This window comes from Oncorhynchus mykiss, chromosome 30 (assembly GCF_013265735.2).
Source record: "Oncorhynchus mykiss isolate Arlee chromosome 30, USDA_OmykA_1.1, whole genome shotgun sequence".
Taxonomy (NCBI): Eukaryota; Metazoa; Chordata; class Actinopteri; order Salmoniformes; family Salmonidae; genus Oncorhynchus; species Oncorhynchus mykiss.
Window position 1 is genome coordinate 17790289 of NC_050570.1, and position 288358 is coordinate 18078646.

The 288358-nt window shown below is 43.8% G+C and overlaps 11 protein-coding genes across 32 annotated transcripts; 6 read left to right on the plus strand and 5 right to left on the minus strand.

Moving 5' to 3' along the window:
- Positions 1-1316: 1316 nt before the first annotated feature.
- LOC110521449 (transmembrane protein 59) lies at positions 1317-24803 on the minus strand. The gene is made up of 8 exons (XM_021598993.2): positions 24467-24803; positions 22763-22868; positions 22262-22356; positions 19052-19204; positions 6668-6773; positions 5950-6070; positions 5712-5829; positions 1317-4003 (listed from the first exon to the last, which is right to left on the minus strand). The coding sequence occupies exons 1-8, from the start codon at positions 24629-24631 to the stop codon at positions 3845-3847; spliced, it is 1023 nt and encodes a 340-aa protein (XP_021454668.2). The 5' UTR covers positions 24632-24803; the 3' UTR covers positions 1317-3844.
- Positions 24804-26092: 1289 nt separating this feature from the next.
- Positions 26093-37950, plus strand: LOC118936337 (cytokine receptor-like factor 1). Of its 6 annotated transcripts, none has more exons than XM_036969128.1 (8): positions 26093-26544; positions 28420-28698; positions 29621-29750; positions 30085-30254; positions 33393-33550; positions 33894-34062; positions 35115-35300; positions 37140-37950. In XM_036969128.1, exons 1-8 carry the CDS (start codon positions 26487-26489, stop codon positions 37154-37156), a joined length of 1167 nt encoding a protein of 388 aa, XP_036825023.1. In that variant the 5' UTR covers positions 26093-26486; the 3' UTR covers positions 37157-37950. The 6 variants fall into 6 exon arrangements, with proteins under 6 accessions (XP_036825023.1, XP_036825024.1, XP_036825020.1 ...); XM_036969129.1 differs by having other exon boundaries at positions 35115-35296; XM_036969125.1 differs by having other exon boundaries at positions 35115-35296; positions 37313-37950.
- A 1353-nt stretch (positions 37951-39303) lies between these two features.
- rex1bd (required for excision 1-B domain containing) lies at positions 39304-54328 on the minus strand. Its single transcript, XM_021599000.2, has 5 exons — positions 54163-54328; positions 53429-53511; positions 53120-53324; positions 40026-40114; positions 39304-39593 (listed from the first exon to the last, which is right to left on the minus strand). Exons 1-5 carry the CDS (start codon positions 54163-54165, stop codon positions 39521-39523), a joined length of 453 nt encoding a protein of 150 aa, XP_021454675.1. The 5' UTR covers positions 54166-54328; the 3' UTR covers positions 39304-39520.
- haus8 (HAUS augmin like complex subunit 8) lies at positions 53318-57502 on the plus strand. 3 transcript variants are annotated; one of them, XM_036969131.1, is made up of 10 exons: positions 53318-53554; positions 54885-54985; positions 55071-55132; positions 55239-55371; positions 55523-55633; positions 55723-55829; positions 55941-56099; positions 56272-56434; positions 56581-56722; positions 56967-57502. In XM_036969131.1, the coding sequence occupies exons 1-10, from the start codon at positions 53490-53492 to the stop codon at positions 57091-57093; spliced, it is 1170 nt and encodes a 389-aa protein (XP_036825026.1). In that variant the 5' UTR covers positions 53318-53489; the 3' UTR covers positions 57094-57502. The 3 variants fall into 3 exon arrangements, with proteins under 3 accessions (XP_036825026.1, XP_036825025.1, XP_021454673.1); XM_036969130.1 differs by lacking the exon at positions 53318-53554 and adding an exon at positions 54372-54620; XM_021598998.2 differs by lacking the exon at positions 53318-53554 and adding an exon at positions 54372-54620 and having other exon boundaries at positions 56293-56434.
- Positions 57503-63820: 6318 nt separating this feature from the next.
- On the plus strand, positions 63821-128830 carry LOC110522753 (C3 and PZP-like alpha-2-macroglobulin domain-containing protein 8). Its single transcript, XM_036969132.1, has 43 exons — positions 63821-64349; positions 75343-75494; positions 76331-76353; positions 76862-77027; positions 77240-77292; positions 77846-77863; positions 78549-78603; positions 78704-78817; positions 81124-81208; positions 81339-81447; positions 81580-81807; positions 81952-82122; positions 82495-82623; positions 84619-84811; positions 85032-85207; positions 87449-87598; positions 87700-87861; positions 87953-88095; positions 88339-88401; positions 89190-89421; positions 90070-90223; positions 90997-91136; positions 91267-91318; positions 91474-91772; positions 93183-93408; positions 93753-93929; positions 94138-94219; positions 104921-105077; positions 105237-105311; positions 106827-106992; positions 107148-107234; positions 107384-107520; positions 107744-107899; positions 110083-110145; positions 113792-114045; positions 114294-114381; positions 116227-116301; positions 116414-116519; positions 116730-116840; positions 124407-124619; positions 125624-125698; positions 127306-127489; positions 127928-128830. Coding segments are annotated over exons 1-43 (5577 nt in total). The 5' UTR covers positions 63821-64272; the 3' UTR covers positions 127929-128830.
- A 2048-nt stretch (positions 128831-130878) lies between these two features.
- Positions 130879-134527, plus strand: odf3l2b (outer dense fiber of sperm tails 3-like 2b). Of its 7 annotated transcripts, none has more exons than XM_021599008.2 (5): positions 130880-131859; positions 131965-132045; positions 132838-132948; positions 133485-133601; positions 133992-134527. In XM_021599008.2, the coding sequence occupies exons 2-5, from the start codon at positions 131997-131999 to the stop codon at positions 134477-134479; spliced, it is 765 nt and encodes a 254-aa protein (XP_021454683.1). In that variant the 5' UTR covers positions 130880-131859; positions 131965-131996; the 3' UTR covers positions 134480-134527. The 7 variants fall into 7 exon arrangements, with proteins under 7 accessions (XP_021454678.1, XP_021454683.1, XP_021454679.1 ...); XM_021599004.2 differs by having other exon boundaries at positions 130881-131859; positions 133485-133622; XM_021599005.2 differs by having other exon boundaries at positions 130881-131856; positions 133485-133622.
- A 111-nt stretch (positions 134528-134638) lies between these two features.
- cks2 (CDC28 protein kinase regulatory subunit 2) lies at positions 134639-136521 on the minus strand. The gene is made up of 3 exons (XM_021599009.2): positions 136220-136521; positions 135648-135775; positions 134639-135247 (listed from the first exon to the last, which is right to left on the minus strand). The coding sequence occupies exons 1-3, from the start codon at positions 136276-136278 to the stop codon at positions 135204-135206; spliced, it is 231 nt and encodes a 76-aa protein (XP_021454684.1). The 5' UTR covers positions 136279-136521; the 3' UTR covers positions 134639-135203.
- A 22545-nt stretch (positions 136522-159066) lies between these two features.
- On the plus strand, positions 159067-185218 carry LOC110521457 (SHC-transforming protein 2-like). Of its 4 annotated transcripts, XM_036968600.1 has the most exons (15): positions 159067-159230; positions 162312-163300; positions 167637-167891; positions 173462-173532; positions 176022-176082; positions 176170-176289; positions 178530-178583; positions 178770-178821; positions 179045-179171; positions 180322-180499; positions 181072-181165; positions 182492-182662; positions 182847-183145; positions 183694-183862; positions 184090-185214. In XM_036968600.1, the coding sequence occupies exons 3-15, from the start codon at positions 167661-167663 to the stop codon at positions 184110-184112; spliced, it is 1650 nt and encodes a 549-aa protein (XP_036824495.1). In that variant the 5' UTR covers positions 159067-159230; positions 162312-163300; positions 167637-167660; the 3' UTR covers positions 184113-185214. The 4 variants fall into 4 exon arrangements, with proteins under 4 accessions (XP_036824495.1, XP_036824494.1, XP_036824492.1 ...); XM_036968599.1 differs by lacking the exon at positions 162312-163300; XM_036968597.1 differs by lacking the exons at positions 159067-159230; positions 162312-163300 and having other exon boundaries at positions 166125-167891; positions 184090-185218.
- Positions 185219-191324: 6106 nt separating this feature from the next.
- On the minus strand, positions 191325-220343 carry LOC110521456 (ankyrin repeat domain-containing protein 24). Of its 5 annotated transcripts, XM_036968603.1 has the most exons (13): positions 220068-220343; positions 217170-217299; positions 214435-214508; positions 203217-203347; positions 202857-202945; positions 202601-202665; positions 202445-202502; positions 202201-202271; positions 201941-202047; positions 199408-201322; positions 197401-197593; positions 196735-196911; positions 191325-191434 (listed from the first exon to the last, which is right to left on the minus strand). In XM_036968603.1, exons 3-10 carry the CDS (start codon positions 214468-214470, stop codon positions 201220-201222), a joined length of 660 nt encoding a protein of 219 aa, XP_036824498.1. In that variant the 5' UTR covers positions 214471-214508; positions 217170-217299; positions 220068-220343; the 3' UTR covers positions 191325-191434; positions 196735-196911; positions 197401-197593; positions 199408-201219. The 5 variants fall into 5 exon arrangements, with proteins under 5 accessions (XP_036824498.1, XP_036824496.1, XP_021454686.2 ...); XM_036968601.1 differs by lacking the exons at positions 214435-214508; positions 217170-217299; positions 220068-220343 and adding an exon at positions 203714-204240 and having other exon boundaries at positions 199408-199524; positions 199802-201322; XM_021599011.2 differs by lacking the exons at positions 214435-214508; positions 217170-217299; positions 220068-220343 and adding an exon at positions 203714-204240.
- A 9147-nt stretch (positions 220344-229490) lies between these two features.
- Positions 229491-248766, plus strand: LOC110521459 (SH2 domain-containing adapter protein F). Of its 2 annotated transcripts, XM_036969104.1 has the most exons (8): positions 229491-229811; positions 230639-231020; positions 232663-232813; positions 235060-235284; positions 241019-241105; positions 241756-241927; positions 245461-245580; positions 247789-248766. In XM_036969104.1, the coding sequence occupies exons 2-8, from the start codon at positions 230685-230687 to the stop codon at positions 247973-247975; spliced, it is 1278 nt and encodes a 425-aa protein (XP_036824999.1). In that variant the 5' UTR covers positions 229491-229811; positions 230639-230684; the 3' UTR covers positions 247976-248766. The 2 variants fall into 2 exon arrangements, with proteins under 2 accessions (XP_036824999.1, XP_021454691.1); XM_021599016.2 differs by lacking the exon at positions 241019-241105 and having other exon boundaries at positions 229500-229811.
- A 27872-nt stretch (positions 248767-276638) lies between these two features.
- s1pr3a (sphingosine-1-phosphate receptor 3a) lies at positions 276639-281132 on the minus strand. Its single transcript, XM_021599017.2, has 2 exons — positions 280812-281132; positions 276639-280018 (listed from the first exon to the last, which is right to left on the minus strand). The coding sequence occupies exon 2, from the start codon at positions 279883-279885 to the stop codon at positions 278686-278688; it is 1200 nt and encodes a 399-aa protein (XP_021454692.2). The 5' UTR covers positions 279886-280018; positions 280812-281132; the 3' UTR covers positions 276639-278685.
- Positions 281133-288358: the final 7226 nt, after the last annotated feature.

Consider the following 288358-nt stretch of genomic DNA (forward strand, 5'->3'; position numbering starts at 1 on the left):
CATGTTTGAATATGCACCATGACACATTGTCTTCTCACTGTCTAATATTCACATAGCATGGCTGCCCATTATGCAGATAGACTAGGGTGAGTAAATGGACATTGTGCAAATAGGAGGACATTCATAATATCTGTGAAATGGAGGAAGCCAGAGGAGGAACATACCAAGAAGATATTGGAATAGCTGTAGAAATGAATCAACCTTGGCTATCTTTTAGGGTCATTATGATTGATATGAAATCTCCACCCAGAGCCATAAGTCTAAGATTATAATTTTGTTAAATTCAAAGATATTTATAACATTTCATTGCTCTGTCATAGAAGATGATGAAATCATACTCCTGGCTTCAGTGGTATAAAACTAGTCTCCAAGGAGCTGTTAAGGTTTCTTCCAATGCATTTCCTATGCAGAAATAACTATGCTACCCTTTCAGTGAAAAAAGGAGGGTTTATCAATTTATTGACACATGGACACACTGAGATAGACAGCACAAATACATTTGACATATTTCTAAATGTTTCTCTTGTTCTAAGCCAATTTACGCCATCCTGTGGAGACAGAACAGAGAGGGGCCAAATTCACACCATAAATTGAAAGACATGATGCTGTCAAAGCAGAAATTAAACATCATCCAAACTTGTCCAGTGGCCAGTAGCTCACACAGGGCACTGTAGTTTAGGTGTTGCATTCTACACCAAATTCATTCAAATATTTGTGGAAAAGTCAAATATTCACAGTGGGATATGAGATTGAGTGCATTTCTAAAGTGAACATTTACCCAAAATCCACATTCAGTAGGCTAAGTTTCCATCAAACCCACAAATCGGGCCCTGACCACAGTAAAAGATAGGTTTGAAATTCTCACAGGAAAATCATAACCTTGCAGACATAAGTCAAACAACAAAACATGATGTTTGAATATAACCTGGTGAAAGATCGAATTACATTATTAGACAGTGTACCGACAGTATCATTTGAATCAGAATGCGCAAGGCAATAACAGCTAAATAGACACAATGAAAACAGTGAGGAGCTTTAGCGCCACCATGTGGATAAAAATGCCAATCGTCTCTACATTTTCCACCCATTCATTCTTAAGTGTATAATGATAATCATTTGGAGTTTATTCTGAACTAGTATCCATGAGAACAAGCTATACAAAAATCAATAAGTTGACCCTTTATATTTCATCCACCCAGCGCTGTGTGGTTTCAAATGAGTTCCAGATGCATTTGGTAGGGCTCCCTCACCCCCTGCAACTAACATGTCTCTCATGGGAGTGCAGAGACTGAAATAACACACAAACACAATGACAGTCTGGGGAGATCTTGTACATGAAGCGTTTAGTAGGTTTTTACAACCAAAAAAGAACAATGGTGAATTAACAAATCGAAAATACTAGTGGTGTATGACCTACAAGTATGTGATTATATTGATCTCTTGTTGATATTTAATATCCTTCATGAACTATTTGAATCTATGGAAGGAAGTGGAAAGATGTTTCTTACAATAATATGGTATGAGAACATCTTCAATCTTAATGCAACTACCAGTACAAGTCATTCCATAATTGATCATGCATAGATGAGATACATGTGTACTGACATAAAACCCACAAAGTAATCTCCATTATGTTTAACATGAAAACACTTTATTCATCATGTCGTATATCATTTAGTTGAAAACAAATCGATAAAAAGGAACCGTTACAGTTTGAAACTCCTATCACTAGCTACATGAACTTTCACTTGAACCAGGACTGATATTGAATGGTTTATAGATATATCCATCTTGTTTCTTTCCCTAACTTAAATCATGAGATTATTATAACATTCTATACAACATTTAAATAGAAACACAAAAACCACAAGTCTATATTAGTTTCCTGCTACTGAGATGGGTGGTTTAATGTAATGTGTTGTAGCATACTAGCATGCACTGTGACTAGGCAAAATCAAAATATAGCTCATTGACTGTGTAACTTGAAAACAAAGGTCTATTCTAAAAGCCTTGCATTGCGCATCACATTGGTCATCCCTTCATTATGAGCTCGTATAGAATACAGAACCATCAACTCCTAGAAAGTGCATGACACATTTCAGAGCTAATAGGTGTAACTCGAGGAGATACAATAATAACACAATAATATTAGTCTTAATATTAGTCTCTTTTCAAATCTGGAAAAAGGGCTACAATGTTTTATTAGTCATAACAATAGGAAAGATTTGGATAGATGAGCATTTACATAGCACTTCAATTACACTATCAAACAGGTACTTTATGTTATTGGTTCTGAATAAATACACAAAGGCATAAATAAATAAATACACCAAGTACTGTTTTGATTTTCCTCAAACACACGCAAATGCGGGGAAATACACACACACACACACACACACACACACTTAGCTGTGGGTGACCCAGCCAACATAATTTGAGCACAATTCCTTTGTCTGCCAAATGTCTGAATTCAATGAAATGGAGTGTTCAAAACTTGGTCAGGATTGGTGGGTCCCCTGCGGGATGGTTGAACTAATGTAGGCTAGTGCGAGAAAATGTTCAAGGACATAGACATATCTGATATTGGCAGAAAGCTTATATTCTTGTTAATCTAACTGCACTGTCCAATTTACAGTAGCTATTACAGTGAAATAATCCCATGTTATTGTTTGAGGAGAGTGCACAGTTTTGAACATGAAAAGTTATTAATAAACAAATTAGGCACATTTGGGCAGTCTTGATACAACATTTTGAACAGAAATGCAATGGTTCCTTGGATCAGTCTAATACTTTGCGCACACACTGCTCCCATTTAGTGGCCAAAATCTAAATTGCACCTGGGCTGGAATAATACATTATGGCCTTTCTCTTGCATTTCAAAGATGGTACAAAATGTTTTTTTTCTTTCTTTGTATTATCTTTTACCAGATCTAATGTTATATTCTCCTACATTCCTTTAACATTTCCACAAACTTCCTTTTGTGTGTTTCCTTTCAAATGGTACCAAGAATATGCACATGCTTGATTCAGGGCCTGAGCTACAGGCAGTTAGATATTGGCATGTCATTGTAGGCAAAAAAATTTTTAAAAAGTGGCCAATTCATAAGAGGTTTTAATCTGATATGAGAATTCTCTTTCATTCAGTGTGAGGAAAAGAAGATGTATTATGTATATTTGCTTCTCACAGTTGACGTCAGTCAAACTCAAAACACATCAAACACAGCATCAAAGGTGAACACTGGTAGCTATTGTCTCCTGCAGCGTTCACAAGATACCTTTCAAAGCATTTTGAACATCTCAATTGCTTTTATTTCTCTGCAAGTCACAAATTCATTCCAAAAGTATGTAAGAGCATGAGGAAAACAGTTATTCACCTTCAATTTGAATCCCTGTGTTCTTTCTCTATCCCCTTGTACATCAAAAGCTTGGAAAGCTTTCAGCGCTCATTCACCTGTTCTCCTTAACTCTCACAGGCAGATCTAAGTAGTTACATTTAATAGTTAAACTGTCTATTAAATAAGCCTTAAGCAATTGCAGTGTCGAGTATAAAATGATAGGTACAAAAAGGTGGTGACAATTTGATCTTGAAGCTCTTAGTGAGGTTTAACAATGGACAGCATGAATCTACAAAATCAGTATTCTACACAGACAAGCACAACAGGGTAACATCTGATGGGCAGACTCGCTAGAGAAAGACGAGACAAACCTGTTGTGAAGGGATGGTGCCATGCATGTATAGAAAATCTGGTGTGAGTGTTGGTGTGTTTCTGTTCTCCATCTTTTACTGAGGGAGGTTTTACGAAAACGTTACCCCAGAAAGCACTGATCCTATCCCATTGGTCCCCTAGAGAGATGTCTTGTTGATGTCAACCTTGACTGGAAGTGGTCCTGCCTCCTCGCTCTCCTCTGGTTGGTCGATGGCTACAGCAATCACAGGGGTCAGATGGTAGGGGTTGACCTTCTGGACGTCATCAAGAAACTCCTTGTCTCCGTTGATGCTCAGCTGGAAAAAGGAATCAGTTATTCATTCAAATCTATAGAAATGTTCCCATCGTCTCTAGGAGTAATTCCCGCACAGGTAAACACATGTCAATTAAGATAACACTTGAGTGAGTTAACAATTAAAGATGCAGTCCGGGATCTTAAGCACTAACATATCATAAAATGTTTTGTTTTTTTGCGAGACAACATAGAAAAAGTAACTGAACCCATTAGAATTATCTGGATTTCTGCATAAATTGGTCAAAAAATTCCATCTGATCTTCATCTAATTCGCAACAGACAAACACAGTCTACTTAAACTAATAACACACAAATTATTGGATTTTTCTTGTCTATATTGAATACAAAATTTAAACATTCACAGTGTACGTAGGTTGGGAAAAGTATGTGAACCCCCAGGCTAATGACCTCTCCAAAAGCTATTTGGAGTCAGAAGTCCAATCAATGAGACGAGATTGGAGTTGGTTAGAGCTGCCTTGCCCTAGAAAAAACACTCACCAAATTTGAGTTTGCTAGAAGAAGCATTGCCTGATGTGAACCATGCCTTGAACAAAAGAGATCTCAGAAGACCTAATATTAAGAATTGCTGACTTGCATAAAGCTGAAAAGGGTTACAAAAGTATCTTTAAAAGCCTTGATGTTCATCAACAAATTGTCTATAAATGGAGAAAGTTCAGCACTGTTGCAACTCTCCCTAGGAGTGGCCGTCCTGCAAAGATGACTGCAAGAGCACAGTGCAGAATGCTCAATGAGGTTAAGAAGAATCCTAGAGTGTTAGCTAAAGACTTACAGAAATCTCTGGATCATGCTAACATCTCTGTTGACGAGTCTACGATACGTAAAACACTAATGAAGAATGGTGGTCATGAGAGGACACCACGGAAGAAGCCACTGCTGTCCAAAAAAAACATTGCTGCGCGTCTGAAGTTCGCAAAAGAGCATCTGGATGTTCCACAGTGTTACTGGCAAAATATTCTATGGACAGATTAAACTAAAGTTGAGTTGTTTGGAGGGAACACACAACACTATGTGTGGAGAAAAAATTACACAGCACACCAACATCAAAACCTCATCCCAACGGTAAAGTATGGTGGAGGAAGCATCATGGTTTGGAGCTGCTTTGCTACCTCAGGGCCTGGACAGTTTGCGATCATCTACGGAAAAATGAATTTCCAAGTTTAGCCTGACATTTTGCAGGAGAATGTAAGGCTATCTATCCGCCAATTGAAGCTCAACAGAAGTTGGGTGATGCAACAGGACAACGACCCAAAACATAAAAAACATAGAATGAAATCAACAACAGAAGAAAATACACCTACTGGAGTGGCGCAGACAGAGTCCTGACCTCAACCTAATTGAGATGCTGTGGCATGACCTCAAGAGAGCGGTTCACACCAGGCATCCCAAGAACATTGTTGAACTGAAACAGTTTTGTAAAGAGGAATGATCAAAAATTCCTCATGACCATTGTGCAGGTCTGATCCGCAACTACAGAAAACGTTTGGTTGAGGTTATTTAATGGAGGGTCAACCAGTTACTAAATCCAAGGGTTCACATACTTTTCCCACCCTGCACTATGAATGTTTCCACGGTGTGTTCAATAAAGAGACGAAAACATATAATTGTTTGTGCAGTTTGTGCAGACTGTGTTTGTCTATTGTTGTGACTTAGATGAAAGTCAGATAAAATTGTATGACCAATGTGTTTACCTGTGTTTTGATGTGCTGTTCAGGTGCAGTGACAAGGCTGGCACAGCTCAGCCACAACATCACCATGATGGACAGGAAGAGACAGGCAGCCAAGATCCAACGAGGCAGCCCAGAGCGCCTGAGAGAAAGGGGAGGATTAGGTAATGACACAGGCAATACAACTCAGAGGACCTCTAAATCAGAGGGCCCAAATGGGTTGATATGGGCAGATGACTATTCTTGTTCAATATCTCTTCACCTTGACATGCATCCCAGGAAGTCATGTTCAGCGGTTAGGTCTTCCGTATGTTGCTGGACTGATGGGTGCTTGCCCTTGCCTCCCGCCTTGGCTGCTACCTTCTCCCCATGTCCTTTCACACCTGCACAGAGGTGAATACTAATGAGCAGCAGACTTTATGAGGAAGTGTAACAAATGTAACCTAATTTCACCCCTCTGGAGATCAATAAAGCATAATCAATTCAATGTAATCATCCTTTAATGCATTGTATACTATATATTCTACAGCAGGGGTCCCCAACTACATTCAGCTGCGGGCCCATTTTTCTTCAGCAGATGATCCGGGGGCCGGAACATAATTTTCAAATAATTTGTACACTGCAAATTGACCGCAAGAAGCACAAACGGATATAGTATTTGACAAAAACATTATACTTTCAAACGTTGTTTACATTGGGATACGATCACGTCTCTATTTCTGAGTGGAAATACTTGAGAACAGATTTCCAAAGTTAAAATAACTTGGAGCTGATTTCCTGGTGTTTTGACAGTCTTTTATGTCCAACAATGACAAACGAGTTTTGTTTTGTTTTTGCAAATTAAACAAATAAATTCACCCCAGGGCCAAATTCGGCTCACAGGCCACAAGTTGGGGAACCCTGTCCTACAGGTCTTATGATGTTTTGTACATTATGGGTGTCAGTGTGTGACAGAGCTGCATGCCACCATGGGGTCTCACCATGGGGTCTCTGTGTGTGGGAGTGAATCTGTGGCCAGGGCTTGTCTGCCACATTGGAGCGGGGGGCCTGCAGCTCCGGCAGAGTGTACTCGATCTCCGGCTGGCTCTGGGAGGAACAACAAACAAAGTCAATTCAGGAACTAGTAATTACATGCAGTAATTTCACTGAGAAAGAGACAGAAAATTATCTGTTTAACACAGAGAGGTTAAACCATAAAGAAGCCTGGACTAAGAATACTAAATGAACAGCTAAACGACAGAGAAATAGACATACCTGTAGACTTAGGTATAGAGAACACTGCCAAATCAACTCAAACAAAAAAGGGGACTTGCTCATTATAGGAGAACATTGTATTTTCACATAATGTGTTCTGTTGCAAGCCAGGCACTGTATACCTCAGCCATCTGTAAAATGAAGACAGATGAACTTCCAAACAGTACAAAACTGTAATAATCTATTCACACCTTATAATGGCAGTTCAGGTGTAGATTCTAATGAGCAGATTGTATTGATTGTTCTTTGGCACACCAGTGGAGTTTTAAATCAGCATTTCTTTCTCTCTTACTTCATTAAAGGACACCCTTGTTGCCCATTGCAGAGTCTGTCGGTTGGCTGCTCAAGAGCACCACCATTTACCCTCTCTGAGGGGAGTGAAAAGGCCACTTGACTGGAGAAAGTGTCTGAAAAGAGGCCTTAAAAACAGTGGCCTACAGTACGTGAGCGAATATGCATCACTTGTGTGAAGACAGACTTAATCCCTGTGTGTACGTACACACACACAACTCTCTCGGCAGAGGAATTATTGTGCCTTTCATTATGGGGACAGTGTTTTTGGCTTACCCTGGAGAACTCATTAAAATCGGATTTTGGTTACCCTCTACTGAACATTTCCCAACAACAAGACACAGGCAGCATCAGAGCTCAGCGCTCTCAGCAGAAGGAGGACTGCAAGGGGATCGATGTATGCATCGGCGGCTTGATGTTGTTTTCTTCTAAACGGACGAAGCAGGCGTTTAGCTGGTCCAGGAGCGAAGTGTCGGTGTCTGGCCTTCCCTTTATAATCCGTGATTGTCTGGAGTCCCTGCCACATACTTCTCGTGTCTGAGCCGTTGAATGGTGACCCCACTTCGTTCTTGTACTGCCGTTTTGCCTCTTTGATTGCCTTACAGTGGTCATAGCTGCACTTCCATGTTCCCAGTCACCTTGAATGCGGTGATTCACACTTTCAGTTGTGCGAATTCTGCCATCTATCCACGTTTTTTGGTTTTGATAAATTCTAATCGGCAGAGTGGGAACAACATCCTCTATGGAATTCCAGATAAACCCAATTACCGAGTCAGTGTAGAGATTAGAGGTCGACCGATTAGGATTTTTCAACGCAGATACCGGTTATTGGAGGACCAAAAAATGTCGATACCGTTTAAATCGGCCGATTTTTTAAAATGTATTTGTAATAATGACAATTACAACAATACTGAATGAACACTTATTTTAACTTAATATAATACATCACTAAAATCAATTTAGCCTCAAATAAATAATGAAATATGTTACATTTGGGTTAAATAATGCAAAAACAAAGTGTTGGAGAAGAAAGTAAAAGTGCAAAATGTGCCATGTAAGAAAGCTAACGTTTAAGTTCCTTGCTCAGAACATATGAAAGCTGGTGGTTCCTTTTAACATGAGTCTTCAATATTCCCAGGTAAGAAGTTTTAGGTTAGTTTTAGTTATTATAGGACTATTTCTCTCTATACCATTTGTATTTCATTAACCTTTGACTATTGGATGTTCTTATAGGCACTTTAGTATTGCCAGTGTAACAGTATAGCTTCCGTCCCTCTCCTCGCTCCTCCCTGGGCTCGAACCAGCAACACAACGACAACAGCCACCCTCGAAGCAGCGTTACCCATGCAGAGCAAGGGGAACAACTACTCCAAGTCTCAGAGCGAGTGACGTTTGAAACGCTATTAGCGCGCTAACTAGCTAGCCATTTCACATCGGTTACACCAGCCTCATCTCGGGAGTTGACAGGCTTGAAGTCACAAACAGCGCAATACTTGACGCACACCGAAGAGCTGCTGGCAAAACACACTAAAGTGCTGTTTGAATGAATGCTTACGAGCCTGCTGCTGCCTACCACCGCTCAGTCAAATACTTGTATGCTTGTATGCTTGTATGCTCAGTCAGATTATATGCAACGCAGGACACGCTAGATAAACTAGTAATATCATCAAGCATGTGTAGTTAACTAGTGATTATGATTGATTGTTTTTTAAAAGATACGTTTAATGCTAGATAGCAACTTACCTTGGCTTACTGCATTCGCGTTACAGGCAGTCTCCTTGTGGAGTGCAACGAGAGGCAGGTGGTTATTGCGTTGGACTAGTTGTAACTGTAAGGTTGCAAGATTGGATCTCCCGAGCTGACAAGGTGAAAATCTGTCGTTCTGCCCCTGAACGAGGCAGTTCACCCACCGTTCCTAGGCAGTCATTGAAAATAAGAATGTGTTCTTAACGGACTTGCCTAGTTAAATAAAGATGAAATAAAGGTGTTACAATATATATATATATATATATATATTTTAAAGTCGGCCAAATCGGTGTCCAAAAATACTGATTTCCGATTGTTATGAAAACTTGAAATAGGCCCTAATTAATCGTCCATTCCAGACCTCTAGTAGAGATGGGTTAGCTGACAAAGTCACGAAAACGATGCGCAAAAGTTGTTTTCTGGAGGACTAGATAGCTAGCAACAATGACAATAAACTGCCATGTGGGGAATCGCAAGTGACTCGTTTAATCTTGTTTTGAGGTGTTTTGACTGATTTCATGTCAGTGCTAATATGTCAAAAACCACTAGCTCGCTAATTAACAACTGTAAAGATGTATTTGAGACAAGTGCTCATTGTGCAAATGTCTTTATGTTTTCAATAAACATCGGAGACAATGTTAACAAAAATAGAAACACAACATGGAACAATTTCAAAGATTTTACTGAGTTAAAGTTCAAGTAAGGAAATCAGTCAATTTAAATAAATTAATTAGGCCCTAATCTATAGATTTCACATGACTGGGAATACAGATATGCACCTGTTGGTCACAGACACCTGAAAACTAATGTAGGAGCTTGAATCAGAAAACCAGTCAGTGTGACACATCTCGTTCACATAGAGTTGATCAGGCTGTTGTGGAATTTGGAACGTTGTCCCACTCCTCTTCAATCGCTGTACGAAGTTGCTGGATACTGGCGTGAACTGGAACACGCTGTCATACACATCCATCCAGAGCATCCCAAACATGTTCAATGGGTGACATGTCTGGTGAGTATGCAGGCCATGGAAGAACTGGGACATTTTCAGCTTCCAGGAATTGTGTACAGATCCTTGCGACATGGGACCATGTATTATCATGCTAAAACATGGCACGACAATGGGCCTCAGGATCTTGTCATGGTCTCTCTGTGCATTAATATTGTCATAGATAAAATGCAATTGTGTTCATTGTCCGTAGCTTATGCCTGCACATACCATAATCCCACCACCACCATGGGGCACTCTGTTCACAACAGCACACTGCTCACCCACACGACGCCATACGCCATCTGCCTGGTACAGTTGAAACCGGGATTCATCCGTGAAGAACACACTTTTCCAGCGTGCTAGTGGCCATCGAAGGTGAGCATTTGCCCACTAAAGTCAGTTACAAAGCCTAACTGCAGTCAGGTCAAGACCCTGTTGAGGATGACAACCATGCAGATGAGCTTCCCTGAGACAGTGTCTGACAGTTTGTGCAGAAATTCTTCAGTTGTGCAAATGTTTCATCAGCTGTCAGGGTGGCTGGTCTCAGATGATCCCACAGGTGAAGAACTCGGATGCGGAGGTTCTTGGCTGGCGTTGTTACACATGGTCTGCGGTTGTGAGGCCGGTAGGATGTACTGCCAAATTCTTTAAAATGACGTTGGAGGCGGCTTATGGAAAATTAAATGAACATTAGATTCTCTGGACGTTCCTGCAGTCGGCATGTCAATTGCACACTCCCTCAAAACTTGAGACATCTGTAGCATTGTGTTGTGTGACAAAACTGCACATTTTAGAGTGGCCTTTTATTGTCCCCTGCACAAGGTGGACCTGTGTAATGATCATGCTGTTTAATCAGCTTCTTGATATTCCACACCTGTCAGGTGGATTGATTATCTTGGCAAAGGAGAAATGCTCACTAACAGGGAAGTAAACACATTTGTGCATAAAATGTGAAAGAAATAAGCTTTTTGTGCATGTGGAAATGTTCTGGGATATTTTATTTAAGCTCATGAAATATGGTACCAACACTTTACATGTTGCGTTTATATTTTTGTTCAGTGTAGTTTACATGTTGTCAACAATCTAAGCCAAGGGCGTCTGTTTTGCCCCATAGTTGCATGCTCCGTTGATACTATTCTCAGAGGCGACCTGGAACATTTCCCAGTCCGTATGATGAAAACAATCTTGAAGCATAGATTCCGATTGGTCAGACCAACGTTAAACAGTCCTTACCACAGGAGCTTCCTGTTTAAGTTTCTGCCTATAGGTGGGGAGGAGCAGAATGGAGACGTGATCTGTTTTGCCGAAGGAAAGGCGGGGGAGGGCAATGATCCAGTAAGGCTGCCGGCCCAGAAGGCATCCCAAGCCGTGTCCTCAGAGCATGTGCAGACCAGCTGGCTAAAGTGTTTACGGACATATTCAATCTCTCCATATCCCAGTCTGTTGTCACCACTTGCGTACCCAAGAAAGCAAAGGTGTCACGTCCTGACCATTGAAAACCTGTATTTTCTATGGTAGAGTAGGTCAGGGCGTGACTAGGAGTTTTTGTTCTAGTTTATATTTTCTGTGGGGTTCTAGGTTTGATTTTATATGTTGGTGATTTGTATGATTCCCAATTAGAGGCAGCTGGTTATCGTTGTCTCTAATTGGGGATCATAGTTAAGTAGCATTTTTTCCACCTGTGGGTTATGGGATATTGTTTATGTTTAGTGTGTTTGAGCACTACGTAGTCACGGGTCTTTAAGTTTTGTTATTTTGTTTTTAGTTTCACTTATTCATTAAAAGATGTGGAACTATACTCATGCTGCGCCTTGGTCCGATCATTATTACGAACGACGGGACAGAAGGTAACTGAACTAAATTACTATTGCCCAGTAGCTCTCACTTCTGTCATCATGAAGTGCTTTGAGTTAAGGACTATATAATCTCCACCTTACCTGACACCCTAGACCCACTACAAATCGCATATCGCTCAAACAGATCCGCGTACAACAGTCACTATTGCATTGCACTGCCCTATGTAAGAATGCTGTTCATCAACTACAGCTCAGCCTTCAAAACCATAGTGCCCTCCCAGCTCATCATTAATCTCAGGGCCTTTGGTCTGAACCCCTCCCTGTGCAACTGGGTCCTGGACTTCCTGACGGGCTGACCCCAAGTGGTGAAGGCAGGTAACAACACCACCACACTGATCCTTGACACATGGGCCCCCCATGACTGCGTGGCCATGCACGTCTCCAACTCAATCATCAAGTTTGCTGACCAGACTGGTCACAAGAAAGAACCGTCGATTTCGGACGGTTGAAAAGGTTCTGAGGATGTCAATATATGGCTCCCCCCAACCCCCAAAAAATGATGGCAGAGCACTAGGCTCAGAGCCAGAGTGCGCTGCTTAGACGATTACGCCACAGCAGTTTACAATTCTCTAGCAAGCAGGGAGAGTACTTGATGTTTTAAGCCTTCCCCAAACCATAGCCCTAACCTCAACCACTCAGAATTAATACCTAAACTTAACCCTTTGAGTTGTTTCTGTAACCACGCAGAATTAACACTGTAACCAAGCTGAATTAAAGTGTAAAAAGAAAAGGCAAGTTCCTAAGTGAAACTAGAAGATCAGGTTGTGGTGACGACAGTGGTAGGCCTGATTGTAGCTCCCTCCAGTAACCAATACCTCATTGGCTGATTATTACAGAAGGGAGGGAATCAAACTTCACACTTCTTATTCCTGGCATAAATTCACACTTCATATTTAAATGATTATAACGTCACCATCCTAACATACACGTTTCAACCATTAGGAACTACACCGAAGACACGAAAAACCTAGCTAACACAGCGTGGGATTGCCTTCACTCCAAAAGTGTGTTCCTACGATAATAATCCCCATTACAACAGTTCTTAGCAAGTTCAGCTTGTCTTACCATTTCCCCCGCATAGCGAACACAGAAACAATTCAAACAAAAACAATGACAGACTGACAGGTTAACTGTTTGTTACACTGACTACCAACAACGATGAGACAGCCTACTGGGAGGAGGTGAGATCCCTGGTGAAGTGGTGCCAGGAAAATAACTTATCCCGCAACGTCAATAAAACGAAGGAGCTAATTGTGGACTACAGGAGACCGCAGAGAGAGCACACCCCCATCCACATCGATGTGGCCGCAGTGGAGACGGTCAAAAGCTCCCAAGTTCCTAGAACTCACATCACTGACAACCTGAAATGATCCCTTCACACAGTGTGGTGAAGAAGGCGCAACAACTCTTCTTCAATCTCAGGAGGCTGAAGAAATTTGTCTTGGACCCTAAAATCTCAAACTTCTACAGATGCACCATTGAGAGCATCCTGTTGGGCTGTATCACCGCCTAGTACAGCAATTGCACCATCCACAATCGCAGGGCTCTCCACCTCTATATCAGGTATCAGAGGAAGGCCCAAAAAATTGCCGAAGACCCCAGCCACCCAAGTATAGACTGTTCACTTTGCTACCGTCTGGCAAACAGGCTCCGAGACCGCTTCAAGCCATAAGACTGATAAATAGTCAGACTGCTAAAAATAGTAAATTAATGGAACCCGAACTAGAGTAAATCAGTGCAGCTATCTTGCACTGACCCTACACACACTCACTAGCGCAGGGCTATCCAACCCTGTTTATGGAGAGCTACCCTAATGTAAGTTTTTGCTCCAACCTCAGCTGTAACTAACCTCATTCAACTAATCAACCAAGTAATTATTAGAATCAGGTGTGCTAGATTAGAGTTGGAGCGAAAATCTACAGGATGGTAGCTCTCCAGGAACAGGGTTGGAGAGCCCTTCACTAGATTATATATACACACACCATATACACACTCACTCACACACATTAAATTGACACTCCCACACAAACCCACACACATTTACATACACATACACACACTTTTACACTCATCATTTGCTGATGCTACTCTGTTCTTTGTTTTACTCGTATTATTCTCTACCCTGATGCCCAGTCACTGTACCCTGGGCAGTGACTGGCTCGTGGTAATTCTATTTGCTCTGTTCTAGCCATTATTATGAGCCGCTCTCCCTTCAGTAGCCTCCTGTGATATCTACCTGAAATACCTCGTTCCTCTGCACATTGATCTGGTACTGGTACTCCCTGTATATAGCTCCACATTGATCTGGTACTGGTACTCCCTGTATATATCTCCACATTGATCTGGTACTGGTAGTCCCTGTATATACAGTACGACTGATTGTTGTCCTATGGACAGAGTCTCCCACCTCAGCTGTAGATCTCTGCAGTTCATCCAGAGTGATCATGGGCCTCTTGGCTGCATCTCTGATCAGTCTTCTCCTTGTATGAGCTGAAAGTTTAGAGGGACGGCCAGGTCTTGGTAGATTTGCAGTGGTCTGATACTCCTTCCATTTCAATATTATCGCTTGCACAGTGCTCCTTGGGATGTTTAAAGCTTGGGAAATCTTTTTGTATCCAAATCCGGCTTTAAACTTCTTCACAACAGTATCTCGGACCTGCCTGGTGTGTTCCTTGTTCTTCATGATGCTCTCTGCGCTTTTAACGGACCTCTGAGACTATCACAGTGCAGGTGCATTTATACGGAGACTTGATTACACACAGGTGGATTGTATTTATCATCATTAGTCATTTAGGTCAACATTGGATCATTCAGAGATCCTCACTGAACTTCTGGAGAGAGTTTGCTGCACTGAAAGTAAAGGGGCTGAATAATTTTGCACGCCCAAATTTTCAGTTTTTGATTTGTTAAAAAAGTTTGAAATATCCAATAAATGTCGTTCCACTTGTTGTTGATTCTTCACAAAAAAATACAGTTTTATATCTTTGTTTGAAGCCTGAAATGTGGCAAAAGGTTGCAAAGTTCAAGGGGGCTGAATACTTTCGCAAGGCACTGTAGCTCCACATTGATCTGGTACTGGTACTCCCTGTATATAGCTCCACATTGATCTGGTACTGGTACTCCCTGTATATAGCTCCACATTGATCTGGTACTGGTACTCCCTGTATATAGCTCCACATTGGTCTGGTACTGGTACTCCTTGTATACAGCTCCACATTGATCTGGTACTCCCTGTATATAGCTCCACATTGATCTGGTACTGGTACTCCCTGTATATAGCTCCACATTGATCTGGTACAGGTACTCCCTGTATATAGCTCCACATTGATCTGGTACAGGTACTCCCTGTATATAGCTCCACATTGGTCTGGTACTGGTACTCCTTGTATACAGCTCCACATTGATCTGGTACTCCCTGTATATAGCTCCACATTGATCTGGTACAGGTACTCCCTGTATATAGCTCCACATTGATCTGGTACTGGTACTCCCTGTATATAGCTCCACATTGATCTGGTACTGGTACTCCCTGTATATAGCTCCACATTGATCTGGTAGTCCCTGTATATAGCTCCACATTGATCTGGTACTCCCTGTATATAGCTCCACATTGATCTGGTACTCCCTGTATATAGCTCCACATTGATCTGGTACTCCCTGTATATAGCTCCACATTGATCTGGTACTGGTACTCCCTGTATATAGCTCCACATTGATCTGGTAGTCCCTGTATATAGCTCCACATTGATCTGGTACTCCCTGTATATAGCTCCACATTGATCTGGTACTCCCTGTATTTAGCTCCACATTGATCTGGTACTGGTACTCCTTGTATATAGCTCCATTCTTGTGTATTTTCTTTTATTCCATTCTTGTGTTACTTTTATTTTTAAACTCTGCATCGTTGGGAAGGGCACGTAAGCAAGCATTTCAGGGTAAAGTCTACACCAGTTGTATTCGGCGCATGTGACAAGTCAAATTTAATTTGATTTAATTTGACACTTTCTGCACTCCAGGACATCTACAGCAGCAGGAAGGCCAAGAAGATTATCAAGGACCTCAGGCACCCGACCCACGGCCTGTTCACCCCACTACCTTCTAGAAAGCGGATACTGTACAGGTGCGTCAAAGCTGGCACCGAGAGACTGAGAAACAGCTTCTATCTCCAAGCCATCAGACTGTTAAAAAGTCACCACTAGCCGGCCTCCACCCAGTACCCTGCCCTGAATAGTTCTAGCCAGCCTCCACCCAGTACCCTGCCCTGATCTTTATACGACACCAATAAACGTTTATTTTATTTTATTTGTATTGGAGTTAAGAGGAGACTCTTTGCTGGTGAGTGATTCTGACATATCAGCTGATCAATAGAAATAGCCTTTAAGAAGTTGTAATGTCTCACTGTAGCACCAAAACAAATCAGCAAAGTATCTGATCAGCCTATCCTCTCTTCATCGATGGAAAATAGATCAGATTTAATGACATAAGTCAATAGTTTGACTAGTCTACAGGTCAATGAAATTGAGTTCATTAGAGTCAAAACACATCTCAAACAAAAAAGAGAAAACGAAACAAGCAGAAAATAAATTACACCCGATGTAGTTATTTAACGATGACATGCAGTAAGTATGTAATCCCTTTTGCCATCAGAACAGCCTAAATTTGTTGGAGCATGGTGTCGAAAGCATTCCGCAGGGATGGCTGCTGGCCCATGTTGACTCCAGTGCTTCCCACAGTTGTGTCAAGTTAGTTGGATGTCCTTTGGGTGGTGGACATTCTTGATACTACGGGAAACTGTTGAGCATGAAAAACCCAGCAGCGTTGCAGTTCTTGACACAAACCGTTGCACCTAGCACCTACTACCATACCCCGTTCAAAGGCACTTCCCATGTTTTCTTTTAACCTTTTGTGTCTTGCCCATTCACCCTCTGAATGGCACACATACACAATCCATGTCTCAATTGTCCCCAGACTTAAACATCCTTCTTTAACCTGTCTCCTCCCCTTCAACTACAATGATTGAAGTGGATTTAACAAGTGACATCAATAAAGGATCATACAGTAGCTTTCACCTGGATTCACCTGGTCAGTCTATGTCATGGAAAGAGCAGGTGTTGCTAATGTTTTGAACACTCAGTGGATGTGTTTTGTACACTCAGTGGATGTGGTAGACAATAAGGCTTGGTCTTACAAAAGGTCATAGATATTCAGACAAAACTATTGTTATTTTCACAACCAGTTTTATCTGTTGGATCCAGATGTAACATTGGGAGGAAAGGCAAAAGGAAGAGAAGAGTGAACATCTAAGAATGTTAGTAATTATTGGCTGCCGACTGGGGAGATCTTGCCATCAGTAAAAGTAGGCCTGCCTCCTGATATACATCTGTCATGCATTATGGCACAGAATGTCAAAGGTGCTCTGGTTATAGAGACACAGAAAGCAACAGGGAGGAGGGATCCTTTTCCAAATGAACAATCTCCCTTCCCTTATTTGGTATTTTTGGGTTATTTGGGGGCACTTTTTTTTTAGGAAGGGGGATTTCATAGATGTACATTTCTCCCTGTTTCCTTCAAGGGGGGACCCTGCATAGTGTGCATATTGGACACTGAAAGAATTTAAACAAGACTCCAACCCCATTTCCAAACAAGCGCTCTTCCCCAATCAGTGATGAGAGGGCCACATCGGCTGTGTTTACTCCCGCTCAGCCCAGAGGAAACCGCTTGATTCTCCCTGATTACCTTGGAGGAGCACTCCTGAAACACTCGGAGGCTGGGATGGCATGAATAAGTGTGATTAAGAAGGAGGCTGCCACTTAACCCAAGTCAAATGTGGGCAGGAGAGGGATGGATGTTCCCAGAGCTGGAACTCAGCCCACTCTCTGAGAGACAGCTAAAGGGAGCTGAGGAAGGGAGAATCTGCCGCTTGCGGGACTGGGACTCAGACTGCCTCCCTCAGACACAGGTGGCTTGCCTGGAGCAATCAGAGAAGCTGCTCTTATCACAGTTGCATCCAAATGCACAAACGTTTTGGAAATATGAGTGTTTATCCCACATTGATATAGAACCCAGATGGTCTTTGTGTGCTATGTTAGCCCTCGGAGCTAATTCCTAAAAGTAATAGACCAGGTATCAATCTCCAGACGTTTGTGTGACTCAATACCACATTAGCCCTGTATGCTAAAGCCTAGATAACTCTTGGAAATAGTGTTATTTTGGGTATTACCTTAGCAAAATACACCTACATTTGCTGCTTAATGAAGTAAAAGTAATATTTTCTCAAATGACTGATTAACTTAAGGAGAGCACAAGTAATTCCACTGTGAAATAATTCAAATAGAAATCCCTTTGCCCAAATAAACTTCTTATACTGAACACTGCATCAAGCACCATTCATTCCACAAGGTGGCTCTCTAACAAACTCTTAAACTCAGAGGAACTTGATAATCAATTTGTTTTGGTCCGATTCACTTCAGCTCCAGTAGTGCACTGTGTTGCCTTGTATGGCCCTCTTTGGGAACGTACTAAAACTGCTACATAACGTGGATAAACTGCTACCACAGTGGGTCTCTTAACTTTTTCCTGTTTGTTTTGTATCACGCCTAAGGCTACGAGTCACCGTGGTCCTCTTAACTGAGTCCATACACCCTGACTTCCTACCCAGCCCTCTGCTCTGCAGAACCCACTCATTCTGAACATCTGCAGTAGTGATTAGTATTGCAGCGGTGGCTTGGCTTCTCTTTCAGCTGTCCCTCAGCCTTTTTTGGTTTCTTTACCCCCAGTTAATCTGTCAAGAGGGTGGCAGTCAGCCAGATGCCCACTAAACACAGGCCTGTGGCAGCCAGCTCAGAGCCTGTGATGCCCACTAAACACACGCATCCATCCATCACCCCTAAGGCTAAAGAAAAATAATCATGAAGACTGTTGTTTTCATCATTTCATGTTGTCTCACCACGTCTCTTTTTATGACTGGATTTACAGATCTCTGTAGTCCTTCTATATTCAGCCAGCCTGTCTTGACTTAGCCGTCACCGATAAAGTAAATATGTAGAGTACTGATCCCACACCCTTTCCCCCTAATGTCTGAGGCAAGTTCACCTTTGTAGCCCCCGAAGTTTGAGTTACAGCTGTACCCTGGAGTGAAAGACACTCCCAAAACTAATCCCAGCACCCCTAAGAGTCACTGAGTTGTGTGTAACTTGAGTCCTGTCTGCCGAACCCTGACAGTGTCTTACCTGGAAGACAAGCACCTTGCCATCATCGGCCTGCAGGTAGAAGGTCCAGGTAGAGGAGATTAAGCTCTGAGCAGAGCTGACAATGTCGTTACACCAGCTGGACACGGTGTCCATGACGGAGGGGGGCATGGGACGGTGGGCCATGGCCTTCAACTGCAGGTAATAAAAGGTGGAACTGTTGAGTTTAGGTGCATTTATTTAATATGGCAAAGTCATGTGAAGTGAGAGTGTGAAGGTGTGTGGGGGGCAAAGGGGAGTGTGTAAAAGTGGATGTGAAAGAGAGAGACCGTGTAAATCCAATGCACATTCCTCGTCGTTTGAGGGGTGCAAAATCCATTTGTCACTTAAATCTCGCTAGATGAATTACTTAAATTTTATTGTTGAGACTCTTTCATACTCTTGTTTGTGCCTGTCGTTTTTTCCCGTTAACCTTACGACCGTGTAAATGTTTCTAAATAACCTATCAAACACACCACAGTAATGGCTGAAATAGGCTCAGTGGAATACTGGAATATTGTCTTTCTGTTGAATCTATAAGAACGCTAAAGCTTCGCCTGGGATTTAACGTACCGTCTCAACACTTACATTACAAGGAAGAGAAGATCACTTTATTTTGATGAGTGTTCATTTTTTGTGGGATTTAAAAAAGTAATAATTTAACAGTTGAAATGTTTACAAATTAAATGCAATGAAATAAAAAGCAATTTCCAAAAATGAACACATATATTATAGTGATATTATGTCTGATCTTGCAAACAATGTAACGTATGTTTAGATACAGTGCATTCGAAAGAATTCAGACCCCTTGACTTTATCCACATTTTGTTACAGACTATTCTAAAATTGGTTAAATAAATAATGTCCTCATCAAACTACACACAATACCCCATAATGACAAAGCAAAAACAGGTTTTGAGAAATGTTTGCTTATTTATTCAGACCATTTGCTATGAGACTCAAAATTGAGCTCAGGTGCATCCTGTTTCCATTGATCATCCTTGAGATGTTTCTACAACTTGATTGGAGTCCACCTGTGGTAAGTTCAATTGATTGGAAATGATTTGGAAAGGCAAACACCTGTCTATATACAGTGGTGTAAAGTACTAAAGAACAAATACTTTAAAGTACTACTTAAGTAGCTTTTTGGGATATCTGTACTAAACTTTACTATTTATATTTTTGACAACTTTTACTTTTACTTCACTACATTCCTAAAGAAAACCATGCGCTTTTTACTGCATACATTTTCCCTGACACACAAAAGTACGCATTACATTTTGAATGCTTAGCAGGACAGAAAAGTGGTCCAATTCAAGCACTTATCAAGAGCACATTGCTGGTCATCCCTACTGCATTGGATCTGGTGGACTCTAAACCTAAACACACATGCTTAGTTTGTAGATGATGTCTAAGTGTTGGAGTGTGCCCCTGGCTATAAGTACATTTAAAAACAAGAAAATTGTGCCATCTGGTTTGCTTAATCTAAGGAATTTGAAATGATTTGTACTCTTACTTTTACTTTTGATACTTAAGTATATTTTAGCAATTACATAGACTTTTGATACTTAAGTACATTTAAAAACAAATACTTTTAGACTTTTACTCAAATAGCATTTTACTGGTTGACTTTCATTTTTACTTTAGTCATTTTCTATTAACTATATTTACATTTACTCCAGTATGACAATTGGGTACTTTTTCCACCATTGTCTATATAAGGTCCCACAGTTGACGGCGCATGTCAGAGCAAAAACCAAGCCATGAGGTCGATGGAATTGTCCGTAGAGCACCGAGACAGTATTCTGTTGAGGCACAGATCTGGGAAAGGGTACCAAAAAATATCTGCAGCATTGAAGGTCCTCAAGAACACAGTGGCCTCCATCATTCTTAAATGGAAGAAGTTTGGAACCACCAAGAGTCTTCCTAGAGCTGGCCGCCCGGCCAAACTGAACAATCTGGGGAGAAGGGCCTTTGTCAGGGAGGTGACCAAGAACCCGATGGTCGCTCTGACAGAGCTCCATAGTTCCTCTGTGGAGATGGGAGAACCTTCTAGAAGGACAACCATCTCTGCAGCACTACACAAATCTGGTAGAGTGGCCAGACAAAAGCCACTCCTCAATAAAAGGCACATGAAGGCACACTTGGAGTTTGCCAAAAGGAACCTAAAGACTCTCAGACCATGAGAAACAAGATTCTCTGGTCTGATGAAACCAAATTGAACTTTTTGGTCTGAATGCCAAGTGTCACGTCTGGAGGAAACCTGGGACCATCCCTTAGGTGATGGCCCAGCCAGTTCCCGGACTTGAACTCAATCGAACATCTCTGGAGAGACCTGAAAATAGCTGTGCAGTGACGCTCCCCATCCAACCTGACAGAGATTGAGAGGATCTGCAGAGAACAATGGGAGAAACTCCCCAAATACAGATATGCGAAGCTTGTAGCATCACACCCAAGAAGACTCTGGGTTGTAATCGCTGCCAAAGGTGCTTAAACAAAGTGCTGAGTAAAGGGTTTGAATACTTATGTAAATGTGATATTTACGGGGGGTTACATAGACAGGTGTGTGCCTTTCCAAATCATGTCCAATCAATTGAATTTGAACTCCAATTAAGTTGTAGAAACATCTGAAGGATGATCAATGGAAACAGGATGCACCTGAGCTCAATTTCGAGTCTCCTAGCAAAGGGTCTGAATACTTATGTCATTAAGGTATTTCAGTTTTTTCTTTTGTAATAAATATGCAAACATTTCTCAAAACCTGTTCGACCTATCAATTTTGAGATGTGTTGGTATTTTGGTCCATTATTAGTATTAGTATTTTCTAAACGTAAAAACAAAAATGTCAAAATCTTGATGAAAATTTATATTTTCTTTAGTTTACCATACTACCGTCATCAAAATATTTATGAATTTTAACCACTTTAACATGGACATGCATCAATAATGAGACATCGCCACATTTGCATACTTTAATTCAATGTTTCAGAAACATTTTAATATAAAAACGTATATTATTTGTGTCTACATTCAACTGGTAAAAGCTGATTGTGATATAATTAAGATTTTTTTATTTTTATCCCTATTAGTGTGTGGTACCTGGCCTTAAAACCGTATAACAATTTTGATGACCGTTGCTAGTGTGTGTGTGTGTGTGTGTGTGTGTGTGTGTGTGTGTGCGCGTTTTACTGAATTCCTAGTGACCATGCTCACCTTCCTCCTCTTGATCTCAGGTTCAGAAGGCTGGCTGGCACAGCCGGTGCTGCAGGCCTCCTGCTCCAGCAGCTTGCTGTACGCTTCCTGGCAGGCTACAGAGAAAGAGAGGCGGAGAGAGATAGGGGGAGAGAGATGGGAGGGCACAGGAGAGAAAGGACAGAGAGACAAGATAAACAGATAGGGAGAGAGAAAATACAGCATCTGTCATTGCATCCCTATTCACCCCTCCCTACAGTCATCCATATCAGAACATTTGGGCAACTGCTGCCACATGGCACATGAAAAGCCTACTAGCAAATTAGGCGTGTTTTCTGGCTTTGAAGCACAGCTTGGGATAGTTCTCTGCAAAGATAAAACCCAGGGTCAAAGTTATGTAACAGTACTATAACAACATCTTGAAGTGGATCACAGGTAGGACCTCTGCTCTTGGTGATAGGCTGCCCTGTAGTATCTACCTGGCTTCATTGAGACCCCACCCTGTGAGTCAGGCTGCCTTACCTCCTTGACACTCCTCTCTGCTGGTGTTGAAGCCGGCATTTCCATTCACAAACTGGCAGATGGAGTAAAGACGGCAACCACGGTGACAGGCATTCAGAATGGAGTCCTTCAGGATAACAATAAAAACATAGCAGCTAAATATGCTATGACCACAGCAATATTTATATTGTCCATGACAATGTACTTTAAGCAAATGTATAACTTGATACAGGGATTTTAATTGGATTTCAGTTTTTCTCATATATATGTCAAATGAGTTAAGGTGTTATAAGGCACAAGTTGAGGCACAAGATGGACTGAGAAATGTGGTTGTCTCACCTAAGCTATGAATGCACTAACTCTAAGTTGTGTCTGCTAAATAACTAAAATGTAAATGTAAAATATTGCAAATGCCTGGGAATGTGATGAGTGAAGAATTACAATCACTTGGTCACTGTATTCTACAAGCCTGGTTCTAATACAGAAGAACTAAACAGCGTCCCCAAGCGACTGACACGGGAACGTGATAGACAAAGAGATCCCCATGTCCGACGACCCCTGTCCGACGATTTACTTTACAGGCGTATTTACAGTATCATGCGAATAATCGTTTCAATTAACTGCTTTATTCCGTGTTCATTGTGTGTCTAGCGGGACATTATTCTGACCAAGGATTTACGGTTCCTTTGTATAGGTATTTATTTGCTTACTCCACAGTGGCAATTACAGTCCCATCATGAATAAAATAAACATCTGTTCAAGCACTATTTGTCACTACGGTTCTTATCTGTTCCAATAATATGCGCACATCAAAGGCATACATTAGGGCCTATAGGCTGGTGCAGTGTTCTGAAAACAGGTCATTCCGCATAGTTCATGGTGATCCATTTTGCTGCTCTGCTCTGCTCCGCCCTGCATGAAGTCTGAACCACACCTGAGCAGAGCTGAGGCGATGAGTAGGTGGGAAAATAACAACCTTGCCAAGAGACAGACACTAATCCATTACTAAGCTACAATCATTTTTCAAATTGCACATAATTTAAGTTGTTTTAAACATGGATATTGTAATAATTTAGTTATTATTTACATATCCTGCATATTGTGGTTCATGGACAAATACATATTTCAGCTCACAATGAGGCAACCAGGAAATCATGCGAGTGCAATATACTCTATTAGAGAATAGGCTACCATCTGCTTGGTTGGGTGCCCTCACAGCGATTTTATGACTTGATTTAATATAAACATCCAGGCATTATCTAATGAATAGACATTTGTGTAAATAAATCCTGATGAAGTAGGTGGAGTAGCCATGCTATTTTGATAGTGGAGGACCAGAGCTGTGAGAATGCGTCATAAAACGATCATTTCGGCCTAACTGTCCAAGATAATTTCCACTCAGTTCTTGAAATGAAGATAGGTAGCGTTGCGTACTGATGTTGCAATATTAGGATAAGCATGCCAATTAGTAAAATTATGGGCCTTCGTTACGGATAGGCCATATTACATTTACAAGTGATTGCCAGAATTGAAAGATTAAAGGGACATCTATCGATATTCGATATACCGTATTCAATTTCGTATACAGTCGTCGAAATGTAAGCACTTACTATGGCAGTTATTCAAGCACGAAAATAGACTTTTCTGTCACATTTATATTTAACCTAATATATTCTGCTATTCATGAATTATATATTTAGCCTATAGTTTCCAAGTATCACTTACTTTAGCTGGGCTTTTGTTTTTGACGGTGTTCTGGCATTGCTTTTTGCAGTAATTGATGTCGCCTAGTTGATTGTCAAATAGATCAGAAGACGCAGCTGCCAGTCCCGCCAGAAGCAGCGAGACGACAGCGGAGACACCGCACACCCTGCAGCCGAACTGAACCATTTTAAAGCCGGATTTGATCACCACAGTCTGGGCGAACACTGGCGCTTTTAGTGGACTCTGAGCTTCTCAGTTGGATGACGCTTCAACCCGATTTCTATCTGCTTCGGTAATATTGTGCTATGGTTTTGTGGTGTCGTCACTCCAAAAATCATCACGCTCACGCTGCTGCGCGCCCCCTCTTTGTGCGCTCTGCACTCCACAGTGCAAATTCACTGCAGCGCATAGGCCCACTGCTAGCATTCATACATTGTATGATGGAATGTCTATATCATGGGAAAATAAAATATACAGTAGCCTATTTTCACTTAGATATAGTCTATCTGTTATTTAACCAGTCTGTAAGATAATCGTAATCATTCCTTCCCCTTTTTTTACAAGGCCTCAGTAAATACGAGAAGGCGATTCAATTATTGCAGTAATGTTCCTATTGTCTAATGACATGGAAAATAGGCCTAACAATGTTTAATGTAGGCAAAACATCACAATTCAACTGGTAACTAAAACATCACAATTCAACTGGTAACTAATTAATGCACGAGGGGGTGTGGTATCTGGCCAATATAAGATGGCTAAGGGCTGTTCTTACGCATGACTCAACATGGAGTGCCTGGATACAGCCCTTAGCCGTGGTATATTGGCCATATTCCACAAAACCCCGAGGTGCTTTATTGCTATTATCAACTGGTTACCAACGCAATTAGAATAGTAAAATATTTTTTTTGTCATACCCGTGGTATATGGTCTGATATATTACTGCTTTGAGCCAAATCAGTATTCAGGGCTCAAACCACCCTATTTATAAATACAATTATAAACTGGATGGTTCCAGCCCAGAATGCTGATTGGCTGACCGCTGTGGTACATGAAACCTTATACCATGTGTATGACAAAACATTTGTTTTAACTGCTCTAATTACTTCATTAACCAGTTTATAATAGCAATACGGCACTTCTGGGGTTTGTGGTATATGGCCAATATACCACAGCTAATGGCTGTATCCAGGCACTCTGCGGTCCAGGCACTCTGCGATGCGTTGTGCATAGTTAGGCCTACTAATATGGCCTAACTATGTAGGCCTACAACTTTTATAAGTTTGAATAACACAGTAAAGTTATTCACTTAATGTAAGAAACCCCTTACATTTTAATGTGATTTTGTCAGTGAACAGTGAACAATAACACTTCTGCATAACAGCTTAACACTTTGCTTTTATATAAAACATCAAAATAGCATCTCTTTCTATTCCATGTTTCTAATGAGTGCTTGATAGGCTGAATCTTGTACATAAGAATGTGCCAGGTGGCCTGTATGAATTAATCTTCTGTTTTGAGTATAGGGACTTTCGAGAACTCTAACCTGTCCCTATGCTGTTTTAATGAATCAATTCAGTCACTTGCCTTGACGATAACCATGAAGTAGACCCAACTATAAAATTAGAGATGGAATGTTATAGAATATACGTTTTTTTTCTTATTCTTTGGAATGGATGAAACGTATACAAAATGAAGAGCAATAATGACTTGAGACCGTGTGGGAAGACAAGGGAGGGGCTTATAAAGTATCAACTTCAATGTTTTAGCTTTTGAGGCGTGCACCGAAGCAAACCCTCACTAAACCCTTAGGTTACTTTCATACAACCACTGTTTATAAGCTCATCCGCATTTTTAGCCTACACACGGAGATCTGACGTTCTTCGTTGGAATTAGACTGTTGATTCAACGTTGTTGGAGAGCTGGGTTTCAATTCCTGCATTTTCTCCCGCAAGATTGTGTTTGAACCTTTACTGTTCCCGAACCCACAAGTCTTGGAGCCAGAACGTAGGAGGGAAAGGAGAAGAAAAAGGCTATCTGAAACATGCTCTCATTGTTGTGCCTCATGCTGTTTGTTCCACGTGTGTTCTCCTCATCGACACGTAAGTAGCCTACAAAAAGTGTGATATTGTGAGAAGCCGACTACCAAGTTTGTCATAAACCTGTTTCGACAGATTTGAATGGGAGGGACGCTCACCCTCTATTAGTCAACAAAAAAAGTAACATTTTATGTACATGTTACAATTCTCAACACAATGTGTTAGATACATTGTCTGTAAAGGTAAAGGTACAAAATACAAAACTCACTGTCTGATTCACAGGTGTCCAGACTGTCCACATGTGTACTTGCCAGATTATTATAAAATACCTGTATTATGAACTGGGTGATTTGAGCCCTGAATGCTGATTGGCTGAAAGCTGTGGTATAACAAAATGTATAAACTGGGTGGTTCGAGCCCTGAATGCTGACTAGGTGACAGCCATGGTATATCAGACCGTATACCACGGGTATGACAAAACATTTATTTTTACTGCTCTAATTATGTTGGTAACCAGTTTATAATAGCAATATGGCACCTCTGGGGTTTGTGATATATGGCCAATATAACACAGCTAAGGGCTGTCTCCAGGCATTCCATGTTGCGTTGTGCCTAAGAACAGCCCTTAGCCGTGGTATATTGGCCATATACCACACCTCCTTGGGCTATATTGCTTAAGTATACCATGAGTATGACCCCAAAATATATTTTACGGTTCTAATTAGATTAGTAACCAGTTTATAATAGCAATAAGGCACCTTGGGGGTTTGTGATATATGGCAATGTATCCAGGCACTCCGTGTGGCTTCGTGCATAAGAACAGCCCTTAGCCGTGGTATATTGGTCATATACCACACCCACTCGGGCCTAAATTCTTAAATAAAGCTCACATAATACAATAATACATGAACAGATTATGAGTTATATTTCAAGATGTCTGTTTTTTTTAATGTCCAAAATATGGGCATAATGTTTGGTGGATTTGAAGATTAATTGTAAGTAAATTGGTAATAACTACTTACTGATAATGCAACAAGTCTGCATAGGAGATTATGGCATTGTACACATTTGTGCATGAGTAATTGTAAACTATTCTTCATATACATTTCACCTATTGAAACCAATATCCTGTGAGAATGTTCCAAAGACAAAGTGAATGCCTGTTGGATCATTTTATTTTATGGTAATAATATCCTATGAAAACCATGTGCCTAACAGCTAAATTGGATTTCTTTGTAGTGCATTGTTGAACTAACAGAGAAATAGGCCACAGAGGTGATTAAGTTCAAAATTCAAAAATTCATCTGAAATTCCCAAGTTGAAAATTGATGCAATGTTGCTGTGAAACAAACAATTAATTTACCCTATTTGTGTATACGTAAAGTGTAAATATCAGTGGACACACTGGGTTCGGCACATCTCACACCAAGTCCTCTTTAGTCCGGTCAGACTCATAGCGCGTAGCATATGGCCACATATGTTAGATAGCTTGTCTACCGCCCACCAACAGCACACTTAATAAACCTCCTCACATTAACCCTTGAATCTCCCCCAAAGGAGCCAAGTGCTAACACATTCAAACAGGAACGCTTCTCAGGGCATTTCTAATGAAGCATCCATCATAAGATGAGTCAGAAGAGTAAAGGAATAGTGGGGATGGAAAAGCATTCAAGAATTTGACCAACAACCTTGTCGGACCTCTCCAAGTGATCTCCCAACAGTTTCAGCACAGGACCCATAAATCCACTTCATAACTCTCAGGTTCCCCTGAGTGTTTGCACTCAGAAAGATTCAGTATCTATTAACTCTGAACATATTAATATCAAGAACAAAAATGTTCAATCAAATCAAAGTTTATTGCCGTACGTGTTAAGCCATCATCAACTCCAGGAGTGAAGCCCATTTAAAGTAGTGTGTTTCAGTATGTCTCTCCCCCAGCAGTGGCTGGAATCTTCCCCCAGGACCCGGCGTTGCGGATGGGCTCCAGCCTGACGGCCACGTGCACAGTGAGCCCCGAGCGGGGGCTGCATGCCAACACTATGTACTGGACCATGAACGGGAAGAGACTCCCTAGTAGCACGTACGACCTGCTGAGCCCCAACTGCCTCAGTGTCACTCTGCACCACCTCAATGGCTCCCAGCAACAGTCTGGGGACAACCTGGTGTGTCACAGCGGAGATGGACATGTCCTGGCTGGCTCCTGTCTCTACGTGGGCAGTAAGTGTCAGACTGGCCCTGGAGGCCTCAACCACTTCTTCTGGGGACAGGTTTTCAGAACATTGAATCCAAATCCAAATGTATTTCCTCCTTGAATTTGGGTGAAAATGACAAAAACTTCTCGGATGTTCTGAAAACTAGATTGTGGTCCTTAAACTGTCTGTGCTCAAAAGGACAGCGCTGGGGTGTAACAAGGAGATAGACAAGTGAATACTGTCGGAGTCATCAATACTGTCAGAGTAAGCAGCTCAGGACAGTGCATTTACAAAATATTGTTTTTTTGTTTGTTTAAAAGCATTTTGATGATAAGCTGTGTGTTTGCTATGATTTTAAAGCCTGATATATTACTGCACTCTAATCTCTAGTGTCTCCCAGCAGTGGCTTAAGTACAGGGGATAATTTATTATACATTACATGTATTGACAGAAGCAATGTTTCACTCATGCAGAAATCTTTGCAAACAAAGAAGAGAGCCCATATGAAAATAATAGTTATTCTATTAAAATTGTAACGTACAGAGCCTATTCTGTCTGTCTTTGAATCATACAGCCAGAGCCTCAGTTTAGCTGCTCAGTGGGTTGTAATCAGCATCACTACTTTGCTTCTGTCTCGAACTACATCTGTGTTTGATAGTCTATCATGGAGAGGAAATGAGAGAGGAGCTGAATCCTCTAGCCTGCTGTCTGAGGTTAAGCAATGTGCCAGTTTGTCATTATGAGATTGAGTGATCATTATTACCCATTGTGAAATAGGAACTACTATACTGATGTATTTGTTTGTGGTACATAAGCACTTTGTTTAATGCAACATTTTAATGTCCATTGTGATACTAAGGTGTTTATAACAGCTTTGTATAATACACATTGCACAACCACTCTTGTAGCCGTTAAGATAACCATATATTTTCACTGTTAATGTGCAGTGCCCCCGGAGAAGCCGGTCAACCTAACCTGCTGGTCCCGAAACACAAAGGACCTGAGCTGCAAGTGGACCCCTGGGGGTCGGGGCGAAACCTTCATCAAAACCAAATACACCCTCAAGTACAAATTGAGGTGAGAGCCACAGATGTCCAGCATCTCCCAGGTGATCACCCAACCCACCATCATTTCTGCCTAGAAACAATGATCGATGCATCACCTGGAACACAATTACTTTCTTTTACTCACTAAAGGCCTATGTAATTCTGATGATACAGTGCAAAGACTGTAACCACTGCTTTGTTGTACTGCAGGCATTCATTTGACTCTTAATGCTGTTTACACTGTTAACATTTCGAGGTCCAGTGCACAGTGAAAATGTTCCGCTTTACTGGTTGTTGGCAGTACATTATATTGAGAATTTTGTTACAGATATGAGTGACTTTATGTTGCTGTGTGTTCTGTGCAGGTGGTACGGGCGAGAGAGGGAATGTGAGGACTACAGCACGGGGCAACACTACACGTGTTATATCCCCCGGGACTTGGCCCTCTTTACTCCCTACGAGATCTGGGTGGAGGCGTCCAATCAGCTGGGGACTGCCACCTCTGATGTCATCACTCTGGATATCCTGGATGTGGGTAAGTAGAGGGAGCCTTTTGTCCAGTCTCCCTCCTGCTCCCCACCCCGCTCCAGACCTGCTAGGGTGGTTATGCCATGAAAATGTCCCGTCACGACGGTAGGACGTGCTAAATGCTTCCTCTCTCCTGTGTTACATGAGTCCATCGTGATCTCATCCTTTCCTTTTCTCTCCTCCTCGCCTCACTTCACTCACTAACTCACCGCCTGATCTCCTGCATATGGCTAACACACTTTCATATGAGAAAGGAATTTTATGGATTCCCAATCAATCCCAATAACAATATAATGGATTATGGCTGTGATTATTAAAGATAAACTGAACTGTACTAAATGTTCACTGAACTTCAGACATTTGGAAAAAGTGATACACTTACAAAACACAATGAGGATGGGTAGATAATGTTGAGGACATGTAACTAAATATCACTAAATGTCAACATTTAGCTTGGCCTACATATTGGTCTTGTATTACAATGTTGCAATATACCAGTTTACCAGACTAGTTTATGATAAAACTATAATCATCAGTCATATGTTGTATGCCCCTCCCTACCTTCAGGCTATGCTCAAACCCGACACCCCAATCCCTCCCTACCTTCAGGCTTTGCTCAAACCCTACACCCCAATCCCTCCCTACCTTCAGGCTATGCTCAAACCCGACACCCCAATCCCTCCCTACCTTCAGGCTTTGCTCAAACCCTACACCCCAATCCCTCCCTACCTTCAGGCTATGCTCAAACCTTACACCCCAATCCCTCCCTACCTTCAGGCTATGCTCAAACCCTACACCCCAATCCCTCCCTACCTTCAGGCTATGCTCAAACCCTACACCCCAATCCCTCCCTACCTTCAGGCTATGCTCAATCCCGACACCCCAATCCAAGCACTCTGTTCTGCCACCTCTGGTCTCTTGGCCCTCCCACCCCTACAGGAGGGCAGCTCCTGCTCATTCCAGTCCAAGCTCTTCTCTGTAAGGGCACCACAATGGTGGAACCAGCTTCCTCCTGAAGCTAGGACAGCAAAGTCCCTGCCCATACTCCGAAAGCACCTGAAACCCTACCTCTTCAAAGAGTATCTTAAATAATGGCCAGGTCGCAGTTGTAAATGAGAACTTGTTCTCAACTAGCTTACCTGGTTAAATAAAGATGAAATAAATAAATAATAATAATCCACCTCGACCCCCCCCTCCCCCCAAAAAACACTTGCACTTCACTCCCTCCCCTTTCTAGCTCTGACTTTGCTGATAACTACTTTATTGTGGAAAAGTTGACTTACTATGCCTGTGATATGTGGTTGTCCCACCTAGCTATCTTTAAGATTAATACACTAACTGTAAACTGCTCTGGATAAGAGCGTCTGCTAAATGCCTCAAATGTTAATGTAATGTATAGCCTAAGGATTGAGGTGTGTCCCTGTGGTTAAAAGGGAAAGCGATTGACCTTTGTGTTGCTCTGCTATGTCCCTCCCTACTATACTGGACACACCTAGAGACTACAGGTAGGTTGGTCTGAAGGGAGAGGAGACTGGTCGGCAGGAGGGAGGATGCCTATCACATGACGCATCAAATAACCTTATATTTCTTCAACTCCGCTGCGGAAAACATAAGCTGTGGAATTTTTCTGTGGAATCTTCCTTGATTTTCTGCTCCCCTGGGGGGGGGGGGGGGGGGGGGGGGGGGGGGGCGAACTTGATGAAACCAATAAAGTGCATCAGCACACAAACAACAAGTCAAACAGGAAATTAATGGAGCAAAAGACTTCTCAAGAAGAAAATCACAAACTGTCTTCTGACATTTTTATATGATTCTCTCTCTCTTTCTCTCTTTATATGATTCTCTCTCTCTCTTTCCCCCTCTATCAGCAGCATCAAAGTACTTGACTTCTTTGAGAGCCTTACTGTAGTGGGAAACATGTTTTTTTTAATGCTGGAGCGTGTGCCTAAATCATCAGACTGGGGAGAGAAAGCAGAAACAGACACTGACCTGCTTACCCTGCGTCCATAACTACACTCATTCTCAGGACTGGGAGAGAAGGAGAGCGTCAGAGAAAATGAGAGGGGGGGGTGGAGAAAGAGGAGAGAGAGGAGGGGAAGGAGATCGAGCATGAGACAGGAAGAGAGAAAGAGAGGGAGAGAAAGAAAGAAAGAGAGAATGAGACCGGGAGTGAGAGCAAGAGTATAAAATGTGGAGGATACTGTGAAATAAAGTGAACTTAAGGAGAGAAGCAAAGTGTTCTGTCAGAGTAGATTAGATAGACAGCATTGGTGCTGGACAACAGTACAGCCCAGGCCCGACACTGAACATTCATGGCCGTGTTTTATTCAAGCATGGAGGCTGTGATATCTAGATATAGCTGTAGTGTCTGTAAAGTGTGGTACAATATTTACCAAGGGGTTTCTCAGAGTTGAGAGTGTGGATGCTGCCTCATCTCAGTCCTCTACTTGTTCAGGGCAGAAATATAGAGCATAATAATGTACTGCAAATCCTTCAACAAAGAGAACTATTTTTATATATTTTTGTGCTCATGAAGCATTGCTAAGGGTATACTCTATTTACTGAAATTAGCAGTGGTGGAAAAAGTACCCAATTGTCATACTTGAGTAAATACCTTAATAAAAAAGTCACCCAGTAAAATACTGAGAAAAAGTCTGAAAAAAAAATGTTAAAAGTAAAAGTATAAATCACTTCACATTTCTTGTATTAAGCGAATCAGACGGCGCCATTTCCTTGTTTTTTTAATTTACGGATAGCCAGGGGCAAACTCCAACAATCGAAGCATTTGTGTTTAGTGAGTCCACCAGATCAGAGGCAGTAGGGATGACCAGGGATGTTCTCTTGAGAGGTGAATAAATTGGACCACTTTCCTGTCCTGAGTATATTAGGTGTCAGGTAAAATGTATGGAGTAAAAAGTACATTATTTTATTTAGGAATGTAGTGAGGTAAAAGTAGTCAAAAAATATAAATAGTAAATACAGATACCCCAAAAAACGACTTAAGTAGTACATTAAATTATTTTAACTTAAGTACTTTACCACTGGAAATTTGTATTGCGTTTTTTGTTCCGTAGGCTTAGCACACGTAGGCTTAGTCATTACACAGCTTTGTGACCAACCGGTGTCTACATCCCTGTTGTTTCAGTGACCACAGACCCTCCAGACAATGTCCATGTGAGTCGTGTGGGGGAGCTTGAGGACCAGCTGACAGTGCATTGGGGCAGCCCCCCGGCACTCAAAGACTTCCTCTTCCAGGCCAAATACCAGATACGCTACCGACTGGAGGACAGCACTGAATGGAAGGTAGAGTAGCAACGTTACTCCAGCTTTGTTTCAACATTCATTCACATTTTTCTCTCTCTCCCCAATCTCTCTTTCTGAGGTACAGTGCCACGTCTATGGCATCTTATATCTGTGTAAATATTTGAGATGTATGAGTGTCAGGTACTCTCGAGGGATTACAGAGCTGTATTTTGGCTTTCAAACGAAGCTTATGCAAGCCGAGCTTCTGTTTTTACAGAAAGATAGGTGTGAACGTCTGATTTCTGCTACCTAACGTGTTTTTGTCAGGAATGTGTGCATGTGTGTGTGGTTAATAGATTCAATATGAGTGCATTTTAAAAATATTTTCTTTGATGTCTCTCAGGTGGTGGACGATGTAGGTAACCAGACATCGTGCCGGCTAGCGGGGCTTAGGGCAGGGACGGTGTACTTTGTCCAGGTGAGGTGCAACCCAGTGGGGATCTACGGCTCCAGGAAGGCTGGGATTTGGAGTGACTGGAGCCACCCTTCAGCTGCCTCCACACCCCACAGTGGTGAGTAAAGATTTACATAGCACTTTAAGAGGAAGGATAGGTTTCATAAGGTGTTATAACACTGCATTAGGATTTATTTACAACAGACATAAGCTTCCCGGGGCATTTATGACATTCGTGAGCACTTGTTGATCTTCAATAGTGCACATTACAAGATTTCCCATAAAATCTTCAAAGTTTAATATTATTATGGCTCATGATGAGCCATGGGACATTAAATTGTCCTCTAATAATCAACCTTTTATTGCCAATTAAACCAAAGAAACAATAACCTCATCCCAGATTAGTCTTCAACATCCTGGGAAAATGAGATTCAAACCGTATGTGACCACAGAACGCCAAACATCAAATTACACGATAGAAATCTTTCATCTGAGGATTAAAATAACTCAAGCTGAGATGGCAAAGAGCTGAGGGAGACATCAGATAGATACACTTTTTTTCCCTCTTTCGTTAGGCAACTTGAAATGCAGTCTGTCAGTTGCACACAGGGCATTAACACCGAGTGAAAACAGATTTGGGGAGTACAATGGCAGATAATGGGTTACAAAGGTTATGTGGTATTTACTTAGAAGGGGGAGGAAGTTGGTATCAGGCTCTGTTTGCCATGGGATATTGGTTGTGGCCAGCTTTATATTGGGAATGCACCAAATCAATTTTGTGAATGTAGTCATATCGAATCTATTGTAATCAAATAATCTCACTACTCAAGAGAATGACCTTGCACATTAGCCAGAGCCCAGAGGTCATGCAGAGTTCCTAGCCCCGTGTGAGCCACTGACCGCTCGTCTCCAGCTGATTTAGTTGTCGGAGAACATTAGGTTCCATTCAATCAAACCTGCATTGCAGTTATGCGACAGCGCAATTCCACGTGGTCAAATAAAATAAAAAAATGACTACGGGGTACTGCAGGAAGTGTGTGGACGGGAGTAGTTTGTACACAAAGGCACTGCGTAAACACGGCTGTGGCAGGTTCAATTGAATTGGAGCCAGTGTTCCTCTGAGCAGTCCTCTCTGACTAACCTTGTTCACACTGTCTTCTCCCTGGGCAGAGCGGCTGCAGAGTGGGTCATGTGAGCCCAAGCCAGGCGAACAGAACTCCACCCTGCGACGGGAGCTCAAGCAGTTCTTTGGCTGGGTTCGCAAACACGCCTATGGCTGCAGCGGCATGTCAATCAAACTCTACGACCAGTGGCGGGTGTGGCTGCAGAAATCGCATAAAACGCGCAACCAGGTAGGTAAGAATAATATCCCCTTTATTTCTGTTACAACTCAGTCATGGTACATAACTGTGAAGCCTATGCTATGTACCACTAGGCTACTGTAGCTCCTTATCACAACAACACCCTGTTGTCAGTGTTGAACTCTGCATACACCCTGATTTTCTGACCCTCTTTGTCCTGAATTTAACTTTTGCGATGTGTTCAGTGTTGTGGAAGCACACAGAACCATCATTGCCCTAGAACTTGTTAGACTTTCTGATGTCTTTGTCCGTTTTATGCTCAGGTATGTGTGCGGTTTCCACTTTATCAGCACAGAGTACAGCTTAATGTTGATATCCACTCAGTTTGAGTCATGCAATGTCATTTTATTATTTTAATGGCACAGATTTGATTTTCACTCGATTACCACAGCAAAGAGAAATGAGCATGTTAATATAATTAACAACCACTGTAATGTGTTGCTTTTGTGTTCTCTCTGTGACGTGAGGAGCTTGTTTCACAACATTACTCACCCCAAATGGCAGCCAGGAGGACTGAGCTCACCGCTAAGCCACATCCTCTGTACGCCCCCTGAACCTAATCATTGGTTGTTATGCTACTGAGGACAAGAGAACTGCCTGACACGTTTAGCTCACCTGATTAGTGTGGCGTATCCTGAATAGTGTCGGTGTTTAACTGCTCTGAGAAAAAAATGGCAGTTCAACTGGATGTTACCAATACAATATTCAACTTACAGCTCAGACACCCATACATACCCCACAAGACATGCCACTACGGGTCTCTTCACAGTCCAAGTCCAAAGAAAATTCACGGCAACTCTCAGTATTATACATGATCGCATGGAACTCCCTTCTCCAGTTTCTAAGTAAACAGCAAAATGACCTTAGACAAAACAGATTCAAACTGCTACGGGATCGTTGTCCCCTCCGCGGGACGGTTGAGCTAACGTAGGCTAATGTGATAAGCATGAGGTTGTAAGTAACAACAAAAAAATTCTCATGACAGACATATCTGATATGGCAGAAAGCTTCAATTCTTGTTAGTCTAACTGCACTGTCCAATTTACAGTAGCTATTACAGTGAAATAATACCATGCTATTGTTTGAGTGCACACTTATGAACTTGAAAATGTATTAATAAACCAATTAGTCACATTTGGGCAGTCTTGATAAAAAAATTTGAACAGATATGCAATGGTTCATTGGATTAGTCGGAAACTTTGCACATGCACTGCTGCCATCTAGTGGCCAAAATCGCACCTGGGCTGGAATAATACATTACGCAATTTCTTGCATTTCAAAGACGAAAAAAAACTAACTTTGAAAACACATGTTTTTTTTCTTTGTATTATCTTTTACCAGAACTAATGTGTTATGTTCTCCTACATTCATTTCCCATTTCCCCAAACTTCAAAGTGTTTCCCTTCAAATGGTATCAAGAATACGCATATTCTTGCTTCAGGTCCTGAGCTACAAGCAGTTAGATTTGGGTGTGTCATTTTAGGCGAAAATTGAAAAAGGGTCAGATCCTTAATAGGTTTTAAACAAAGGCACAATAGTGACTGTGAAATGACACACACACACACACAAATAGGCACACTAACACACAGTATTTAGTTGTATATCGTTGTATTTTACATTTGTGTGACTGTCTATCAGTGTAGCAGTGTTTTGTTACTTGTCATGTTTTATATTTTTTCGTGGACTCCAGGAAGAATAGTTGCTGCTTCGGCAAAAGCTAATGGGGATCCAAATAAACTAAAAACCAATACGCAATTAGTGTCAGTATGATAAGGAATAGGAATTACCGTTCAATTGAATTACCCCAATATTAAACATTTGTTTTCCCTTTCAGATTCTATAAGGCGATAAATCATAACACATCCTAAAACATCATTGAAATATTTAAGCAACATTCACAACAGCAACTGAGAAACTGTCAGAAGGCCACTTTGAGGCCTCTCGGTGAAAGCGATCCAACACTGGATATTCCAGCATTTGGTCACACACAACAACTCTTCTTTGTAGGAATCCATGTGGAACAGAAAAAGAACTGACGCAAGACGCCAGCGTGTTACATTGCTGTCTGCAGCCCTGGATTAAAATAGAGTGGAATCCCATCTCTAAGAACTTCTCCTCTCCATCCCCTCCTCTCCACACAAACACACTCTTACACTCACATCTCCTGGGAGTGCCAAAGTGGAGAGCCTTTTTCTGAGCACATTTCAGACCATCGCTGAGTGGGAGCATGGAAAAGTTTCTTAATGCAGCATTAGTATGTGCTCGACTCAGATGGCCATAAATCATCTTACAGACTACCGTCAGATCAGACACATAGTGGCCACCATCACAGGCTTTTACCACAGACACAAGGGCATTATGCAATCTTGCTGGAATGTCATATACAATATAAAGAACTTCACTAATTCAGCTCCTGTTCTGGAAACTCAATCACAGAACATTTGTCAGAATTCAATAAGATGAAGTTATTTTCATAATGTATATCCATTCTAACAACTTTAGCCACACAGTTGTCTAAGCCACACTATATATAAACAAAAGTATGTGGACACCCCTTCAAATGAGTGGATTTAGATATTTCAGCCACACAGGTATAAAATGGAGCACACCGCCATGCAATCTCCATAGACAAACATTGTCAGTAGAATTGCCTTAGTGAAGAGCTCAGTGACTTTCAAAGTGGCACCTTTCATTTGGTCCAATTTCTGCCCTGCTAGAGCTTCCCCGGTCAATTGTAAGTGCTGTTATTGTGACGTGGAAACATCTAGGAGCAACAACATCTCAGGTGCAGTGGTAGGACACACAAGCTCACAGAACGGGAACACCGAGTGCTGAAGTGGGTAGCACGTAAAAAAAATTCTGTCCACTACAGAGTTCCAAACTACATCTGGAAGCAACGTCAGCACAAGATCTGGCCGTTGGGAGCATCATGAAATGGGTTTCCATGGCCGAGCAGCCGCACACAAGCCTGAGATCACCATGCGCAATGCCAAGTGTCGGCTGGAGTGGTGGAAAGCTCACCGCCATTAGATTCTGGAGCAGTGGAAACGCATCCTCTGGAGTGATGTATCACGTGTCACCATCTGGCAGTCCGACTGGGTTTGGCGGATGCCAGGAAAACGCTACCTGCTCCAATGCATAGTGCCAATTGTAAAGTTAGGTGGAGGAGGAATAATGGTCTGGGGCTGTTTTTCATGGTTCAGGCCCTTTAGTTTCAGTGAAGGGAAATCTTAGCACTAGAGCATACAATGACAATCTAGACAATTCTGTGCTTCCAACTTTGTGGTAACAGTTTGGGGAAGGCCCTTTCCTGTTCAGCATGACAAATCCTTTGTGCACAAAACAAGGTCCATACAGGAATGGTTTGTCGAGATCGGTGTGGAACGCTGACTGCGAGCCTGGCCTAATTGCCCAACATCAGTGCCCATCCTCACAGCTGAATTGAACCAAGTCCCCGCAGCAATGTTCCAACATTTAGTGGCAAGCCTTCCCAGAAGAGTGGAGGCTGTTATAGCAGCAGAGGAGGGGGACCAACTCCATATTAATTTACATGATTTTTGAATGAGATATTTGACAAGGTGTCCACATACTTTTGGTAATGTAGTGTATGCATTAATGAATGTAATTGCATAGGTCTTTTAATTACAAAAACTTGGTTGGTATGCTCATACACCATTTTGTAGATTGGCTGGTGTATACAGTCATAGCAATTGAACTTCAGATATTTCTGCAGTTTGTTAGTCATATGGAAGTGTTCTGGTTCTTTGGGTTTGTACTACTCTGGATTCCTTTTGTTGAAATAAGTGGCATAAATGTTTAAGTGTATATACTGTGTCTGAGTGACTGTGCAGATGAGGACATTTTTATATTGCTTATATTTTTGTATATGAATATTTAAGAAATTCTAATTAATAATTTCCCTCATTAAGTTATGTTCAGTTATCAATGATAAATATAACTGTCAAATAGTTTGTCTATAAAACAATAAAGGAATAACATTTGCCTTGGAATGTTTTTTTTAATTAAAAGAGCAAATTATCAAACAGGCGCACATGCAGAGATAAGCAGGGTACAGAATGACCCTGGGCAGACACTGCCGCAGTCAGGTGGAGCCAAGGAAGGATCAATAACTTAGGCAAATGAATAAAAAGGGGGAAGTTGCAGCAGAGGAGTCCATCAATCCCTGTCTGGGCGGCAACCTCCTGGGAGTCGCCATCACACAGACTCCTCAGAGTCGTATTTAAAGTCCTGCAGGATGTCACTCAGGGCCTCCTTATTCTTTATGATGCTGCAGCAGGGAAGACAGATGGAGGCATTAGAGCAGGGCTCTCCAACCTTGTCCCTGGAGAGCTACCGTCATGTAGGTTCACTCCAACCCTAATCTAGCACACCTGATTCTAATAACTAGCTGGTTGATAAGTTGAACCAGGTTTGGAGCGAAAACCGAACTGGGGTTGGAGCGAATACCTACAGGAGGGTAGCTCTCCAGGAACAGGGTTGGAGAACCCTGCATGCATTCTCTGAGTAGTCTGCATGCAAACAGCAGGTTGGTCTAATGAGAAATGACATCAGTGATTGCACACGGCAATGGAGCAACTTAACAAGACACTGAGCTGCCCCTGCAGCTTCAACACTCAGCAGTTTGAGTCAGCACATAGAGGGAATGAGTTGGTTAATGGGGAGACAAAGCCCTGAAAGGAAGAGTGAAATCTGCTCTTACTCCTGCTTGACCTCCTGGATCTTCTCCTGACAGCCCTCGTCTTCTGGGTGATCCTGAGCCTTCTGCTTTGCCAGCTGCAGCTTAGCCGTCTGTGGACAATGAGACATGTGTAAACCATTTATCAGACGTGGAGCTGGAGCAATCAAATGTTAACAGCAGCCTGGACCAGACTAGAGACCAATCCTCAAAAAGGGGTTTAGTTTTTGAGAAACCCCTCCCCCATGTAGAACAAAACGCAACCATATTTTTTCACATCTCTTATGTCTCCAATTTATGAATTGGATGGTTGTGTAAAAATATATTTCTGCAAAAGTGGTTAATTTGATAGATATTGTAACTTAAACTTATTAAAAACTGCAGAATAATGCCTGGCTGGAGTGGGGGGGGGGTCACATAAGCGCATGTAACGCAATATTGCAAGCTCTGATATTGCTCAAATTTGGAACAGAAGTAGTCGGTTATCGGTCCTTCATATACCCACAAACATAAGGATAGCATAATGCATCTTAGACCTGTAAACACAGATACAATAGGCGGAAATATATATGTAAATAAATATATATATTTATGATGTATGTAAGCCTTCTTTTTTTAGTAGCTGATTAAAAGGACAGCTTTCCAAATAAAATCTGCTCTTATTCAGTGCTGTATGGTTCTGCCTGACACAAACACAGTTACAAGTGTTTTGATGTTGTGGCTATTGTAATCTAATCAGCTCCAAATAAGACAAGTGGGCTCAGACACTGAAAACTGTATTTTTATTTGTTCAGCCCCTACTCTTGCAGTTACATTAGGGACACCCCTAGATGAGCCTCCTTTTCCAATATGATGTCCAAAATCCAATATGGCGGCCAAAATTCCATTAAATGGTGGTTAAAAATCACTTGTATATAGAGATATTTTAATTTAGACATATTTCAGATGTGTACTGTTCTTATGACCTGTACTGAAGACTATTTTGGTGCAATTCAACTTAGTTGGGAATTCAATATGCCTTCCATAATTACTCAAATCTTTGTCTGGATATTTTTTTTTTTAAAGGCTGCAGACAGCTCGGCATGGCAACACCAAATATTCCAAGTTACAAGCCTCTGAGGATCAATGAGACAACTGGGACCTCCAACGAAAGGGAAGAAAATCCAACCCTGGACTCGAACTCTAAAACGTGCCCCTGCTGTTTGGTAAATTGCCCCTCCAGGATTGGGCTCTTAATTAAGTCACCTCCTTATCATTTAGAAGTGAGCTTTGATTCATTGATAATCCAATACGGCTGCCTGAATCAAACATGACCTTACGCTGGCTCACTGCATTCGTGATCCACATTAGGATGTACAGGTGCACTCTGAAACTGTTCAGGTTAAGCTGACTCATACATTGTCTGGGAAACTTTGCAGTAATCCCAACATCTGTTTAAGGATATATGCCATCTATGGCAAACAAGAGGCCCCTTAGAATGGTCAAATATAAACAAATGCTGTATGTCATCGTTTACAGTAGCTGGGGATTGACTTCGTACCCTTTGTGCACTTTGCTTAACAAGCTCCACCTCCTCTGCAATCCCTCTACAGTCCAGGGATCATCTTCAAATGTATATGGAGGTGTGCTACATCCCACATAATGCTTCTTAGTCAGTCTATGACCTACAAAAGTAACCTCTAATTAACCCGAGGCCGCCTCACCGGTTCAGTTACTCTCATCATCTCCTGGGCCTGCCTCAGACCGCAATCACAGCCAACTACTCGGTTAATATCAGCCAAATTATCATCCAAACCGACTTCCAAAGGACTATGTAGGACAGAACTGCAGGACTTTTTGCCACATACCACATAAAATAAAACTCACCCACAGGCTAATTAGGCATGAAAAATCAACTTAAATACCCTCCTGCAACCCTCCTCACCCAATGTGGTGTGGATCTGTTTTTTTCTAAAGTATTTTTATTTACCTCAGAACTGGAATCCTCCAACAGAGGCAGGCCACCACTGCTAGCGGTCATCAACTGACCTTTAGCCCGGAAAGCTCTCGCCAGTTCGTACAACGCGACTCAAACCAGAGCATACCAGACCTATTTTCTCTCCATTTCCCAGGTTCCTACTGCAAGCTCTGAACCTTTTCACCTGGATCATCGCAGCTAGCTAGCTGCAATCCGAGTTGCTACTCCTGGTTAACTGTTAGGAATTTTATGAATAATGACTAAACAACATCTACATTTTAAATAGAACTATAACTAATGAAACTTACTCTTTTAAATCTGATTAACAATATTAATTCATAAGGAAGGGATTGTGGAGCATGAAACGGGGTAATTAAATAAAATAAATACCATTCCAGCCAGGTTGGAGAGGACTGGAATTGTGGGTTTTTAAGTTAGCAAAAAGGGTCGTTAACCTATGGTTGAACCGACTCAACTTAGCTCTGGGATGTTTAGATAACCCAGGAAAACACTCTCTGCCTTTTCCATTATCTGGAACTGTCTTCTAAATAGTGATGGATGAAGGTGAAGATTCCAGAAGTTAATCTAGGTAAGTGTGTGTCTGGAGTGAGCGAGCTAGTGGGTTGGAATAAACGTTTGAACTTCTCTGGTCCTGGTCGATAGGAGGAAGGATGTTTTATAACCTATGACGTCATATTTTGTATATAAACTGTTGTTCGTGGTTACATGGCAGCGAGCTCAGAGAATAAATACTATTATCTAAGACTGGTCTCTGTATATTTTATGCAAATAGGCATCTTAATTCTTATAAAATACAGTGATTTAATTAATGAAAACATATTGGAATTATGAAATTCCAGTGACACTAACGTCTGTCACAAAGCAAGCACCAATTAGCCTAGAGCTGAAGAGGCCCATCAGCCCCTCCTGGGCTACAATACCCGGACCCCTTCTACTGCCGGTACAGGGCACGGAACCCCGCCGATCCTTCACGACTTGACTACGACGTAATCTGCTCGAGGGGGTACTCAACTGGCCCCTACATTGCAACGTCGCCTGAATGCCCATCTGCTATCCGCAGCCCGCTAGCTGTCTAGAGCATATTGGACTGTTAGCTGAATATATCCATCGGCCAGTTTCTTGGGCCAATTGGACTTGGACCACTCGGAACCCTACTAATTCATCACGACTGGTCTATCAACGTCACCGCACGTGGAGTCTAAAACAGACTTTCCTTCGTTGAGACCTCCCTAAGGCCCTTCTGCTAGCTGTCTGAATCGCCGTGTCTCCAGCCCCTATGATCACCCGGCTACGCATGCCTCTCCCTAATATCAATATGCGTTGTCCATTACTGTCCTGGTTAGTGATGGTCTTATATCACTGTAGAGCCTCGAGCCCTGCTCAATATGCCTTACCAACCATTTAGTTCCACCTCCCACATATGCGGTGACATCACCTGGTCTCAAGAGACAATCTCTCATCATTACTCAATGCCTAGATTTACCTCCAATGTACTCACATCCTACCATACCTTTGTCTGTACATTTTGCCTTGAATCTATTCTATTCTATTCTTTTACTCTCTGTTACAAACGTACTAGACGACCAGTTCTGATAGCCTTTAGCCGTACCCTTATCCTTCTGTTCCTCTGGTGATGTAGAGGTCAATCTGCAGTGCCTAGCTCCACTCCTACTCTCCAGGTGCTCTAATTTGTTGACTTCTGTAACCGTAAAAGCCTTGGTTTCATGCATGTTAATATTAGAAGCCTCCTCCCTAAGTTTGTTTTATTCAATGCCTTAGCACACTCTGCCAACCCGAATGTGCTAGCCGTTTCTGAATCCTGGCTTAGGAATAACACCAAAAACCCTGAAGTTTACATCCCTAACTATAACATTTTTTCCGACAAGATAGAACTGCCAAAGGGTGCGGTGTTGCAGTCTACTGCAGGCTGTCTTACTATCCAGGCCTGTACTAGAGGTCAACCAATTATGATTTTTCAACACCAATACCGATAAATGGAGGACCAAAAAAGCTGATACCGATTTAAAAATCTTTTTTTTTTTTAAACGGCCGATTTAAAAATAAATACAAATATCGGCCGATTTTAATTTGATTTATAATAATGACAATTACAACAATACTGAATGAACACTTATTTTAACTTAACATAATACATCAATAAAATCAATAAATAAAAATAAATAAATAATGAAACATGTTAAATTTGGTTTAAATAATGCAAAAACAAAGTGTTGGAGAAGAAAGTAAAAGTGCAATATGTGCTATGTAAGAAAGCTAACATTTCAGTTCCTTGCTCAGAACATGAGAACATATGAAAGCTGGTGGTTCTTTTTAACATGAGTCTTCAATATTCACAGGTAAGAAGTTTTAGGTTGTAGTTATAGGAATTATAGGACTATTTCCCTCTATACCATTTGTATTTCTTTAACCGTTGACTATTGGATGTTCTTAAAGGCACTTTAGTATTGCCAGTGTAACAGTACAGCTTCCGTCCCTCTTCTCGTTCCTCCCTGGGCTCGAACCGCAACACAACGACAACAGCCACCATCGAAGCAGCGTTACCCATGCAGAGCAAGGGGAACAACTACTAGAAGCCTCAGAGCGAGTGACGTTTGAAACGCTATTAGCGCGCGCTAAATAGCTAGCCATTTCACTTCAGTTACACCAGCCTCATCTCGGGAGTTGATAGGCTTGAAGTCATAAACAGCGCAATGCTTGACGCACAACAAAGAGCTGCTGGCAGAACGAGTGCTGTTTGAATGAATGTTTACACGCCTGCTTCTGCCTACCACCGCTCAGTCAGATACTTAGATACTTGTATGCTCAGTCAGATTATATGCAACGCAGGACACGCTAGATATTACTAGATATTATCAACCATGTGTAGTTAACTAGTGGTTATGATTGATTGTTTTTTATAAGATAAGTTTGATGCTAGCTAGCAACTTACCTTGGCTTACTGCATTCGCGTAACAGTCTCCTTGTGGAGTGCAACGAGAGAGAGGCAGGTCGTTATTGCGTTGGACTAGTAACTAAGGTTGCAAGATTGGATCTCCCGAGCGGACAAAGGTGAAAATCTGTCATTCTGCCCCTGAACGAGGCAGTTAACCCACCGTTCCTAGGCAGTCATCGAAAATAAGAATGTGTTCTTAACTGACTGACGTGTATATATAAAACATTTAAAAAACGATCCATCTTTCCAGAAACAAGTCTCTCACCGTTGCCGCTTGCTATAGACCACCCTCTGCCCCCAGCTGTGCCCTGAACACCATATGTGAATTGATTGCCCCCCCCATCCATCTTCAGAGCTCGTGCTGATAGGTGACCTAAACTGGGACATGCTTAACACCCCGGCCATCCTACAATCTAAGCTTGATGCCCTCAATCTCACACAAATGATCAATGAACCTACCAGCTACAAACTCAAATCCATAAACACGGGCACCCTCATAGATATCATCCTAACCAACTTGCCCTCCAAACACACCCCTGCTGTTTTCAACCAAGATCTCAGCGATCTCTGCCTGCATCCGTAATGGGTCTGCGGTCAAACGACCATCCCTCATCACTGTCAAACGCTCCCTGAAGCACTTCAGCGAGCAGGACTTTCGAATCGACCTGGCCCGGGTATCCTGGAAGGATACTGACCTCATCCCTTCAGCAGAGGATGCCTGGTTATTCTTTAAAAGTGCCTTCCTCACCATCTTAAATAAGCATGCCCCATTCAAAAAATGAGGAACCAGGAACAGATATAGTCCTTGGTTCTCTCCAGACCAGACTGCCCTTGACCAGCACAAAAACATCCTGTGGCGTTCTAGATTAGCATCGAATAGCCCCCGTGATATGCAACTTTTCAGGGAAGTTTGGAACCAATATACACAGGCAGTTAGGAAAGCTAAGGCTACCTTTTCAAGCAGAAATTTGCATCCTGTAGCAAACTCTGGGACACTGTAAAGTCCATGGAAAATAAGAGCACCTCCTCCCAGCTGCCAACTGCACTGAGGCTAGGAAACACTGTCACCACCGATAAATCCAGTATAATTGAGGATTTCAATAAGCATTTTCTACAGCTGGCCATGCTTTCCACCTGGCTACCCCTACCCCGATCAACAGCCCTCCTCCCCCCATGGCAACTCGCCCAAGCCTCCCCATTTCTCCTTTATCCAAATCCAGATAGCTGCAAAATCTGGACCCCTACAAATCAGCAGGGCTAGACAATCTGTTCCATCTTTCTAAAATGCTCTGCCAAAATTGTTGCAACCCCTATAACTAGCCTGTTCAACCTCTTTCGTATTGTCTGAGATTCCAAAAGATTGGAAAGCTACCGCGGTCATCCCCCTCTTCAAAGGGGGAGACACTCTAGACCCAAATTGCTACAGACCTACATCTTTTCTACCCTGCTTTTCTAAGGTCTTTGAAAGCAAAGTCAACAAACAGTTTACCGACCATTTAGAATCCAACCGTACCTTCTCCGCTATGCAATCTGGTTTCAGAGCTGGTCATGGGTGCACCTCAGCCATGCTCAAAGTCCTAAACAATATAACTGCCATCGATAAGAGACAATACTGCCGTATTCATCGACCTGGCCAAGGCTTTCGACTCTGTCAATCACCACATTCTTATTGGGAAACTCAACAACCTTGGTTTCTCAAATGATTGCCTCGCCTGGTTCACCAACTACTTCTCTGATAGAGTTCAGTGTGTCAAATCAGAGGGCCTGTTGTCCGGACCTCTGGCAGTCTCTATAAGGGCGCCACAGTATTCAATTCTCAGACCGACTCTCTATGATGTTGCTCTTGCTGCTGGTGATTCTCTGATCCACCTCTACACAGACGACACCATTCTGTATACTTCTGGCCCCTTCTTGGACACTGTGTTAACTAACCTCCAGACGAGCTTCAATGCCATACAACTCTCCTTCCGTGGCCTCCAACTGCTAATAAATGCAAGTAAAACTAAATGCATGCTCTTCAACCGATTGTTGCCCGCACGTCCAGCATCACTACTCTGGACGATTCGGACTTAGGTATTTGTAGTTGTCCACATATTCTAGGTGTCTGGTGAGACTAAACTCTCCTTCCAGAATCACATTAAGAATCTCCAATTCAAAATGTAATCTAGAATCTGCTTCCTATTTCGCAACAAAGCATCTTTCAGCCATGCTGCCAAATATACCCTCGTAAAACTGACCATCCTACCGATCCTCGACAATGTCATTTACAAAATAGCCTCCAGCATTCTGCTCAACAAATTGGATGCAGTCTATCACAGTGCCATCCGCTTTGTCACCAAAGCCCCATACACTACCCACCACTGCGACCTGTACACTCTCATTGGCTGGCACTCACTTCATACCCTACTGGCTCCAGGTCATTTACAAGTTTCTGCTAGTTAAAGCCCCGCCTTATCTCAGCTCATTGGTCACCATAGCAGCACCCACCTGTAGCACGCGCTCCAGCAGTTATATCCCACTGGTCACCCCCAAAGCCAATTCTTCCTTTGGCCGCCTTTCCTTCCAGTTCTCTGCTGCCAATGACTGGAATGAACTGCAAAAATCACTGAAGCTGGAGACTCATATCTCCCTCACTAACTTTAAGCATCAGCTGTCAGAGCAGCTCACATATCACTGCACCTGTAAATAGCCCATCCAACTACCTCATCCTCATACTGTATTTATTTTGCTGCTTTGCACCCCAGTATCTCTACTTGCACATTCATCTTTTGCATATTTTGCATTCTTGTTTAATAGCTATATTGTAATTACTTTGCCACCATGGCCAATTTATTGCCTTACCTCCCTTATTTGCACATACAGAATATACTTTTTCTACTATATGTTTGTTTATTCCACGTGTAACTCAGTTGTTGTATGTGTCAAACTGCTTTGCTTTATCTTGGCCAGGTAGCAGTTGCAAATGAGAACTTGCTCTCAACTATCCTACCTGGTTAAATAAAGGTGGGGAAAAAATTAGATCATCCAGGGTCCGGTTTCCCAAAAGCATCTTAAGGCTAAGTTTATCATTAGAACCTTTGTAGGCACATTGTTAAATCGCTGAGTTGTTTCCCAAAACCATCATTAGTAAAGTTGCACTGAAAACGCTTGTTATTTACCAACTGACTCAGACCACTCGTGGATCAGCTAAGTGCGTTAGATTTTTTGCTGTTCCGCATCACTTTATACACAGAAGATCTCTGATAAACATACAGTTGGAGTCAGAAGTTTACATACACTTAGATTGGGGTAATTAAAACTAGTTTTTCAACCACTCAACAAATTTCTTGTTGACAAACTATAGTTTTGGCAAGTTGGTTAGGACATCTACTTTGTGCATGACAAGTAATTTTCCCAACAATTGCTTACAGACAGATTATTTCACTGTATCACAATTCCAGTGGGTCAGAAGTTTACAGACACCAAGTTGACTGTGCCTTTAAACGGCTTGGAAAATTCCAGAAAACGATGTCATGGCTTTAGAAACTTCTGATAGGCTAATTGACATAATTTGAATCTGTGGATGTATTTCAAGGCCTACCTTCAAACTCAGTGCCTCTTTGCTATAACTCATGGGAAAAATCAAAAGATATCAGCCAAGACCTCAGAAAAATAATTGTAGACCTCCACAAGTCTGGTTCATCCTTGGGAGCAATTTCCAAACTCCTGAAGGTACCCGGTTCATCTGTACAAACAATAGTACGCAAGTATAAACACCATGGGACCACACAGCCGTCATACCGCTCAGGAAGGAGACGCGTTCTGTCTCCAAGAGATGAACATACTTTGATGCGAAAAGTGCAAATCAATCCCAGAACAGGAGCAAAGGACCTTGTGAAGATGCTGGAGGAAACCGGTACAAAATGATTTATTTCCAGGGTAAAACGAGACCCATATCGACATAACCTGAAAGGCGGCTCAGCAAGGAAGAAGCCACTGCTCCAAAACCACCATAAAAAAAGCCAGACTACGATTTGCAACTGCACATGGGGACAAAGATCGTACTTTTTGGAGAAATGTCCTCTGGTCTGATGAAACAAAAATAGAACTGTTTGGCCATAATGACCATCGTTATGTTTGGAGGAAAAAGGGGAAGGCTTGCAAGCCGAATAACGCCATCCCAAACGTGAAGCACGGGGGTGGCAGCATCATGTTGTGGGGGGTGCTTTGCTGCAGGAGGGACTGGTGCACTTCACAAAATAGATGGCATCATGGGGAAAGAAAATTATGTGGATATATTGAAGCAACATCTCAAGACATCAGTCAGAAAGTTGAAGCATGGTCGCAAATGGGTCTTTCAAATGGACAATGACCCCATGTACACTTCCAAAGTTGTGGGAAAATGGCTTAAGGACAACAAAGTCAAGGTATTGGAGTGGCCATCACAAAGCCCTGACCTCAATCCTATAGAACATTTGTGGGCAGAACTGAAAAAGCGTGTGCCAGGAAGGAGGCCTACAAACCTGACTCAGTTACATCAGCTCTGTCAGGAGGAATGGGCCAAAATTCACCCAACTTATTGTGGGAAGCTTGTGGAAGGCTACCCAAAATGTTTGATCCAAGTTATACAATTTAAAAGCAATGCTACCAAATACTAATTGAGTGCATGTAAACTGACCCACTGGGAATGTGATGAAATAAATAAAAGCTTAAATAAATAATTCTCTACTATTATTCTGACATCAAAGTATCATATAAAGTATCATATAAAATAAAGTATTTTTACTAGGATTAAAATGTCAGGAATTGTGAAAAACTGAGTTTAAATGTATTTGGCTAAGGTGTATGTAAACTTCCAACTTCAACTGTATAGTCAATGTTTATCCGTCTCACTCTGTCTGAACACCGATAACTTGGGAACTAAGTTGACTACAAATACAAAGTTCCCTATAGAGAGTACCACATTATAATACTAATAAAACCTAGCATCAAACAAAGAAATGGTTCCAATCGTTTTTCCACCATTCATTTTTCCCATAGGGGATTTTAGAAACACTTAAAAATAAGGGCTGGTTCAGGTAGCCATACCCTGGAGCGACATTTTGATATCAGTGTAAATCTCTTGGACAAGGAGACATTTTTTTTTTTCTTGACAAAAGTAGTCCGGTATTAGCAGACCGACATAGCTGTCTGTAGCGCGGACATAAAATGTTTTCCCAGCGTCGCCCCCATGACTGTCAGAGGGGCATCACGGTCTTTTTTTTTTACCCCTTTTTCGTGGTATCCAATTGTCGTAGTAGCTACTATCTTGTCTCATTGCTACAACTCACGTACGGGCTCGGGAGAGACGAAGGCTGAATGTCATGCGTCCTCCGATACACAACCCAACCAGTACTGCTTCTTAACACAGCGCGCATCCAACCCGGAAGCCAGCCGCACCAATGTGTCGGAGGCTACACCGTGCACCTGGCAACCTTGGCTAGCGCGCACTGCGCCCGGCACAGGAGTCGCTGGTGCGCGATGAGACAGGGAGATCCCTACCGGCCAATCCCTCCCTAACCCGGACGACGCTAGGCCAATTGTGCGTCGCCCCACGGACCTCCCGGTCGCGGCCGGTTACAACAGAGCCTGGGCGCGAACCCAGGGACTCTGATGGCACAGCTGGCGCTGCAGTACAGCGCCCTTAACCACTGCCCCACCCAGGAGGCCCTGGCATCACGGTCTTTGGTGGAATGGTCAAAGATGATCCATTATATTGACAAGATGGTAGAGTGACCACTAACAATGGAAATACATATCCTGAAAGATGGCAGGCAGGACAAGGCGAAATCAGGTGGGACCAGTCTAACCAGATACGCGTGAACAACAAGCACAACTCTGATATAAAGATGAGCTTGGTTGTCTTCAACCTCCTGCATTTTATAGTGAAGGTATTTCAAGTTCGTCGACCTCGTGAATATGCATAGCTCATCTTGAATTTCAATGGATTCAGCTCAACGTTTATCCCACTCTAGAAACATTTAAACATAACATTAACCTCAGGAACATAAGAGGGTGTTCAGTACACGTCCCGGTTTGGTGCAGTATAATCTTTATATTAAAAAAAAGGTATTTTTATGTCCATTAGGGCACTTTATAAAAAGGGTTTTATTTGGTTCTGATAGCATGTTATCCATGAGAAGTTCAATGACCACAATGGGACGTTGCATGATGGTCCCAAGGGAACATTCTCTGGTTGACCTTTGCCTAGTGTCCCTGTAAGCTTCCAGGACGTAACGAAGGACCTTTTAAGGACGTTCTCAGGACTTCAACATAACTAGTCATTAGGACGTTGCATGATGTTCCCAAGGGAACGTCCCTGCAAACAACGAGTCATAAGGACGTCCCCGAAACGTCATGAAATGGTCGCCTGCTAAAGTGGTTCGTACGCTGTGTCATGGTCCCCTGGAGGTTTTGTCTAGTCCCTGGTATATTCCAAAGGACATTCTTGAGATGTAAACATCCTGGGGACCATGACACAACAAGTTATTTAACCTCCATAAAAATGGTACTATGGCAGCCATATTGGATTTGACGGCATATTGGAATTAAGGTCAAATCCATCGTGGCCCCAAAGACAATCTGTGACTTAATCACAAGAGTAGGGGCTAAAGTAACAGAATCCAAGGAACCTTGGACCCCCAAAAATCTAATTCTGATTTCTGAGCCCACTTGTTTTCCTTAGAGCAGATTACAATAGCCACATCAAAATCCATGTGTACCTGTATGTATTCTTGTCAGGCAGGACCATACAGCACTGAATGAGAGCAAATTTCACTAATCAGCTACCAAAAAGCAAAGCTTACATTCATCATAAATACTTATAGTTGACATTGTATCTTTGTGTTTACAGGTGTATATTCCCAAGATGCATTAAGATTGTTCATGTAGGACAGACAAATGCCTACTTGTATTACATTTGAGCAATATCAGCTCTTGCAATATTGGGTTACATACGCTTGCTTATACAGCCCCCCCCCCAGCCAGGCATTATTCTGCACTGAGTTTAGGGGGGTGTTTCACAATATCTATCAAATTAACCACTTTTGCAGTAAAATACAACAATCCATTTAATTAAATGGGAGACATTTGGGATGTGGGGTAGGGCTATCACAAAAATGTGGGGGCCTTGCCACTAGCCTAGATCCAGAAGAAGGAAAGTCAATGCCAGACTTCTGACGTTATGAAAATTGATAGTATGGAAAATGTAAGACATGATTTAAATCTTGTTAAATTCCCATTTTTACTGACAGATTGAGCTTCACATTACAATTGTGCATTACAAAGCATGATCATTAAAATATGTCTACTATGTGTCAATTGTTGCACAATTGCTTCTCTCTATTGATGACGAGGTAAATTCATTATTGTTATATTCAATTGCTGAACAATGAACACTGATGAAGCAGGAAATACCGGATGGGTAACATTCTCAGAGGAGAAATCTGACCCCTTGTGGCTGATTGATGGAAGTCTGATGATGAACCTTGGAGGTGATGCAGTATTGCAGAAACCTCAAAACAGGTTCTAGAGAGCTACTGGGCGTGCAGGTATTTGTTCCAGCTCTTCAGTAACACACCGGATTCTGCTAATCATGGCCTAGAGTGTGAAGATCATGATTTGAATCAGGTGTGATATTGATGGTCTAGAATAAAAGCAAGCACATCCAGTAGATTTCCAGGACTTGAATTGCAGAACACTGCACTGCAAAAATATGCATGTTCAACTGAAAACTCATAAGCTATATAAAACTCAATGCTTGATATCCATATGTAATCCCTAAGCGCCAACATCAGTCAACTGAGCACTGTTACAGCAACAGAGGCAGCATTTAGATTCATTCCCACTAAACCTGGTGTAAAAAATATGCTACACAATTAATTTTGCCCATGTTTACACCGATACAATCCTTCAATTTGGGAAGAGCGAGCAAGTGCACACTGGGGGCCTGGTCCCAGATCTTGCCAACTCCATTGCTCATAGTCAAGCAATGTTTGGCATGACAATGAGTGACAAGAAGATGGCAGGATAGCACAAACTGACTGGTACAGGCTAAAATTTGGTTACGGTGTTGGTTACGATAAGTTCAATTTCAGTTAGTCGTTTTACAGGTCAGGAGTTTCCTTAAAGCATATCTCAGGTCAGTGTACTAGGTAAGAGAGTCGTTACCAGTTCAAGCTTCTGCTTTTCTTTTTTCTGCAGCTTGTCAATGTGTTCGGAGAGATCTGGACGATCGAAGTCTTGGTGCAGCCGCTCCTTTATCTCTAGCACCTCCTTTGAGAGGCCACAGAAAGCCTGCGTTATCTCATGTACCAGCTGCCTGTAGTGGTCAAAGTCATAGTGGGGCCCTGTCCTCAAGTATGCTTCATGGCCTCTGGAGAGAAATAAACATGTTAGTCCATCTTTACCTACTTTAAGTGAACAGAAAGGCAGGAAGTGCATCTATGCATCAACTGAAAATAATGCAGGCCTACTTACTCGTCAAAAAGCCTGTACGCTTCAACCCTTTCAGCTTGAACGGCATAAAATCGATGGACCAATGCTTGAAAATCTGTGGGTACCTAGGATGGAGAGAATGGGAAGACAAAAACAAAAAAAAGACCTGTGAGTGGTGAACAACATTAGCAAAAAAAATAACTACAGTAATAGTTTATTTTATTAGCTGGTAACAGTAGTTTGTCTCAGTTAACTTGCTAATAGCGAACTATTTTGGGGAGGTGGTGTTACACTGACATGGTTACAAAATGTTTTGAAGAACCTGACAACATTTTTAGCTAGCTATGTTTACTACCTAGCTAACTTTATACTTGTCTTTTTACTGCTCTAATTACATTGGTGTAGACCATCATTGTAAAAAAAAGAATTCGTTCTTAAACTGACTTAACAAATTAAATAAAAGGTTACACAACCAGTTTATAATAGCAATAAGGCACCTCGGGGGTTTGTAATATATGGCCAATATACCACGGCTAAGGCCTGTGTCCAGGCACTCCTCGTTGCGTCGTGGAAAGAACAGCCCTTTGCCGTGGTATATTGGCCATATACCACACCTCCTCGGGCCTTTGTGCTTAATTATAACTAGCTTCTTGTCCGGTGTCGCCTATGTTGTTCAGTTAACCCACACGAGGCAAATTAACGTTAGCCAGCAAACTAGCTTTCATATACAAACTGCATGTTGTCTCAAACAAATGTATTGCAATCAACAAACTTACCATGTCAATGTTTTTGAAAATGTCGCTGTGCAGTTTGGTTAATAAGCGAGGTGTAAAACAGTAGCGCGTAGCGTTTTGGCTTTGTTCATCATGATTCAACTATTTTGAAGACAAGAAAATGTGCTTCCTGTTTATGTGCATCCTTCAATTCTGTCCGATGGTACAACTAGAACCCGCGAGGTTGTTAGAAAATGTAGCATAAAAGTAACGTTAATAGTGGTCCATATTTATTGTACATAATTCTAAACGAGTTCATAAGTAAATTTTGCATTTTTTATTTCAACAAACAATATTGGATTTGTTGAACAAGTAACACAGGCTAGAACCTCATCCTAGGTTTTGTTTCAAGCCGAACATTAACGTTGTTGTACACGCGGTTCACTTGAAAGTAAAATGGCGTCAAGAAGAGTGTCATCGGTTCCTAAAAGTCAGAAACTTACCATTGGAGATTCAAAAAGGTAGCTGAACATGTTCTTCGTCAATGTAGAAAGCTAATATAATTGTATGTTTACAAAATATGAATCAAAATTTATGCAATTTTACTGATGTAACTGTATGTGATGGTGTGATCAGCTGCTAGCTGTGTTGACACGTTACTATAAAATCTGTACAAACACGGATACGTAGCTATGTCCTGTCATTATCTTGTGAGTCTCATAATCAACTTTTAGCAGCTGCCTTTACCCTTAGGCTACGTGTGTACGTTTTTATGTTATTTTCAGTTCCAAAGCTGTGATTGAAAACAGCAAGAGCAACAACAGTGGAACTGGAAACCCCAGCAAAGCCAAAGGCAACAGCAGTGGGAATGGAAATAAAACAAAATGTAAGTTAGAAAGAACAATTTAAATGACACATGAAACCTTGTTTTACAATTATCAATGTTACAAATAACATTATCCTTTTTTCAGCTGGTGGTACAATAGTGAAGTCTCGATATCTACAACCTGTTGAAAAGGCACCTCTAACCAAGGTAGTGTTATGAGTTCATGTCAATTGCTGATCTCTGTATTCAATTTAATAGTTAGTTAGTTCTCTCAAAATGAATTAACAAATTTCACCCCTGTACCTTTCCACAGAACAATTCACTCACCAATGAGTCCACCCTTGTGCCACCAAGGCCTGCCTCACCTAAACCGGTTAGTGTTAAACCACGGGTGGGGTCTCCTGCAAGGCGTTCCATGGCTCCTCAGTCACTTCGCAATCCTACTCGTAAGTGCTTCCAGTGATTAGTGAGATGTTTGGCTGAACTCTACTTTGGCCAACCTGTTTATTTTTCCAATGTCTTTGGCCATGTGGAGTTTAGTGTAGAGAGCCCTGAGATTATATGCGTACTAACTACTTAACACTTTTTATTCTCCAGCAATGATGTCCAGTGTCCTTGAGCCTTCACAATTAGGAAGAAGTATTCTGCAATCCACAATCTTAGATGGTCACTGTCTTCGCCCTGACTTTGATGTCTCTGCCATTAAAGGTAAACTGTCCTTTTATTCAGATCATGTTGATAACAAACCAACATTTGGGAATCAACAGTTAAGATGCTATGTCTCACCTATATTACAGACAAGACAGTGTTACCAAATGCAGCAGTAGAACCTGAAAGAAACGATGAACACGAAAAGAGACTCCTAGAGATGCAGACCTTCTTGTTGGCTTACCTCACAGCCAAGGTAACTATTATATTTGGTATATTTCTTAATCACATGTTTTATTGGTATTTCACCCCCTAAGGTTAACCTTTTTTTCCCTCTTTAACTACTCTGATGGTTCGGCGAATTCAGATGGAGAATAATAGCCAGAAATTGAAGGCGGAGGCAGAGGGGCGTATTATAGCCGTGATGGAGGAAGAGGAGCTGCTACGGAAAGAAGTCCATGAGAAGAAGCGCCAGTACCTCCTCCTGGAGAAGAACAAGCAGCTGGACGACCTGCTCGATTTACAGGTCAGAAGTCATTTCTCTCCAAATACAGCCTAAACAAACTTTGATGTAAAAACAATTTGTTATCCTGTGTTTTTTTTTTGTGTTATCATTATGGTATGGTTGTTGATATGAATTCTAAAAATACAAATTGCTTGTTGTAAAATAATCTGATCTATGATTTGATTTGGAATAATCAGACATTTTATATTTTCAGATCACAGCACTAACTCCTGTGGCTGATGCCGCCAAGCAGTTCACACAGGAATACAAGTCTTTTGCCACCGCAGTTGACACCACACGACATGAGCTGCCAGTGAAGAACTTCTACATTGACGGGGATAGAATGACATTTCTGGGTTGGTATTATTCCGTTCAATTTGCCACATTACTGGAAAGTGAAGAGAACCTTGGCGTTAGCTGGATTTACTTATTATGCATAGGATCCCCCCTCCCCCTCAATGAATGTGTTTGTATACAAAAACCGTGGTTCCTACCCATTCAGATAAAGCCACTGCTAGCCTGAAGGAGAGTGAGGAAGTGTTGCTGCAGTGCACACAGGGAGCTCACCATGGCAATGAGAAATCTGCTGAGTGCCTGAGAGGGATGAAAACTGCTGCACAGGACATCAGCAAGCAGCTCTCAGGGTAAAAACATAGATTACAGTGACTTAAGACATATCATATTTTGTTTAAGTCTTTTGAAACCATCATGAATGATCAGCTTGCTCTTTGCCTGGTGTATTTGCACTCACGTATAAGGGTACGTGTTTTAAACCGCTCAAGACCAATCACTTGAAGACACTTATGTATTTCAAAGATATGATTTACAATAAATGAATGAACATGTAGTGGGTTTGTTTTGGTGACCATAGGATTTACTTCTTCACAGGGGTTTTTCAGAGTTATTGGAGCTGTCATCATTGGTCAGTCGCCAGACGGTTCAGATTCAACAGGCCTTGGAAGAGGAGCAGCTTGGATTGACAAGAGTTCAGGAACTCTATTGCCCCAAACAGTGAAGCAGCATCGAGAACATTGTGTAGAATGTACAGCCTAAAGTTCAGGAATAAGGCCCAATGGGTGCGGTATATGACCAATATTCCATCACTAAGGGCTGTTCTAATGCAATGCGGAGTGCCTGGATACAGCCCTTAGCCGTTGTATATTATCCATATACTACAAACCTCCAAAGTGCCTTATTGCTATTATAAACTGGTTACCAACGTAATTAGAGCAGTAAAAATAAATGTTTTGTCATACCCGTGGTATACGGTCTGATATACCACGGCTGTCGGCCAGTCAGCATTCAGGGCTCGAACCACCCAGTTTATAATTTTTGTTAACATACAGTAGTTAAGTTACTTAAATTACTGACCATGGGAATTATTTTGTGAAACTTTTTATTAAATTGTATACATCAATATTTAATAGCTGTTCAGACCTTATTCTTGGAATACCTTTCTGTTTCCTCTGAGTTAATTGTAAACATTTGTATCCATATGAAGTTGCTGCAAGTATACATTGTATCACCATTATGCCTCTATCACACTGACAGCGTCATTACGTTTTGCTACACCAGAAGTACAGTACATTAATTTCCAATGGAACTCTGTTTGCCTTGCAGCATTGCGTTGCAGTGCGTTCTATGTGGTGCATATGTTGGAGTTATCGAACGTACAGTATAAATCAAATTGCATGCGTAGACAGCATGACCGAAATAATAGCAGAAGGTGAATGTTGAACGTTTTTTGCAATCATATCTAGATGATGCTGCTTAGCATTTTGAGCAATGATGGTCTAAGTGTGATTGAGGCGTTACGCCTCTGAGACCGACAGCATCACTGCATCAATATTTTTTTTACTGGATGCGTGTACAACAAAAGTTGAAACATTCCCCTTTTGATACTATTTGTGTCAAGTCTAAGCATACAATTTGATGCATAAGTTTATGCACCACACAGAACGCACTGCCTCTGCAACACAATGCTGTAAGGCAAATGCAGTGTTCTATTGGAAATTAATGTACTTCTGGTATACCAAAATGCAATGACGCTGTCGTTCGGCTCATTTTACATGCTAGTAGGAAACTTGACATTTTCGACTTGATGATTCGTTAAACGCTGCACGTGTATAACTACATTTAGCAAGTAAATGACTGGTACATGAGCGCAACAATGTTTGTTGCAAAACATCAGTTTGCCAGATGTGGACTGTCCATACCACCCTCTGTAGCGCCATGCGAACGAGGACAGTGCTATTGCCATACCAGGCAGTGATGCAGCCAGTTGAAATGCTCTCAATAGTGCAGCTGTACAACCTTTTGAGGACTTGAGGGCCAAAGGTTTTCAACCTCCTGAGGCGGAAGAGGCGTTGCCGCTCCGCCTTCACGACTGCACGTGTGTTTGGACCATTTTAAGTGTTTAGTGATATGGACACCAAGGAACTTGAACCTCTCGACCTGCTCCACTGTGGCCCCGTCGATGTGGATGGGGGTTTGCTCGACCCCCCCTCCCTTCCTGTAGTCCACGGTCAGTTCCTTGGTCTTACGTTGAGGGAGAGGTTGTTGTTCTAGCACCACACTGCCAGGTCACTGACCTTCTCCCTGTAAGCTGAGTCATCACCGGTGAGCAGGCCTATCACCGTCGTGTCGTCAGCAAACTTGATGGTGTTGGAGTCGTGGGTGGCAATGCAGTCATGGGGGAACAGGAAGTACATGAGGGGACTAAGCACAGGGTCAGCGTTGCGGAGGTGATGTTGCCTAAACACATAGATGCAAGACAACCTGGGTGGGTCCTAGCTAGTTTTTTTGACTAGTAAAAGACATTGAATAGGTAGATAATTGCAGTGTTCATTCAGATATCTGACATACAGAGCACACCTCTTAAATATAATTGTATCACAAGAACAAACTTACATATTTCACAACAAAGAAAGAGAACGGGGGAGAGAGATTGGAGGGATACAGATAGGCATAGGTAGGCATGTAGGCCACCAGGCAAACAGTCAGAACCATGCATCGGGAATGTCAAGAGGTTGGCTATAGATATCACAATGCTGTATTTCACAATTTATAGGAGTGCAATGCCTCATGCAATTTCACTAAAATAGGGGCAATCAATGAGTAGGCTGAGCTATTCTACACTCAACAGACTGAAGACCAAACACACTAGCGTTTTTCATAGCAGAGAAAAAGAGGAGCAGGTGAGGGAGACAGTCAGTACCATGCGCATAGGCTACAGTGCATTCGGAAAGTATTCAGACCCCTTGACTTTTACATAACCTGAAATTTGACATTTACTTAAGTATTCAGACCTTTTACTCAGTACTTTGTTGAAGCACATTTGGCACTGATTACAGCCTCAAGTCTTCTTGGGTATGACGCTACAGGCTTGGCACACCAATTTGGGCAGTTTCTCCCATTCTTCTCTGCAGATCCTCTCAAGCTCTGTCAGGTTGGATGGGGAGCGTCACTGCACAGCTATTTTCAGGTCTCTCCAGAGATGTTTGAATGGGTACAAGTCCGGGCTCTGGCTGTGCCACTCAAGAACATTCAGAGACTTGTCTCGAAGTCACTCCTCCGTTGTCTTGGCTGTGTGCTTAGGGTCGTTGTCCTGTTGGAAGGTAAACCTTCACCCCCAGTCTGAGCGCTCTGGAGCAGGTTTTCATCAAGGATCTCTCTGTACTTTGCTCTGTTAATCTTTGCCTCGATCCTGACTCGTCTCCCAGTCTCTGCCACTGAAAAACATCCCCACAGCATGATGCTGCCACCACCATGCTTCTCCGTAGGGATGGTACCAGGTTTCCTCTAGATGTAACGCATGGAGTTCAGGCCAGAGTTGAATCTTGGTTTCATCTTGTTTCTCATGGTCTGAGAGTCTTTAGGTGCCTTTTGGCAAACTCCAAGCGGGCTGTCATGTGCCTTTTACTGAGGATTGGCTTCCGTCTGGACACTACCTTAAAGGCTTGATTGGTGGAGTGTTGCAGAGACGGTTATCTTTCTGGAAGGTTCTCCCATCACAGAGGAACTGTAGAACTCTGTCAGTGACCATCGGGTTCTTGGTCACCTCCCTGACCAAGGCCCTTCTCCCCCGATTGCTCAGTTCTTCCATTTTTAAGAATGATGGAGGCCACTCTGTTCTTGGGGACCTTCAATGCTGCTGAAATGTTTTGGTACCCTTCCCCAGATCTGTGCCTCGACACAATCCTTTCTCTGAGCTCTACTGAAAATTCCTTCCACCTCATGGCTTGGTTTATGCTCTGACATGCATGTCAACTGTCAAATCAGTTTAATTAGGCCTAAATGTGCAATAAAAAGTATTGCCCATAGCTTATTTAATTAAACCCTGGCTGGCTGTTGGTTTCTTAGGTCAGGCCTCTCCAAACCTGTTCCTGGAGAGCTATACATTCCTGTAGGGTTTCGCTCCAACTCCAGTTGTACCTAACTTGATTCAGTTTATCAACCAGCTAATTATTAAATCGAATGTGAGATGTGGGCTGTCCATAATCGAATGCGACTAGGATTGGAGTGAAAACCTACAGGTTGGTAGCTCTCCACAAACAGGGTTGGAGAGCCCTGTCCTAGGCAATAGATCGCAAAGCAGCATCCCCGCTTAACTTTTTTAAAAATGGCAAGTTCACTTTCTCGTCCATAAACACAGCCAAGTGCAAATATGGTTTAGCAGCTCAAATCAGCAGGATGTAGGGCATTTTTTATTAGGAAGGACGTCTACCGTGGATGGATCGCTACAGTAATGATTATGATCACACTTCATTTACTTAAATATTAGGTGGAAGGGAGACCTATACATTTGGCAGTCAAACACGAGTTATCAGTGTAACCTAATATCGCCTAGACATGACGTTGAAATATCTCCACGCCTTCTATAAAAAACCTCCAGGCTTCCGTCGTAACAGTCTATTCAGTTGGGGGAAAAATAATTACAGGTGGCAGTTTGTAACAACGAATCCTTTGTGAATCATCCTCTGGAATAACGCACATGCTTGGATAATAATTACAAAACCAACGTCTCTAGTTATACCCGTACGAATAGGGATATAACGTGTCAAAGAATAGGCTTATCTGCATAGAGTGCGCCGCATCATCCCATGAGATCTGTCAAGCCTGCACACAGCAGAAATATCACTGAAATATTCTAGTTCCTACACATCACCTCCTGTATTCAAACAAAATATATATTTTATAGCCAAATGGCCAGCATCATGCTCATGTCAGTCCTCTAGAACGCTAATGTGGTCTTCCTAGTACGACTCAGCAATAATGAGGTGGTGTGTATGTGTGCGCACATTCGTTTCGAGCAAGAGTCGACTCCTTTCATTCCAATCAAAGGAGTGGGAGTCGACTCCAAAATTCGTGCACCACTAGTTTTTATAGGCATGAGTCCATAAATGTTTCAAATTGACTGCCAATATGCCAACATTCCATTCAAACACTTCAGTCTATCTAGACAAGTTGTAAATGCAACAACTGATATTGTATCATATAATAGCACTCACAGCTTTCCAATAAATCTGATACATTTGTATAAAACCTGTATAAATTATTTATAATCATATGACAATATTTTAGGTCGTCTATAATTCCATTCCCCAATTTCTGATACATCATATGCCTTACTTTTATTTTACTGCATACAGTTCATATAAGGAAATCCGTCTATTTAAATAAATAAATAATGCCCTAATCTGTGGATTTCAAATGAATGCGCAGTGGTGCAGCCATGGGTGGGCCTGAGAGAGGCCACTGGGGACCCAGGCCCAGGCCCAGCCAATCAGAATTAGTTTTTCCCCACAAAAGGGCTTTATCACAGACAGTAATACTCCTCAGATCCCACATGTGAAGGAGCCGGACGTGGAGGTCCTGGGCTGGCGTGGTTACACGTGGTCTGCGGTTGAGGCCAGTTGGACTTACTGCCACATTCTCTAAAATGATGTTGGAGGCAACTGATGGTAGAGAAATGAACATTCCTGCAGTCAGCATGCCAGTTGCATTCTCCCTCAACTTGAAACATCTGTGGCATTATGTTGTGTGAAAAAACTGCACATTTTAAAGTGGCCTTTTAATGTCCCTATCTCCAAGAATACTGAGATGTACTTGATTTGACTGAATTAAGTTATTATTATTTTTATTTGTAATTTAAATTGGTTTAATGTGAATGATGAATGTTACAGTTGAATGGTGTTCCCATAACATGTTTACATGTTACACATAATGTTATCATGCGTTTGATTATAAAGTTGCTCTTTTGGACAAATCCAACATATTATGGTCCTTGAAATGAAATAATTCACAGCACTGTAAATTCAGTATGACCGAGATCACCGATCATACAATAGATTTGTGTCGTGTACAGAACCAAACAAATTGTGTTTTATGTACCCTACATACATTCTGTATATATATGTTTTACTTCTGCTGCCTATGGTTTTCCAAATCAACAATTTTTGAAGAATTTGATCTGTTTCCTTTCATTTATTTTTAGTTGACTACTCTGCCAGCTCTATTGATATTTGAGTGTGTGTTGCCTCGGAAGTCAGGCTTCTCACACTCTTCAACGAGACAACATTTGGAAGGATGAACACGCGAGACTAGAGTGGGTGTGACAGGCTGCTTCCCTTGTGAATTGTGTAAACTCCGATCGACTGTATGGAAGTATGCAAGTGCTCATTCAGGGGAGATGAGTGTACCGATTTCTATTACAGTTGTCAGTGCTGACAGTTTGCCACTTGAGGGGGCCAAAGGTTTATCTGAGCAGTGTGAACACTCCACAAGCATTGAAACCCAGATTATGAATTTGACAGGTTAATTTGAAAGAACCTGCTATTTATTCTAACACTATTCCTTATTACACATCCCCATGTTAAGAGGTTTTTCATGCAATATTGCATGCAAACAACGTTAAATTAAATTCATAGTTGGCTCTATTATTTCAGATTAATCAAAGATCATGCCTGGGTTAATTAGGCTGCTAAGTAAACTGAACACTGATTCGTACAAAATGTAATGCCAACTGCCAGGAGATCTTACTCTTGATTAGACATTCACCTGATGGAAAGGAGTTTAGCTGTACTTTATTGGTGTTAAGGCCACCGAGACCAGGGCAATGAGTGACTTGTCTGAACTGTTGAGTCTGCATGAACTAGGCTACTAGGAGCAGTTTTGACTCGCACCAGCAGGAACAAAAGCTTTGAAAAGCAGGAACAAAAGCTTTGGAACTTCAAAGAGGCGAGGAGGCACAGTTGGAGACGAGAAGGAAAGCAGGCCGATAAATTGATAAACATGATCTAACATCTCTTTTCTGTCGTGAGACATTTGAGGGGGTGGGAGGACACTAATAATCTGTAATGCTGAAATATGAGAGAACTGAATTGAGGCAGATGAATAAAGCAAGCAAAAAGAGGGCTATGTGCATTGAGGTCTGCAGAAAAAGCAGTGGTGTAAAGTACTTAAGTAAAATACTTTAAAGTACTACTTAAGTCATTTTATGTGGTATCTGTACTTTACTACTTATATTTTTGACAATTTTTTACTTTTACTTCACTACATTCCCAAATAAAAGAATGTACTTTTTTCCTGACACCCAAAAGTTACATTTTGAATGCTTAACAGGACAGGAAAATAATGGTCTAATTCACACACTTATCAAGAGAACATGCCTGGTCATCCCTACTGCCTCTGATCTGGCGGACTCACTAAACACATGCTTCGTTTGTAAATCATGTCTGAGAGTTAGAGTGCCCCTGGCTATCCGTAAATTTAAAAAACCTAGAAAATATGGCCGTCTGCTTTGCTTAAAATAAGGATTTTGAAATAATTTATCCTTGTACTTTTACTTTTGATACTTTTACTTAAGTATAATTTTACTGGGTTACTTTTACTTGAGTCATTTTCTATTGAGGTATCTTTACTTTTACCCAAGTACTTTTTCCACCACTGGAAAAAAGCCAATTGCCCCAAAACGGGATTTCTAGAAGTGGGATGATAACTTGATCCTCGCTTGCCGATTCGAGGCAAAAATTGGCGCCCACACATCAGTGCTTCAATGGATAGGCTACGTAAGAATGATAGGCTGTTCGAAGCTACTGTACATTTGAAGATTTGAGAAAAAGTTAAGTCTGAACTCCTGAGAGCGACTTTATAACCCACCCCACGGGAAACTGAATGTAGGCTACTATTGAAAATGTTGAGGTCCTACTGGACAGCGTTGAGTCTGTCGTGGACTTTATTCATCTGCAGAAGTTATGCACAAGAAAGACAGTAAGTGGTTGACCTAATTTGATTGTAAATTAACATGTTGCCATTTTTACTGTAATAAGCAAAACCACCATGCTTCATCTCTGTTCACACCAAGTTTAACAGATCAAACACTGCCTAGTGTGTTACTTTTACAAATAGCATTGTTTTGTATTTCTAGCGTTTTTTATCATTAACGAGAAGCTGCATTTTGCATTTAAGGAATGAATACTGGGTTGTTGGAATGACATGCATTTATCAAGGGTGTTTGTTCGTTATTCCATGAATGTGAAACAATCTATTAAACTCACTTTACATGTTCAGAGCCCTAGTTGCGGTTGGTTTGATGGTGCTGTCCACTTGAGTTTAACTTGGAGTTCAAAAAATAAAGTCGTTTGTATATAGGTCCCTATGACTGCTCTTCTACTGCAAGAAGTGTTTTAGAGCTCATTTACAAAAATATCGTCAGATTTGCAACTTTTCTGTTTACATTAGCATTGGATGTGTTTTCACTAGTTACCGCAGCCACAAGTCAAAATAGGCTATATCCTAAAAATTCATGAAAACAATTAGCAATTTTTTTGAAAGGTTAGGTTAGACATAATGTTAGCAGTGTGTTAGTCAGTGCTAGACTTGGACTGAAATAGGTGCCGGTACACATTTTCGGTGCCAGTGCCGTTTATATTTAGGTGCAGGAACTCCACAATACTTTTGAGCTAATATTCTATAAAACGAAAAGTCGCTCAAGCAGTTGATAATTTGAGGTGTCGGTACTCCGCTCCAGTGAGCTCCTGCCCAAGTCGAGCACTGGAATTTAGAGTTAAGGTTAGGTTTAAAATGTTATTTTAAAAAGATAAATTGCAAAAATAGGTTTAGCCATAATTATGACTTTGTGGCTATGGTAACTAGTGACGATCTGGTGCGGCTAAAAACTCATTCCTGCTTCATTTGAGTGCAGCTATAAGCATACCGTAAATACCATAGTAAAAAGACAAACAAAATAAGGATAGAAATTCTAACTATACAGGAGCTTCTCATTTTTAAACCATTTTGCACATGGTTTTGCACACTTGATTAATGCAATGATTCACACACGTGTGGGTATTTTAAGCCTTTAACTTTCAATTACTGGTATTGAGTTAATTATCTCAGGGACATCTCTATGTATTGGCCAATGACAGGCTTTGAAGCCACTGGTCGGCCATATTGGCACTACTCTCACTCGCAGTCCTCCAAATCAAAGTTTATTGGTAGTGTACATAATTAAGCATTTTTCTCTGCACCCGCTACAACATCTGCTTATGTTACTAGCTCCTCACAATGCTGTATAATGTCAAACAAGTACACACATAATAAAACATTTACTTAAATAAATCTAAGAAATAAAGAAATGTCGGAAATGGTCCAATTATCAACCCAAATAGCACTGTAACAGTAATCTAAATGTAATCTATACGTACAGTGCATTCGGAAAGTATTAAGACCCCTTTACTTTTTCCACATTTTGTTACATTACAGCCTTATTATAAAATGTATTACATATTTTTTTTACTCATAAATCTACACACAATAGCCCATAATGACAAAGCGAAAAAAAGGTTGAGAAATTTCTGCATATTTATTACAAATAAAAAACAAAAATACCTTATTTACATATGTATTCAGACCCTTTACAATGAGACTCGAAATTGAGCTCAGGTGCATCCTGTTTCCATTGATCGTTCTTGAGATGTTTTTACAACTTGATTGGAGTCCACCTGTGGTAAATAAAATTGATTGGACATGATTTGGAAAGGCACAAGCCTGTCTATATAAGGTCCCATATTTGACAGTGCATGTCAGAGCAAAAACAAAGCTTTGAGGTTGAAGGAATTGTCTGTGGAGCTAAGGCAGGACTGTGTCGAGGCACAGATCTGGGGAAGGATACCAAAACATTTCAGCAGCATTGAAGGTCCCTAAGAACACAGTGGCCTCCATCATTCTTAAATGGAAGAAGTTTGGAACCACTAAGACTCTTCCTAGAGCTGGCAGTCTGGCCAAACTAAGCAATAAAGGTAGAAGGGCCTTGGTCAGGGAGGTGACCAAGCATCCGATGGTCACTCTGACAGAGCTCCAGAGATCCTCTGTGAAGATGGGAGAACCTTCCATAAGGACAACCATCTCTGCAGCAGTCCACCAATCAGGCATTTATGGTAGATGGCCAGACAGAAGCCACTCCTTAGTAAAGGCACATGACAGTCTGCTTGGAGTTTGCCAAAAGGCACCTAAGGATTCTCAGACCATGAGAAACAGGATTCTCTGGTCTGATGAGACCAAGATTGAACTCTTTGGCCTAAATGCCAAGCGTCACGTCTGGAGAAAACCTGGCACCATCCCTGAAGCATGGTGGTGGCAGCATCATGCTGTGGGGATGTTTTTCAGTGACAGGGACTGGGAGATTAGTCAGGATCAAGGCAAAGATGAACGGAGCAAAGAACAGAGAGATCCTTGATGAAAACCTGCTCCAGAGCACTCAGGACTTCAGACTGGGGTGAAGGTTCACCTTCCAACAGAACAACGACCCTAAGCGCAGGCTCCCCATCCAACCTGACAAAGCTTGAAAGGAACTGCAGAGAAGAATGTGAGAAACTCCCCAAATACAGGTGTGCGACGCAGCAGGTGTTTATTTGTACAGGACCACAGGAGGAGGCAGGTAGCTGGGTCCAGGGGCAGGTAGAAGGTCATACACAGGAGGTCCAAAAAGGCAACAGTACAGGCAAGGAAAGGTTAGTAACGTCGTCCGGGAGATCAGGAAATAGGTTGATAACAGGAAATCCAATAGGCTAAAGTACAGTCAGGGAAAAGGCAAAAAACGTCATTAGTGAGGCAGGTAAAAAGTCATACACGGGAGGATTAAATTACCGGAAAAACAGAGCTCCGAAAAGAAGTGTGTCACAAAACAAACAATACCTCACAATGATGGGGTGAACAGCTCAGACACAAGAGGTATGTGGCAGGGTTTACAGTCAATCACGGATTACAAAAAGAAAACCAACCCCGTCGTGGACCAGGATGTCTTGCTCCCAGACAGACTAAACAACTTATTTGCTCGCTTTGAGGACAATACAGTGCCACTGACACGGCCCGCTACCAAAACCTGCGGACTCTCCTTCACTGCAGGCGACGTGAGTAAAACATTTAAACGTGGTAACCCTCGCAAGGCTGCAGGCCCAGACTGCTTCCCCAGCCGCGTCCTCAGAGCATGCGCAGACCAGCTGGCTGGTGAGTTTACGGACATATTCAATCAATCCTTATCCCAGTATGCTGTTCCCACATGCTTCAAGAGGGCCACCATTGTTCCTGTTCCCAAGAAAGCTAAGGTAACTGAGCTAAACGACTACCGCCCCGTAGCACTCACTTCCGTCATAATGAAGTGCTTTGAAAGACTAGTCAAGGACCATATCACCTCCACCCTACCTGACACCCTAGACCCACTCTATTTTGATTACTGCCCCAATAGGTCCACAGACGATGCAATCACAACCACACTGCACACTGCCCTAACCCATCTGGACAAGAGGAATACCTATGTGAGAATGCTGTTCATCGACTACAGCTCCGCATTTAACACCATAGTTCAAGCTAAAGACCCTGCGTCTCGACCCGCCCTGTGCAACTGGGTACTGGACTTCCTGACGGTCCGCCCCCAGGTGGTGAGGGTAGGTAACAACATCTCCACCCCGCTGATCCTCAACACTGGGGCCCCACAAGGGTGTGTTCTGAGCCCTCTCCTGTACTCCCTGTTCACCCATGACTGCGTGGCCATGCACGCCTCCAACTCAATCATCAAGTTTGCAAACGACACTACAGTGGTAGGCTTGATTACCAACAACGACGAGACAGGGAGGAGGTGAGGGCCCTCGGAGTGTGGTGTCAGGAAAATAACCTCACACTCAACGTCAACAAGGAAACAGGAAGCAGCAGAGGGAGCACCCCCCTATCCACATCGACGGGACAGTAGTGGAGTGGGTAGTAATTTTTAAGTTCCTCGGCGTACACATCACGGACAAACTGAATTGGTCCACCCACACAGACAGCGTGGTGAAGAAGGCGCAGCAGCGCTGAAGAGGCTGAAGATATTTGGCTTGTCACCAAAAGCACTCACAAACCTTTACAGATGCACAATCGAGAGCATCCTGGCGGGCTGTATCACCGCCTGGTACGGCAACTGCTCCGCCCACAACCGTAAGGTTCTCCAGAGGGTAGTGAGGTCTGCACAACGCATCACTGGGGGCAAACTACCTGCCCTCCAGTACACCTACACCACCCGATGTCACAGGAAGGCCATAAACATCATCAAGAACAACAACCACCCGAGCCACTGCCTGTCTACCCCGCTATCATCCAGAAGGCGAGGTCAGTACAGGTGCATCAAAGCAGGGACCGAGAGACTGATAAACAGCTTCTATCTCAAGGCCATCAGACTGTTAAACAGCCACCACTAACATTGAATGGCTGCTGCCAACATACCGACAACTCCAGGCACTTTAATATTGGAAAAATTAATGTAAAACATTTATCACTAGCCACTTTAAACAATGCCACTTAATATAATGTTTACATACCCTACATTACTCATCTGATATGTATATACTGTACTCTATACCATCTACTGCGTCTTGCCATCTTTATGTAATACATGTATCACTAGCCACTTTAAACAATGCCACTTTTAAATGTTTACATACCCTACATTACTCATCTCATATGTATATACTGTACTCGATACCATCTACTGCATCATGCCTATGCCATTCTGTACCATCACTCATTCATATATCTTTATGTACATATTCTTCATCCCTTTACACTTGTGTGTATAAGGTAGTTGTTGTGAAATTGTTTGGTTAGATTACTCGTTGGTTATTACTGCATTGTCGGAACTAGAAGCACAAGCATTTCGCTACGCTCGCATTACCATCTGCTAACCATGTGTATGTGACAAATAAAGTTTGATTTGATTTGCAATTAACTGAACTAAACGGTGTGTGATAATGACATACAGGTGTGTGAACAGGTGATCAGAATTCAGGTGATTGGGATCTGGAGAGTGAGCAGCGTTCATTGGATCTACGTGTTTGAGAGTGTGAGTTGGAAGCAGACGTTACATAAGGCTGTAACATAACAAAATGTGGAAAAAGTCAAGGGGTATAAATACTTTCCGAAGGCACCATATGTATGTGAATGGTGTGTATGGACAGTTAAGACAGTATGTGAATAGAAAAGTTGCGAAAAGCAGTAGTTATATAGCATGATCCATGACTAGAATACAGTATATAGATATAAAGTGGGTAAAACAGTAAACATTATTAAAGGGACCAATGTTCAATGACTCCATAGGAATGAATTTAATTCTACAGTATTTCAATGAAATGTTTCAAGGACAAAATGACATGTATATAAGTATTTTTGTTGTTGCCGTGGAACAGTAACATTAGTACTTTTACTTTAAGGTAAATGTTTTTATGTATTTTTTTATGTTTATGTTTACCTAACATAATATAATTTAAGATTGTATTATGTGTCTGTAATAAAATAAACATGGAAAAAAACAAATGTAGACATTAAAAATGACTTTTTGTTTACAAAATATTTTTACGCTGGGGAAATGCCGTGATGGAGCTGTGTTGGCTTCAAAATAGAGCCCCCTGTCAGTCATCTAGTGTATATATAAAATCATTAGGTGTGGGAGAACCATTGACTTTACACTTCCGTTCAGAGGGGGCTACGTAGTGTATATGTCACCCACAGTACTTCCGGAGGTAGGGGTCTGAACATATTCAGACCCCTTGACTTTTCCACATTTAGTTACATTACAGACGTATTCTAAAATGTATTAAATAGTTTTTTCCCTCATCAATCTACACACAATACCCCATAATGACAAAGCAAAAACAGGTTTTTAGACATTTAAGCAAATTTATATATATATATATTTAATGAAATTTCATATTCAGACCCTTTACTCAGTACTTTGTTGAAGCACCTTTGGCAGTGATTACAACCTCAAATCTTCTTGGATATGACTATACAACCGTAGCAAATCAAATCAAATCAAATTGTATTTGTCACCTGTGCCGAATACAACAGGTAGACCTTGCAGTGAAATGCTTACTTACAAGCCCTTAACCAACAATGCAGTTTTAAGAAAATACCTAAAAAAATATAATAAAAAAAAGGTAAGAGATAAGAATAACAAATTATTAAAGAGCAGCAGTAAATAACAATAGCAGGGCTATATACAGGTAATTGGGGGTAGGGATAAAAATAGTCTGCGTAGGCATTTGATTAGCTGTTCAGGAGTCTTATGGCTTGGGTGTAGAAGCTGTTCAGAAACCTCTTGGACCTAGACTTGGCGCTCCGGTACCACTTGCCATTTGATAGCAGAGAGAACAGTCTATGACTAGGGTGGCTGGAGTCTTTGATTATTTTTAGGGCCTTCCTCTGACACTGTCTGGTATAGGGGTCCTGGATGGCAGGAAGCTTGGCACCAGTGATGTACTGGGCCATACGCACTACCCTCTGTAGTGCCTTGCGGTCGGAGGCCTAGCAGTTGCCATACCAGGCAGTGATGCAGCCCATCAGGATGCTCTCGATGGTACAGCTGTAAAACCTGAGGACCCATGCCAAATCTTTTCATTCCAAATCTTTTCATTCTCCTGAGAGGGAATAGGTTTTGTTGTGCCCTATTCACGACTGTCTTGATATGTTTGGACCATGTTAGTTTGTTGGTGATGTGGAAGGAACTTGAAGCTCTCAACCTGCTCCACTACAGCCCTGTCGGTGAGAATGGGGGCATGCTCGGTCCTCCTTTTTCTGTAGTTCACAATCATCTCCTTTGTCTTGATCACGTAACACGGACAGGTCTCTGACCTCCCTATAGGCTATCTCATCGTTGTTGGTGATCAGACCTACCATTGTTGTATCAACAGCAAACTTAATGATGGTGTTGGAGTGGTGCCTGGCCGTGCAGTCATGAGTGAACAGGGAGTACAGAAGGGGACTGAGCATGCACCCCTGAGGAGCCTCTGTGTTAAGGATCAGCATGGCGGATGTGTTGTTACCTACCCTTACCACCTGGGGGCGGCCCATCAGGAAGTCCAGGATCCAGTTGCAGAGGGAAGTGTTTAGTCCCAGGGTCCTTAGCTTAGTGATGAGCTTTCAGGGCACTAGGTTGTTGAATGCTGAGCTGTAGTCAAAGAATAGCATTCTCACATAGGTGTTCCTTTTGTCCAGGTATGAAAGGGCAGTGTGGAGTGCAATAGAGATTGCATTATCTGTGGATCTGTTGGGGGCGGTATGCAAATTTGAGTGGGTCTAGGGTTTCTGGGATGATGGTGTTGATGTGAGCCATGACCAGCCTTTCAAAGCATTTCGTGGCTACAGACGTGAGTGCTACGGGTGGGTAGTCATTTATACAGGTTACCTTAGTGTTCTTGGGCACAGGGACTATGGTGATCTGCTTGAAACATGTTGATATTACAGACTCAGACAGGGAGAGGTTGAAAATGTCAGTGAAGACACTTGCTAGTTGGTCAGTGCATGCTCGGAGTACACGTCCTGGTAATCTGTCTGGCCCTGCGGCCTTGTGAATGTTGACCTGTCATGCATGTTTCAGTGTTACTTGCCTCGAAGCGAGCATAGAAGTTATTTAGCTCGCCTCGTAGGCTCGTGTGACTGGGCAACTCTCGTCTGTGCCTCCCTTTTTCAATCTGTTATAGTTTGCAAGCCCTGCCACATCCGACGAGCGTTAGAGCTGGTGTAGTACGATTCGATCTTAGTCTTGTATTGATGCTTTGCCTGTTTGATGATTTGTCAGAGGGCATAGCAGGATTTCTTATAAGCTTCCGGGTTAGAGTCCCGCTCCTTGAAAGCGGCAGCTCTACCCTTTAGCTCAGTGCAATTGTTGCCTGTAATCCATGGCTTCTGTTTGGGGTATGTATGTACAGTCTTTTTCCGCAAAATCTCAGTTTTCTTCTCCAGCCTATGACAGGGATCTGGACCTGGTCAGGTGTCTGTAATATATCCCTCCCGTCCGACTCATTGAAGAAAAACTCATAGTCTAATCTGAGGGGAGTAATCTCAGTTCTGATGTCCAGAAGCTCTTTTCGTTTTTAAGAGATTGTAGCAGCAACATTATGTACAAAAGAAGTTACGAACAACGCGAAAAAACAAACAAAATAGCATCCCCTCTGGCGCCATCACTGACTCACACCTGTATTTGGGGAGTTTCTCCCATTCTTGTCTGCAGATCCTCTCAAGCTCTGTCAGGTTGCATGGGGAGCGTCGCTGCACAGCTATTTTCATGTCTCTCCAGTGATGTTCGATCGGGTTCAAGTTCGGGCTCTGGCTGGGCCACTCAAGAACATTCAGAGACTTGTCCCGAAGCCACTCCTGTGTTGTCTTGGCTGTGTGCTTAGGGTCGTTGTCCTGTTGGAAGGTGAACCTTTGCCCCAGTCTGAGGACCTGAGCACTCTGGAGCAGATTTTCATCAAGGATCTCTCTGTTCTTTGCTCCGTTCATCTTTCCCTCAATCCTGACTAGTCTCTCAGTCCCTGCTGCTAAAAAACATCCCCACAGCATGATGCTGCCACCACCATGCTTCACCATAGGGATGGTGCCAGGTGTCTTCCAGACATGACTCTTGGTATTCAGGCCAAAGAGTTCAATCTTGGTTTCATCTGAACAGAGAATCTTGTTTCTCATGGTCTGAGAGTCTTTGGGTGCCTTTTGGCAACTCCAAGCGGGCTGTCATGTGCTTTTTTCTGAGGAGTGTCTTTCGTCTGGCCACTCTACCATAAAGGCCTGATTGGTGGACTGCTGCAGAGATGGTTGTCCTTATGGAAGGTTCTCCCATCTCCACAGAGGATCTCTGGAGCTCTGTCAGTGACCATCGGGTGCTTGGTCACCTCCCTGACCAAGGCCCTTCTACCATTATTGCCTAGTTTGGCCTTGACGGCCTGCTCTAGGAAGAGTCTTGGTGGTTCCAAACTTCTTCCATTTAAGAATGATGGAGGCCACTGTGTTCTTGGGGACCTTCAATGCTGCTGAAATGTTTTGCTACCTTTGCCCAGATCTGTGCCATCAAAACATTCCTGTCTCGGAGCTCTACGGACAATTCCTTCAACCTCATGGCTTGGTTTTTGCTCTGACATGCACTGTCAACTCTGGGACTTTATATAGACAGGTGTGTGCCTTTCCAAATCATGTCCAATCGATTGAATTTACAACAGGTGGACTCCAATCCAGTTGTAGAAACATCTCAAGGATGGTTAATGGGAACAGGATGCACCGGAGCTCAATTTTGAGTCTCATAGCAAAGGGTCTGAATTCTTATGTAAATAAAGTATTCGGTTTTTTATTTGTAATAAATTAGCAAACATTTCCAAAAACCTTTTTTTGCTTTATCATTATTGGGTATTGTGTGTAGATTGATGAGGGAAACATTTATTAAGGCTGTAAACGTAACAAAATGCGGAAAAAGTCAAGGGGTCTAAATACTTTTCAAATGCACTGTAATGTGGGAGACATCTTTTAAATAGAGATTTGAATCTAGATCCGTCTCTTTACACTACACACATATCTCTCCTGGACCTAGTTTGTGCTGTCAAAGTGATGTAGTGTGAAGAGGCCCTAAGGATGCTATCTGTCGGGCTGCTGTCAACAGTATTCCAGAGACTAACTGTGGAGAAGTCTGCTGTGTTAATAATTTCAAAGGGTTACAAGCTGTGCTGCCAAATGCTCCAGAGGGGAGCCCAGCCCACCACACCATTGAGATCGCTATGGGACTAATACCAGCTTTCCTAACAAAAGAACGTCAGTCCTCAAGCACTTGAGACTGAGCTCTGAGGAGGCATGCAGAAACCACTGTGACGTTCAATGCATCATTAAAATAAGCATGGTCCTCAGCACCTGACGCAAGCTTATCAAAAAGCTGCTTGAACTTGCTGCAGATCAAACACTGAGAGTCAATTTCCTCCTATTATCTTTCTATTCCCAAAGCCCCATTTTCCAAGGGATTTTCTCATGACTCTGTGTGACTTAGATTGCCTCTGGCCCCCAAGCACTGTAATGTTAACCACCTGATCTGATACTAAGACATGCAATTGGGTTGGTGGATTCAATGCTCATTCTAATTTGGTTGATCTTGAGGAAAGTTTAAAATGGGAGCTCCCATGTCTGGAAAACAAACTATCACACCTGAATGACACAGATTACTTTTTGAAAATGTTTTTGTTAATTTTAACTTGTGAAAAAAGGGAAATAAGCATGTAATAATGCAGTAGTAACAGTCATGTAATAGTTTGATTAAAGTTCCATATGGAACCTTAGTATGCCTCCAAACAAAGGTCAGTGAACTTCTGGAACTCTTTAAAAACTGCCAGTGAACCCCTTGCGCCGCTCTCATTTACGGTGGTCCTCTGCCAACCAGTGGTAAAAATGTAATTGTACTTTCAGAATGTTTTATGTGCTTCTGCGGATGACCTTTGGCCTCCGACCCTTCTGACAGCCGTCTTCCCTCGACTAAATGTCAGAGTTGACTGTTTTTAATCTTGGTCATTATGTTTAAAAAACAACTAGGTTACATCAGAAGTGGTGCCAGACCACCCAACGAGAACACTAGAGCAGAGCTCTTTTGGCTGACAGGTACTGTGTCCCTACTATCCTCGCAATTTAACCTGATCTCACTTTGCAAATCCCTTGAGGACTCTGTGTGTGCGTGTGTGTGTGTATATCGATACTGTCTTGTGTAACATCATAAACAGCCATATTTGGAGGCCAGGAGGAGGGTGAAGTTGGGGCCGATGGTGTGTTGATATTGGGTGTTGCTGCTTGCTCGAAGCATACTGGAATAAGAATGATCTACCTATCAGAAAATGAAAAAAAAACAGCAAACACCAAATTTGTGAACCCCTGGCTGAAAGTTTCTATGATGCACTGTCTGTTGACCAACACCCCTCTCATTCCTGGACACTAGGGGTTACCTAATCGCTGCTCCCTCAGTGTTCCGCGCTGGTGTGGAGGAGGCCTTGAGTGTCACAATCTTCAACGCTGTGGAGGAGACGCACGTCCAGGTCCAGCTCTCTGTGAAGGGTGAGACAGTGGCGTACAGCCATGGCACAGTGCTAGGTGAGGACCCCCCCCCCCCCCCCCCCCCCACACACAAGCTAACATAGGAGCACACACCACCATTTCTTACACTGAGAGTGCACACACACTTACAGGGGAACACACAGCATGAGGCTGATTGACCTGTCGGGTGCAGTGTATATTCTGACCTCACAGGGCCCTTAACGGATGTCGCTTTTGGTATGGGGTTTATTGTTAAGCCTGGCTTGTCTAACCAGGCTATTGTGTATCTATGTGGGATTTGTTTGACAGCAGTACAAATAGATGGGACTTCAGCGCTTCATTGAAAGAGCCTGCAGCTGTATCTCCTGCAGAGAGTGCATCACTCCAGTTCCACTGGTCTTTCTTTACTCTGGCAATTAATTGATATCCTTGATTGGGTTGTCACTAGTTACGACAGTCATAAAGTCAAAATTGGCTTTATCGTAAAAATTCATGATGTTTCCTTTTCAGGGTTAGACATAAGGTATGCAGTGTGGTTATGGTTTGGTTTAAAATCCGATTCTATTAATAGAAATTGTAGAAATAGGTGGGGTTTAGCCATAATTATTCATCTGTGGCTGTGGTAACTAGTGACAACCCCTTGATTAGCCAGAGATTCAACAGAACTGTTTATTGTGATGTATCAAAGGTTTAACTAGGCAGTATATAACTATGGTTCTTGATTACTGTAAACTGCAAGGACGGAAACCAGTATACACTGTGGCACTCAAGGCCCGGTGCTGACACAAGTTAATGTTCCTTGATCAAACCACACAATCACAAGAACTCAAATCATTTTGATCTGAATATTTTGCCTTGTTTTGTGTGATTTTATTCATTTTTTTCCATTTCAGACAAAGGCACAATCAAATTAAAGGTGAGAGCGACGTCATTGTGTTTAATGGCATTTCTGTCTATCGTTTGTTAATTGATTTTTATCTTTGTTGTGTAGTGTTGTGAATAAAAACATAATTGTTGTTTCAAGAGTGTAAAATGGTTGTGGCTCCAGCTGCACAGTAGTGAGATCCCAGTCAGTTTGTCCATATTCCACAGATGACATGCAAAACAAAACTAACAGAATTTGTATGTGAACATCTGCCTTTTTGCACATTCATTTGGAATAAGGTAATAGCCTCAAATATAATATGCAACAGCTGTTGATGTGCATGTAAGGGTCTGCAGGCCCCAAAGGCTGGAATGGATCAATCCAACATTCACGACTTGATTCCTCCACTCCTCTAACCCCCACCCCTGTCTTTATCAAATATAGTCTCGTATTGTCCACTGTGGTTGCTAGGCACTTTAGCAAGGGGTTTGACACGGGTCTGTGTGGTGTTGTGTTAGGTACCGCATCCTGAAGATATATGTGCCCTTCCTGGTTTCAGGTCCCTCGTGGTCTGAGAGGTCAGGCCCATTTGAAGGTGTGGGGGAATCGCCACATCACTGAGCGGGGGTATATCTTCCACAACTACACCACTGTCACTGTGGACAGCAAGGGCACAGCCGTCTTCATCCAGACGGATAAGCCAGTCTACAAGCCCAAACACAAAGGTCTCAGCCTTCCAGGCCCTTCCAGTAGCAGCCATTGTCCTACTCATAAACCTCTACTGTAGATAGATTTATTCATCGGCCATTGTGTGTTGAAGGAAGCCAGTCTTAATAGCAGCCCAGGAGAAAGCTAATGACATGACATGGATTGTTTATTGCACTCTACATTAGAAATGCATTGAAATGGGTAATAATCTTTGCCTCTCTCAATCCAGTGCTCATCAATGTGTACTCTGTCACTCCGGATCTGAGGCCGGTCAATGACAAGGTAATGCACCCAGTCTCTCACATCAAAGCCAAGACATCACACCCACTTACAGGAAATGAATGGGATATGAAATATGAGAATCAGGTGTGTTGACCTAATGTTTATCAGTGGGCCTTGATTCCAGGCAGCTGGCCTCCTCTCCTTTGATGTGTTATGGCTTTAAATGAAGGGTGGCATCAAGCTAGTTTTCACACACCTATTTTTCCAACATTCTGTCAGAGGGTAGTGAAGTGGGGGGAACCTGGCCTGAGCCTGAATGCACACTAAATGTACAGTAACCTATTTACCGTCACAAACCTTGCCATTTCTGCTACAATTTTTTAGAAATGGCTCCAAATATATAGTTGCCGCTGTGTAGACAGTGTGTTTATTGATGGCTGGAGCTATAAAGGTCTGCTGCTGGCAAAGGCCAACGCTCGCACTCACAGATGGATGATTGTTGGAGAGGCGGGAGGAGGTGGAGATATTTTGCCATGTGGCTGTGCAGTTTGTCTAATGTTTGTGCTGTCCTTGACTCATTTTTTTTTTACTCTTCTTCTTCTCCTGGTTGTAGATTGAGGCCTACGTTTTGGTAAGTGGAGGGAGGGACCACCCGGACCTAGAGGGAGGGCCACAGGACATTGGGGGTTTAGTCTCCCAACCCCAGGCAGGAGATTACAGGGCAGGGAAGGGCTCAATTTGATAACAGGCCTGGGCTTTGAGCTCCAGCCTGGCCCTTACATCTTGCCCAGCTAATGCTGTACACCTCCTCTCTATCTCTTCTCCATCTCTCTCTCTTCTCAATCTCTCTCTGTCCCTCTCACACCCTCTTGTGCTCTGTCTGCGGTATCTTTTCTGGGCAAAAATGCTGCTTGGTGTTAAAATGTCTGAGCAAGCTCTGGAAACGGCCTCAGCTCAGTGACTAAGAAACTGTGTAGCTGTTTGTGTTATTCTGTCACCTGCAGCCTGCAGTCCCGTGCCCCTCTTGGTCAGGGAAGTGTCTGTGCGAGTGGCTGAAATTAACTGATTGACAGCCGTTAGTGTTAGTTTTTCCCCTTGAGTCAGAGCCAGGTCAGTGTATGTAAGAAGTAGCTTACTGTAGGATTTCATCACGCAGGGGTTACCCCCAATATATTTATTAGCATAACCCTTACATAACTTTACTCATGAGTACTTATGTAAGTTCACATCTTTCAGGTAGGGAGAAACAGAGTAATGCATACTTTGATGAAAGTAGAATCTCTCGATCAACTGTGTATTCATACTCTGGGTTGCAGGACCCAAGAGGGTCTCGGATGGTCCAGTGGAAAGGGCTTAAACCCCTCTGCTGTGGTGAGAAACTCCCTATGTCATCATTATCATCATCTACTGTGTAGTGACTGCTGTAGTTCATGTGGCGTTGATCTTTTTTGACCCCTGCTTCTCTCCTCAGGGGTCATCAACATGAGTTTCCCTCTCTCAGACCAGCCCGTGTTTGGAGAGTGGTTCATCTTTGTAGAAGTGCAGGGGCACACCTACAACAAGTCCTTTGAAGTGCAGAAGTATGGTGAGTTGCTACTTGCTACCTGAAAGTGACCATTTATCAAATCAAACAAAATTTTATTTGTTGCATGCTCCGAATACAACAGGTCTAGACTTTACCGTGAAATGCTTAGTTACGAGCTCTTTCCCAACAATGCAGAGTTTAAATGAAAGAATGCATTTTTTTTCTCGCAAATAACAAGAAAAAGGAAATAGTAACACAATAAAATAACAATAGGGAGGCTATATACAAGGAATACCGGTACTGAGTCAATGTGCAAAGGTACGAGGTAGTGGAGGTAATATGTACATGTAGGTACATCTAGGCTATTAGGTAGCAGCTGCAACAGCGTTTGTGTCTATATGTGAGTGTGTTTGTGTGGCGTCAATATGCGTGTGTGTGTGTGTTTTGTGTGTGTGAGCGTATGTAGTGTGTGTGTGTGTGTGTGTGTGTGTGTGTGTGTGTGTGTGTGTGTGTGTGTGTGTGTGTGTGTGTGTGTGTGTGTTGGAGTGTCAGTGTAGTATGTGTGTGCATAGAGCCAGTGCAAGAATAGCGGGTCAATGCACATAGACCGGGTAGCCATTTTGATTAACTGTTGTGCCCTCTTCACGACTGTGTTGGTGTGTTTGAACCATGATAGGTCCTTAGTGATGTGGACACCGAGAAATTTGAAGCTCTCAACCCGCTCCACTACAGCCCTGTCGATGTGAATGGGGGCATGCTCGGCCCTTGGTTTCCTTTCGTCCACGATCATCCCCTTTGTCTTGCTGACGTTGAGGAAGAGGTTGTTGTCCTGGCACCACACTGCCAGGTCTCTGACCTCCTCCCTGTAGGCTGTCTCATTGTTGTCGGTGATCACTCCAACCACCGTCGTGTCATTGGCCAACTTAACGATGGTGTTGTAGTCGTGCGCGACAACAAAGTCATGTGGCAACAAGGAGTACAGGAAGGGACTAAGTATGCACCCCTGAAGGGCCCCAGTGTTAAGGGTCAGCGTGGTGGATGTGTTGTTGCCTACCCTCGCCACCGGCCCGTCAGGAAGTCCAGGATCCAGTTGCAGAAGGTTTTTAATCTCACGGTCTTTAGTTTAGTGATGAGCTTGGAGGGAGCTATGGTGTTGAACACTGAGCTGTAGTCAATGAACAGCATTCTCACATAGGTGTTCCTTTTGTAGAGGTAGGAAAGTGGAGTGCAACAGAGATTGTGTCATCTGTGGGTCTGTTGGGGTGTTATGCGAATTGGAGTGGGTCCAAGGTATCTTGGATGATGGTGTTGATCTGAGCCATGACCAGCCTTTTAAAGCATTTCATGGTTACAGATGTGAGTGCTATGGGGCGATAGTCATTTAGACAGGTTACCTAGGCATTCTTGGGCACAGGGACTATGGTGGTCTGCTTGAAACATGTAGGTATTACAGACTGGGTCAGGGGCAGGTTGAAAATGTCAATGAAGACACTTGCCAGCTGGTCAGCGCATGTTCTGAGTACGCGTCTTGGCAATCTGTCTGCCGCCCTGCGGCCTTGTGAATGTTAACCTGTTTACAGGTCTTAGTCACATCGGCTATGGAGAGCATGATCACACAGCCGTCCGGAACAGCTGGTGCTCTCATGCATATTTCAGTTTTGCTTTCCTCGAAGTGAGCATAGAAGGTAAACTACATGACCAAAAGTATATGGACACCTGCTCGTCGAAAATCTCATTCCAGAATCATGGGCATTAATATGGAGTTGGACCCCCCTTTGCTGCTATAACAGCCTCAACTCTTCTGGGTAGGCTTTCCACTAGATGTTGGAACATTGCTGCGGGGACTTGGTTCCATTCAGTCACGATGCATTAGTGAGGTCGGGCACAGATGTTGGGCGATTAGGCCTGGCTTTCAGTCAACGTTCCAATTCATCCCAAAGGTGTTCGATGGGGTTGAGGTCAGGGCTCTGTGCATGCGAGTCAAGTTCTTCCACACTGATCTCGACAAACCATTTCTGTACGGACCTTGCTTTGTGCACAGGGACATTGTCATGCTCAACAGGAAAGGGCATTCCCCAAACTGTTGCCACAAAGTTGGAGGCACAGAATTGTCTAGAATGTCATTGTATGTTGCAGCGTTAAGTTTTCCTTCACTGGAACTAAGGGGCCTAGCCCGAACCATGGACCAACTCCATACTAATGCCCAGGATTTTGGAATGAGATGTTCAACGAGCAGGTGTCCACATACTTCTGGTCATGTAGTGTATGTTCAAAGACCCTTCTGTTTGAGGTGGTATTTATAGGTTTGAACTGGGACTGTATAACCATGTTGTGGACCCATCTACCTCTTCCTCTACTCCACACAGTGATGCCCAAGTTTGAGCTGGTGATAGACCCTCCACGGTACATCCGGGACCTGAACATGTGTGAACAGGCCACCGTGAAGGCCAGGTGAGTGACTAACTCACAGGATTCACCTCATCCTAATGTGATGCTCTAACACATACTGTTCTTTGAGCATTAGAGAGGCAAAGTAGCAGCTCTACTCCTGTTTGAACACAAATGACTTTTCTCTCTTTAGGTATACCTTTGGGAAGCCTGTGACCGGGAAGATGACACTGAACATGACTGTGAATGGAGTTGGGTACTACCGACATGAGGTGGGCCATCCTGTGGTCAAGACCATGGAGGTGAGTCAACCCAGCTCTAGTGTTGAATAATCTAAAACAGAAAAATGGAATCACATTCAAATCTGCTGAGTTTCCCCTTTTTAGGATTAATTTAAGATATTTAAGTCTGTCTGTTTCATCCACTATTATTAGATCAAAGGCTCAGCATCCTTCAGCTTGTGTGTCAAAGACATGATGCCCCTGGATGTGGCTGATCACTTCCGGGGCACGGTGAGCATGTGGGTGTCAGTGACCAGCGTGGACGGAGGGAGGCAGACCATGTTCGATGATTCCACCCCAGTTCACAAGCAGCGTATCGACATCAAATACTCAAAGGACACTCGTAAACAGTTCAAGCCTGGTCTGCCCTACAAGGGAAAGGTAAGAGACAGCCAAAGGTATTCATACCACTGACTTCACATGGCCTCTATCAAGGGAAGCTGGACTGTACAAGACTTGGGTTCACTTATGCGTCTCCATGCGAGAGACCTGACTGTCTGTCCACCCTGTCCTTCTGTCCACCAGGTAGAGGTAACCTATCCTGACGGTAGCCCAGCGGATGGGGTGCGGGTGCGTGTGAAGGCGGAGCTGACCCCTAAGGACAACGTGTACACCAGCGAGCTGACGTCTAGGGACGGCCAGGCAACATTCGAGATCCCCTCCATCCCCACTGCTGCCCAATACGTCTGGCTGGAGGTCAGTAGACCTTAGAGATGGAGAGTTTGAGGGAGAGAGAGGTGTAAATGAACATGGTTAGGGCTTAGTTAGCTTCTCATAATTTTTTATTGATTTATTTAACCTTTATTTAACTAGGCAAGTCAGAGCTTTTCATAAAACCGAGCGCTGGAATCTTGGTTATGATTTGCGAGAACAGAGAAATGTGAAATGAAGATGCAGTGAAATGTCCGTTAAAATGTTTGTAAACAGGTGCTAGTCAACAAAGTTGAACAAATTATCAGCTAAGCTTAGTGGGCTGAGGCTGTTAGGTGCAATCAGGATTTTGTTTGATGTCATAGTCTAGAGAGTGGAGTGTATTGCTGGGTTAAATCCTGTGGTGTTGTGCCCCAGACCAAGGTGACAGCTATAGATGGCCGTCCGGCTGGAGACCAGTACCTCCCCAGCTACCTGTCTATCAGCAGCTGGTACTCCCCCAGCAAGTGTCACATCCAGATCCAGAGCCTCAGTGCTCCTCTGAAGGTAGGCACACCACTCACTCTACTATCATTACTTTACCATCCACTTTACTCCACTTTACTATCATTACTTTACTATCCATTTTACTGCACTTTACTATCATTACTTTACTATCCATTTTACTCCACTTTACTATCATTACTTTACTATCTACTTTATGCCACTTTACTATCATTACTTTACTATCCACTTTACTCCACTTTACTATCATTACTTTACTATCCACTTTACTATCATTACTTTACTATCATTACTTTACTATCCATTTTACTGCACTTTACTATCATTACTTTACTATCCATTTTACTCCACTTTACTATCATTACTTTACTATCTACTTTATGCCACTTTACTATCATTACTTTACTATCCACTTTACTCCACTTTACTATCATTACTTTACTATCCACTTTACTATCATTACTTTACTATCCACTTTACTCCACTTTACTATCATTACTTTACTATCCACGTTACTCCACTCTAATATCATTACTTTACTATCCACTTTACTCCACTTTACTATCATTACTTTACTATCCACGTTACTCCACTCTACTATCATTACTTTACTATCCACTTTACTCCACTTTACTATCATTACTTTACTATCCACTTTACTCCACTCTACTATCATTACTTTACTATCCACTTTACTCCACTTTACTATCATTACTTTACTATCCACTTTACTCCACTCTACTATCATTACTTTACTATCCACTTTACTCCACTCTACTATCATTACTTTACTATCCACGTTACTCCACTCTACTATCATTACTTTACTATCCACTTTACTCCACTTTACTATCATTGCTTTACTATACACTTTACTCCACTCTACTATCATTACTGTACTATCCACTTGAATCCACTCTGCTATCATTACGTTACTATCTACTTTACTAGCATTACTTTACTATCCACTTTACTCCACGTTACTATCATTACTTTACTATCCACTTTACTCCACTTTACTATCATTACTTTACTATCCACTTTACTATCATTACTTTACTATCTACTTTACTCCACTTTACTATCATTACTTTACTATCCACTTTACTCCACTTTACTATCATTACTTTACTATCTACTTTACTCCACTTTACTATCATTACTTTACTATCTACTTTACTCCACTTTACTATCATTACTTTACTATCCACTTTACTATCATTACTTTACTATCTACTTTACTCCACTTTACTATCATTACTTTACTATCTACTTTACTCCACTTTACTATCATTACTTTACTATCCACTTTACTCCACTTTACTATCATTACTTTACTATCTACTTTACTCCACTTTACTATCATTACTTTACTATCTACTTTACTCCACTTTACTATCATTACTTTACTATCCACTTTAGTCCACTCTACTATCGTTACTGTACTATCCACTTTACTCCACTCTACTATCGTTACTGTACTATTCACTTTACTCCACTCTACTATCATTACTTTACTATCTACTTTACTCCACTTTACTATCATTACTTTGCTATCCACTTTACTCCGCTCTACTATCATTACGTTACTATCTACTTTACTAGCATTACTTTACTATCCACTTTACTCCACTTTACTATCATTACGTTACTATCCACTTTACTCCACTTTACTATCATTACGTTACTATCCACTTTACTCCACTTTACTATCATTACTTTACTATCCACTTTACTCCACTTTACTATCATTACTTTACTATCCACTTTACTCCACTTTACTATCATTACTTTACTATCTACTTTACTATCATTACGTTACTATCTACTTTACTCCACTTTACTATCATTACTTTACTCCACTTTACTCCACTTTACTATCATTTCACATAATCAGGGCTCCAACACCACCATTGAAACATGGGGCACATATCATATATGGATTGTATGTTAAGAGTAATAACAGAGTACTACTTATACTATTATAATCATTATGATGCCCATATTGTAAAGGTTTATTCTGAATGTTGTGTTTAGATCGGTGAGGAAGCTGAGGTCACTCTGAAGTCCACCTGTTCCTGTAACTTTACCCTCCACTATGAGATTGCCTCCAGAGGGAACATCATCCAGTCTGGCCAGCAGCAGTCCAACGCTACAGCCCAAAGAAGCAAGAGGGCAGCGGTCACCTTCGACAAGAACGTCCACACAACCCAGCAGCCCAGTGGCTCTGGTCAGTACTAGAGTCCCAGATGAGAAGTGTATTTTGTTCCATAATGAAGAGCGGAGTATTTTGACTAATTGACACAATGTTTGTACCAAATGTTCCAATACATTCTGCTAAGAATACATAGAGGATAGTTTGTCAAACTCTGTAGATATATGGCTCTGAATCCCCCCTCAGTCTCTTCTCTTCCTCTTCTTCCCCTCTTTCTCTTCCCACGCCCCTCCAGATCCGGCGGCCTCCTCCCCACAGGACGAGACAGACAGCTGTATGTCGGTGCTGCATTTCCCCGTGACCCACGCCATGGCGCCGCTCAGCCGCCTCCTGGTCTACTACGTGAGGGAGAATGGAGAGGGCGTCACTGACAGTCTACAGATCCCTGTACAGCCCAGCTTTGAGAACCAGGTACCCTAACAATACCTCCATCTCTCTCTGAGTCCTTGCATCCCTCACTGTGCACTGTACATAGTCCTCCCTGTACACACAGTCCTCCCTGTACATAGTCCTCCCTGTACACACAGTCCTCCCTGTACACACAGTCCTGCCTGTACATAGTCCTCCTCCCTGTACACACAGTCCTCCCTGTACACACAGACCTCCCTGTACACACAGTCCTGCCTGTACACACAGTCCTGCCTGTACACACAGTCCTGCCTGTACACACAGTCCTCCCTGTACACAGTCCTCCCTGTACACACTGTCCTGCCTGTACAAACAGTCCTGCCTGTACATAGTCCTCCCTGTACACACAGTCCTGCCTGTACACACAGTCCTGCCTGTACATAGTCCTGCCTGTACACACAGTCCTGCCTGTACACACAGTCCTGCCTGTACACACAGTCCTCCCTGTACACACTGTCATGCCTGTACACACAGTCCTGCCTGTACACACAGCCCTGCCTGTACACACAGTCCTGCCTGTACACACAGTCCTGCCTGTACATAGTCCACCCTGTACACATAGTCCTCCCTGTACACATAGTCCTCCCTGTACACACAGTCCTGCCTGTACACACTGTCCTCGCTCTACACACAGTCCTCCCTGTACACACAGACCTCCCTGTACACACAGTCCTGCCTGTACACACAGTCCTGCCTGTACACACAGTCCTGCCTGTACACACAGTCCTCCCTATACACAGTCCTCCCTGTACACACTGTCCTGCCTGTACAAACAGTCCTGCCTGTACATAGTCCTCCCTGTACACACAGTCCTGCCTGTACACACAGTCCTGCCTGTACATAGTCCTACCTGTACACACAGTCCTGCCTGTACACACAGTCCTGCCTGTACACACAGTCCTCCCTGTACACACTGTCATGCCTGTACACACAGTCCTGCCTGTACACACAGCCCTGCCTGTACACACAGTCCTGCCTGTACACACAGTCCTGCCTGTACATAGTCCACCCTGTACACATAGTCCTCCCTGTACACATAGTCCTCCCTGTACACACAGTCCTGCCTGTACACACTGTCCTCGCTCTACACACAGTTCTCCCTGTACACACAGTCCTGTCTGTACACACAGTCCTGCCTGTACACACAGTCCTCCCTGTACACACAGTCCTCCCTGTACACACAGTCCTGCCTGTACACACAGTCCTCCCTGTACACCCAGTCCTCCCATTCTCTGTGAGAATGATAGGTAGGTCTATCATGGTTGCCAGTCTGCCTAACCCCAACTCCTGCCAGGCAACAAAGGACTTGGCTAAACAGAAACACACAGGCAACCAGACCACGTTCAGTTTGGGATGACATAGACGTTGCCCACTATTTTTGTGCGGTTTCCAGTTGACTTGAGTACCATAGTTGACTGAAGTCCCATTCTATACTACAGTGGGATCCCCAGTGCCAGTGAGTCCCTGTAAACAACCAGCTGTGTTGGCCCATGAGCTCCCTACTTGCTGGCTGCATTAGGTGGGGTGTGTTAAGTCCTTCCCTGGAGTTTTTACTGCAACCTGGTATGCAATCAGTGAGGTAGGGGGAGGTGTGTGTGTGGCTACCTGCATGGACATGATGAGACAGAGACTGTGTGTGTGTAACAGTATAACTTTAGTCCGTCCCCTCGCCGGGCTCGACCCAGGGACCCGCTGCACACATCAACAACAGTCACCCTCGAAGTATCGTTACCCATCGCTCCACAAAAGCCGCGACCCTTGCAGAGCAAGGGGAACCACTACTTCATGGTCTCAAAGCGAGTGATGTCAGCGATTGAAATGCTATTAGCCCGCACCACCGCTAACTAGCTAGCCATTTCACATCCGTTACACGTGTGTGTGTGTGTGCATGCGTGCGTGTGGCAATGAGTGGGGTCATGACAGGCAGGATGATGAAGGGTTGGATTTGGAGACCAGTGGAACACATTACCAGGGCTAATTTGGGCTAGTGTGTGAAAACCGGTTTGGCGTGTGACAGTTTAGGGCTGTCATTCTCTGTCTTCATGCCCTGCATTTAACTGTTGACTCCTGACCATAAAGACATCACATCACGGCTTCAGCTATGGTTCTCACAGGAGCACTCACAGTTCAGTTGAAAGTCTCTGTGGATGATGTCTCCAATCAAACAAGGCATTTCACTGTACTTGTGCATGTGACATTAAAATGTGATCTGTATATTTTTTTTGTATCGCCTATTTTCTGTAGGTGTCTGTCTCTCTGTCCACCAATGAGTCGATGCCAGGTGACCATATCAGTCTGCGTGTCAGTGGTGAGAAGGGCTCCTGCGTTTGTGTCGCCACCGTGGACAAGAGCCTCTATCTCCTCAAGCCAGACTTCCAGCTCAGTCCAGACAAGGTCTGTTTCCCTCCATCTTACCTTATATCTAATCTATAGTTCAACTAATCTATATTCAGACAGGAAATGAATTGAAGCCATCCATGTCCACTGTTCTGTAGGTGTTTAAAGAACTGGCAGACTTTGACGTGTCCGATGCCTTCGGAGTCCCTAAAGACGACGGGCACTTCTGGTGGCCGGGGCTGTCGTCTAGCCGACGGAGGCGTTCTTCAGTGTTCCCATGGCACTGGGACATCACTAAAGATGCCCGCTTCGCCTTCACGGTAAGGGCAATACTCCGTCACCAATCAATCACCTGACGTGGCATAAGATCTTCAGTGTAGATCGCTTTTACAATGTGTGTCTGTGTAACAGGAGACTGGCCTGGTGGTGATGACTGACATGGTGAGCCTGAACCACAGACAGAGTGGAGGGATGTACACGGACGAGGCCGTTCCCGCCTTCCAGCCTCACACATCCACGCTGGTGGCAGCCATGAACTCTCGCACCATGCCCAGGTAGCTACAGGCACAGGGCCATGTTTCTGCCCCCTGGAGCTAACCACTGTGCCCCACTAGTATCTGAAGTAGAAACTGGGCCTATATCTTTAATCCTCCAGATAAACATTATACACACGGTGTGCCTTAACACAGGTCAGCAAGGGTTTAGAGACAATCCATTTTCCAATTCCGGGTTATTGCATCCAGGTCCATAATGAAAGGCCTTTATTGATGTCAGGTTGTGTTGTGTTTTGGTTGCAGAGCAGAGAAGCGCAGACGGACATTCTTCCCGGAGACGTGGGTGTGGCACTGCGTCAATGTCAGGTACTGGAATAGCTACATCATCTGTGTGTGTGTGTGCGCGCGTGTGTGTTTGAGTGAGTGGGTGGGGATGGTCTCAGCTGCATCAGATTGTGGGGATTTGGTGGCGTTCCAGATCTGTAAACTTGGAAGATGGAGGAGTGGGTGGGGAAGGAGGGGTAAGGGAGTACATATTTGAGAGGGGATATTTCACCACTCGTTGACTGTCCAGTATTTTCTCCCAGTGGGTGTGAATGTGGCTCATTTAAGCAGGGTTGGAACACGCACCGGCTTTCTCAACAGCTCCTTCCATTCATTTCCAGCCAATATAAATTAACTGGCCATATGTTTCCATATGCTTGATTCCTTTGGGCAGAGTTGTGTTCTGCCTAATTTCCTATTCAATCCAACGCTTTGATTTCCCTTATTGAGTGTATCAAAGTAGTTTTTGGGTGACTTTCATCAAAAAGAAGGGCATTAGTAATTTCCGAGAACGTTTATTATGCTCTGTGAAAGCTGGCCAAAACCAACGTCAGTATGAGTAACAATGATCTCACCTATCTATACCGAACACCTAACTGCCTGTTTTTAAACCTATGTATTGCTATGGGCAGAACATTACTTAGTGACAGCTGTTGTCCTAATAAGACACATACGGTATTAGATCAATCCCATTAGTGTCATAATGTTCTTGTTCCAAACATTGGTCAGAAGCACTGTTTGCTATGGGATCATGCTTAGAGAAAATTGCTTTGTTGGAATCTTGCAATATCGTCTGTGTTTCAGTTTTTCCCAAAAATCTGTTTTAACAGTGATGTCACTGGGGAAGCTGAGTTGCGATTGGACGTTCCAGACTCCATTACCACCTGGGTGACGGAGGCCATTGGCTTGTCAGAGGAGAAGGGGCTGGGCCTTTCCAAGAGGGTGGAGCTTCGTACCTTCAAGCCCTTCTTCGTAGACTTCACCCTCCCCTACAGTGTGATACAGGGGGAGCAGACCAAAGTACCGCTGACCGTTTACAACTACTTGTCTAGCTGCGCAGAGGTGAGGGGCTGAGGAAAGGGGCGGATCTAAACCATGACCATCAAATATAATTATTTACGCTTGGAGCAGAGCAATCCAGTCCTAATATGACCATAAGTGTGTCCATCCTCCATCATGGTATTGGCAGATGAGCCTGTTAAAGTGCTGTGCGTGCTGCTCTGTAATGTCATGTTAGGTGATTATGTGGGCCAATGGAGCCCTCGCTTTGATGTCCGCCTGAACATGTGATTCTTATATTTCCTGGAAAGTTATTTACGACTTGTGGCATGTGGATAAAGAACAGTGAAACGATCTGACAGCATTACCGGGTCCTCTGCGAAATTTGGACAATGACTGGAACTTAATCCTTCAGGGAGCCTGAGAGCAATGAGTCAGTCTGCATGGAAAATGTGCAATGTGATTAGAAAATTCCCCAAAATCCTTTAAGAGCTTTGAGGAGGTCACACTGCATGAAAGAACGGAGCGTAGAGCAGATATGATGCAATCATGTCCTGTCAGAAAAACTCCACCTCTGTTGTGTTAACGCAGGATCTTCATGTCTCTCTCGCTCTCTCTCTCTCTCTCTCTCTCTCTCTCTCTCTCTCTCTCTCTCTCTCTCTCTCTCTCTCTCTCTCTCTCTCTCCCTCTCTCTCTCTCGGACTTCCTCAGGTCCATGTCAAAGTGACCGTTCCCAAAGGCATCAAGTTTGTGGGCCACCCCGGGAAGCATCACCTCACCAGGAAGAAGTGTGTGGCTCCTGGAGAAGCCACACCCACATCCATAGTGTTGTCCTTCACTGAGCTGGGTGCTGCCAACATTACAGGTTATTCCAGCTAGTCAATTACTGGGGAACCCCCTGGGAAGAGTTCCAAGTTCTCTCATAGTTATTCAAGTTCCTGAAATCCTCAAAGTTTGCTGATGTTTTAGGCGTCTTGCTAATAGCTCTTGATGTTTTGGATTTGATTTCTAGGATATTGCAGGTTGGTATGGTACACTGCCCTGTTGTTCCATGGTGTAGGAGTAACACCTGCCTTTTGCCTCTCCTATCCAGCCGTCCCAAAGTCCATGAGGCCTTTAAAGTCTGTACTGTATGTCTAAGACGTTCCATGCTGCTGAAAGACCTGATGCGTATGTGATCTGGTCATCCAGCGATACAAACAGTCCCCTCAAAAGTACATCTGGGAACAAAGCAGGCCACCAGCAGGGGAGCAGCCAGGGCCTTGCACTGATACTCAGTGGCATGTTGATGAGTTTTCAGGTCACTGGCAATAAATGGGCCCCCCGCGGCTCTGGCCCCTAGTCGTTCCCTCTCACTAGACACACACAAAGAGAACACATTGGCTCACAGCCACGACTCCAATGTGCTTCTCTGCAAAGGGAACTACATGTTCTTTGACAAACATGTTTTGTGTTGTTGTGTAATGTGGGATTGTGTTGTTGACAGATGTAAGGTGTGTTTGGTGGTTTTATATGTACTTTAAAAAACATTTTCTTGAAATAGCATTCTAAGTCCTGCTTAGTGGGAAATTACAAGCAAAAAAACAACAATGCTGATATTTGGTGAGGTGAAGTGTATTTCTGTTTTTCCTGCCATAGCACGGGCCATTGCATATAGTGAACCGGACTGCTGCTCAGATGGACTCCAGTCAACGAAAACAAGCAAAAACACAGATGACCTAGAGGATCGAAGGAGCCCCATTGGCCTTGACTATGTCCGGAGGAGTGTCCTGGTGGAGGTATGAGAAATGGGAGAGAGACTGCCTGGGAAGAGAGCTGAGATGGGGAGCAGATGCTCGCTGTACCTTGTGCTGTCATTAGTAGAGTGATGTCAGCTCTAACATGTTTCTCTCTTTCTCCCTCCTACAGCCAGAGGGCCTGCCCAGACATTACACCTACAGTGTCTTCTTCTGCCCCAACGGTCAGTATAGACTTATATGTTGTACTATAGTACAACACAGGTCTCAGAGCAAATACATTTTGACTGTTACCCAACACCAATCTGCCTCTATACAGTCTGATTTATTTTCCTCACTGGGCCACAATTGAATGTAAATCTGACATTTCCATTTTCAGAGCGGATCCACATCTCTACACCCAACAAGTATGAGTACCAGTACGTGAAGAAGCCGGCCAAGATGACCCACTTTGAGGTGGCAGTGAAGACCCACAACGACGCCCACTTTGCCCTTTCACCAAGCCCCCACGACAGTGCTGAGATGCTGGAGATTGTGCTGGGGGGCAGACAGAACACTGGCTCCTGGATCTCCCTGGGCAAGATGGGCGAGCCAGTGGTCAGCGCCCCCACTCCGGGCATCCTCTCCTGGGATGAGTTCCGAAGCTTCTGGGTCAGCTGGAATGGTGGTGGGGTGCAGGTGAGAGTAGGGTGATGGTCAAACCTAGTTCTCATTTGATATTGGAGCATCCATTCTACATAATGAGTTCTGGGATTTGTGTCCTCTTATGAATCCTATACAGATCCACCGTGTCATCTTCAACATAGAGCCCCACTCAGTCAGTCAGTCAGTCAGCATGAGGTAGAGTATAGTAATGAGTTGGGGTAGTGACAGAGTTAAACAGGGAGCATTAGACTGGGCAGGCACAGGGGCTGTGTAGTCAAGAGGACTGGCGCCACTTTTAATGACATGCCTGTGAGGTCACGCTTAACTGGCTGATGTCAGCGAGGACACTCAGTGATCCGTGGCGTCCGCATGGCGGTGCCTGGCACACAGGCCTGAACCCTGCATTAGCCTCGCACCATTCACCAAAGGGAGCAATTAAAAGCCTGCTCTAGAACCCTGTATGGCCCAATAAGATTAATGTATTTTTCTAGTGACCGATTGCATTTTGGTTTGATGAGCCATGTTTATCTCTGCATGGTCTTTGGTTTAATGTGATTAAAAAATGCTTAGCAATACCCAGGGGGCAATCTGTTAATTTGCATGTGGAGTGGATGTTGGAAATATGTGATGAAGACTGCTCATGCCAACTCTTGGTAATGGACTTTATGTGTGCCTCGGATTTGTACATGCAAAATCAACCCAAACAGCTTTTTAAGTAGAATCTTATTGGGTTCTAGTATTTTACTATTGACAGGGACTTGTCACAGGGACTTCCTCTGTACAGCATGAGCGAACACCTTTTTCAACCATTTTCTCATTAGATCAGTCTTCTGATCAGTAAGAAATTCAGGACCACATTTATATTGTATCAGGCTTCTATTGGAACCTTGCAAAACCTAAGGCACATTTTGTATTTTTTTTGTAATATTGTATTTTACTTATTATTTTTTTATACAATAAACAAAAAAAATACATAGAAAAAAACAATCGACAACTTAAAATATGCATGGAAGAATCAAATGCTTTATTATTGAAATATTGAACAAAATCTGGCTACAGACAGAAACAACACAACACAATGTGAAGCCATATGAGGCAGAGTCTTACAAGCATTGGAAACAACATTGGGTGTGGATACGGTGGGAACGTGAGTCTGAGCAAGTGTGATGTCATTCATGTTTGTTGAAATGTATGTATGTATGTATGTAAAATGTTAAGCACTGCACATTGTTTTAACTACTATAAATGAGAATAACAAAGTGCTGGGTCTATTTCTCTAACCAGCACTTGAGCCACAGATCTCAAATCACATACTCCACTCCCGATCCTAATCGTAACCGTTAGGTCAATGAAAGACATCTGACCCTGTATCAGTGGTTAGGGACAACTTCACCCATTTACTCTAGTCAAAAACCTCTAATCTCTCGTATCAATCATTGATAGGTCGGACATGGCTTGCAGCCGTCCAATGAGTCGGTGATCCTGCAGTGGTCCAGCCCCCTCCCTGGGCAGGTGCGTCACATTGGTTTCTCCACGGGCTGGGGCTCGGTGGGTGAGTTTAAGATCTGGAGGAAAGAGGACTCTGATGAGAACCACAACGAGGCCTTCACACTGGGCGTTCCTCACAACGTTGTGCCTGGCTCTGAGACTGCCACTGCATCCATGATAGGTGAGGAGGGACACCATTTATTTCTCATCCATTTCTCTTCCACTTCCTTTTCATAGCTCAATAATTTTCATTATCTGAATGTCTGCACCCATGCACTCTGAAAACATCCTGTTCACTTTGACATACAGTACCTTGTCCTTGTGGTTAATCATAGTAAGCATTGCCAATTTCCCTCTAAATGACATTTGATGATATGGTCATAGTCTATTGCAATCCTGTTGATCCTGCAGCTAATTTATTTTAAGACCAATTCTGTTTTTAAAAAGAGATTGTAACTCAATAAAACTAACGTTATGCGAGGCAGTGTTGCTGATCTGTTTCTGCGCTGTGCTTTGTGATTTCAGGGGACGTGATGGGCCCCACCCTCAACAACCTGGACAAGCTGCTACGGCTGCCCTTCGGCTGTGGGGAGCAGAACATGATCCACTTTGCCCCCAATGTCTTTGTCCTCAAGTACCTGCAGAAGACAAGTCAGCTCAGCCCTGAGGTGGAGGCCGAGGCCACAGACTACCTGCTGCAAGGTAAACCACCAATGGTTCAAGGGCTTTGAGACCTGTCTTGAGATTTTCCTGCGAGTTATGAATCACATCTCAAGTGGCCCCTATTGAAGATCACTATACAAAATCCATCCATTACTATTCACTTAGATCTAAATCCACAGTGTACACGTTCTCTGATATTCACCTGGTCTAGATAGCTTCCACCCACTGATCCCCTGTACCTTCCCAGGGTACCAGAGACAACTGACCTATAAGCGCCAGGATGGATCTTATAGTGCCTTTGGAGAGAGGGACTTCTCTGGGAGCATGTGGTAAGTCCTCTACTCTTCCCTTGAATTACATCCCTCAGTAAGTCATCTGCTGTTCCTTTAAGTTTACATCCCACGTCAGTTAACTCTGTATGGTACATAGATTAAAAATGCATATTGCAAGGCCTCCCGGGAGGCGCAGTGGTTAAGGGCGCTGTACTGCAGCGCCAGCTGTGCCATCAGAGACTCTGGGTTCGTGCCCATGCTCTGTCGTAACCGGCCGCGACCGGGAGGTCCGTGGGGCGACGCACAATTGGCCTAGCGTCGTCCGGGTTAGGGAGGGCTTTGCCGGTAGGGATGTCCTTGTCTCATCGTGCACCAGCGACTCCTGTGGCGGGCCGGGCGCAGTGTGCGCTAACCAAGGTTGCCAGGTGCACGGTGTTTCCTCCGACACATTGGTGCGGCTGGCTTCCGGGTTGGATGCGTGGTGTTTAGAAGCAGTGCGGCTTGGTTGGGTTGTGTATCGGAGGACGCATGACTTTCAACCTTCGTCTCTCCCGAGCCCGTACGGGAGTTGCAGCGATGAAGATAGTAGATAGTAGCTACTAAAACAATTGGATACCACGAAATTGGGGAGAAAAAGGGGTCAAATTAAAACAACAAAAAAAAATGCATATTGCATCTCAATTTACCCTGGCCGGCGTGTTATTGGCAGAAATAATGAAGCTCTTATCAGTAACTTTGAATACATATGGTCAACATTCATACCCTCATAACCCTGTGTTTAATTCGGCTGACTTAGGCTCGCTGAGTGTTTATTTAATGTTTACACATCCCTGGAGGCAGGCAAGAGGCCACAACCATGTCATAATATTTGGAATAGTGAATACTATTATTATGAGAGGCTCCAATGTTCCACTTGCATATTCGGGCCGCTTGCATACCTTCAGTGTGATTTATTAGTTGATGTGGGTATTATGATATTTAATATAGCTCAGACTGTGAAACAGCAGGTTAAATATACCCAGGAGAATCATACACAAACTCGTAATTGGTTCCCCCAGGCAGCAATGGGGCTCCAGTGAGTTATTTGCTGTTAAAGCGGGTTAATGCACTCGGTACAGAATGGCCCCTGGTTGTTTTGGCCCCATGGGCAAGGCACCACCTCTGTATGTAGACTACATTACACCCCCTCCGTCCTCACACCCACACTACCACTGGAGACAGAGGAGCTTGCTAGGCTCCAGGCCACTTAAAGGGCAATTCCGCCACTTCTCAACCTGATATTCATTATCTCCATCATACCATTATCTACATATGTGAAAACAGAGCGTTTCAATGATCTGTGGTTAAAAAGATGAAGGTCCTAAAAAATGCAATGCAATTTGCTTCTAGCCAGTGGGAAAGTATTTTTTTAAACCTGCAATGCGTTTCTAGCCAGTGGGAAAGTATTTTTTTAAACCTGCAATGCGTTTCTAGCCAGTGGGAAAGTATTTTTTTAAACCTGCAATGCGTTTCTAGCCAGTGGGAAAGTATTTTTTAAACCTGCAATGCGTTTCTAGCCAGTGGGAAAGTATTTTTTTAAACCTGCAATGCGTTTCTAGCCAGTGGGAAAGTATTTTTTTTAAACCTGCAATGCGTTTCTAGCCAGTGGGAAAGTATTTTTTTAAACCTGCAATGCGTTTCTAGCCAGTGGGAAAGTATTTTTTTAAACCTGCAATGCGTTTCTAGCCAGTGAGAAAGTATTTTTTTAAACCTGCAATGCGTTTCTAGCCAGTGAGAAAGTATTTTTTTAAACCTGCAATGCATTTCTGGCCAGTGGGAAAGTATTTTTTTAACTTGCAATGCGTTTCTGGCCAGTGGGAAAGTATTTTTTTAACTTGCAATGCGTTTCTGGCCAGTGGGAAAGTATTTTTTTAAACCTGCAATGCGTTTCTAGCCAGTGGGAAAGTATTTTTTTAAACCTGCAATGCGTTTCTAGCCAGTGAGAAAGTATTTTTTTAAACCTGCAATGCGTTTCTAGCCAGTGGGAAAGTATTTTTTTAAACCTGCAATGCGTTTCTAGCCAGTGGGAAAGTATTTTTTAAACTTGCAATGCATTTCTAGCCAGTGGGAAAGTATTTTTTTAAACCTGCAATGCGTTTCTAGCCAGTGGAAAAGTATTTTTTTAAACCTGCAATGCGTTTCTAGCCAGTGGGAAAGTTTTTTTTTTAAACCTGCAATGCGTTTCTAGCCAGTGGGAAAGTATTTTTTTAAACCTGCAATGCGTTTCTAGCCAGTGGGAAAGTATTTTTTTAAACCTGCAATGCGTTTCTAGCCAGTGGGAAAGTATTTTTTTAAACCTGCAATGCGTTTCTAGCCAGTGGGAAAGTATTTTTTAAACCTGCAATGCGTTTCTAGCCAGTGGGAAAGTATTTTTTTAAACCTGCAATGCGTTTCTAGCCAGTGGGAAAGTATTTTTTTTAAACCTGCAATGCGTTTCTAGCCAGTGGGAAAGTATTTTTTTAAACCTGCAATGCGTTTCTAGCCAGTGGGAAAGTATTTTTTTAAACCTGCAATGCGTTTCTAGCCAGTGAGAAAGTATTTTTTTAAACCTGCAATGCGTTTCTAGCCAGTGAGAAAGTATTTTTTTAAACCTGCAATGCATTTCTGGCCAGTGGGAAAGTATTTTTTTAACTTGCAATGCGTTTCTGGCCAGTGGGAAAGTATTTTTTTAACTTGCAATGCGTTTCTGGCCAGTGGGAAAGTATTTTTTTAAACCTGCAATGCGTTTCTAGCCAGTGGGAAAGTATTTTTTTAAACCTGCAATGCGTTTCTAGCCAGTGAGAAAGTATTTTTTTAAACCTGCAATGCGTTTCTAGCCAGTGGGAAAGTATTTTTTTAAACCTGCAATGCGTTTCTAGCCAGTGGGAAAGTATTTTTTAAACTTGCAATGCATTTCTAGCCAGTGGGAAAGTATTTTTTTAAACCTGCAATGCGTTTCTAGCCAGTGGGAAAGTATTTTTTAAACTTGCAATGCGTTTCTGGCCAGTGGGAAAGTATTTTTTAAACCTGCAATGCGTTTCTAGCCAGTGGGAAAGTATTTTTTTAAAACTTGCAATGCGTTTCTGGCCAGTGGGAAAGTATTTTTTAAACTTGCAATGCGTTTCTAGCCAGTGGGAAAGTATTTTTTTTAACTTGCAATGCGTTTCTGGCCAGTGGGAAAGTATTTTTTTAAACCTGCAATGCGTTTCTAGCCAGTGGGAAAGTATTTTTTTTAACTTGCAATGCGTTTCTGGCCAGTGGGAAAGTATTTTTTTAAACCTGCAATGCGTTTCTAGCCAGTGGGAAAGTATTTTTTTAAACCTGCAATGCGTTTCTAGCCAGTGGGAAAGTATTTTTTTAAACCTGCAATGCGTTTCTAGCCAGTGGGAAAGTATTTTTTTAAACCTGCAATGCGTTTCTAGCCAGTGAGAAAGTATTTTTTTAAACCTGCAATGCGTTTCTAGCCAGTGGGAAAGTATTTTTTTAAACCTGCAATGCGTTTCTGGTCAGTGGGAAAGTATTTTTTTAAACCTGCAATGCGTTTCTAGCCAGTGAGAAAGTATTTTTTTAAACCTGCAATGCGTTTCTAGCCAGTGGGAAAGTATTTTTTTAAACCTGCAATGCGTTTCTAGCCAGTGGGAAAGTATTTTTTTAAACCTGCAATGCGTTTCTAGCCAGTGAGAAAGTATTTTTTTAAACCTGCAATGCGTTTCTAGCCAGTGGGAAAGTATTTTTTAAACCTGCAATGCGTTTCTAGCCAGTGGGAAAGTATTTTTTAAACCTGCAATGCGTTTCTAGCCAGTGGGAAAGTATTTTCTTGCTCCCCACGTCACTGCGAATCTCATAGTGTTTGAAAAGGACTGTTTGTGACATATTTAAACTTTTGATGGTGGCAGGTAGCCTAGTGATTAGGAGCCTTGGGCCAGTAACCAAAAGCTCTCTGGTTTGAATCCCCCAGTCAACTAGGGGAAAAATCTGTCTGTGCAAGTGCTTAATTTGAGTCGGATCCTGCCAGAACAGCATCCGGCACCTCTCAGTTTTGGACTGTTTAGATCCTATTTGCCAGGATCCGGTACCTCTCGTGGCCTGAAACGTAATTTTCGCTGTTTGCAATGTAAAAATTTGAATAAAAGTGAGAGTTAATTTGAGTTGCCTCCTCTGTAATTGTCCTGCCCCCTAAAAAAAACTCTGCCTATTGTGAAAATGTATATTTTCATCCCGCACCTGATATTTTAAGAATTGATTCAGGTTGGGCCTGCCCGGGTTTATGATTTGCACAACATTGTATCCTAGAGACCAACTCGTGGCAGGTGCTGTGGTGTGAAAGACAAGCGTGTCTGTAGCCTATCTCTCACAGGCTCCTGCTTAAACAAAAAAACGTATTTGTCTTCCAAATAGGCCTATTAAGCGAACGGAATTGTTTTTACAAACTAAAACTAAAACGAGAGAGATAGGCTTTTGGCACGAGAGCATTGGCCATCGCCGGTGAGTAAGCTGTGCATCATTGGTTGAGTCAGGGAAACTGGGAGCTTTTTAGAACTTTAATTTCCTCATATTGTACGATATGTGTCTCCACACACCTAGGCCTAGGCTATTGATGGATTCAAGGCGAGGTCGTTTTTAATGATCTCACATTCTCAGTTTGTCAGTGTCAAAGTAGCCTGACAATGTAATCATTTGTGCGGGATTAAAAAAGATTATGCTAAAGTCTCCAGTCATATAAAATGACAGAATTGCATGAAATGCGTTTATAAAAGGCACCATTTTTCCTGGATCCTAGGCTACAAAAATAGTCTCTACTGATCTAGTCTAGACCACTACGCAAATGCGATGATATGCATACAATGCTTTATTATAAAGGTGATTTTCCGGGAGCTCAGAGATCCCCAGGTCACCCCCGTCTCTCACAATTTACAAATGAAGCACTGCTGCCCTTGAGGAAGGCACTTAACTCAAATTGCTCCTGTATGTTGCTCTGGATAAGAGCATCTGCTAAATGACTAAAATGTAAATGTAATGTCATCGTATATAACTTTTTTTTCACATATGATACACTGTTATTGTGCTGGAGGTAATGAAAATGAAGTTGAAAAGTGGTGGAATTGCCCTTTAACGGAAAATGTGTTGTGCCTTTCGACATGCCCTACAAACTGGAACTGGGGCATGTGTTTGGTATTTTATTAGGATCCCTATTAACTGTTGCAAAAGCAGAAGCTACTCTTCCTGGGGTCCACACAAAACATGAAACATGACATAATACACAACATTAATACACAAGACAGCTCAAGGAAAGAACTACACCAATTTAAAAAAGTATAAAAAATAAAGCAATTTAATTACTGCTCCGGTGTAATTAGTGATAACATTAAACTTTTACATTAAAACCCTTCAAACCTCTGTATGCAGGAAGAGGATATTAAGACGAAATGAAGTGTAACGGCCATAAAAGTGTAAGCATTGGTTTTGGAGCCACGGGCCACATGGCAGGACCCAGATGTTAAACCTTATGTAAACCTGTAGCAACATACACTGTTTTAATCCATCAGCTTGGTGTTTATATGTCAGAACAACCCACCTTTTGTTTGGCCTCCAGAGTTAATCATTAGCATAGGTCATTTATGGGTAGGTTGACAGTGCTCTTGATGCAGTGTTAATGTATTCCAGCTTGTAAAAATGTATCTGAGCGGACATTGCAGGGCCTAATGAAAAGATTGTACATAATGACACAGGCTCCGTCCGCTAATGCCTGGTCTGGGTGATGCCAAGGCTTTTAGCCCTACTCTGCTCTGCTCTGGTCTCTGTGTATGTCCCTGTGGGTTGAATATTGGGACACAGAGCTAAGGATGAGGATGGGCTGGTTTTCATCACTACCCCCTGCCTGCCTCTCATGCAGACTCAGATGCTCTGTGCGTGTGTGTGTGTGTGTGTGTGTGTGTGTGTGATTCTGTTTGTGTGTGTGTGATTGTGAGTGCTTGTGTCTCTGTGTGTTTAGTGGAGTGGTGTTGGGATATGTCAAGATGTCTTTGCAGGGTTGGGGGTGGGGGTGCTGTGGTGGGCCCTGGACCGGACCTGGCAGCCCCTCTTCCGGCATCGCTCGCATACCAACCTCCGTCTGGATCCAATGAGAGCCACATGCTGGTGTAATCTGCAGAACCCCTGCCACCACCACCACCGCCCCTTCAAACCTTCAATCCCTGTAGCCTACTTAATATCCTGGCCTGGGGTAAATATGTAGCCTGATGGAAGCTCCATACTCTATCAAACAAGCTAAGCGTCAGTATAGAGACAAAGTAGAATCTCAATTCAACGGCTCAGACACAAGAGGTATGTGGCAGGGTCTACAGTCAATCACGGACTACAAGAAGAAAACCAGCCCAGTCACGGACCAGGATGTCTTGCTCCCAGGTAGACTAAATAACTTTTTTGCCCGCTTTGAGGACAATACAGTGCCACTGACACGGCCTGCAACGAAAACATGCAGACTCTCCTTCACTGCAGCCGAGGTGAGTAAAACATTTAAACGTGTTAACCCTCGCAAGGCTGCAGGCCCAGGCGGCATCCCCAGCCGCGCCCTCAGAGCATGCGCAGACCAGCTGGCCGGTGTGTTTACGGACATATTCAATCAATCCCTATACCAGTCTGCTGTTCCCACATGCTTCAAGAGGGCCACCATTGTTCCTGTTCCCAAGAAAGCTAAGGTAACTGAGCTAAACGACTACCTCCCCGTAGCACTCACTTCCGTCATCATGAAGTGCTTTGAGAGACTAGTCAAGGACCATATCACCTCCACCCTACCTGACACCCTAGACCCACTCCAATTTGCTTACCGCCCAAATAGGTCCACAGACGATGCAATCTCAACCACACTGCACACTGCCCTAACCCATCTGGACAAGAGGAATACCTATGTGAGAATGCTGTTCATCGGCTACAGCTCGGCATTCAAAACTATAGTACCCTCCAAGCTCGTCATCAAGCTCGAGACCCTGGGTCTCGACCCCGCCCTGTGCAACTGGGTACTGGACTTCCTGACGGGCCGCCCCCAGGTGGTGAGGGTAGGCAACAACATCTCCACCCCGCTGATCCTCAACACTGGGGCCCCACAAGGGTGCGTTCTGAGCCCTCTCCTGTACTCCCTGTTCACCCACGACTGCGTGGCCACGCACGCCTCCAACTCAATCATCAAGTTTGCGGACGACACAACAGTGGTAGGCTTGATTACCAACAACGACGAGACGGCCTACAGGGAGGAGGTGAGGGCCCTCGGAGTGTGGTGTCAGGAAAATAACCTCACCCTCAACGTCAACAAAACTAAGGAGATGATTGTGGACTTCAGGAAACAGCAGAGGGAACACCCCCCTATCCACATCGATGGAACAGTAGTGGAGAGGGTAGTAAGTTTTAAGTTCCTCGGCATACACATCACAGACAAACTGAATTGGTCCACTCACACAGACAGCATCGTGAAGAAGGCGCAGCAGCGCCTCTTCAACCTCAGGAGGCTGAAGAAATTTGGATTGTCACCAAAAGCACTCACAAACTTCTACATATGCACAATCGAGAGCATCCTGGCGGGCTGTATCTCCGCCTGGTACGGCAACTGCTCCGCCCACAACCGTAAGGCTCTCCAGAGGGTAGTGAGGTCTGCACAACGCATCACCCGGGGCAAACTACCTGCCCTCCAGGACACCTACACCACCCGATGTTACAGGAAGGCCATAAAGATCATCAAGGACAACAACCACCCGAGCCACTGCCTGTTCACCCCGCTATCATCCAGAAGGCGAGGTCAGTACAGGTGCATCAAAGCTGGGACCGAGAGACTGAAAAACAGCTTCTATCTCAAGGCCATCAGACTGTTAAACAGCCACCACTAACATTGAGTGGCTGCTGCCAACACACTGACTCAACTCCAGCCACTTTAATAATGGGAATTGATGGGAAATTATGTAAAATATATCACTAGCCACTTTAAACAATGCTACCTAATATAATGTTTACATACCCTACATTATTCATCTCATATGTATACGTATATACTGTACTCTATATAATCTACTGCATCCTTATGTAATACATGTATCACTAGCCACTTTAACTATGCCACTTTGTTTACATACTCATCTCATATGTATATACTGTACTCGATACCATCTACTGTATCTTGCCTATGCTGCTCTGTACCATCACTCATCCATATATCTTTATGTACATATTCTTTATCCCCTTACACTGTGTATAAGACAGTAGTTTTGGAATTGTTAGTTAGATTACTTGTTGGTTATTACTGCATTGTCGGAACTAGAAGCACAAGCATTTCGCTACACTCGCATTAACATCTGCTAACCATGTGTATGTGACAAATAAAATTTGATTCGATTTGATTTACTCTGGGCCTGTTAGTGGTGCCTGGTTAGATACACACGGGACAGGTTGAGGCTGGCATGAAGTGGAACTGATAGCAGAGATTGAGAGAACTAATAGAACTAACTAATACTGTGTTGTGTTAAACAATCGATTTCTACTCCAATGCCAAACAGGCATGGTAAGGAACGAGGGTGAATATAGCAGGAATATGGTGTTTGTATCAAGTCAGATCTTAGATTGATTGATAGATTGATAGATGTTTACATGTTGAAATGGAGAATGGTTTTTATCGCTATGTGTTTGGACATGGTAACCCCTTCTCTTCCCTCTCACATAGCCCTGGTGTGTGTTTGTGTGTGTGTGTGTGTGTGTGTGTGTGTGTGTGTGTGTGTGTGTGTGTGTGTGTGTGTGTGTGTGTTTGGACTTATTTAGAAGACCTCTGTCTATTTGGACTCCATATGACCAACTTTTTGTAAGTACTTCCCAAACAATAAATCCATTATTAAACCTGCATCAAAATAACCAGTAGCCAGGGAATTTATCATGTTGTGGCGTTGTTAACATGGGACTTACTTGTCAGGAAGTCTTGGTCGTTCCTAGGCAATTATAAAAAACCTTGGTTCCAACTTCTATTGACGTTCCAGGATCCAGCTCCAATGTGCTGTTCTGAATGACCTCTGTGTGCTATCCATAACAACATGTCAACAACTTCCTCAAAGTCCAGTGAGGGAGTGGAAGCCCACAGGGAGGGAGGGAGTGACTTCAGCCAGCCAGAGTGGAGGAAGCAGCCCGGTCTCTGGCGTTTACTCGCCCACTAAATCATCTTTACGCTACCCAGCAACTCTCTCTGGGGCCTGGCAGTTAAAGCCGGTGACACAATATTACTTAACATTATAAAAATTCTTGCTGCCTCTCTGGGGAGACATAACTTCCAGGGCACAGCAAGAGAAGATTTAATACCGTGGTTTATGGGAGAGATTTTTTTCTTACTCTCTCTTGGCTTGTTCCTTGAGTTACGGCCCAAATGTATGTTTGGGAAAAAAAACATGGTTTATTTATTTATTTCCCCTTTTTTTTTATGGTAAGCAGCTTGTCTCATCATTTGGCTGCTCTGGGGAGGATGCTGTAATGGAATGCCGGTCTGTAATTAAAGAGCATTGGCCAGAGTGTGCATGTTTCACTAAGGGCAGTTGTTTATGTATGACCGTGTGTTTATTAGCCTAGACGGGTCCCTCACCATTGGCCTCTCTGTGAATCTGGGGTTTGATTCCCACTGTGATTCCAGTTCAGAAACTCCAGGTTTCTGTTTCTGGACATTAGAAATACCTACCCTGGGGATGACTGTTTTTTATACATTCAGAATGTTTATATTCCAGCATGCAGAAACATACTTGATTTGGCTTTGTGAAAGTCCTCGTTCTTGACACTGAAAAGCTGCTGGATCCTGTGGTGACTATCTGCGTTTTACCCACTCCTCCTCCATCTTCCATCTTCATCTTCATCTGCTCTCCCTCGCTCTGAACCACCCACTCTTCCTCCATCTTCATCTTCATCTGCTCTCCCTCGCTCTGTACCACCCACTCCTCCTCCATCTTCATCTTCATCTGCTCTCCCTCGCTCTGTACCACCCACTCCTCCTCCATCTTCATCTTCATCTGCTCTCCCTTGCTCTGTACCACCCACGCCTCCTCCATCTTCCTCTCTTCCATCTTCATCTGCTCTCCCTCGATCTGTACCACCCACTCCTCCATCTTCCTCTCTTCCATCTTCATCTGCTCTCCCTCGCTCTGTACCACCCATACCTCCTCCATCTTCCTCTCTTCCATCTTCATCTGCTCTCCCTCGCTCTGTACCACCCACTCCTCCTCCATCTTCCTCTCTTCCATCTTCATCTGCTCTCCCTCGCTCTGTACCACCCACTCCTCCTCCATCTTCCATCTTCAACTTCATCTGCTCTCCCTCGCTCTGTACCACCCACTCCTCCTCCATCTTCCATCTTCATCTTCATCTGCTCTCCCTCGCTCTGTACCACCCCTCCATCTCTCTCTCTGTCAGTCTGTTTTTGCCTGACAGGATTTTTATGTAGTTTGATTTTCTCACCATGACGTAGCATGTAACAGCTGCCATCTCACTCAACCTTGTTTCTGTTTAGAGATTTAAAATGTGTGACTGGTTGGGGAACATTCCACCCCATTCAAATGGTTTATTTGAACTTTGATGTGAAGTTTGATAAGTATTTTTGAACGATATGTCAGCACATGCTTGAAAGAAACCCAATCCTCCCCCCAATCCTCCCCCCCTCCCTCCCTCCCTCCCTCCCTCCCTCCCTCCCTCCCTGTCTCTGTCTCTTCTCTCTTTCTCACTCCCCTCCAGGCTGACAGCGTTTGTGTTGAAATCCTTTGCTCAGTCTCGTGGGTTCATCTTCATTGACCCAGAGGAGCTGCGTGCTGCCAAGGCCTGGCTCATCAACCACCAGAGAGAGGAGGGCTCCTTCCCCGCCATGGGACGCATCCTCAACAAAGACCTGCAGGTGCGTGCGTAGGTGTATCTGTGTTGTGTAACAGGAGACTGGCCTGTGGGGATGCCTGACATAGTGACCCAGAACCATAGACAGTGTGGAGGGATGTACACGGACGAGGTGTGTGTGTTTTCATAGGCACCATTAACCAGTGTTATTCTCCATCTAAAGGGAGGAATCCATGGAAAGATCTCGTTGACAGCATACGTGGTTGCAGCCCTCCTGGAGACAGGAATAACTACAGAAGTAAGAGGAACAATGGGTGGGACCATGACCTTTCCTACCAATCAGCCTCACCACCTGAACAGCATTATTTAGCACAGTGAATCCTAACCTGACATTTATATGTGGATGTAAATTGGACTTTCAGTGAATCTTTCAAGCTCAGACCTAATAACAGAATATGTGTGTGTATGTGTGTATGTCAGAGAAGGCTATGGGAGTTATAGGCAGACTGGCTGATTGTAATGGCTGGAATGGAATCAATGGAACGGAGTCAAACATATGGTTTCCATATGTTTGATATGTTTGATGCTATTCCATTCCAGCCATTACGATGAGCCCATCCTTCTATAGTGCCTCCCACCAGCCTCCTCTGGTGTGTGTGCGTGCGTTACTGTGTGTTTGCCGGTACATTCCCATCAGCACAAAATATGGATGTTCTGGCACGGCGCCCCCTCATATTTGTTATGCTCCAGTGGCAGTAATCTAATATCTAATCCCTGGCTGACTGCATCAAGATATTTATGAGGAGGACATGCAGAGACAATGATGCCTGTGGAAGGTAGTACACCTCGGCCACATTCCTGTCATGGGGTACCTCGCCATGCTCTTACCCTGGTGCTGAACCCGAGACGACGTGCTCACCGGCCAGTTAAACCCTCTGTAATGTTCTTTGAAGCAACACCTTTGAACACACTGGCAGTGACACTGACATTTTGTCATGGTCGCTCTAGTGAAAATATATCTTTGGCTATTGAAAGGTAGCAGTGTCCTTTATTTTAAGTGCGGTAGGCCCTTTATCTGCCAAAGTCATTGTTGCAGAAGAATGTTGCTGTTTATGTGTTCAGGGAGCGAGTCCATGTACTGTTTATGCTTTGTCCTACTTTGAGCATGTTGCCAATACCAATGTTAAACCCCAGATTGTTATTGTGTCAGCTCTCTGTTCATTCATGCACAGCTCTGCACAAGGTATTCACAAAGTATTTATTCACTCTGGCTCCCTTCCATCCATCTCCCTCCCCCTTCACAAAACCCCCCTTTTCTCTTCCTGTCTTCCTATATTTCCCTATCTATCCTGAAGGGCTCTCCAGAGAATCAGGCCTTTTAAAACTGATGCCAACTATAAAAGGATACTTGACATCAAAGCAAAACTCCTTCCCTCTTACAAATTCAGTTATTTAAAAGATGACTAGGCAGACTAAAGTGAGTGGCTGCTGAAGTCATATCTGAGTGCGCTCAAGAAAATGGGGCACATCTGGAAAAGATGAAAGTGCTCCTACCTTTAATGGCTCAGAGAATGTTTATTTGCCTTTTGATAAGCAGCACATCTGAGTTGAGGAGTATGAGTTGGAACAGTACAGATCTTGAACGTTCAGCAAAGATCAAATATGCCTGACTTAAGCGAAAGATGAATGCGGATGGAGGGAAGGCGTTGTGGAGAGAGGTGTATCCATTTCGCGTGCGAAGGTTTTGTCTGTGTGTGCAATGTGTTAGCGCACGTGTGTGTGTATTTATATAAATATGTGTACTCTTCCCCAGGAGGAGAAGATTGCTGTGGCCAAGGCAAAGGGTTTCCTGGAGAGTAACACATACACAGCTGATGACCCGTACACCACAGCCCTGTCTTCCTACGCCCTGGCTCTGTTACGAAGCCCCTACGCTTCCCTCGCCCTCCGACGCCTCAACCACATGGCCATCACACAAGGTACTCAGCTGTAAGGAACTGATCTCATATCAGTTTGGTTGCCTACCAATTCATATTAAACACTAAACTAACATGACACTGTTCTTTCTCACATTGTTCCTTACACTTTCCTTTCTCTCCATCACTCACTGTTCTTTCTTCTCTGTTTCAATCAGACGGCTTCACCCACTGGAGTCTGACGGGCAGCAAGGTGACCGATGAGGACACTTTCATGGGCTTTAGTGACGGTCTTTCTCAGTCAGGTAGACACACACACTGTCTCGCCTCCTGTGGCCACAGCTAGACTATCCTCTATGACTGATGATGTTCTCACATCTTGACTTTTAGTATTAGTGTGAATGTCTGGTGGCTGTCTAGTGTTTGCATACTAATAGTCTCCTCCATGTCCCAGTGGTGTCAGCGGAGGTGGAGATGACAGCATACGGCCTGCTGACCTACACCCTACTGGGTGACGTGGCCTCCGCCCTGCCTGTGGTCAAGTGGCTCTCCCAGCAGAGGAACGCCCTCGGGGGCTTCTCCTCCACACAGGTACCCCTCACAAGCCTCTCCGCCTCTTTGTCCAAAGCATTCTCCAAAATGTGGTTGTATTTTTCCTTTATTTTACCAGATTAGCCTCACTGACATTTCAAATCTCTTTTAGAAGAGATAACCAGCTCAGCAAAGTATATTTGAAGCAACTGGTAACTGTTCATCTGGTCAGACTGTGTCCAAAGCATCCTTCTAATAACTGTGTGTCTGTCCTCTTTTCTAGGACACGTGTGTAGCTCTTCAGGCGTTGTCTGAGTACGCTATCCTGTCATATGTGGGAGGAGTCAACCTGACCATCTCTCTGGCCTCTACCAACCTGGACTTCCAGGAGAGCTTTGAACTGCACCGCGACAACCAAAAGATCCTGCAGAGCGCCTCGGTAAGGAGTAGGGTCACGTTGCCCTTAGACTCTCATAATGGTTAAGGTTAGGATTGGAGGAAGGTAATCTGATCCTAGATCTGAGCCTAAGGGCATCTTCTTTCTGAGGTAAACACTCTTGCTCAAGTAGTTAAGGGACCTCTACGGTACCAAGATACACACTACACACAGAAGCAAAAATTACAGAATTGTCCATTTTTAATGATGGGTATCTTAAATAACATCCACTAAGTCAATGCAGTTGAGGATAACTAGGAGACTTTATCTAAGCAATGGCATGAATAAACCAGTGAGTGTGTTCAGGCTGTGCGTCTACATTTCCTTCTCATCCCCACAGTGAGGGAGTAGCTCAGGTAAGGGCTTGAACTTTTGTTCCCTCTGCCAGGCATGTAATTATCTGCCCTAATTAGCTGTGTCAGTTTAATTGGGGGTAATTTAGCTATGCTGGTTAGTGGCCAGGCTATTTGACTGCTGCTGCTTACATCAACAGCATTCAAATCAAATTTTATTTGTCACATGCGCCGAATACAACAGGTGTAGTAGACCTTACCGTGAAATGCTTACTTACAAGCCCTTAACCAACAATGCAGTTTTAAGAAAATAGAGCTAAGAAAATATTCACTAATATATGTATATATATATATATATATATATAAAAGTAACACAAAAAAAATAATAATGATCCTATATCTGTGGAGGCTCCTCAGAGGAGGAAGGGAAGGACCATCCTCAGTGAATTTCATTTAAAAAAATTGTAAAACATTCTAAAATGTATCATTTTTAAATAAAATTATACTAAATATGTCAGCAAATAATTGTTTAAAACACACTATTTTGCAATGAATGGCTACAGTAGCCTCAATAGCACTCTGTAGGGTAGCACCATGGTGTAGCCAGAGGACAGCTAGCTTCCATCCATCTCTTGGTACATTGACTTCAATACAAAACCTAGGAGGCTCTTGGTTCTCACCCCCATCCATAGACTTACATAGTAATTATGACAACTTCCGGAGGACGTCCTCCAACCTATCAGAGCTCTTGCAGCATGAACTGACATGTTGTCCACCCAATCAAATAATCAAAGAATTAATCTAGTTCTGAAAGCATAAGCTATAGCTAGCTAGCACTGCAGTGCATAAAATGTGGTGAGTAGTTGACTCAAAGAGAGAGAAAGATAATAGTTTAACCGTTTTCAACAAATTAACTTCTTCAAAAAAAGAAGAAGCAAGAGAGAGAGATATTTCATTGTGTCTTTTCACTTTCAGTTTCACTTACTTGCAAATGCAGCTAACGTTAGTTAGTTTAGCCTACTGAAACACCCTGCTCAAACAGAGGGATGCTATGTTAGCTAGCTGGCTATGACTATCCAACACAACACTGGAACCCTTCCATGTAAGCTTTTGGTTTTATTAATTTATTGCCACCGGGGCCTGCGGTGTAACTGCTAAACTGCTTACTGACTGTACACTGTAACGTTACTGCATGATTGGAGCAGTTTACTAACACATTAGTGCTATTACCTATGTTGACTAGGACGTTACTTTAGCTAATATGAGGACAATGATGACAATTAAGTTTGGTTATCTTTAGTTTTTTTTTGTGTGTGTTCTTTTGGTGTTCATTCAAAGAAGATGTACACTTTCCACGCTACGCTTTGGTCTCATTCCGACAACGGACGTAACACTTGGCCTCGCAGCCTTGTGAATGTTGACCTGTTTCAAGGTCTTGCTCACATCGGCTACGGAGAGCGTGATCACACAGTCGTCCAGAACAGCTGGTGCAATCATGCATGCGTCAGTGTTGCTTGCCTTGAAACAAGCATAAAAGGCATTTAGCCCATCTGGTATGTTTGCGTCTGGTAGGCTTGCGTCACTGGGCAGCTCGCGGCTGGGTTTACCTTTGTTGTCCGTAATAGTTTGCAAGCCCTGACACAAGCCCTGACACAAGCCCTGACACAAGCCCTGACACAAGCCCTGACACAAGCCCTGACACAAGCCCTGACACAAGCCCTGACACAGGATTCAATTTTAGTCCTGTTTTGACTCTTTGCCTGTTTGATGGTTTGTCTCTCTAACCGCCTCTGTCACCTCCCACCCACCCCTTTTCTCTCTCAACCCTATTCTCCCTTTTTTCCTCTTTCTCTCTTGCTCTGTCTCTCTCTCCCTTCCCTCCTCTCGCTGCAGATTCCCAGTATTCCCACAGGGCTGTTTGTCAGTGCTAAAGGCGAGGGCTGCTGTCTCATGCAGGTACGTTACTTCTGATCTCCCCCTTCTATAATTTTATCTTTCACTCACAGAGAATCCTCCAGAGGGGAAAAGCCAGTGCATTCCCATGACTCATTGCTCTAATGCCCAAATTCCTGACTGTAAATCGGAATGATCTTGTAAAACGTAGGGAATTGTTCAGCAGGGACTGTTCGTTCCCCAATTACACTGGATAGGATGCTGTTTTTCCTGTACCTTGTCACTAAAACAGAAAGCTATTTGAGGCCAGGGTGCATAAACAACTACTGGGGGAGTTTCTCTGTTCAGCTTCCTGCTCTAGATAGAACACAGCGTTCCTCCTCTCCTCACTTTGCCTTTCCGGCATGTTTAGAAGAGCCTGTCAACCTTAACCCTCTTCACATGACAGGTGATCATTATACTGGCCTCAAATGGGTTCTGTGATCCTTCAGATAACACTAACAGTTATTGGATCCTTTGAAAAAAGACAGAAATCTTATAAGCATAATTATGCAGGTAGCCTGGTGATTAGAGCGTTAGGCCAGTAACCGAAAGGTCGCTAGTTCGAATCCCTCGACAAGGTAAAGATATGTTAATGTGCCATTGAGCAAGGCACTTAACCCTCATTTCTACAGGGTTGCCATTGATAATGGCAGACTGGTTGTGACCCCACTCTCCAAGGGTGTTTCAGGGAGAGTTGGGATATGCAAAAAAAAAACACATTTCCAATTCACACATGCGTATTAATACACATTTGTACATGTGTAAAATAGGACAGGTATAAGTGCCCACCAAATTATTATACATTTTATTATTACATATATACACTGGGGTATAGCCCCAGTATCCTATGATGGTGCCACCTTTCCAACAAGTCAGTTCATCAAATTTCTGCCCTGCTATAGCTGCCCCGGTCAACTGTACTGTAAGTGGCGGCAGGGTAGCCTAGTGGTTAAAGCGTTGGGCTAGAAAGGTTTCAAGTTCAAATCCCCGAGCTGACAAGGTACAAATCTGTCGTTCTGCCCCTGAACAAGGCAGTTAACCCACTGTTCCTAGGCCGTCATTGAAAATAAGAATTTGTTCTTAACTGACTTGCCTAGTCAGGTAAAAGAAAAGTGCTGTTATTGTGAAGTGGAAACATCTAGGAGCATCAACGACTCAGCTGCGAAGTGATAGGCCACACAAGCTCACAGAACGGGACCACAGAGTGCTAAAGCATTTAGCACGTAAAAAATGTCTGTCCCTGGTTGCAACACTCACTACTGAGTTCCAAACTGCCTCTGGAAGCAAAGTCGGCACAATGACTGTTTGTCGAGAGCTTCATGAAATGGGTTTCCATGGCCGCACAGAAGCCTTAGATCGCCATGCGCAATGCCAAGCGTCAGCTGGAGTGGTGTAAAGCTCGCCGCCATGGACTCTGGAGCAGTGGAAATGCATTTTCTGGAGTGAATCACGCTTCACCATCTGTCAGTCCGATGAATGAATCTGGGTTTGGCGGATGCCAGGAGAACTTTACCTGCCCGTATGCATAGTGCCAATGGTAAAGTTTGGTGGAGAAGGAATAATGGTTTGGGGCTGTTTTTCATGGTCCGGTCTAAGCCCCTTAGTTTCAGTGAAGGGAAATCTTACTGCTACAGCATACAATGACATTCTAGATGATTCTTGGCATCCAACTTTGTGGCAACAGTTTGGGGAAGGCCCTTTCTGTTTCAGCATGACAATCAAATCAAAGTGTGTCACGTGCGCCGAATACAATGCTTACTTACAGGCCCTAACCAACAGTGCAATTTTTAAACAAAAAATAGGTATTAGGTGAACAATAGATAAGTAAAGAAATTAAAAACAACAGTAAAAAGACAGTAGCGAGGCTATATACAGTAGCGAGGCTATATACAGTAGCGAGGCTATATACAGTAGCGAGGCTATATACAGTAGCGAGGCTATAACAGTAGCGAGGCTATATACAGTAGCGAGGCTATATACAGTAGCAAGGCTATATACAGGCACCGGTTAGTCGGGCTAATTGAGGTAGTATGTACATGTAGGTATGGTTAAAGTGACAATGCATATATGATAAACAGAGAGTAGCAGTAGCGTAAAAGAGGGGTTGGTGGGTGATAGGTGGCGGGTGGCGGGACACAATGCAGATAGTCCGGGTAGCCATTTGAACACCTGTTCAGCAGTCTTATGGCTTGGGGGTTAAAGCTGTTGAGAAGCCTTTTGGTCCTAGACTTGGCGCTCCGGTACCGCTTGCCATGCGGTAGTAGAGAGATCAATCTATGACTGGGGTGGCTGGGGTCTTCGACAATTTTTAGGGCCTTCCTCTGACACCGCCTGGTGTAGAGGTCCTGGATGGCAGACAGCTTTGCCCCAGGCCGAGCAGTTACTCAACCTGCTCCAATGCCCCCGTGCACAAAGCGAGGACATTACATAAATGGTTTGTCGAGATCGGTGTGGAGGAACTTGACTGGCCTGCACAGAGCCCTGACCTCAACCCCATTGAACACCTTTGGGATGAATTGGAAAGCCCACTGCAAGCCAGGCCTAAACGCCCAACAACAGTGCCTGACCTCACTAATGCTCTCATGGATGAATGGAAGCAAATCCCTGCAGCAATGTTCCAACATTTAGTGGAAAGCCTTCCCAGAAGAGTGGAGACTGTTATAGTAGCAAAGGGGGGACCGACTCCATATTAATGCTCATGATTTTAGAATGAGATTTTCGACGAGCAGGTGTCCAGATACTTTTGGTCATGTAGTGTACTACCTTACCCCGTTCAAAGGCACTTCAATCTTTTGTCTTGCCCATTCACTCTCTGAATTGCACACATACACAATCCATGAGAGGAACCTAGAGATGAACCAGGCTCTGAGGGGGGGGGCAGTCCTCTTCTGGTTGTGCCGGTGGAGATTATAAAAGTACATGGCCATTAAGGCTAGATCGTTCTTCAAGATGTTCAAATGTTCATAGATGACCAGAAGGGTCAAATAATAATCACAGGGGTGATAGAGGGTGCAACAGGTCAGCACCTCAGGAGTAAATGTCAGTTGGCTTTTTCATAGCTGAACATTGAGGTCGAGACAGCAGGTGAGAGAGAGAGAGTCGAAACAGCAGGTCCAGGATAAGGTAGCAGGTCCGGTGAACAGGTCAGGGTTCCATAGCCGCAGGCAAAACAGCAGAAAGTGGATCAGCAGCACAACCAGGTGGACTGGGGACAGCGACAGCGAGAAGTCGTCAGGCCAGGTAGTCCTAAGGCATGGTCCTAGGGCTCAGGTTCTCTGGGAGGGGAGAGAGGGAGAAATGGGAGAATTAGAAGGTTCAGCCTATCTCTGTCCCCCTTCTCACTCCACACATTCCTGCAAACCTCTACACATACACCACTTTTCCAGCTTTCACACCTCTCCCTCCCTCAGCACATCCCTCTCTCCAGTCTGCCATTGCCTGAGGCCTGGAGCACCTGGGCTGTAATGAGATGACAAGATAGGCATGATTAAAGAGAGAGTGTGTGTGTACATGCATACCTATGTGCAGGAGCTCGTGCTTGCGTGTGCGTGTACTAGCTTCCACACTCAATGGGTTTGCTCTACAACATAGGTTCTCTGCACTTTCTATTACCTCCGGAATCGGGAATAAATTCTCTCTCCAAGCTCTGCTTGTGTTCTCGCCTCAGATTGATGTATCCTACAACGTGCCTGACCCCGTGGCCAAGCCAGCTTTCCAGCTTAAGGTGGACCTGAAGGAGCCCAGGCAGGAGCGCCACCCGCCAGCCCCGCCCTCCCCCCTCCACGCCAGCCCTCGCTCGCGATCCCGTTCCGACAACCGCTCGGAGCTGAGCCGCAAACGCCGGGCTGCCACCGACGATGAAGACCCCGCAGCCCACCAAGACGACCTAGACTACCGTATCACCCTGGAAGCCTGCGCCAGGTACTGCAGAGACTGCAGCAGCCTTTTAGCCTAACTAGCATTTAGCCTGGTAGTTGGCCTAGTTCTGCTAGCATCTAGCCTGGTAGTTGGCCCAGATCTGCTAGCATCTAGCCTGGTAGTTGGTCTATTTCTGCTAGCATTTATCCTGGCATTTGGCCTAGTTCTGCTAGCGTTTAACCTGGTGGTTGGCCTAGTTCCACTAGCATTTAGCTTAGCATCTAACTCTCTTAGCATTTTTCTCTCTTCAGGTGGCTCCACACAGGTTCTTCCAACATGGCTGTCTTGGAGGTCCCTCTGCTGTCAGGTTTCCGTGCCGATGTGGAAAGTTTGGAGAGGGTAGGACATAAACATACACTCACATTACAATGTCATACAGACAGACGGCATGTAGCATAGCGGTTAGAGCGTTGGGCCAGTAACCGAAAGGTCACTTGTGCGAATTCCGACAGTCTGTAGATGTGCCCTTGAGCAAGGTACTTAACACAAATTTGCTGTACTACTATGGCTGATCCTAATACAACACATTTCACTGTGTATGTGACAATAAAACAACCCCCCCCCCCCCCCCCAAAAAAAAAAAGACAAAGACAGACACGGCTCACATCTGAAGGCCATTTCAGAGGTGTGGTGTGGAATTGATCAGTCCCCTTCTGTTTTGCTCAGTCCCCTATGCTGCTCATGCTTCTTCCCCTGTCTCAGAGAGGTGTTTGTGGACGTGTGTTTATTAACGGAGGAGGACATTGAGTGGCTCTGCCATTGTGCTGCTACTCTTGGCAGATATAGACAAAACATTTGCGCCACTGTACTGAGTATCCGCTCTGTTTCTCTTGTAAACACAGGGGTCATGCTGAATGTTACTGGGAATTGTGCACTGTGTGTGTGTGTGTGACTGGGTGTGTGTGTGTTTGTTTATACAGCAGTGGGGTAATCACTATTGAGAGGGTATTTTTACTGCAGTGTCTGGATGAGGGCCAGCTCTGGCCCAGTGATGTTACTGTTTCTATGGGGCTCCACAAGGAGCGAGCACAAACCCTCACAGACCCTTTCTGGGGCTATTACCCAGCCACCAGGGAAGGGCTGGGCCACTGGGGGTTGCCATTGTTTATTCCAACTACCCCATTCTGAGAGCCAGGGGAGAGGGACCCAGGGACGCATGGCAGACATCTTAGAGAGGGGGGTGAGAGGTTAGTTGAAGTCACCTCCCCAGGCCCTCTTCAAAACACTTGTCTCCCTCATTTCTGCAGAGTTATGGGCCCCAAAATCAAACTATCCACCTTCGTAAAGACCTACCTACCTGGGGGGACAAATTTACACCCACTCACACACACACACACTATCTCCCTGAGACTTGAGGGAGTCGGTGCTGACCTGTATATTGAAGTGGCTTACAAGCTCTGTTTACAGAGCCAGCCCTGCTCGCCTCCCTGCTGTACGACTGCCTGGCTGCCCTGACCAGCAGCATTCCTCACATCATGAGACGGAGCCTCGCTTATGCAGTCATGTCTTGTTGTTTTCATAGATGTTACTTGGAATCCTTACACAACATACTTTGGCCTCTATTGCTCTTTTTATCCATAAAATGAGCTGAGCTGAATGGAGCAAAATGCCTTTCACACTATGCTACCTACTTTATGTTACTTTAAGTGCTCAGAGAAAGTGAATGGAATACATTTCAAGTTGTTACTATAATTATAGTTATTGTCAAGAGAGAAAACAACACGTCCAACACACAGCCTACTTATACACACACACACACACACTATCAAGCTCTCTCTCCCTCTGTGTGTGTGTGTGTGTGTGTGTGTATGTGTGTGTGTGTGTGTGTGTGTGTGTCCCAGTGGCGCCAGCTCAGGCTGAGCACCTCATAAACTTAATCTGTCCGTAGGACTGCCACCTTTTAGAGAGCCCTGTGGGAGGAATTACCCCGCCCCCTCAAACCATACTTCCCACAACACCTATCCCCTTAGGCAGTAAACAGAAACTCCCTCGTAGACAGTCGACACAGGTACTGTTATTGGAAGCTGGCTCCCTCCCTTTGGCTTGTAAACAGGCTTGGCTTGACCTACCTACAACTGGACTGAAAGGTCACCAGAATTCTCACTGGCCATCAGTGAGACAACAGAAAAGCTTAGCATTGAGTCGGACTCTTGAGTAGTTCATCCCCCTTTTCCTATCATAAAGCTGCTGCTGGACAAGAGGGTTGGTCTGAAGAGGTACGAAGTGGATGGAAGGAAGGTCCTCTTCTACTTTGATGAGGTGAGTTAGCCATACCGGTATATCACCATTGTAATCTGTGGTGTACTGTACTGTGATCAGTTCTAACTGTTTTACATGTTTGCCCTGTCTCTGTGCTTGTCCCACAACGCAGATCTCCAGTCAGTGTATGACATGTGTGGCCTTCCAGGCTGTCAGGGAGTACATAATGGGCAAGACAGCGCCTGTTCCGGTCAAGGTGTACGACTACTACGAACCAGGTGTGCCTCTGACGTGATGAATATTTTTAACAGCACCTCACTTTGCGAGCAAGAAAACCCTCCTTCGATGATTAACTGACAGCCTTCTCTCAGAGGAAATTGGAATTCTCTGGTCTGTGGTTTAAAATGCAAGTACAGAGTTGTTTTGTGGAGAGACGTGTCCACTACTCCTACAAAGCTGTGTGTTTCTGTCTCTCTCTCGCTATACAGCATTTGAAGCCACCCGCTTTTACAATGTGAGCGAGAGCAGTCCCCTGGCCCGCAAGCTGTGTGACGGCACCACGTGCAACGAGGTGGAGAGCTCAACCAATCAGTGGATAGGTAAAAGTTACAACACTCTACTGTATGTCCATTAACGGAACTACCACATTCTCTTTGTGTTAGTCCCCATTTAGCCCAGCTAATGAAACAGTGAGAGAGAGAGAGAGCAAGTGAAGGTGTGACTTGTGTCTGACGGGGCTCCTCTGTAAACCTCCATTTCCTGTCCCTTGACTTTCTAAGAGCGTGTGTGTCGTGCCTAAACTGTTATTGGTACGGGCCGATGTTGGGAAGAGAAGAAACAGAAAAGCAGGCCCACACAGGAATGCCCACTGGCCCTGGTTGTCATCGTGCCGAGTGTTTCCGTTTCAGCGACACATACACACACTCTCATTAGCGGGGACCGATGTTGCTACAACAAATGGCAAAGTTTGCCCCTGTCACCGTGGTGACGGGTGGATGACCCTGTTTGTGTTGATGCTGTGTTTTGCTGGCTTGGCTGAGAGAGAGAGAAGCTGATGGGCTGGGACCCCCGTGCAGCTGGAACCAAGGCCATGCCCAGACCCTGGGGAACAGTGCTCATCAACACACATCCTCTCACACACATAATCTTTTTCTCTCTCTCGCCTAACACTTTCCCTCCTATGAAAGATGTCATCTCTTTATTTGCCTGACCCATGTTTGGAATATATTTTTTTTGTCCTGTGTATTTTACTATGAAGTAATTATGGTTGCATTCCACTACTAAAGTCACACAATGTTGATACACATTGTTAGAAAAAAGCAAAAGTTCAAGATCCCCAAAGTTGAAAAATATATACAGTGCCTTGCGAAAGTATTCGGCCCCCTTGAACTTTGCGACCTTTTGCCACATTTCAGGCTTCAAACATAAAGATATAAAACTGTATTTTTTTGTGAAGAATCAACAATAAGTGGGACACAATCATGAAGTGGAACGACATTTATTGGATATTTCGAACTTTTTTAACAAATCAAAAACTGAAAAATTGGGCGTGCAAAATTATTCAGCCCCCTTAAGTTAATACTTTGTAGCGCCACCTTTTGCTGCGATTACAGCTGTAAGTCGCTTGGGGTATGTCTCTATCAGTTTTGCACATCGAGAGACTGACATTTTTTCCCATTCCTCCTTGCAATACAGCTCGAGCTCAGTGAGGTTGGATGGAGAGCATTTGTGAACAGCAGTTTTCAGTTCTTTCCACAGATTCTCGATTGGATTCAGGTCTGGACTTTGACTTGGCCATTCTAACACCTGGATATGTTTATTTTTTAACCATTCCATTGTAGATTTAGCTTTATGTTTTGGATCATTGTCTTGTTGGAAGACAAATCTCCGTCCCAGTCTCAGGTCTTGTAACGTTCTGAGTGTAGTGGGTGAGAAGTCAGGCGCAGGAAGCAGAGAGTTCAGGGGAGTGCTATTTTAATGCACCACAACGGCGAACATAAGCCAACCCCACGAAAACACAGGGCGTAATACAAAACAAACGCCCCAAACAGGGGGACTTAAACTGTCCAGAAAAGACCCACGAAATGGGAAAGCACGTAACTCACAGACGTGCACACAAGTTTACACAACACAGAAGGTCACAATAATGAATCCCGCACAAGGAACCAGGCGGGCCGGCTGACTAAATAAAGCCTCACTAATTATACATAATTCAAAACAGGTGCACTCAATGAACACATAAGGGAGGGGGAGGAAATAATCAGTGGCAGCTAGTAGGCCGGCGACGACGACCGCCGAGCGCCACCCGAACGGGAAGGGGAGCCACCTTCGGTCGGAGTCGTGACAGTACCCCCCCCCTTGATGCGCGGCTCCCGCAGCGCGCCGACACCGGCCTTGAGGTCGACCCGGAGGACGAGGCGCAGGGCGCTCCGGATGGAGGTGATGGAAATCCCTCAACATTGACGGATCCAAAATGTCCCCCACCGGTACCCAGCACCTCTCCTCCGGACCGTACCCCTCCCAGTCCACGAGGTACTGCAGGCCCCTCACCCGGCGTCTCGAGTCCAGAATGGCCCGTATCGTATACGCCGGGGACCCCTCGATGTCCAGAGGGGGAGGAGGGACCTCCGGCACCTCACCGTCCTGTAGGGGACCAGCTACCACCGGCCTGAGGAGAGACACATGAAACGAGGGGTTAATACGATAATAGGAAGGGAGTTGTAATCGATAACACACCTCGTTTATTCTCCTCAGGACTTTGAAAGGCCCTACACACTGCGGCCCAAGCTTCCGGCAGGGCAAGCGGAGGGGCAGGTTTCGGGTCGAGAGCCAGACCCTGTACAAACACGGGGGCCTCACTGCGGTGGCGGTCAGCACTCCTTTTCTGCCGTCCACTAGCTTGTTGAAGGGATTCCCGGACGGCCCTCCAGGTCTCTTTGGAGCGCTGCACCCATTCCTCCACCGCAGGAGCCTCGGTCTGGCTCGGATGCCACGGTGCCAGGACCGGCTGGTACCCCAACACACACTGAAAAGGGGACACATTAGTAGAGGAGTGGCGTAGTGAGTTCTGGGCCATTTCGGCCCAGGGGATGTACCTCGCCCACTCCCCTGGCCGGTCCTGGCAGTACGACCGCAGAAACCTACCCACCTCCTGGTTTACTCTCTCCACCTGCCCATTATTTTCGGGGTGATAACCGGAGGTCAGGCTGACCGAGACCCCCAGACGCTCCATGAACGCCCTCCATACTCGGGACGTGAACTGGGGGCCCCGATCAGAAACGATGTCCTCCGGCACCCCGTAGTGCCGGAAGACGTGGGTGAATAATGCCTCCGCAGTCTGTAGGGCTGTAGGGATACCGGGCAACGGGAGGAGACGGCAGGACTTAGAGAACCGATCCACAATCACCAGAACCGTGGTGTTCCCCTGAGACGGGGGAAGATCGGTCAGGAAGTCTACGGATAGATGTGACCATGGCCGTTGTGGAACGGGGAGGGGTTGTAACTTCCCTCTAGGAAGGTGCCTAGGAGCCTTACTCTGGGCGCACACTGAACAGGAGGAGACATAAACCTTAACGTCCCTAGCCAAGGTAGGCCACCAATACCTCCCCCGAAGGCTCCCTATTGTCCTCCTCACCCCAGGGTGACCCGAGGAGGGTAGGACGTGAGCCCACCGAATCAGTTGGTCCCGAACACCAAGCGGCACATACTTCTGCCCCGCCGGACACTGAGGAGGCGCGGGTTCAGCCCGTAACGCCCGCTCGATGTCCGAGTCCACCTCCCATACCACTGGTGCTATCAGCTTTGAGGCGGGAAGGATGGGAGTAGGTTCGGTGGACCTATCCTCTGTGTCGTAAAGGCGGGACAGTGCATCCGCTTTCACGTTCTGGGAGCCCGGTCTATACGATAAAGTGAACCGGAATCGGGTAAAAAATATGGCCCACCTTGCCTGACGCGGGTTCAGTCTCCTAGCTGCCCGAATATACTCCAGATTTTGGTGGTCGGTCCAGATGAGAAAGGGGTGCTTAGCCCCCTCAAGCCAGTGTCTCCACACCTTCAGAGCCCTGACCACCGCTAACAACTCCCGGTCACCCACATCATAGTTACGCTCCGCTGGGCTGAGCTTCCTCGAGAAGTAAGCGCAGGGGCGGAGTTTTGGTGGCGTACCCGAGCGCTGTGATAGCACGGCACCCACCCCAGCCTCGGACGCATCCACCTCCACTATGAATGCTAGAGAGGGGTCCGGATGGGCCAACACGGGTGCATCCGTGAACAGCGCCTTCAACTTGTTGAAAGCTCCGTCCGCCTCTGCTGACCACCGCAACCGCACCGGACCCCCCTTCAGCAGTGAGGTAATTGGAGCCGCTACCTGGCCAAAACCCCGGATAAACCTCCGGTAGTAGTTGGCAAAACCCAAAAACCGCTGCACCTCTTTTACCGTGGTCGGAGTCGGCCAATTACGCACGGCCTTACTGCGGTCACCCTCCATCTCCACCCCCAAGGTTAAAATGCGATAACCCAGAAAGGAGACGGCTCGTTTGGAGAACACACACTTCTCAGCCTTGACGTATAGGTCATGCTCCAGCAGTCTACCAAGCACCCTGCGTACCAGAGACACATGCGCGGCGTGAGTGGCTGAGTAGATCAGAATATCATCGATATAAACAACTACTCCCTGCCTGTGCAGGTCCCTGAGAATATCGTCTACAAAGGATTGAAAAACGGCTGGAGCATTCTTTAACCCATACGGCATGACGCAGTACTCATAATGGCCCGATGTGGTACTAAATACGGTTTTCCACTCGTCTCCCTTCCGAATACGCACCAGGCTATACGCGCTCCTGAGATCCAATTTTGTGAAGAACTGCGCTCCCTGAAATGATTCCACTGCCGTAGCAATGAGAGGTAGTGGGTAGCTGAATCCCACCGTGATGGCATTTAGACCTCTATAATCAATACACGGACGCAAACCTCCCTCCTTTTTCCTCACAAAAAAGAAACTCGAGGAGACGGGTGAGATGGAGGACCGAATGTACCCCTGTCTTGAGACTCCGTGATATATGTCTCCATAGCCAACGTCTCCTCCTGGGATAATGGGTACACGTGACTCTTGGGAAGCGCAGCGTCTACCTGGAGATCTATCGCACAATCCCTTCCCGGTCGATGTGGTGGTAATTTAGTCGCCTTCTTTTTACTGAAAGCGATTGCCAAATCGGCATACTCGGGGGGAATGCACACCGTGGGACCCTGGTCTGGACTCTCCACCGACGTGGCACCGATGGAAACTCCCAGACACCTTCCAGAACACTCCTCTGACCACCCCTGGAGAACCCCCTGTCTCCACGAAATTTTAGGATTGTGCCGGGCCAGCCAGGGAATCCCTAGCACCACTGGAAACGCAGGCGCATCAATAATGTAGAGACTGATACGCTCCCTATGATTCCCCTGCGTTACCATGTCCAGTGGAACCGTGGTCTCCCTGACCACCCCTGACCCTAATGACCGGCTATCTAGGGAGTGCACGGGAAAGGGAGAATCTATCGGCACAAGCGGAACACCTAATTTAGTAGCGAGTCCGCGATCCATAAAGTTCCCAGCTGCGCCTGAATCGACTAGCGCCCTATGCTGGGAAGAGGGGAAAAATGTAAGGAAAAAAATCAAGACAAACATGTGACCAACAGGGGGTTCTGGGTGAGTTTGGTGCTGACTCACCTGGGGTGATCGAGAAATGTTCCGCCTGCCATCTCGACTCCCAGACGGACCCCCCCAGCACCGATCGGCCGTGTGTCCTCTCCGACCACAGCTGGTGCAGAGGGAGCCTCCTCCTCCGGTACCCCTCGGCACAGTCCCTCCCAACTCCATCGGAACGGGAGTGGCGGTGCTGGGTGGTGGAACACACAGGACCCTCTCCGAACGCCCGCGGGCAGCCAGCAGATTGTCCAGTCGGATGGACATGTCAATTAGCTCATCCAGGGAAAGAGCGGTGTCCCGACACACTAGCTCCCTGCGGACGTCCTCCCGGAGACTACACCGGTAGTGGTCGATAAGAGCCCTGTCGTTCCACCCAGATCCTGCTGCCAAGGTCCGGAACTCCAACGCGTAATCCTGGGCGCTTCTCCTGCCGGAGATGGAATAGTCGCTCTCCCGCTGCTCGGCCATCTGGAGGGTGGTCAAACACTGCGCGGAAGCGGCGGGAAAACTCTGGGTAGTGCTCCTTCGCTGAGTCTGGGCCATTCCAGACTGCGTTCGCCCACTCCAGAGCACGACCCGTGAGACAGGAGATGAGGACACTCACCCTCTCCGCTCCCGAGGGAGTGGGTCTGACGGTGGCTAGGTACAGTTCCAGCTGGAGTAAGAACCCCTGGCACCCCGCCGCCGCTCCATCATAGACCCTCGGGAGCGTAAGACGGAGGGTGCTGGAGTCGGGAGATGGGGAGTCCTGAGGGGGGGGAGCCGAAGGTGGAGAGAGGAGACCACTTCTCTCCCATCGGTCCATTCTCTCCATCACTTGATCCATAGCCGTTCCGATCCGATGGAGAACGGTGGTATGATGTAGAACCCTTTCCTCCATCGATGGGAGGGGATTGGCTGTTGCTCCTGCTGACTCCATTCCTCAGGGTGCGGGATTCTGTAACGTTCTGAGTGTAGTGGGTGAGAAGTCAGGCGCAGGAAGCAGAGAGTTCAGGGGAGTGCTATTTTAATGCACCACAACGGCGAACATAAGCCAACCCCACGAAAACACAGGGCGTAATACAAAACAAACACCCCAAACAGGGGGACTTAAACTGTCCAGAAAAGACCCACGAAATGGGAAAGCACGTAACTCACAGACGTGCACACAAGTTTACACAACACAGAAGGTCACAATAATTAATCCCGCACAAGGAACCAGGCGGGCCGGCTGACTAAATAAAGCCTCACTAATTATACATAATTCAAAACAGGTGCACTCAATGAACACATAAGGGAGGGGGAGGAAATAATCAGTGGCAGCTAGTAGGCCGGCGACGACGACCGTCGAGCGCCACCCGAACGGGAAGGGGAGCCACCTTCGGTCGGAGTCGTGACAGGTCTCTTCCAGAATGGTCCTGTATTTGGCTCCATCCATCTTCCCATCAATTTTAACCATCTTCCCTGTCCCTGCTGAAGAAAAGCAGGCCCAAACCATGATGCTGCCACCCCCATGTTTGACAGTGGGGGTGGTGTGTTCAGGGTGATGAGCTGTGTTGCTTTTACGCCAAACATAACATCTTGCATTGTTGCCAAAAAGTTGAATTTTGGTTTCATCTGACCAGAGCACCTTCTTCCACATGTTTGGTGTGTCTCCCAGGTGGCTTGTGGCAAACTTTAAACAACACTTTTTATGGATATCTTTAAGAAATGGCTTTCTTCTTGCCACTCTTCCATAAAGGCCAGATTTGTGCAATATACGACTGATTGTTGTCCTATGGACAGAGTCTCCCACCTCAGCTGTAGATCTCTGCAGTTCATCCAGAGTGATCATGGGCCTCTTGGCTGCATCTCTGATCAGTCTTCTCCTTGTATGAGCTGAAAGTTTAGAGGGACGGCCAGGTCTTGGTAGATTTGCAGTGGTCTGATACTCCTTCCATTTCAATATTATCGCTTGCACAGTGCTCCTTGGGATGTTTAAAGCTTGGGAAATCTTTTTGTATCCAAATCCGGCTTTAAACTTCTTCACAACAGTATCTCGGACCTGCCTGGTGTGTTCCTTGTTCTTCATGATGCTCTCTGCGCTTTTAACGGACCTCTGAGACTATCACAGTGCAGGTGCATTTATACGGAGACTTGATTACACACAGGTGGATTGTATTTATTATCATTAGTCATTTAGGTCAACATTGGATCATTCAGAGATCCTCACTGAACTTCTGGAGAGAGTTTGCTGCACTGAAAGTAAAGGGGCTGAATAATTTTGCACGCCCAATTCTTCAGTTTTTGATTTGTTAAAAAAGTTTGAAATATCCAATAAATGTCGTTCCACTTCATGATTGTGTCCCACTTGTTGTTGATTCTTCACAAAAAAATACAGTTTTATATCTTTATGTTTGAAGCCTGAAATGTGGCAAAAGGTCGCAAAGTTCAAGGGGGCCGAATACTTTTGCAAGGCACTGTAATTTCTCCTGTCCGGTGTTTTTCCTTTGACCCAGGCTTTGTCCAGGGGAACCAATGTAACAAGGTGTTTGGCTGTCTGGAGGAGGAGCAGTTTGAGCGTTGCACCTGCTACAGGGACTGTGGCTATGACGGAGAGCTTGTGTGTGGCTCAGACGGACATCTCTACCAGAACCAGTGTCAGATGGAGGTCTTCGCCTGCCGCAACGGGACCCGCATAGAACAAATGCCCATGTCCCAGTGTCCTCAGAGTAAGACTACTCTACTAGGGATGGGCTCCATTCCATTTGAAATTCAGTTAATGAGTTGAAAAATCCTCAATGACAGTAATGGCCAATTAATCAATTCATGAGTTTGATGTCAATTCATCCTCTGAATGATTGAAATGAAAGCTGCTACAGCTGTGCCACCACACCCACTGGCTGCTCCTAACACTAGCATTCCAGGCTCTGAACCCCTCTGCCAGCCAGGGTCACATGTGGCTCTGATTTATCGGTCAGCTACCACACCTTGAAGAGCTAAAAACACGATATACTTCATAGTCAAACATTACATCCACTGAAAAAATGTCTCCAAAATGTTTTGATTATGAGAAACACCCTTTGAGTAATTGAAGAGAGGACGTGCTGAGAAGAGAGTGCAGGGTAGCCCAACTTGCACGTGCACATACTCTCTCACACATGCACACACATGCGCACGCACACAAGCAAGTAGGAGTAGAAAGAGTGAGGGGTGTGTGTGTGTGGGTGTGGGTGTGTGTGTGTGTGTGTGTGTGTGTGTGTGTGTGTGTGTGTGTGTGTGTGTGTGGCTGTGGTAACAGCTGTTCAGTTGAAGGCTGATTGCTGGGTGAAGTTTGTGAGGAGAGCTTCTCTCCCCCCTCTGCCCAGCGCTACTATATTACAGGGAACCCCAAATGACAGAGTGCTTTTTTCCAGGCCTTTGAAAATCCTGTCACATTCCTTTCTGATGCACAAACCAACAACAAAGGAGCCTTCTTGTTGTGGAGTGGATTGGGAAAAAGCACATACCAAAACCTGTGTGGGAAAACGAGGCTGCCTGCGCCAAGTTTACAGTAGATTATCAAAGGACCGGATCCATATTTAGACCTTCCTCTCATTGTTTGTGTATGTCTGGTTAGGAAATAAGCACCCACATAGGAAATACGGGAAAGTATATCATGCTTTTACCCTAACCGTACAGTACCTGGTCTGTGTAACATTGGCTTGTTGTGATTGTGTTGTGTCTGTTCACACAGTGGAATCCACCACGGAGGACAGAGAGAACACAACAGGCGAGGAACCTGAGCAAACTCCTGTGCCTATACACACAGGTAAATACAGTGCATGGTAAAACACACACCTCTTCTCCCCTCTATACCCCCGCACTAACCCCTATCTTCCCATCTCTCATTGGTCGCCAGCTGTTCCCGGCTGCAGGAGTGTGTATGTGAGGAGTGTGAAGTCTGTGTGTGTGTGTGAGTGCCAGTCAAAGGCAAGAGCTGGAGAGTTCACCTCTGAGTGAAGCTGGCGTTGACGTGCAGGCATGTGAGGAGGTTCATGCACTGCTCTGCTCCGTTCCCTCTCTGAGACACTGTATACAAGTCTGACAGATGAAGACCAGACCTCTAGTGCCCACTGTAAATATGTCTATATGCATACATCCATGGATCTGTATTGTATGAGGGATTGGAGATTACTCCAGCTCAGATTACACACATGCAACGCTCTGAGAACATCCACATACAGACTGCCTCCAATAGTTTGCTATAACCTATACCCACTGTGAGGTCCACCACCATGCGTCGGCTTCTTCTTGCTTGTCTGGATATATACAAATAAGTATAAAGAGTTTGATCGCAGTTGTAAATGAGAACTTGTTCTCAACTGGCCTACCTGGTTAAATAAAGGTGAAATAAAATACATTTAAAAATCCGTGTTGTAGAAGAGTTGGAGGTGTAGATGAAAGAGTCATTTGCTTGAAGGGGATATTTGTTGCTCCACCACAGGGTTCACGTAGATGTCATGCTTAAATAACTTGCTGTTACAGAACTCCCGGTAAGATGTATCACTCTTTATGTTTGTTTGTAGCAGGAGTCGTGGCTGTGGTAGGGTAGGCTCACGTCGATGCGTGTGTACTTCCGTGCGTGTGTGTATTTGATGTGGCCTATGCCTGCGCTGACTTGTTCCCTGCCTGCAGCTCACTGTAGCTGTAATGGAGTTCCACAAAGGTCAAAGGTCTCCTCAGTACAAAGACTGATGCTTCACAGTGGAAAAGACCTCACCGCAGGAATGCCATTAAAACTGGACTGCGGTACACACATACAGAAAACATGTATCATACCAGATTATTACACTCAATGAACAGCTGTGTATTTCTGAGCTAATAAATGTTGTTGAGCTGAGCTCCACTGAGCATTAGGTTAGGTAGATTGTGATGGATGTGATTTTGTGTGCCAAGAATCTGACAGCATTCTCAACAGCTTTAGTAAAAACATTGAGGCTTTGGAATCAGTTTCTCTGTGGACATGTCCCTTAGTGGTGAAATTGCTTCAGAGCTGAGGGCATGATTAATTCAACAAAACACACTTGTTTTGATGAAAATAAATGGAGTGTATTGTGTGTATTCATCTGCAATGTATGATTTCCAAAAGGAGCAGTGTGCATGCAGTGCTTTACATGAGGCTGAACATTAGGACATAGTGACCCCTACTGGTCACCTTGTACAATTAACTATTTTGGTAGATACTCTCAGTGGAAACATATTGTTATGCCCCTTGACTTTTCAGCCAATGTTAGTGTTCTCATAAAAATAATTGTCGTGAACAATTGTCTCATCTTATTTCTAAGGATATTTCTCACCATCCCACCTGCCCTCCATCTCTCTCTGTCTCTCTCACTGTCACTCTCTCTCTCTCTGTTCCTCTTTCTTGTGCTGTAGGCGAGGAAGAGCAGGGTTCCATGGCTGAGGTGTCCTACTACTCCTATGAGTATGACCCAGAACCCTTCCCTGCAGAGGGAGAGGACCATTTGGAGCTGGAGGCAGGGGAGCAGGGGGGAGAGCAGGAGAGTCCATCAGATATCCAGTTACCCACACTAGACACAAAGGACCCCCCTGAGCGATGGTACGGCCCTCTCACCTCTCTGTCTCTATGAACAACAACACTGAGTTTGAACCACAGGAGGCTGCTGAGGGAAGAGTGGCTAATAATAATGTTCAGAACGGTGCTAATGGAATGGCATCAATCACCTGTTTGTTGTATTTGATACGATTCCATTGATTCTGCCCCAATCATTACCACAAGCCCATCCTCCCCAATTAAGTTGCCACCAACCTCCTGTGGTTTGAACCATTAACACTGTGGTAATGTGAATAGGGCTTGAAATTAACTCAACTGTGACTTTGTAACCTCAAACCTGTGTCAGTTTATATCCACTCTAATAACAAAGTGTATTCAGATACCTCTACATCAAAGATAGCATATCTGTACCTATCTATCTGATTGCAATGAAGAACCTTATCAGAGATCTTATTAAGTGTCCTGTTCTCCTCTCCTCCACAGAAACTGCCCCTGACAGCATCACCAGCCAGATCTCCAAATTGTACATTGTCTGTGAATATGTTAGTGAGTGGAGAGAGAAGGAAGAGTGGGGACTGCAGTGTGTGTGTGTGTGTGTGTGTGTGTGTGTGTGTGTGTGTGTGTGTGTGTGTGTGTGTGTGTGTGTGTGTGTGTGTGTGTGTGTGTGTTACTAAGCTAGTCCCCCTCTAGCCCTCTTTGTTTTTCTCTCTTGTATAACTCCTAGACACCAGTTGACACCATAGCGTCTTTGATATTCACTGTAGTGCCTTAATGTTTTTCTGTCATCTCTAATCAAGTATTTATGTTTGTAATTACACCTGAGTTAAAACAAATGTTTTGTTGTTTTTTCTATCTGTGGTATTTATTTGTAGCTAGTGCTTTTGTTTTATTTGTTCCAATGCTGCCCCCTATTGCCTTCTTGTCCTGTCACTTACACCAATATCTTCATTTAATTCATCAAAAATAACCAGATGTGATGCACCTATTATTCTTATTCAGAGGAAGCCTTAGCTCAAACACTGAGGTGTACAGTTGATATCTTTATATACTTATTTGGTGTTTAACCTGCTAAAGATCAAGACTGCATTTCTGCAGCCTTAAACTGGAGGTTAAGATAAGCTCAATAATTCTAGATGTTTTACCAAGCTAGCAATATCTTCACATAATAAGTCATATTTAGGTATAGCTGACTCCTTACTGTTGAACACACAGGGATTTGATTGTACAGTGCATAAGCTATTTTGTTTTGTTAAATTTTGACTCTTGATATCCTAAAACAAGAATAAAGGTTTGGAATTACTGTACATTTACCATATTTAAACCAGTGTAACCCCATATCCATTTCCAATACAATTGCTTTTGAAAAATAATAAACTTTGTATACAATCCATGTCTCTGTTTGCAGTTAACTTTTCATGCTACTATCTCTCCCCGGGTAGCAGTAACTCTATTCCCTATATGTATGTGTATATGTATGTATGTACAGTGCCTTGCGAAAGTATTCGGCCCCCTTGAACTTTGCGACCTTTTGCCACATTTCAGGCTTCAAACATAAAGATATAAAACTGTATTTTTTTGTGAAGAATCAACAACAACACAATCATGAAGTGGAACGACATTTATTGGATATTTCAAACTTTTTTAACAAATCAAAAACTGAAAAATTGGGCGTGCAAAATTATTCAGCCCCTTTACTTTCAGTGCAGCAAACTCTCTCCAGAAGTTCAGTGAGGATCTCTGAATGATTCAATGTTGACCTAAATGACTAATGATGATGAATACAATCCACCTGTGTGTAATCAAGTCTCCGTATAAATGCACCTGCACTGTGATAGTCTCAGAGGTCCGTTAAAAGCGCAGAGAGCATCATGAAGAACAAGGAACACACCAGGCAGGTTCGAGATACTGTTGTGAAGAAGTTTAAAGCCGGATTTGGATACAAAAAGATTTCCCAAGCTTTAAACATCCCAAGGAGCACTGTGCAAGCGATAATATTGAAATGGAAGGAGTATGCAAATCTACCAAGACCTGGCCGTCCCTCTAAACGTTCAGCTCATACAAGGAGAAGACTGATCAGAGATGCAGCCAAGAGGCCCATGATCACTCTGGATGAACTGCAGAGATCTACAGCTGAGGTGGGAGACTCTGTCCATAGGACAACAATCAGTCGTATATTGCACAAATCTGGCCTTTATGGAAGAGTGGCAATAAGAAAGCCATTTCTTAAAGATATCCATAAAAAGTGTCGTTTAAAGTTTGCCACAAGACACCTGGGAGACACACCAAACATGTGGAAGAAGGTGCTCTGGTCAGATGAAACCAAAATTGAACTTTTTGGCAACAATGCAAAACGTTATGTTTGGCGTAAAAGCAACACAGCTGAACACACCATCCCCACTGTCAAACATGGTGGTGGCAGCATCGTGGTTTGGGCCTGCTTTTCTTCAACAGGGACAGGGAAGATGGTTAAAATTGATGGGAAGATGGATGGAGCCAAATACAGGACCATTCTGGAAGAAAACCTGATGGAGTCTGCAAAAGACCTGAGACTGGGACGGAGATTTGTCTTCCAACAAGACAATGATCCAAAACATAAAGCAAAATCTACAATGGAATGGTTCAAAAATAAACATATCCAGGTGTTAGAATGGCCAAGTCAAAGTCCAGACCTGAATCCAATCGAGAATCTGTGGAAAGAACTGAAAACTGCTGTTCACAAATGCTCTCCATCCAACCTCACTGAGCTCGAGCTGTTTTGCAAGTAGGAATGGGAAAAAATGTCAGTCTCTCGATGTGCAAAACTGATAGAGACATACCCCAAGCGACTTACAGCTGTAATCGCAGCAAAAGGTGGCGCTACAAAGTATTAACTTAAGGGGGCTGAATAATTTTGTACGCCCAATTTTTCAGTTTTTGATTTGTTAAAAAAGTTAGAAATATCCAATAAATGTCGTTCCACTTCATGATTGTGTCCCACTTGTTGTTGATTCTTCACAAAAAAATATCTTTATGTTTGAAGCCTGAAATGTGGCAAAAGGTCGCAAAGTTCAAGGGGGCCGAATACTTTCGCAAGGCACTGTATATGTTACATAGGAAACGAGGAGCAGACCTGGTGATTAAGGAGTTGTGTTGGTCCATTTCCTTTGCAACTGTAGTTTAGCCTGAGGAGAATTTCCTGTCATTCTGTAAGCAATGAGCTGTGTTACTGTCAAACACTGTGGCCCTTCAGAATGCCCTCTGTGACTGTGACCCCTGGCATGGCTGTGTGCAGCGGGGCTAACGTGTGTTTGTCCCTGTTAACAACTCACTCAGGTTACCTAAACAGCAGCCAGGAGAGAGTTAGAGCCTGTAAATGTTTAATGTTTGTTTTCGGCAGACCATGGTTAAGGCACTTGTCGACATTGTCAGTTACCGTATAGCTTCTGGCAACTTTCAGTGTGTTCTTCTGCTGCTGTTTTAAAATGACTACGTTCCAAACAGCCCGTGGATATGTCGTTTCAATGTAGAGGTTATTGAGAGGGCAATGAGTCCTATGATCAAACTACAGGAGTGGTGGTGGAAAACTGTCAGATAACGTGTCTTACATGTCTTATGATATGCATAGTCTTTCTCGCTTTCAGTGTATTACCATATACTGCACTATGTCAAGAAGGAGAATATTTGTTCACTCCATTGCTTTGCTGGTCTCTGTAAGGGACACTGTTAGTTCTGACATACAGTGTGAATGGGATCTGTACAGTATGAGTGGAAGGTCTGTTGTATGAATGGGGAAGGTAATGTAGGGACAGAGAGAGAACACTCGCTTCGCTGACCGAGCGATGCGGGAGACCTGGTTGCTGAGACTGAATATCCTGGAACGTCTCCCTGGCAACTGCATGCATGGTTGAAGTGTGATATTCTGCCTCCACGCTGCGATGAACAGAGAGTGAAAAGAGAAAGGCGGGAGAGGGGATCTTGGTTTCATGGATTGCTCTGTGGAGATATTGTTACATTAGAGTGAATCCAAGTAATGACATGGTTTCTAAGCACCAGGGATTGAGCTCCTCTGGCTGAGCTACTATTTAACTGGCTGAGATGATGGACTAGTTGGACACAGTTGGTGTGAGATCCAACATTTGGTCCTTTAAAGGGCTTTTCTAACCAAGAGGCTAAATGTTTATGGGTCTTTGATGGTAGTGGTTCTTATTTTGGAATGTGTAACTGCGCAGGCTGTTAAGGTATGCATGACTGAATAGGCAAACTCCAAACTGAATTTCACTCAGGACTTGGGAGATGATGGATGGATAAAGGAGGGCCATGCTGCTGAGTGGAAAGCTTGAATTCATCTGACACATCTGACACTACCACACGGAGGAGAGAGGAACCTGCTGGCTATGATGCATTGCTGGAGCCTGTTTGTGTCCACATTTACAGTAGTATGCTTCCTACCTGTGTTTTTGTACATACTGTATTGTCAAATTCCCTCTTATTATTGATTGATTTGAGCAGTTTGTGTAATGATTTGGAGGATGTTTTTGTAGGACGACTTGTAGGACCATACATTTATTTGACCATGGGGGAGGAGGTGAAAAAGCGCCCCATCATTGCTGGCAGAGAGAAAGGTGAGCTTCCTGAATGGAACAACCTTTGCGGTACTTATTCAATACAGATAGATCACTCATCTATTCTGAATTGAGTAAATGTAACATGTAAACGTAACATGTCTAGCTAATAATTGAATGCATTATCCTGTCAGAGAGGGGACACTGACTGGAGGAGTTGATTGTTTCTCAGAGCTTGGACTTGCCAGGACTCGCATTAGTAACTTTGCTTGTGCAGTGTGCACAGGCATCTGACAATGTGAATGCTGATGTAATGTCAAATCAAAATGAAAAAGGACATGCACCGAATACATCTGGTGTAGACTTTACCATGAAATGCTTACTAACGAGCCATTTCCCAACAATGCAGTTAAAAAGGTTTTAAAAAAGGCTAAATAAGGCAATAGTACCACAATAAAATAACGTGAAAGTGTGTTTTGTGTGAGTGTATATTATGTGTGTTGGTGGAGTGTCAGTGTAATGTGTTGGTAGAGTGTGCATAGAGCTAGTGCAAGAGAGTTGGTGCAACAACAAAAAATGAAACTTTCCAAAAAAGTAATTTCCCAGGTTGTATCTTAGTGCCGCACTGTCTGTGACTGTGAAAGTCAGCTGTTTGGATGATCTAGCATGTCTAATTTGCACCAGCCAGATGTAAATATGTTGTTTATATGCTCAGGCACGTCTTTATGAACCTTTTCAGCTTATTCATCACTACACCATAATGTATATAATGTAATATGTGTGAAGTAGCCCAAATCCTTCCATGTGCACACACAGGTCCTCAACCTATTGTGTTAAATATCTACCCCACAGGGCCAGGACCGGGGCGTTACGCTCTGCCACCAACTATTGGTTTCATCGGCCATGACTTCACCAAGCCAACCAGCCCTGCTTACTCCTTCCACGGCAGAATGAGCAACAACTGTGAGTGCTACAACAGTCACTAAAGAGCCCCCAAGATTTGAACATGACACACTACTCTAATGGTCAATGGAAAACTACCTCAACTAGTATTAGTTGATCATGAAAGGGAATATTGAATGTTGTAATGTAACTGTAAAGCCACTGGGGGGAAACAACACCACAAATACCTGTCACTAGTTGTGGACGCTGTTACTACAGTACAGTATACAACTTATCAGCCAAATGTGACACTGTCCTTAGGATACTGGCAAACTTACTACAGTAGGGAAAGGGGGATACCTAGTCAGTAGAAATGTGTCTTCCGTATTTAACCCAACCGATCTGAATCAGAGAGGTGCGAGGGGCTGCCATAATCGACATCCATGTCTTTGGCGCCCGGGGAACAGTGGATTAACTGCCTTGCTCAGGGGCAGAACAACAGATTTTGACCTTGTCAGCTCTGGGATTCGATCCAGCAAACTTTCAGTTACTGGCCCAACGCTCTAACCAGTATTGTATGTCAGTTATTTGATTGTTTCTCTTGTTTGGTTGTGCAGTGTACGGTGTTGACTCCAGTCCTGGGCCTCGGTATTACATTGATGCAAAAATCACCCGTTTCGGCAGGGATGGCAACCCCGCATACTCCATGTTGGGCAGAGTGAGAGGATCATCAAGTAAGTTCCCACCAACTTCAGGTAAATACACTTTCAATTCAGAGCTAATCATGTTTTAATGGGCCTATAAAGTTGCATTAAAATACTGTTTTTATATGGTCAAATACCAAAAGCTCATTACTAGACGTGAAAATGTTGATTTTCTTAAGAGACGTTAATTACACAAGGACCTTGTGTGTGGCAGTTTGTAAGCCACTTACAGCAGTATGGCAACAAGACACTGGATGTGACAGCTCAAGCCTTGCCTTCTGCTGTCAGCTGTTGCAACTGAATTTCATGAACACTCCACAAATATGCATACACTCTAAATTGACAATGAATCTACTGCATTCCACTTATGAATCTTGCTTGTTCACATAAAGCCAAAGCTAAATACAGCTTTCCCACTAGCAGGGCTTTTCCAGACTCCTGGACCTGGGGCATACAGCCCTGAGAATGCTCCTCCATGCAACACCCAGCGCAGACCCCCATCCTACACTATGGGCTCCCGCACTCGCTACCGTACCATCGACTCAGTCCCTGCCCCCAACAAGTACTGTCTCCCTGCTCTCATGGGCCCCCAGGTTCCCACCAAGCCAGCCAGTGCCAGCTACACCATGTCAGGGCACTGCAAATTAGGGGGTCCCTCAGAAGACCTGGCCAAGACCCCAGGCCCTGGTAGATACAACAGTACAGATCCAAGTGTCTACCTGCCCAGGCAACCAGCTTTCTCCATGCTAGGTCGCCATGGCTTTCCCAACGATGCCACTCTGAAGCCTGGCCCTGGAACTCATAATCCTGAGAAGGTGACTGTCCACAAGCCCCGGGCTCCTGCCTTCTCTCTGGGCATCAGACACTCTGAGTTTGTCACCCCACTGGTGGTCAATGTAGCTGACTGAAAAGCACTTCTCACAACTATGTTCCTCTGTCATATGGGACTAGGTTGGATTCATCTGCAAAACAATGAACTTGAGATGACAATAGAGAACCATTTCTACTGCTGTGCTGGCTTAATATTAAATGAAAGACATTTAGATACACAACAAACTTCCACACAGAAAGTAAAGAAATATATTTTATTTACGTTCTGTCCAGCAACAAGTGTTGTTTAGAATTAACAAATATGTGACTATTCAGTCCAAATGTATACTGTCTGATACAAATATATATACATAAGCAGACAAAATAAAAAACATTTTCAGAACATGCAAAATTATTTATTTTTAATAAAATATTCCACGTTCAAGAAAGAAAAGTCTATTTGACCACTGTTCATTAACCCAACATATTGATAAGTAAGTAAACATCAATAAAAGTTTAGCAAGTGTTATTCAAGCTCTGTAAAGTCTAATGAATGAGAAATTCCATATCCATATTGTTGCCATGTACCAATAAAAGCAGAACTGCTTATCATCTGGTAGTGGGGGCCGAGCCTTCCAGCACTCAAGTCTGCTTCTATCATACCTCCAACATTTTGGGGAGGGATTTAAAAAAATAAAAAATAAACTTTAAGGGTCTATTCTATACACCAAAACACATGGAGAGATGTACATCTTGTTAAGTCAACAAAGACCATACAATTCAACTAAGGTGGCTTTCAGGGATGTTGAAGATGATTTCCACTCAATCCTTTGGAAGAGGTCTTCGGAAAAGCAATATATGCGGCTCTAGATGTAAAACAAAAAGTAGCTAATTCAGTACTGACTTCAAGCTAGTAGAGATGGCTATTATTTTCAAACATGCAGATGGCATAACAATGGCTTTGCATATGTAGGGATGTGATCGGGACAACATTGAAGATTGGGGAAAATAGGTCATTGGTGTGGGGCAAAGTAATGTAATAGGCAATACAATATATGACCTAGAATAGAAAGCTAGCTAGTAAATTTAAATTATGTATTAAAGAGGATGTCAGAAAAGCAGGAATTCCTGATGTACCGTTTCATAACCAGTCACGAGAAGACTTGAGACATAAGTAAAAGCTTTAGAAAATGTTTTTTGTATGAAACGTTAGTCCTCGTTAGTCCTTGTTGAGACTGGATTGCTAACTTTCGGTCAATAGCTCACCTGGCTTGTGGATCATGTAGTGGATCCAGCCCTGGCTCTGCTGCACCCCCAGACCCCTCCATTCATCTTCTGTCATCAAGTGAGAAGTGGGCACCAGCTTTGATAACTGTTTCGGGAGCATAACATGCCTGTGTAGGAAAGGGACATTGAATTCACCCAATTAACGTAGCTATCTAGTTAACGTCACTAACTAGAAAGTACTTTACTAGTAGATGTAACGTTAGCTAGCTAGCACCAGTAGGCCATATAAACTTTGAACATGTTGTGGCAACACCAGCTGATAGTATTAGCTTACGTTAGCGGTCGTTAACCAAGTCACATGATACAGTTCGCTAGCCCACTAAACAAATTAATCCTGCAGCCTTCAGTTGCCAGCCAACAAATATAATAACAGTATTAATATTATTCTGCCAAATACAGTATTATGGCTAAAGCTAACGTTGGCTAGTTAACCAACCAGGGGAGTTGGGTGAACTTGCGTTCCGTAGCAAAGCAAGTTAACGTTAGCTAGTAAGCAAGCATGTTAACAGTATTACAGTAGTAGCTAACGTTTCAACTTCAACCTAATTTACCTGTACTCAAATGCTTCATCTGTGTACTTGTCAGAGTAGTAAATTTGTTTCTTCGACATGTTTAATCGAACAGAAGTATATAACACAATATTCTGGATAAGTTTTTGTATTCTCAGATAGCTGTCTATTTTGACAAGCGAAAGCTGGCTAGATTTTTATAAACACAAAACAAATGGTCATCTGCAGTGTGTCGGCAAATTTTAAACTCAAACCGTCCCTCTCTTAGCCGGGATTGGTGAAGCCGCGCGTGGGCAAAACAAGCTAAATGCGTGGCGCCCCGCCCCCACCTTCTGATTTTGACAGCTGTACACATAGTGAGTTATTTCTACAATATTAGACTTTAGATTTTTCCATTGGTTTGCTCGTTGAGTTAATATCAATGACCATTTGTCGTGCTTCTTTCGTCCTACAATCATGAATATTCGTTGTCAAATGCCTGAATGTAACAAAAAATAGTATATAGCCCTAATCTAAGGGATTCGTTTTACTGGGAGTGGTCGTGCAATGTAATTATGTGTACGAGCACAAAAGTCCACATCTGTAATTTTAGTCACGTCCGAATCTGCCATGGAAGTATTTTTTTGCATGACAGGAGAGTAACAATTCCAGCTAGAATAACCTACTGTTTTTTGGAAAACTCCAACAAGTACCCCTGACTGGAGTGTGCATTTCGGGTCCGGGGTCAATGTGGGCGGGGTCAAAAGTTTGACCCCGCCCATGTTTGACCCCGCCCACTTTGTGTCCATCAGGTTTGACAGTCACACACTGAATTCAAACACACGTTTGCGCAAGGCACACGTTGAACACAAACGTATTTCATTTTTGAAGATGTAAGAAATATTATATAAAGTGGTACCAGCAGATGAGTTGTAACACTTTTTGCTTCATGCTATATTTGAGACAAGCTACTGATATTGTTGCAGCGAACAACAGATGTATGTCATGTACTGTTAAAATTGTGTTAATAAATATTATAACTTTGTATTTATATTCTTTAATTGAGCATATATATATATACAGTTACTACCTATCCTGATTTATAATGCTATTTACTTTGTTCATGAGAATGGAGACAGACTATACCATATAGACATACTGACAAGCTGAATGTGTTTTGTACATTAAGTTATACCAGCTCCAGTACAGAGATCAGAGACTCGGGTGACTTTACATCATCTATACTAAACAACACAATTAACAATTAAAACAATTAACACAGCAGACAAAAACAAGGTTTGACCACTCCTCAAAAATGGCTTCACTCCTGCTCCTCAAGAGGCAGACAGTCATTTTCTTGTTGTCAACTGCCTCCACATAGACCATCTCATAATTTGTCTGTAACAGGAATGGTTCCTTGAGGAGAATATTTTCCTCTTCATCCAGGCCATCATACAACCGTAGTTCTTTAAGTATTGTAATGCGGTCTTCCCCTTCCATCCCAATTACACTAGGGAGGGAAACAGTTCCTTAAAATGTTTGGAGTTCGCACCACCTTGCTGCCTCTAGGGTGTCCCTTAGAAGAACATCTGCTTCCTTGAAGAAAAAGGAAGAATAAATATTAAGAGTAGTGCCTGATGATCAAGTCAAATTTACACCCCACTTTCACAATACCACCATGCAAACAAAAGCCACTATTACTAAAGGGGTTTTCAGTGATATCTATAAGTCATCACAACTTATATCTTGCCATGTATCAATCAACTATGCCACTCATCATATGAGAGGGGGGGTTTAAGTCTTTAAACATTGGTTTAAGACTATACCACTCATCATATGACACCTCCTACCTGCAGTGTGTTTTGTTTTCGCCACGCTTTTTTCCATCTTTCAACCTCACTTCTTCAGACCTTAGTGAGTGAATGACACATATTACATACATTCAATATGAACATATATTTTCAGATCAGTCTGGCTACAGTGAAACAAGTGATTTTAAGGATGCAAATGAAAGGTTTTATAATGTTCAATACTTACGGCATGGGAAAGTTCTGCAGGAGAACTAGGCACCACCATCGTCTAATTTGCTGCATGTTTTCCTTTGAAAAAGAAAATCACACATTCGGGGATCCCAAAGAACATTATATCCACTAGTGATGAGAAATTCATAATTTATACATACCTCAGTGAAATCACACTGTGCTTCCATTGAAATGTACAGGGCATACTGTAAGTTAAGAAAGAATAGGTTGTTAAGTTTGATAGTTATGATAACAATAATAACAGTAAATAATAATAATACCACTCCGCCCAGGAATATATTTCAGGATGTAAAAGACAGTCCCTCAAGAATAACAGAAAATAACAGAAAATAGGACTAGTATAATATACTGAATAGCATATTACCATCAAAACAAACGCCCCACAGTTGTTTGAGAAACCTTGCTTTGGTAGGCCCTGTGGTGTGAACAAGGTACCATTTTCAATACAGGAATGACAATCAAATGGTACAGTTCAGTGGAATCATTTAAAGGAATATCCAACCTGAACATCATCCACACCAAAAGTCCTCCAAGGTCCAGGGAACAAGATCTGAGCAATGTTTCTGTGAACACAGTGTATGTGAAAGTGAAGAAAATGTACAATTCAATAGCATTTTATACTCCAGCATGCATAACAGTTTTGAACACAGCCCAAGTATTAGCCCAAGTATTTTTCACAACATGTATGTATGGGTGTTGCTGGATCAGAAAATGTATTTTTCGAATGCAAATACACCATTTCTCACATCAATGCACTCACATGCCAAAACTCTTTCCTTGGACACTGTTTCAAAGCAATGTGTATGCTTTCTTCGTAAATATGTTTTGAAGTTTTTCTTATTTAACTTAAGTTTGCAGTGTGGACAAGTTACAATGACTTTTCTTGACTTGCCATGTATGTTGGAACCAGGTGATTTCATTATTGTATTTAATATGTGTAGGCCGTGTAGACTCGCTATGTGTAACTAAGGGAATGGCATTAACAATACGCATTTAGAGCCAACCAAACACAACAAGCCATACATTGAAGAAACACAGAAAATCAATGAACAAATTGATTACATAACTTTACTGTAAACCTAGGTTTACTGCTCAAGTAGGCAAATTTGCCCAAATAAGATTCCCTCATTGTGAGCAATTAGCTAGCCCACATGCAAAAGGGTGCTAATAACGCTATGCTAACATCGGTGCGGTAGTTGGTCATATAAAAATATACCACTGCACTGGTATAACATGAATATTACAAAGTACATTATGCATGATGACAGTCTCACTTACTTCCATGGTTTATATTTTTATCCATATAGGTTAGGTTCGATTAAGATTTGCTTTCGTTGACGTTGATACCTTCGACATTTACCTCAACTTGGGTGACCTTGAAGGAGACGGGAAGAGTTTGGGTTAAATGCGTTTGACTCCACCCACATTGAGCCCGGCCCGCCGTTTGACTCAGCCCACATTCAAATCAAATCAAATCAAATCAAATCAAATTTTATTTGTCACATACACATGGTTAGCAGATGTTAATGCGAGTGTAGCGAAATGCTTGTGCTTCTAGTTCCGACAATGCAGTAATAACCAACAAGTAATCTAACTAACAATACCAAAACTACTGTCTTATACACAGTGTAAGGGGATAAAGAATATGTACATAAGGATATATGAATGAGTGATGGTACAGAGCAGCATAGGCAGGATACAGTAGATGGTATCGAGTACAGTATATACATGAGGTGAGTATGTAAACAAAGTGGCATAGTTAAAGTGGCTAGTGATACATGTATTACATAAGGATGCAGTCGATGATATAGAGTACAGTATATACGTATGCATATGAGATGAATAATGTAGGGTAAGTAACATTATATAAGGTAGCATTGTTTAAAGTGGCTAGTGATATATTTACATCATTTCCCATCAATTCCCATTATTATCGTGGCTGGAGTTGAGTCAGTGTCAGTGTCAGTGTGTTGGCAGCAGCCACTCAATGTTAGTGGTGGCTGTTTAACAGTCTGATGGCCTTGAGATAGAAGCTGTTTTTCAGTCTCTCGGTCCCAGCTTTGATGCACCTGTACTGACCTCGCCTTCTGGATGATAGCGGGGTGAACAGGCAGTGGCTCGGGTGGTTGTTGTCCTTGATGATCTTTATGGCATTCCTGTAACATCGGGTGGTGTAGGTGTCCTGGAGGGCAGGTAGTTTGCCCCAGGTGATGCGTTGTGCAGACCTCACTACCCTCTGGAGAGCCTTACGGTTGTGGGCGGAGCAGTTGCCGTACCAGGCGGAGATACAGCCCGCTAGGATGCTCTCGATTGTGCATCTGTAGAAGTTTGTGAGTGCTTTTGGTGACAAGCCGAATTTCTTCAGCCTCCTGAGGTTGAAGAGGCGCTGCTGCGCCTTCTTCACGATGCTGTCTGTGTGAGTGGACCAATTCAGTTTGTCTGTGATGTGTATGCCGAGGAACTTAAAACTTACTACCCTCTCCACTACTGTTCCATCGATGTGGATAGGGGGGTGTTCCCTCTGCTGTTTCCTGAAGTCCACAATCATCTCCTTAGTTTTGTTGACGTTGAGTGTGAGGTTATTTTCCTGACACCACACTCCGAGGGCCCTCACCTCCTCCCTGTAGGCCGTCTCGTCGTTGTTGGTAATCAAGCCTACCACTGTTGTGTCGTCCGCAAACTTGATGATTGAGTTGGAGGCGTGCGTGGCCACGCAGTCGTGGGTGAACAGGGAGTACAGGAGAGGGCTCAGAACGCACCCTTGTGGGGCCCCAGTGTTGAGGATCAGCGGGGTGGAGATGTTGTTGCCTACCCTCACCACCTGGGGGCGGCCCGTCATTGAGCCCGGCCCGAACTGCAAAATGCAGTCAGGAGCTTCTCAACTCCAAGGTCCTCTGATTAAGCTAGTCCCGTGTGAAACGACATCACTGTGTTTTGAGAGCAATGTCTGAGTTTGACAGGTGTTTGAGCAAGAAAACAATAACTGATTCAATAAATTGAACAAAGTGCTGCACATAGCCTATATAGGAAGGGCCTACATGAAACCTATCAACTTTCACAGTGATTGCTTTTATTTATATGTTGTGTGTGTATGAATTGAATATTGCCAAATCATCAGTAGAAAAATGTTGTGCCTATTTAATGTAACCCCTGCTCTTAATAGATGGCAAAACTGCATACAACTGACCTAAACTTTTGGAAATTATAAGTTAACTTTCTCATCCATAGTGCACTGTTTAGCTCACATCTGAAGGTTGGTGGGCATAGACCTCTACTGCGGATCGCTAAATATCCTAATGATTATGATCAAACTTCCACAATTCAAATATTATGGCGACACTATCAGGGCTGGCCCTGAACGTTCTGTCGCCCTAGGAGAGACAAAAATCTGCGCCCCCCCTGCCATCCTCCTATTGTCGTGGGCCACTGAAAACTTTCGTTGCCCCTCATTGCTTTGGAAATTCCCCTCATTATCCTGATGTGGCCCAGCCTGCACTAACATATCCTGTAAAGATCCATTCATATATTTTGGCCACTCTCCGGGATCTTTTATGTTTTTTGTCTGGGAGTCGGATTTAGCAGCAGCACCACCACTGCCATTTGGGACGGGGAGTGACGAATCTGAGTCTGGGTCCAAGATAGTAGGGTATTCCCCAGCATTGTTTGGAGGTGTGGCTTGGCCTGGTGCGACCACCTGTTCTTGTCCAGCCAGAGAGCTGTCATCATAGGTGGAAGTGCATGGCTCTGACTCCTCCGGTTTTCCCAAGCGAACGGGGGCTTGTTGTTCTGGCGAATGAATGGCCTGTCCTTGTAGGCTTGTCATTCTCCACACCGGCTGATGGACATTGTTCCGCGTGGATACATTTCATCAGCAAATTTCTTTGGTTTAGAGATTGTGCCTCTTTTCTCATTGTTTTTTTTTATATTCGTCTCTTAGACATGTCTCTTAGACATGGTAGCAAATTGTTTCAAATCTCTATAAATTACTTATAGCTAACATGATATCCACCAGTAGTAGCTAGCTAACGTTAACAGGCTAGGTTAGGCTACTGCCATAATCACTAATTGTCTTCGTCACACACACACAAAAGATGTACAATCATTTAAATGGCAGATTCATTTTTATTAATGTTTCACAATTGGATAATCCCATATAAACACACACATCACCATAGCTACCAAGGATAGTGGGAAAGGGGTAGGGGTGGGAACTGCAGCAACGCTATGAGCTGGTGGCTGGGGTGCCGCAGGCGGTGTAGTAGCCGATCATTGGCGCCGGAGAGTGGCAGCCAATTGTCAAAATGCCGACCCAAATTCAAGTGCCGCCATAGCCCACCTAATCAAATCAAATCAAACTTTATTTGCCACATGCGCCGAATACAACAAGTGTAGACTTTACTGTGAAATGCTTACTAACATGCCCTTAACCAACAGTGCAGTTCAAGAAGAAGAAAATATTTACCAAGTAGGCTAAAATAAAACGTAATAATAAAAAGTAACACAATAAGAATAACAATAACAAGGCTATATACAGGGGGCACCGGTACCGAGTCAGTGTGCAGGGGTACAGGCAAGTTGAAATCTGTACATGTAAGTGTATGAAGTGACTACGCATAGGTAACAAACAAACAGCGAGTAGCAGCAGTGTACAAGGGGGGGTCAATTGGGGTAGAAGCTTTTGAGGAGACTTTTGGTCCTAGACTTGGTGCTCCGGTACTGCTTACAGTGCGGTAGCAGAGAAAACAGTCTATAACTTGGGTAACTGGAGTCTCTGACAATTTTATGGGCTTTCCTCTGACACCGCCTATTATATAGGTCCTGGATGGCAGGAAGCTTGGCCCCAGTGATGTAGTGGGCCGTTCGCACTACCCTCTGTAGCCCCTTGCGGTCAGATGCCGAGCAGTTGACATACCAAGCGGTGATGCAACCGGTCAGGACGCTCTCGATGGTGCAGCTGTCGAATCTTGCCTAATTGGATGGCCAGCCCTGAACACTATACCAAAGATGGTTTGGTAAAGTTTTGAAACTTGGGAACCAAGCTCGAGTTATCAGTGTATCCCTATTATCGCTTGGATTTATTGAAAAAACTCCAGGATTCCATCATAGCTGTCAATATATTGAAAAAAAGAAAGAATTACAGGGGCCAGTTTGGAAAAAATCCCATCCGGAATCGTCCTCTGGAATAACAGACATTCTGGGTTAATAATTACACAATTAAAAAATATATATATTTTACCTTTTATTTAACCAGGTAGCCAAGATAACCTGGCCAAGATAAAGCAAAGCAGTTCGACACATGCAACAACACAGTGTTACACATGGAATAAACAAACATACAACAAATAATACAGTAGACAAAGTCTATATACATTGTGTGCAAATGAGGTAAGATAAGGGAGGTAAGGCAATAAAATAGGCCATAGAGGCGAGGTAATTACGATATAGCAATTAAATACTGGAGTGATAGATGTGCAGAAGATGAATGTGCAAGTAGAGATACTGGGGTGCAAAGGAGCAAAATAAATAAATAAAAACAGTATGGGGATGAGGTACTTGGATGGGCTATTTACAGATGGGCTATGTACAGGTGCAATGATCTGTGAGCTGCTCTGACAGCTGGTGCTTGAAGTTAGTGAGGGAGATGAAAGTCTCCAGCTTCAGTGATTTTTGCAGTTTGTTCCAGTCATTGGCAGCAGAGAACTGTACGAAAAGGCGGCCAAAGTAGGAATTGGCTTTGGGGGTGATCAGTGAAATAAACCTGCTGGAGCGCGTGCTGTGGGTGGGTGCTGCTATGGTGACCAGTTAACTGAGATAAGGTGGGGCTTAACCTACCAAAGACTTGTAGATGACCTGAAACCAGTGGGTTTGGCAATGAGTATGAAGCGAGGGCCAGCGAACGAGAGTGTACAGGTCGCAGTGGTGGGTAGTATATGAGGCTTTGGTGACAAAAACTGATGGCACTGTGATAGAATGCATCCAATTTGTTGAGTAGAGTGTTGTAGGTTATTTTGTAAATTACGGCGCTGAAGTCGAGGATCGGTAGGATAGTCAGTTTTACCAGGTTATGTTTGTCAGCATGAGTGAAGGGTGCTTTGTTGCGAAACAGGAAGCCGATTCTAGATTTATCATTTGAGAAACCAAGGTTGTTGAGTCTGCCGATAAGAATGTGGTGATTGACAGAGTCGAAAGCCTTGGCCAGGTCGATGTAGACGGCTACACAGTATTGTCTCTTATCGATGGCAGTTATGATATCGTTTAGGACCTTGAGCTTGGCTGAGGTGCACCCATGACCACCTCGGAAGCCAGATTGCATAGTGGGGAAGAAACGGTGGGATTTGAAATGGTCAGTGATCTGTTTGTTAACTTGGCTTTCGACGACCTTAGAAAGGCAGGGTAGGATAGATATAGGTCTATATCAAATCAAATGTATTTATATAGCCCTTTGTACATCAGCTGATATCTCAAAGTGCTGTACAGAAACCCAGCCTAAAACCCCAAACAGCAAGCAATGCAGGTGTAGAAGCACGGTGGCTAGGAAAAACTCCCTAGAAAGGCCAAAACCTAGGAAGAAACCTAGAGAGGAACCAGGCTATGTGGGGTGGCCAGTCCTCTTCTGGCTGTGCCGGGTGGAGATTATAACAGAACATGGCCAAGATGTTCAAATGTTCATAAATGACCAGCATGGTCAAATAATAATAATCACAGGCAGAGCAGTTGAAACTGGTGCAGCAGCACAGCCAGTTGGAGTGGGGACAGCAAGGAGTCATCATGTCAGGTAGTCCTGAGGCATGGTCCTAGGGCTCAGGTCCTCCGAGAGAGAAAGAAAGAGAGAAAGAGAGAATTAGAGAGAGCATACTTTAATTCACACAGGACACCGGATAGGACAGGGGGGGTACTCCAGATATAACAAACTGACCCTAGCCCCAAAGACATAAACTACTGCAGCATAAATACTGGAGGCTGAGACAGGTGGGGTCAGGAGACACTGTGGCCCCATCCGAGGACACCCCCGGACAGGGCCAAACAGGAGGGATATAACCCCACCCACTTTGCCAATAGCAGTTTGGGTCAAGAGTGACAACCCCCTTTGAAAAGGGGGACGACCACGGCAGCTTTCCAATCTTTGGGGATCTAAGATGATATAAAAGAGAGGTTGAACAGGCTACTAATAGGGGTTGTAACAATCTCGGCAGATAGTTTCAGAAAGAGAGGGTCCAGATTGTCTAGCCCGGCTGATTTGTAGGGGTCCAGATTTTGCAGCTCTTTCAGAACATCAGCTATCTGGATTTGTGTGAAGGAGAAATGGGGGAGGCTTGGGCGAGTTGCTGTGGGGGGTGCAGGTCAGTTGACCAGTGTAGGGTTAGCCAGATGGAAAGCATGGCCAGCCATAGAAAAATGCTTATTGAAATTCTCAATTATCGTGGATTTATCGGTGGTGACAGTGTTTCCTAGCCTCAGTGCAGTGGGCAGCTGGGAGGAGGTGTTCTTATTCTCCATGGACTTTACAGTGTCCCTGAACCATTTTGAGTTTGTGCTACAGGATGCAAATTTCTGTTTGAAAAAGTTAGCCTTAGCTTTCCTAACTGCTTGTGTATATTGGTTCCTAACTTCCCTGAAAAGTTGCATATCACGGGGGCTATTTGATGCTAATACAGTACGCCACAGGATGTTTTTGTGCTGGTCAAGGGCTGTCAGGTCTGGATTGAACCAAGGGCTATATCTGTTCCGGGTTCAAATAATGTTGAATGGGGCATGCTAATTTAAGATGGTGAGGAAGGCACTTTTAAAGAATAACCAAGCATCCTCTACTGAAGGGATGAGGTCAATATCCTTCCAGGATATCCGGGCCAGGTCGATTAGAAAGGCCTGCTCGCTGAAGAGTTTTAGGGAGCGTTTGACAGTGATGAGGGGTGGTCGATTGACCGCAGACCCATTACGGATGCAGGCAATGTGGCAGTGATCGCTGAGATCTTGGTTGAAGACAGCAGAGGTGTATTTGGAGGGCAAGTTGGTTAGGATGATATCTATGAGGGTGCCCGTGTTTACGGATTTGGGGTTGTACCTGGTAGATTCATTGATCATTTGTGTGAGATTGAGGGTATCAAGCTTAGATTGTAGGATGGCCGGGGTGTTAAGCATGTCCCAGTTTAGGTCACCTAGCAGCACAAGCTCTGAAGATAGATAGGGGGCAATCAATTCACATATTGTGTCCAGATCACAGCTGGGGCAGAGGGAGATCTATAGCAAGCGGCAACAGTGAGAGACTTGTTTCTGGAAAGGTGGACTTTTAGAAGTAGAATCTCAAATTGTTTGGGCACAGACCTGGATAGTATGATAGAACTCTGCAGGCTATCTCTGCAGTAGATTGCCTCTCCTGTCACGCCCTGGTCGAAGTATTTTGTGTTTATCTTCATGTATTGGGTCAGGCCAGGGTGTGGCATGGGGTTTTTGTATTGTGGTGTGTTTTGTCTTGGGGTTTTGGTGTGTATGTATTGGGATTGTAGCTAGTGGGTTGATCTAACAAAGTCTATGGCTGTCTGGAGTGGTTCTCAATCAGAGGCAGGTGTTTATCGTTGTCTCTGATTGGGAACCATATTTAGGCAGCCATATTCTTTGAGTTTGTCGTGGGTGATTGTCCTTAGTGTCCTTATGTCCGTGTTTATGAGCACGAGAATTAGGCTGTTTCGGTTTTCGTTACGTTTATTGTTTTGTAGTTTTTGTATTGATTCGTGTTTACGTTGTGTTATTAAACATGGATCGAAATCTACACGCTGCATTTTGGTCCGACTCTCCTTCTACCGAAGAAAGCCGTTACAGAATCACCCACCACAAAAGGACCAAGCAGCGTGTCAACAGGCAGGAGCAGCCCAAAGAGGAGATGCGCAATAAGGATTTCTGGACATGGGAGGAAATCCTCGACGGGAGAGGACCCTGGGCTAAACCAGGGGAGTGTAGCCGCCGGAGAAGAGGCAACAGGAGCATCCCAAAGAGGAGGACAGTATGGACTATACTTCTTGGGAGGAGATAGACAGGTGGGCTGTTGACCCAGGGAGAGTGCCGGAGCCCGCCTGGGATTCGATGGAGCAGTGCGCGGAAGGTTATCGGAGAATGGCGCGGACGGAAGCCCGAGAGTCAGCCCCAAAAATGTATTGGGGGGGGGGGTTAACAGGGAGTATGGCTACGCCAGGTAGGAGACCTGCGCAAACTCCCTGTGCTTACCGGGGGGCTAGAGAGACCGGGCAGGCACCGTGTTATGCTGTGGTGCGCACGGTGTCTCCAGTGCGGGTGCATAGTGCCATGAAGCCGGCTCTACGCATCTGGTCCCCAGTGCGTCTCCTTGGGCCGGCTTACATGGCACCAGCCTTGCGCTCGGTGTCTCCGGTTCGCCTGCATAGCCCAGTGCGGGCTATTCCACCTCGCCGCACTGGCAGGGCGACCGTGAGCATTCAACCAGGTAAGGTTGGGCAGGCTCGGTGCTCAAGAGCTCCAGTGCGCCTGCACGGTCCGGTCTACCCAGTACCACCTCCACACCCCAGCCCTCCGGTAGCAGCTCCCCGCACCAGGCTTCCTGTGCGTGTCCTCGGCCCAGTACCACCAGTGCCAGCACCAAGCATCAGGCCTACAGTGCGCGTCGCCTGTTCAGCGCTGCCAGAGCCTTCCTCCTCTTCAGCGCTGCCGGAGTCTCCCGCCTGTTCAGCGCAGCCAGAGCCTTTCTCCTCTACAGCGCTGCTGGAGTCTCCCGCCTGTTCAGCGCAGCCAGAGCTGCCAGCCTGCATGGAGCAGCCAGAGCTGCCAGCCTGCATGGAGCAGCCAGAGCTGTCAGTCTGCATGGAGCAGCCAGAGCTGTCAGTCTGCATGGAGCAGCCAGAGCTGTCAGTCTGCATGGAGCAGCCAGAGATGTCAGTCTGCATGGAGCAGCCAGAGCTGTCAGTCTGCATGAAGCAGCCCGAACTGTCAGTCTGCAAGGAGCTGCCAGTCTGCAAGGAGCTGCCAGTCTGCAAGGAGCTGCCAGTCTGCCCGGAGCTGCCAGTCTTCAATGAGCTGCCAGTCTGCAAGGAGCTGCCAGTCTGCAAGGAGCTGCCAGTCTGTAAGGAGCTGCCAGTCTGCACGGAGCCGCCAGAGCTGCCAGTCTGTAAGAAGCCGCCAGAGCTGTCAGCCTACATGAAGCAGCCAGAGCCGCCAGTCAGCGTGGAGCAGCCAGAGCCGCCAGTCAGCATGGAGCAGCCAGATCTTTCAGTCTGCCAGGATCCGCCAGTCAGCCAGACTCTTCCAGATCCACCAGTCAGCCAGACTCTTCCAGATCCGCCAGTCAGCCAGACTCTTCCAGATCCGCCAGTCAGCCAGACTCTTCCAGATCCGCCAGTCAGCCAGACTCTTCCAGATCCGCCAGTCAGCCAGACTCTTCCAGATCTGCCAGTCAACCAGACTCTTCCAGATCTGCCAGTCAACCAGACTCTTCCAGATCTGCCAGTCAACCAGACTCTTCCAGATCTGCCAGTCAACCAGACTCTTCCAGATCCGCCAGTCAGCCGGGATCTGCCAGAACTGCCAGTCGGCCAGGATCTGCCAGTCGGCCAGGATCTGCCAGTCAGCCAGTATCTGCCAGTCAGCCAGGATCTGCTGAAACCACCAGCCAGCCAGGATCTGGTAGATCTATCTACCTGCCTGAGCCTCCTCTCACTCCTGAGCCTCCTCTCACTCCTGAGCCTCCTCTCACTCCTGAGCCTCCTCTCACTCCTGAGCCTCCTCTCACTCCTGAGCCTCCTCTCACTCCTGAGCCTCCTCTCACTCCTGAGCCTCCTCTCACTCCTGAGCCTCCTCTCACTCCCGAGCTTTCTCTCACTCCCGAGCTTTCTCTCACTCCCGGGCTTCCCCTCACTCCCGAGCTGTCCTTCAGTCCCGATCTGCTCCTCAGTCCAGTGGGGTTCTGGGTGAGGACTACTAGGCCATGGTCGGCGGCGAGGGTGGACTATCCAGGGACGCGAGGAGAGGACACTAAGACATTGACTGAGTGGGGTCCACGTCCCGCGCCGGAGCCGCCACCATGGACAGACGCCCACCCGGACCCTCCCTATTGTTTTGAGGTGCGTTCGGGAGTCCGCACCTTAGGGGGTGGGGGGGGGGTTCTGTCACGCCCTGGTCAAAGTATTTTGTGTTTATCTTCATGTATTGGGTCAGGCCAGGGTGTGGCATGGGGTTTTTGTATTGTGGTGTGTTTTGTCTTGGGGTTTTGGTGTGTATGTATTGGGATTGTAGCTAGTGGGGTGATCTAGCAAAGTCTATGGCTGTCTGGAGTGGTTCTCAATCAGAGGCAGGTGTTTATCGTTGTCTCTGATTGGGAACCATATTTAGGCAGCCATATTCTTTGAGTTTGTCGTGGGTGATTGTCCTTAGTGTCCTTATGTCCGTGTTTATGAGCACGAGAATTAGGCTGTTTCGGTTTTCGTTACGTTTATTGTTTTGTAGTTTTTGTATTGATTCGTGTTTACGTTGTGTTATTAAACATGGATCGAAATCTACACGCTGCATTTTGGTCCGACTCTCCTTCTACCGAAGAAAGCCGTTACATCTCCGCCCCCCTTGGCAGTTCCATCTTGTCAGAAAATGTTATAGTTAGGGATGGAAATTTCACGGTTTTTGTTGGTCTTCCTAAGCCAGGATTCAGACACAGCTAGGACATCTGTGTTGGCAGAGTGTGCTAAGGCTGTGAATAAAACTAACTTGGGGAGGAGGCTTCTAATGTTAACATGCATGAAACCAAGGCTTTTATGGTTACAGAGTCAACAAATGAGAGTGCCTGGGGAATGGGAGGGGAGCTAGGCACTGCTGGGCCTACATCACCAGAGGAACAGAGGAGGAGTAGGATAAGGGTACGGCTAAAGGCTATAAGAACTAGTCGTCTAGTACGTTCGGAACAGAGAGTAAAAGGAGTAGGTTTCTGGGCGCGATAGAATAGATTCAAGGCATAATGTACAGACAAAGGTATGGTAGGATGTGAATACAGTGGAGGTAAACCTAGGCATTGAGTGATGATGAGAGATATATTGTCTCTAGAAACATAATTTAAACCAGGTGATGTGTGGGAAGTGGAACTGAAGGGTTAGCTAAGGCATATTGAGCAGGGCTAGAGGCTCTACAGTGAAATAAGACAATCACTAACCAGAACAGCAATGGATATGCATATTGACATTAGGGAGAGGCATGCGTAGCCGAATGATCATAGGGGTCCAGTGAGTAGTTAAGCTGGCTGGAGACACGGCTATTCAGGCAGCTAGCGGGCCGGGGTTAGCAAGCTAGCAAGGTATGTCGCGACTGAAAAAGTCTGTTGTAGCCTCCTCGTGCAGTTCCTTCGGCAGACCAGCCGTGATGGATTAGTAGGGTTCCATGTAGTAAAGGGGCCCAGTACAATTGGCAAAATAGGTATAGTGGACCAAGAAATTGGCCGATGGACCTATTCAGCTAACAGTCCGATATGCTCTAGACAGCTAGCGGGCCGCGGCTAGCAGGCTAGCAGTTGGGTATTCAGGGGACATCGCGACAGAGGGGCCTGTTGCAAAAAGAACCCTCGGGCAGGTTACGTCGGTAGTCCAGTCGTGATGGATTAGCAGGGCTTCATGTAGTAAAAGGGGTCTAGGCCAATTGGCAAAATAGGTATTGTAGACCAAGGAGTGGCTGATGGACCTCTTCAGCTAGCCGGGAGATGGGCCTAGCATGGGCTAGCTCCAGGCTAATTGGTGCTTACTTCGGGACAGAGACGTTAGCCAGGAGTAGCAACTCGGATTGCAGCTAGCTAGCTAGCTGTGATGATCCAGGTGAAAAGGTTCAGAGCTTGCGGTAGGAACCTGGGAAATGGAGAGAAAATAAGTCTGGTATGCTCTGGTTTTAATCACGTTGTGAAAACTGGCGAGAGATTTCCGAGCTAGAGGTTAGCTGATGACCTCTAACAGTGGTTACCTGACTATTAGCTAGTAGCTAGTTAGCTGGCTAGCTTCTGCTGGGGGATACCGGTTCGAAAGTAAAGAAAAATACTTTAGAAAATAGCAGATCCATACCACATTGGGTGAGGCGGGTTGCAGGAGAGTATATTGAAGTTGAGGTTTAGGAAAATTATAAAAAAGATATGCAAAGAAAAAAGATATAAAGACACGGGACAAAGATGTCTGACTGCTATGCCATCTTGGATTCTAGATTCACAATCAACTTTCTCTAGTAATACTAGTGTCATGCCCTGATCTGTTTCACCTGTTCTTGTGATTGTCGCCACCCCCTCCAAGTGTTGCTTATTTTCCCCAGTGTATTTATCCCTGTGTTTCCTGTCTCTCTGTGGCAGTTCGTCTTGTATGTTTACTCAAGTCAACCAGCATGTTTTTCACGTACTCCTTTTGCTATTCTCCTTTTTCTAGTGCTCCCGGTTTTGAGCCTTGCCTGTTTCTGGGCTCTTTACCCACCTGCCTGACCATTCTGCCTGCCTTGACCACGAGCCTGTCTGCCACTCTGTACCTCCTGGACTCTGATCTGGTTCGACATTTTTGCCTGTCCACGACCATTCTCTTGTCTACCCCTTTGGATTATTTAACATTGTAAGACTCCAACCATCTGCTTCCTGTGTCGTAATCTGGGTCTCGCCTGGTGCCTTGATAACTAGTCCAGTGAATAAGTTCAAAGACCCCTGCCCAGTCAGGCCCTGAGTTTCCTGATAACTAGTCCAGTGAATAAGTTCAAAGACCCCTGCCCTGAGTTTCCTGCCCTCCGTACCAACCTCCGTAGCAGCCAGTAAGCTGCCAAAGACAGTTGTGGCCGTCGTGCCATATTCCTCTGCCGCAGTAGGTGCTCCATCTGCCCCTCTTCTCTGCCTGTCCTGCTAGATAGGACTAAGTGCTTCAAGACAAAGTCCCCAATTCAGGCCTTTTCCGATGTGTGGGTTTCCATAAGAAATCCAGGGATGGCTGCAAAAAAAGGCCTTGCCTGACTTTCCCCAAAGTCCCGTTTGGGTGATTTCTTTCTCCCCTTCTTAGATGTCTGTCACAGCCTCCTGGTTTCAGCCAATCTGTGTGCCCGAATGGACATTTGGACTCTGGCTCCTCCCACTCTAGTTCAAAGAGGTTATCGTCTTTAGCCGATGAAGACGCAAAGTTTGGCTAGAGAACTACTTTTCAGTGTTTTTTCTAGAAATGTCTGTGCGTGCATCTGCAATAACCATAAAGATCACTTCAACCATAAAGATCACTTCTTCAAATCAAATCAAATCAAATTTTATTTGTCACATACACATGGTTAGCAGATGTTAATGCGAGTGTAGCGAAATGCTTGTGCTTCTAGTTCAATGCAGTAATAACAAGTAATCTAACTAACAATTCCAAAACTACTGTCTTGTACACAGAGTAAGGGGATAAAGAATATGTACATAAGGATATATGAATGAGTGATGGTACAGAGCAGCATAGGCAAGATACAGTAGATGGTATCGAGTACAGTATGTACAAATGAGATGAGTATGTAAACAAAGTGGCATAGTTTAAAGTGGCTAGTGATACATGTATTACATAAGGATACAGTCGATGATAGAGTACAGTATATACGTATGCATATGAGATGAATAATGTAGGGTAAGTAGCATTATATAAGGTAGCATTGTTTAAAGTGGCTAGTGATATATTTACATCATTTCCCATCAATTCCCATTATTAAAGTGGCTGGAGTTGAGTCAGTGTCAGTGTGTTGGCAGCAGCCACTCAGTGTTAGTGGTGGCTGTTTAACAGTCTGATGGCCTTGAGATAGAAGCTGTTTTTCAGTCTCTCGGTCCCAGCTTTGATGCACCTGTACTGACCTCGCCTTCTGGATGATAGCGGGGTGAACAGGCAGTGGCTCGGGTGGTTGATGTCCTTGATGATCTTTATGGCCTTCCTGTGACATCGGGTGGTGTAGGTGTCCTGGAGGGCAGGTAGTTTGCCCCCGGTGATGCGTTGTGCAGACCTCACTACCCTCTGGAGAGCCTTACGGTTGAGGGCGGTGCAGTTGCCATACCAGGCGGTGATACAGCCCGCCAGGATGCTCTCGATTGTGCATCTGTAGAAGTTTGTGAGTGCTTTTGGTGACAAGCCAAATTTCTTCAGCCTCCTGAGGTTGAAGAGGCGCTGCTGCGCCTTCTTCACGATGCTGTCTGTGTGAGTGGACCAATTCAGTTTGTCTGTGATGTGTATGCCGAGGAACTTAAAACTTGCTACCCTCTCCACTACTGTTCCATCGATGTGGATAGGGGGGTGTTCCCTCTGCTGTTTCCTGAAGTCCACAATCATCTCCTTAGTTTTGTTGACGTTGAGTGTGAGGTTATTTTCCTGACACCACACTCCGAGGGCCCTCACCTCCTCCCTGTAGGCCGTCTCGTCGTTGTTGGTAATCAAGCCTACCACTGTTGTGTCGTCCGCAAACTTGATGATTGAGTTGGAGGCGTGCGTGGCCACGCAGTCGTGGGTGAACAGGGAGTACAGGAGAGGGCTCAGAACGCACCCTTGTGGGGCCCCAGTGTTGAGGATCAGCGGGGAGGAGATGTTGTTGCCTACCCTCACCACCTGGGGGCGGCCCGTCAGGAAGTCCAGTACCCAGTTGCACAGGGCGGGGTCGAGACCCAGGGTCTCGAGCTTGATGACGAGCTTGGATGGTACTATGGTGTTGAATGCCGAGCTGTAGTCGATGAACAGCATTCTCACATAGGTATTCCTCTTGTCCAGATGGGTTAGGGCAGTGTGCAGTGTGGTTGAGATTGCATCGTCTGTGGACCTATTTGGGCGGTAAGCAAATTGGAGTGGGTCTAGGGTGTCAGGTAGGGTGGAGGTGATATGGTCCTTGACTAGTCTCTCAAAGCACTTCATGATGACGGATGTGAGTGCTACGGGGCGGTAGTCGTTTAGCTCAGTTACCTTAGCTTTCTTGGGAACAGGAACAATGGTGGCCCTCTTGAAGCATGTGGGAACAGCAGACTGGTATAGGAATTGATTGAATATGTCCGTAAACACACCGGCCAGCTGGTCTGCGCATGCTCTGAGGGCGCGGCTGGGGATGCCGTCTGGGCCTGCAGCCTTGCGAGGGTTAACACGTTTAAATGTCTTACTCATCTCGGCTGCAGTGAAGGAGAGACCGCATGTTTTCGTTGCAGGCCGTGTCAGTGGCACTGTATTGTCCTCAAAGCGGGCAAAAAAGTTATTTAGTCTGCCTGGGAGCAAGACATTCTGGTCTGTGACTGGGCTGGATTTATTCCTGTAGTCCGTGATTGACTGTATACCCTGCCACATGCCTCTTGTGTCTGAGCCGTTGAATTGAGATTCTACTTTGTCTCTGTACTGGTGCTTAGCTTGTTTGATAGCCTTGTGGAGGGAATAGCTGCACTGTTTGTATTCGGTCATGTTACCAGACACCTTGCCCTGATTAAAAGCAGTGGTTCGCGCTTTCAGTTTCACACGAATGCTGCCATCAATCCACGGTTTCTGGTTAGGGAATGTTTTAATCGTTGCTATGGGAACGACATCTTCAACGCACGTTCTAATGAACTCGCACACCGAATCAGCGTATTCGTCAATGTTGTTATCTGACGCAATACGAAACATCTCCCAGTCCACGTGATGGAAGCAGTCTTGGAGTGTGGAGTCAGCTTGGTCGGACCAGCGTTGGACAGACCTCAGCGTGGGAGCCTCTTGTTTTAGTTTCTGTCTGTAGGCAGGGATCAACAAAATGGAGTCGTGGTCAGCTTTTCCGAAAGGGGGGCGGGGCAGGGCCTTATATGCGTCGCGGAAGTTAGAGTAACAATGATCCAAGGTCTTTCCACCCCTGGTTGCGCAATCGATATGCTGATAAAATTTAGGGAGTCTTGTTTTCAGATTAGCCTTGTTAAAATCCCCAGCTACAATGAATGCAGCCTCTGGATAAATCGTCTCCAGTTTGCAGAGAGTTAAATAAAGTTTGTTCAGAGCCATCGATGTGTCTGCTTGGGGGGGGATATATACGGCTGTGATTATAATCGAAGAGAATTCTCTTGGTAGATAATGCGGTCTACATTTGATTGTGAGGAATTCTAAATCAGGTGAACAGAAGGATTTGAGTTCCTGTATGTTTCTTTCATCACACCATGTCACGTTGGCCATGAGGCATACGCCCCCGCCCCTCTTCTTACCAGAAAGATGTTTGTTTCTGTCAGCGCGATGCGTGGAGAAACCCGTTGGCTGCACCGCTTCGGATAGAGTCTCTCCAGTGAGCCATGTTTCAGTGAAGCAAAGGACGTTACAGTCACTGTGTGTGTGTGTGTGTGTGTGTGTGTGTGTGCTAATGTCTGGTGGTGCACTAGAGAATAAAACTCTGGATATGGACACATCTGTTCCTTCCAGACTGCTGGTAGTGGGTCAGAACAAGGTAGAGTCAGCTTAAGTCACTAGCGGATGAGGGCATCTTCAGCGTTTTTACAAATGGCTCAAGAAAAAGTGAGTCACCCAGTAAAATACTACTTGTGTAAAAGTGTAAAAGTATCTGCTTTAAAATGTACTTACGTACAGTGGTGGAAAAAGTACTCAATTGTCATACTTGAGTAAAAGTAACAAGTAAATGCGATAAATCAAATTCCTTATATTTAGCAAATCTGACTGCACAATTTTCTTGTTTTTATTTTATTTAAAACAGACGGGCACGCTCACACTCCAACGCCCCAACACTGTTTACTATGTCCACCAGATCAGAGGCAGTAGGGATGACAACGCATTATATTGATATGTGCATGAATTGGGCCATATTTCTGTCCTGCCTGGACATTCAAAATGTAACGAGTACTTTTGGGTGTCAGGGAAATGTATGGGAGTAAAAATAACTTTTTTGAACTGTAGTGAAGTAAAAGTTGTCAAAAATCTAAATAGTAAAGTAAAGTACAGATACCCCCCAAAACTACTTAATTAGTACTTTAAAGTCCTGGACTTCCTGACGGGCCGCCCTCAGGTGGTAAGGGTAGGTAACAACACATCTGCCACGTTGATCCTCAACACAGGGGCCCCTTAGGGGTGCGTGCATTTTAAGTTTCCTCCCAATAAAAACACTTTATAAACATCACAGAAGACTGAAATATAACAAAACGAAACGGGGATGGACCTACCCTGTTTAGTACAATAGAAACGTTCAGTCTTGCAACTCTTTGACCTAATAATTACACCTCAGATCAGATAGATGCAGGCAAGAGTGTGCAAGGCAGTATTGAATGTGTCACTGTCTGTTACATTGATTACTCCAATTTGCCTCTCGACCTGGGCAAATTCAAGTATCATGTAGTAGCCTAAACCTATCGATGTTACATTGAGCTGGGTGAATGGGATATGAATGACAGTCATCCAATATGCTTTAATTGAAATAAGGCCATACTCATAAAAAAAATGTCCTTCTAATAGTAAACAGCACCGACCGCCACTGCTCTGAATACATATGTAAATAAGGTATCTGTTTTTAATTTGTAATAATTTTGCTAGAATTTAAAAAAAACTGTTTTCGCATTGTCATTATGGTGTATTGTGTGTAGATTGAAGAATAAAATAAGGCTGTACCGTAACAAAATGTGGAAAAAGTCAAAGGGTCTGAATACTTTCTGAATGCACCGTATATCTACGTTTAAAAAAAATGTTTTCTCAATAGGCTTTGTTGTACAATTAAAGGTCAAATACATTGCATTTAAAACAGTCAGCAGTAATCTAATGAATTCAGAGCTTGGTAAATTATACCTAGGCTGAATATAAGCCTTCCACAACCATAAGACCCACTAATAATTTCATTATTTTATCAAAATATTTGTACCTGCTTTTTTTGTTGCAATAATCACTGATCTGGCTTTAAGGTCAGTCTATAAAAATTCCCTTTTTGTTCCAAATTTAACCAGAACCATGCACAATGCGCATTCACTAATAATGTAGCAGGCATTATAGAAAATAAACACAGGTCTCATAAACATTCTCTCAAGCACAAGCCCACGTGCTAGTGAGTAGCCAGCTAATATATATATTTCAAAATTTAGCCAACTCGGATTCAAGGCAAAACAGTTAAATTGTTATGAACACAACCTTCTGTCCGTCTCCAACTGTTTGAACAGCATGCTAGCCTGTCCAGTTTGTTCTGATGTTGAAATCAAGTGGCCTACCAGAATGAGAACGAGTTGCCAATTCCTTATATAACGGTTTTATGCTTATTGCACATTTATAAAACACAGACTAAACAGCTAGTATAACAATATTTTTTGGACAAAAATACTGCTAGCGATACGTGGTACTGTAATGCGCGCTCAACAAACTGAGTATTCATTTTCCAGAATCAATGTTCATTGGTACATCCGTTTTAGTAGTGTCTGCTCTGCTCAAAATTTGAGAAGTTGGATCATAAACAGGGTATGGGTCGAAAGGTTTTCTCCTCTATTACAGTAAAATATTGTGTTTAGTGTGTTTTGGTGTCCGTATGACCAATTCTGTTGGACCAAACCTCAAATACAAATAGCAATTCATTAATTGAATTAGTTCAATATATCGCCCAGCCGGAATATGGAGCCAGGGGTTTACACAGCTAGTGCTCAACCTGGGCTCCAAAATGCAATTGAAGAGTTCAGAGATTGTGCTGGGGTTTGCCTGCCGCTGTCTAGGCCACAGATTGGCTGACCAGGTCACAAGACACAGGTCAAGAGAGAGTTGCCCCAAGCAACAAAGTTTGCCAGAAGCAGATGTGTGAAAGTTGGGTGTCTGTAAACAATGGAAAGCCCATTCCCCAGCACCTCTCCTCTCTGCAAAGTGAAATGGTGTCCCAGAGTTTGTGGGTTAGACCAGGCTGAGAGAAAATGTCCAGGAGCACTGTAAGGGTTTTCTACATTGACTATGTAAGGAATCCTAGTTTTTCCCACTGATATCACCAATCACACTCTTCAATACAGTCAACAGTGTGTTTGTTTTGAGTTGCTAAATAACACTGTTAAATGTCAATGGTTTGTTGGTCTACCACATTGTTCCTGTGACATTTGAGAGTTAGAGAGATGGATAAACACATTCTACTGTAATCTTACTTCTGCACTCCATCACTTATGCAATAATATTAACTTGAGACAGTATACATGCACATTGTCTTATTTAGAAATGTAATGTAACAACTGTTTTAAACCTCTGTTACATCGATTGATTTTCTGACTTCCAGTTGTTTCCACGGGCCCCATGTGTGATAGTTTTCCTTGTGGAATTAGTTCCATGGAAACAGCATTCCTAGAGAGTGTGTTTTTGCTAGTTGTAATCACATCTCTGGGCTCTGTAATGGTTGCTAATGAGATGTAGTGCATGCACAGCTTGACTGCAGTGGCACAGCACACTGAAAACCAGGAGAACATTAGCTCCTTGTATTGTAGTGTAAACAAATGAGTTGCATTGCCAAACACACTAAGTATTACAGATACAGATGTATTCAATTTGATCAGAAAAGGTTTTTCACTGTGTCTAATGTGTATTAAAAAGTCTACACACACTTTTTGTATTCTCACAGAAGACTGGTTTCTGGTCAATATGCAATAGCCTACATTTCCTTAAATAAGCCTGTATGGTCTGAAATGTTGCTAACTTTTTTGATTGATTTAAATTCTTCTGGCTATATATTGTGGCACCTGTTTTCACTCTCCTCCAACTCAAAGTAGCAGTAGGCCTAGATAGTATGCATTACCTCTGATACTGTTCAACAAGATCTGAGGCTACTCTCTCTATATCAGTCACATCCTACATATTGATGACATCTGGTTTATAAGTAACTTCTCAATTCTCCTATGCCACAAACAAGCAAGTGATGTGATTGGTTGTTTAGGAGGTGGTGTGTGTGTGTATAAGACGTGTGGTAACTGTAGCTTGTTGCCATTTCTGGAGCAGAAGGGTCTTATTCTCGCAATGCTGGTATGCTCTCTCACATACTCTGAACTTCCTTATTGTTTTAGTTTGCTGGGTTACTGTTTCAAGTCAGGGCACCTTCACTCCGCTCTCCAAGTGTCTGCGATATAGGTGAGTCTATTGCTTCCCTCAGAAGGACTTATGTTTACAGCATGTACAGTGTATTGTATTTGTTTGCTCTTTTAAAAATCACAGCGCACGCACACTTCAAATCTTGTGCATTTGTCATTTTTGTCACCACAAGTCATTTTATGATGCACTGAAACTTTTAAACGTCCACTGCTGCAAAAAGCTGACTTCTCCTGCTTGCAAATGAACCAAGCTATTTCTTGACATTTGTATGTGACCTTTTGCGTTGTAATCAAATGTTCCCTGTGTTGCCTTTTCAATTGGTGTCAGATTTGAACTATTTTGAACTATGCCTCCATGTCATCAGCAGTAACAAAACAATGTCCTCTGATGAACTACTGCTGACTGAGGTTATATATTGTGGGGAAAAACAACATTTGTGTATTTCATCTCAGAGTCTGGGTTGTTGTCACCAGGTTAATTTCGTGTCTTTATTAAATTTGAGCTCAAATTACCTTGTGTATTACAGTATGAGGAGCAATCCATGGAGTTATGATCTGCCTCAATGAGTGGGTGGCATGCTTTAGTTGGTTGATTGCCCTCTACCTAGATAATGGGTGATTCAGTTAATTATTTGGTCATTCATGTTAACACCCTTACAGAAAAAACATGTGGAAATGAGTTCATGTAAAAAATGTACATTTGTAACACTTCACATGTGATCACATTTTCACATGTGTAGTTTAAGGTTATCACGTTACCACATTAACTTCACATAATCATAATAATAATAATCACTTCACATGTAATCATTTGAAAACGTGTTTTTGGAGCACTTTACGTGATCACATGTAAAATTCATTAGTTTTCTTTGTAAGGGCATGCTCTCCTATCACGGTTGGATACAAAGCCTAACCTTAAACCATTAGCTGTCGCTCACCACCTTAAATAAGCATGCACCATTCAGAAAATGTAGAACAAAGAACAGATATAGCCCGTGGTTCACCCCAGACTTGACTGCCCTTGACTAGCACAAAAATATCCTGTGGCGTTCTACATTAGCATTGAATAGCCCCCGCAATATGCAACTTTTCAGGGAAGTCAGGAACCAATATACACAGTCAGTTAGGAAAGCTAAGGCTAGCTTTTTCAAACAGAAATTTGCATCCTCTAGCACTAATTCCAAAAAGTTTTGGGACACTGTAAAGTCCATGGAGAATAAGAGCACCTCCTCCCAGCTGCTAGGAGGTTAGGAAACACTGTCACCACCGATAAATTTACTATAATCAATCATTTCAATAAGCATTTTTCTATGGCTGGCCATGCTTTCCATCTGGCTACCCCTACCCCGGCCAACAGCTCTGCACCCCCTGCAGCAACTTGCCCAAGCCCCCCCTGCTTCTCCTTCACCCAAATCCAGATAGCTGATGTTCTGAAAAAGCTGCAAAATCTGGATCCCTACAAATCAGCTGGGCTAGACAACCTGGACCCTCTCTTTCTGAAATGATCTGCCGAAATTGTTGCAACCCCTATTAGTAGCCTGTTCAACCTCTCTTTCATATCGTTTGAGATCCCCAAAGATTTGAAAGCATCCCCCTTTTCAAAGTTAACAAACAGATTACCGACCATTTCAAATCCCACCGTACCTTCTCCACTATGGTTTCCGAGCTGGTCATGGATGCACCTCAGCCACGCTCAAGGTCCTAAACGATATAACCACCATTCATAAAAGACAGTACTGTGCAACCGCCTTCATCGACCTGGCAAAGGCTTTCGACACTGTCAATCACTGCATTCTTATCGGTAGACTCGACAGCCTTGGTTTCTCAAATGACTGCCTCGCCTGGTTCACCAATTACTTCTCAGATAGAGTTGAGTGTGTCAAATCGGAGGGCCTGTTGTCCGAACCTCTGGCAGTCTCTATGGGAGTGCCACAGGGTTCAATTCTTGGGCCGACTCTTTTCTCTGTATATATCAATGATGTTGCTCTTGCTGCTGGTGATTCTCTGATCCACCTCTACGCAGACCCCACCATTCTGTATACATCTGGCCCTTCTTTGGACACTGTGTTAACAAACCTCCAAACGAGCTTCAACGCCATACAACACTCCTTCCGTGGCCTCCAACTGCTTTTAAATGTTAGTCAAATTAAATGCATGCTCTTCATCACTACTCTGGAAGGTTCTGACCTAGAATATGTGGACAACTACAAATGCCTAGGTGTCTGGTTAGACTGTAAACTCTCCTTCCAGACTCACATTAAGCATCTCCAATACAAAATTAAATCTAGAATCGGCTTCCTGTTTCGCAACAAAGCCTCCTTCACTCATGCTGACAAACATACCCTCGTAAAACTGACTCTCCTCCCGATCCTTGACTTCGGCGATGTCATTTACAAAATAGCCTACAACCACTCTACTCCGCAAACTGGATGTAGTCTATCACAGTGCCATCCATTTTGTCACCAAAGCCCCATATACTACCCACCACTGAGACCTGTATGCTCTCGTTGGCTGGCCCTCGCTACATATTTGTTGCCAAACCCACTCGCTCCAGGTCATCTGTAAGTCTTTGCTAGGTAATGCCCCGCCTTATCTCAGCTCACTGGTCACCATAGCAACACCCACCCGTAGCATGCACTCCAGCTGGTATATTTCACTGGTCATCCCCAAAGCCAACACTTACTTTGGTCGCCTTTCCTTTCAGTTCTCTGCTGCCAATGACTGGAATGAATTTCAAAAATCACTGAAGCTGGAGAAATCTCCCTCTCTTACTTTAAGCATCAGCTGTCAGAGCAGCTTACTGATCACTGTACCTGTACACAGCCAATCTGTAAATAGCCCACCCAACTACCTCATCCCCATATTGTTATTTATCTTCTTGCTCTTTTGCGCCCCAGTATCTCTACCTGCACATCATCATCTGCACATCTATCACTCCAGTGTTAATGTTAAATTGTAATTATTTCGCCTCTATGGCCTATTTATTGACTTACCTTCCTACTCTTCTACATTTGCACACACTGTACATAGATTTTTTCTATTGTGTTATTGACTGTACGTTTGTTTATGTGTAACTCTGTGTTGTTGTTTTTGTCGCACTGCTTTTCTTTATCTTGTCCAGGTCGCAGTTGTAATTGAGAACTTGTTCTCAACTGACCTACCTGGTTAAATAAAGGTGAAATATATATATATATTTTTTTAAACATTAGCTGTTATTTATGTGTTGTGGAATAATGGTCACTGTGGAGTAACTGTATGAATTCATTAGGTCTCACTAGGGCTGTGCACAGTGTGTTGTGAGTCTGTTGGACATTGTAATTATAATTGAAAAAGCCTGCTAAACCCCCTATAAATTGATGATGTCCGTGCCCCTATATAAATTAATTAGCATAATAAAAAAATCTCCATAAAAATCTGTCCGTTTATTTATTGGATGTGTCTCAATACACTGCATCTGCCGATGTCGCACTCCCGCATCTGCCGATGTCGCACTCCCGCATCTGCCGATGTCGCACTCCCGCATCTGCCGATGTCGCACTCCCGCATCTGCCGATGTCGCACTCCCGCATCTGCCGATGTCGCACTCCCGCATCTGCCGATGTCGCACTCCCGGATCTGCCGATGTCGCACTTCCGCATCTGCCGATGTCGCACTCCCGCATCTGCCGATGTCGCACTCCCGCATCTGCCGATGTCGCACTCCCGCATCTGCCGATGTCGCACTTCCGCATCTGCCGATGTCGCACTTCCGCATCTGCCGATGTCGCACTTCTGCATCTGCGGTGAAAGGTGTCAGAGCTAGAGTGGTATTTGTCAGACCATTAGACATCCCATCTGCGGTGAAAGGTGTCAGAGCTAGAGCAGTATTTGTCAGACCATTAGACATCCCGAAAATCGGTCCTCTCACAGAATTGTCTGTAGCGTTCGAACAGTTTGGTCCACAACTATTATGACCCCTCTATTGAAGCGAACACGATGGTGTTCTCTGTTTTGCTCCATGTCCCCCACAAGCGTCTTGGAACTCTGAAATCGGTACAGCCGATCTGCCAACTTCTGTCTGAGGCGTCCGAACAGTTTGGACTACACACTAATATTACCCATCTGTGGAAAGGTGAGACTCTCACAAACACATACATGTCAGTTGTTTTGCTCTAGGATTCCCACAGACTCATCTGAAGGTCCCCGGTACCAGTTGAATTTTTTGGGGGAAGTATATATGGAGACAGTTTAGTGCCTTAAAAGTTCCATACAGCTTAGTGGACTCTAATGGGTTAATTCTACAGTTTTTACATACTTATTGAAATAACTTTATACTTATCTTTATCAGTTAAACAAGATTATTTTCTTCTTTATGTCACACCTTGATCTGTGTCACCTGTCTTTGTCATTGTTTCCACCCCCCCCCCCCCCCCCCCCCCCCAGGTATAGCCCATCTTCCCCATTATCCCCTGGGTATTTAGACCTGCCAGTTCGTCTTGTTTGTTCAAGCCAACCAGCGTTTTCTGTCTCAGCTCCTGCTTTCTCCAGTTTCTCTTTTCTTGCCCTCCTGGTTTTGACCCTTGCCTGTCCTGACTCCGAACCCACCCGCCTGCCTGACCACTCTGCCTGCCCCTGACCCTGAGCCTGCCTACCGACCTGTACCTTCGCCACCATCTGGACTACCGACCTCTGCCTTACCCTGAGCCTGCCTACCGACCTGTACCTTCGCCACCATCTGGACTACCGACCTCTGCCGTACCCTGAGCCTGCCTACCGACCTGTACCTTCGCCACCATCTGGACTACCGACCTCTGCCTTACCCTGAGCCTGCCTACCGACCTGTACCTTCGCCACCATCTGGACTACCGACCTCTGCCTTACCCTGAGCCTGCCTACCGACCTGTACCTTCGCCACCATCTGGACTACCGACCTCTGCCTTACCCTGAGCCTGCCTACCGACCTGTACCTTCGCCACCATCTGGACTACCGACCTCTGTCGTACCCTGAGCCTGCCTACCGACCTGTACCTTCGCCACCATCTGGACTACCGACCTCTGCCTTACCCTGAGCCTGCCTACCGACCTGTACCTTCGCCACCATCTGGACTACCGACCTCTGTCGTACCCTGAGCCTGCCTACCTTCGCCACCATCTGGACTACCGACCTCTGTCATACCCTGAGCCTGCCTGCCGCCTGGTACTGTTGCCCCACCTCTGGTTTCTGACCCCGGCCTGCCTTGACCTGTCTATTACCTGCCCCTGTTTGGGATATTAAACTATTGTTTATTTGACGTGGTCTGCATCTGGGTCTTACCTTCATACCTGATACTTTGTGTTTCTCATCCATTATTTTAGACCGTTTAGAGCTGAGTAGTGCTGTGTGTTCCAGAGTAGAATGGTTTCAGATTTAAATTATTATCCTAAATCCACTTTCTGTGTGTCTGATAATATGACATTGGGTTTGATTGTCTGCTGCGTGACGAAACATGTTTTTCTGCTGTGACCAAATTTTCCCAGAAAGATGAGCAGAACAAATCCCGGCTTAACCCACTTTGTCAGGGTTTTTGTAGACTACTCTCCCCCTCCCATGGTAACCTGAAATTGAGAGAATATGAGGGGACTAGAGTGGGGAGCTAAAAGGTCTGGTCTCCTCCTGCAGGCTCCTTTAGAAGATGGGAGAGGGGTGGGGAAGGGGGGTACATGGGGAGAGAGAGGTCACATGGGCTGGGAGTAATTCTGAGTATTGCTGCAATGCTAGCTTTGTTAGATTTGGCCTGTTTTTAGGACATGGAATCAATATATGTGCATTTGCAAATTGGATGTTATACTTCACCATTTGGATGAGTCACATGACTGTGGCAAAATTTCCCCATCAACACTCATATTATCAATCTGAATGAATTGTTTACAATTTTAGCTAGTTAGAAGAAGTTAATTTCTGCACCTTCATTTCTACTCAGATGTTTTCACGTCTTCTCAGCTATTGTTGACCTTTAGTTGCAGTGCAGTAACCACTTGCTGAATTATTGTAGCCTTTAGTTGTTATAGATTAACAACCTTACCATAAGGGGGTAAACACCTACACACAGAACATATTTTTTATACCTTTATTTAACTAGGCAAGTCAGTTAAGAACAAATTCTTATTTACAATGGCCTAGGAACAGTGGGTTAACTGCCTTGTTCAGGGGCAGATTTTTACCTTGTCAGCTCGGGGATTTGATTTAGCAACCTTTCGGTTACTGGCCCAACGCTCTAACCACTAGGCTACCTGCCACCCCAAATATACCAACCACACAATGGAAAAGAGTACTTCCTGTTATTTGTTTACTGTGACAGTTTCAAGGCAAGAAAATATTGTCAAAGAGTTTATGATGCTCAGTCAAGTTCAGGCTCTGTCATCATCATCATCCCACTATGGAACCAGAAGTGTAGAGAGCAGAGAGATAACTAACTCTCTATGCACACTGGACTCTACCCACACACTCACATATACTTTCACTGATACACACACACACTCACATATACTTACACTGATACACACACACACTGCATACGCCCACACACACATAACATGTGCACACATGCTTACTGACGCCACACACACACACACACACACATATACTTACACTGATACACACACACACACTCACATATACTTACACTGATACACACACACACACACTGCATACGCCCACACACACATAACATGTGCACACATGCTTACTGACGCCACACACACACACACACACACACACACACACACACACACACACACACACACACACACACACACACACACACACACACACACACACACACACACACACACACACACACACACACACACACACACACACACACACACACACACACTCCACATACGCTGCTGCTGCTGCTCCACATATGCTGCTGCTACAGCTCAGTCTTATCGATCCTGTCGTGACTTTACCCCTACCTATATGCACATAGCTGCCTCAATTACCTCCGTACCCCTGCACATCAACTCGATACTGGTACTCCCTCTATATAGACATGCCACTTTTTACTTGTTATTGTTATTTGTTCACGTTCATGTATTTATTACCTCTGTTACATTTCTATTTATTTTTTATTTTTTTGTCTTTAACTCTGGATTTTTGGAAAATAATTTGCAAGTAACTATTTCACTGGTAGTCTACACCTGTTGTTCACAAAGCATGTGGCAAATAAAATTACATTTTGATTTGAGATAAGACTTCAGGTATAGTGGGCGTTTTTCTTTACAACCACTGATAATTCATTGCATTTTGTCAAAGTCACAGATGTTTTGTCTTATTTTACTGGCAGCACAATTCAGTCCCATAAATGTGATGTTAATGTGGCTAAAATATTATTGACTCTTTCACTTAATCATGAATTGATGGTCTTTGTTAAAAAATGCATTCATGTATGTTTTGCTTTTGCAGCCATTGTCTAAGGTATTATGATGGGAAAAATCTCTATCTTTCTGTCATTCTCACATGTGGGGACATTATAATGTTGGTGTCTATGCGCTGCATATAGATACTGATTGTGTGTGCGCATGCGTGTGCGTGTGTGTGTGTGTGTGTGTGTATGTGTGTGTGCGCGCGCTAGGAGGGAGGCTCAGGCAGATATGTGTTAGCTAATGCTGTCTGAGAGCAGCTGGGCAGGGCTAATAAACGAACAATAACACAATGACATCACCCAGAGAGAGAGAGAGTGGGGGTGCGTGCAAGCGAGCCAGAGCAAGGGAGAAGCTCAGATGCAGAGAGGCAGGAGAGAAAGAGAGAGAGAGAGAGCGTGTGTGAGTGGGAGAGCACTGGACAGTACTCACTCAACATTGACAGGGGATACAGCTCTTTCCAGAAGATTTCGCAGATTTTTTTCCCCCCCTCTCTTCCATTGCACCTCTCCCCTCCCCCTTTCCCCTTCCCCTCATCCTCTGTCAACCCCTCTCAGCCTTTGCTTCAGGCTGCTCCTCCGGGCATGCTACTTAAGCCAAAGTATGGCCGCTTTCGCAACGCCTCTGTGACCTCCTCCGACGACCTGATGCAGAGCTTAGCCATGAGCGGCAAAGTGGTGGCCACCCCTGTGGTCCTCTCCTCCGCCCCCAGCCTGCCGCTGCCCCCCCTGCCTCCTCTGGAGTCCATCCCCGGGTCCTCCTCCGCAGCCCCGGCCCTAGCCGACTCCCCCTGCCTGGACGGGGAGCAGGACGCCACCACCACTTTCTGCATGCTCATCCCCAGGATGCCTCAGTGGAAGTTCTCCAACACTCTGCTGAGCAGGAGCCCCTCCAACTCCAGCTCCAGCTCCAGCTCAAGCAAGGACTCCGGCAAGACTGCAGCCCCCTCATCGCAGGGCTCGCATGGCCCCAGTGGCCCTTTGGCCCCCAGTGGTCCCGTGGCAAGTCTGGCTGCTGTTTTGAACTCCTGTGACCCTGTGTGTGTCACCCCCTGTTCCCTACAGGCCATCAGCAGGCAGAGATCTGCAATGCGCTCAGCCAGTCCAGGGGGCCATGGAGCAGGGGCTGCAGAGGGCACAGGGAGCCTTGGGGGCCACAACGGCTTCAGGACAGGGATGAACCGCAGGACCAGGGTGGAGGGCATGTGGCTGGGAGGGGAGGACTTCAACCAGAAGGGCAGCTTCATCCACAAGCCCTCCCAGGGATGGCTGCACCCAGACAAGAATATCACAGGCCCTGGGGCCTCCTACATTGTCAGGGTGAGTCACCATGCATGCAGTCCCTCTACAGCTCTCTGCATTACCCACATATTATTTTAATTCTGTGTAAATTAAAGCATTTCTGCATTGCATTTTTTTAAGGGTCGTCTTCCATGCTGTTAAATACTGTATCTGTCAGGGATAATTTGACAGCTTGTTGATGCTTTCCACCGAGTTCCTGTTATGTTGTTTACAAACAAACCTGTAGAATAGTGAATCATTTAAATCCCTTTCGGAGTAAAGCTTTAATAAGACAACACTGTCAGAAAGATATCCTGTTTGCAGATGACATTGGGACGTCTCATTCCTTGGAAATAATATCAGAATGTTAAGATGATAAACCACCCTAAGTGTGTCTCTTGGATACAATGGGACATTAGGATGCCGGGCAGTGTGTTATGCAGCCAATGTGTCGAGGCTGAGGAGTTAGATGGCTCTCTCTGCTTTATGTGGTGTGATGTAGTGGGCTGGGGAGACTGCGTCAGCCTTCAGGCTTTCGAGTGGGTGGATGTCAGTTGAGTGAAATATAGATAATGGAATCGTAAACTGAACAACAAATATTGCATGTGGTGAATGAGTGATATGTGGAGTGAGTCAGAATCTATATTAATAGAATGTGCATAACAAAGCACAATAATTTAATGAGGTTTATCTCTAGTTTCAATGAAGTGTATGTGTGGGAGGGGGATGTTTTGTGATTAGCCTGATTGTTTGCACCTAAGTGAAGGATTGGATGTCATGTTACTTCAGACAGACATACATTACATCGTCGTAATCAGTGACGACGGTTATTTTGCAAAAAAGCAAATATACAAAGATTTAGATATAATTTCCTGGTCTAAGCTGGTGACTTTGGCTCACAAAGGGTTACATCCGAGGCAGAGTGTTTGACGTCAATGTCAATGATCTCCCCCTCCTTTACTCCCCCCAGCCTCAAAAAAACGACATGGCTCTTTATTAGCCCAGTCTAGGCCCAAGCACGCTTTGTAATTACATTACACACAGGCACCATTCATTCCTATATTCAATTACATTTAATCACAGTCATTTGCATCACATGTACTGGGGAAGAACTAGCGTGACATAGCAGGGTATTCTAGTCCATCTGTAGTAGCAGACAGCAGAGAGAGAACACCCAGCCAGGGGTTTCCCTCAGCTCTAATCCTGCTTTCCTCACATGCCTAACATAGTCTGCAGCTAAGCATGCTGCAAGGAGAAAAAATACCTAAGAGCATTATAGGAAATATTTCCTTACTGTTACGCCCTGCACCAGTTTTCATTAGCAGTTTGCTGTAGCCTACCATTATAATAATATTTAAATGGCCCCTGCAGCCAGCCAGGCAGATAACATGGCAGTGTGTATATATAGTATATATATATATATATATATATATATTACTGTCTGCATGACAGCAGATTTCTGCTGCACTCTGCTTTTCTCTCTGCCATCTTTATATCTTTATATATTTATTTTATTTTTATTTAACCTTTATTTAACTAGGCAAGTCAGTTAAGAACAAATTGTTATTTACAATCACGGGCTACCAAAAGGCAAAATGCATCCTGTGGGGACGGGGGCTGGGATTAAAAATACAAATAAAAATATAGGACAAAACACACATCACGACAAGAGAGACAACACAACACTGCATAAAGATAGACCTAAGACAACAACACAGCATGGTGGCAACACAACATGGCAGCAGCACAACATGGTAGCAGCACAAAACAGGGTACAAACATGATTGGGCATGGAAAACAGCACAAAGGGAAAGAAGGTAGAGACAACAATACATCACGCAAAGCAGCCACAACTGTCAGTAAGAGTGTCCACGATTGAGTCTTTGAATGAAGAGATGTGCTGCTGCCATTGTTTTTATTGTTGTTTTTTATTTTCTTATTTTACCAGGTAAAAAAAAAACACATTGTCATTTACAGCAACCTGGGGAATAGTTACAGGGGAGAGGAGGAATGAGCCAATTGGAAGCTGGGAATGATTAGGTGACATGGCACAATAAGTGCCATGTCATCTTTAGTGACCATAGAGAGTCAGGACAACCGTTTAACGTCCCATCTGAAAGACAGCATCCTACACAGGGCAGTATCCCCATTCACTGCCCTGGGGCATTGGGATATTTTTTTAGACCAGAGGAAAGAGTGCCTCCTACTGGCCCTCCAACACCACTTCCAGCAGCATCTGGTCTCCCATCCAGGGACTGACCAGGATCAACTCTGTTTAGCATCAGAGGCAAGCCAGCAGTGAGATGAATGCCACATCGTCTTCTCTCTTCTCTGCTGGAGGCAGACACAGGCAGAGAGGCAGGCAGACAGACACCATTGTGCACATTTCCTCCCAGGCACTTCCTCCCTGTCCCTGCAGCCAGCCGACCACCCCGGCAAGCTGAGGCAGAAGCTGTGGTGTGGTGGCCCTACATCTGCCTCTTCTACAGCCATTCCACTGCAATGCAGGCCTTCTGAAACCAAACCCACACAGCTGCCATCCATCCACCCTGACCTGGAAAACTGCAACATGAGAAATACTAAGAGAGTTATTCAGCGAAAAGAAAAAAAGAGTTACACCTTGGTTGGACTGTAAGGTAGCGACAGTGCAGTATAACTTTTCCACCTAGAAACATGAGCCCCTAGCCAGTATCTCCCTGCATCTATCTAGAGAGCCGAGCATCAACAGCATAGATATTAGATCGACTTTGGCTGGAGACTTGAACAGGATGTTCTTGGATAGAGGGACCAAATTTGCCTCTGTAATATGATAGATACCCTTTGTTGACAGTCACTTCCTTCAAGGCAAGGCAACAGCGAAGATGGCGTGTCTTTCAGAGGAAGAGAGCTGGCTAAGAAGAAGGACACATTTTCAGAATTTCTCTGGAATGTTTCTTGGAAACGCTGCATCACAGGTTTCCGGAAGGGAGCATTAGAGATTATGTCGGGGGGGCAGAAGTAGAGTAGAGAGCTCGAAAGCACAGTGTATCGTCCGAGAGAGAGTGACAATGAAGGCATTGAGAAGAAGCTAGAGAGAAGGAGAGGGAAAAGGAGGGAGAGGAGGAGACTGTCTGACTGATGGAAGACTTCCCCTGTCTCCTAATCTGGTTAGGGTGCTTGTTTAGCTCTAAGGCAGTGGAGTTAGCCTGATTATTTCTTTCCCTGTCTCTGGCAGCAGCCAGCCACAACAACAGATCCAGACAAACTACACATACAGTAACAAGACATTGATTGAGCTTGAGTCAAATTAGGATGCATAGGTTGGCTAAGCTACACCTGTGAAAGTGAAGGAGACTACAGTATACCTACCCCATGTTCAACACATTACGAACGTTCTTCTTAATATTAGGTTGCCTCAATTCATCATGGGCTCTACAAGGTGTGGAAAGAGTTCCACAGGGATGCTGGCCAATGTTGACTCCAATGCTTCCTACAGTTGTGTCAAGTTGGCTGGATGTCCTTTGGGTGGTGGACCATTTTTGAGACACACAGTAAACTGCATGAAAAACCCAACAGTGTTGCAGTTCTTGACACAAACCAGTGCCCCTGGCACCTACTACCATACCTGGTTCAAAGGCACATAAATATTTTGTCTTGCCCGTTCACCATCTGAATGGCACACACACACAATCCATGTCTCAAGGCTTAAATATCATTATTTAACCTGTCTCCTCCCCTTCATCTACACTGATTAAAGTGGATTTAACAAGTGACATCAGTCTATGTCATGGAAAGAGCAGGTGTTACTAATGTTTTGAACACTCAGTGTACATACAGCAGGTTGATACTGTATAGTGGAAGCACTGTCAACTTGGTGTGCTCTTTAAAGTAGCACAGTAATGCAAATGTGTCTGCGTAGGTGTGTGTGTGTGTGTGTGTGTGTATGTGTGTGTGTGTGTGTATGTGTGTGTGTGTGTGTGTGTGTGTGTGTGTGTGTGTGTGTGTTCACTCGGCTGATTTATCTGTTGTCTATATTGGTGTTTGGTTTTGCGTGGGTGTGGTTGTCCCACTTAGACCTAGAGGACATGTCATAGGAGGCATGTTTTTAATTAGAAAAGAAAGATTAGCCACATCCACTCTGCCCCTGGCTCTGTCACACCTAAACACTGTTGGAGATTTTCCAGTCATCGGATGATTTTCAGTAACCTATACTGTTCTCTCCGAAGTAGAAAGAATAATCAATATAAGCTTACATATTAGACATATGCAAGCAGAATGAAGGCTAAACCTATGTGAGTGTCCAAGCTAGATCAACATCGAACTGACCATTGGACATGTAAAGAACATAAGCAGAGTCTGTGTAGATGAGGCAAGGTAAACTAACAAGACGTGACTGGTCTGGGCCATATCTGATCTTGTGAAGGCTACTGGACACTCACACAAGTTAAGCATACGTTGATAATGTAGGTCTGAACTTGTAAAGACCTTTGGACAGAAACTTTAGCTAAGGGGAATGCATGCCACGCCACCAATAGAATCTATGCCCCAATATCTGAGCCAATAAGAGAATGGAAACTATGTAACAAAGCAAATGGGGTGATGATGTTATGTAAAGGTAAAAATGTATAAAAGCCAAGCACTAAGAATGAGAAGGCAGTCTTCCATGGAGGTGCTCGGCTTTTGTTGTTCTCTGCAATAAAAGTCTAATTGAATTCAGAAGCTCCGGTATCTGAATAATATTTGTTTTAATACTTTCCACGAAACACCCATGGATTTCAATTGCTAATCAAGACAAATTAAATACAAATGACAAAATGTGTCCTTTTCTGTGAGCTGAATGGTACGTTGGGCCTCCGGGCATGATACATAGACAGAAGAGGATTTTAAAGGAGTTGTGGCCTATTTAAACATAATTTAAATTGGCTTAGATCTATGATGTTTATATTACTCCGATGCTAATATGGTTCAATAATACAGCCCATTTAATGTCCTAGTATACGTAGCATACGTATGATGTATAATAGTATTTTTGGTAGTAGATGGGAGTTTCAGTGTGACTAATAACAGACTCCAGGGGAGCCCTGGTGATGGAGTAACCTCTCCCAGAGCACTTTCCTGGGTCTCCCGTGACACACACTCTAACAAACACACACAAAACACACACACACACACACACACACACACACACACACACACACACACACACACACACACACACACACACACACACACACACACACACACACACACACTCCTTTGGGGCCTCTGAGGCTGCAGCTCCCTAATCTAATACCCATTATTACCACCTTAACCAGACCATTACCCCGTCCCTAACACTGCCTGTAAATGACTGGGCCTCAGTCATATTGACTATGTTACTATGGTATAGATATTTTTCATACTATACAGTAATGTGTTAACCATTCTGGAAATACATGCCACACTGTGTGTGACCCATTGCCGTAGTGCCATGTATCAGTGAAAAGGGCGGTCATGACAGTTCCTGTCTTGTAAAGTACTGCATGTATTAACGACCCTCTAATTGGATTGAGAAAAGGAATCTATAGAAGAATACATCTGGGTTGAAAATCTGTCATGTGATAAAGTATGTTGTTTTTCTGTCTTTGCAGTACATGGGCTGCATTGAGGTGTTGAAGTCGATGCGATCGCTGGACTTCAACACTCGGACCCAGGTGACGAGGTAAGCGAGATTTCAGAATGTCCTGCTTGTGATGAGTCAGTAGAACCCAATCTGAGCAGAGGGAGAAGGTAAACACAAGTCACAGTGATACCAAATCAGGTAGAGATTCACAGGCATGCCAGTCCTGCTTTCCCCCTGTAATGATATCACTAGAGGGAAACAGTTCCTGCAGAAGGCCCAGAATAATGTGTGACATTTTGACAGAGCCATTTATGCATGTCAATGGCACATGTGAGCTTTTGCTGTGTGTGTGACTGTTGGCACTCACATGTGTGTTTGTGTGTCTGTGTGCGCGGGGCTCCTTGCCTGAGTTGGAGCAGTGTAGTCCCTCCCTATATTTCTCTCCTCCATGATCGATTGTCAGTAATCTGAGCCCACACACACACAGGGCTTAAGTGCTGGGGGAGAGGCAGAGATGGAGTGATGGAGAGATCTATTATTGATGATGCTCGCTAATGACTGTGGAGAGCTGAGCTGCAGTGGTCCACATGGACTCTACCCTGCCTGTCTGTGGGAGACAGAGTAAAACAACAAGAAGAAGGAAGTGGGAGAAATATAATGTTTATATGGTTTAAAGAGCAGAGATTGAAGATGGATGTATTTATGACAGTGTTATGGCAAGATCTATGATATAATGAACTTATCAGTGCTCCGTTTGAATAATTTAGTAACGAGCTCAGTTATCATTGCTTTCAGAATGACATTTGTTTACACTATACTGTTATTGTTTTAGGATATTGAAGAACAGTTTGGGATGTTTACATTTAACCATGCATTCCGAATTAATTAATTTAATGAAATGAGTTTTTCCTGTTTTTCCTGTTCTGCTTCTATTAGTTTTTTTTCCTGTTGTGTATTTTCTGCAGTCGTTTGTTATTGGCAGCTTAACAAAAATCATGTCATTCCCCATGAAACAACTTCAAAGACTGCCTGGAGATTAAACCACTGATTATTTGTTGGTCCTGCATGAGTCTGAAGGCCCTCTTTGACAGGTCATGCAGTGTCATGGTTTTGGACCAATATGCTCCAATGGGACTGTACTTGGCCAGGACAGAGACTGCAGACTAACACACCAAAACACTCACGCCCAGGATCCATGCACTGATATTCTCCCAGGCCTCAAGTTGAGTCACATGCAAATGCTGTTTTCCAAAACTCTCTAAAAGTCCTTTACTGAAGATGGACGCTGATCCTTGACTCTAGCTGGCGCCACCACCTGTCCCCTCTGTCCCCTGACAGACCCTGTGTTCCGGCTATCTCTGCCACCACACAAGGGGACAACATCATCAGACATCTGTAACGACGTTCGTCTGTAGAAGGAGAAGCGGACCAAAAAGCAGCGTGGTGGTTACTCATGTTTCTTTAATGGAAAATGAACGATACATGAAATAACTTAAATCTACAAAACAACAAACGGACCGTGAAAAACCTATACAGCCTATCCTGTGACAACAAACACAGTGACAGGAACAATCACCCACAAACACACAGTGAAACCCAGGCTACCTAAGTATGATTCTCAATCAGAGACAACCAATGACACCTGCCTCTGATTGAGAACCATACTAGGCCGAAACATAGAAAAGCCCCAAAACATAGAAAAACAAACATAGACTGCCCACCCAACTCACGCCCTGACCATACTAAATAAATACAAAACAACGGAAATCAAGGTCAGAACGTGACAACATCATCACTCATTAGTCCCCAAGGCTACCCATGCTCACAGTTAGAGCAGCCTAATGGCATAGAATACACTGCAGTAGTACACCACAAAATGTGGCTCTCCCATTGCTTCTGAATCAGGAGAATAAATGGAGAGGAAAATGAAGGCTAATCGAATAGAGCCTAATGAGCCCATAAATCCTCAGACCAAGACATCAATCATGCTGAGATGTTTTTGTTCCTTACCCAAACAGAATTTGCTGGGGAGAATGTGCTTATGTGAACTCAGCTGAATAGGATATTGATATTAAGTGTTCCTCCTGTTAGCCTTGTGTAAACTGAGATTAGACATCTTCTGTCCTGCTTTGATCTGAGGGACCTCCCTGTGACCTTTGAAGTGAGATGGATTGGTGACCCCTGACCTCTGACTTGAGGCTGAGGGAGGGGCTACTGACCTGCTTTCTCTATAGCTTACGTAACCACTTCACCCATAGGCTGTCGATAGGTTGAGGATGAAGGAGTACAGTTAGACTTTTCAACCTTTTCCCATGTAGCTGCTTGATGCTGAATTCTAAATTGACCCCTAGCCCATATCCACTTTAGTAGATCTGAGTGGATTGGCTAGGTGTATCCAACATGGCAAGATGCTCTTCTAGACTATCAAAGGGCAATATGGAAATATTACCATGATGCTCAGATCTAGAACTCTTCAATGGTATGGTTAAGGGGGAGATATGGGATTCAGTATGGCTGTAACTGTCTCGTCTTAGTGTGTTGTCATTGTGACCCCTTTGCCTCTCCTCTTTCCCTCTCCACCCACCCAGGGAGGCCATCAACAGACTGTGTGAAGCTGTGCCTGGGAGTAAGGGGGCCTGGAGGAAGAAGGTGGGCGAAAAAATATGTTGATGCAACACTGTAGTTAAGTTTGTGTGTGTGTGATGCTAACCCAAGCTCTGTGCTCCTGTCCTGAAGAACATTAACAAGGCCCTGCAGACCATCATGGGGAAGAGTAACCTGCGCTTCGCTGGTATGGGCATCGCTGTCAACATCTCTATAGAGGGCCTCAACCTGCTCATCCCCACGACACGACAGGTTAGGGATCCCCTCTCTACAACTAACCACAGAACATAGCACAGGATATCACACCCAGGGCCATCAGTGGAGTATGGCAGTTGCTACAAAAAAGTAGACCAAAATGATTCCAATCCCGATTAAAATGTATTAGTTGGCTGGCTTTATGACCATGCAGAGCATCGCTTGGAGAGAAGCTGCCAGTCTAGCCTGCATGCCCTTCTCTCACTTTAAAGTGGAACTGAAACGCTCAAATCAACCTACATCATTGTTTTACATGTCGATGTTAGGTTTTCTTGTAGAATGTGCTTTTAGAACATAATATTATACGTTTTTTGAGCGCCTAGCACAAGCTTAGAGAGATGTGGCCCCAGCCATATTGAAACAACGTCAGGGGAATGGTAGAGCATCCGTGTGCCTACTTTACTCATACTCACAAGACTCTGATAAAGAAGTGAATAAACTTAAAGTTAAAACTACCAATTTGAGATGGAAAAACAACAAAATACACACAATCGTGTTAACAAGCCTTTATAATCCGGTTAAAAACCCACTTGCACATGTTTTTGTGTTCATTAAGCTGTAGGCTACATTACAGTGATTTTCACATGGGCAGTGGATCTACTTTTACCCGACATTGTGTAAGCTAGCTAAATGCATGATGTCCACAAGAACAAAGTTGATAGCTAGCATCGAATAAGCCGGAATAGTCCAGTCAAAAACCCACTTGCACATGTTTTTGTGTTCATTCAGCGAGTAAGGTCTAGCTGTGTTAAACATTACTAGTAGTTTTGACTTGGGCCGAAGTTAAGGCCTTTTCTCACCAACTGCTTTGTGATCTTTTCATCCAAATCCGTCTTATTTTCATATACTGTGTTTTTATTGTTGTCAAAATGAAAGCATTCTCATTGAGGCTCCTAACATGCATTGTAATCTGTGCTGCCTGTCAGACGAACCATTCAAGGATGTCATTGGTGATACGTTATCAAGATGGCAGCACGTAGTAGTCAGATGAGCCAATTTCCAAACGTTTCAACATAAATATGAGTTTTAGCAGTTTTAAGGGTAGCATCATGCTTCTTTATCACATTTGGTTAACAAAATCACCTTAACTTACTAAAATATTTCAGTTAATCTTGAAGAAGGCAAAGAGCAGAGACAGTACCAGACAGTTTGCATGGCCGGTCATTCAGGCAGTGCACCAATTGATTTGAATTTGATGTCTGCATTTGACCTCGGCCTAGTAAGCCTCGTGGCCAGCTGTTTTATGCATCTGTTACTTTCACATTGATCTCGGCATTTGAAGATGGCCTTGTTGTGACTTGTTATGCATCTATTTCACGTAGCACGGTATGGGCCTTTCCACAAGTAAATGCATAATTTTATGATGCGGTTGACATTGTGTATGCCTTTCCACTGACATTTAAACCCATTATTGCGGTGAGAATTAATGTCTGGGGTCATTTTTGTTGTTCTCCAAATAGCATTTTAGAGTTTTTCAATTGTGTAGAAATGCAGTAAATGACATTCAACTTCCTCCACCACGGAGAGGTGAGACGAATTGGGTTAGCTAATGCCAGGTCTGTGATATGAAAGGTGTGATCAGGCACGTCAGTTCAGCTAAACCTAGGGAATGACAACGCTTGGGAATGGCAAAGCTAGGGAATGGCAAAACTAGGGAATGGCAAAGCTAGGGAATGGCAAAGCTAGGGAATGGCAAAACTAGGGAATGACAAAACTAGGGAATGGCAAAGCTAGGGAATGGCAAAGCTAGGGAATGGCAAAACTAGGGAATGACAAAACTAGGGAATGGCAAAGCTAGGGAATGACAAAACTAGGGAATGGCAAAGCTAGGGAATGGCAAAGCTAGGGAATGGCAAAGCTAGGGAATGGCAAAGCTAGGGAATGACAAAACTAGGGAATGGCAAAGCTAGGGAATGGCAAAGCTAGGGAATGGCAAAACTAGGGAATGACAAAACTAGGGAATGGCAAAGCTAGGGAATGACAAAACTAGGGAATGGCAAAGCTAGGGAATGGCAAAGCTAGGGAATGACAAAGTGGGGTGTGGGTGGGGGGCTATCACACTTCATATCACACTCTTGGCTTTGGCTACCTCACAGCAGGGTAGTGCAACACAAAGCAATAAATTGCTATCTTTTTAGCTTCCTGTTTTAGGATAGCTGATTAGTAGAAGATGTGATGTTGATGTGGTGAAGGACTGATATAAAGTCTGCACCTTCCTTTCTTTCTCTCTTTCACAGGTGATAGCACACCATCCCATGGAGTCCATCTCCTTTGCCTCTGGGGGAGACACGGTGAGAGTTTGTAGCATAAGTGCACTTTATGCTTTCCCTGTTTTTCTCGGTCTGTTTGTTGAAATGGGCCGCTTGGTAGACTGCATGTCTGACTTGGCTGCTTTTCACCGTTTTCCAATCCTGTGACCATCTTATTCAATTATATCCTAATTCATCAGAGTTTATTGAGGTTTTTCCCTCTTGCAGGACACGCCCGATTATGTTGCTTATGTGGCCAAAGATCCAATCAATCAGAGAGGTATCTTCAGTTCACCATTCTATTTCAGAAACAGAAATAATATGTCTATTATACGTACATGCAGTTTCTTCCTGGCATTAAACGCATGAGGGTTTACTGACAATATGGTTCACTAACAGTTGTTTAAGTTAAAGATATTGATGTTTTCTAACTATTCTTTAAAATATAAGTTGTTATGCTCACAGGGGCGTTGCAGCACTCACATCCACTGTGTTCTCTTCAGCATGCCATATCCTGGAGTGTGGTGACGGTCTAGCCCAGAATGTCATCAGTACCATCGGCCAGGCCTTTGAACTGCAGTTTAAACAGTACCTCCACAGCCCTCCCAAAGCCATCCCCACCATGGAGAGGTGAGACCAATGATTTATATATACACTAGATCAAGCCTGATGATGAGTTGGTTATTTTAATTAGCTGTGTAGTGCTAGGGCAAAAAACAAACCGTTACTCAGGACCAAGTTTGAGAAACCCTGCAATAGATGACTGATAGGAGACGCTGTGTTGAAGCCACCGTGCCTCCACCATTGTAGAAAATAGTTAGGAAGCTAAAGAAATGCATTTATTAATGTCTACATTAGTTTTTGCCATGTTTATTCTATTACAGACACCTTTGTGCATACTTTTAAATTAGATTATGTGAGCTAAACATAAAAAAAGTATAGAAAAACATAAAACAATATGTATTTTTGGGCAACCTGACCAAATTCACATAGTAAGTTAGAGATCTGTCATTCTCATTGAAAGCAAGTCTAAGAAGTGGTAGATCTGTTCTGTTTATTATTTCTATGCTTCCCATTCTTATGTTTCGTTTTTGCGGTTTTTAATTTGGTTTTGTACACCAGCTTCAAACAGCTGAAAATACAATATTTTTGGTTATGAAAAATATATTTCACAGCTGTTTAGATGGTACAATGATTCTCTACACCATACTTCCTAGTTTTGTCACATAAACTGAAATTAGGCAAACTATTAGAGTTTTAGCAACCAGGAAATGGCGTAGCGACTTTCTGCATAATGCACCTTTAAAGTCCAATTTTTTGAAATGACTAATGTTACTGTCCCCACTACAACAACAGAAAATACTTAAATACACACAATGTATTCATCCTATGTGGTTAGCACACATTGGTACAGTGCAAGCATGGTGTCCTATTTAAAGCGTTGACTTGCATTTTACACTGACACACACTCAACTCGATATGAAACTCGTCCTTTTTTCTCTCGGTCAGGTGTTAGAAATGTGATATGCTGCGCTCAGATTTCAGCCCATCATCCTGTTTTGATCCCAATTAAATCAAAACTGTTATTTAAAGTGTAATGTGTCACCGGGTAGACAGAAGAACTCTACTGTACCTGCTCTGCTCTTGATTCAAATGTATCTCCTGCTACCAACAATATAACCATTCAAACCTAGTGTTTTATGTTATCGGCTGTGTCTGATCCCTTTTCCTTGTCACATTTGGAAATTCAATTACCTTTATTCTAACCGTGTCACCTCAGGAACATCAGGACAGAGGACTCGGCGTGGGGTGATGACGAGGACTCCTCGGAGCATGACTACTACAACAGCATCCCAGGGAAGGAGCCTCCTGTTGGAGGAGTGGTGGACTCGAGGCTGAGGCCTTGTACGGCCTTGCTGGGCCACATCCACAGCCAACCACAGAGCAAGGCAGCACAGGTGATTCCCCAGCCTCACCTACATAAACTCTTTGATCTAGTATCTGTGGACACACGACTGATGACCTTGCCTGCCTTTCCCCCATAATGTATATAAGAGAGAGCTTACAGTAGCAGTGAACTCAATAACTGTAGATTTAATTTGACCTTTATTTAACTAGGCAAGTCAGTTAAGAACAAATTCTTATTTTCAATGACAGCCTAGGAACCGTGGGTTAACTGCCTGTTCAGGGGCAGAACGACAGATTTGTACCTTGTCAGCTCGGGGGTTTGAACTTGCAACCTTCCGGTTACTAGTCCAACACTCTAACCACCAGGCTACCCTGCTACATAGTTACAAGAGATAGACATCACAGGAGATAGAAACCAGGCCTCTGGGTTGCCTAATTGGTGAGAGAAAAGTCTTCCTTATACCCTACAGTCTATACTGAGGATTCAAACATATGGTGTCTGTAGAAGTGTATTATATAGGCAAGAGAGGAACTATTTATTAACAGGTAGTCTGAAGAGTCATAAAGAAGCACATGTCTACTATTAGTGATGCTAATGAGATTTTGTGGAATCTGTTTTTAGATCGGTTCTCCGGCCAGGAGAGACACGGTGTCCTACCCCTCAGGTCAGCTGTGCTACGAGCTTCACTGGGACACTGAGAACAACGGCAGCTCAGGTGAGACACCATGTGGCCTGATATGGTACTGCAGGAGACAATACTGCAAGTCATAGGCATTATAATGGTTGGGTAAATAATCCATTTTTATTCTCATATAATTTCATCAAAGTATATACACTACATGGCCAAACGTATGTGCTCGTCAAACATCTCATTCCAAAATCATGGGCATTAATATGGAGTTGTTCCACTCTTTGCTGCTACAACAGCCTCCACTCTTTTTGGAAGGCTTTCCACTAGAATTTGGAACATTGCTGCTGGAACTTGCTTCCATTCAGCCACAAGAGCATTAGTGAGGTCGGTCACTGATGTTAGGCGATTAGGCCTGTCTCGCAGTCGACGTTCCAATTCATCCCAATGATGCTCGATGGGGTTGAGGTCATGGGCTCTGAGAAGGTGAATCAAGTTCTTCCACACCGATCTCGACCAACCATTTAGTTTTGGACCTTGTTTTGTGCACGGGGGCATTGTCATGCTGAAACAGGAAAGGGTCGTCCTCAAACTGTTGCCACAAAGCTGGAAGCACAGAATTGTCTAGAATGTCATATGCTGTAGCATTAAGATTTCCCTTCACTGGAACTAGGGGGCCTTGCCCCAACCATGAAAACAGCCCCAGACCATTATTCCTCCTCCACCAAACTTTACAGTTTTCAGTATGCATTGGGGTAGGTAGTGTTCTCCTGGCATCCCCTAAAACCAGATTCGTCCGCCGGACTGCCAGATGGTGAAGAGTGATTCATCACTCCAAAGAACGTGTTTCCACTGCTCCAATGGCGGTGACCTTTACACCACTCCTGTTGACGCTTGATCTTAGGCTTCTGTGCAGCTGCCAATGAAACCCCAGCACAAGAACTCCTAATGAACAGTTCTTGTGCTGACGTTGCTTCCAGAGGCAGTTTGGAACTCTGTAGTGAATGTTGCAACCAAGGACAGACAATGTTTACGCGCTACGCGCTTCAGCGATTCCATTCTGTGAGCTTGTGTGGCCTATCACTTCGTGACTGAGCCGTTGTTGCACCTTGATGTTTCCACTTCACAATAACAGCACTTAAAGTAAACCGGGGCAGCTCTAGCAGGGCAGAAATCTGATGAACTGACTTGTTGGAAAGGTGGCATCCTATGACTGTGCCACATTGATAGTCACTGAGCTCTTCAGTAAGACAAACATTGGCTGTAGAATGGCCTATGGAGATTGCATGGCTGTGTGCTCGATTTATACACCTGTCAGCAACGGAAATGAAATAGCCAAATCCACTAATCTGAAGGGGTGTCCACATACTTTTGGTGATGTAGTATGTTAGTAAACTGAGTTGTGATTGACAGGTCTGACATCAGATGGGTACCTGCGGGCAGACGGCCATCCCCCGGGAAGTAGGGACTATGAAGAGCACCTGTATGTGAACACCCAGAGTCTGGAGGGCCTGGAGCAGGGAGCAGAGGGCCATAGGGGGGCCAGGGGGCCAGACAGCCCCAAGAAAGACATATTTGATATGAGTGAGTCTCATCAACATCTACCCATCTGCTGAACACAGCCACTGACACAATAGAGATACCTTTATTATTCAAGATGTGGGGAGTATCTGTTCAATTGGGTTGGCATGTATGGATGATGTCATTCATGTTACAGGTTCCGTGTGTGTGCCATGCATGTGTTCTCACTCTTCCTGGTTCTCTGCAGAACCCTTTGAGGATGCTCTGAAGATGCACGAGGCCGGTGGTAACGGTGGGGTGTGTGTGTTGGAGGACCAGTGGCCTAGTCCGCCCCGGCGTCGTGCCCCTGTCGCCCCCACAGAGGAGCAGCTTCGGCGGGAGGCCTGGTACCATGGCCGTATGAGCCGCCGTGACGCTGAGAAACTGCTGGTCCGAGACGGGGACTTCCTTGTACGAGACAGTGCCACCAACCCAGGCCAGTACGTCCTGACGGGCATGCACTGCGGTCTGCCCAAACACCTGCTACTGGTCGACCCAGAGGGAATGGTGAGTGATAATCGCTGGATGGGGAAATTATGTTCTAGGGGGCTGGAGAGTATACAGAAGACTCAAGGCTACTTATGTAAATAAGATATTTCTGTTTTTTTATTTTTAATACATTTGCAAAAATTTCTACCATCCTGTTTTCACTTTGTCATTATGGGGTAATGTGTGTAGATTGAGGATTATTTAATCAATTTTAGAATAAGGCTGTAACGTAACAAAATATGGAAAAAGTCAAGGGGTTTGAATACTTTCCGAAGGCATTTTATATAGTTTACTGAAATGATGTGTCAGTCACCTGAAATGTGAATTTATTTATTTAGCTACAGTCAAGCATTAGCATCGTTGTGCTAGCACAAAACATACTAAAGAATAGTGGTAGCACCCCTCTTAGCAATTGCTTCAGAAAGCTGATACTTGTATTTTTTTTACTTAGCTACAGCCTAGCATGAGCATTGTTGAATGCAAAACAATGGTGGTGGTAGCATCCCTGTTAACATGCATCAAGAAGTAGCCATTTAATCTCTTTGTGACCTACTAACATCTGTTAGCCCACTCCTCCTCGTCACTGCCAGGTACGAACCAAAGACATGCTGTTTGAGAGTATCAGTCACCTGATCAGCTACCACCTGAAGAACGAGCTGCCCATCGTGGCAGCCGAGAGCGAGCTGCACCTCAAACAGGTGGTCCGGAGGAAAGAGGGGACAGCGTTCTGGAATGGTAAGAGACAGAAATGACAGCCCAAAGTGATTGTGCTCAGCACTGCCTAGTTCTATTTGAATGACTGTTTTGTGATAACCTTTGTTTCAGTGTGGGCAGTTTATTGATACATTATAGTGTTTTAATAAAGTTTATGTTCTAGATTTTAGTGTTCTGCTGGTCTAGTTCTTTAGTATGTGTTTGAATGATATCCTTTGAAAGTTTTCATTTTTTGCCTGTTTTACTAGGAGTCAGAGGTGTGTCCATATAACCCCAGGGAGGAAGATCTTCACTTTGTCATATCCCCAGTATCAGAGCTTTCGCAGGGGTAGGAGGACACAGGCAACTCCCTCTGTCCAGGACCCAAGGGCATGGCTGCAGTACCTGGCTGCCTCCGACAGTGCCGACAAACGTTTCACCATCTCCACCTGAACTCTCAGTATACAGTCATTAAGCTAACCGATGCCTCGGAACAGCTCAGCCAATCACAAGGATGGAATGTGAGGTCACAGTCACATACAGTAGTTGTTCCATAGGAAAGCATCATTTTAGAGTGCATGATGTTGCACCTCATACTGAGTCTCATACTGCTGATGTCATACGCAGTCCCAGAATGATTTGGGTTCCCTGTGTCTTTAAACGGACAAATGTGAACATTGTATATGATAAGTGAGAAACTCCTGGCAGCAAAATATCACTAAATTGTTTTATCAGAAAGCAGTTCTTTGCTCCTCAGACATTGGGATGCTTTAATGGACTTTTATAAACTGTTCATCTGCAGCAGTAGCACCTGCACCTTCATATGTAATCTCAGGACCTAATTCTGAAGGCGTTAAATATCTGATTGCATGAATTGAAATATGCTTCAGAGATACAGTACTAACCAGACACCAACCTTGAAAATGTGTCTGTCTCTCTGTCCCATCAATATCCACAGGAAGTCTGCATAACACAACATTGGGAATATACAGTTGGCCAAAATACATGGGTAGAACTCCGAATATCATTGTGTTCAATAATAACCATATGCTTGTCAAAGTGTTTGTATGGGACAGTCATAGCTCGTCAGTGAATACCTACCTAAGTTGTGTGTTACCATGCCTACTGTGTGAAGATATCACACTGGTTAGAGCCTGTGCTCTCAGAAGGCAGACTACATTACTACAAATGACTCAGTGTAAAGATAATTAAGACCCATAAAATAGTTCAGTGCCTTAATACTTGGTGTTTCATATCTTTCCTCCCAAATCACTTGTGCAGTATCAAACATTCTATATATACAGTGGGGAAAAAAATATTTAGTCAGCCACCAATTGTGCAAGTTCTCCCACTTAAAAAGATGAGGCCTGTAATTTTCATCATAGGTACACTTCAACTATGACAGACAAAATGAGAAACAAATCCAGAAAATGACATTGTAGGATTTTTAATGAATTTATTTGCAAATTATGGTGGAAAATAAGTATTTGGTCACCTACAAACAAGCAAGATTTCTGGCTCTCACAGACCTGTAACTTCTTCTTTAAGAGGCTCCTCTGTCCTCCACTCGTTACCTGTATTAATGGCACCTGTTTGAACTTGTTATCAGTATAAAAGACACCTGTCCTCAACCTCAAACAGTCACACTCTAAACTCCACTATGGCCAAGACCAAAGAGCTGTCAAAGGACACCAGAAACAAAATTGTAGACCTGCACCAGGCTGGGAAGACTGAATCTGCAATAGGTAAGCAGCTTGGTTTGAAGAAATCAACTGTGGGAGCAATTATTAGGAAATGGAAGACATACAAGACCACTGATAATCTCCCTCGATCTGGGGCTCCACGCAAGATCTCACCCCGTGGGGTCAAAATGATGACAAGAACGGTGAGCAAAAATCCCAGAACCACACGGGGGGACCTAGTGAATGACCTGCAGAGAGCTGGGACCAAAGTAACAAAGCCTACCATCAGTAACACACTACGCCGCCAGGGACTCAAATTCTGAAGTGCCAGACGTGTCCCCCTGCTTAAGCCAGTACATGTCCAGGCCCATCTGAAGTTTGCTAGAGAGCATTTGGATGATCCAGAAGAAGATTGGGAGAATGTCATATGGTCAGATGAAACCAAAATATAACTTTTTCGTAAAAACTCAGCTCGTCGTGTTTGGAGGACAAAGAATGCCGAGTTGCATCCAAAGAACACCATACCTACTGTGAAGCATGGGGGTGGAAACATCATGCTTTTGGGCTGTTTTTCTGCAAAGGGACCAGGACGACTGATCCGTGTAAAGGAAAGAATGAATGGGGCCATGTATCGTGAGATTTTGAGTGAAAACCTCCTTCCATCAGCAAGGGCATTGAAGATGAAACGTGACTGGGTCTTTCAGCATGACAATGATCCCAAACACACAGCCCGGGCAACAAAGGAGTGGCTTCGTAAGAAGTATTTCAAGGTCCTGGAGTGGCCTAGCCAGTCTCCAGATCTCAACCCCAGAAAATCTTTGGAGGGTGTTGAAAGTCCGTGTTGCCCAGCAACAGCCCCAAAACATTACTGCTCTAGAGGAGATCTGCATGGAGGAATGGGCCAAAATACCAGCAACAGTATGTGAAAACCTTGTGAAGACTTACAGAAAACGTTTGACCTCTGTCATTGCCAACAAAGGGTATATAACAAAGTATTGAGGAACTTTTGTTATTGACCAAATACTTATTTCCCACCATAATTTGCAAATAAATTCATTAAAAAAACCTACAATGTGATTTTCTGGATTTTTTTCCCTCATTTTGTCTGTCATAGTTGAAGTGTACCTGTGATGAAAATTACAGGCCTCATCTTTTTAAGTGGGAGAACTTTCACAATTGGTGGCTGACTAAATACTTTTTTTGCCCCACTGTACCACAGCAGAAGACAGTAGTGTGTGCTGCATCTATGTATACCCCGAGAGCAAATGGCAAATTTTCTTGCCATGCCAAATCACACTTTAATCAATGAATGGAGTGGACTGAAAGTCAAATCAGCCTTTTTATTGTGAAACTTTCTATAAGCTGCTGATGTATGGGAGAGGGGGGGGGGGGGGTGTAAATACTGTAGAACATCCCATAGTGTGTTCTGATTGGCTGTCCTCTTGTTTGCTTCCTATTCTACCAGTCCTCCAATCAATAATCTTCATGAGCATAGGCCCTTACTGATTTGATCACCATCCTGTGTTGTTAATGGCAACATGTTTTATCAATAGATAGGGGATGTCCTGGTATTTGCTGTGTCTTTGTCCCAGTCCAGGCACAGGGAGACAGAGGACATGGCTTTCTGTGACGTTAGTGTACTTTACAGTATGCAACTTTTCCAAATGACCCCTTTGCTTTATCAGGCCTTTCTTGTATCTACTCTTCTTTGAACTAAATACATTTTTTTTCAATAAAATGTGTCAAAATTAAGGTTATTCAAATGTATTGGGTTTGTGTTGAATCCAATCCACATCATTCGGGGCGGCAAGTAACGTAATGGTTAGAGCGTTGGACTAAAAACCGAAAGGTTGCAAGATTGAATCCCTGAGCTGACAAGGTAAAAATCTGTCGTAAATAAATAAAAACTCTCCCTCTGTCTGGATTGATTAGGAATGTTGGATGATGTTTTAAAGTGAGATGTAAATACTGTATGGAGCGGCTTCATGAAAAGTCCAGCTGTCAGGCATTATTTGAGCACATGGCAGCCCCCAATGAAGACTGGTCTTTTCCATTTAAAGGACCCATGAGCACCAACATGTGAAGTTCCTAGAAGTATGTCAAATGAAAGCTAAAAGTATATATATACAGTGGGGCCACCAATTGTGCAAGTTCTCCCTCTTAAAAAGATGAGAGAGGCCTGTAATTTTCATGATATGTACACTTCAACTATGACAGACAAAACCTTTTAAAAAATCCAGAAAATCATATTGCAGGATTTTTTATTAATTTATTTGCAAATTATGGTGGAAAATAAGTATTTGGTCACCTACAAACAAGCAAGATTTCTGGCTCTCACAGACCTGTAACTTCTTCTTTAAGAGGCTCCTCTGTCCTCCACTCGTTACCTGTATTAATGGCACCTGTTTGAACTTGTTATCAGTATAAAAGACACCACAGCCTCTTTCAGACAGAACACTTCCTTAGACAGCTCAGTTATCTACACACAACAAGGGTGGAAGGGAGAACATAGATCCCTTCATTTCCCAAGGTCATTTTCTCAGTTCCAAATCACACTCATGCCCTCACCCTTTGGCACTATGTGTAGATATAAAGGAGTGTATAGTAATATGACACCCAGCTTCCCAGAGGGCAAGGAACCTAACCCCTATGTTCTGGAAGAAGTGCCAGGGGATAGGTTGGCTGACGACTCAAACTGAATGTAATTCCGCTGCTCTATCGCTACATGCAAGGCATTTGGAAAGTATTCAGACCCTTTGACTTTTTCCACATTCTGTTACATTACATCCTTATTCTAAAATGAGAGTCAATTATTTTTTCCCCTCATCAATCTACAGTACCCCATAATGACAAAGCGAAAAGGTTTTTAGAAATGTTTGCATATTTATATATATAAAAAACAGAAATACTTTATTTACATAAGTATTCAGACCCTTTGCTATGAGACTTGAAATTGAGCTCAGGAGCATCCTGTTTCCATTGATCATCCTTGAGATGTTTCTACAACTTGATTGAAGTCCACCTGTGGTAAATTCAATTGATTGGACATGATTTAGAAAGGCACACACCTATCTACATAAGGTCCCACAGTTGACAGTGCATGTCAGAGCAAAAGCCAAGCCGTGAGGTTGAAGGAATTGTCCGTAGAGCTCAGACAGAATTTTGTTGAGGCACAGATCTGTGGAAGGGTAACAAAACATTTCAGCAGCATTGAAGGTCCCCAAGAACACAGTTGCCTCCATCATTCTTAAATGGAAGAAGTTTGGAACCACCAAGACTCTTCCTAGAGCTGGCCGCCAAGGCCAAACTGCGCCATCGGGGGAGAAGAGCCTTGGTCAGGGAGGTGACCAAAAACCCAATGTTCACTCTAACAGAGCTCCAGAGTTCCTCTGGGGAGACAGGAGAAACTTCCAGAAAGACAGCCTTCTCTGCAGCACTCCCCCAATCAGGCCTTTATGGTAGAGTGGCCAGACTGAAGCCACTCCTCGGTAAAAGGCACATGACAGCCCGCTTGGAGTTTGCCAAAAGGCACCTAAAGACTCTCAGACCATGAGAAACAAGATTCTCTGGTCTGATGAAACCAAGATTGAACTCTTTGGCCTGAATGACAAGCATCACGTCTGGAGGAAACATAGCACCTTCCCTGCGGTGAAGCATGGTGGTGGCAGCATCATGCTATGGGGATGTTTTTCAGTAGCAGGGACTGGGAGACTAGTCAGGTTTGAGGAAAAGATGAATGGAACAAAGTACATGATGAAAATCTGTTCCAGAGCGCTCAGGACCTCAGATTGGGGCAGCCAAGACAACACAGGAGTGGCTTCGGGACAAGTCTCTGAATGTTCTTGAGTGGCCCAGCCAGAGCCTGGACTTGAACCCGATCAAACATCTCTAGAGACCTGAAAATAGCTGTGCAGCAATGCTCCCCATCCAACCTGACAGAGCTGGAAAGGATCGGCAGAGAATAATTGGAGAAACTCCCCAAATACAGGTGTGCCAAGCTTGTAGCGTCATACCCAAGAAGATTCAAATCACTGCCAAAGGTGCTTTAACAAAGTACTGAGGGTCTGACTACTTAAGTAAATGTCATGTTTCAGTTTTTATGTTTTATAAATGTGCATAAATGTCTAAAAACCTGTTTTTGCTTTGTCATTATGGGTTATTGTGTGTAGATTGATGAGGGGAAAACATTTTATACATTTTAGAATAAGGCTGTAACATAACAAAATGTGGAAAAAGTCAAGGGGTCTGAATACTTTCCGAATGCACTGTACATTCAGTCTGTGACCGCAACTGTAGAAGCTGTTTCTGCTGACGTAAAAGTGAGGGGCGTTGTACAAAACAAGTCATCAGCGATTGGATCGTCTGTAACCAATCAGAGTATCAAAGCCTATTACTATTTCCGAAACGCCGCTTTCCCACTTGTGTTCAGCCTCTGGCCCAACCCATCGGTTTTTAGGACCAATCAGAATGGTTTGAATGTGTTCGCATTTGAAATGTCGTCAGGGAGGAGATCAAATCCAGACTCCTCGTGTAGAATAAATGTTAGTTGGTGTGGTGTTTGACCAGAGTGATGTGGATAGGTAGCCAGGCGAAGGGGGAGGGGCTAGGGGTCGATTTTGAATAAAGGACATTGTCGCAAAATTTTACTTCTATCATTTGTGTCTCAGTCTTACCTTGCGGTCCTTCTCGTTGACCAGGGCCCGGGAGTCCTGGATGTCTTTGTGGAGCTCCTGGACGTGGCTGGACTGGGCCTGCAGGTCAGCCAGCTGTTGCTGCGCCGTGGCCAGCGGAGCCTCGGCCACCTGACACTCACTCTTATTAAACAGAGCCTCACGCTGCACCTGGAACACCTGTTGGGAGGGAGTCAGGGGAGAGAGGGGAGAGAGGGGGGAGTGAGGAGAGATAAAGACAAGGGGAGGAGGGAGAGCACGTCGATGGCCATGAAAGGAAAGGCGGCAAGGAGATACTGTATAGAACACACACATAACTAATGCTAGGAGAAAGGAAGCCCTGGTGCACATCAGTCCAATGTGTAGTCAGTAACATGTGGCTTATGGTTAACTCTTGAGTTAAGGTTTCAGTCTCTAACTTTGTTAAAATTCTCTGTATTTTGGTGAACAGGAACAAATACAACACACACCTCGGTGCAAGTCTTCTTGTGTTTGCGTGTGAGGTTGTTGAATTGGGCGGTGAATGCGTTGATCTCGGTCTGCAGTGAGAGGCGTTGGGACTCGTGGTCCTCCTTGGACACCAGGCCCTGTTCCACAGCCTTCTGGGACCTCAGGTCTCTCAGCTCTGTCTCCTTCACACTCAAAGCCTCCTTGGCCTCCGCCGCACTTTTCTCACTGGCCTGCAGGGAGCGCTGCAGCTCCGCCTGACACACAGCAGGGACAACAAACACAACGTGAGGGTGCTTTCCTAGTACTTTTACTGTAGGCTACAGTAATTGATTGTGGGTCATACATGATGACAGAGGGGTTGTTATTAGTGCCAAATTATATTGATTGCACAACCCCTTGATTTTTATCTACAATTTGTAGATTTTTAAATAAAAAAGCCTAATGTCCATTCACCTAGGACCTCAACGTAGTATGATTTGAGTCTAACAGCTCATTCTTGCCATTTGCTAGAATACCATTTGAAGCTAACCTTAACTTTGTCATGCTCCTCCCAGGGTATAAGGTCCTGTAGTTGGGCCTCCAGCCTGGCCGTCTCTGTCTGGGCGTGGCATCGCTAAGCCCTCTCCGCCTGCAGTTCCTGGGCTGTCTGGGCCAGCTGCCCCGACAGAGCCGTCAGCACCTCTGTGTTGGGACAGGGGTACTGCATGTCTCAGGTGGAGGGTGTCCTGAGACCAACCACAGACAGTCCGGAGCCTGAGCTGCTTCCTGCCTAGCCACCTCCAGTTCCTCCCTCACCCGTCTCAGGGAGCACTCTGATATTAGAGAAGAAATATCACAGAAGTAGAGAGTGTTCTTATTGGAGAGAAGTATCACCACGCAAAACTAAGAAAGAGCTCTGATTGGACAGAACCCACTGGGGTCAGATGTTAATTCAACATCTATTCCACATTGGTTCAATATAATTTCTTCGAAATAATGTGGAAACAATGTTGATTTAACCAGTGTGTGCCCAGTTGGAAGTGAAAGCAAATGAGACATAAAAGCAAATGAATGGTTATAAACTAGTTATTTACAGCTTACCACTGTAATTAACTACAGTAAAATCATTTGTCCTTATGCCCCAAAGAGAGCAACATTTTTTGATAAGTGACAGAGAACATTATAATAGCAGAGTAGCTAGGTTTCCATCCAATTGGCGACAGATTTCATGCAAATATTTCCCACCAGAGATGTGTTTTCATCATACTGACTTGCTGCAGAAAACCGGCTGTGCATGATAAAGTAGTGCACATGAAACTAACTTTTGCAGTTCAAGTTAAATGGGATTCCATTGCATTTTCAACTCTACCAAGGTTTTTTTCCACAAAAACCTTAAATGGCAAACGTGCCCACTCTGGTCTTGGAACAAGTACTCTAGCTAACAGCTTGCAGATACAGAGCTGGTAGGCTAGTCTACATGATGAGATTATTATGGATAAAAGCAAGATCATTTTGGGGGGGTCATTTCATCTGTAGCCTAATAAACTGCAATAAACCGAGTCACAACATATCATTGCGTGACTCCAAGTTTATTTCGATATGATGGTTATTATATCAATATTTATGCATAAAGGCTTTTCCTCCGATGTTTTTTGCATAATCAATTTTACAGACATAAAAAGAACCCACAATGTCGAACAAACAAATTGTCTGCAGACAATTATGAAATTGTTTCCAACAGCCCGGTCATTACTTTTTTCATGCATCAGGTAATTCATCTGCATGAAATGGTTTGATGGAAACCTGATTAGTAACAGGACACCAGGTTGACACCAGGGAAAAACATACCTGATGTGATGGAGGGCTCTGACCCTTCCGACCTCTCTTCCTCATCTCCCTGACAGTGTGTGGGGCTGGTTGGCCGTAGTCTCTCCAGCTCCAGTTGGGCCTCGTTCAGTCTCAGGCTGGCCTCGGATCTCTCCCTGGCCAGCTGCTCACACTGCAGACCAGGGTCACCTGCACCTCGTCCATCTCCGAACGGGGAACACAGTCCCTCAGCTTCCCCTCCAGCTCCACCACACGGCCCTGGAGCCTACGCAACACCTCTCCGTCTGGCTGTACCACTCTCTCTCTCTTTCCCCCAGCTCTCCCTGACTCTTTGCTCTCCGCCGGGGTGGCCTCCAGTTCGCTCACCCTCTCCCTGAGGCTCCTCACCCTCTCACTCTCCCCTCCTCCGTCCTCCTTTTCAAACTCTGTTTCTGTCCATTTCTTTTCCAGGGCCGCCTGTAGTTCCTCAACTTTCTTTCTCAGCTGTTTGACTGTCATTGCGCTCTCCCTCCCTCTGTCCCTCCCCCTCTCCCTCCCTCAGGCCCGCTTCCTCCCTCTGTCCCTCTCCTTGTCCCCCTCTGTCTTTCAGCGCCTCCTCCAGCTCCCTCACCCTCTCTCTTTCTGCACCTCCTACAGCTCCCTCACCCTCTCTCTCTCAGCTGCTGCGTCTCCAGGATCACCACCTCGCCGCTGCCCCTGGGGGTCTCTCTCTCACCCCCCATTCCCCCTGCCTGTTCCCCAGAATATACCTCCAGGTGCACCTGTTCTCTCAGCTCCTCCAGCTCAGACTGGGAGTGGGCCAGCTGCCTCTCCAGCTCAGACTGGGAGTGGGCCAGTTGCTCCTCCTTGCCACACAGCCTCTCCCTCAGCTCATTACTGCTCTCATCCTCAGTCCCCTCCTTCCCCTTCCCCTCTGTCCCCTCCTTCTCCTCTGCCCCCGTCTCTCCCTCTCCTCCTCCCTCCACAGTCTCCTCACAACTGGAGGTGAAAAAAAATAAACATCAGAACTGAAGTGAAGTGAGAGGCTTACCTATGGTTGGCATATTGTGTTAGAATCTCCAATTACAATAAAATCAAATTGTATTCGTCACATACACATGGTTAGCAGATGTTAATGACAGTGTAGCGAAATGCTTGTTCTTCTAGTTTCCCGACAATGCAGTAATAACCAACGAGTAATCTAACCGAACAATTTCACAACTGCCTTATACACACAAGTGTAAAGGGATGAAGAATGTGTACATAAAAATATTTGATGATGGTACAGAACGGCATAGGCAAGATGCAGTAGATGGTATAGAGTACAGTATATACATATGAGATGAGTAATATAGGGTATGTAAACATATACAAGTGGCATTGTTTAAAGTGGCTAGTGATACATGTATTACATAAAGATGGCAAGATGCAGTAGATGGTATAGAGTACATTATATACATATGAGATGAGTAATGTAGGGTATGTAAACATTATTTTAAGTGGCATTGTTTAAAGTGGCTAGTGATACATATATTACATAACTTTTTCCATTATTAAAGTGGCTGGAGTTGAGTCAGTATGTTGGCAGCAGCCACTCAATGTTAGTGGTGGCTGTTTAACAGTCTGATGGCCTTGAGATAGAAGCTGTTTTTCAGTCTCTCGATCCCTGCTTTGATGCACCTGTAGTGACCTCGCCTTCTGGATGATAGCGGGGTGAACAGGCAGTGGCTCGGGTGGTTGTTGTCCTTGATGATCTTTATGACCTTCCTGTGACATCGGGTGGTGTAGGTGTCCTGGAGGGCAGGTAGTTTGCCACCAGTGATTCGTTGTGCAGACCTCACTACCCTCTGGAGAGCCTTACGGTTGTGGGCGGAGCAGTTGCCGTACCCGGCGGTGATACAGCCTGACAAGATGCTCTCGATTGTGCATCTGTAAAAGTTTGTGTGTGCTTTTGGTTACAAGTCAATTATCTTCAGCCTCCTGAGGTGCTGCTGCGCCTTCTTCACCACGCTGTCTGTGTGGGTGGACCAATTCAGTATGTCCATGATGTGTACGCCGAGGAACTTAAAACTTACTACCCTCTTCACTACTGTCCCGTCGATGTGGATAGGGGGGTGCTCCCTCTGCTGTTTCCTGAAGTCCACAATCATCTCCTTTGTTTTGTTGACGTTGAGTGTGAGGTTATTTTCCTGACACCACACTCCGAGGGTCCTCACCTTCTCCCTGTAGGCCGTCTCGTCGTTGTTGGTAATCAAGCCTACCACTGTTGTGTCGTCTGCAAACTTGATGATTGAGTTGGAGGCGTGCATGGTCACGCAGTCGTGGGTGAACAGGGAGTACAGGAGAGGGCTCAGAACGCATCCTTGTGGAGCCCCAGTGTTGAGGATCAGCGGGGTGGAGATGTTGTTACCTACCCTCACCACCTGGGGGCGGCCCGTCAGGAAGTCCAGTACCCAGTTGTACAGGGCGGGGTCGAGACCCAGGGTCCAGGGAACTTGATGACGAGTTTGGAGGGTACTATGGTGTTAAATGCTGAGCTGTAGTGGATGAACAGCATTCTCACATAGGTATTCCTCTTGTCCAGATGGGTTAGGGCAGTGAGCAGTGTGGTTGCGATTGCTTCGTCTGTTGACCTATTTGGGCGGTAAGCAAATTGGAGTAGGTCTAGTGTGTCAGGTAGGGTGCAGGTGACATGGTCCTTGACTAGTCTCTCAAAGCACTTCATGATGACGGAAGTGAGTCGTTTAGCTCAGTTACCTTAGCTTTCTTGGGAACAGGAACAATGGTGGCCCTCTTGAAGCATGTGGCAACAGCAGACTGGGATAAGGATTGATTGAATATGTTCGTAAACACACCAGCCAGCTGGTCTGCGCATGCTCTGAGGACGCGGCTGGGGATGCCGTCTGGGCCTGCAGCCTTGCGAGGGTTAACACGTTTAAATGTTTTACTTACGTCGGCTGCAGTGAAGGAGAGTCCACAGGTTTTGGTAGCGGGCCGTGTCAGTGGCACTGTATTGTCCTCAAAGCAAGCAAAGAAGTTGTTTAGTCTGTCTGGGAGCAAGACATCCTGGTCCGCGACGGGGCTGGTTTTATTTTTGTAATTCATGAGCCGTTGAATTGCGACTCTACTTTGTCTCTATACTGAAGCTTAGCTTATTTGATTGCCTTGCGGAGGGAATAGCTACACTGTTTGTATTCGGTCATGTTTCCGGTCACCTTGCCCTGGCTAAAAGCAGTGGTTCGCGCTTTCAGTTTCGCGCGAATGCTGCCATCAATCCACGGTTTCTGGTTTGGGAATGTTTTAATAGTTGCTGTGGGTACGACATCGCCGTTGCACTTGCTAATAAACTCGCACACAGAATCAGTGTATTCATCAATGTTGTTGTTTGACGCAATGCAGAACATATCCCAATCCACGTGATAGCTTGAAGCGTGGAATCAGATTGGTCGGACCAGCGTTGAACAGACCTGAGCGCGGGAGCTTCCTGTTTTAGTCTCTGTCTATAGGCTGGGAGCAACAAAATGGAGTCGTGGTCAGCTTTTTCAAAAGGAGGGCGGGGGAGGGCCTTATATGCGTCGCGGAAGTTAGAATAACAATGATCCAGGTTTTTACCAGCCCTGGTAGCACAATCGATATGCTGATAGAATTTAGCAATTTGGCAGTACGTCCAACGGGCCTCACAACCGCAGACCACGTTTAACCATGCCAGCCCAGGACCTCCACATCCGACTTCTTCACCTGCGGGATCGTCTGAGACCAGCCACCCAGACAGCTGATGAAACTGAGGAGTATTTCTGTCTGTAATCAAGCTCTTTTGTAAGGAAAAACTAATTCTGATTGGCTGGGCCTGGCTCGCCAGAGGGTGGGCCAATGGCTGCGCCCCTGCTCAGTCATGTGAAATCGATAGATTAGGGCCTAATGAATTGATTTGAATTGACTGATTTCCTTATATGAGCTGTAGCTAAGTAAAATCGTTGAAATTGTTGCATGTTGCCTTCATATTTTTGTTCACTATACTATTCACTACACATTGGCTGTAACCCTTTGTCCTAATTCTGTCTACTTGTACAGACCATGACCCAGTTGGTGAAGAAAGCCTGCACCAAGTCTCTGTGTGATGCTATTATTCTATTTATACCTAGGTACTGCTTCATCATAGACCTATAAAGTGGTGATATGACAAACGGTCCAATCTGACGCTGTTCAGCCATCCTTGAACCAGTCCATCATCATCTGCTGACTGGGACTTCTCTGGTCTGGAAGACCTTTTGATAACCCCATTTTATCAATCAATCAGCTGATGGCGTGTATGTGTGTGTGTTCTTACCTGCACTTTGAGGACCAGCTCCTGGTTCTGTGAGGTCAGCTCATCCACCTGTCTGCATAGCTCAGCCACAGTGTGAGTCTGCAGGACCAGGAGAGGTGGAGTTTGGTGAGTTTGCCTCCTCCTCGTCCAGAGCAGAGGGAGACTCTCTGGACCGCCTGGAGAGCAGTTTCTCAACACCTTCAAGATATACGGGGTAATGTAAATCAATGTCATATTTTGTCAAACATATTGCAAAACATCAGCCATTACCATGGCAGTAGAATTTGAGTGAAATTCATCATCTACTTATGATGTATGACTCATTAGGGTTCTACAACCTAGTCCATACATCCATCCGTTATTTGGTCCATTTAACAAATATACGAATGCCGTATCTTAATCTGATCATCCTGTTGTTGCAGGAAATGCAAGCTTGTAGTGTATTTGGGGTTTAAAAAGGCTTCCAAAGTTTGTAATTTCCTCCTTATTTCAGACACGATTTGCACAAACAAAGAATGTATTAAGCCCTACAAACAATGTCCATTCATTATAATCCACATACGTAATAATTCACATTTCCTGTTGCTGCAGGATTATTTTTTCTGCTGTAAGAAACTGAGACAAAAATTAAGATACGGCATCTGTAACAATTTGCCAGCAGCATTCCCTCTCTCCCCCCACACACACCTACGAAGTCCAGTATGTCATCATCTGAGTCACTGGCTCCGATCACCTGACCTGCCTTCAGCTCCTCCAGCTCAGTCTGTAGCCTGTCCCGCTCTGCCTCCGCCTGTTCCAGACACTCTCTCAGCTGGGTCAGCTAGCACAGGGAGACTACTACTTCCGGCGCCGACAGAGATGGCCGCCTCGCTTCGCGTTCCTTGGTCCACAAGCATTTCGCTACACTCGCATTAACATCTGCTAACCATGTGTATGTGACAAATACAATTTGATTTGATTTGAGACAGTGAGTGCACAGCTATTACCAGATTTCTAACATCCTTTCAGATACAGTGCCTTGCGAAAGTATTCGGCCCCCTTGAATTTTGCGACCTTTTGCCACATTTCAGGCTTCAAACATAAAGATATAAAACTGTATTTTTTGTGAAGAATCAACAACAAGTGGGACACAATCATGAAGTGGAACGACATTTATTGGATATTTCAAACTTTTTTAACAAAGCAAAAACTGAAAAATTGGGCGTGCAAAATTATTCAGCCCCTTTACTTTCAGTGCAGCAAACTCTCTCCAGAAGTTCAGTGAGGATCTCTGAATGATCCAATGTTGACCTAAATGACTAATGATGATAAATACAATCCACCTGTGTGTAATCAAGTCTCCGTATAAATGCACCTGCACTGTGATAGTCTCAGAGGTCCGTTAAAAGCATCATGAAGAACAAGGAACACACCAGGCAGGTCCGAGATACTGTTGTGAAGAAGTTTAAAGCCGGATTTGGATACAAAAAGATTTCCCAAGCTTTAAACATCCCAAGGAGCACTGTGCAAGCGATAATATTGAAATGGAAGGAGTATCAGAGCACTGCAAATCTACCAAGACCTGGCCGTCCCTCTAAACTTTCAGCTCATACAAGGAGAAGACTGATCAGAGATGCAGCCAAGAGGCCCATGATCACTCTGGATGAACTGCAGAGATCTACAGCTGAGGTGGGAGACTCTGTCCATAGGACAACAATCAGTGGTATATTGCACAAATCTGGCCTTTATGGGAGAGTGGCAAGAAGAAAGCCATTTCTTAAAGATATCCATAAAAAGTGTTGTTTAAAGTTTGCCACAAGCCACCTGGGAGACACACCAAACATGTGGAAGAAGGTGCTCTGGTCAGATGAAACCAAAATGTAACTTTTTGGCAACAATGCAAAACGTTATGTTTGGCGTAAAAGCAACACAGCTGAACACACCATCCCCACTGTCAAACATGGTGGTGGCAGCATCATGGTTTGGGCCTGCTTTTCTTCAGCAGGGACAGGGAAGATGGTTAAAATTGATGGGAAGATGGATGGAGCCAAATACAGGACCATTCTGGAAGAAAACCTGATGGAGTCTGCAAAAGACCTGAGACTGGGACAGAGATTTGTCTTCCAACAAGACAATGATCCAAAACATAAAGCAAAATCTACAATGGAATGGTTCAAAAATAAACATATCCAGGTGTTAGAATGGCCAAGTCAAAGTCCAGACCTGAATCCAATCGAGAATCTGTGGAAAGAACTGAAAACTGCTGTTCACAAATGCTCTCCATCCAACCTCACTGAGCTCGAGCTGTTTTGCAAGGAGGAATGGGAAAAAATGTCAGTCTCGCGATGTGCAAAACTGATAGAGACATACCCCAAGCGACTTACAGCTGTAATCGCAGCAAAAGGTGGCGCTACAAAGTATTAACTTAAGGGGGCTGAATAATTTTGCACGCCCAATTTTTCAGTTTTTGATTTGTTAAAAAAGTTTGAAATATCCAATAAATGTCGTTACACTTCATGATTGTGTCCCACTTGTTGTTGATTCTTCACAAAAAATACAGTTTTATATCTTTATGTTTGAAGCCTGATATGTGGCAAAAGGTCGCAAAGTTCAAGGGGGCTGAATATTTTCGCAAGGCACTGTATATGAGAAGTTTCCAAGGAATGTGGGTTTGAGCTTGATCTCAGGCTGGGAAATGAACCGTGCATGCAGTACCTCCTCCAATGCAGTGGGTGCGCTGTTCTGCTGCTGCTCCAGACCTTTAATCTTCTGGAGCAGACGCCCCCTTTCCAGACACAGCCTTCGGATCTCCTCAAAAACCTCATTCTCCATCTCACGGACACACACAAGTAAATGCATATCAGTGGTATCACAGTCAAACAGCAGCACCATACTCATTAGCAGTCTCAAATTTAATGCAGTAGATAGTGATTCACTATGTATTGTCTGTTACTTTAGTCATGAATAGTGCTCTTCAAAATTGATATCTAAAGATGAATCCTTTGAATTGAGTGGTGTTGAGTTGTATACCATAAATATAAGCCTATTTTATCTCCTGTATGCTTAGGTGCTATGCATACAGTATATCGTTGCAGGGGAAGTAACTCACGAGGTTGGCCTGATTAGAGTGTCGTGTCTCTAGAGACTGAGCTGAGGGAGAGGCAGGGGGAGGAGAGCTCTGGGGGGCAGGAGAAGGTAGGGGTGGAGAACATTGTTATTAAAGTTAGTATGATTATGATCATCACAGCCTAGCATAAGTTAGAGTTAGTAAGAATCATATATAAAGTATTTTATAAAAACGGTGCCATCCATCTCTGGAGTTTGCCTTGAACCTGGGGAGGGGAGCGAGGTGGAGGAGGGGCTTTCCTCTTGCAGGGGGTGGTCCCCCCTGGCAGAGGAGGGGGAGGTGGAGGCTGCCTCTGGAGACACAGACAAGCAGAAGGAACAGGGGAACAGGAGAGAAATAGCAGCAAGGACAAAAGCAAAGCCAGGCAGTACTTTAGCCCAAAACATTGTGAAAATAGCTTTTAATGTGTGATGTTACTTCAGCTGTTGTTGTTCAAAAGATGTTGTAGATTGAAAATGGGATAATAAGTTGGTATTCCTTCTTATGTTGTAAATTCTATTACATACAATCTAGAAATAGTTGTGTTATGTTTTCACATGTACTGAATGTGTAGTGAGTGAAAATGAAAAGCTGAGTGGTCAGTTGCCTCCTCGCCATTGTCCTCAGTGGCTATGTATGCATTGGGAGAGACAAATGGCAAATCTTTTTAACCTCTGGTCCATTGAGATTCAATACATGCACACACACACGCACATACACACTGTAGTTATAGCTAAGAAGCATACCGGCCCATAAAAATCCTCCTGTATAACGTAGCACTGTAAGACACATGAGTCCTCATATATCACAGATACATCAGAGATATTTCAGGCACTGCTCTGCTTCCATTCATCTCCATTTCAAACGAAGCACACATCTGTTTTTTGTAAAGCACCAAGCCTTTGTTTGAAGATAAAAGTGCAGCAAGCCTCTCGGTTTCAGGCTTTTACAATTACCCCCAGCTGTCCCCTTTACTTCATCCACTTCCTCACATTACAGCCATTTCCTGGGGGACCAGAGTAGGGCCATAGAATTACCACTGATAGAAAGGATTATGATCCATGGATTCTGGTACAGTACATTAAATAGCATACAAAGTGTTGTAGTAGTTGCCAATGCTAATTAATTGAACATTTGAAATTGGTCTGTTCTATCAATTATAATTATATCCACCATTCTACCAGGGCCCAGAATAGAGCCCCAGACTGGGCCTAAAGGGTAGCAGAGCAAGGTTTTGCTCAATTTAATTTCAAGTCAGTTCAGTCAAGAAATGGATTGAAGTTCCAACTCAACAAAAATCAGAATTTAAAAGGAATTGAGCCCAACCCTGCTTCAGTCAGCAGGTGAGACATCAATAGGTTACCGTGGGTTACCTGGAAGACAGTTCTGCAGAAGCTGTGCGATGTGCTGGTTGCCGGCGGTTATGCCGTAGTGGGCTGCGTCGTGTCCGAAGGCGTCGGCCAGCTGTGGGTTAGCCCCCCCTTAGCAACACCTCCACTGTCACAGGCCAGCATCAGGGCTGACCTACACCACAAAAACCAGGACATACTTTTTCATCAAATCTTTATGTTTGATGCAAATGGTATGTGTCCAGACCCTTTTTTGCAATTTCATTTGGTTTCGAGAAACTTACCCCAGCAGTGATAGACTTCCTCATGCTCGTTCTACAGTTTCAGGGGCAGAGATCAAACCTGAACATAGGCTCCAAAAACACCCAAATACATCCTTTTAGAAATGGCAACGCTCTCAGTATAGTGACGCAGGTCTTTAGATGTTATACATATGACATTTTGTCATTCCAAACTCTATCCGCAACGTTATATTCCATTTTGTTGGACTCGAGCGATACATTTCCATGTACGTTCTTTCCCGTTTCACCACAATGGGAACGAGAAAACCCGTTCACGTTCGACTACGGAAATGTATTGGGTTTATGGAGCCTTTGTTCATGTTTCTCTGCCCCTGCAACAGTAGAAGGAGCATGAGGAAGTATATTGCCTGTGGGGTAAGTTTCTCAAAACCAAGTGAAATCGCAAAAACATTGTCTGGACACCTAACAGGTCTTTACAAAAACAATGTGAACTTGACCTTTCAGTTGTGTTCACAGTTTGTCTTGCATAAGTCACTCTAATGTTGAATTACCTGCATCGGTTGTCCTGTATGTTGGGGTTGGCCCCTCTGTCCAACAGGAAAGCACACAGCTCCACTCTGCTCATCTGGGCTCCTAGGATCAGCAGGCTCACCCAATCCTGAGATAGACAAAACCACAATGGCTTAACATGGTTGATTGAAACACATTTTAGTGCTTGGCTGTAACAAAACCCTGCACACCCTGTAATTCTCCAGGACCTGGCTTGGTGATTGTTGCTGTACAGAGGAAGTCTGAAGCCAACGCCACTTACCCCATCCTGGGCATCCAGACTGGCCTTAAAGTCCCACAGAGTCTCGGTGCAGGCCAAGCAGCCGCTCACAGCTGCAGGAAGATGGGCAGACACCATAGCTAGACACCATAGCTAGACACCATAGCTAGACACCATAGGCAGACACCATAGGCAGACAAATTGAAGGTATTAAAAGGTTGGGTTGTTTACAGTGTTACACAGATGGTCCTCTAATCAATTGCATTGTAGCTAGGACATTGCATACCTGTGTGATGCAACGCTTTCTGACCAAAGCTGTCTGTGGTTTCTACAGGCAATCCCTCCTGTGGGAGTATGAGACGTATTCACCAAAAATGTATGATAACTGCATACCTTTTTTTCCATGTATCATAGTAATGTTAACTATGTCTGTCTGCTGTACCTGTAATAGTCTCTTCAGGCACTCAGGCTGACCGTTCTTGGCTGCTAGGTGAATGGCACTGAAGCCTTGAAGTTGATAAGGCCATCACCAAGCGAGAGAGGGAATGAATGAGTTAACAAAAACAAATTGCGAGAGAGCATGTTATAATTGAGATAATAAACTTTGAATATGTTGTTCTGACCAATTGTAGCCACAAAGCATTACCTTGGCAATCAGTGACACTAAACATGTTCACTGAATGAGACTGTCGTCTCACCTGAGCCATCTGTCACGTTAATGTCTGGCCCGTGAGCCAGGGTGACCTCCAGACAGTCCAGATGACCCTGAGACGCACAGAGGGGGAACCTACCAGGAAGAGAATAACACTGGTTATGAATATAACCAACAAGAAGATCATCAACATTAATAATGACAACAAAGAAAGTAGAAAATATTGAAACTCTTTACCCTCTCTCACTGACAGTTTGAACATAAAGGGACGTTTTGTGGACACATTTAAACCTAGTCCAAGACTAACAAGCAAGTTCAATAACGATTCTCCATTGAAAGTACTTCTTAGTCCAAGACTAGGCTTAACCTGTGTCAGGGAAACTGGCCCTAAGTGTTTGGTACTTACGCTGACTTCCCCTCTGCATCCAGTTTGGTGGGGCAGAGTCCCTTCTTCACGATCAGAGCAGCTACTTTGTCAGGTTGGTTCTGCCCTACAGCCTGCAGTAGTCTCTCATCACTCTTACTCCAGTCCTGGCTCTGAGGGGACAGGGACAGACGGATCATAACCCAGTCACAACCTGGGGCCGATCAGAGCTAACCAAATGACTGTACATAGTGTACTATACAGAGTAGACCCTGACCCCCTATCTGATTACACACTGTACAAAGGTCTGAGTGATGACTAACCATACAGTCGGTCTAGATGAGACACTACTAAATCTAATACTGCGTATCTCATCGAAGTGAAATGAAGACAGACATACAGTACCATCTGCTTGCTTTTATGGTAACATTACACACAGTGCACAAAATCACTTTCAACTGTTTTTTCCAGAGAAAGTAACCCTTTGAGAGAAAGAACAATGAAAATACAGCTCAGGTCAAACAGAGAGGGATACCTACCACCAGTAAGATGAAACAAGGACAGAAATAACGCTTCATCAGGCTCAGAGCTGACGATCCATAGAGCCAAAGAGCTGTCCACTGTCTGACCAAAATACTGACACACACAAACATACACTACTCAACTACCTACAAGCCTCAAACACAACGTCAGAGTTGCACACCAACTTAGCACTAACTGACAAAGCATAAATACACAGTATAACTACACAGACAACCAATAACCCACTTGCACAATCCAGAACAGAAGAAATGTATGACAGGAGAGTCATGATGATGCTACATAAACATGAAGTCTATACATCCCTGTACAAACAGAAGACCACTGCTCTAGCCCTCTGAGTCTCACAGCAATGTAGTTCTCCATATGCAGTGCTTTGCTCTCAGCCAAAACACCCTCCCCTCTTCCTGCCCTGCTGTTAATGCTCTCAGGGACCTACATACTCCGTCTACAGTCTCAACCTGGCACGCACTGTCTCTCTCTCTCACACACACACCACCTCCCTCTTTCTGTGCCCTTCTTATTTCACACCCCAGCCTAGTACTGTCTTCTGTTAGTGTTCAAATACTGGAGAGTTGAGACCAAATCACGGACGCTGGACAGAGTGGATTTCAGTTGTAACGAAAGACAGTTTTAATGAGTCAGAGATATCTTGTCCCGCAGTTTTACGTGCACGGACCTAGTTCACATAACTCGGCAAGGAGCCAGGTGAAAAAGAGACCTATACAATGGTTACATACATTTTTATACATAGAATAAAGTAGGTGGAGTCTTGTCGTTTCGGTCTTCTTGACTGGTCGGAGGGTTGGAGGCGGGCCTTGCTCTAGCCAGAGCGGGCCCCATTGGTGCACAGCAAAAGTTCTTTGCTCTTGGGACCGGCCAGTTAGAGGGAGATGAGATGTGTGTTTATATAAGGAAGAGGGGGTCAGTCTTCTGGCTGGGTGTATGTGTTCTTACGACGGAATGTCTTTGTTTATATGAGCTATGTGTATGAATATTTATATAACAAATCCCCCTCTTCACGTCTATTAGACGTGAAAACTATAGCAGAAAGGTGGCGGTTGCAATCGTGGGTATACATAAGGTGGTGCTCCTAACCTTGTCTGATTTGCATGGTGGGTCTGTAGGTGTAGTGCTACGTTTGGGACGGGAGTGATTGGAGGGAGTGATATCAGGAAAGGAGTTAGGGACATGTGTAGGGGTTGGTGTATGTGATGTGGCAGGGTGAAATAGTTGTTCAATTAACCATGTGAAAGTCCTAGGGTTACTCCAAATATCAGTATGAATATCACAAATAAGGGACCAGATATCCCCAGCCTCACCCAGAGAGGGAGAAATTTCCCTCTAACTGGGCGAGGTTCCCTTCTCAGGGGAGGCGGAGTTTGATGCCGCATCACCTGAGGAAGGAGTGTCTTCATTTGGAATCGAATTTAGGCCGCTCAAATCAGCTCTGACTTTAGTCAGTGTTCTAGAAGGAATTGGGGCTGGGGTGCAATGTGTAAGGCGGTGTCAAGGTGTGCCTGATTTACCTTTGACCTGGACTGAGTGTGAAGTAACCTCCTTCACTTCGTACGGTCCAGTCCACCTGGGTTCCAGCCACTTTCTCTTGTGGACTGTAACCCTCACCCCGTCACCAACCTTTACCTTCAGTAGTGTCGTGTCCCCCGGCAGCTCCCCCTCCTGGACCTTGTGAACCTGGGTAGAGAGTGCTGCAGAGAGAACCGTCAGTTTTTTCACATAATTAGACATTACAATTTGTTGTACATCAAGGGCGGGCATATGACCTCCCTCCCTTGGTGGACCATGCATGACTCTACCAGTCATTATCCCAAAGCTATCTTAGCTTTTGGTTTGACGTTCCACCAGATTTTGGGATTGGGGCCTGTACACAGATCCAAATCTGTGGGTTATGCCAAATCTTTCTTCCACCTGTCTCAGGTGTTTGTTAAATGTGAGCCATTTGTCAAATTTGATTTGTCTTGGGATGCCATACCTGGGTATTAGTTTGGTTTGTAGCCACTTAAAGACTGACCTAGCATCCTCCCCTTTTGTTATTATTGCCTCTACCCATTTGGAGAACCTATCTACTATGACTAGGAGATAGAGTTTGCCTTTAGATAAATTTTCGGGGCCCATGTCGGTGTAGTCTATACTAATATCCTGAAAACATGCATTAGGTGTTACGTATGAGCCCATTGGTGTTTGATATGGTTTCTTTGGGTTGTGTCTGTCACAACCATTGCATTCGTCACAAAATAAATCATCGTCATAAAATAAGTCAGTCATATTTTTTATGTGAGTGTGCCACCAGATGTGCGAGGCCTTTTTGGAGGGTCTTTAGTTTGCCTTCGTGTGTGGGGCCATGTGTTTCTCATAAAAGTTCTGGGTCCATCAGTGTGGCCTGCTTCATGGGCATGGGCTGAGTCTGTATAGATATTCAGTCTTTCCTTTTCCTCTGATGAGGACCTGCGTCAATCCGATGATTTCAGCTAATTTGGCCGATGCTTGTTGAGGGATGATGGCTGATTGAAGGGTGACATCACGAGGTGAGCTGTTTTTTTTCAATAGCTTTTGCTACTGCAGCAACGTATCTGGAGCATGTTGACTGTCCTACCTCAATGTGGTCAAGTTTGAAGAGTAGTACATCAAGACCCTTCTCTCCCCCTCTTGTTTCTGGAATAGGACGGATGAGGTGAATCCTTCCCTTCCAGAAACATCCAAATGGAACTTGTTCTTGTAGTCAGGTGCAGTCAGAGCTGCTGCCGCTGATAGATCCGTTTTCAGGAGTGCTATGGCTGTTGATGCTTCAGCCGTCCAGGCCAGGGGTGCATGGAGGTTCCTTGATCGTAGGATGACCGGTGCTGCCACCCCCTCTGGGCCACACCCAATGGTACAACACCTGATAGGTGGGGTCAGGTGCATCATGTCTTCGTCCCAGTCTGCAGTGTAGAGGCAGTCATCAGTTTCTGTTGCATTGAGTGTGCAATGGATCTCAGCTTGGGGAGTCTTATATGGGTGCAGAGTGTAGATTTGAGCTTTCAGTTGGTTGAACTTAAACTGGATGTGAGGGGTGGCAGGCCCTGTGGGTAGGCATTTTAGCCAGTACACTTCTTGGGCTTCAGACAGTGTGGTCATCGGCAGGAGTGGCATCCTCATCATTCTTACTGGGTGATCAGGTGTTGAAGTGGGAGGGTTGGTTGTAATCTTGCTGCTCCTGCTGCATGTGGCTAGATTCTGGGTGGTTGTATGCTGGCTGTTGCTGATGCATGGGTGTGGGTCCTGGTAGCTGATGTTGCAGAGGTGGGTTTCCCCCACTTCCTCTTGCTCTCCATTGCTGTTGCTGCGGGGAGAGTGGTTTCATGCAATCTCTGGCAAAATGACCGGTAATTCCGCAGTTAAAACACTGGTAGTTTCCCCCTCTGTGTTGTCCAGTGTAGGGACCCCGTCGAGCCCATACTGGGTGTTGTTGTTGCAGGATATACTGCTGTGGGGGAGGGTATTGGGGTGGTGGGGCTGCCTGCTGTTGGATCATCTGAGAGACAGTCTGTGCCACGATTTGGGAGATGTCTGTTTTGGTTCCCGGCTCCTTCGTTTCTTCCGCCACCATCTGTTTCTTAGGTTTTTCTCCTTGTTGTGCTTCCTTCAATTGGAGTTTCAGGAGTTGTACCTGGAGGGACTGCACCTGGCTCTCAGCACCCCCTCTTTCCTTGTTGTGCTGGGTCACATGGTGGTGCACATGAGTGTTGAATTGGGTCAGAGGAAGTGCAAACAACCCTACCGTTCCTCTGAGTTTGGTTTTAACATCTCCGGGACACCCGTTGACCACCATTTCCTTCCACATGCTGAGTGTGGTATCAGTGTGATCGAATGGTTCTTCGTGGACCGATCTCCATGTGGTCTTAGCCCTGTCCAGGTATGCTGCAGGTTGCTCACCTGGGTTGATTGTAAAGGAGGATAAGGTGGCATGGTTTCTTTCTGTAGGGTATGCTCTCCGTAGAACTTCCCATAATCTGGTACGGAAGTGGTCTATGGGCAGTGTTGGGGCCCGCCATCCAAGGTCAGCTGCTGTCATGAGAGCCTCCATGGTTCCGTGGTCGGTGGCTCTTGCTAGAAGTGCTTTCATGTCTCCTAGGCAGAGTTGCAGGCCTGACGTAAGTGTCTGCAGTTGAAGTAGCCACGCTGAAGCTCCTCCATGTAGGCTAGGCATCTGTCCCATCAGTGTTGTTAAATCAGTCATTTTCCAGGGCTGGTACTCCACAGTGTGTGCATCACCTGGTGTCGGTCGCAGGGGGTACTGTCCTGCCATCTCCTGCTCTCGCTCTCTTCTATCAGCAATTCTGGAGGACCGACGGAGTGTTTCGGACCCCATTGATTCGGTAACTTTGGTTACTGTTCCTCTCATTATGCTTTCCACACGGTAGGCTCCCTCTCTGTTGTTATCTTGGTTAGCTATTAGCTCCCTGAGTTCCTTAGCTCGAGCTATTGATGATTTCAGCAGCTCCTGCATCTTAGTCACGTTTGGAGCTCCCATCGGAGCTGGGGTGAGCACCATGTCAATTTCTTCTTCGTTTTCGATATCCATGTTCTGATGACAGTCCTCCCTATCCGTCTGATAGAAGTGGTTTGAATCTAATCTTGTTTGTAAGTGTCCTCTGGTTTCAGAGGTGAGAGAGTTCACAGAGGAGCATTGCGGCCTCCGTTCCTGGGGGAGGTCTCCTGCTCCTGGAATCCCAGTTTCGAACTGTTCACATACCATATGGCCAGCCGTTATCCCCAGGGTAATTTCCCCTTTTAACTCCCCTTGGTCTATTCTCAGAACTGGAGCCTGTATTGTGGGAGGTGCCCTGGGCAGGAATGGGTTGTGTGACGGGCTCCGGTGATTTTGTCCCTTTGAGTATGGCGGGGGCTGAACTGCCTCCATTGTCAATTGTGGATATAGTGAGGGAGAAACGGCCACAGGGGGAGCCGTGGGCAAGTTCTCAGGCGGAGCTTTAACATCCCCCGACGCCACAATAGCCACGCCCATCATGTCTGGTGTGTTTTTGGGCAGCACCCTCCTACTCTCCTGTATGGCCCATGTACCTATCTTGAGCTCCCCCTCTGCTCTCTCTCTCTCTCTTGTACCTACTTTTTTGAACCTGTGTATGTTGTTTCTCTCCGCCTCACTCGCTTTTGCATGCTCTACTGCGTCCTCTAATTCTGTCTGCATATCTTGGAGTTTCCCCCCTGTAGGTGGTCCTCCGCTAAAATAACCTGCTTGTGTCCATCTTATCCGTAATCCTTTCCACACTTTCTCCACTTTCCCATACTGTTTTTTACCTCCCGCTCTATCAATCTGATCTAAATAATCATTGAATTTTAGTTTGGGCGTGGTAGCTGCAGACATTTTATCTAGTTCGTCTGATAATGTGTATAATGCGTTATTTAGGTATATTCAATCCTTACTATGTGGTGTTTATTTCTATCGTTGTATGCTTAGCCTGTCCCTGGTCGAGACAAAGGGGGTTATCAATATGTGACGCCCGCCACGTGTGTATTTCACCGGTATTTTATTTGAATTTGTTCAGCGATTCGTTTAGGTATTTTCTATAAATGATTCTGCGATTTCCTTTTGGAACAATATATCAGTGAATATATGCGGTTCTATAACAATTTTCAGAGTAATTCTAGCTCTTTAGGAAATATCGATAGAATTTCTAGACAACTAAGAGTTGTTCAGTGAATTATTTAAATACTTTCTGTAAACAATTCAGTAAATTCCTTTATGAACTTATATCAGTAAATTCGAGCGATTCTATAGCAATTGTCAGAATAATTCTATATATTTAGGAAATATGGATAGAATAGAAAAACCCCAAAATCAGTGTGTAGCTTTTAGCGTCTGTAAAACAAAGTCTGTATTAAGCTCGGCGGCTTATTTAAATACTTTCTAGAAACAATTCAGTAAGTTCCTTTATGAACTTATATCAGTAAATTCCAGCGATTCTATAGCAATTGTCAGAATAATTTTAAACTTTAGGCAATATCAACAGGAATGAAAAAAAAAACGAAAATCAGTATTTCGGCCCGGCTGCTGTCAATCAAAATTGCACGGCCATTCGATACTAAGGTGGCTTTGTCTACCAGCACGTGTGCATAATAGCCCAGTTACGTATCCCAACCTACTCCGCGACAAACGTTTCTTTCAATTTAATTTCCCCCATCTCCAAATCATGGAATGTCAACTCTGGTTCATCTTATGTTTATTGTTTGATGTGCAATAGCCACATCATTCCCGATCTCTGTCTAGTGGAAGGCCAAACTTACATATCCTGTATCTACTCGACTACACCTCTTACAAAACCTATTAAATAATACACAGCTTTTTTAATAGGGCATTTTTCATGCAGATTCATTCAATCCAACCACACCTCCACAAGACCTATTCGATGTTATATGTATCAACAGGAGATTTTACTTGCAGATCCGGTTCATCTATCATTCAACTATAACCACACCTCCACAAGACCTTATTCGATAGTACAGAACGTATCAAAATAGGAAATTTTTACTTGCAGATTCGGTTCATCTATCATTAAACTATAACCACACCTCCACAAGACCTTACTTGCAGATTCGGTTCATCTATAACCACACCTCCACAAGACCTTACTTGCAGATTCGGTTCATCTATAACCACACCTCCACAAGACCTTACTTGCAGATTCGGTTCATCTATAATTCATTCATTCGTATGAAATTCTCATTGAATTTCCAACATCCATAATTGTGTCCATTACGTGTTAAAACACAGCCACTATTTAACGTCACCTCTATACACAACCCAATACATATATAATTAGGACAGTTTTCTATGCAGATTTCAGAACAAATAGGGTCCCTGGAGGAATTTAACACATTGGTCAATCACAATTCACACATTCCTATTAAAATAACTGAGTATAGGCCCATTAATAAGAATATGTATATATATTTTTTTTTACAAAACAAGATATCTTTAATCAATGTCTTAGGTTCTTATGTAAAAAATTTGGGCACCGATTCATACTCACGCCCAGTACTTTCTGATCAAAATTTGGTTTAGACTATAATACAATATGCAGATTTCGATATAACGGGCTCTGCTCACCTTTATATAGAGCGCTCCGATCAGATTTCCTGAGGCAAGATGAATGGCTGGGGAAGTCACTCTTCCGTCTGATTTTTTAGCCGTGATCAGTCTCGTCCTCTCACACTAACTTATAATAGATCGAATTCAAGAACAACCAAACTCTGCTACCAATTTTGTTAGTGTTCAAATACTGGAGAGTTGAGACCAAATCACGGACGCTGGACAGAGTGGATTTCAGTTGTAACGAAAGACAGTTTTAATGAGTCAGAGATATCTTGTCCCGCAGTTTTACGTGCACGGACCTAGTTCACATAACTCGGCAAGGAGCCAGGTGAAAAAGAGACCTATACAATGGTTACATACATTTTTATACATAGAATAAAGTAGGTGGAGTCTTGTCGTTTCGGTCTTCTTGACTGGTCGGAGGGTTGGAGGCGGGCCTTGCTCTAGCCAGAGCGGGCCCCATTGGTGCACAGCAAAAGTTCTTTGCTCTTGGGACCGGCCAGTTAGAGGGAGATGAGATGTGTGTTTATATAAGGAAGAGGGGGTCAGTCTTCTGGCTGGGTGTATGTGTTCTTACGACGGAATGTCTTTGTTTATATGAGCTATGTGTATGAATATTTATATAACACTTCTCTTCCCACTCCTCACAGTCTGTCCATTTGTTTCAGTCAGCTCTCTCCCTCTCTGTGCTGTCCTATTTGGGCTAGGCAGTCCCTCTCGCGCTCTCTCTCTCTGGACTACTGTATGTCTGCCAGGAGAAGACGAAGGCTCAGCAGAAAGAGGAGAACAGAGCTGGCTGGTACAGGGCTGGTAGTGCCAGGGTAGGGCAGAGAGGACACTCTGATAGAATAATAACATCCTGAATAATCTCTCACCTGACCCGGACGCAGCCATTTACAGGGCTTTGTGAGGGCCACTCCAATACTGTGACTTTATTGTCCTTAAGCCATTTTGCCACAACTTTGGAAGTATACTTGGGGTCATTGTCCATTTGGAAGACCCATTTGCTTTAACTTCCTGACTGATGTCTTGAGATGTTGCTTCAATATATCCACATCAAATTACATCCTCATGATGCCATCTAGTTTGTGAAGTGCACCAGTCCCTCCTGCAGCAAAGCACCCCCACAACATAATGTTGCCACCCCCGTTCTTCATGGTTGGGATGGTGTTCTTCGGCTTGCAAGCCTCCCCCTTTTTTCTCCAAACATAACGATGGTCATTACGGCCAAACAGTTCTATTTTTGTTTCATCAGACCACAGGACATTTCTCCAAAAAGTACGATCTTTGTCCCCATGTGCAGTTGCAAATCGTAGTCTGGCTTTTTTATGGCGGTTTTGGAGCAGTGGCTTCTTCCTTGCTGATCGGCCTTTCAGGTTATGTCGATATAGGACTCGTTTTACTGTGGATATAGATACTTTTGTACCCGTTTCCTCCAGCATCTTCATAAGGTCCTTTGCTGTTGTTCTGGGAATGATTTGCACTTTCGCACCAAAGTACGTTAATCTCTAGGAGACAGAATGTGTCTCCTTCCTGAGCGGTATGAAGGCTGCGTGGTCCCATGGTGTTTATACTTGCGTACTATTGTTTGTACAGATGAACGTGGTACCTTCAGGCATTTGGAAATTGCTCCCAAGGATGAACCAGACTTGTGGAGGTGTACAATTTTTTTTCTGAGGTCTTGGCTGATTTCTTTTGATTTTCCCATGATGTCAAGCAAAGAGGCACGGAGTTTGAAGGTAGGCCTTGAAATACATCCACAGGTACACCTCCAATTGACTCAAATGATGTCAATTGGCCTATCAGAAGCTTTGAAAGCCATGACATCATTTTCTGGAATTTTCCAAACTGTTTAAAGGCAGTCAACTTAGTGTATGTAAACTTCTGACTATAGTGTCAACAAGAAATTTGTGGAGTGGTTGAAAAACGAGTTTTAATGACGCCAATCTAAGTGTATGTAAACTTCTGACTTCAACTGTAAAAATGTAGAACAAAACAAACATCACGACAAGAGAGACATCACAACACTACATAAAGAGAGACCTAAGACAATAACACAGCATGGCAGCAACACAATCAATGTAGATGAAGCGGTGGAGACAGGCTAAAGACTGATTTTTAAGCCTTGTGACAATTGAGACATGGATTGTGAATATGTGCCATTCAGAGGGTGAATGGGCAAGACAAAAGGTTTAAGTGTCTTTGAACGGGGTATGGTAGTAGGTGCCAGGCACACCGGTGTGTCAACAACTACAACGCGGCTGGGTTTTTCACGCTCAACAGTTTTGTGTGTAGCAAGAATGGTCCATGACCCAAAGGACATCCAGTCAACTTGACACAACTGTGGGAAGCATTGTAGTCAAGATGGGCCATTATCCCTGTGGAATGCTTTCAACATCTTGAAGAGTCCATGCCCCAACAAATTGAGGCTGTTCTGAGGGTGGGGGGTTGGGGGGGGGGGGGTCTTAATGTTTTGTACAGTGTACAACGTTATATCAAATGGTTAAGTTAGTAGAAAATAGGACAGGGTATACCAACATTAATAGCAAGTAAAGTAGGCTGGTCCTATTCCCTATAGTGTGATTATGTGTGTGACCAACATTGTGAGAAACATTAAGATGGATGATAAGCTACACTCTTAGAAAGAAAGTTGCTATCTAAAATCAAAAGAGGTTATTTGTTTGTCCCCATAGCTCAGAGAACCCTTTGAATAACCCCTTTTGGTTCTAAGTAGACCCCTTTTGGATCCAGGTAGAACTAATTTGGGTTCCATGTAGAACCCTTTCCACACAGAGGGTTCTACATGGAACTCAAAAGACTTCTACCTAGAACCTAAAGGGGTTCTTCAATATGGTGTGTGAGCCCCCTTCTCTCCCTCCCCCACCCCCTTCTCTCTCACTCTCTCCCAGTCTCTAAATTAAAATCTGAGCATCCCTCCCAGTGAGAGGGTAAGTCATTTATTGATGCATTAATAACTTACTCTGTTCTCTCTCAGCTACACCCCAGCAAAGCAGTCATATCACTCTGGCTATGGGGATCTCTCACTAAAACAGGTCAAGGCACACAGGAGTTACATTTCTATTTAGAGCTTACAGTAGAGCTAACTGTACTATAACCTATAGCATAGCCACACAAAGCTATCGCAACCAGCTTCCGTTGCGTAGACATTTAAGACATTAGTATATACACAGCATTTGTACAGAATTCTTGTCTTGGGATTGATTACTTTATGTTCACTCTCACATGCCACCTGCATAATGAGATGGTGACGACAGAAGGAAAATAGGGATTCTTGTGTGAGTGTGTATGAGTTGAATAATTAAAGGCTACCTGAGAGCTCTGGTTACAGCAGATTGGCCTGCTCTCCTGCTGCTCAGTGATACCCACACACGCTGTCTGTCAGCACGGGGACCTACACACAATTAGCCACCTGAGAAGAGCCTAGCACCACACATAGCAATCAATACCAGGTTCAAAGAAAGTTTGAGTAAGAAGTTTTACTGCACTTGAATACACCTCCAAACTCTAAATGTAATCTGACTCAGTGTATTGTAGATATCAGTGCATGGTTGGATGGTTTTGTAAGAGAGATTCTCCAACTCCAACCTCATTCCTCTTCAATTTTGCCTTGAGGTTCTTCATTTTGGCTTACTGCACTTGGCACCCAGAAAAGTGAAACTCTGAAAATAAATACACCAATTATTTCACTCACCATAGCATTTCAACACATGGGTTGCTAGCTTTTAACATGCATTCAAACAGGTTTCCCTTTGCATTACCTACAATACAACAATAACCCGGTTTGATGGAGTTGTGTGATAACCACGATTTATACCATGGCATCGTTAAATACTAGTTTCTGATTGGCTTAAAGGGCATTTTACAGCATGCATCATTTCCGTATAATGCACAGTTTATCAGCACGGTATATCCGCTAGTGCATTGTGGAACACACCTTCCATTTTGTTCATTATTTTCCATATAGAATGCATAGCCCCTCATTGATTATGCCTTACATATTTTTTAGAATGCCATCATCGAGACAGAGCAATTCTCAGTTTCATTTATGAAGCATTTTGCCTTTTGGGAAAAATAACCAATACATTTACAGTCTTTATCAGTGTTGGGGAAGCTACACTAAAAATATAGTTTACCAAGCTACAAATTATTTCACACAAAAATAATTTACGCTTACACTAAAGCTACCCTTATTAAAAATGTATATTTTAGTTAACTAAAGTTACTTTTAAAAAGTAGTTCACTACATCCAAACTACTTTGGGGAAAAATGATCCTTTGTAAATCTGTAATGTCATAGACTACAAATTGCAAGACACTGAGGTCATATGTTAACAGAATGTGTAATTTAGCATATTAAACAGAGAAAATATAGGCAGGTCTGACGCCAAAAAAAGAAAGGAAATGATTGCCTACTTCATCCAGATTTTATTTTTGCATGAAAAGTAGTGCATAGTTCCAGTATCCTAGTTAGCTACAGTGCTACTTGACAAAAAAAGTGAACTACTGGAAACACTACTTATATTGGAATTTAGTCAAACTACCACCAAGCTACTGCAAAATGTAGTTCAATTACTAGTTGAAGTACATGTAGTTCACACTGATTATTATTAAAGTGGTAATGAATAGGTAATGTACATGTAGTAGGCCTACACACATTAGGCTACATACAGTGCCTTGCGAAAGTATTCGGCCTCCTTGAACTTTGCGACCTTTTGCCACATTTCAGGCTTCAAACATAAAGATATAAAACTGTATTTTTCTGTGAAGAATCAACAAGTGGGACACAATCATGAAGTGGAACGACATTTATTGGATATTTCAAACTTTTTTAACAAATCAAAAACTGAAAAATTGGGCGTGCAAAATTATTCAGCCCCCTTAAGTTAATACTTTGTAGCGCCACCTTTTGCTGCGATTACAGCTGTAAGTCGCTTGGGGTATGTCTATCAGTTTTGCACATCGAGAGACTGACATTTTTTCCCATTCCTCCTTGCAAAACAGCTCGAGCTCAGTGAGGTTGGATGGAGAGCATTTGTGAACAGCAGTTTTCAGTTCTTTCCACAGATTCTCGATTGGATTCAGGTCTGGACTTTGACTTGGCCATTCTAACACCTGGATATGTTTATTTTTGAACCATTCCATTGTAGATTTTGCTTTATGTTTTGGATCATTGCCTTGTTGGAAGACAAATCTCTGTCCCAGTCTCAGGTCTTTTGCAGACTCCATCAGGTTCTCTTCCAGAATGGTCCTGTATTTGGCTCCATCCATCTTCCCATCAATTTTAACCATCTTCCCTGACCCTGCTGAAGAAAAGCAGGCCCAAACCATGATGCTGCCACCACCATGTTTGACAGCGGGGATGGTGTGTTCAGCTGTGTTGCTTTTACGCCAAACATAACGTTTTGCATTGTTGCCAAAAAGTTACATTTTGGTTTCATCTGACCAGAGCACCTTCTTCCACATGTTTGGTGTGTCTCCCAGGTGGCTTGTGGCAAACTTTAAACAACACTTTTTATGGATATCTTTAAGAAATGGCTTTCTTCTTGCCACTCTTCCATAAAGGCCAGATTTGTGCAATATACGACTGACTGATTGTTGTCCTATGGACAGAGTCTCCCACCTCAGCTGTAGATCTCTGAAATTCATCCAGAGTGATCATGGGCCTCTTGGCTGCATCTCTGATCAGTCTTCTCCTTGTATGAGCTGAAAGTTTAGAGGGACGGCCAGGTCTTGGTAGATTTGCAGTGGTCTGATACTCCTTCCATTTCAATATTATCGCTTGCACAGTGCTCCTTGGGATGTTTAAAGCTTGGGAAATCTTTTTGTATCCAAATCCGGCTTTAAACTTCTTCACAACAGTATCTCGGACCTGCCTGGTGTGTTCCTTGTTCTTCATGATGCTCTCTGCGCTTTTGACGGACCTCTGAAACTATCACAGTGCAGGTGCATTTATACGGAGACTTGATTACACACAGGTGGATTGTATTTATCATCATTAGTCATTTAGGTCAACATTTGATCATTCAGAGATCCTCACTGAACTTCTGGAGAGAGTTTGCTGCACTGAAAGTAAAGGGGCTGAATAATTTTGCACGCCCAATTTTTCAGTTTTTGATTTGTTAAAAAAGTTTGAAATATCCAATAAATGTCGTTCCACTTCATGATTGTGTCCCACTTGTTATTGATTCTTCACAAAAAAATACAGTTTTATATCTTTATGTTTGAAGCCTGAAATGTGGCAAAAGGTCGCAAAGTTCAAGGGGGCCGAATACTTTCGCAAAGCACTGTACCTCTAAATTATCTTGGTATATAAATAAATACCTGATGGAGAGTGTTGGTACTTGGAAGCGGTTGCTTCGGTCCCATGAGTCGCCTGCTATCGCAACGTACACCACTGATCATGTTGGGACTTTCAAAGGCACCTGCCCTTTCTTCTAGATCCTCCAATCACCTATGCGCAAGAGGTTGGATCAGAGTTTGATTGGCGGGGGTAGATGACAGATTTAGTGTCGTATGTATTTTTTATGTAAACATTGGAATAACTCATATTTATCAAATAAAGACAAATATTCCTATTTAATCTCAAATTAGCGTAGGCTAATTTCTCATTATAAATAATCTAGTTCAATGCTGGTTTATTGCTATAAACCATGTTTAACTGCATTGCAGTTTGTCTTGCGGCATGACCCAAATTGTAACTCTAACCACCTTTCCGTACAGTTTTTTTGCTAGTAAAGTTATACCTTATTAAAACAAAATCACGACAGCTGTGATGGAAAGAGGAAGTGTCGGTACAATTTTATACAGGCCGACAGATAATTTCTTCGTTTGATTTTAAAAATGTTAAATACTACAAATAATTATATTTTAAAAATACATTAAAAAAGGGAAACATTTGTTCGCTTGACATGGTAGGATCTATTTATGTCGGTAAAATTAGTTATGAGAGAAATGGCAGTGTAAACGCCTTTATGCTCAAATATTGATATAATAACTTTTCATACAAACTCAGCAAAAAAAGAACCCCTTTTTCAGGACCCTGTCTTTCAAAGATAATTCGTAAAAATCCAAATAACTTCTCAGATCTTCATTGTAAAGGGTTTAAACTCTGTTTCCCATGCTTGTTCAACGTACCATAAACAATTAATGAACATGCACCTGTGGAAGGGACATTAAGACACTTACAGCTTACAGATGGTAGGCAATTAAGGTCACAGTTATGAAAACTTAGGACACTAAAGAGGCCTTTCTACTGACTCTGAAAAACACCAAAAGAAAGATGCCCAGAGTCTGCTCATCTGGATGAACGTGCCACGGAACCCAAACCGGCTGCGCGCGTGTGCCATCGTTCATACATTTATTTTGTCACCCCACACCAAACGCGATCACAACATGTAGGTTAAAATATCAAAACAAACTCTGAACCAATTATATTAATTTGGGGACAGGTCGAAAAGCATTAAACATGTATGGCACTTTAGCTGGCTAATTTGTCCTATTTAGCTAGCTTGCTGTTGCTAGCTAATTTGTCCTGGGATATAAACATTGAGTTGTTATTTTACCTGAAATGCACAAGGTCCTCTACTCTGCCAATTAATCCACACATAAAACGTTAAACCGAATCGTTTCTAGTCATCTCTCTTCCTTCCAGGCCTTTTCTTCTATTGACTTTATATTGGAATTGCAACTTTCATAAATTAGTGGTGTACTCAGCCTGTTAGGCATGCTGCAAGGATTCATGAGGACTGCAGATGTGGCCAGGGAATAAATTGCAATGTCTGTACTGTGAGACGCCTACAACAGTGCTACAGGGAGACAGGACGGACAGCTGATCATCCGCACAGTGGCAGACCACGTGTAACAAGACTTGCACAGGATCAGTACATCCGAACATCAGAACAGCGGGACAGATACAGGATGGCAACAACAACTGCCTGAGTTACACCAGGACTGTGGACTGAGGGCTTGTAGGCCTGTTGTAAGACAGGTCCTCACCAAACCCACCGTCGTTGGATCAGACAGGACTGGCAAACAGTGCTCTTCACTGATGAGTCATGGTTTTGTCTCACCAGGGATGATGGTCGGATTCGTGTTTATCGTCGAATGAATGAGCGTTACACCAAGGCCTGTACTCTGGAACGAGATCGATTTGGAGGTGGAGGGTCCATCATGGTCTGGGGCGGTGTGTCACAGCATCATCGGACTGAGCTTGTTGTCATTGCAGGCAATCTCAATGCTGTGCGCTACAGGGAAGACATCCTCCTCCCTCATGTGGTACCCTTCCTGCAGGCTCATCCTGACATGACCCTTCAGCATGACAATGCCACCCGCCATACTGCTCATTCTGTGCGTGATTTCCTGCAAGACAAGAATGTTAGTGTTCTGCCATGGTCAGCGAAGAGCCCGGATCTCAATCCCATTGAGCACGTTTGGGACCTGTTGGATCGGAGGGTGGGGGCTAGGGCCATTCCCCCCCAAAATGTCCGGGAACTTGCAGGTGCCTTGGTGGAAGAGTGGGGTAACATCTCACAGCAAGAACCGGCAAATCTGGTGCAGTCCATGAGGAGGAGATGCACTGCAGTACTTAATGCAGCTGGTACTGACAGACACCAGATACTGACTGTTACTTTTGATTTTGACCCCACTTTGTTCAGGGTCACATTATTCCATTTCTGTTAGTCACATGTCTGTGGAACTTGTTCAGTTCATGTCTCAGTTGTTGACTCTTATGTTCATACAAATATTTACAGATGTTAAGTTTGCTGAAAATAAACGCAGTTGACAGTGAGAGGACGTTTCTTTTTTTTGCTGAGTTTAGAAGTAACCTTGGAGGCACGCAATAATATGTTGTGTGTGTGTTACGCCCCTGAAAACAGGGGAGAAATAATCACGAGTGTGATACGGTGTTGTATTCTCAATTCAACATTTAGTGTAATCATTTCACAAAAGTAACACATTACAAAACAACAGAAAACCCATTATACAACTAACACAGCAAAATATCTTATTAACAACGTACATGTTCATTCACAATCGACATAAAATGGCAGCTACTCTCAGTACGATGCTATTCTTCACTTCAACCGAGCAGGGCTAATTTTACTCTCTTCAAACTTAACTCTAACTTCCTCAAGACGTTACTAAGACACACCTGAAACACTCTTGACATGTTAGCGAGTTATAACATTTAAATTACTATTTTTATCATCAATAAAGTACCTGAAAAGAGGGGAGAAATAATCACGAGTGTGATACGGTGTTGTATTCTCAATTCAACGTTTAGTGTAATGAGAAAAGACCGCGATTTTCCTCAGGAATATGGGTGGAGACCAGAGCAATCGATCTCCGGCTCATAGATTAAGAGCATTTCGTAGATCACAGATGAACATTTTTAGGCACCACAAAATAAAGTAATCAATATAACGTTTACACATTACTCTCACAATTCGTACCCTTTGACAGATTTTAACTTTAACACAATTATATGAATGTTATCAATCTCTATCAACGAATACTGAATGCATCTTTTTAACCTTAGATGTTTTAAGTAAGATCCTCACATACTATAAACTTACTAATACTTTTTAATGTATAACAGGCTATGAATATTTCCTTTAACCTGTCACATGTGGTCCTCCCACTACAACTCAGGAAACCATGCAGTTTATTAGGCTACAGATTAAATAAATTCTAATGAACTTCAACGGGGGTTGAAAGTGCTTGAGTTTGATGCTCCTTTCCAATAAAGATTGAGGGTATTATTCTGGTGACATGATGATTGATGCTTGACTGTCATTTGACAAATAAAAATATTGTCGTTTTATGCATAATAATCTCATCATGTAGACTAGCCTATCAGCACTGTATTTGCGAGCTGTTGGCTAGAGCACTTGTTCCAATACCAGAGTAGGCACATTTGCTATTTAAGGCAACAGTGTTTGTGACAAAATTATTGGGCGAAAACAGATTGAATTTTGCATTTTTATTTGGCACATGAACATTTACATTTTATTTTGGGGTGAACTACGTCATCACGCCCTGAACTACGTCATCACGCACTGAACTACGACATCACGCACTGAACTACGTCATCACACACTGCTTTTTATCAGCAACAAGTTTGTGTGTGAAAATGCGCATATTTTCTTCATGTGCATTTTATCGTTTTCGCATGAAAATCTGTCTCCAAATGGAGGGAAACCTAGCTTTGAATCAAATCAAAGTTTATTTGTCACGTGCGCTGAATACAACAGGTTCACCTTACAGTGAAATGCTTACTTACAGGCTCTAACCAATAGTGCAAAAAAGGTATTAGGTGAACAATAAGTAGATAAAGAAATAAAACAGTAAAAAGACTATATACAGTAGTGAGGCTATAACAGTAGCGAGGCTATATACAGTAGTGAGGCTATAACAGTAGCGAGGCTATATACAGTAGCGAGGCTATAAAAGTAGCGAGGCTACATACAGACACTGGTTAGTCAGGCTGATTGAGGTAGTATGTACATGTAGGTATGGTTAAAGTGATGAACAGAGAGTAGCAGTAGCATAAAAAGAGGGGTTGGCAGGTGGTGGGTGGAGGGTGGGTGGGACACAATGCAGACAGCCTGGTTAGCCACTGTGCGGGAGCACTGGTTGGTCAGCCCAGAGGTAGTATGTACATGAATGTATAGTTAAAGTGACTATGCGTATATGATAAACAGAGAGTAGCAGCAGCGTAAAAAGAGGGGTTGGGGGGGCACACAATGCAAATAGTCCGGGTGGCCATTTGATTACTTGTTCAGGAGTCTTATGGCTTGGGGGTAAAAACTGTTGGGAAGCCTTTTTGTCCTAGACTTGGCACTCCGGTACCGCTTGCCATGCGGTAGTAGAGAGAACAGACTATGACAGGGGTGGCTGGGGTCTTTGACAATTTTTAGGGCCTTCCTCTGACACCGCCTGGAGGTCCTGGATGGCAGGCAGCTTAGCCCCAGTGATGTACTGGGCCGTACACACTACCTACCCTCTGTAGTGGCTTGCGGTCAGAGGCCGAGCAGGTGCCATACCAGGCAGTGATGCAACCATGCTCTCTATGTTGCAGCTGTAGACCCTTGAGGATCTCAGGACCCATGTCAAATCTTTTTCGTTTCCTGAGGGGGAATAGGCTTTGTCGTACCCTCTTCACGACTGTCTTGGTGTGTTTGGACCATTCTAGTTTGTCGTTGTGGACACCAAGGAACTTGAAGCTCTCAACCTGCTCCACTACAACCCCGTCGATGAGAATGGGGGCGTGCTCGGTCCTGGTCTCTGACTTCCTCCCTATAGGTTGTCTCGTCGTTGTCGGTGATCAGGCCTACCACTGTTGTGTCATCTGCAAACTTAACCTATTCGGTCAAATGTTGCATTTTTGGACGACTTCAAGACTAGGATAGCCAACATTATTTGATATACATTCTATCTAGCCCAAGGCAGATGTAGCAAATTATGATAATTGGAGGTGGTATTTAAGATCAGCCCGGAAGTAGTTGTGCACTCAGGGCAAAGGTCGTCATTACCAAAGTCATAAACCACGGCCATTTCTACAATTTTTCTTCTGGAAACATTTTAAACCTAACTCTAACCTTTACCACTCTGTCAACCTTGTGTCTAACCCTAACCTTAAAATCAGACCACAGAGCATTTTTTTTTCATTAAATTGTACTATAGGTCAGTGTTGACTTTGTGGTAAACCCAGGACAGGAGATGGAAAAGAAAGTAAACAAATAAAATAAAAATGCATTTGTCACATGGTTTGTAAACAGTTGTAGACTAACAGTGAAATGCTGACGTACGGGTGCTTCCCAACAATGCAGAGAGAAATTAAGATAAATAATAGAAACATGGAAATATAATAACACAAGGAATATATACACAATGAGCAATGAAAATGAGCTTTGTAGTCTTTATTTAAGGCTATATACACAGGGTAATAGTACCGTTTCGATGAGCTGGGGTACGAGGTATTTGCGGTAGATACAGTTGAAGTCAGAAGTTTACACACAATACACCTTAGCCAAATACATTTAAACTCACTTTTTCACAATTCCTGACATTTAATCCTAGTAAATATTCCCTGTTTTAGGTCAGGGAGGATCACCACTTTATTTTAAGAATGTGAAATGTCAGAATAATAGTAGAGAGAATTATTTATTTCAGCTTTTATTTCTTTCATCACATTCCCAGTGGGTCAGAAGTTTACATACACTCAATTAGTATTTGGTAGCATTGCCTTTAAATTGTTTAACTTGGGTCAAACATTTCAGGTAGCCTTTCACAAGCTTCCCACAATAAGTTGGGTGAATGTTGGCCCATTCCTCCTGACAGAACTGGTGTAACTCAGTCAGGTTTGTAGGCCTCCTTGCTCACACACACTTTTTCAGTTCTGCCCACAAATGTTCTATTGGATGTATGACGGCTGCATGGTTCCATGGTGTTTATACTTGCATACTATTGTTTGTACAGATGAATGTGTCAATTGGCCTATCAGAAGCTTCTAAAGCCATGACATCACTTTCTGGAATTTTCCAAGCTGTTTAAAGGCACAGTCAACTTAGTGTATGTAAACGTCTGAATTATAAGTGAAATAATTTGTCTGTAAACAATTGTTGGAAAAAGTACTTGTGTCATGCACATAGTAGATGTCCTAACTGGACAAAACTATAGTTTGTTAACAAGAAATTTGTGGAGTGGTTGAAAAACAGGTTTTAATGACTCCAACCTAAGTAAACTGACAACTTCAATTGTATGTACATAGGGATAAAGTGACTAGGCAATAGGATATATAATAAACAGTAACAGCAGTATATGTTATGAGTTAAAAGAGTTAGTGCAAAAAAGGTCAACGCAGATCGTCCCGGTAGCTATTTAACAGTCTTATGGCTTAGGGGTAGAAGCAGTTCAGAGTCCTGTTGGTTCCGGACTTGCCGTGCCGTGCCGTGCGGTAGCAGAGACAATCGTTTATAACTTTAGGGCCTTCCTCTGACAAGTCCTGGTACAGAGGTCCTGGATGGCAGGGAGTTCTGCCCCAGTGATGTACTGTGCTGAACGCATGATCCTCTGTAGCGCCTTCCGGTCGCATGCCAAGCAGTTGCCATACCAAGTGGTGATGCAACCAGTCAAGATGCTCTCAATGGGGCAGCTATGTAACTTTTTGAGGATCTGAGATCCCATGCCAAATCTTTTCAGCCTCCTGAGGGGGAAGAGGCGTTGTCGTGCCCTCTTCACAACTGTGTTGGTGTGTGTGGACCATGATAATTCCTTAGGGATGTGGACACCGATGAACTTGAAGCTCTTGACCTGCTCCACTACAGCCCTGTCGATGTGGATGGGGGCGTGCTCGGCTATCCGTTTCCTGTAGTCCACGATCAGCTCCTTTGCCTTGTTGACGTTGACTGAGAGGTTGTTGTTCTGGCACCACACTGCCAGGTCTCTGACCTCCTCCAATTAGGCTGTCTTGTCATCGTCGGTGATCAGGCCTAAAACTGTTGTGTCGCTTGCAAACTTAATGATGGTGTTGCTTGGCATGCGACCGCAAGGCGCTACAGAGGGTCATGCGTACAGCACAGTACATCACTGGGGCAGAACTCCCTGCCATCCAGGACCTCTGTACCAGGACTTGTCAGAGGAAGGCCCTAAAATTATAAACGATTGTCTCTGCTACCGCACGGCACGGCACGGCAAGTCCGGAACCAAGAGGACTCTGAACTGCTTCTACCCCTAAGCCATAAGACTGCTAGTCAAGGACCATATCACCTCCACCCTACCTGACACCCTACACCCACTCCAATTTGCTTACCGCCCAAATAGGTCCACAGACGATGCAATCTCAACCACACTGCACACTGCCCTAACCCATCTGGACAAGAGGAATACCTATGTGAGAATGCTGTTCATTGACTACAGCTCGGCATTCAACACCATAGTACCCTCCAAGCTCGTCATCAAGCTCGAGACCCTGGGTCTCCCCCCGCCCTGTGCAACTGGGTACTGGACTTCCTGACGGGCCGCCCCCAGGTGGTGAGGGTAGGCAACAACATCTCCTCCCCGCTGATCCTCAACACTGGGGCCCCACAAGGGTGCGTTCTGAGCCCTCTCCTGTACTCCCTGTTCACCCACGACTGCGTGGCCACGCACGCCTCCAACTCAATCATCAAGTTTGCGGACGACACAACAGTGGTAGGCTTGATTACCAACAACGACGAGACGGCCTACAGGGAGGAGGTGAGGGCCCTCGGAGTGTGGTGTCAGGAAAATAACCTCACACTCAACGTCAACAAAACTAAGGAGATGATTGTGGACTTCAGGAAACAGCAGAGGGAACATCCCCCTATCCACATCGATGGAACAGTAGTGGAGAGGGTAGCAAGTTTTATGTTCCTCGGCATACACATCACAGACAAACTGAATTGGTCCACTCACACAGACAGCATTGTGAAGAAGGCGCAGCAGCGCCTCTTCAACCTCAGGAGGCTGAAGAAATTTGGCTTGTCACCAAAAGCACTCACAAACTTCTACATATGCACAATCGAGAGCATCCTGGCGGGCTGTATCACCGCCTGGTACGGCAACTGCTCCGCCCTCAACCGTAAGGCTCTCCAGAGGGTAGTGAGGTCTGCACAACGCATCACCGGGGGCAAACTACCTGCCCTCCAGGACACCTACACCACCCGATGTCACAGGAAGGCCATAAAGATCATCAAGGACATCAACCACCCGAGCCACTGCCTGTTCACCCCGCTATCATCCAGAAGGCGAGGTCAGTACAGGTGCATCAAAGCTGGGACCGAGAGAGACTGAAAAACAGCTTCTATCTCAAGGCCATCAGACTGTTAAACAGCCACCACTAACATTGAGTGGCTGCTGCCAACACACTGACACTGACTCAACTCCAGCCACTTTAATAATGGGAATTGATGGGAAATGATGTAAATATATCACTAGCCACTTTAAACAATGCTACCTTATATAATGTTACTTACCCTACATTATTAATCTCATATGCATACGTATATACTGTACTCTATATCATCGACTGCATCCTTATGTAATACATGTATCACTAGCCACTTTAACTATGCCACTTTGTTTACATACTCATCTCATATGTATATACTGTACTCGATACCATCTACTGTATCTTGCCTATGCTGCTCTGTACCATCACTCATTCATATATCCTTATGTACATATTCTTTATCCCCTTACACTGTGTACAAGACAGTAGTTTTGGAATTGTTAGTTAGATTACTTGTTGGTTATTACTGCATTGTCGGAACTAGAAGCACAAGCATTTCGCTACACTCGCATTAACATCTGCTAACCATGTGTATGTGACAAATAAAATTTGATTTGATTTGGAGTTGTGCGCATCCAAGCAGTTGTTTTGTCCAGGTGCAAAAGTGGAGTGCAATAGAGATTGTGTCATCTGTGGATCTGTTGGGGCAGTATGCAAATTGTAGTGGGTGCAGGGTGTCTGGGATTATGGTGTTGATGTCAGCCATGACTAGCCTTTCAAAGCATTTCATGGCTACAGATGTGGGTTCTACGGGGCGACTTGAACGAGCTGCAACAAACATTCAAACGGGACAGTTTTATCTCAATCTCTTCATTCAAAGACTCAATCGTGGACACTCTTACTGACAGTTGTGGCTGCTTTGCGTGATGTATTGTTGTCTCTACCTTCTTGCCCTTTGTGCTGTTGTCTGTGCCCAAAATATTTGTACCCTGTTTTGTGCTGTTACCATGTTGTGCTGCTGCCATATTGTGTTGCTACCATGTTGTTGTCATGTTGTGTTGCTACCATGCTGTGTTGTCATGTGTTTCTGCCATGCTATGTTGTTGTCTTAGGCCTCTCTTTATTTAGTGTTGTGTTGTCTCTCTTGTCCTGATGTGTGTTTTGTCCTATATTATTTTATTTATTTGTATTTTTAATTCCAGTCCCCATCCCTGCAGGAGGCCTTTTACCTTTTGTTAGGCCGTCATTGTAAATAAGAACTTGTTCTTAACTGACTAGCCTAGTTAAATAAAGGTTAGATAAGGGGGAAAGGGGGATACCTAGTCAGTTGTACAACTGAATGCGTTCAGATGAAATGCGTCTTCCATATTTAAACCAACCCCTCTTTGGCGCTCTTGGGCACAGGGACTATGGTGGGCTTCTCGAAACATGTAGGCATTGCACAGTGTAACCTAATAAAGTTAGAAAAGTCCGGAGCAGTTTAAATGACATTTGGCTTGTATTCATGTTTCCCTGCCCCCCACATTTTTGCTGTCAAGTTTGTGCCAATTTCAGGCAATTATAACACAATAAATAGACCTACACTAATTTACAGGGGACAAAAATATTGGAACTAAAATATGTATCTATCTAATTGAAACTACTGGATGTTCAGTGTGTAACCCTCCAAAGCTAACTTAATTATACCTGAAATGTGTTCTTCACAGAAGGTTGGCTGTGGCTATGTGGATGGTGGAGAGCAGAGCCCTGTAGGGAGAGACACAACCTCAGGAACAGCACAGACAAACCACACCAGCCAAACAGTCAGGTCAGCTTCTCCTACACGTATCACAGCATACAACTTAATCAGAGAAATGATCCAACAGGTGTCATTATGAGAATGATGGATACATAATGACGTCTTTATGCAGTATGTTCAAATCACCAAAAGGGGGCGATAAATGCCAAGCATTAGTATTTGCTATTTTGTCACTGGTCTTCATTGATGATTGTGTTAGAAGTCTGTCCACCACATCGATTTTCATTAAACTGGATTTGATTTCAGTCTTTGGTGGAAAAAACTGGAAGATTGTTTATGCAAACACAACATCGTATCAATAAATGTGGTATTTTCTTTGTCCTCCTCTCTCTGCAGGGGGTTCTGCCTTTCCTTTTGTTTCTTGCACTACTTCACTCTTTTGTTCCCCACTGTCCCTCCTTCCTGGCATACCAGTCTGGAAGAAGTCATTTGGGGAGTATTGCGGGGGAGGAGAGGGGGAATTGTAGCGATGGTGGTGAGGGCTGCTGTTCAGCTATGACCTCATCCTCTCTTTCTCCCGTGGAGGGAGTGAGATCATGGCTGTCGTAAAGAGGCATTAATGGTGTCTTAACTGGCCCAGACAGTACTGGATCACCCACCTAATTGCTGAAATCCAATTGGCTCCTTAACAACCGTGTGCCCACATTTGTGGAAGTATGAAGCACACTCTGCCTAGATGACAAATGTGCAATCCATTTTAACATAAATTATGTTTTCTCTTAGTGTGCATACCAATTATGTGGTTTTCTTTGCAGATGTTGCATCACCATGCTTTTGCATAGGTGGGCATTTCTTGGAGAGTATGGCAGGCAGCACCTCATGTCTTCCATTTGCTGGCTCAATATGTGTGTGTCAGTCTTTGCTGAGGATGACAGTTTGTGGGTGTAGGTGTTAATTATTGGGCAGAGGAAATCCTTCATCCTCTTTTACAAATTGTCCCACCTAATTTACATCATTTTGAGTGGCATAGCCTAACTTGTTATTACGCCATACTAATCAGCAAAAGAGTGTTGGAATGAGGAAAAAATAGGAAACTTTGCAATTATGCAAAGCTTTTAGTCTCTTTTGATGAGTTTTCAATTGTTATTCAACCAGAACAAGCATTTCATTAATCTGGCCAAGTGTCTGAAATTCATAGCAGCAGGAAGTAGTTTTGGGGTACATAACTGGTCCCTAATATAGGACTAGTAAAGGCCCAGGGCACTACTTTTGTGAAAAATGTTAACTAAATGTACTTGAGTTTTTACCAGCATTTGTAATTTGAGTCTGATAATTATCTGTACAAAACAGTTAATCTGATAATTCTTGTGGAAAATAAAAATAGTTTCTTGAAATATTTTTTTTTATGTGAAGACTGAAATGGTCTATTAATTCCTTTTAAGTAGACACTCTTATCCCAAGCATACATATTCATACTGGTCCCCTGTGGGAATTGAACCCACAACCCTAGCATTGCAAGTGTCATGCACTACCAACTGAGCCACATCATATCATCACAACCCACTTGATGTCTCTATGTACTCAATGACCAGCCTATGTACAATACATTTACATTAAGTTGTTTGTAATGATGATTTTTTAATACTGCACAAAAAGTGTCTGTTTTCTATGTTATTTGTTCAAGATAAATATTTCCTTTGATGTGGATGTTTTGTGTCTTTACCCAAAACTTTGCACTTTCGATGTAAATGTTTAAGGACAGGGTTTTGTTCTTTCTGAAACCATTAGAATGTCAATCTCAGAGAAAGGGACAGGGCAACAACTCTGAAAAGCAGAGACACTGATTTTTTTTTTGCCCATGCTACAGAAGTCTATAATCGATCTGCTAATACTAGTAAAGGCCCAGTACACTACTTTTGTGGAAAAATATATATTTTTCTAAAAATAATGTTATAATTATTTATTTATATATTATTATTTCTTCAGAGGGTGCTGCTCACCCCTACTTCCGTGGCTATGCTGAAGTTCGTTTTTTTTCTTCCTTTAATTTGTATGGCTACCACATAGAATCGTGTATTTTTTATGTTTATTTTTTTTCTTCTATTTAAGCAATTACTCAGACGATATGGGATTAGTGGTCTGTGCTGAATGTTTCAATGATAAATCGGCTGATTTTTAAAGGGATAATCAGTTGGGACTCGTGGGTTGACATCCTCCCCTTTAATCGCGTGGTTTCTCTCGTAGGTTTTGCTCTCACTTGCGATCAGTCGTTTCCTTCTATCGGAACTCTACTGTGCTTCTCCACGCTCGCACCTGAGCTGACTGTAGTTGTTTTACTTTCTCTATTTACAGTAACGGACAAAAGCTATCAAAATAGGAAGACCTTCCACGTTTGCCTTTATTACGATCAAAATGAAGAAACGTGGAATAAAGCGCTCGAATACTGAGTGGTAGAAGAAGCCAAGGACCGAAGGTTTGTACCTCAGCGCAATGCACTGTCAGTAGAAAAGCAGGAATTTTGTGAAACGCTTGTTTTAAAAGCTGCAGAATTTACATGGAAGTAAAAATATAGATTGCAGTGTATAAATTGTAGTTTGTTTCAATTTTATCGTTGTTGATGGTCAAGTAATGCACAGATCACAGGACTAAAACGAAAGGAAACTATGATTACAGTGGAAGGTTTTGACCTAGATGTTTTTAGCCTATAATAAACTTTGATTAGGTATAATTGCCTTCAATGTGTGTTAAGGCGTTACCTGTATTATTGATTTCATGATAGTGGTAATGCAGTAGGCTAATACAGTCGTATTTTGTTGTAAAATATAATTGTGATGTAACATTAGTTATTTCATTTGGTGATGATTGCCTGCTGTTTTGAAGGAGGTTTATTTTTATGATATATTACTGACAGTATCAGTGAAGTAAATCAGACTTTCTTACCTGGGCTTTAAATGTAATTGCTCTTCTCGGGCAAAGTCCAGCTTTATTGTTTCTCTGAGCTGACATTTATAGTAAATAAAGTCCAGCTTTTTCTTTCTTTCTTTCTTTACGCTGTTGCACAGTGGCCCCTGGACCAATGGATAAGTGTCCACGTGTGCAGTGATAGGATTATCATATAATTTAAGGCTATCCTAGTAGTCCTGCATTATAAATGGGAGAAGTGATGTTAGCGTTTTACATAACTTCAGGACAGACCATGTCAATCCACTGTCTGTTGTCTATTTAGTCTGAGGTCTAGAATCAGTTCACCCAAGGGCATGTAAGTAGTTTAACCTGAATCATCATATTTTTCCCCAACAGCAACCTGTCTTTAAACCCATCAAGTGTCTGCGGGAGCAGAGGTCAAATGGCAAAGTGGCTCAAAGACTATCTGAGTTTTGGGAGCAGGAGGATGCCTCCTCAACCACCCAAACCAGACTACACAGAGAGTGAGATTCTGAAAGCCTATCGGGCTCAGAAGAACCTAGACTTTGAGGACCCGTACGAGAACTCTGAGAACCGGGACAGAAACGACTCTGGGTCATCAGACTCTTCCCTTGCTGCCTTTGGTTCTCCTCTGAAGTCCGCCAGCCTGGATATGAAGGTTGTATCTCCCAAACACCGCCTCATCAAGGTGGACTCACAGGAGCTGGGGCGAACTAAGATTTTACTGAGTGCCCTCTCCTTAGAGGAACAAGAGCCTGTAAGTAATTTATCCTGTTCTACATTAACATTCATTACCATTACAAAGACCCCTCCACTTATTGATTAAACCCATAAGCCAGTGACTGGTAATGTGAGTCAGAAGTATGCAATGTTTCAATACATCACGCCATATTTGAAGTGGCCCATAACATGGCTGGCCTAGATGGCAAATGGAAGGAAGTGTTATTGATGGGCTGGATGGCTCATTGAGTGGGGCGTCACAGTCCCCTGAGTTTATGTCCAGCCATAAATAATAAATGGCGTTTGGTTTAGCAAGCTGAGAGAGACCCCCATGTGAACACATGGTGAAGGAAGCCATGCAGGCGCTTGGCTATTGGACGGTATGCTGCCACACTTGTGTTGCCATCAGGCCCACAGTCCCACCCTGGATGAGTACAGTATGTGTTGGCAGGAGAACACACAGGCACAGCTGCAAGGGTCAGGGATGCTCAGGATTTCATAGAGAGATAGAAAGGGAGAGTGAAAGTTTGCCTATGTAGAAAGGCAGCGAATGCACATTTTAATTCAGTTTAAAAAAATCAGCTCACACATCATGACTAAGATAATGATTTATCATTTGAAAAGCCACAAGTGCACAGCTCCTAACAGTACATTGAAGGACTGAGGGAAAGTAGAGTCGATACAGACTCTGTATGCGTGCTCTGGCTGCTCTCATTAATGTCTCAGTGTAGAATTCTGGTGTGTAAGAACATCTATACCCTCATTAACATTTCAGATTCATTCCTGGTCGTTCGATAACCTGTTACTGAATCAACAAGGGAACGTATATAGTTTGTGTCTGCGTGTCTAACAGGGGTTTGTTGACTGACTTGGTTGTCTGATTGTGTGTGACCATATGGCTGCCTTTGTAGTTGTCAGTGTGCCAGCTGACAACTATTCCTTCCTGTGTGCAGCATGTATGGACTATTCCACACCAGGACAGCCTGAATTGTTTTGTTGTTATCAAATCAAACTTTATTTGTCACATGTGCCGAATACAACAAGTGTAGACCTTACCGTGAAATGCTTACTGACAAGCCCTTAACCAACAGTGAGTGCAGTTCAATAAGGGTTAAGAAAATATTTACTAAATAAACCAAAGTAACACAATAACATAACATTAACGTGGCTATATACATGGGGTACCGGTACCGAGTCGGTGTGCGGGGGTACAGGTTAGAGGTCATACATGTAGGTAGGGGTGAATTGACTATGCATAGATAATAAACAGTGAGTAGCAGCAGTGCACAAAACAAATGGAGGGAGGGGGTCAATGTCAGATTGTTCTGGCAATTTTCACATAGAAGCTTCAATGGGAGATACCCAAAATATTTTCTGCCTTTCCTGGCATGGAATCGTACTATGGAGGAACAAATGCTCTCCTCAAATAAACCCCCTCTGTATTCTCTATCTCTGTCACACAAAATAACAATTCTATCAGTTTCTGACATACTCATTCCATGTTGCTTTCAGATGTCAACTAATTCATTTTATAGAAAAATTGGCAACATGTAGAAAAATTGGAAGTCTATTTTTGGACAATGAAAATATTTTAGAATTCTGGTGTCAGTGGTCTGTAGTTGAGACTGTATGAATGGTGTAGTGCACTGTGTCTTTATGTGTGTGTCTCTGTATCCCAGGTAGTTCCATCAGCCCCAGCAGTAGGGGACACAGATTACTCTGATCCGTTTGATGCTCACCCAAACCCCTGGCCAGAGCCTGATCTGGGACACGTTCCCTGTGAGAACAACGGCTACATGGAGCCTTACGAGGCCCAACGTGTCATCACAGGCGAGTCTCAGGGTTTTGGATGTATTTACGTCATTTTTTAGAACATTGTTATACATACTACAGACCACACGACAGGTAGGCTGATAACAGGTAGGTCACACATAATTAAAAAGTATATATTATGTAATTACGTTCCTATTGTACATCCCTAGCTCATTGCCAGATCTGTTTGTGCTTTAGCCAACTCCTCTGACTTTGGTTGTCATGCCTTAGATAGAACAGTTGGCTAGAGCCTAGAGTACAAACAGATCTGCTGACTAGGCTACATCCCCTTCCAGCAGAAACGGTTTTCCCCATCTCAGACAGTTCTTTCAGTCTGACTCACTCAGCTCTCACACAGCCTTTCACCACCCCTTACGAATGTCTCTATCCAACTGCACCCTTTCCCTCTCGCTATTCTTCCATCCTTCAGATCTATCGTTTCTCATTTGGCTTTTCTGTAGTAACATCTCTTATTCCCCGACCACTGTCTGTCAGGCTTGTGTAGCGAAGCGTCTCTCCAATCAGAGTGGTGGTTTCTCCCCTTGCTGCCCTCGGGGGAGTCTGGGTAGCTTTTTAGTCCATCTGAGAGTTAGTGAGTATGTATTTGACTGTTGTCTTTGCTGGCTTCATTCAGGTCATAAGTAGTTCATAGTCACAGGGTTAGGACGAAAGGGCTTCTATTCTTTCAGTTTGTTAGATACACAATGGAGTCTGAGCCAGTCAACCAAGGACTGAGTCGGTGTGGTGTGGTGTGTCTGTGGCCGCTCATTAAAAAACATGGTGGAACAGAGAACCGGGAGTCTGAGACTGAATATCTCTCGGATTCTCGAATAGAATTGCTATTATAATCCCAGAGACGGATTATTACTGACCATAGCCGTAGCACTCGTACTCTTAAACTGATTGAAAATGGCAGATTTGGACATTGATGAATGCCTAAATTGGAACATAGTGGCTGTACAGTAACATTAATTCAGAGCTCTGGCACTGCACTTCACATCGCTGAACAGGCGACAAGAAGTTGCCCCATCCCTCTTGCTAATTGAGCAACTTTTGCATGTTTTTTGTTGTCTGAATGAGGGAAATGTTAAGTGTCCAGAGTTTTTTCACATTTTGTAATAAACAAATGTGGCAAAAGAACAGTAAATGTAAAATGCACAAAATCAACATTGTAATTTTTGGATTCAGGTGAACAGTTGCTACCATGGCCATGTATATCCTTTTCATACTTCTTCTGTAAGAAATGTTTCAATTTAGCCCTATCCATATAGGCTAATTTCCACGAGTGTAAAGGGTTAAATTATACAAATATTGGCAGATGTCATCCCAATGTATCTTTGATCTGGTTCTGTCACGTTTTTTAAAGTTTAGTAGAACTCAGTTTCTATTCTCTATCACCCACTGGTCTGCCATCCATCTGCATACCGTAATAGATTCCTCATCCCCCCACCATCATGTTTCCATCCATTTCTCATTTCCAACCCTGCCTGTTTTTATCTCCCTCCCCTAATCTCCTCCATCTCCTCTCGGCGCCCTGACACAGGTACAGCAGTATGACACGACACTGAGCCTGCCTCTGTCACAGTGACTTAACATCAAGCCAACCCAGCCCTCCTTTCCTCACCTCCTCCTCCCACCTCAGGGTCTGTCCCCAGGGCCTCCTCTGTCGCCATGGAGACAACAGGAGCGCCCAATGGCAGTGTGTCCTCTGAAGGTTAAAGTTAGCCCGTTCTGTTTTTCACCAACCAACCCTCCCATTTAGCTCCAGCACTCTTTCCCTCTTACATAACTGCACCTCCATAGCCAGGCTGGTGGTGGAGACAAAATATCCTTCCACTTTCCTCACACCCAATATGTGATATGCCAGTGTTGAGCTTCTCAGCCCACATCAATGAGACAACCACTGATTGCTGACGCTCATCGATACGCCTGTTGTTTCAGAAGTCTGTCTTCAGATGTTTTGTTATTTCAATAATCTATGACTACATAGCTCAAGGTCACATGTAACTCTCTGAAGGTTGATTTTTATAGAACATGCTACACGCTGAGAAATCTGATGAAAATGCTAATGAGAGTGGCTGTTGTGAGATGCAGTAGCTGGATTGCTGCTGTGACTGTGAAGAGAAGGGACTGCTGTTTGTTCTGCTCCACAGCTGCGGGTCTAGCCCAGGGCTTCGTTAAGCCTCCAGCAGGCTGCACAAAAATAATACAAATACAAATAGTTTCCTTTTAAATAAGGCAAATGTTTGTGTTCTCTCTACCAGAGTTGCAGCGTGGCCCTGGGGCAGCCCTTGCACGGGGCGAGGTGCAGCTCTACGACACCCCCTATGAGGATGAACGCGGGCGGCCGTTGGGGGTGGGGCTGGGGTACGGAGACCTCCTGGAGGAGGGCAGGGAGAGCCGGCTGCCGCAGGATGACGAGCGGCCAGCAGATGAATACGATCAGCCCTGGGAGTGGAAGAAAGACAACATCTCTAAAGCCTTCGCAGGTACAGACTAACTTCAGTCTCCTCAGCAACATGACCACCAATCTCACACTTTTACTATTACACTCACAACCACACTTTTACACTCAATTACCAGTATTTCACTTTTTTGTCTCACCATACTACACACGTTGAATGACCACTCTCACTCCAGCCACAATGGCCTCCCTTGAATGAATGACCACTCTCACTCCAGCCACAATGGCCTCCCTTGAATGAATGACCACTCTCACTCCAGCCACAATGGCCTCCCTTGAATGAATGACCACTCTCACTCCAGCCACAATGGCCTCCCTTGAATGAATGACCACTCTCACTCCAGCCACAATGCCCCCCCTTGAATGAATGACCACTCTCACTCCAGCCACAATGGCCTCCCTTGAATGAATGACCACTCTCACTCCAGCCACAATGGCCTCCCTTGAATGAATGACCACTCTCACTCCAGCCACAATGCCCTCCTTTGAATGAATGACCACTCTCACTCCAGCCACAATGCCCTCCTTTGAATGAATGACCACTCTCACTCCAGCCACAATGCCCTCCTTTGAATGAATGACCACTCTCACTCCATTGCACACACATGTTGAATGATCCCACTCAGGACTACTTGCCTATTGAAGACGAGGCTTTTTCAATTTTATTTTAGAAAATATATTTTGGGGTATTTTCATGTTTTATTGCCAGATACAGGTTAGACACGTAGAGGGGGAGACTGATGAGAGGGATAAAGCTAAGAAAGTGAGTGGCGGAACGGGGGATCAAACTGCTGTCCTCCAATGGGGCGGCAGGTAGCCTAGTGGTTAGAGCGTTGGGCCAGTAACCGAAAGGATGCTGGATCAAATCCCGGGGCTGACAAGGTAAAAATCTGTCGTTCTGAGCAAGGCACTGTTCCCCGGGCGCCAAAGACGTGGATGTCGATTATGGCAGCCTCCCCCGCACCACACTGATTCAGAGGGGTTGGGTTAAATGCAGAAGACACATTTCAGTTGAATGCATTCAGTTGTACAACTGACTAGGTATCCCCCCTTCCCACTACCACTATACTACCCCCGGCACACAATGAGTTGTCTGTGTCAGAGAGACCTACATCTTAACAATACAAGGTACAAAGTGTTTTTATGTTGTGAAGCCCTGTCTCTATCTGGTGTGTATGAGAGTGACAGATGGCGGTGGGCAGTAGATCAGTGTACGATACGGCAGAGCCTACTTAAATGAGCTGCATCTCAGAGTCCGGAGGTCAAGGTGGCAGGAGACTAAATCAACACGCTCGCTTTCACTCCCCTTTATTTCATGCTCTCCTTCTCCTCCCCCTCTCTTCTCAGTTAATTACATGCTCACGTTTGCATGACTGATCCAGTGCTAATAAGCCGGTGGTCAGCAGAACTGCTACAGCAGCCCACCACACACACACACACACACACACACACACACACACACACACACACACACACATCACATTAGCTCCCAGGCAAAGAAATTCTAGCGTTGACGGAAAGGATTATGTTGGTCGGGTGAGTGACCCTCTCAGAAGATTTTAAGGGCTAGAACCCAGAACTGTCTGCCAAATATGCACTCTTGGACAGGGTCTATTACAACACCAATTAGAAAAAGGTAGCAGATGTGGGTAAAAACCTCCGCTCCTGATTTTCTGGCACCTGTTTTTCTACCTACAGTCAGTCAGCTACGTGTCGCCCGGCCTGTGTGAACAGATTGGGGTGAAAAACAGAAGCACTAATGTATTTCCATTCTTACATTTAATCCATATTCCCAGTCGGGGGGGGGTACCAAGGTGGTTATGGCAGATTTGATGTGAGCTCAGTGGATGTTTGTGGAACCCTTGGGGGGGGGGGGGGGGGGGGGGGGGCATTGTGACAGGGTGCAATCAGTCACCTGCTGAAAACCTCTCATTTACAGGGCTGTCCCTGCTGTCCTCTCTCCCTACTGAGGTGACACACACAGGCAGCCTGATAACGTAGGGGGATGGGTGGGCATCACGATCTGCCAACAGTGCCTCAGCACTCACCCCACCCCCCTCCCCACACACACTACTGTCAGTAGGCCTGATTATCACCAGTCACCTCAGTCGGGTGAGAACAGGATGCTCCTAATTAAATATATATTTAGAGAGGGCTTTTTGCATAGTTGCACAATTACGATAATCAGGAAGTTAAATGTTGTGCATATCCTCTTGCCAGTGGGACTTACAGTATTTACTGTGGAGTCCAGTCCAGCTCAGGCGGTTGAGATCAATGTTAGTGTGAGTTGGTAGTCAATTGCGTTACACCAGTAGTGAGAGAGCCCGCGGCTAACAGTCCAGTAAGTTTTAATTAGTATACCGCAAAGCTGTCACAAGCACCTAGCTACCCCCTCATCCAGCCACCATTAATTTATGGGAGTCATCGAACATTCAACAGTGAGGGAGGGATAAATAGCCCTGCAGCCATGCAACACCAATTAGTGAGCTAATGAAATGGACAGATTCATTACTCCACACAAAATACCCTGTCTAATGAGTAAATGAGTGGTGTTAGGTTCACGGTGTCTTTGATTTATGTGCTGTTCGTATCTGATCTCTATCTGGTCTCCCTCCACGCGTAAGGCCTTAAAGCTAGACTCAGCGAAATGACGTTGCCATGAGCATCACCGGAGATATTGAGATGAGTGAGATGCAAGACTTCACTCTCTCACAGTCACACACAGTATCTGCACATGTGCACGGGTTCGCTTCACGTTGTTAGTGCGTAGTAGCCAAGGTACCAAAACAGCAGAGAAGTTGAGCCTCACGCTTTAACGCTCTTAGTTGTTGCGGAAATTGATACACTATGTTGTTTACTTTCTGCATCTACATCATATCGCAGAGTATACCTTTGCACCATCTTCACACCATCTTTTGCAGATATGGAATATTAGATCGGTTTATACTGAAAGTCTACAAAGACACGTGTGTGTTTCCTTGACTGTGTGTGAAGCTGCAAGAATGAGATTTCCATCACTGTGGCCAGTGTGTCCCTGGTCTGTTAGCTCACTCTAAGCAGGCCCTGGGGGTCCCGACTGGCTTCTCCATCAATTTACAGGATGTGTCGTGAAGATGCTCTCCCATCCATCCCTGGCTCTCTCTCCCTCCTTCACTCCCTCGCTCGATGTGAAGCGTTACTGACGTTAATGAAAAGACATGTCCTCCGCGATCCCGGCTCGCTCCCTCAAGTGAGCTGGATGGGAGGCAGAGCGAGCGGGGAGGAGGGGAGGAGAGAATCAGTGAATGGAGAGATAATGTCCCACTTAGAGGGGAGAATGAGTGGGGGAGAGAGGGAGGTGGAGAGAGTGGGGTGCGGGAAGGCACCAGAATATACAATCCCTAGAAAAATGGAGAGAGCGGAGAAAGAGGAAAAGGAGGAATAGAAAGTCTTGACTTGAAATGCAACATAACACACAAAGCAGCACCTATTTTTGCAGTTCTGTCCATGAATTCCAAATGCCATGCATATTCATCTTGTATATGCCTCAGTGTGAATTCATGGCTTGTGAATCCATGCATGTTTCACACTCATGTAGGGTGTTAATTGGCTGTCATTAGTAGAGAGCAGTTGTGCCCAGCAGAAGGCCTTTGTTGGCACAGAGAACATGGGGAGCTGGGCATGTTACAAAGCTGATGTCTTCATAATTGTGTTTAATGAAGAGATACGGCAGGATTTATCCAATGCTTATGTCGCTTGATTCCAGGATATTTATTTATGATCATGCTAAATAAAAAGGCTTTTTATATTTACTCAGCTTTTTAGCTTGTTGTGGCATTTTCTTCCAGACTGAAAGAGTAAAATGGATTGAAAAATGTGTTTTGTTAAGATACTAAAATGCCTTTTTCATGGTTCAATCCACTCAAACTGTTTGCATGTGGAATGATTACTATGATTGTGATTCAGCCAAGCCATTAATTAGTGAGTTGCTTTCACCTGTTGCCAACCACACCAATGGACCCACTTCAGTATGAGGTTTTCTGGCTGCATTCACGCAGGCAGCTCAATTCTGATACTTTTTGACCAATCACATCAGATCTTTTCCTGAGACGATCTGATTGGTCAAAAGACTAATTAGTGTGTCTAAATGCAGCCGCTTGTATGCATGCTTAGTGGCCTGTTCAGGTTTTTGTACTATAATCCTGAATATTCTATTGTCGTGAAATCTCAATCTGCCTGCTAGTCCTCTCTCAGAACATTATGTTGTCACAGTGTCTTATATCACAAGAAAGACCTTTGAGCAAATGGGCTCCCCAGCCTGTGTGACAGAGCCACCAGTTCCCATTAGTAGTAAATGGTGCCCAGATGTGCCTTCTGTTTGAGTGACCTCTCTGTGTGTGTGTGTGTGTGTGTGTGTGTGCATGCACCAGACCAGCAGAGGGTCACGTCCTGCCCTTTGTCACGGTGATGAGTGCTGACATCGTCAGGAGGAGGTAAAAGTGATGTCATGAGGGCGTTACAAATGGTTCATTCAGGTTTGATGTTACACTGCAGACAGGTCACACTGAAACACAGATGGACCAAACAGCTTCCCCAGAAATTCAAACATTTATACTTGGCACTTGTGTGCTACATATCGCAGCAACTTTGGAATCACAACTTATGAACAGAATGCACACATGCTCTCATACTAGTACAACTGGTTCATAAGCACGTGGTGGTATTATACTGTACTGCACTGAATGTCCTTTGTGTTGAATGCTGTCTGGTACTCCCCCCAAACAGGGCAGGAATTATGTTGGAATTTTCCCATTAACCATGACACACAAAGCTTAACTCTGTCCTCTTAAAAAAATATAATTAAAAAAATTTCCACACACTCTGAAGTGTGATTCTCTTCACCGAGTTCACTCCCCTCATCCTTACATTCTAACCCTCCCTCATTTTTGTTTGCTCTGAGCCTGTGTTTCTTTACCCCACACTCTCCCCTCAGTCCTTTTTTCTCTGTTTGGAGCGAGAGAGAGGTGGGGATGGGAGGCAGCCAGGAGATGAAGTGTGGTTGGGGGGAGGTGAGGGGGGGGGGGGGGCAGTGGGTGGAGGTCACACTTTAATCATGGCTTCTGCGGGGGGGGGGGGGGGGGGGGGGGGGGGGGGTGCTCTCCAGATGGGGCCATTGTACTGCACCATGCATCAATAATTCACAGAGAGCCAGAGAAAGTGGCGGAGTGTGTCTGCCTGCTCAATAATTAAGCAGAGGGAGGGAGGGATGAGGGAGAGCGGGATGTATGTACAGCAGCAATGGGGTCTCTCTCCTAATGTCCCGTTCAGCTGCCCTTTGATGTCACACACCCGGGGGGGTCTTTGGTTTTGTCAGATCATTAAGATGTCAGCCCCCTTTCCCCTTCATTTGTTTTGTAATCCTGTTTCACTGTGTGTGTGGTGTGTAGCACAGGCATGGAGGATTCTGTGTGAGCTTGTGTGTGTGATTCTGCCATTGAGGCTGCAGTCATGTGTTGCGTGGTTACTTGCCACGGTTTGTAATTGGGCTAATTTGGTCAGCCCCTGCCTCACTGTGCGCCCTGTCCCTGACACACAGTCCACCTCATTGTCAACCGGACATGCCACATCTACTACGCTCCCTTCCGTTCTCTTCACTCCTTTTTTTTAAATTATTTTTTTTATACTTATTTTCACCAAGACTTTCACATTCTCTATATTATTGTCCTTTCACGCCCTTCTCCATATATATATAATCTTCCTCTCTGCCTGGCTGCCTGTAGAGATGTCAGAACTGGCTGAGCTTCCCTGGCCCCCTCCAGTGGGGCAGCAGCTGGAGGAGGAGCTCCCAACCCCCCTCAGAGAGCAAGGTGACCTCTCAACCTCTCATCCAGGACAACAAGACTTCCCCCAACCCCCTCCCTGACCCCCTATGACCCCCCCCAGCCTGAACCCCCAGTGTCCTGCATCTGCCCTGCCTGCTTTCTGTATGATGTTAACACACATCACTGGGTCAAGTGACCTAAGAACCCACCACTAGGTTTGGCAACACGTAGGCTAATGTAGATGCTGGTGGTAACACACAGCGATTGGTCTCATAAAGCATTTGGGTCATGATGAGCTTTTGCCAGTTGCCACACATTGCGCTCTCGCTCTCTCCCTCTACACAGCACTGCAGCCCCTCGGGGCTCGCTCCCCACCACTACCCATAAGCTCCCTGTGCTATATGGCCCTCTCATGCCTTGTCGCATTAGGTCACCCTGGAGCATCTCCCAGTCCCAGCCAGTCACTGGATGATGATAAAGTTGCACCCAGTCAGATCTGTACTACCAGCTCTCTTCTCCTTTGTGGACCCCTCCAGTAGAAACACTGTCTGTCCTCTATCCTATGGCATGCCGAACCCTTTGCCCTCTGCACCAACAACCGCATCTCTATTTTTACCAGGCCTGACTCACTCTCATTCTTTCTTGCTCCTCCCCCTCTCTTTTAATATTTATCCTCCCCCTCTGTCTCTGTACAGTACAGTTTGATGGTGCCGAGTGGGACCGGTCCTCGTCCCCCACGGAGCGCCTTCGTCCTCCCAGGTCCAGTCCCCTGGCAGGAGGGGGTATGAAGTTCCGGATGCCCTGCTCTGACCCCCACAACATGATGGGGGAGAGAGTAGACCCCACCCTGCCCCTGGAGAAACAAGTGTACGTACTGTACTCTTCTTTTGTAATGACAATTGATTGTGTACTTTGCTATCTCTGGTTTGGGTTTTATTTCTCTGTGTATACAGTAAAACTGAATGCATGACAGTAGAATGTAAAATATGGTTGTTTTGTTTTAGACATATCATTAGAATAAAGTGTGTTTCTCCATATATGAATGAACAGGTCTACTAATCAATCACGTGTACACAATGCCGTAGGCATAAAGTGAGCACAGTGTGAGTGGGTAGTCCATTACTCTTCCTGGTGGTCTCTTAAGGGTTGTTACAGGATCCACTAGAGAGCCCCACTCATCTCTGGGTTTGAGTGAGCATGGTCTGGTCTCCGTGTGACCCCCTGCGCCATCTGCCCTTAGTTAGTAAACCGTGACGAATGGAGATAATGATTGTTTAAAGTGAGAAGGAACAGATTGTTAAAACACATTTGATGACAGAGCAAACGCATTCCAGCAATGGTGACAATAAAATATTTGCACATCACTTTATTAACACATCTGTGTAGCCTGCATCATGAGAATAATATCCCATAATTTGCCCTTCACTTCCATTAGTATTTCACAATGCACTGAGCTGCTGGTCTCCTTCCATCCTTTCCATTCGTTTTTTTTCAAGTGCTAACAAGCATCGGTCAATACTGAAGGCACTCTTTCAAAACTCTTCACACAGTCTGCATTACCAACATGCATCTTGGCCAAACAGTTGATCTCACCTCCAAAACTCACTCAAACCACCAAAACACTTCATACATGTCTCCAAATAAGCTTGTTGGACCATAACACTGGCAACAGTTCTCACTCAGAAAGCATACATTGTCACTCATAACACACTGACCTAAAAAACACTAACAACAGGGAGCCTTACATAAATGATTAACTTTTCTCTTTGAAGTTTGAATGATTTTTCACATAAATCAGTATTTCATTATAGAATAAGAGTGACACCTTTTCACTTTATTGACTTTACTACAGTTTATGTAACAAGAATGAATCAGAAATGCAGCAATTTGCTTCAATAGACTTTCTTTTTTCGATTTCTTTGCATATACTAGTTTACTTGTGAAAAATAAAAAGTTGAAACAAAAAACAAATTCCAGGGCTGCAAAAATAATTACAAACAAAGAACATGTATAATCACTCATACTGTACATTACTGTGAGGGGTCTAGTTCTCATCAACATGTATAATCACTCATACTGTACATTACTGTGAGGGGTCTAGTTCTCATCAACATGTATAGTATAATCACTCATACTGTACATTACTGTGAGGGGTCTAGTTCTCATCAACATGTATAGTATAATCACTCATACTGTACATTACTGTGAGGGGTCTAGTTCTCATCAACATGTATAGTATAATCACTCATACTGTACATTACTGTGAGGGGTCTAGTTCTCATCAACATGTATAGTATAATCACTCATACTGTACATTACTGTGATGGGTCTAGTTCTCATCAACATGTGTTCTAGTTCTCCCTCTCCTGCATTTGGCCACAAGTTCTCATCAACATCACATCTTATGTCTTCTCTGGTGATGCATCTTGGAAAGTATCTTCTAGAATGTCTAATCCAACCCTGGCAGTCTTCAGGAGAAGTGTCTCCACACCCTGTCAGTCTTCAGGAGAAGTGTCTCCACACCCTGCCAGTCTTCAGGAGAAGTGTCTCCACACCCTGTCAGTCTTCAGGAGAAGTGTCTCCACACCCTGGCAGTCTTCAGGAGAAGTGTCTCCACACCCTGGCAGTCTTCAGGAGAAGTGTCTCCACACCCTGGCAGTCTTCAGGAGAAGTGTCTCCACACCCCGCATTCATGGCATCCAGTAAGGACATCTGGTCATGTGGATGGTGGTCATAAAACTTCCACCTCCACGCAGAGAAAAACTCCTCTATGGGGTTTAGGAAGGGGGAGTATGGAGGCAGGAATAGTACTGACATCCTGGGATGTGCAGCAAACCAGTCGGTGACTGCAACAGAGTGATGGAATGCCACATTATCCCACACGACAACGAAGGTAGGGGAGTTTCTTGCCCCTCTCTCCTCCGCTGGCACAAGTCGACTATACAGTTCATCAAGAAAATAAATGAGCCTCTGTATTGTAGGGGCCAATGAGTGGTTTGTGTAACAGCAAACCATAATTGGACAGTGCTGCACACATTGTGATGTTAGCTCCTCTCTGGCCTGGGAAATCCACGGTTGCTCTCTATCCTGGGACATCCACGGTTGCTCTCTGTCCAATCACATTTCTTCCCCTGCAGCGTGTTTTTGCCAGGTTGAATCCAGCTTCATCCACAAAGATGAATGTACTTGCAGTTTGCCTGGATTCCATCTCCATTACTCTCTAAAATACAGTAAATCCACAGTTTTACAGTACTTTACATAATGCAGAGCTGTGTATGTACCCTGTTTGGTTATTGAACAGACATCTTACCTGGACATATTGATACCAGAGTTCTTTCACACGTTCACCGTTTCTCTCAAAGTATACAGTGTAAAACTGCTTCATCCTTATCTTATGTTTCTCTAGGACTCTGGCAACTGTCATTGTGCTGACCGTATTCACATTCCCAAAAGTGAAATTGTCTGCCAGCACTCTGTCCCAAATTTCCCACAGTTTTATTGCATTGTTGCCAATTGCCATGTCAACAATGGCAATTTCCTGCGCATCTGATAATATTCTGCCTCTCCCTCCTGTGGGAGGCAACCTTTTGGATCCTACTGATAAACACAAACCAATCAATATATTTCAAAATGTCAGTACAAAATGTGAACGTATTGTAATATGTAGTTCAATTATCATTGAAGGATGCACATCTCACCTGTCGTTTTGCCGGAAAATGTGTACTATTGATGCAACTGTTGAATGCTGCAGATTTGGTTGCACCCTTAAACTGGCCTCTCACAAAGAGATACCGTGGTTTACAACATGGTCAATAATTGTGGCCCTTATCTCATCAGAGACCACCGCTATTGGTCTTCCTCTCCTTTCTCCTCCATGCATTCTCCCTGCCACTCTTCTTTCCCCACCAACCTGTCTTCCTTGATCCATGTTTCCAAACTAAATCATTCTAAAGCCGTCCTCTTTTGTCTGTTAGGTAATGAGACTAAAGACAGGACACTTGGGTAGGCTTTCAGCTGTGTTTGGAATTCTAAAATATTCTGCTGAGATTTCCTGTATGTTTCAATCTGGTTACTGCAGAAATGCACTACATTTGCCATAATTCTGTTTTGAACAGGTATATAACAGTTTTGGAAACTGTGCGTTAGCATTTGAAAACATGTGCTGCAAATATATAGTTTTGCAGGTGGTGGAGTATGAATGAGAAAATAGTTCATGGATTTTGGAGAATGTGGTCATTGAATGCATTTTGTGTGAAAGCAATGAAAAATGATTCACAGTTTGGTCCACATACACTTCTGTTTCGCTGACTGTGGGAAGAGTTTTGACAATGTGACTTCAGTTTTGACCAATGCATGTAAGCAATTGAAAAAAACGAATGTCCCTGTGGTATGTTTGTCAGGTGGTACCACGGGGCCCTATCACGTTCAGAGGCGGAGTCTCTTCTGACCCTGTGTAAGGAGTGTAGCTACCTGGTGAGGAACAGCCAGACCAGCCGCAACGACTACTCCCTCTCACTACGGTATGACGCTCAACATAATCACACCATTGATGTTTACATTTCAACGGCAACATCAAATCACTGCTAATGCACTTAAATACAGATTGATATGAGTCACATGGTGCAACAAGTACAGTAGGTTAGACTATTTATTGAATCATCCTCAGATGGACTACTGTAGTAATCTGTTGAATGTTTTTCTGCTGTGTGTTCAGGATACTTGCTGCCATCTCCACTGATCTTTTATCTCACTGTATGTAGGCCTCAATCTGTCTCTCTTCCTCTCCTCCTTCCCCTACTCCTCTCTCTTCTCCTCCCTCACATCCACCGAAGATCATTGACACACTGATTTTACTCTCAATACTCTTTCAAGCTGCATACTGCATATCTGGACAAATCTCTTCTCTCTAATTACTAGCTTGATCCATAACCTTTTTTCCATCACTGTCCCCCTGTCCTCCCTCCCTTCCTCTGTCCCTCCCCATGGTCCTTCTTCTCTCTCTCTCTCTATCTATCTATGAGAGGTAATCAGGCAGGGAGAGCACACTCCAGCTCTCACATCAGCCACTCTCACATCAGCCGCTCTCACTTCAGTAATGAATATGAATCACCTTCGGTGGGCCACACACAGGTGCACGTGAGTGAGTGGACACGTACACTCACACTCTCTCACACACAGATGTTAACAGTGGAAACGCACAGGATGGCATTGTGTGAAGCGACAAAGCGACAGTATGTGGTCTCACAATAGGAGGTACCAGGGGTCTATGAAAAGAAGTGGTTTGATCTTTTCTCTGAATGGTTGTGAGGGAGACAGAGGTAGTTAAAGGGAGATAACCAGTAGAGCAGGGTTCCTCAACTGGTGCCCCCCACTCCCGCAATTTTTGGAATCTGTTCCCTAGTATTTGCACACGTAATAGAGAGACACGTGATTGTATACAAACCTAAGCAAAGTTTGAAATTGTGTTTTAGTCAAATAAATATGTTTGGGTTTCTTGTGGTCAATTTGCAGTCTACAAATGATTTCTAATTATGTTCCAGCCACCCGACCATTCGCTCCAAAAATTGTCCCACTGTTGAATCTAGTTGATGATACCTGGTGCAGAGAGTAAGTCGGCTTGGAAACAGACTGACAGACAGCCCAGCGTCACACCAATATGAATATAGATCAGACAAACCATGTCTCTTCAAGAGAGATTTTACTCAGTGACCTGTGGCTATTTAATAAAAAACATACCTTTCATTCCTTGATGTGCACTAAAGTACATTAAGGTTGAACCAAAAGATTACATGCAACAAATATGAAATGAAAAAATAAATCATTATGTGAAATTGAATGAAACAATGTTTGTTGATGCTAATATGATGTACAATATTCCATTATGTTTCTATATGATAACAATAGCGTAATATATTTAATATGCCATATACAATTTTTTAAGTTTCACTAATTAATTCTAATTAACTGAATCATTATGACACACCACTCACTATTGTCATTGGTTGCACTAATTGCACTATTTGTCTACATAACCTGGTTCAAGTATTCATGACATTACCCTGAGGAGGGCACAGTGATGCCGAAACGTTGGTAAATACCCATTAAATTGCTGGAGTGTGCAGCTTTCTTTAGTTTGATAGTTTACACTAAAGTACACACACAAAATAGCGCTAGCAGTTTAGCGATGCTGGTTCTGTTGTTGTTGTGAAGAACAACAGACTTCCCTGGTCTTTAATGTTGATTTTGCTAACTGTAATAATGACTAAATGTAGCTCCCCAATTAGAGCCCTTGTCTTTCCCTCTGCTTCTGTAATTAGACATCCATCATGATGGGCTGGTTGCTCTTAAAGGGGAGGTGCAGCTCTGCTCTACTGCTAGTACTGTATCGCCCCCCCCCCCCCCCCCCCCCCCCCCCCCCCCCCCCCCCCCCCCCCCCCCCCCCCCCCCCCCCCCCTCTCCGTCATACCCTTCATCTTCTTTGTCTTTCTTTTTTGTCTTTTCTCTCACATGCCATTACATCACTCATTTATACTGTATCACTCCCCCATTCCCTCTCTGCTTTCTAGTCATACATTATGATATGGTGTTAAATCTTGGTGAGAAATACCTCATAAAATGCCAGAAATATGTAGGCTGTATTTCAGCCCTGTCCCTTCCACTGTGTCATTATGTGATATGATGTGGTCCATGATTCTTCCGTGCTCTGCCTGCGCTGTCTTCTCTCTCAGGAGCTGCCAAGGCTTCATGCACATGAAGTTCAGCCAGTGTAAGGATGGGAAGTACGTCCTTGGGCAGAACAGCCTGCCATTCGACACCATCCCAGAGGTCATCCACTTCTACACCACACACAAGCTACCAATCAGAGGAGCTGAACACTTGTCTCTGCTCTTCCCCGTGCTCGTACAGACCCTCTGATTGGCAGGGACTCTGTTCCTGGTATCCTGGGTCACATTGTGATTGGACACTGACTTTAGATTGGGTAAATCCCTTCGTTATTCAAGTCAATCAAGCCGCCAGTGCTCTAGTTGGACTGGACTATTTTGTTGAGGATTCAGCATCTGCTGGCTTGTCAGTACAGTACCTTCACGGACCTTCTTGTTTCTATGATGCCAACTCTCTCTGATTTGGGAACATATTCACATAAATGCAATACCTGGACTATACCGGCGCCTTCGGTACCTGGGATGCTATCTGGATTACCTGTTGCAGAATGAGCCTCTCACTGAGCTAGTATTGCTCCACTGGTTGACAGTCAAGGAAAACTTGGTTGTACTCACACAAACACACCTCTGTTGATTTGATACTTTCTGTACTGTTGAGTAAATCCTATCATGTTGACAAATTGGAAGTCAAAGCCGCATCACTGTATGGCTGTTGTAGCAGCAGCTGTAGAGCTGTGTCTAATTGTACTACTGTTTCCATGTGTTTGTCATAATGATCTGTATGTCTGGACACCTTCACTGCCTGGTTGCAGTGCTCTGTAGTTGACCAGCACCCTTTTCAGTAGAGAGCCAAAGGTTTAAATGGCCACATAACAATGATAATGGGTGTTATGTTTTAATGATCATTCTTATTACCTGGATATTCATACTGTAATCAGTATGATTTCTCTGATATATGATTATGGATAGGACATGTTTTCTCATGTACCTGCTTGTGTTCAAACATTTCACCTGTGGTAAAAACAATAAATGATTTCTTAAAGAGCCATGTCTGCTTTGTGTATGATGTGGAAAGATGAGTATCACAGTTTCTGATTCTGTAGATTTGTCCTTGGTGTTATCCAAAGCCATATAGAGAGTTAGGCCAGGTTTTAGAACAGCCGCCATGTTAATGCCCCATACAGAACTTTATTCTTGAAATGTCGTTGGCATTTTGAGAGCACCTCTGAAATGTTCAAAATGAAATGACCCGCTGTAAACAAGCTAAACAGAGCAGCAAATTGAAGACGTTTTTATTGATTAGCATTCGGCATAATGTTTATCCCAGTCTTTACTGTGTTGTAGTGTCAACACATTTCTTAATATTCTTTCACTGAACATCTTCATAGGTTTTGAAAAATATTAGAAATAAACAGCGCAACTCGGAAGCATTAATTATCAACCGCTATGGAGAAGTAAGTGGCGCGCTCCAGAACGTTCAACTGCATTGGTCTAACTCCATTTGTACAACGGGTGGGTCTAATCCTGAATACTGATTGTTTAAAAACGCATTCCAGACGGTGTCTATTCAACATGTTACCACCAGCTAAATCTAAGACATTAAAATGCCTATTTACTCTGTTCCTTCTGACTGCGCAATCCATTGTCTCATCAGCCCAGGCAGGGAAATTATAATTTTATTTAACCTTTATTTAACTATGCAAGTCAGCTAAGAACAAATTCTTATTTTCAATGATGGCCTACCCCGGCCAAACCCGAACCCGGACGACGCTGGGCCAACTGCACAGCACTATGGGACTCCCGAATCACGGCCGGTTGTGATACAGCCTGGAATCGAACCAGGGTCTGTAGTGAGGGTCTGTGCTAGAGGCAGACTGTAGTGAGGGTCTAGAGGCAGACTTTTCTGTTTGATGTCAAAATTCTGACAAATGAGCAGTGTAAAATACAAACATTTAGGAAGTCAGGGAAGGAGCAGGACATAATCAAACGTCAGTGGCTGTTGGCCAATGGTGGTTCTAGTGTTAGATTAGGAAGGATTTTAATTTTTTTCATGAGCATGGCCTTATTTCTATTACAGCATATTGGATGACTATCAATCATATTCCATTCACCCAGTTCAATGTAAAAGCGATAGGTTTAGGCTACTACATGATACTCAAAATTTCCCTATTCCCATCATGAGTTTGCTACCACCTAGCCTATGAATGAAAGTTTATTACGTATGTGCACACAGGTCGAGAGAAAATTGAGGTGACAGGCAGTACCACATTCAATACCACCTTGCACACTTATTTCTGCATCTAGCTGATATAGGGTGTAAATCATTAGTCCAACAGTTGCAAACAAGAGTTTTTATTGGAAAAATTCAGGTGTGTTTATTCCCGTTTTGTTCCGTTTGAGAATTTTTTCTCAACAGAATATGCAGAATGAATACACCCCTGATCACGGGTAAACAGTTCACTTTCATAGCAGCCACATTGTATTCCTTCTCGTATCTAAGCGCTCTCCTCTCACCTTGTCCCTTTGCTTGTGGACTTCAATGCACAACACATCAGCTGAATGTGACCAAGTGAAAAAAACTTTCCAAGCCAAACTATATTAAAACCACTACAGACAGCCTACATCATTGTCACCATAGTAGCTAAAGTAACGTCATAGTCAACATAGCTAATAGAACTAACGCGTTAGTAAACCCACTACAATCATGCAGTAACGTTAGTGTACAGTCAGTAAGCAGTTTAGCACTTACCCCGGTGGCAATACATTTGTAAAACCAAAAGCTTACCTTGACTTGGAAGAGGTCCACTGTTGTGTTGGATAGTCATAGCATCCCTCTGTTTGAGCAGAGTGTTTCAGTAGGCAAAACTAGCTAGCTGCATTTGCTAGCTAAGTAAGTGAAACTAAAAGTGGGAAAAATGACTCTCTCCCTCGCCTCTCCTTCATTTTTGAATAAATACATTTGTTCAAAACTGTTCAACTTTTGTCTTTCTCTCTTTGAGTCAACTACTCACCACATTGTCTGCACTGCAGTGCTAGCTATCTGTAGTTTATGCTTTCAGTACTAGAATAATAATCTGATCCTTTGATTGGGTGGACAACATGTCTGCAAGAGCTCTGATAGGTTGGAGGATGTCCACCTGGAAGTTGTCATAATTACTGTGTAAGTCTATGGAAGGGGGTAAGGACCATGAACTTAGTTTTTGTATTGAAATCAATGTACCAAGAGGAGGACGGAAGCTAGCTGTCCTCCGGCTACACCATGGTGCTACCCTACAGAGTGCTGTTGAGGCTACTGTAGACCGTCATTATAAAAGTGTGTTTCAATCAATTATTTGGTGACGTGATTATATTTAGTATAGTTGTATCTAAAAAAGTATACCTTTTTAAATGTTTTTAAATTTGTATTTTTATGAAATTCATTGAGGATGGTCCTCTCCTTCCTCCTCTGGAGTCTCCACTGATATACACTGAGTATACAAAACATTAGGAACACCTGATCTTTCCATTACATAGATTGACCAGGTGAATTCAGGTGAAAACTATCCCTTATTGACAGAGGTGGGACCAAGTCACTATTATTTGAGTCACAAGCAAGTCACAAGGTCAGAGTCTCAAGTCGAGTCTCAAGAAAAACAGGTCAAGAGTCAAGTCCAAGCCGTGCATTCTAAGAGCAAATCAAGTGTTGGGAGTTGGAATTGGAAAGCAGCCGCGGTCATCCCCCTCTTCAAAGGGGGATACACTCTAGACCCAAACTGTTACAGACCTACAGTATATCCCAAAAGTGAGTACACCCCTCACATTTTTGTAAATATTTGAGTATATCTTTTCACACTTCACACTGAACACTGAACACTGAAGAAATGACACTTTGCTACAATGTAATGTAGTGAGTGTACAGCTTGTATAAGAGTGTAAATTTGCTGTCCCCTCAAAATAACTCAACACACAGCCATTAATGTCTAAACCGCTGGCAACAAAAGTGAGTACACCCCTAAGTGAAAATGTCCAAATTGGGCCCAAAGTGTCAATATTTTGTGTGGTCACCATCATTTTCCAGCACTGCCTTTAACCCTCTTGGGCATGGAGTTCACCAGAGCTTCACAGGTTGCCAATGGAGTACTCTTCCACTCCTCCATGACGACATCACGGAGCTGGTGGATGTTAGAGACCTTGCACTCCTCCACCTTCCGCTTGAGGATGACCCATAGATGCTCAATAGGGTTTAGGTCTGGAGACATGCTTGGCCAGTCCATCACCTTTACCCTCAGCTTCTTTAGCAAGGCAGTGGTCGTGTTTGGGGTCGTTATCATGTTGGAATACTGCCCTGAGGCCCAGTCTCTGAAGGGAGGGGATCATGCTCTGCTTCAGTATGTCACAGTATATGTTGGCATTCATGGTTCCCTCAACGAACTGTAGCTTCCCAGTGCCGGCATGCTCATGCAGCCCCAGACCATGACACTCCCACCACCATGCTTGACTGTAGGCAAGACACACTTGTCTTTGTACTCCTCACCTGGTTGCCGCCACACACGCTTGACACCATCTAAACCAAATAAGTTTATTCTGGTCTCATCTGACCACAGGACATGGATCCAGTAATCCATGTCCTTAGTCTGCTTGTCTTCAGCAAACTGTTTGAGGGCTTTCTTGTGCATCATTTTTAGAAGAGGCTTCCTTCTGGTACGACAGCCATGCAGACCAATTTGATGCAGTGTACGGCATATGGTCTGAGCACTGACAGGCTGACCCCCACCCCTTCAACCTCTGCAGCAATGCTGGCAGCACTCATACATCTATTTCCAAAAGACACATGACGCTGAGCACGTGCACTCAACTTCTTTGGTCGACCATTGGGAGGCCTGTTCTGAGTGGAACCTGTCCAGTTAAACCGCTGTATGGTCTTGGCCACCGTGCTGCAACTCAGTTTAAGGTCTTGGCAATCTTCTTATAGCCCAGGCCATCTTTATGTAGAGCAACAATTATTATTTTCAGATCCTCAGAGAGTTCTTTGCCATGAGGTGCCATGTTGAACTTCCAGTGACCAGTCAGTATGAGGGAGTGTGAGAGCGATGACACCAAATTTAACACACCTGCTCCCCATTCAAACCTGAGACCTTGTAACACTAACGAGTCACATGACACCGGGGAGGGAAAATAGCTAATAGGGCCCAATTTGGAAATTTTCACTTATGGGTGTACTCACTTTTGTTGCCAGGGGTTTAGACATTAATGGCTGTGTGTTGAGTTATTTTGAGGGGACAGCAAATTTACACTGTTATACAAGCTGTACACTCACTACTTTACATTGTAGCAAAGTGTCATTTCTTCAGTGTTGTCACATGAAAAGATATACTCAAATATTTACAAAAATGTGAGGGGTGTACTCAATTTTGTGATATACTGTATATCCATCCTGCGCAGCCTTTCTAAAGTCTTCAAACGCCAAGTGAACAAACAGATCACCGACCATTTCAAATCCCACCGTACCTTCTCCGCTATGCAATCTGGTGTCCGAGCTGGTCACGGGTGTACCTCATCAGCCACGCTCAAGGTCCTAAACGATATCATAACCGCCATCGATAAAAGACAGTACTGTGCAGCCGTCTTCATCGACCTGGCCAAGGCTTTCGACTCTGTCAATCACTGCATTCTTATCGGCAGACTCAACAGCCTTGGTTTCTCTAATGACTGCCTCGCCTGGTTCACTAACTACTTCTCAGATAGAGTTCAGTGTGTCAAGTCGAAGGGCCTGTTGTCCAGACCTCTGGCAGTCTCTAGGGGGTGCCACAGGGTTCATTTCTCAGGCCGACTCTCTTCTCTGTATACATCAATGATGTCGCTCTTGCTGCGGGTGATTATTTGATCCACCTCTACGCAGACGACGCCATTCTGTATACATCTGGCTCTTCTTTGGACACTGTGTTAACAAACCTCCAAACGAGCTTCAACGCCACACAACACTCCTTCCGTGGCCTCCAACTACTCTTAAATGCTAGTAAAACTAAATGCATGCTCTTCAACCGATCGCTGCCCGCAGCCGCCTGTGCGACTAGCATCACTACTCTGGAAGGTTCTGACTTAGAATATGTGGACAACTACAAATACCTAGGTCTCTGGTTAGACTGTAAACTCTCCTTCCAGACTCTTATTAAGCATCTCCAATCCAAAGTTAAATCTAGAATCTGCTTTCTATTTCGCAACAAAGCATCCTTCCCTCATGCTGCCAAACATACCCTCGTAAAACTGACTATCCTACTGATCCTTGATTTCGGCAATGTCATTTACAAAATAGCCTCCAACACTACTCAACAAATTGGATGTAGTCTATCACAGTGCCATCCGTTTTGTCAACAAAGCCCCACATACTACCCACCATTGCGACCTGAAAGCTCGTTGGCTGGTCCTCACTACATATTTGTTGCCAAACTCACTGGCTCCAGGTCATCTATAAGTATTTGCTAGGTAAAGCTCCGCCTTATCTCAGCTCACTGGTCACCATAGCAACACCCACCCGTAGCACACGCTCCAGCAGGTATATTTCACTGGTCATCCCCAAAGCCTTTCCTCTCCCTCTCTCCCCCTCGCCTCCCCCTCCTCACCTGCCTCTCACCCCTGCTGCCTAATGGCTGGGGAAGAGCTTGTGTGTGCTGGAGTAGAGGAAGCATGGACACGCTAGAATGCTTTTGTACTCCACCATCCTCTTTTTGTTCCACTCTGAGTTCTGCAAATCGATGTCTATTCTTGACATATAGTGCATTCGGAAAGTATTCAGACCCCCTTGACTTTTTCCACATTGTGTTACATTACAGAGTTATTCTCAAATGGATTAAATTGTTTCCCCCCCTCAATCTACACACAATACCCCATACTGACAAAGCAAAAACACGTAAAAAAAAATACATTTACATAAGTATTCAGACCCTTTACTCAGTACTTCGTTGAAGCAATTTTGGTAGCGATTACAGCTTTGAGTCTTCTTGGGTATGACGCTACATGCTTGGCACACCTGTACTGCTGCTCCAGCAGGTATATTTCACTGGTCATTGCCAAAGCCAACACCTCCTTTGGCCGCCTTTCATTCTAGATCTCTACTGCCAATGACTGGAATGTAGAGGTCGACCGATTATGATTTTTCAACGCCGATACCGATTATTGGAGGACCAAAAAAGCCGATACCGATTAATCGGCCAATTTTTTTTATTTTATTTGTAATAATGACAATTACAACAATACTGAATGAACACTTATTTTAACTTAATATAATACATCAATAAAAATCCATTTAGCCTCAAATAAATAATGAAACATGTTCAATTTGGTTTAAATAATGCAAAAACAAAGTGTTGGAGAAGAAAGTAAAAGTGCAATATGTGCCATGTAAGAAAGCTAACGTTTAACTTCCTTGCTCAGAACATGAGAACATATGAAAGCTGGTGGTTCCTTTTAACTTCAATATTCCCAGGTAAGAAGTTTTAGGTTGTAGTTATTAAAGGAATTATAGGACTATTTCTCTCTATACGATTTGTGTTTCATATACCTTTGGCTATTGGATGTACTTATAGGAACTTTAGTATTGCCAGTATAACAGTATAGCTTCCATCCCTCTCCTCGCTCCTCCCTGAGCTCGAACCAGGAACACATCGACAACAGCCACCCTCGAAGCAGCGTTACCCATGCAGAGCAAGGGGAACAACTACTCCAAGTCTCAGAGCGAGTGACGTTTGAAACACTATTAGCTCGCACCCCACTAACTAGCTAGCCATTTCACATTGGTTACACCAGCCTAATCTCGGGAGTTGATAGGCTTGAAGTCATAAACAGCTCAATGCTTGAAGCATTGCGAAGAGCTGCTGGCAAAACGCACGAAAGTGCTGTTTGAATGAATGCTTACGAGCCTGCTGGTGCCTACCACTGTTCAGTCAGACTGCTTTATCAAATATCAAATCATAGACTTAATTATAACATAATAACACACAGAAATACGAGCCTTAGGTCATTAATATGCTCGAATATGGAAACTATCATTTCGAAAACAAAACGTTTATTCTTTTAGTGAAATACCTGTTACATTGCACAACCTTCAATGTTATGTCATAATTACGTAAAATTCTGGCAAAGAGCCGTCATTGAAAATAAGAATGTGTTCTTAACTGACTTGCCTAGTTAAATAAAGGTGGAAAAATAATAATAATAATATTTTTTTCAAAATCTTCAAAATACCAATTTGCGATTGTTATGAAAACTTGAAATTGGCCCTAATTAATCGGCCATTCCGATTAATCGGTCGACCTCTACTGGAAAGAATTGCAAAAATCACTGAAGTTGGAGACTTATATCTTCCTCACTAACTTTAAGCGCTACATCTGTACACAGCCCATCTGTACACAGCCCATCTGTAAATAGCCCATCCAACAAACTACCTACCTCATCCCCATATTTGTTTTTGTTTTTCTGCTTTTTTGCACAACAGTACTTCTACTTGCACATCCTCATCTGCCCATATATCACTCCAGTGTAAATTACTAAATTGTAATTACTTTGCCACTATTGGCCTATTTATTGCCTTACGTCCTTACTTCATTTGCACACACTGTATACAGATGTTTCTATTGTGTTATTGACTGTACATTTGTTTTTCCCATGTGTTGTTTTTGTCACACTGCTTTGCTTTATCATGGCCAGGTCGCAGTTGTAAATGAGAACTTGTTCTCAACTGGCCTACCTGGTTAAATAACGGTGAAATAAAAAAATGGCCCATTCATCTCTGCAGATCCTCTCAAGCTCTGTCAGGTTGGATGGGGAGAATTACTGCACAGCTATTTTCAGATCTCTCCAGAGATGTTCAAGTCCAGGCTCTGGCTGGGGCACTCAAGGACATTCAGAGACTTGTCCCGAAGCCACTATTGTGTTGTTTTGGCTGTATTTTTAAGGTCATTGTTATGTTGGAAGGTGAACCTTCGCCTCAGTCTGAGTTCCTGAGCTCTCTGGAGCAGGTTTTTATAAAGGATCTCTCTGTACTTTTCTCTGTTCATCTTTCCCTCGATCTTGACTAGTCTCCCAGAGAATCTTGTTTCTCATGTTCTGAGAGTCCTTTAGGTGCCTTTTGGCAAACTCCAAGCGGGCTGTCATGTGCCTTTTACTGAAGAGTGGCTTCCGTCTGGCCACTCTACCATAAAGGCCTAATTGGTGGAGTGCTGCAGAGATGGTTGTCTTTCTGGAAGGTTCTCTCATCTCTACAGAGCAACTCTGTAGTTCTGTCAGAGTGACCATCGAGTTCTTGGTCACCTCCCCGACCAAGGCTCTTCTAACCGACTGCTCAGTTTGGCCGTGGGGCCAGCTCTAGGAAGAGTCTTGATGGTCTGACATGCACTTTCAACTGTGGGACCTTATATAGACAGGTGTGTGCCTTTCCAAATCATGCCCAAACATCTCAAACATCTCAAGGATGATCAATGGAAACAGGATGCATCTGAGCTCAATTTCAAGTCTCATAGCAAAGGGTCTGAAGCAAAGGGTCTGTTTTTTTTATTTTAAATACATTTGTAAAAATCCTAAAAACCTTTTTTCACTTCGTCATTATGGGTTATTGTGTGTAGATTGGTGAGGAAAATGTTTTATTTAATACATTTTAGAATAAGGCTATAACGTGAATTCGTTTTTTTCTGAGAATTAATATGTATGAAAAAAGTAATATTATGAGAGGCCCAGAAGCATATGTACATTGGAGACAGAGTGTGATGGTAATCTGTAAAGAATGTTAAGCACATTAGATAACACCACATTAGATGACACCACATTAGATGATGCCAGATCAGATGACACCACATTAGAAAACACCAGAGCCATACACAATGAGTGTACAAAACATTAGTAACACCTTCCTAATATTGAGTTGCACCCCCTTTAGCCCTCAGGACAGCCTCAATTCGTCGGGGAATGGACTCTACAAGGTGGCGAAAGCGTTCCACAGGGATGCTGGCCCATATTCACTCCAATGCTTCCCACAGTTGTGTCAAGTTGGCTGTCCTTAGGGGGGTGGACCATTCTCGATACACACGGGAAACAGTTGACTGTGAAAACCCAGCAGCGTTGCAGTTCTTGACACACTCAAACCGGTGTGCCTGGCACCTACTACCATACCCCATTCAAAGGCGCTTAAATATTTTGTCTTTCCCATTCACCCTCTGAATGGCACACATACACAATCCATGTTCCAATTGTCTCAAGGCTTAAAAATCATTCTTTAACCCAGGGGTGTCAAAGTCAAATGGACGGAGGGCCAAATAAAAAAATCAGCTACAAGACGAGGGCCGGACTGTTCGAATGTTCATTGAAAAATTTTTAAATGACGCATATAGTCTAGTGAACCTAATTGAACCTACTGAAAACCTAACAAATATATTACAATATGATCAGATAAATAAAGCAATATTTTCTTATGGCTCTGTCAGTAATCTTTAATTTTCAACAGACACAAAAGACAAATTTCCTTTATATAAATATCCCCATAACATGAACATTAAATGAAAGAAACCGGTATTCAAGGCACCATCAGTAGACTATATTTTCTATTTTAGCAAAAGTGGGCTAAATTTACTTCAAAGAAAAAACAATAATAGCAATTTTCTATCATCCACTCAACTGAAATATTTTTAAAATATAATTGGATTGAAATACAAAAAAATAAAGTGCAAAAATCTATTAATCAAAAACAACACTTTGTTTAAGGAGAAGTAACATGCAGTGAAAACAAATATTAAATTTTAACTTTTAAACTTGAACTGAGTAAAAACTCTAAATATGTGATTGCACAGTAATGTTCACTTGTTTGAGGTTGAGGGTGATACTTGGTGGTGTCCCATCTTTTCCACAAGTTCATCAATGTTCGGGGTAAGGCTCTGAGCTGAAGAAATCCTCAGAATTGAGTGGAGGTGTTCAGCAGTAAGTCGACTTCTGTGTGATGTTTTGTTCAGGTTCATCAAAGAAAACAGTTGTTCACACAGGTATGTGCTGCCAAACATAGACAACGTTTGAGCAGCCTGGATGCGCAGCTGGGGCATTGTGCCGGGGAGGAAACGGGCGAACTCCGCAGCACCCACTGCCGCATATTTTGCCCTCAGTGCATCATTGCATTGGAGGTCAATCAACTCCATTTGGAGGTTTGGTGGTGAGCTTTCCACGTCAACAGCAAATGGGTTACCGAGCAGTTCCAACCTGCTTTTTTGTGCTTCAAAGTCAGCAAATCGGCGTCGAAAGTCAGCGGCAAGCATACCTATTTTATCAGCCAACTGTGTGCTCGGGAACGCACTGGTAGAGAGCTTCTCTTTCATGGTCTGGCAGCTGGGAAAGTGGCTCAAATTTTCTTTCCGCATCTGCGTCTCCCACAGAGTCAGTTTGGTTTTAAATGCCTTCACTGTACTGTACATATCAGAGATGACACGATCCCGACCCTGCAGCTGCAAGTTTATTGCATTCAGATGACTCGTAATGTCACACAGAAAAGCCATTTCACACAGAAACATTTCGTCTCGGAGTTGTGTTGTGTCTTTCCCTTTGCTGTCCAAGAACAGACAAATCTCCTCACGAAGCTCGAAACATCTTTGAAGCACCTTTCCCTGGCTTAGCCATCGCACCTCTGTGTGATAAGGCAAATCACCATGCTCCGTTTCTAACTCCGTCAGAAATGCCTTGAACTGGCGGTGATTCAAACCTTTGGCTCTGATAAAGTTAACTGTGCGCGTGATGATGCTCATTACATGCTCCATTTTCAAGGCTTTACCGCACAACGCTTCCTGGTGTATGATACAATGATAAGCTGTCAGCTCACCTGTCGCGTTTTCCTCTTGCATCTTTTCCCGTATCTTCGCCACCAGTCCGCTCCTGTGTCCACACATCGCAGGTGCTCCGTCGGTTGTCAAACCCACGAGTTTTTCCCAAGGCAGCTCCATCTCATTTACACATCTTGACACCTCTTCATACAAATCATGCCCCGTAGTTGTGCCATGCATAGGACGTAAAGCCAAAAACTCCTCTGTCACGCTTAGGTTGGAGTCCACTCCGCGGATGAAAATTGACAACTGGGCAATGTCAGAAATGTCGGTGCTCTCATCCACAGCCAAGGAATATGCAATAAAATCTTTTCCCTTTTTCACAAGCTGCTCTTTTAGATTGATGGACAACTGGTCTACTCTCTCGGCAATGGTGTTTCTGCTCAGACTCACATTTAAAAAGAGTTGCCTTTTTTCTGGGCAAACTTCGTCACAAACTTTAATCATGCAGTTTTTGATGAAATCCCCCTCCGTAAATGGCCGGGCTGATTTAGCGATCTCTTCTGCCAAAATAAAACTGGCCTTGACAGTTGCGTCCGCGTGTGTGTCCGCGTGTTTCGTTTCATAATGTCGTCTCAGATTATACTCTTTCAGTACCGCCACACTTTCTCCACACAGAAGACACACAGGTTTTCCAGCTACCTTCGTGAACATATACTCCGACTCCCACCTTGTTTGAAACCCCCGGTTCTCAGTATCCACCTTCCGTTTTGCCATTTTTGATGGGTATCTGAAAGTTAATTTTACTGTGATGCTGACGACTGCTGTGCCAATAAATATTGAAATGAAGCAGCCTACTGCTCGGTGCGTCACCTTTGCATTGTGGGAAATGTAGTATTGGTGCGTGTAAAAGATCTGCGGGCTGCCGGCTTGCTGCGGGCCGGTTCTAATAATAAATCAAGATCATCCCAGGGGCCGTAAAAAACCTTCTTGCGGGCCGGATGTGGCCCGCGGGCCTTGACTCTGACATATGTGCTTTAACCTGTCTCCTTCCCTTCACCTACACTGACTGAAGTGGATTTAACAAGTGACATTAATAAGCAGAGTTGTGGACTCGAGTCACATGACTTGGACTCTAGTCTGACTGGGGTCACACATTTGATGACTTGAGACTACTTGATAGAAAATAAAATAACTTGAGACTTGACTTGGACCCTGAAGACTCTGGACTTGAAATGATCTGGCCAGGTTTTGTCACAGATTCTACATGGATTACTCTACATGCAGTCAGAGACAGTAGCCACAGCATTGCCCTTGCAAAAAACCTGCAACAAATTGGCTAGTGAAATGCACACTTGGCACTCTGATTGGACGAGCAAAATGTCAATCGACAAAGGTCAGGTGAGCTAGCAAACAGATTGCTTATTTGCTGTAAGGTTATAGGATGGGTGCAGTGCAAACGTCAAATTGTAGGGAGAGGATTGGCATAATAGATAAATATTAACTGTTTACTTTACAAGTTCATCAGCAATGGGGCAACAATTACTAGCATAGGCCTATTGGTCTTTTGGTATGTAACAATTGCTTGAAATTAATAATTTACTTTTGAAGCTTGCGTTTGGAATTTGTTAATTAATTATTACTGTGCCAAAGACGCACCATAGGCAACGCTCTTCACATGCAATCTCCAAACTCCCACCAGGGGAGTGTTTGTTTTTTTCTCTTGAAATGTTTCCTGTTGCTTTCACACGTTTAAATGCATACGCCCTATGTGGTAAATTCATATTCCATCTAATACTACAACAATTGCTAGCCTCTCATCATTCCATCCCGGTACCATTTATTGCAACACCTATGTATGTTTGTTTGCTACGATACATTTTAATTTAGCCAACCATTTCTTACCCTGTTCGGGGTGGGCGCGATGTTTATAGTGCACATAAACATTCGCAAGACTCATTAACAAGTTCGGTTTATTTAATTAAATGTATGGTTTCCTTTGTTCATATTTCCCGCATTACCTCAGAATTCCGTGTGTCTGTGTCCTATGTCTCTGCGCGCGCCTTCGTGCGCAAATAATAGGCTACGTGGCCTACGCTCCACGCGTTGCAGTCATAACGTTGAATAAGAGAAATGGATTGTTCCATAAATGCATGGTATTGAAATATAATTAATAACCATTGTCTGATTAAGACGAAAGTACCAATGTAACAATAGATGTGGATATTGCCTTTTACACTGTAGAACCAGTTTATTGGTTGTATTTGTCAATTGGGTAATGGTATGGTCCTGGGGGCCAGTGGTTATAGTACAGGCTTACCTGTTTGGGCTCCTGTTAGACAGATTCGATGTGGTTTCCCTCTACCAGTGTCGTTCAGGTTGTATCAGATTGTATCATTGTATTAACCTGTCCTGCTGCTCTAACTTTTTGACTGTTGCCTATGTATATTTGGTATGATATGGCGCCATTTATTTACCAAGACCTGTAAATAAATGTACACTCTTGAGCATTTCAACCTGCCTTGCCTTCTGCTGATTTCATGCCCTTAAGGTTATATTTTACAATTACATAGGCTAATCAAAATGTGTTGTAGACAAAATAATGAAAAGGGCTGTCTAGTAGGCTCAATAAATATACATATTTGTAGTTGAACAAGTCATTGTACGTATATATATTTTTTTACTTGACATGAGACTTGATTTAAACTTGTGACTCAACTCGACATGCTCAACTCTACTTTTGTATTTTATTTATTTTATTTCACCTTTATTTAACCAGGTAGGCAAGTTGAGAACAAGTTCTCATTTACAACTGCGACCTGGCCAAGATAAGGCAAAGCAGCGCGACAAAAACAACACAGAGTTAGACATGGGATAAACAAACGTAACACAATAGAAACATCTGTATGCAGTGTGTGCAAATGAAGTAAGGAGGTAAGGCAATAAATAGGCCAATACCGGCAAAGTAATTACAATTTAGCTATTTACACTGGAGTGATATATGTGCAGATGATGATGTGCAAGTAGAAATACTGGTGTGAAAAAGAGCAGAAAAACAAAAACAAATATGGGGATGAGGTAGGTCGTTTGTTGGATGGGCTATTTACAGATGGGCTGTGTACAGCTGCAGCGATCGGTAAGCTGCTCTGACAGCTGACGCTTAAAGTTAGTGAGGGAGATATAAGTCTCCAACTTCAGTGATATTTGCAATTCCTTCCAGTCATTGGCAGCAGAGAACTGGAAGGAAATCGGCGATGACCAGTGAAATACACCTGCTGGAGCAGCAGTACAGGTGTGCCAAGCGTGTAGTGTCATACCCAAGAAGACTACAGAAGCTGTAATCGCTACCAAATTTGCTTCAACGAAGTACTGAGTAAAGGGTCTGAATACTTATGTAAATGTTTTTTTTTTTTTTTTACGTGTTTTTGCTTTGTCATTAGGGGGCATTGTGTGTAGATCGATCCGTTTTAGAATAAATCTGTAACAAAATGTGGAAAAAGTCAAGGGGGTCTGAATACTTTCCGAATGCACTATATCTCAAGAATAGACATCGATTTGCAGAACTCAGAGTGGAACAAAGAGAGGATGGTGGAGTACAAAAGCATTTTAGTGTGTCCATGCTTCCTCTACTCCAGCACACACAAGCTCTTCCCCAGCCATTAGGCAGCAGGGGGAGAGGCGAGGGGGAGAGAGGGAGAGGAAAGCAGGGCTCATTATTTAGGGTGTGCTGGAGTGAAAGGTACTGGGATTGCTTTCATTACTGAGCCAAATGAAATGGCACCGGCTGATTACAAGTGTGACGGAGAGCAGAGATGAGAGAGATCACTCTCCGTTAACAGCCTGAGAGAGAGAGAGAGATACAAAGAGAGTAGGCACGAGCGAGGGAAGGAGGGAGAGTGTCTATGCCTCTGTTCAAACAGGACTCCTTAGAGATAAAGATGACTAATAACAACAGCGTAAGAATACCACAAACACAATGATATGACACCTTTTCAGCTTTCTCCCTTTTGCTTTGCATGTGTTCAGATAAGCTTTCTATCAAATTTGCTATGTTATTGGGGACTGATAGATGATTTCTATAAGGCTTTTGTTTGAATATGGTTGCACATGAGTGGGTAGGTACTGGACAGTATATGTACACATGCATTACAGGCAATATCCAGCTGTTATCAGAATGTGTGAATGTAATATGAGGTTTGTGGTGTGTGTCGATAATATGGCAGCAGCTGAAAATCTATTAGACGGGTTGACATCAACACCTGTGATCCCTGTGGAGTCAGAGAAATGCTTCTCACACACACACACACACACACACACACACACACACAGAGAGATTTACTCTGTGGCACTTCCAACATGCAAAAAGCTCAAGGTCATGGGTGATACCACCACACATAACGTTCTCACACACATACTGTACCTAGAGCAGAGAAATACCCAGCTGTGAACACACACACTGCTACAAGTGGAGGACACGCACAATGAGCCAGGGATACTGTCTCCCCTGTCACATGCTCTCACAGACACTAATCTCTGCTGTTGTGCTGCAGCAATGAGACTGGGCAGACAGCTGGGGGAGCATGCCTGTCTGTTTGGCCAGGTGTGTGCGTGCCATCAGGACCCAGACACTGCAATCAGAGATGGGTCACAAAAGCAGCTAGATTGGGGAGGTGGAAGGGGATCGACCATAGAGGAGGAAGCAGGGGGTGGGTGGTGGAGGGGTTGCCTGGCTACCTAAACTCCTTTCTCCGTCCAAACACTACACCCACGCCGGGGGACGTTAGTTTCTTCTCCTTAATGAGTCTGGATCTGAGTACCTCCCCGACCCTTCACAGAATGTGAACACATTCGGGGCCGTTTGATTGGTCTAGAAACCGATGGGTTGAGCCAGAACACTCGTGGGTAAAGTGTCAGTTTGAAATTTGCTTTCATACTCTGATTGATTAGAGATGATCCGAGCGCTGATGACTTTGTTTTGTACAACGCCCCTCATACCCCTCGTCAACACAAACAACTTTAATGATGGCAGTCTCAGACTAAAGTATGTATCGAACGACAGAGCAGCGAAATAATTTAGTGTGAGTCGTCAGGCTAGTGGAGGGGCCTGCTTAGACCACTTTACACCTACAGTACTGCCCCTGTCAGAAATGGATGGGCAGCATTCATAGGTCATCAATTACGAACTTTGACAGCGTCCATCATTAATCTCTCTATATTGAATATTACATTACCTAACTGACAATAATGAAAAATAGCTAAGTGTTTGTCAAATTAGAATTTAACATTAGAGATTAGAGGAGGCAGTTGAGATTCTATGGTTGAGATACTTGCTGAAGTTGGTCATGTATATTTCTAGCAATGCCTATGCAGTATTAATGTGTAAGCAACATTTCAGTGCTCGACAGAGCATAGCAGGCTGAGGGGTTATGCCTGGGTAATGTTTAGGGGGTGATTGAAAGGCGATGGGGCATGGGTATATGGGATGTGCAACACTGCTCTCTGTCCTCCAATATCCTGTGGAATGACCTTTAAATCTCTGCCAGCCTGCTCCCAGCTGCTCCTAGATAAACGTCCTGACCCTGGGGAGTTTATCACTAAAGCCTGCCTGGATTCCAGCTGCTCCCAGACAAACCTCCTGACCCTGGGGAGTTTATCACTCAAGCCTGCCTGGATTCCAGCTGCTCCCAGACAAACCTCCTGACCCTGGGGAGTTTATCACTAAAGTCTGCCTGGATACCAGCTGCTCCCAGATAAACGCCCCAGGGTCAGGAGGTTTATCACTAAAGCCTGCCTGGATTCCAGCTGCTCCCAGACAAACCTCCTGACCCTGGGGAGTTTATCACTCAAGCCTGCCTGGATTCCAGCTGCTCCCAGACAAACCTCCTGACCCTGGGGAGTTTATCACTAAAGCCTGCCTGGATACCAGCTGCTCCCAGATAAACGCCCCAGGGTCAGGAGGTTTATCACTAAAGTCTGCCTGGATTCCAGTTGCTCCCAGATAAACCTCTTGACCCTGGGGAGTTTATCACTAAAGCCTGCCTGGATTCCATCTGCTCCCAGATAAACCTCTTGACCCTGGGGAGTTTATCACTAAAGCCTGCCTGGATTCCAGCTCTTGTTGTTCCAGATGCAATTACATTGTGTTGGACTAAGGAGGTGTGTGTGTGCGTGCGAGGGTGCGTGCATGCATGCGAGTGCCAACCACTATCCTTGTGAGTACCAGTCCTCACAAGGAAAATTTGGACAAGTGGGGACAATTCGCCAGTCCCAACAAGGAAAAAGGCTTTTTTAAGTTTAGGGGTTTAGTGTAACACTTGGGAGTTATGAATTAAGATCAATTTTAGGGTTTGCTGTAAGGGTTCAGTTTAGGTTAGGGGTTAGGGAAAATAGGATTTTGAATGGGAATACATTTTTGGGTCCCCACAAGGATATTTAAACACATGTTGGTATGAAATATTCAGTTGTGATGGACAAAGGAGAGATTGGGAGGATCATCCAGGACTCTGGGGTGCTAAAGTGACACCTCCCAACGCCAACCAGCTACCCTCATAATGCTCTGACCCACTCCATCCCTGAGCTTGTGAAGAGGAACCTGTGGTCTTGTGAATAGAAGAAATGCTCCACACGGACACATCCTTTGGTGGAGGCCAGATGGAGTCTTTGTCTTCTCACACAGACACCAGTGGGCTCAGTGGAATGCCGTGCCTAGTGTGACTCTCTTGTCCTTCACCATGTTCACATGACTCGTATGCTAATAAACAATATTCAGAGAATTATACAAATCCTCCATGTCTAAGACCATCATAGCACACTGGTGATGCTTATTTACCATGATGGCACAATTTAAGGTTCGTGATATGACTTCGAACCCAGTTGGAGATCCCAACTGTTTTTGATGTGTTTATTATGAAGCAGTGTTGCGGTTAGCGGTTATTGACTGTTATCAGCAAGTGATGTGAATAATGATGCAAATGTCCTGATGCACTGTTTCATATGAAAACTATGTACACTGTAGATTTGTTTTTGCTAGTAAACCAACATTGACCTTTAAGCTAGATACTTTTTCTCAGACAGAGATGGAGAAAGAGAGACTGCCTATGGGTTAGGTGAGTGTCTACTCTCAAATGTCATTCTGTCAGCAACAATTGGATCCACCTATCACTGAGATGTCATTACTCAACAGTAGGACATATTGTTGTAGACATATTTGCAGATCTCATGAAAATAGAGTTATTTGGCCACATAATCCGGTGGTGGGTTTCACATCAAAAGAAAGATGCATATGTAGAAAGGGGGGGTGGGGTGATTTCTACTAAGCTATATGGAATTGTTTTAAGAAGTTCGCACCAAGGATAATTTGATTTTGAATTTTAATGTTATGGAAGTTTGTTCTAAAGTGTCTATCCTATATCTGAGAGATATAAGGATTTGTAATTATTATTATTATTATTATTTTTTTTACATCTATTTAACCTTTTATTTTTGTCACTAAACAGTCTCCATACAGTGGGGCAAAAAAGTATTTAGTCAGCCACCAATTGTGCAAGTTCTCCCACTTAAAAAGATGAGAGGCCTGTAATTTGAAGCTGTGGACAGGTGTATTTTATACTGATAACAAGTTCAAACAGGTGCCATTAATACAGGTAACGAGTGGAGGACAGAGGAGCCTCTTAAAGAAGAAGTTACAGGTCTGTGAGAGCCAGAAATCTTGCTTGTTTGTAGGTGACCAAATACTTATTTTCCACCATAATTTGCAAAGAAATTCATAAAAAATCCTACAATGTGATTTTCTGGATTTTTTTCCCCTCATTTTGTCTGTCATAGTTGAAGTGTACCTATGATGAAAATTACAGGCCTCTCTCATCTTTTTAAGTGGGAGAACTTGCACAATTGGTGGCTGACCAAATACTTTTTTGCCCCACTGTACTTCCATAAATGTGTTCAACTGGTACCAGGGGACGAGTCTTGTGAGGCCTGTGGACGTCCTAGAGCAAAACAACAGACATGTACATGTTCTTGAGAGTCTCACCTTTCAACAGAGGGGTCATAATAGTGTGTAGCCATCTGACATTACTGTACATACAGAAGTTGGCAGATCGGCTGTACTGACTTCAGACGAGTCCCAAGACACTTGTGGGGGTAGGAGAGCAAAACGGAGAACACCGTCATGTTCGGGATGCTACAGACAATTTTGTGCAAAGACCGATTGTCACCTTTCACCTCCTAAAGATATCTCTAGCTTAAACTGACAGATTTTGATGAGGATTTTTTCATTATGCTAATTAGATTTCCGCGCAGTTGAGACTTTGGGCCCCATGAAAAGATATCACATTGGGCCACACCAACCCTGGGCTATTGCTGTAACCACACCTCCAGAACCCAATCGACCCATTCAAAGCTTTAAATAACTCTACCTTTGCAGGCTTGCAACTCTTGTAGTCCAATATTTACTGTACTATATTTACTGACAGTGAGCTGTGAAAATATAACACTGCAGACATGCATGCAACATTCTGCATACAGTGGAATTCACTATTTGATGCAAGACTGATACCCTCTATAAGAAATGGATTAAAGGTCATCTTTTAGTCTAAATGTCATTTTAATGGGAAAATTCATTAATGGAAAATTCTCTTAACATTAACGAATAACTTAAAATAAATATAACTTAAATATATACATTAACCTCTTCAATTAAGCAATAAATTATAATCTATAGAATGATATAACAAACAAAATAATAAAATCAGCAGTAGATTTGTGAACTAAGTATACATACCAACTAGACAATAAGCAGCTGTAAAAGTGGAAATGGAAAACAAAATGGAAATGAAAAGGCATGATGGTGGCACTAGAGGAAAAGGTCAAGAGGTCACCACATCAATAGACATCTTCCACTTGTGGTCTTGATTGTGCACACCAAATTGTATGGCAATCCAGCCATTACTTTAAGATATTTCTTGTTCTCAGTCTGTTCTCAGTCTTGTTCTCAGCCTGTGGGCATCATGTGTGTAGTGATCCAATATCCATAACAATGCCATTTAACAGTTATCACTGGCCCTTGCTCAGCCTTACTCACCAAGAGCCCAGCGCCGAGCCTTCTTGCTAGCAAAGTCACTGATCAGGTCTTTGAAGTCTAGCTTTCTAGCTAACTGACTTTCAATGGACAGCATGGAAAGACTGCAAAGCCTGTCCTGGGACATAGAGGACCTCAAATAGTTTATCAGTTTTAGCTTACTGAAAGCTCTCTCTCCACCAGCAACAGTCACGAGCAGTATGCAAAATATACGTAAAGCAATGCACACTTCAAAACTTCTTTGCAGCTGCATCTTACAAATTGCATTCAGGAGACCAAGAGGGCACAAGTTAGGGGGGAAAGTGGCAGCATATACAGTGTTCAGGTGACTTACTTCATTTTGAAACTCAGGTGTAAGATCTCTGGAATACTTCATGATCAGTGGTTGGTACACAGAAGGGACTTTATCCTCACTAATCTGCCCAACTTTCAGAACAGCAGAAAATTCTAATACAATTTTTGCAGTGGTGTGGAACCTAGTGTCCAGGTCACTTATGATGTTGTCCATAGCAGTAACAAAACACTTCTGAAACACCGTTGCTGCACTGTCCTGAACTGTCTCCTCTTGAGAGGTCTCATCATGGAATCTCTTCCTTTTCCTCTGGCGGCTGTGTTCCTTGCTAAATTGGAGTGCAACTTCAATTTGCGTAGCAATCAGTGTTGCCTCATACAGGAGAGACTCCCATCCATCTCTAAGAGTCTGCATCTCTTCCTTTAAGGCTCTGATATTGGCTGCCTTCTGTGTCAAGTGAGATTTTTCCTGACTGGAGAATCACATTACTGTCCTCAATGCATTGCAGTACCTGCAATTATGCCAACTGACATGTCATCCAACACTCACAGACTACACCCACCTTCTTTTGTGAAGCATTGGGTGACATGCTGTCGCCCTTTCTTTTCTCTCTCCTGTCTTTCTGTCATGATCGTCATAATAACATTCGGACCAAGGCGCCGCGTGATATGGGTTCCACATCTTTTTATTCGTGAAATGCACAAAAACAATAACACGCAAACGACACGTGACGCTATGGAGTGCTCACATGCAATTACACATAAACAAGATCCCACAAAACACAGTGGGGAAATGGCTGCCTAAATATAATCCCCAATCATAGACAACTATAAACAGCTGCCTCTGATTGGGAACCATACCAGGCCAACATAGAAATACACAACCTAGATTACCCACCCTAGTCACACCCCGACCTAACCAAAATAGAGAATAAAAAGGCTCTCTATAGTCAGGGCGTGACACTTTCTTTTCGTTTTTGGAAGCCAGATTTTTCAACTATTTCATAGTTTTGATATCTTCAGTATTATTTTACAATGTAGAAAACAGTAAAAACTAAGAAAAACCCTTGAATGATTAGGTGTGTCCAAACTTTTGACTGATACTGTATATATGAGTAGTTTGTAATAGTATTTTGGTTGTCTCTCGGTGTCTTTCCAATATTTAACCAATATTTAGTTTTTTATTTTAAATTTAATGTTATATCTTATGTTGTTCTTGTCTATAACTGTTCTGTACTTTGTCATGTATTTGTACATTTTTGTGGACCCCAGGAAGAGCAGTAGTACTGCATGTGCAGTAGTTAATGGAGATCCTAATCAACTAAACACACCTATTAGGAGTATTATATTATGGTATCTGTCTGTGAATTAAAGCATAGATTAACAAGTCTTGGAGTTTTGTGGGTCCGTGCTAGGTAAGAATTTTGTCAAAGGGAATGTCAGAAAATGCTTGACAAGCTGCAAATCTTCAAAACCATGCAGCCACTTTAATTCTAAATTGCTGTTATGCAATTAATATGCCCCCAATTACTGTCATTTCTCTTGAAGGTTTATGTCAAGGTCCCAGGTTTCCGGGCTGGAAGCACACTTTCCACTCCACCTGCAGGTCCGCTTCGGTATAGCCATTTAGTTGAAGTATTTGGTATTTTATTAGGATCTATTAGGAGCTGTTGCAAAACCAGCAGCAACTCTTCCTGGGGTTCACACAAAACATGAAACATAATACAGAATGACATAATACAGAACATCATTAGACAAGAACAGCTCAAGGACAGAACTACATACATTTTTTAAATGGCACACAGCCTACGTATCAATGCATACACACAAACTATCTAGATCAAATAAGGGAGAGGTGTTGTGTCGCGGGGTGTTGCTTTATCGGTTTTTTGAAACCAGGTTTGCTGTTTATTGGAGCAATATGAGATGGAAGGAAGTTCCATGCAATAAGGGCTCTATATAATACTGTACGCTTTCTTGATTTTTTTATGGATTTGGGGACTGTGAAAAGACCCCTGGTGGCATGTCTTGTGGGATAAGTGTGTGTGTCAGAGCTGTGTGTAAAAATAATAAGTGATGCAGTCAGTCTCTCCTCAACTTTTTATTTTATTTTGTATTTTATTTCACCAGGTAGGCTAGTTGAGAACAAGTTCTCATTTGCAACTGCAACCTGGCCAAGATAAATCATAGCAATTCGACACATACAACAACGCAGAGTTACACATGGAATAAACAAAACATAGTCAATAATACAGTAGAACAAAAGAAAACAAAAAGTATATATACAGTGAGTGCAAATGAGGTAAGATAAGGGAGTTAAGGCAATAAATAGGCCATGGTGGCGAAGTAATTACAATATGGCAATTAAACACTGAAATGGTAGATGTGCAGAAAATGAATGTGCAAGTAGAGATACTGGGGTGCAAAGGAGAAAGATAAATAAATAAATACTGTATGGGGATGAGGTAGGTAGATAGATGGGCTGTTTACAGATGGGCTATGTATAGGTGCAGTGATCTGTGAGCTGCTCTTGAGAGCTGATGCTTAAAGCTAGTGAGGGAGATATGAGTCTCCAGCTTCAGAGATTTTTGCAGTTTGTTCCAGTCATTGGCAGCAGAGAACTGGAAGGAAAGACGACCAAACGAGGAATTCGCTTTGGGGGTGACCAGTGAGATATACCTGCTGGAGCGCGTGCTACGAGTGGGTGCTGCTATGGTGACCAGTGAGCTGAGATAAGGCGGGGCTTTACATAGCAGAGACTGGTAGATAACCTGTAGCCAGTGGGTTTGGCGATGAGTATGAAGCGAGGGCCAACCAACGAGAGTGTACAGGTCACAATGGTGGGTAGTGTATGGGGCTTTGGTGACAAAACGGATGGCACTGTGATAGACTGCATCCAGTTTGTTGAGTAGAGTGTTGGAGGCTATTTTATAGATGACATCACCGAAGTCGAGGATCGGTAGGATGGTCAGTTTTATGAGGGCATGTTTGGCAGCATGAGAGAAGGATGCTTTGTTGCGAAATAGGAAGCCAATTCTAGATTTAATTTTGGATTGGAGATGCTTAATGTGAGTCTGGAAGGAGAGTTTACAGTCTAACCAGACAACTAGGTATTTGTAGTTGTCCACGTATTCTAAGTCGGAGCCATCCAGAGTAGTGATGCTGGACGGGCGAGTAGGTGCAGGCAGTGATCGGTTGAATAGCATGCATTTAGTTTTACTTGCGTTTAAGAGCAGCTGGAGGCCACGGAAGGAGAGTTGTATGGCATTGAAGCTCGTCTGGAGGTTTGCTAACACAGTGTCCAAAGAGGGGCCAGAAGTATACAGAATGGTGTCGTCTGCGTAGAGGTGTACCAGAGAATCACCAGCAGCAAGAGCAACATCGTTGATGTTAACAGAGAAGAGAGTCGGCCTGAGGATTGAACCCTGTGGCACCCCCATAGAGACTGCCAGAGGTTCGAACAACAGGCCTTCCGATTTGACACACTGAACTCTATCAGCGAAGTAGTTGGTGAATCAGGCGAGGCAGTAATTTGAGAAACCAAGGCTGTCGAGTCTGCCAATAAGAATGTGTTGATTGACAGAGTCGAAAGCCTTGGCCAGGTCGATGAATACAGCTGCACAGTAATATCTCTTATCGATGGCGGTTATGATGTCGTTTAGGACCTTGAGCGTGGCTGAGGTGCACCCATGACCAGCTCTGAAACCAGATTGCATAGTGGAGAAGGTACGGTGGGATTCGAAATGGTATGTAATCCGTTTGTTAACTTGGCTTTCGAAGACCTTAGAAAGACAGGGTAGGATAGATATAGGTCTGTAGCAGTTTGGCTCTAGAGTGTCACCCCCTTTGAAGAGGCGGATGACCGCGGCAGCTTTCCAATCTTTGGGAATCTCAGACGATGTGAAAGAGAGGTTGAACAGGCTAGTAATAGGGTTTGCAACAATTTCGGCAGATAATTATCTGGATTTGGGTAAAGGAGAAATGGTGGAGGCTTTGGCGGGTTGCTGTGAAGGGTGCCGGGCAGTTGACCGGGGTCGGAGTATCCAGGTGGAAAACATGGCCAGCCGTAGAGAAATGCTTTTTGAAATTCTCAATTATAGTGGATTTATCGGTGGTGACAGTGTTTCCTAGCCTCAGAGCAGTGGGCAGCTGGGAAGAGGTGCTCTTATTCTCCATGGACTTTACAGTGTCCCAGAACCTTTTTGAGTTAGTACTACAGGATGCAAATTTCTGTTTGAAAAAGCTAGCCTTAGCTTTCCTAACTGCCTGTGTATATTTGTTCCTAACTTCCATGAAAAGTTTCATATCACGGGGGCTATCCGATGCTAATGCAGAACGCCACAGGATGTTTTTGTGCTGGTCAAGGTCAGACAGGTCTGGAGTGAACCAAGGACTATATCTATTCCTAGTTCTACATTTTTTGAATGGGGCATTTTTATTTAAGATGGTGAGGAAGGCACTTTTAAAGAATAGCCAGGCATCATCTACTGATGGGATGAGGTCTATGTCATTCCAGGATACCCCGGCTTGGTCAATTAGAAAGGCCTGCTCGCAGAAGTGTTTTAGGGAGCGTTTGACAGTGATGAGGGGTGGTCGTTTGGTCGCAGACCCATTACGGATGCAGGCAATGAGGCAGTGATCGCTGAGATCTTGATTGAAAACAGCAGAGGTGTATTTGGAGGGTGAGTTAGTTCGAATTATATCTATGAGGGTGCCCGTGTTTACGGATTTGGAGTTGTACCTGGTAGGTAGGTTCATTGATCATTTGTTTGAGATTGAGGGCATCAAGCTTGGATTTTAGGATGGCCGAGGTGTTAAGAATGTCCCAGTTTAGGTCACCTAGTAGCACGAGCTCTGAAGATAGATGGGGGGCAATCAATTCACATATGGTATCGAGGGCACAGCTGGGGGCAGAGGGAGGTCTATAGCAAGCGGCAACAGTGAGAGACATGTTTCTGGAAAGGTGAATTTTTAGAAGTAGAAGTTTGAATTGTTTGGGTACAGACTTGGATAGTAGGACAGAACTCTGCAGGCTATCTTTGCAGTAGATTGCAACACCCCCTTTGGCAGTTCTATCTTGGCGGAAAATGTTATAGTTAGCGATGGAGATTTCAAGGTTTTTGGTGGTTTTCCTAAGCCAGGACTCAGATACGACTAAGACATCCAGGTGTGCAGTGTGCTAAAGCAGTGAGTAAAACAAACTTAGGGAGTAGGCTTCTAATGTTAACATGCATGCAGGACCTGGATTAACCTCTACATCACCAGAGGAACAGAGGAGAAGTAGGATAAGGGTACGGGTAAATGCTATACGAACTGGCCGTCCAGCACGTTCGGAACAGAGAGTAAAAGGAACAGGTTTCTGGGCACGATAGCATAGATCCAAGGCATAGTGTACAGACAAAGGTAAGGTAGGATGTGAGTACATTGGAGGTAAACCTAGGCATTGAGTAATAATAAGAGAGATATAGTCTCTAGAGATGTTTAAACCAGGTGATGTCATCGCATATGTAGGAGGTGGAACAACATGGTTGGAACTTCTTAGGGCTGCAATCCTGTTAACGGGATCGATATGACAACAGCCAGTGAAAGTGCAGGGCGCCAAATTCAAAACAACAGAAATCCCATAATTAAAATTCCTCAAGCATACAAGTATTTTATACCATTTTAAAGGTAATCTTGTTGTTAATCCCACCAAAGTGTCCGATTTCAAAATGGCTTTACAGCGAAAGCACTACAAACTATTATGTTAGGCCAGAGCCAAGCCACAGAAAAACACAGCCATTTTTCCAGTCAAAGAGAGGAGTCACAAAAAGCACAAATAGAGATAAAATTAATCACTAACCTTTGATGATCTTCATCAGATGACACTCATAGGACTTCATGTTACACAATACATGTATGTTTTGTTTGGTATAATTCATATTTATATAAAAAAAATCTCAGTATACATTGGGCGCGTTATGTTCAGTAGTTCCAAAAACATACGGTGAATTTGCAGAGAGCCACATCAATTTACAGAAATACTCATCATAAATGTTGATGAAAATACAAGTGTTATACATGGAATTAAAGATATACAGCTCCTTAATGCAACCGCTGTGTCAGATTTTAAAAAAGCTTTACGGAAAAAGCAAACCATGCTATAATCTGAGAACAGCGCTCAGAGAACAAATACATATAATCGCCATGTTGGAGTCAACAGAAGTCAGAAATAACATTATAAATATTCACTTACCTTTGATGATCTTCATCAGAATGCACTCCCAGGAATCCCAGGTCAACAATCAATGTTTGATTTGTTTAATAATGTCCATCATTTATGTCCAAATAGCTACTTTTGTTAGCGCATTTGGTAAACAAATCAAAACTCACGAAGCGCGTTCACTAGTTCCGTTACAGACCATAGAAACTTGTCAAACGATGTATGGGATCAATCTTTAGGATGTTTTTAACATAAATTCCAACCGGAGAATTACTTTGTCTTCAGAAAAGCAAAGAAACGGGAGATACCTCTCATGTGAAATGCGCGTGACCAGCACGTGACTGATGCCAGACCTCTGACTCAATCCACTCTCATTCGGCCCCACTTCACAGTAGAAGCCTCAAACAAGTTTCTAAAGACGGTTGACAAATAGTGGAAGCCTTAGGAAGTGCAAGATGACCAATATCCCACTGTAACTTCAATAGGGGCTGAGTTGAAAATCGACCAACCTCAGATTTCCCACTTCCTGATTGGATTTTTTTCTCAGATTTTTGCCTGCCATATGAGTTCTGTTATACTCACAGACATCATTCAAACAGTTTTAGAAACTTCAGAGTGGTTTCTATCCAATACGAATAATAATATGCATATATTAGCAACTGGGACTGAGGAGCAGGCAGTTTACTCTGGGCACCTCTTCATCCAAGCTACTCAATACTGCCCTGCAGCCATAAGACGTTTTAAGGCATATTGAGCAGGGCTAGAGGCTCTACAGTGAAATAAGACAGTAATCACTAACCAGGACAGTAATGGACGAGGCATATTGATATTAGAGAGGAATGCGTAGCCAAGTGAACATATGCTAACACGCTAACAGTTAGTAGGCCGGGGCTAAACAAGCTAGCAGTTAGCAGACCGGGGCTGATAACTCTTAACCAAGAGATACTGGCATGAATAGTATTTATATCAGCCCTCTGATAGCAATTATAAGCAAAACGTGCCGCTCTGTTCTGGGCCAGCTGCAGCTTAACTAGGTCTTTCCTTGCAGCACTGGACCACACGGCTGGACAATAAACAAGATTAGTCTAAACTAGAGCCTGCAGAATTAGCTTTTTTTAGTGTGGTTTCAAAAAAGCAGAGCATCTCTTTATTACGGACAGACCTCTCCCCATCTTTACCACCATTGAATCTATATGTTTTGTATTAAGGCACAAGGCGATACCCAAATGCAGACACAGGAGGCAGATGGTTGGAGTCTTACAATGTTTATTCATCCAAAGGGGTAGGCAAGAGAATGGTCGTGGACAGGCAAAATGGTCAAAACCAAATAAGAGTCGAGGAGGTACAAAGTGGCAGACAGGCTCGTCATGAAGGCAGGCAGAATGGTCAGGCAGGCAGAATGGTCAGGCAGGCGGGTACAAAGTCCAGAAACAGGCAAGGGTCAAAACCGGGAGGACTAGAAAAAGGAGAATGCAAAAAGCAGGAGAACGGGAAAAACACTAGTTGACTTGGAAACATACAAGACGAACTGGCACAGAGAGACAGGAAACACAGGGATGAAAACACTGGGGAAAATAAGTGACACCTGGAAGGGGTGGAGACAATCACAGGAACAGGTGAAACAGATCAAGGCGTGACAGTTTTGACCATGACAGTTTACAATCTAAAGTAACGCCAAGTAATTTAGTCTCCTCAACTTGTTCAACAGCCACACCATTCATTACCAGTTGAGCCCAAAAAGACCATTCCCACATTTGTAAATATTAGTAAGCTAGTTATTCACACATTTATAAACCACTTTTAAAGTATATAATAATGATTCATAAGATAATTCATGAGATGTTTAATATAGTTCCTTATAAACCATTTACTAATAATTACTGACTCATTTATACTTTATAAATGTTTTGAGTGGCCAGTGTAATTTCTCACAAAAAGATGGACATGCCATTCATTGCCATTCATTGGTAGACATTCCAGCAGTACCTGATGCAGCCTCCCTTCTCTAATTCCTTTCTTTCCCCACTAGGTAGCAGTGTCAAACAGATTGAGTTGTTGAAATCCTTTCATGATTTGCAAGATTAATTTCTGAAAGAATAGCTTGCAAATTTTGTGTGAAAGGGTTGAATGAATGGCCTGGATATTTTATATTAGGATATTAAACGGTATCATCTGAAGAGTTAATAAACCATTATAATATACCTTTATTCTGTCTCATTAATGATAGTATGTTTATTATCTCGTGGATTAGGATCCCTGTTAAAATTGGGATGATTAAGGCTTGGGATATTAACTAAAACAAGTTCAAATGTAACTTATGTCATGTCTACATACAGTAGCAAATTGAATTAAAACATAATATTGTGAGAAAACATGCTGCAATGTTGTTGTGTACAGTAACTACTCTGAGAATGCATTACATGAAAGCCTAACATACAAAACCACGAAAAGCTACCAATGCTTATGAAGCAAGAATCGTTTTTATTCAGTTGGTATGTAATGGTTTTAGACACCACACCACTCAAGATTTAAATGTAACTTAGTCCATTGTTGGTTAAATAATTTGTGTGAGTGTCTTGCATCTATGTTGCTGAGAGTTACCAGAATCGATATTGACACGTTCTTTACTCTGGCAGTAAACTTCAAATCATTACAAAATCAATATTTTACTCACTATACAGTTAAGGCATACACACAAAGGATTGTCACACAGTTCATAGCACTAAGAAGGCCTTGGTCTTCATTGAAAATAAATATCCTGTGCTGACATAGAAAGAGAAAGGCAGGTGAATCGGAAAAACAATAGACACTGCATGTGCAATACACAGTGATCCTACTTTTAGTTGCACACCACCCATCCACAGTGATCCTACTTTTAGTTGCACACCACCCACACCACACCACACCACCCATCCACACATATAAACAGTTTATAAACAATTCATTCACTGATCCCACAATATATATAGTTAATAAAGCTATATTATGCTCTATTACAGGGCTGTTCAATTCAAAACACTTCTGATTTTTGTTTGTACCTGGTAGTCAACTGCACTCACCTGGTGTCCCAGGTCTGAATCAGTCCCTGGTTAGAAAGAGAAGATGAAAAACAGAAGTGTTTTGGCCCTCCAGGACCAACATTAAACAGCCCTGCTCTTTTGCATGACTTGGTAACATTTTGCATTGTGTTCCATAGTTATGTAAATTATGTATTAGGTACAAAGGTTCAATGTGTGTCCTTTGAATGTTTTTGCAAAATAGTGGCTTTAGATGAGCTATGGTAAGAGTAGATCCTTCGCGGATCTTCGCTTTGCGCTTTCATTGGTGAAGCAATGTATTTACAGAAGGTTCATCAGTAGAAACCTCATCCAAGTGTTTACCCAAGGTCTCCTCGGTCATTACTTTCACCAGTACATACTGAAATTGTCTCATTGTTCATGCCTGTACAATGCCCACACACAGCATTGTCAGCTAGCCATGTCGTGTGAATCTAGCCTGGTCCAATATCTGGATGTGCATTAGCCAACTATGACAAACATGGCATGACAACGATGGTCAGAGTAGTTGGCTAGACTACTAGAGCACATACATATCTGGGACCAGTCTACAGTGAATTAGCTGTCCAGTCAGAACTTGCTGAGGGAGGGCAGTGCCCCAGCCTTGACCAGCACCGCTGACAGAAGGTCGGCCGGTCCAGAGAGGTGTGGCACCGTGGGGGCGGAGGGGTCTAAATGCTGGTTGTTAGAGTTCAGGGGCGTTGCAATCTTCCCCCGGGTCAGAGACTTGGCCGCCCCCGTTATCCCACTACCTCCTCCCCCCACACTGGACTTGCTGTTCTCAGCCGTGGGGATGACAGTCCCCAGGTGGGGGTTGCCTGCCATGGGGGCTGGGGCCTCCAGTTGAGGCTGATAGCAGCACAGCAGCCTGAAGAAAGCTGCTCTCATCTCCCTGCTGGACAGGGTGTAGATGAGGGGGTTGAGTGCTGAGTTGAGCACAGCCAGGGCAATGAACCAGTCCACATGGTAGAGCACAGGGCAGCGCTCCGGACTGCAGCCCACGTCCAGAAGCAGCAGCAGGAACAGCGGGGCCCAGCACATCACAAACACCCCCAGAACTATCACCACCGTCCTCAGCAGGGCCAGTGAGTGCTCCGAGGGCCTGCTGCTAACCTTCCGCCCGCTGGACGTCACAAGCCGGTAGATGCGGATGTAGAGGATGATGATGGCCACCAGCAGGGCGCTAAACACACTGATGCAGAAGGCCACGTAACTCTTGTCATAGAGGGGCAGCACGGTAGAGCAGGAGGCCAGGTGCTCCAGGCAGTTCCAGCCCAGGGAAGGCAGGGCACTGAGCAGCACCGACACGGCCCAGCATGCCCCCAGCAGCCCCAGTAACCTCCCCCGCCCCGCCGCCTCGCACGGACGCAGACGAACCATGGTCATGTGTCTCTCGATACCGATGGCCAGTAGGCTGAAGGTGGATGCACTGAGGGCCACGAACATGCTTCCCTCTCTTGCCAGCCACTGGGCCGGCGTCAGGAAGAAGGTACTGCTACCAGAGGTGAAGATGTTAACCATATAGAACACCCCAGCCAACAGGTCAGACAGGGCCAGGTTACCGATGAGGAAGTACATGCGACTGTGGAAGCGTTTGTTCCTCCACAGCGCCAGCAGCACTGTGATGTTCTCCAGCACGATGAGGACACAGATGAGGAGGAGGACAACAGTCTTACAGGCCGCACTGCTCCGAGGTCGACCCCACTTCCCAGAGTGGTTGTAGTGGGCAATGATAACAGGGTTCATCCCCTCCTCAAACACGTTCTCCATCCTGTCTGTCCCTGGCCTTCCCTCGTCACACAACAGAGGGCGCCAGAACACCACCAACTGTAGACAGAGGATCTACTGGCAGTGGACTACTTTATCTGGCACTGTTGGTATCACACTCTTTATAGGGAGGGACCTGTTGGATAGACTGCATTAAAATGTATTTCACTAATTCAGTAGGAACTTTATTATGAATGAAGGAATTGCTAATATGTTGATTTAACCCATGAGATATTCCATGCCAGAGGGTAAGAATTAACTGACAAATCTCATGTCACATCTCAGGTTAGTTTGAAAACGTTTAGTAGGCTGCAAAGGCATGCTATAGGCATGCTTCATAATGAATGACATTTAAGAACAGGTTTTCTACATCTTGATGTCATTCAAAACATTTGCATCTGTATTCAAAAATACATTATTGAAGAGCATAAGTTTGGTGGATAATTATTTCCCCTATGTTTGGATAGAATGTGTTACTTCCATTCTGCCCATCTTATTAGAATAAGAACTGACAAAGTAAGATGGTTCATTACTAATGTGTTTGCCAGTAATCACTCGAATGAAATAGTTATTTTTTCCCTTACTATAAAAGATTGCTGTCAGAGTGCTGTGTAACTCCAGTACGCTGTAGTATAACTGCAATTATAGTGCAGAATAACTGCAGCCTGCTGAAAATACTGCCGTTAGAGTGCAGAAGACTTACACTGTAGTATAACTGGGGTACACTGTTAGAGTGTATTTACAGCATACTGCAGTTATTCTGCACTCTAAGAGTGTACCGCAGTTATACTACAGTGTACCGTAGTTAAACCTCATACTGAATGCAATATTTTTCGAAAGGGCACAATCGTTTTTTTGTAAGGGTTCGCTGTAAAAGTATGAAATGGTCCATTATTAAAATTAGGAACATCAGTCAAACCTAGACCTACCTGAAGGACTGTTTACATTTTCATTTGAGATAGTAAATATGGATACGTTCATATAGCCCCTTGACAGATGTGTTGGTTCAAAATCCCTGCTTCAATATCCAAACAATCCTCGGATTACGTCGTGGCATCGATTCCATATTTTATCGCGGACATTCAAGTAAACTATATGAATATGCCTGTTATTGATATTCCCGCTAAAATGTCATTCCGATAAATTAGCTATAGCCCACAACTCCGAAACAGTCTTCTCACATCCGTCAAACTTTTTAATGGTCCTTTATTCAGCGACTTCTCCCTTCTCTGAAACGTCCAACTCTCACGTCTCCCAGTGCCAAACTGAATAGGGCGGGATCATTCCGTATTCCCCAGCTTCATGTCATGACTGGAGGTCTGGATGAAACCAAATCAAATCAAATGTAATTTGTCACACGCGCCAAACACAACAGGTGTAGTAGACCTTACAGTGAAATGCTTACTTACAAGCCCTAACCAACAATGAAGTTTAAAAATAACACACAAAAAAACGAAAATAAGAAAAGGAAATTAAAGTAACAAATAATTAAAGAGCAGCAGGGGGTACCAGTACAGAGTCAATGTGCAGGGGCACAGGTTAGTCAAGGTAATTGAGGTAATATGTACATGTAGGTAGAGTTATTAAAGTGACTATGCATGGATAACAGAGAGTAGCAGCAGTGTAAAATCCATTTGATTTGATGTTCAGGAGTCTTATGGCTTGGGGGTTGAAGCTGTTTAGAATCCTCTTGGACCTAGATTTGGAGCTCCGGTACTGCTTGCCATGCGGTATCAGAGAGAACAGACTAGGGTGGCTGGAGTCTTTTTGGCCTTCCTCTGACACTGCCTGGTATAGAGGTCCTGGATGGCAGGAAGCCCAGTGATGTACTGGGCCGAACGCACTACCCTCTGTAGTGCCTTGCGGTCAGAGGCCGAGCAGTTGCCGTACCAGGCAGTGATGCAACCAGGATGCTCTCGATGGTGCAGCTGTAGAACCTTTTGAGGATCTGAAGACCCATGCCAAATCTTTTCAGTCTCCTGAGGGGGAATAGGTTTTGTCGTGCCCTTTTCACGACAGTCTTGGTGTGCTTGAACCATGTTAGTTTGTTGGTGATGTGGACACCAAGGGAGGGCATAACGGGATTTCTTATAAGCTTCCGGGTTAGAGTCCCGCTCCTTGAAAGCGGCAGCTCTACCCTTTAGTTTAGTGCGGCTGTTGCCTGTAATCCATGGCTTCTAGTTGGGGTATGTACGTACAGTCACTGTGGGGATGACGTCATCAATGCACTTATTGATGAAGCCAGTGACTGATGTTGTGTATTCCTCAATGCCATTGGAAGATTCCCGGAACATATTCCAGCCTGTGCTAACAAAACAGTCTTGCAGCTCAGCATCTGCTTCATCTGATCACTTTTTTATTGACCGAGTCACTGGTACAACCTGCTAGAATTTTTGTTTGTAAGCAGGAATCAGGAGGATATAAATATGGTCAGATTTGCCAAATGGAGAGCAAGAGAGAGCTTTGTATGCGTCTCTGTATGTGGAGTAAAGGTGCACTCTGGTTGCACATTTAACATGCTGGTGTAAATTTGGTAAAACGTATTAAAGTTTCCCTGCATTAAAGATCCCGGCCACTAGGAGCGCAGCCTCTGGATGAGCATTTTCCTGTTTGCTTATGGCGGTATTCTCAACCAATTTGAGTTGCCAGAGGCCAAAGTCGGTGTGATGCTGATGTTTGACTCAATAGCTCAAGATACACTGAATCCCTTCTTACTGTAGCTGGGCTGGAGATGATTTATTTTGAATTACTCAGGTATGTGTGTGTTTTGTTTCTTTAGTCAAAGTTTTTTGTTTTTGCACTTTGTCGGCACCAATACATTATACATGCCGTGGTAAATTACTAGTTTGAGGCTAGAAAACACACTTATCTGTCTCATTGAATGTGTCACCCTTTAGGTGTTGATGGTAGCCTACTATACATACAGTAGTGCTATTAAAATGATTGCCTCTGTCTGTCTCTACTTTCAGCAAAAGGTCTTATGCACCTTGTGAGTCATTCCTGAAATCAAATGTTGTCCAATACCACCACAAATAATCCGCTACAAACACAATACAGAACAAAATGATTCACTTGGATGAAACAAACACGAGACAATATAAAACAAACAACACAACATTGATCGTTTTGAAAAACAAAACAGACTGATGCTCCGATGGTTTGTTTATTTGCCTTAGAACTTCTAATTGACAAGTCAAGAAAAAATCAGTTATGACCCTTCATATCCACGCTTAGATCAGACATTGTTATTCATGTTCAGAAAGATGGATCACTGTTTTCCCTTGGCCCTTCCTGTGTGTGGGATAGGTCACCCCTCTCCCACTGCCCTGCCTGCCTACAGACATTCTATCTTTCTGACAGGATCGTACAGTCACTCACTCTAAGTTACTCACAGGATGAGAAGCTTCTCCCTGGCTGCAGTCAAACACAATGTGACATGAATTTGCTGACTTCAACAGAATTACCAAAACAGGAGGAAAAACTGCAGCTCAACATTTTGGAACTTGAGGCAGGTATTCTGAGTGCTGTGTTACTTCAGCCCTCCTCCCCATTTTAGAAATTTAGCTGATGCTCTTTTCCAGAGAAACTTACAGTAGTGAGTGCATAATATTTTGTACTCCCCCCCCATGGGAATAGAACCCACAACCTTGAAGTTGCAAGCACCATGGTCCACCAACTGAGCCACACAGGATGACTCGCTACTCCACACTTGGCTCTCTCCCATATTGTGTTGATAGTCCAGGCAGCACCTTCCCTGTATGGTATCCCCAGGGGAAAGTGAACCAATCTATTATTCCAACTGTTAGATGGTACACTGACAGGGAAATGCTAACAGGCTGCCATTACATGCCATTTTCTCGACTGCTTGCAATACACTGAGTGTAGTAAACATTAGGAACACCTGTTCTTTCCATGACATAGACCACCAGGTGAATCCAGGTAAAAGCTATGATCCCTTATTGATGTTAATTACTAAAGTGCTTTTGAACAGAGTATGGTAATAGGTGCCAGTCGCACCAGTTTGAGTGTGTCAAGAACTGCAACGCTGCTGGGTTTTTCAAGCTCAACAGTTTCCCTTGTGTATCAAGAATAGTCCACCACCCAAAGGACATCCAGCCAACTTGACACAACTGTGGGAAGCATTGGAGTCAACATGGGCCAGCATCCCTGTGGAACGCTTTCGACACCTTGTAGAGTCCATGCCCGGACGAAATTAGGCTGTCCTGAGAGTAACTCCATATTAGGAAGATGTTCTTAATGTTCTGATACAGTATTCACCTTTTCAAAACAACCCTGCTCCCCAAAAACAAATCCACCAAGATTCTCAGTACAAAACCAAAGTCCATCCAAACAGTATCACTTAGCAACTAATGAGAAGGTTGTCTCATCATTTATTACTTAGCAATGGCACAACAAATATAGACATGTTTCATTCACTCTATTTCTATAGAGAAGTTAGATGTTTTCTTCTTCTGAATGACATTAAATCATGGATGACATTAAATCTGGAGGAACTTCACTGAAAAATATACATTTTTTATTTGCTATTGCAAAAGAGTTCCTGATACAGATAGTGCTGTTATTGTTTACATGACATGATCTAAGCTGTGATGCCAGACTTGGCTAACAAAGCCATCCAAAAACATGATAGGGCATCTGCAAAGGGTCCACTGAGACTTAGACAGATGTTAAGAGTGAAGGGTTGAGGAGTACACCCTTAGGAAAAAAAGTGCCATCAAGAACCTAAAAGGGTTCTTCGGCTGTCCCCATAGGATAACCTTTTGAAGAACAATTTTTGGTTCCAGGTAGAACCTTTTCGGTTCCAGGTAGAACCCTTTTCAGTTCAATGTAGAACCCTTTCCAAAGAGGGTTATATTTCTACCTGGAACAAAAAAGGGTTCTCCTATGGGGACAACCAAAGAACCCCTTTGGAACCCTTTTTTCTAAGAGTGCATAAGGGTATATAAACCGACAAGGAGATGGAGGAGAGTGAAATAGAGACTGAGAGATGGGAATTGAGAATGAGAAGTTGGAGGGAACTGAGTGCAGACAACTGAAGAGTAGGAGAGGGGGGTGTGGAGGAGAGAGGACAGAGACTGCAAGAAAGTGGTGGAGGCTGTGAGAATGATGGATTGAGTAAGAGAGGATAGATGGGACTGTGAGATTTGGCTGTATCCCACTTTGGGCTTGGGTGTCAGTGAGTGTGAGGAGTTACAAGCGGCCTGGCCCTCTCATATGTGAGCCCCAGACCCTGCAGATGAATGAATGGCACCCAGCACTGTTGACTTTACCCTGATCAACAAGCAATTTGCAGTACAACTCATTTAGAAACATATTAAAACACTCCAGAGCTCTTGTTGATGCAAGCTTCGTGATTTCCTGGATATATGGCAGCCTGGTCACTCAAGATCTAAGGCAATTTTTGACGTTCGTCCAGGTTCCCAGGACTTTGGGAGATGCCTTCAAAACTGGCCACTAGGTCCAATGGTGAGTGCTGTTTCCATCAAGAAGGCTTGCAGCTTGCTAGGATGTTGTGGATGGGGATAATCAGGGATTGGCCATCCCCATTCACATGTTGTGGATGGCCGGCTTTAGCCTTTTAGGGGCCCCTCACCGGCAAAAGTATTTTAGTGGCTCTTCTCTTGACGGCGGAGAGAAACATTTTAGTTTGAAAGTTCCTTTCCTGCAATTCAACACATTTTGCCATGAGGCGGAGAGAAAATGTAGCAATTTGATGAAACATTGAATGGAATTTCTACTCATCTTTTTTTGTTGTAGCAGTTTTACAGCTAGCTAATTTCTTGCAATTCTACCCATTTTGCCATGCGGTCGAGATTTATTTTTGCAGTTTCAAGGCTAATTTCCTACAATTCTACACATTTTGCTATCACTTATGCCATGTTAATGCGATATCTGTGTGAGAATGACTAACAACATCAATGGGGGTGACCTGAAAGTCAGGGCCCCTGACCATATGCCCTGCGTGCCCGGTCGATATTTGGCCATGATTACTGCAAATTAAGATATCTGGCTGGATTAACTACCAATTAAAACATTTACATGGCTAATTGTCAGCTAATTGAGTGACCGATACGACAAGAGAATTTCGAAATTGTACCTAGTGTTTTCTACTATTCTTACTCTCAATGGTAAGTTGAGATCCCGACAGTTCCTCCCCCCAAAAAACACTAGCGGTCAGGGGCCCTAAGCGACCACTATATTGCTTATGCCTGGAGCCAAGCCCGGGGACGGCTCCAAGCTGTGAGCTCTGGCTCCGAGGGTCACGTATTCAATCCCAGTGTTAGGCACTTCTTTACATACAGTGCCTTGCGAAAGTATTCGGCCCCCTTGAACTTTGCGACCTTTTGCCACATTTCAGGCTTCAAACATAAAGATATAAAACTGTATTTTTTTGTGAAGAATCAACAACAAGTGGGACACAATCATGAAGTGGAACGACATTTATTGGATATTTCAAACTTTTTTAACAAATCAAAAACTGAAAAATTGGGAGTGCAAAATTATTCAGCCCCCTTAAGTTAATACTTTGTAGCGCCACCTTTTGCTGCGATTACAGCTGTAAGTCGCTTGGGGTATGTCTCTATCAGTTTTGCACATCGAGAGACTGAAATTTTTTCCCATTCCTCTTTGCAAAACAGCTCGAGCTCAGTGAGGTTGGATGGAGAGCATTTGTGAACAGCAGTTTTCAGTTCTTTCCACAGATTCTCGATTGGATTCAGGTCTGGACTTTGACTTGGCCATTCTAACACCTGGATATGTTTATTTTTCAACCATTCCATTGTAGATTTTGCTTTAAGTTTTGGATCATTGTCTTGTTGGAAGACAAATCTCCGTCCCAGTCTCAGGTCTTTTGCAGACTCCATCAGGTTTTCTTCCAGAATGGTCCTGTATTTGGCTCCATCCATCTTCCCATCAATTTTAACCATCTTCCCTGTCCCTGCTGAAGAAAAGCAGGCCCAAACCATGATGCTGCCACCACCATGTTTGACAGTGGGGATGGTGTGTTCAGCTGTGTTGCTTTTACGCCAAACATAACGTTTTGCATTGTTGCCAAAAAGTTCAATTTTGGTTTCATCTGACCAGAGCACCTTCTTCTACATGTTTGGTGTGTCTCCCAGTTGGCTTGTGGCAAACTTTAAACGACACTTTTTATGGATATCTTTAAGAAATGGCTTTCTTCTTGCCACTCTTCCATAAAGGCCAGATTTGTGCAATATACGACTGATTGTTGTCCTATGGACAGAGTCTCCCACCTCAGCTGTAGATCTCTGCAGTTCATCCAGAGTGATCATGGGCCTCTTGGCTGCATCTCTGATCAGCCTTCTCCTTGTATGAGCTGAAAGTTTAGAGGGACGGCCAGGTCTTGGTAGATTTGCAGTGGTCTGATACTCCTTCCATTTCAATATTATCGCTTGCACAGTGCTCCTTGGGATGTTTAAAGCTTGGGAAATCTTTTTGTATCCAAATCCGGCTTTAAACTTCTTCACAACAGTATCTCGGACCTGCCTGGTGTGTTCCTTGTTCTTCATGATGCTCTCTGCGCTTTTGACGGACCTCTGAGACTATCACAGTACAGGTGCATTTATACTGAGACTTGATTACACACAGGTGGATTGTGTTTAAGATCATTAGTCATTTAGGTCAACATTGGATCATTCAGAGATCCTCACTGAACTTCTGGAGAGAGTTTGCTGCACTGAAAGTAAAGGGGCTGAATAATTTTGCACGCCCAATTTTTCAGTTTTTGATTTGTTAAAAAAGTTTGAAATATCCAATAAATGTCGTTCCACTTCATGATTGTGTCCCACTTGTTGTTGATTCTTCACAAAAAAATATAGTTTTATATCTTTGTGTTTGAAGCCTGAAATGTGGCAAAAGGTCGCAAAGTTCAAGGGGGCCGAATAATTTCGCAAGGCACTGTATATTTTGTTTTAACCCTATCCCAAACCTTAACCCTTACTATTCAGTATTAATGCCGTCAAAATTGGACATTTATCCCCCCTGGACAAACATTGAATACTGAAGTTAAACTGTTTCAAACTGTGAGATCTTGTTGCATATGGTGCGATGGGGAGAGAAGAAATGCATTTATGGGTCAAGAGAGAACATTTAGCATTTTCCAGTGTCTAGGTTTCACAATCTTGTGTGTGTGTGTGTGTGTTTGTGTGATTGTGTGTGTGTATGCTAATGCTATTGTTGGTTACATGTGTGTATGTTCGTGTGTATGTGAAGGGCACTGTGAGTCAAGGCTTGGCTGGCTGATGCACAGTTTGGCGGTGAGTTAGCTCGTTTGGAATTTCATGTTTAGTGGGAACTGGGGGGGTGGTTCTGTGGTGGAAAGCTCTAGGGACTTCACCGTTCTACCCCTAACCCTCCCTGCCCCCCTCTGTCTACCCTACCTCCCCGTCTCTCTCTCTCTCTCTCATTCCCTCCTCCCCCCACACTGAAACAGATA

Bases quoted from the DNA above. Each gene is read 5' to 3' on its own strand.
- odf3l2b (XM_021599001.2), top strand. From the start codon at position 131,862: ATGCTTCCTACCTGTGTTTTTGTACATACTGTATTGTCAAATTCCCTC. The intron at 132,949-133,484 runs GTGAGTGCTACA...TTGGTTGTGCAG, and splicing joins CGGCAGAATGAGCAACAACT to TGTACGGTGTTGACTCCAGT. The intron at 133,623-133,991 runs GTAAATACACTT...CTTTCCCACTAG, and splicing joins TAAGTTCCCACCAACTTCAG to CAGGGCTTTTCCAGACTCCT.
- LOC110521449 (XM_021598993.2), bottom strand. From the start codon at position 24,631: ATGGTTCAGTTCGGCTGCAGGGTGTGCGGTGTCTCCGCTGTCGTCTCG. The intron at 22,869-24,466 runs GTAAGTGATACT...GTTATCCTGAAG, and splicing joins AAAACAAAAGCCCAGCTAAA to GACTCCATTCTGAATGCCTG. The intron at 19,205-22,261 runs GTGAGCATGGTC...TATTACCTGCAG, and splicing joins CTGAGATCAAGAGGAGGAAG to TTGAAGGCCATGGCCCACCG.
- LOC110521459 (XM_036969104.1), top strand. From the start codon at position 230,685: ATGGCAAAGTGGCTCAAAGACTATCTGAGTTTTGGGAGCAGGAGGATG. The intron at 235,285-241,018 runs GTACAGACTAAC...GGCTGCCTGTAG, and splicing joins CATCTCTAAAGCCTTCGCAG to AGATGTCAGAACTGGCTGAG. The intron at 245,581-247,788 runs GTATGACGCTCA...CTTCTCTCTCAG, and splicing joins GACTACTCCCTCTCACTACG to GAGCTGCCAAGGCTTCATGC.
- s1pr3a (XM_021599017.2), bottom strand. From the start codon at position 279,885: ATGGAGAACGTGTTTGAGGAGGGGATGAACCCTGTTATCATTGCCCAC.
- rex1bd (XM_021599000.2), bottom strand. The intron at 53,325-53,428 runs GTAAGTAGGCCT...ATTTCTCTCCAG, and splicing joins GCGTACAGGCTTTTTGACGA to AGGCCATGAAGCATACTTGA. The intron at 40,115-53,119 runs GTAACGACTCTC...CATTGTCCACAG, and splicing joins AAAAGCAGAAGCTTGAACTG to ACGGCTAAGCTGCAGCTGGC.
- LOC110522753 (XM_036969132.1), top strand. From the start codon at position 64,273: ATGTTGAGGTCCTACTGGACAGCGTTGAGTCTGTCGTGGACTTTATTC. The intron at 64,350-75,342 runs GTAAGTGGTTGA...CCTGGACACTAG, and splicing joins AGTTATGCACAAGAAAGACA to GGGTTACCTAATCGCTGCTC. The intron at 116,302-116,413 runs GTGAGTTAGCCA...CCCACAACGCAG, and splicing joins TCCTCTTCTACTTTGATGAG to ATCTCCAGTCAGTGTATGAC.
- LOC110521456 (XM_036968601.1), bottom strand. From the start codon at position 203,827: ATGTTTGTGTGTGTCAGTATTTTGGTCAGACAGTGGACAGCTCTTTGG. The intron at 202,272-202,444 runs GTATGCAATGTC...ATCTTCCTGCAG, and splicing joins GAAAGCGTTGCATCACACAG to CTGTGAGCGGCTGCTTGGCC. The intron at 202,048-202,200 runs GTAAGTGGCGTT...TGTCTATCTCAG, and splicing joins GTCTGGATGCCCAGGATGGG to GATTGGGTGAGCCTGCTGAT.
- LOC110521457 (XM_036968597.1), top strand. From the start codon at position 167,157: ATGCTACTTAAGCCAAAGTATGGCCGCTTTCGCAACGCCTCTGTGACC. The intron at 176,290-178,529 runs GTTAGGGATCCC...TCTCTTTCACAG, and splicing joins TCATCCCCACGACACGACAG to GTGATAGCACACCATCCCAT. The intron at 183,863-184,089 runs GTAAGAGACAGA...CTGTTTTACTAG, and splicing joins GGGGACAGCGTTCTGGAATG to GAGTCAGAGGTGTGTCCATA.
- haus8 (XM_036969131.1), top strand. From the start codon at position 53,490: ATGCTTGAAAATCTGTGGGTACCTAGGATGGAGAGAATGGGAAGACAA. The intron at 53,555-54,884 runs GTGAGTGGTGAA...TGTTATTTTCAG, and splicing joins CAAAAACAAAAAAAAGACCT to TTCCAAAGCTGTGATTGAAA. The intron at 55,830-55,940 runs GTAACTATTATA...CGGCGAATTCAG, and splicing joins TGGCTTACCTCACAGCCAAG to ATGGAGAATAATAGCCAGAA.
- LOC118936337 (XM_036969124.1), top strand. From the start codon at position 26,487: ATGCTCTCATTGTTGTGCCTCATGCTGTTTGTTCCACGTGTGTTCTCC. The intron at 28,699-29,620 runs GTAAGTGTCAGA...GTTAATGTGCAG, and splicing joins CTCCTGTCTCTACGTGGGCA to TGCCCCCGGAGAAGCCGGTC. The intron at 30,255-33,392 runs GTAAGTAGAGGG...CTGTTGTTTCAG, and splicing joins TCTGGATATCCTGGATGTGG to TGACCACAGACCCTCCAGAC.
- cks2 (XM_021599009.2), bottom strand. From the start codon at position 136,278: ATGTCGAAGAAACAAATTTACTACTCTGACAAGTACACAGATGAAGCA. The intron at 135,776-136,219 runs GTAAATTAGGTT...TTTCCTACACAG, and splicing joins GATGAAGCATTTGAGTACAG to GCATGTTATGCTCCCGAAAC. The intron at 135,248-135,647 runs GTGAGCTATTGA...TTTTACATCTAG, and splicing joins CTACATGATCCACAAGCCAG to AGCCGCATATATTGCTTTTC.